Source organism: Ochotona princeps, chromosome 17 (assembly GCF_030435755.1).
Source record: "Ochotona princeps isolate mOchPri1 chromosome 17, mOchPri1.hap1, whole genome shotgun sequence".
Classification (NCBI taxonomy): domain Eukaryota; kingdom Metazoa; phylum Chordata; class Mammalia; order Lagomorpha; family Ochotonidae; genus Ochotona; species Ochotona princeps.
The window spans coordinates 18212351-18476111 of NC_080848.1; the positions used below are offsets into that span (position 1 = coordinate 18212351).

The 263761-nt window shown below is 46.7% G+C and overlaps 6 protein-coding genes and 1 pseudogene across 24 annotated transcripts; 5 read left to right on the forward strand and 2 right to left on the reverse strand.

The window, feature by feature from the left end:
• Positions 1–27631: 27631 nt before the first annotated feature.
• On the reverse strand, positions 27632–107910 carry CDK12 (cyclin dependent kinase 12). 12 transcript variants are annotated; one of them, XR_009247002.1, is made up of 18 exons: positions 106236–107910; positions 100074–100937; positions 89406–89582; positions 87517–87656; positions 84481–84651; positions 79570–79759; positions 76098–76154; positions 75332–75433; positions 69612–69689; positions 68523–68639; positions 67950–68081; positions 63324–63535; positions 61713–62165; positions 56748–57165; positions 45647–45753; positions 44429–44520; positions 40813–40916; positions 27632–27838 (listed from the first exon to the last, which is right to left on the reverse strand). XR_009247002.1 is itself a non-coding variant. In XM_058676688.1 (17 exons), the coding sequence occupies exons 1-17, from the start codon at positions 107306–107308 to the stop codon at positions 40872–40874; spliced, it is 4428 nt and encodes a 1475-aa protein (XP_058532671.1). In that variant the 5' UTR covers positions 107309–107910; the 3' UTR covers positions 40474–40871. The 12 variants fall into 12 exon arrangements, 7 of the variants coding, with proteins under 7 accessions (XP_058532671.1, XP_058532672.1, XP_058532669.1 ...); XR_009247001.1 differs by lacking the exon at positions 27632–27838 and adding an exon at positions 33287–34127; XR_009247003.1 differs by lacking the exon at positions 27632–27838 and adding an exon at positions 43717–43796 and having other exon boundaries at positions 40474–40916; positions 44382–44520; positions 106236–107909.
• A 6324-nt stretch (positions 107911–114234) lies between these two features.
• On the forward strand, positions 114235–148491 carry MED1 (mediator complex subunit 1). Of its 3 annotated transcripts, XM_058676684.1 has the most exons (18): positions 114235–114479; positions 119771–119877; positions 123408–123486; positions 126284–126338; positions 126439–126571; positions 127231–127259; positions 131359–131430; positions 132316–132390; positions 133857–133930; positions 134281–134370; positions 136120–136231; positions 136735–136859; positions 137415–137533; positions 138745–138946; positions 140808–140903; positions 140999–141104; positions 142192–142332; positions 142527–142791. In XM_058676684.1, the coding sequence occupies exons 1-18, from the start codon at positions 114455–114457 to the stop codon at positions 142639–142641; spliced, it is 1755 nt and encodes a 584-aa protein (XP_058532667.1). In that variant the 5' UTR covers positions 114235–114454; the 3' UTR covers positions 142642–142791. The 3 variants fall into 3 exon arrangements, with proteins under 3 accessions (XP_058532667.1, XP_058532664.1, XP_058532665.1); XM_058676681.1 differs by having other exon boundaries at positions 114236–114479; positions 142192–148491; XM_058676682.1 differs by lacking the exons at positions 114235–114479; positions 119771–119877; positions 126439–126571 and having other exon boundaries at positions 123433–123486; positions 142192–145506.
• On the forward strand, positions 127792–128521 carry LOC131482448 (dynein light chain Tctex-type protein 2B-like; annotated as a pseudogene).
• Positions 148492–149613: 1122 nt separating the features above from the next.
• FBXL20 (F-box and leucine rich repeat protein 20) lies at positions 149614–203416 on the forward strand. 5 transcript variants are annotated; one of them, XM_058676692.1, is made up of 15 exons: positions 149614–149742; positions 171841–171902; positions 176051–176105; positions 180270–180344; positions 182132–182226; positions 183782–183850; positions 187719–187814; positions 189209–189335; positions 192050–192124; positions 194443–194573; positions 196535–196595; positions 197459–197503; positions 199069–199125; positions 201482–201694; positions 202449–203416. In XM_058676692.1, the coding sequence occupies exons 1-15, from the start codon at positions 149695–149697 to the stop codon at positions 202554–202556; spliced, it is 1317 nt and encodes a 438-aa protein (XP_058532675.1). In that variant the 5' UTR covers positions 149614–149694; the 3' UTR covers positions 202557–203416. The 5 variants fall into 5 exon arrangements, with proteins under 5 accessions (XP_058532675.1, XP_058532679.1, XP_004591196.2 ...); XM_004591139.2 differs by lacking the exon at positions 149614–149742 and adding an exon at positions 150279–150617; XM_058676693.1 differs by lacking the exon at positions 149614–149742 and adding an exon at positions 150483–150610.
• Positions 203417–223991: 20575 nt separating this feature from the next.
• Positions 223992–234478, forward strand: STAC2 (SH3 and cysteine rich domain 2). The gene is made up of 11 exons (XM_058676023.1): positions 223992–224454; positions 230429–230735; positions 231045–231142; positions 231281–231371; positions 232037–232152; positions 232260–232332; positions 232433–232494; positions 232629–232726; positions 233008–233059; positions 233381–233518; positions 233898–234478. The coding sequence occupies exons 1-11, from the start codon at positions 224365–224367 to the stop codon at positions 234000–234002; spliced, it is 1230 nt and encodes a 409-aa protein (XP_058532006.1). The 5' UTR covers positions 223992–224364; the 3' UTR covers positions 234003–234478.
• Positions 234479–240669: 6191 nt separating this feature from the next.
• On the reverse strand, positions 240670–243599 carry RPL19 (ribosomal protein L19). The gene is made up of 5 exons (XM_004591137.3): positions 243533–243599; positions 242776–242882; positions 241643–241765; positions 241291–241411; positions 240670–240988 (listed from the first exon to the last, which is right to left on the reverse strand). Exons 1-5 carry the CDS (start codon positions 243535–243537, stop codon positions 240754–240756), a joined length of 591 nt encoding a protein of 196 aa, XP_004591194.1. The 5' UTR covers positions 243538–243599; the 3' UTR covers positions 240670–240753.
• Positions 243600–245649: 2050 nt separating this feature from the next.
• CACNB1 (calcium voltage-gated channel auxiliary subunit beta 1) lies at positions 245650–262111 on the forward strand. 2 transcript variants are annotated; one of them, XM_004591132.3, is made up of 14 exons: positions 245650–245937; positions 248196–248282; positions 251191–251310; positions 252546–252668; positions 253043–253179; positions 253394–253470; positions 253900–254054; positions 255062–255142; positions 255479–255537; positions 255648–255757; positions 255939–256090; positions 259569–259664; positions 260076–260261; positions 261626–262111. In XM_004591132.3, the coding sequence occupies exons 1-14, from the start codon at positions 245854–245856 to the stop codon at positions 262088–262090; spliced, it is 1932 nt and encodes a 643-aa protein (XP_004591189.2). In that variant the 5' UTR covers positions 245650–245853; the 3' UTR covers positions 262091–262111. The 2 variants fall into 2 exon arrangements, with proteins under 2 accessions (XP_004591189.2, XP_004591190.2); XM_004591133.3 differs by lacking the exon at positions 253900–254054 and adding an exon at positions 254793–254812.
• The last annotated feature ends 1650 nt before the right edge of the window (positions 262112–263761 follow it).

The window sequence follows — 263761 nt, forward strand, 5'->3', positions numbered from 1 at the left end:
TGAGGGCCAAGGCTGAGTCAGGGCAAAGCCAGGAGCCAGGAGCTTCATCCAGGTCTCCCATGTGGGTTCAGGGCCCAAGCACTTGGGGCCACTCCCCACTGCCTTCTGAGGTGCATTAGCAAGGAGATGGATTGGAAACAGAGCAGCCGGGATACGAACCAGCACTTCCATGTGGGATGCTAAGTTAATGGCTTCACTGCACCACAGGCTGGGGAGGACAAGCAGGGTCTGTAGCTTGAGCTGCAGCCTGCCGTGCTAGGGGTCCTTCCTGCTTACCTCTCTTCCCTTCTCTCTGGAGGCCTGTCTGCTGGCAGCCTCCTAATTATGCTTTACTTGACTATAAATCTTTCCGTTAAGTGTAATTGAATAATACACCTTTTGAATCATCACATTAACCTAGCATCCGCTCTGAGGTGGTAATTAAAGGCTTCTTAGACTCTCCCATTAGCTTGAGGAGAACTGGCTCTGAGAGCCTCCTCTGTCAAGCCCAAATGTGTGGCCAGCACCCCCTCTTCCCCAAAAGAAGGCCAAGGCAAAGCATCCAGGCTGCTCCTAGACCCCCATTCTCTCTCTACTGTAGGAATCTGGCAGTCAGGAGCAAAGCCCAGGCCACCAACCCAGCACTCCCTGTGCAGCCAAAGACCTAAGACCCCAAACCCCACTCTCCTGGGCTTAGAGCAGGCTCAACTAGAGGGTCACAGAGGAAGGGGACAGCGAAGAACAGATGCAACAGAAGCTGTATGAGGTGAGCTGGCCCCAAGAGTCTTTCAGGTGCCTTGAGACTACGCTTGCTCAAACACCTGCCAGGTGGGAGGGCTGTAACTCAGATGCAAAGGTTGGGGTCTCTGGAGCAGGTGCTGTGGAAGCTAGCACCCAGGGCACCCATGACCTTATGATGATAACTGAGATGAGTCCTCTGCTTCCAATCTAGCTTCCTGCTAATATGCCAGGAGGCAGCAGGGAATGACTTGGGGTACTGAGTCTGCCAGCCACATGGGAGACCTAAATAGAATTCCTGTTCTGACTTGGGCTGGCTGAGGAGTGAACCAGCAGATGGAAGTTCTCCCTCTGTTTCTGCTGTCTGTCTGTCCATTGAGTAAAAATGAAAATAAGCATTGAAAAAAACATAAAGGCCAAGGTGTTGGAATCTAAGATCACTCCCAGTGATGCCCTTGATGGCCTTGCCCTTGGGCAGCCCCGCCCCCTTTGTGAAACTCTCCCGCTTTCCTAACTTCTGAGTTTCCCAAGCCCCATACTGTGGAACCATCTCTCTCTCTCTCTCTCTCTCTTTTTTTCTTTTGAAGATTTACTTATGCATTTGAAAGGTAGAATTATACAGACAGAAGGAGAGACAGAGATAGTCCACAGACTGGTTCACTGCCCAGAATGGCCTCCATGATCAGGGTTGGACCAGGCTGAAGCCAAGGATTTGGAACTCCATCTGGGTCTCCCCTGTGGGTACAGGGGCCCAAGCACTTAGGCCATCTTCTGCTGTTTTCCCAGGAGTATTAGGAGGAAGCTAGAATGGAAGTAGAGCAGCTAAGATTCAAATGCGTGCCTAAATGAGATGCCAGCACCATAAGCAGCAGCTTAAGGCATTGTGCTACAGCACCAGCTCCAGGCTGTCACTTTTCGCTTCCATACCTAACTCACTTGCAAATCTGTCTGCCTTCGAAGTCAATCCAGTTTTGTACACCTCTGACTGTGCTACCTCTCCCACCCTGGTCTAAGTTGCTATTTGCTCTCCTGGATGGCCACAGTTCCTGTCCTTTCTGTTCCTGGTGATGTCCAGCCCACCGTCAGGGATTTTTCTTTAATAAATGTAGCGAGACATATGTTTGTTTATTTATTTATTTATTCATCTGAAACACAGAGTGACACACACAGAGAGAATCTTTTGTTTGCCTACCTACAACAGCCAGCTCTGGGTCAGGCTGGAGCGAGGAGCCAGGAGTCAGGAGCTTCGTCCAGGTCTTGCACATGGGAGCAGGTACTAAGCAATTGGACCATCTTCTGCTGCCTTCTCAGGCACCTCAGCACGGAGCTGGATGGGAAATGAGGCAAACAAATGAATCTTCAAAAAGAGAAATATGGGGCCCGGCGGCGTGGCCTAGCGGCTAAAGTCCTCGCCTTGAAAGCCCCGGGATCCCATATGGGCGCCGGTTCTAATCCCGGCAGCTCCACTTCCCATCCAGCTTCCTGCTTGTGGCCAGGGAAAGCAGTTGAGGATGGCCCAATGCATTGGGACCCTGCACCCGCGTGGGAGACCTGGAAGAAGTTCCTGGTTCCCGGCATCGGATCGGCGCAGCACCGGCCCGTTGCGGCTCACTTGGGGAGTGAATCATCGGATGGAAGATCTTCCTCTCTGTCTCTCCTCCTCTGTGTATATCTGGCTGTAATAAAATGAATAAATCTTTAAAAAAAAAAAAAGAGAAATATGAAGCACAATGAGATGTCTCCTCTGCTCAGAACTCACAGCCTTCCCATGGGGAAACCTTCCCTTTTCAGAGCAAATCCCGAAAGCCCTGGCAGATTTGATCCCAGGATTCTCCTCCACCCCTGTGGCTCACTCCCACCCCAAAGTCCAAGGAAGTGAATGCCCTAGGATCTTTACACAGGCCATTCTTGCTGCTGGGGAAGCTTCTCCCTAGTAATCTCCTGGCTCCGCTACCCAGAGGGGTATCTCCTTGCTCTTCCTCCTCCATGTGGCTTCTCCATGTAGCCCTCCTGCCTACGGGCACACTCTGAGGAGCTAAGATGCTCCTCATCTGTGTCTCCATCCCACATTCACGTGTAAGATCACCAAAGAAGAGGCTTTGTCTTCAGTTCCACTCCCAGCACCCAGGACAGGGCCAGGAACACATACTGAGTGAAGAAATGACTGAATGGGGGCTGGCGTGATAAAGTGCAAGCTAATCTTCTGGCCACATGGGCATCAGCTTGAATCCTGGCTGCTCCACTTCTAATCCAGCTTCCTGCTCATGTGCCTGGGAAATTAATAGAGGATGACCCAAGTGCTTGGACTTTTGTATCCACAATCAAAACCTGGAAGAAGCTCCTGACTCCTAGCTTTGGACCAGCCTAGCTCTGGCCATTGCAGCCATCTAGGGAGTGAACCAGCCAGACGGAAGATCCCTCTGTGTGTTTCCTTCTCTCTCTGGAAATCTGCCTTTTCAATAAAAATAGTAATTATTAAAAAGAAGAAGAAATAGTTGAGATATGGAAATCAAAGTTCTCAAAAGTAACTCCATGGGACCCAGCGCAGGTAGCTTAGCAGCTAAAGTCCTCGCCTTGCACACGCCAGGATCCCATATGCTCACCAGTTCTAGTCCCAGCTGCTCTACTACCCATCCAGCTCCCTGCTTATGGCCTGGGAAAGCAGTCGAGACTTGGGACCCTGTACGTGCGTGGGAGACCCAGAAGAGGCTCCGGGCTACTGGTTTCAGATTGGCACAGCTCCAGCCATTGTGGCCACTTGGGGAGTGAATCAATGGACAGAAGATTTTCCTCTTTGTCTCTCCTCTCTGTATATCTGACTTAAAAAAAAAAAAAAAAGTAGCTTCAGGAGCCAGTGTTGTAGCATAGTCACTGAATCCATGGCCTTTGCCATCACATATGGGTGCTGGTTTGAGTCCTGGTTGCTCTGCTTTTGATCCAGCTCTCTGCTAAGGCACCCTAAGAAGGCAACGGATGGCTCAAGTCCTTGATGGCTCCTGGCTTCAGCCTGGCCATTGTGGTCATTTGGGCAGTGAAGCTGCAGATAGATGATCAGCCTCTCTCTCTCTCTCTAACTCTCTCTTTAAATAAAGAAAATACAACTTAAACAAAACAAAAACCAACAGTGGCTCCACTCCAGGAGCCAGAGTGAAGATCCGCTTCACGTGGCCCTGGAGGGCACAGGGGGACAGCTGTCACGAGCCTGACTTGCTCTCTTCTCTCTTCATTTTCTTCTCAATGTCTCTCTCACCCGAGACACATGTCCCTCCCAACCGCAGGCCCTGGGCAGTCCTGACACCAACCCCTGACCTGCAGACTTTTCCTTCCTTATCCCTTGCCCATGATTTTCAGATTCACCTCTGGAGACACTGATGGCCCTGGGCAGTTGTTGGAGAAGTGACCAATTCCAGCTCTCCTACTTCCTCCTGCCCATGCTCACTGGGTCAGACCCTGTGCTGATTATTTGAGACCTGTAGGATCCAAAGAAACTTTCTGTGATGTTAGAAACGTTGGGGCTTCCCTTCTGTCCAACATGGTAGCCAATGTTGGGTTCTTAGGCATTCATGCTGTATCAGTACAATGGAGGAAATGAATTAATGAATTTAAGATTATATTTAATTTAGAGCCATTTAAATTTAAGTAGCCACTTGTGGCTAAATGGATTCCAGTTGGGTAATGTATCTTTGGTTATGTAGTTTTGTTTTGTCCCAATAATCACAGAGGGAATGGCATTGTTCTCACCATGTCGCAGATGGGCAAGCTGTTGAGACCTGCTGGAAACTATTTCCAGGTGTGGCACAGCTGAGGGGGCATTCAATAGGACTTCATGAAATTGCATCTGGTAAGGGCCAGGAACTTACTGCAGGTTTGTTTTTTTTAAGATTTATTTATTTTTATTGGAAAGTCATTTGACATCATCTACAGAGAAGAGAAACAGAGAGGAAGATCTTCCATCCAATGATTCACTCCCCAAGTAGCTACAATAGCTGGAGCTGAGCTGAGCTGATCCGAAGCCAGAAACCAGGAGCTTCTTCCAGGTCTCCCACGCGGGTGCAGGGTCCCAAGGCTTTGGGCCGTCCTCGACTGCTTTCCCAGGCCACAAGCAGGAAGCTGGATGGGAAGCAGGGCTGCTGGGATTAGAATCAGTGCTCTTATGGAATCCTGGCACATGCAAGGCAAGGACTTTAGCCACTAGGCTACCTTGCTGGGCTCCTACTGCAGATTTTTTATCAACCCCTTTGGTAAGCTCTTTGCAAAAGGCACTGCTCTGAATCCAATATGTTTTGTTGACATTTAAGCAATATTTATTTGACAAGGTATTGTGACATAGAGAGGGAGAGACACAGAGAGAGATATCTTACATCTGCTGGTTCACTTCCCCGAAGGCTGCAACAGCCAAAGCCAGGAGTTTTCAATTCTCCCATGCGGGTACAGGGGTCCAAGCACTTGGGCCATTTTCCACTGCTTTCTCAGGGTATGATCAGAGAGCTGGATCAAAAGTTGAGTAAGTGGGACTTGAGTATGTGAGATACTGGTGCAGTAGTAGGTGGCTCAATCCGTTGCACCACAGTGCTGGCCCCAATGAACAAAATCCTTTAAAGCATTAAAGAAAAAAAAAAAAAACTCTGAAAATTTGTTTTATTTTTCATTCACTTGAAAGGCGGAGGAGAGAGAGGAACAAGATACAGAGATCTCCCACTTGCTGGCTCACCTTCCAAATGTTTATAGCAGCCAGGGCTTGGCCAGGTTAAAACCAGGGGCCTAGAGCTGCATCCAAGTCTCTCCCATGGGGAGTGCAGGGGCCCAAGTACAACAGGTGCCTCTGCCCTTGTAGTCTTACCATTTTTTAGAAAAAGATTTATTCATTTTTATTGGAAAGGCAGACTTACAGAGAGAAGGAGTCACAGAGAGAAAGATTTTCCATTCACTGATTCACTCCCAAAAATGGCCACAGTGGCCAGAGCTGAGTTGAATCAAAGTCAGGAGCTTCTTCCAGGTCTCTAGGAGGATAGCTTTGGGCCATCTTTCACTACTTTCCCAGGCCTCAAGCAGGGAGCTGGATGGGAAGTAGAGCAGCTGGGACACGAACCAGTGCCCTTATGGGATCCTGGCACTTGCAAGGTAAGCATTTAGCCAGTGAGACATTGTCAGTGCCCTTTTATTCTTTTTTAAAAGGACTTTATTAGGGCCAGCGCTGTGGTATAGTGAGTTGAACTGTCACCTGTGGGGCCAGCATTCCATATGGATGTCAGCGTTGAGTCCTGGCTGCTCCACTTCCAATCCAACTCCCTGCTCATGGGCTGGGAAAGCAGTGACAGATGGCCCAAGTCTCTGTGACTCTGCCCCCCACGAAGGAGACCCGGAAGAAGCTCCTGGCTCCTGGTTTTGCTGGCAGCACCAGTCGTTGTGATCTTTTTTTTTTTTTTTTTTTTAAGATTTATTCATTTTATTACAGCCAGATATACAGAGAGGAGGAGAGACAGAGAGGAAGATCTTCCGTCCGATGATTCACTCCCCAAGTGAGCCGCAACGGGCCGATGCGCGCCGATCCGAAGCCGGGAACCCGGAACCTCCTCTGGGTCTCCCACGCGGGTACAGTGTCCCAATGCATTGGGCTGTCTTGCACTGCTTTCCCAGGCCACAAGCAGGGAGCTGGATGGGAAGTGGAGCTGCTGGGATTAGAACCGGCGCCCATATGGGATCCCGGGGCTTTCAAGGCGAGGACTTTAGCTGCTAGGCCACGCCGCCGGGCCCCGTTGTGATCTTTTGTGGAGTGAACCAGCGGATGGAAGATCTCTGTCTCTGTTTCTCAACAAAACGTCATTTCAAAAGATTTATTTATTTGAAAGGCAGAGTTACCAAGAAAGAGAGAGAGACAGACAGATATTTTCTACTGGCTATCTCACTCCCCAGCTGGCTGCAGCGGGGCGGCTACAGCCGGGAGCTTGAAACTCCATCCTGTGGGCGGATGGGCCCCAGCACTTGAACCAAGAACAACAGGGGAAAGCAGAGCGTTGGCACGGGGATTCGAATCAGCTTCACAGATGGTGGCATAGCCCACAGACCTACTGTGCTGGCTTCGGAGTTCTTTCTCCTAAGGCACGGGGCTCAGCTCTGTCCTGCAGGCTGGGGTCCTGGCAGACCTCATCCCACCCTTTCCCCTTTGCTGTTCTCCTCTGCAGAGGAGGTGGAGGAGGGGCCCAGGCGTTTCCTCCTTGCATGTGGGCCTCTCGGTCATGCCCATCCTCTGATGTAAGGCAAAAGTATCCCCGCCTCCCTTCCCCACCCCGCCAGGGCTGCTCCGGCCTCGCGGTGGGAGCATGCGCAGAAGCTCTTCCTTGGACCCGCTCCCCGGGGATGCTGGGGACCCTTTGCTAGGAGGGACAGGAAAGAGTTACCAAAAGTAAGGGACGAGGAGGCATCTCCTCTCAAGGGCCAAGAGCATCACAGGCGCTCATTTTCGCTGTTGTCTGCCTGCATGCTGTGCGACAAGAGAAGCTGCTCTTGCTTGCTCTTTGGGACTCAGCTTTCTCATCTGCTCAATGGGGGGTTCTAATCGCACCTGCCCCACAGCACAGGGCAGCGAATCTGTGGTGGCTTGGGAAGTTTCTGGCTCTAGGAAGCGCTCAGCATGAGTGTAATTATTATCACCCAAGCTCCCAAAAGTCCTCTCTCTCGTTGCTGTGGATGAGGGGAAGGTTTCCCTCTCCCTACCCCATACTGTACTTCTGGAACTTTTACCTGGACCAAAGCAACAGTTTCTTTACCGCTCCCCTGCCTCCAGCCCCACACTGCTCCTGTCCAGCCCCTATGCCCCGACAGAATTCTTTTCCCAAAACTCAATCCAAGGCTGAAAATTCTTGCTAGGCTCTTCTTAACCTACCAGGTCACAGCAAGCTCAGTGAAGAACAAACAGTTCAGGCTTGAGGCTGGCAGCTTGGCAGTGAGATAAGACACTGCCTGCAGTGCTGGCATCCCACATGGGGGTCCGTTCAAGTCCTGATTGCTCTACGTTCAACCCAGTTCCCTATTAATGGCCTGGGAAAGCAGTAGCAGATGACCTAAGTGCTTGGGTCCCATATGGGAGACTCAAATAAAGCTGATTTTAATCTGCCCCAATTTCAGCTACTGTGGCCCTTGGGTGGGTGAAGCAGCAGGTGGAAGACCTCCTCCTGGCTCTGCTCTCCCTCTGTCTGTGCCTCTGCCTTTCAGATATCTTCACAACAAAGGTCAGGCTGTCTCTGGGGGTAGGCTTGGGACGCTAAGGAATGAAGCTTGGTTCTGTCCTGTTCTGGTGGTACCTCTTGAGAACCAAGTTACTTAATATTGTTGAGTCTCAACTCACTCATCTGAAGAATGGGATCATAGAATCTGCTTCATGGGGTTGCTACAATAAAGAAGCAAGGCATTTCATGTAAGGCACCTGGCACTGGAAAGGGACTGTCCCAATGAAGTCACTGCTCCTAACTCCTGTGTGAGCCAGGCAAAGCCGCCTGCGGGGGTCAGGCCCTAGGAGGGACTTGCCAGCTTTCAGAACAGGACTATCACACCAAAGCCCCTGTCCTGCCATCTGCCACGGGCGCTGTCCCCCTCCGCTACCGGAGTTCTTTGGACCTTTGCATAAAGCTGTTTCTGTGGCCTAACATGCTCACATTCTCCCTGCCCACCTGGCAACCCCTCTCAGGCTGAGGCCTCATTCCAGCTGTGAGGTTCTGCCAAGGCTCTGGGAGCCCTGAGCAGGGTTGATGGTGTCCTCTGGCCCTGACATCTGCTGGACTAAGAGCCGGCTGCCTGAACCAGAATTCTAGCCCTCCACCTCCTGGCTGGCAGACCTAGGGAGCTGCTTTGCCTCTCTGGACCTCAGTTTTCTGATCTTGAGAATGGGGGTGAGGAGAATAGCACATGTCTGATGCAGCTGTCATGAGGAGTAAAGGAATGACTGCGTGTAAAGGATTTGCTCCACCATCTGGTACAGCATCAACACCTGGCAGGGGCAGGTCTTGGTCTGTGTGTCTGGGAGCAGTCTTGGGTGGCCAGGGCTGGGGACTGACTCAGCTCCAGATGTCAACGCCAGCACAAGGCTGGCCTGGAGAGGACACTCAGCACCTCCGCCTGGTTACACGGTCATGAGAGAGCGCCCCCTACTGAGAACTTCCGGATGCACCAGGCTCAGGCCTCGGCCTGGGGGCGGCGGGGTGGAGGGGTAGAGGGTGCAACCGTGTGCTTGGCTCCTTGGCTAATCCTAAAGGCTGAAATAGTGGCGGGGGTGTGAGGATGAGAGAGTAGGGAGGGTGGAGTGGGAGGTAGGGATGTGTGGACGGTGTTAAGTGCCTTTGGGCCCTACTAGGTAACCAATATCACCCAAGGATCACTCAGGCCCAGAAGACTCTGACTAACCCCTCTGGCCTCAGTCTTCCCACTGTGAAATGGGCGTACGACACAGGCTCACTGTGTGGTTTCTTGTACATGAACGTGAGCGACATCAAGAAGGAGGCTTGGTTCCCCTAGGTACTGGGTACTGCCTGGTATTGAAGGATAAAAGAGCAACTTTCCTGGGGATGAAACTGAGTGAAGGGCAAGTGGTCCCATGCTCCCTGTTCACCGGGGTCCCCAGGGTTTGTCTGGAGCCTGGGGCCAATTTAGCTGCCTCCCCCCCTTTTCCTGGGCCCCTTGCCAGCCCCTCCACCCTCCCCACCCCCTTCCATTGCCATTGGAAGACAATGGTGGGCAGGCCCGGTCTTTGTGAGAGGGGTCAGACCAGTTAATCTAGGGCTGGGCCGGGGAGGAGCTGGTGGGGGGAGCAGGAAAAGCTAGTGGGGTTTGGGGGGGTTGGGCTGCTGGGAGGGTGGAGGAGGGCGTTGGAGGCAGGGGGCCGGGAAGTAAAAGCGTGAAACCGGCTTTGGGGAGCATTTCCTCCGAATGTAGATTTGCACTCCTATTAAACTTGCCAAAAATTTGTGTTAGCTAATGGATTCTTAATTCTGTCTAAAATGAGAGAGGGAAAATTATGCCATTCATCTTGTATTGGTTTGAAATTACATCTGACACCTAATCGATCATACTGTGGAACATTAACTCTTTGGAAGAGACCCAACTTGCTCTCTCCCTTGCTTTCCAGGGCTCCCGAGCCACCCCCACCCCGGATTCCTTCCTTTGTATTTCATTAACTAAGCACAGCCGGGGCTGCCTCTGGAGCTGAGGGGGTGGGCGCTGGGGAAGGGCTTGTGGGGACCGAGGGAGAGCACCAGGCCCCTCCATGCGAGAGTCTCCACAGCCAACCTTGGAGCGACCTCCTCTCGTGGCCTGCTTCCCCCACCCCCGCGCGCGCGCGCGCGTGTGTGTGTGTGTGTGTGTGTGCGCGTGCGTTCAGAAAAGGTGAAGATGCAGGATGAAAAAGGCACTGGGGTGTGGGGTGACCTCAGAGCCACCTTGGGGGCACTGGGGAGAGGTGGGGCGCCAGGCCAAGCCAAGCCAGCACCTGGGGCTGGGGCAGGGGCCATGGCAGGGGTGGGGGTGGAGGGGCTCACCTGCGACGTGCCTGGCAGATGGGTGAGGAGGCGGAGGGCAGATTACAGTTGATTTGCCCCCAGGGGATCCTGACGAGCTGTGACTGAGAGCCCCAGCCCCAGCCCCAGCCCTGCCTTGACGGGAGGAGGACTCGTTGGCAGCCGGCAGGGCCCAGGGAGGCTGACAGTGCTGGGCTGGAGTCTGGCTTCATTCCTGACAGGCTGTGTGACCTTGGGCAGCTTATGTAACACCTCTGAGTCTCTGTTTCCCTCCTGGTCAGACAGGACGACAGAACGACACAGAGCTGGCTGCGGGGAGGACGGCAGGCGACAATCCGGGTAACGCTGTGGGCAGGGGCCACTGTTTGGCCCACTGCTGTTGCCCCACACAGGTGATGATGAGCTAGAGTCTAGGTCTCCAGGGCCAAGGGTTCCCCTCCCGGCTCCAGCTGCTTCCCCATTGCCTCTCACCTTCTGCTCTCCCCTATCCCCAACTCCCAGGCTCTTTCCCAAGGACAGCTCATGGGCCGAGAAGTTACAAGACCAAGGCCACAAGGGCCAGCCAGTGGCCCCTCTTCTGGCTTCTTTCTCCCTGGATCTCCCATCTTCTGCACAGTCCCTGGCAGGTGACACCTCTCACAGAAGGGAAACTCTAGAGGTGCAAATGGCAAGGACATGCTGCTCACAATTCACATGGTTTTTCAAAAAGATTTTGTTGTTGTTGTTGTTAAGTATTTATTAAGTTATTCAGAGAGATTGTCCATCTGCAGATTCACACCCAATATGGCTACAGCAACCAGGGATGGGCTAGGCTAAGGCCAGAAATGAGGAGCTTCCTCCAGGTCTCCCACATGGGTACAGGGTCCCAAGGACTTGGGTCACCCTTAACTGCTTTCCAAGGCACACAGTATTGGCACACAGCTCCATCAGAAATGGAGAAGCTGGAACATGAGCTAGCACCCATATGGGATTCTGGCATTGCTGGTGGCAATTTTACCTACTATGCCACAAAGTTGGCCCTAGGGTTTTTTGTTCTTTTGTTATTTGTTCTTATTTAATAAGCAGAGAGTGTTTATATGGGAGGAAGGGGTGAAGATGTTCACTCCCTAAATACCTGCAAATAGGAGAGCCTGGGCAAGCCCCAAGTCAGGAACCAGGAACTCTATCCTAGTCTGCTGTGTGGGTGGCAAGGGCCCAAGGACTTAGGCCATTATCCGCTGCCTCCCAGGGCAAGAAGCTGGTGGGATCTGAACCCAGGAATGCTGATACGGAGATGGGATATGGGCATCCCAGGGGGCACTTAACCCTAAGCACTATCCTGGACCACTTTGTTTTGCTTCAGCACTTCAAACCTCTGCTTGTGGGTTTCAGACCATCTGTGTGTCCAAGGTGGCACCCCATAGTTTGACCAGGGAGGACAGGTTGGCTGGGAGTCGAGGCCAGTTTTCTCAAGAGCAGGAGAGTACAAAGGGAAAGGGGGGTAAGAGGAGAGGGTGCAGGGCCATCATCCCCCCATTTCTCAGGAGGCACCCTGGCTTTTCCCATAGGTTTTCCTACAGCTCCTCCCCAAGGAGGAGTCATGAACTTGGCCCAGGATAACCCCCGGGGAAGACATCACTGAAAAAGTACCCACAATGTCTAAATGAGTGAAACCACAGGTGAAGGCAGCCAGGCCAGATCACACGGAGAGTCCTGCTCTAGGCAAGGCCCAGACTGCCCCAGTGTGTTCTGGGGCCTCATGGAGGAGCCCCAACACAGGGACGAAGGATAATGGGAAAATCTTCCTCAGGTACAGGGCTCAGAAGCTGGGTGTAACAGGGCCACAGAGTGTGTGGAAGGGAGGCTGAGAGCCTGACCTCTGGCTCTCCTTCCAGGCTGCCTGCTCCTCCCCTGCACCTCGACCTGAGGGGGGCATTTTCTTGCAAGGGGCTGAGGAGGTTTCAGGAGGTAATGAGGAAAGAGGCCTTCCCACAGCTAGGAAAAAGCAAAGGGGACTTGGATGGTTTAATTCTCTGTCTCATCCCAACACACACACAAACTCACACACATGCGCACAGTGGTAGTTCTGCTTCCAAATGTCCCCTCTCTGGGGAGCTCGTGGTTTCCCAGGAGACGCCTGGTGGAGCTGCCCCATTCCTGCCAGGATTCCTGGTGGCCACTGGGTGGCTGTGGCTTCCTCTCCTGCTTGGAGACACCACAGAGAGGGCTCCATGTGATCTGTATTCATAGGAAGTGAGGCTGAGGACTAGAGGCCCTGAGGATGGGGGGGGGGGGTGCTGGGGGGTGCTGGGAAGGCGCTGGGCCTGTGGGTAGACTGAGGCAGCCACAAAGATCAAGGATCCTGGGGCATCTTGGGAGGCCTAGATGCAGGTGCCGACCTAACTCAAGAAAACAACTCTCCTTGGCATCTTTTTTTTTTCTCCCAAAGTGGGAAATGGTTTTTTGGTTGTGTTTTTCCCTTGACTCTGCAAGAGATGCATGACTGTGGTAAAAATAGGTAATTCCAGCAAAGGCAATGAACAAAAAGTCCCAGAATCAAATTTAGGAATTTAGGAGCTTCCCCCCCCCCCTCCCTTAGAAATGTAATTAGCTTCTGGCTAAAGAGTTCAGGGCAAGAGTGCTGTATTCAGAAGGAATAGGGAAACATGCTGACCTCCTGGAATGTTCTAGAATCTGTCTAGAAGCCACCCCCATCCCTGGCAGCAAACATCCTGGTACTAGAGAGGCTGCTGTGTGCATCTGTCTGTTGCTCCTGGAAGAGCATTAGTTTCTGAGTGGATTCTCCCAGGTCTGTCTGTGTTCATTCCCACAGTCACCCGCTGGGTGCACCATGCTGCCCCAGTGTGGTCACCCAGGAGATTCGGGCTGGAAGAATAAATGAACCAACTAACGCAAGACGATTACAGACCTAAGATAAAGATGGGCGGACAGAGCCACCTAGCCCATGGTCACAAACCTCCACCTTGCTGAGGAAAACAACCTCCAGGGAGGAGTGCAGGCTGCATTCGCCCCAAAGGGCCAACAGAACCTGTGCCAAGATTTTCCCAGGTCTCACTCTGGACAGCACAGAACTGAGGCACTAGAGGGAGACACACTAGGCTTGGAGGTAGAAGGATGGTGCAGAATTCAAGTGTTACATCCACACACACAGGCCACTTCTGCTCCACCCAGAAAGTCCGCAGCTTTGGTTCAAGGTCACCTTCCAATTAGGGAAGGGCCTCAAGGACTGCACCCCACACAGGGGCAGTGGTGGAGGCCCACCTACACCTCCCTCCCTTTTTGCAGGGAACTTTCAGTAGGCTCCTGCCATCACCACACTACCCATCATCCCATTTGGCCATGCACACCCAGGAGGCTAGAACACCATTGTACAGGGGAATCTACCAAGGCTTGGAAAGGTCAATGACTTGTCCAGGTCACAAACCAAGGGGGCAGAGCCAGGAAGAAGCACCAACCCCGGGCCTGGCCCCTCGGAAGTCTCAGACTGGGCTTTGGAGGATCCCACCTGCTCTTCTGGCAACACGCCCTCTTCCTCCAAAATACAAACACTACCCCCACCCACTCCTGCCACCACCACCACTCCCTCTTCTCTAGGCTCAAGCACCCCAGATTCTCCTTGAGGACTGCTCTTGAAGGTGCATCCAGGGAATATAGCCTTGGTCACCTTTCCCGTTTTGCCAGAAGGTTGTCCAACATCCCACTGCTGGTCGACCTCCCCACCACCTTCTAGACAAGGAGTCATCCCTCTATAGGCACCGTGGGCAGCAGCACCGAGTTCAACATTATTCTGCTTTTCCTTAAGGTTCACCCTTGCCCACCCAGAGGACAGAGACAGGCACTCCTTCCTCCCGCCCGGCCCGGCCCGGTCGCAGCAGGGCACTGAAGGGTCTGCAGCCCGGAGGAGGAGGCCGAGGGCGAGGGCCTCGGAGCCGGCCCGCAGATGCCGCCTCGGCCCCCTTCCTTGGCCGGGGCCCCCACCGTGTCGGGAGCAGGAGGAATCAATCAGGATAATGAAGCCGCAGCCTGCCACGCACCGCGGGGGCACCGAGTTGCGGGGGCCGGTGCCAAGTCCGCCAGACGGTTCGGAGGAGCAGAGGCCGACGTGGCCCGGCGGCGGCGGCGGCGGCGGCGGCGGAAACCCGGAGCCGGCGTGCAGAAGCCGGACACAGCTCCAAAGCTCCAAAGCTCCAAAGCGCAGGCCCCTTGGCAACCGCGCCTGGCAACCCGGACGCTCGGGAGAAATCTTAAAGCTGCAGTGCCTCCCTTCCCCGGCCGCTTGGAGAGGGTGGTGATTAGAAAAAAGGCACAAGATCCTGCCAAGCGGAGTTCACAGTCTAGCGCGCAAGGCGGGACCGACTGGCTGAGGGGAGCAGACCCTGGCTCTCTGGCATGAAAGGGCTTGGACTGGAAGGCTGTTCTCAAGACTTCCAGCAGCTGCTGCCTCCGCTCCAGTCGAGGGGTCAGACACTTGCTCTTAGGTTGCTTTGGGGTTTCCCCAACAGCTCTGTGAGATGGGCATTACCGTGACCACTGTTATGAATCCCATTTTCAAGATGAAAAACTAGAGGCCCAGACAGGTGAAGGGACTTAGCCAAAAGAAAAAAAAAAAAAAAAAGGAAAAATCTGGTCTTCGTTTTTGGAGCGGCTAGGACTGGGTCCTAGGACTTCTGACTCTGGCTGGCTCCCTTCTGCGTGGCTGGAATCAGATCGACTGAGAGAGGCAGCTGAAGGCAAGCAAAGCTACCTCACCTTTCTGCTGCTTCCTCTACTACCCCGGTCCTCACAGGCAGGCCTGTAGTGGGGGCAGGGGCCCAGAGGAGGTGACCTCCAGACGTCCCTCCGGTTCTGGGATTTGGTAGCTCCTGCCTGCAGCCCAGGCACTGTGCCACCATTCTGGGCAGCAGTAGCTGGCAGGGGGTTCTGAGCTGGGGGAGATTCCAGGCTTCTGAAATCAGGGGTCAGGGTTGGAGGGGGAGGATTAGAGGGTGGTAAGCAGGCTTTGGCAAAAAGGAAGCTTGAGTCAATATCACTGCAAGACTGGGCCCGCCATCCCTTCCCTGGTTCACCAGGGGTTCTCCCTGTGCGTGGTCGTTGAGACATGCGTCTGTGCCAGCACTCAAGGAGAGGCTCAAAGGCTGCTGGTGAGGGGAGCAGCAGGCCTGGCCCTGGAGCTGGAGCCAGGCTCATCTGGTTTTATGTCGCAGCTCTGCCATTTACCAGCAATGTGATCTTGGATAGGAGACTCAGTCTTCCCACACCTCAATTCATTTGTAGAATGGAGATGTCACCACCTACTTCTCTGGGATTATTCAGAGGTGAGACAAATGCACACCCAGTGTCTGGCACGTGATAGACATGATAGATACTTAGATGGCCAACTTTCTTTTTTTTTTTTAAGATTTATTTATTTTTATTACAAAGTCAGATATGCAGAGAGGAGGATCGAGAGGAAGATCTTCTGTCCGATGATTCACTCCTCAAGTGAGTGCAACGGCTGGTGCTGTGCCGATCCGAAGCCAGGAGCCAGGAACCTCCTCAAGGTCTCTCACACAGGGTCCCAAGGTTTTGGTCCGTCCTCAACTGCTTTCCCAGGCCACAAGCAGGGAACTGGATGGGAAGTGGAGCTGCTGGGACCAGAACCAGTGCCGACATGGGATCCCAGCGCGTTCAAGGCGAGGACTTTAGCTGCTAGGCCATGCCGCCGGGCCCAGATGGCCAATTTTCAAATGTCTTTATTTTGGTAGTCTGATAATGAATGGTCCCCAAAGATAGGTCCACATCCAAACTCCCAGAACCTGGGGAAATTCTTATCTGGAGGCCAGCATGATGGCTCCACAAGCTAGGCCTCCTTTTACAAGTGCTAGCATCCCATATGGGTTCCAGCTCATGTCTCAACTACTCTGCTTCCCATCCAGCTCCGTGCTTGTGGCCTGGAAAAGCAGTCAAGGATGATTCAAAGTCTTGGGATCCTGCACCTGCATGGGAGACACAGAAGAAGCTCACAGCTCCTGTCTTTAGAATGGCTCAGCTCCAGCTGTTATGACCACTTGGGGAGTGAAACAACAGATGAAAGATCTTTCTTTGTCTCTTCTGTGTAGATTTGCCTTTCCAATAGAAATTTAAAAAAACAAAAAGAACTTATCTGAACCAGGGGTCTTTGCAAATGGAATAAGGAATCTTGAGATTTTTCTGGGTCCTTTGGGCAAGCTCTTATAAAAAGAGACAAAGGGGGCCTGGCACGGTAACCTAGTGGCTAGGGTTCTCACCTTGCATGCTCTGGGATCCCATATAGGCTCTGATTTGTGTCTCAGCGGTCCCATTTCCCATCCAGCTCCCTGCTTGTGACCTGGAAAAGCAGTCAAGGATGGCCCAAAACCTTGAGACCCTGCACCATGGGAGACCTGGAAGAAGCTCCTGGCTCTTGGCTTCAGATTGGCTCAGTTCCAGCCGTTGCAGCTAGTTGGGGAGTAAATCAGCAGACGGAAGATTTTCCTCTCTGTATATGTGCCATTCCAATAAAAATAAATAAATCTTAAAAAAGAGAGGGAGAGAAAGGGAGATTGTTCTTTATTTTATTTTATTTTTATTACAAAGTCAGATATACTGAGAGGAGGAGAGATAGAGAGGAAGTGGAGCTGCCGGGATTAGAACCAGCAGCCATATGGGATCAAGGCGAGGACCTTAGCCACTAGGCCACGCTGCTGAGCCCAAGGGAGATTGTTACACACAGAGAGAAGAGCAGGTAGGGATGTGATGGCAGAGGCAGAGACTGGAGTTCTGGACCATCAGACAAAGGGTGCTGGTTGCCCTCAGAAGCCAAGAGAAACAAGGCATAGATTCTCCTGCCCACACCCTGAGGCTGGTCCAGGGCAAGTGATGCTGAACCTCAGGCCTTCAGTGAACATGAGCGAACACATTTCCCTTGTTTTAAGTCACCTCTGTTGCACCTGGGAAAGGAAACAGATACACTGACATGGGAGATCCAGTCCTGAACCAAATCCAAGAGTTCATGATCCCGTGGGAAAACAGAGGTGTAAATAATACACTGAAGTATCCTGCAGTCAGGCACCTGGCCGAGTTGTGGAGAGGAGCAGGAAGGTGGATGAAGCTGTGGAAGAGTTAGCCAGAAGACTGGCTAAATCAGGAAAGTCTTCCGGATATGGCATGAATGAGGACACTGCCTGCAAGAAACTGCCCACATCTGGGATGGCAGGTGCAAGGGATCGTGGGGTGGGGGAGGGGCACGACAGAACTGCCACGGGCGGCGGGGCCAGGAAAGCCAAAGGCCTTGGCTTCCACCCTGTGTCAGCAACTGGGCACGAGATCTGAGGAGGAGAGCCTAAGGGTCATCTAGTCTTGCCATTTCACACATAAGGGAACTGAGGCCTCGAAAGTGAATCCATTCAAGGAATCAGCTAGAAGCTGACCGCTGCCCTCAGGTTGGTCTCTTGGACCTGGGTGTCACATGGCTGAGGTGTCAGGGATGCTGTCTGGGACGGGGGGGTCTCTCTACAACTCACTTCTGAAAAGCACTGGCCTTATGCTCTCTAAACAAAGAGGGCACTATTTGCATATTATTTGCATGGTGCTAATCAGATGAGAGAGGCAGATTCATTCAGTCCCTCCCTTTCATGTCCCCCAATCCCCTCACATCCAGTTGTTCTTCCTCATGTAGCTCTTGACCTCAACTTTCTTCCAAATTAAACACTAGACTTTATATCTCCTGTCCTTCATCTGGCCCCAATTCAAGCCCTATTAAATACACACATAGAATCCAGGTCTCTAGGAATCTCTTGAGGGAATCAGGTGTATCCAGAGAGAACTTCAGTGCCCAAGTGATTTTCAGGTACACACACACACACACACACACACACACACACACATGCTTGAAAGAGAGTCAGAGAGACAGACTTTCTATCCACTCACTACCCAAATGCCCACAATGGCCAGGACTGAGCCAGGCTCAAACCAGGAGCCAGAAACTTCACCTGGGTCTCTCAAGTTGGTGACTGGGACCCAGATACTCAGGGTAGAATCTACTGGCTCCCAAGGTGCCTCAGCAGGAAGTAGGATTGGCAGTAGAGGTGGTATGTGATCCCAGGAGTTCCAACATGAAACACTGGTTTCCCATGTAGCAGCTCAACTCCCTACTATACTCAAGTGTGTGAACCTGCCTGGTGGGTCTTTTGGTGTATCTAGTTTTGGGGGAGGACTTGGAGCAGGTTACAATACAAACAGAGGTGATCTGCTCCAAGCTCTGTGTGTTCTCTGTCTCCCTCTACCCACGAATCATCTGAATGGGAGTATGGGAGTGGGGGAGGAAGAGGTTCCTTGGGGAGCTGGTGGGCAGGTGCCAGCTGCATGCCCCAGGCCTGCCCCAAGCCTCTTGGCTGACAGCCACGCCAGCCCCTGGAGAAACCAGTTTCTTCTTTGCAGGAAAAGGAACTGTGGAGAAGGTCTGGGAGCATTCTTTGGCTTTGCAGCCTCACCCAGGTCAGGCTGAGGTTGCTTCCTGAGTTACTGTGGTCCTCCAATGGAGGCAGCACGTTCAGATTCTCAGCAATGCTGTTGGCAGCACTGTGCTGAAGATCAAATCAGTGCTTTCTGATAAGGGGGGGGACTTAGGGTGTCATGGCAGTAGCACAGCCCCTGCCTCTCTTAGCACCTAAGGACTTCTTCCCCTTCCCTGTGAAACCAGTCCGTCTCCTTAGTGAGATGTCTGACCAGTCAGCTCCTAGTCACCAGAGACGGAACCACATTATGGCCAAGCTAGGTGCCCCAGGATGTCCTCAAGTGCCCCCTGCCCCCATCCTGGCAGAGGAGCTGGAGGGCTCTGTCCCTGTGGCTGACTCAAGGCAGCTGCTCTGAGCTGGGGAGTTAGGCTCCAGAGAACGTGGGCCCAGTGCAAGCTAGCACCCTGCAGAAGCCAGTTTGTGGTCAGAACGGCAGCTTGGAGATGCATTAAGTCCTTCAGGTGTGTGAATAGCCCTCTCTGTGCACTTGTGTGCGCAAGTGCTTACAAGGGGCCTAGCCAGCAGCTTAGCCTGCATGCCCAGCTGTGTGCACACACCTCAGAGTATGCTTGTGTATCCATGGAGTCTACCTTCTTCTCTTATTCCCTGGTAATGGGAAGTGAGAGTCACCCCCATTTCACCACTCCTCACTCTGCTCCCTTGTGCAGGGAGATCCCTGGCTCAGATCCTTGTTGGTCCTGGGTCCTGAGCATCTCAGCTCCAAACAGGTCCGAAAGGCCCAATCTTCACCCCTTCCTCTGTCCACGTAGCACCTCTCCTCTAGCATGCCCCATCCCACTGTCTTATCCAAGGAACAAGTGGGAGGGGCTTGGGGGTGACGCGGTAGGTGTGGGAGGAGGAAGGGTAGATCAGATACTGTTCGATTTTGCCCGGGTCCCCTTGGAGCACTGCTGCTCATTTAAAATTCCGATTTAAAGCCGAGCAGCTCTTTAAATTTCCACATTAGCATGCCGCCCTGATGCCAGGCCAAGATGTTGGGATGGATTTGGCAGGAACGCCTCCAACAGCGGCAAGCAGCAGCATTTGCCAGCAATAAAACAACGCATGAATAAAAGAAGGCCGCTTGGCAGCAGCAGTAGCCCAGGTAGTTGGGTAAGCCCTGGAGGACCTCCCCTGGGTAGAGGGTTTGGAGGCTCAAAGGCCTGCACAGGACCATGTGTGAGGGTAGGCCTCTGTGGCTGTCTCAGCCATCACCTCCTCCCTGCCGACCAAATTCTGGGCCTGCGGTGGAATCTGGGGTAAGAACCCAGGCAAGAATGGAGTCTCTCTCCCTTGTGCCATTTCCTTCCTCCCCTCAGGGCGATCTTCTTGAAGGGGCCAGATGTTGCCTTTGATGAGGATGCAAGGGCCAGTTGTTCTGCCTTATTTGGGGCCCAGAGAACAGGCTGGGTCAGGCAGAATTAAGACTGCCCAGAATGACTTCCACATACTGGGATGCTGAGGGGGTGCTGCCAGGATGAGAGGCACCGAGGGGGGGCAAGTAGCCACCTTGAGGACTGGGCGTTGGTGTTGAGCTGGCTCACAGCTGTGCTCTGGGCTAGGGCTGCAGGGCCAGGGATTGGCAGCTGCGTGTGTGCTTGTAGAAGGTTAGCAATGGGGAGTGGCCAGGGAGAACAAGGGGCTGTCAGGCCCTCGCCTAGCTCCCCACAGACATGGGGAATACTGCTCGAGGTCAGATGGCGATGATAGTAAAGGAGTTCAGACATAGCCTGGACCCAACAGCTTAGGGTCATCTCAGGCCTCTCTTGTTTCCCAGGGTCTGAGAGCACAGCCCCCAGGGACTTGCTGTTCCACCTCCAGGGCTTGGCTCATCACCCAGCTCCCTCAACATTCTAAGGAGCAAGCAGCCTGTCCTGCTTCTGCTAACCCACCTATTTCTTCTATTTGGCGTAACCATCTCCTTCCCAGAAGCCCATGGGGGGAGGACAGAAGCAAGCAGGGGTGGCAGCAGATGGTCGCCACAATCTTGGTTATGGCAGAAAAAGCTTTGCCACAGAACATCCTTTTCTGATGAACTCCCTTCTTGCTGCTCATTAGGGATTTTTGCTCCTCTGAGTGGGTGTGTGTTGGCGGCAGGGAGGGGTGGGAGTGGTGTTGTGACTTTTGAATTCTCTCCACCCCTGGAGAAGCTGCAGAGCAGGAAGCTGAGTGAGGGCTGCAGATCCTGAAATGAGGGATTTTAGGAAGGAGAATGAGGTGGACCCCACATTGGGATATGTCAGCTGGAAAGGAAGTGAAGATGAAGTTTAGACCAAGGAGATGTCCACTTGCCATTTATTTATTCATTTTTAATTTATTTTTAAATTTTTATTGCAAAGTCAGATATGCAGAGAGAGGGAGAGACAGAGAAGAAGATCTTTCGTCCAATGATTCACTCCTCAAGTGACCGCAACGGCCAGTGCTGCGCCGATCTGAAGCCGGGAGCCAGGAACTTCCTCCAGGTCTCCCACGCAGGTAGAGGATCCCAAGGCTTTGGGCCGTCCTCGACTGCTTTCCAGGCCACAAGCAGGGAGCTGAATGGGAAGTGGGGCCGCCGGGACCAGAACCAGCGCCGATATGGGATCCAGGCACGCTCAAGGCGAGGAACCCAGCCACCAGACCACTGTGCTGGGCCCGCCATTTACTTTTAAAAAATATTTTAGGTGCTTGTTTATTTATTTACAAGAAAGCAAATATACAGAAAGACCCTTCCATCTCTTGGTTCGCCTCCCTAATGGCTACAACAGCTAGAACTGGGAAGGCTAAAGTCAGGAGTCAGGAGCTTCATCCAGGTTTCCCATATGGATGGCAGGGGCCAGACCATCTTCCACTGAAATCCCAGGTTCATTAGCAGGAAGCTTGATTGGAAGTGGAACAGTTGGGTCTTGAACCAGCACTGAGATATGGACTGTTGGTGTTGGAAGTGGTGGCTTAACACACTGTGCCACAATACAATTCATTCAACAATATTTACCAAACAGCTATTTATGACACACAGATTATGGTCACTACCCTTATAGAACTTTCTACTCAGTGAAACAAGGACAACCATTCAAATGACAAGAGTAGGTGGGAATAACTGCGCCAAGTGGCTTGAGTGTGTCACTGCAGGCAATGACTAAGCCCAAGGAGTTGAGGATGGGATTACAGAGGAGACTGAGAAAGAGCAGCCAGGACAGTGAAGTCACAGCATCAGAGGGGGCACTGTGCTGCACTAAGGGGACACCTTGCCAGGATTTACACTGGCTGTTAAGTACAACCCAGAGAGGCTGTGGCGAAGTGCCAGGCTCCCTCCCCTGCTTTACTCTTGAGACCCCAGGTGCCTCCTCTGTCAACTTTGTTCCCCAAATCCCATGTCGTCCCCACCCCATCTCCCCTGGCTCAGTGAAAGGTTTGGGGCTTCTCTCTGCTTCTCCATACTAGAGCTCCACCATCCCATGCCTGTCTCCTCCTTGGCAGGCACCTTCTGTAAAGCAGAGCTGGGGCCTGGCCTCACAAGAAGGTGCCATCCTGGTGGGTTCCTGAGCCAGGGCCTGAGCCCAGAGTGGCAGCTCCCTGTGCTGCCCGATGTGAATCCGAGAGTCTCCCATGGGGAGAGTACTGCCCACCCAAGGCGGCATAGAGCCCAGAGCCTTTTCCATCACAGACACCCCATCTGTCTCCCACAGAAGGCTCGGGTTGGAAGAGGTGTGGAGAAGCAGGGTGTGGGGGTGAGACTGTGAGGTCTATGAGCCAGCACAACGGTGCTGAAAGAGCTGACCAGCCTGGGGGACCGGGAGCTGCAGTTGCATCAGCCTGGCTGCCTGCCATCCTGGCCCCTAGGGCCCAGAGGCCAGAGGTCATGACTAGAGGGGAGAAGGGTGTGGAGCATGCTTTGTGTGGCTCCCCTAGACAGCATTGGGTTTGACTTCTAGCCTCACCAACCAGAGGGCAGAGGCGCACCCCTCCTCCCAGCAAGTTAGCTGGAGACTAGCAGTGGGGAGAGTGATGGAAGATATGTTCCAACACCCACGGCTGGGCTGGATTCATGATATGCCCCAATAATCAGATCTTTTTCAGACTTTACAGTTTTCATTCACATATTACTGTAACTGATCCCACTAAATACAACAAGATAAACATTATTTATTATACTTGGTCTACAGATGAGGCAACAAGGGGCTTACAAGAGTAAGTGGGTGGGCCTGGGGCAGTAGTAACCCAGTGGTTAAAGTCCCAATTTTGCATGAGCTAGGATCCCATATGGGCACCGCAGTATTCATGTCCTGGCTGCTTCACTTCCCATCCAGCTCCCTGCTTGTGGTCTGGGAAAGCAGTCGAGGACGGCCCAAAGCCTTGACACCCTGCACCTGCATGGGAGACTCAGAAGCTCCTGGCTTCTGATTGGCTCAGGTCTGGCTATTAGGGCCACTTGGGCAGTGAACCAGCGGATGGAAGATCTTTCTCTCTGCTTCTCCTCCTCTGTGTAAATCTGACTTCCTAAAAAAAAAAAAAAAAAAAAAGAATAAGTGTGTAATAATCTGGGTCACAGGAGGGCAACAAGAATAAAACTCAAAGCCAGGTCTCTGGTGCCGTGGTACAGTAGGCTAAGTCTCTGCCTGTAGTGTCAGTATTGCATGTGGGCTCTGGTTTGTGTCCCAACTGCTTCACTTCTAATTCAGCTCTTTGCTTATGGCCGTGGAAAGAACAGAGGATGACACAAAGCCTTTGGTCCCTGAACCCACATGGGAGACCTGGAAGAAGCTCCTGGCTCCTGGTTTTGGATCAGAGCAGCTCGGCTTCCTTGGCCATTTAGGGAGTGAACCAACAGAGGGAGAACTCTCAACTCTACTTTTCAAATAAAAATAAAAGGAACATAGTGCCACAAAAGCAGAGGCCCAGGTCTCTGTCTCTGCACTGAGGCACCAAGCTGCCTGGAACCATCTTGACCCCTGGATCAGGTGTGGGGTTCCTAAGGTAGAGCTCAGAAGAACCCCTTCCTAGGGGCTGAAAAACTGTGGGGTACCCAGGCAGCCTTGGGAGCCATATTTTAGCACACCTGGGATCCACCCCTCTCTTGGGCACCAACATTTAGACATGAGGAGACAGCGGATCCGATGGGCCTGTGGCACACACACAGCCATATGAGGGGGACCAAGACTTCCCTGTGCAGAAGGTCTTCCTGGGGTGTAACCTTTCCCGGGCTACTGCTTAATCCCTCCAGGAGCCTTCTACAGCAGGTGCCAAGGGAACCTAAGACAGGACTTGGGTTATTAAATATAAATAGACAGGGGAGGGGAACTGAATAGAGAGACAGATATTATATCTCTCAGTCCCTGCCAGTTATTAGGAACAAGGCACTAGTGGTTGCTAAGCAACAGGTCTCCACCAGGACAAGGCACCAGAGGAAAAAGCTTCCTTTGCCTGCATGACTGGTGTAACGGATGCGGAAGGTGGAAGGTCAGAGGACTCAGGCCCAGGGAATCCAGGCTGTGAGGAAGGCTGACCTGTCCTTCAGGACCCACCCTTTCCCCAAGCCTTGGCAAACTCTGCCTTGACAACCTTCAGGATTGGTGGAAGGAGGAAGGCTTCAGGCACTCCTCCTTTCCGTCCAGAAGGGAACCTGGTTTCCATGGTAACCCAGAAACAATCCTGGCCTTGTTTTGCTTGTGGCTTCACCTAAACCCCCTTTCTAAGCCTGTCCTATCATAGATCCATCCCTTGGCCACCCAAATTTCAAGTTGAGTGGGAGGACCAATAGAAAGGCGGGTGTCACAGAACTGGAATCCTTGACCTTAAAGCGACCTATTAAGATTTGTAAAGAAGGGGGTGACTTTTCCAGCGAGTGGTTCTCACTGGTCTTCCCCACCTGTGTGCCTCTGCCAAATGGTGGCATCTGATACAAACTGGACCCAGGCCTGCTTTCCACAAGGCACACAGCAACGGGGTGGTGGAGGTCAGCAAAGGCTGAGCGGCCAGGGCCTTTCGTAACCCCTTGGCCATTCAGGTGCCCATCCCCCTCAACCTCAAGTCCACCGTCGTAAGGCCCGGGAATGGAGATACAGAACATTAACGTATGTCAAATATAAGTGAGTGGCACCGAGGGGCATAATCTGTTTTTCTAATATGACCACAAGCAGAGTGTTAGAAGAATTAGGCCGACAGCTGCTGGTTTTTCCCCCTTTCTCCACTCCCCCGCCTCCTTGCTCGCTCGCTCCCTTCCTCCTCGGCGTCTGCACACACCAATGGCAGCCGAGCCCTGCTCGCGATTTCTCTTAATCTTCCTCCGCCATCCTGCGCTCTTTCCGCAGGCGGTGCTGCGAAGCCGGCAGAGCCCCGCGTCACACCTTACTGCTCTCTGAGATTGCTCCACAGAGAGCTCAAGGAGATGGCAATTCGGCGCTGACGCCGGCTGGCAGCAGTTGGAAGAGGGGAAGGAGAAGAGAGAGGGAGGAGGGGAGGGGGGAAAAAGTTGGCACAGATACCAAGTTTTTCCCTAGAGAGATGTGGGGGGGGCGGGGAGAGAGAGAAGAAAATGACACAGAGAAAAGGAAACCAGGAAAAAGGCAGAGTGAGGCAGAGAGAGAGAGTGAGAGAAAGTGAGAGAGAGAGACTATGAATTAAGTTCTCTCAGACATCCACACGTGGGCATCTCTATCCACCTGACTCATGACCCTCTAAAGATCACACCACCCAGTCAGGCTTCCTACCCACCAGCCCACCCCCTCCCACACACACATCACCAGTCAACCTGGAAGTCAAGAGCAGCGCAGGCATGTTGTGTGTATTCGTGTGTGTGTGTGTGTGTGTGTGTATACGCCTGTATGTTGTCTCTGTTTTGGATCGCAGTAGAATGCAGTATGTAAATGAGATGGTTATTACCGCAATGTTCATCAAGCTGAGCCGAGAAGACATTAATAGCCTGATGAATATGCATGTGAATTTGTTAATTAAGTTAATTATTCTGCTGAAAATGCATTCGTCTTCCAAGGACATTTTCCCAATGATTTTTACATGCTCTAGCCATTAGTCATGCTATATTTTATCAGGGAAATGAGTTTGCTTAAGTTGTAAAAAAAAAAAAAAGGAGAGCCAGAGAGACAGACAGACAGAAGTTGGGGGGCAGGGAAGGAGAGAAAATGTGTGGAGGGCGAGAGTGGGGAGGCATCTGAGGCTGGCCTCAAGTTTCAGGCCCAGCTGGGCTTTTGAAGCCTGCCCTCGATTTTTATGGCTACCTCACTCAACAATTTTTTGCCCTTTTTTGATGACAAACTTTTTTTTTCTAGTGCCAAATTTCCAACACATTAATTAATTGTTGTAGCCAATTAACTGTAGTTGTGCAAATGAGTTTAGCACTAATTACCATGCAGTGCCTGTAATCACATAAAAAACTTGCTGAGAGAGAGAGAGAGAGAAGAGAAAGAAACGGGAAGGGAGTGGTGGCAGGAGAGGACCTGGCAGACAGGAGTGGTCAAGGAAGGGACACACGTGAGCACAGGGATCCTGCAACTGCTCTGTGAGGAACAGCGCGGTTCCGGGGGAGGCAGCTGTGATCCCCGTCACCTTCAAAACCTGCGAGAGCCAAACTGTGCAGCAAGGAAGGCAAAGCCATTTCAAATGGTTCCCTTTTGTACCAAGAATTTTGACTCAAGACCTAGGCTCAGTTTTTGTATGGCTCAGTGAGACAGAGCAGCCCCTTTGCCTTTCCTGTAATGGCCACTCCAGGTTTCAGCCCCAGGGTGTATCTCCACCATGGCTGAAGTTACTGGACGGAGATATAGGGTGTCCTGGAAGGCAGGCTGTTTGCGATGGGCTGTAAGTAAATAGGAAGACTGTTGGGAGTACACAGCAACTGCAACAAGCCAAGGCAACAGTGGGAACAGGCAGGAGAGAGCCAAGCTCAGCAGGAGCTGGGAGGCTGCAGCCTTCGGCCAGATACAGTTCCCAGGAGAGGAGCCAACCAACTCAACAGCAGGCTGTCAGCTTTACCACATACCAGATGGAGGCCAACACCAAGTTTCCACCTGTACCCAGCGGGCGAGAGACACATCAAACAACTTTTCCAGAATTTTCCCTGAGTCAGCTGCCCTACAACTCCAGCGGGAGGGAAAGGACAGTGGTAATATCAGAATCAAGTGCTGGGGACCCCTGGCTTCCACTCCACTTGGCCACTCTAAGATCCCGCCCCAAGGGGTGTGGGCAGAGCTCCCCTGTTCACAAGAATTAAAACAGAAAAGTGTGAGAGAACTCACGTGTCATGGGCACAGTCTTTGTAGATCTTGAAGACATCGTGCATGTCACATTATCCAGGACTTTGTTCACTCATCCCCTGATGGGCCTCCAAAGGCTGGCTCCTCCCCACCTCACTCCAGGCCCCGGATTGTTGGAGAGGCTCCAAGGATCCATTCATTTTGGCTTTGTTCTTCTCTAACAACGGGAAACAGTTGCAAGGACACGTGCCATTTTGCTTCCTGTTGCATGACACTGCAGCTCCTCTCACCCAGGAGCCAGAGTTGACTGGGAGGACCTGAGGTTGACCCAGACTGCCCCAGGACTCTCCCAGCCTGCAGTGCTTCGCTGGTAGCACCTACACCCTCTTCCCCACAGGCTCAGTCAGCGCTGGAAACCCTGTCTAGCACCTTGAGTTCAAAGCTCTCCTTGGCCATTTCACATCCTGTGACCTTGGGAACATTACTCAATCTTCTGCCCAAAGGGTTAAGAAGTTTAACTACTGTGAATATAAAATATAACAAGTGAAAAGAATGATCTCATTCATTATTAGTGCTTACAAAGTCAGAGAACCTTGCTAATGGTCAGCTTGGTAACATGAACCAATGTTTATCTTTCATACCAAAATCTATACATGAATGTTCATAACAGCTTTATTTCTTTTTTTTAAAGATTTATTTATTTTTTTAATTGAAAAATCAGATATACAGAGAGGAGGAGAGACAGAGAGGAAGATCTTGCATCCAATGATTCACTCCTCAAGTGACTGCAATGGCCAGTGCTGTGCCAATCCAAAGCCAGGAACCTGGAACTTCAACCGGGTCTCCCATGCAGGTGCAGGGTCCCAAGGCTTTGGGCCTTGCTTGACTGCTTTCCCAGGCCACAAGCAGGGAGCTGGATGGGAAGTGGGACTGTCAGGATTAGAACTGGTGCCCACATGGGATCCCAGCATATACAAGGTGAGGACTTTAGCCACTAGGCCACCATGCCAGGTTCTGGAATCATGTTCTTCCACAGGTTCATGGTTAAATAATCAGTATCATGAATAAATATAAGCAATGAACTATTGATACTCAAAAAAGTTTGGATGGATCTCCAGGAAATCAATGATGTATATTTATTTATTTATCTTTTTATTTTTTATTTTATGACAGTTTAATAGGCATTGGGGTTCCCCACTTCCCCCCCATTGTTCTCTTCTCCAGTCTTTCACTAGGTGTCTTCTGAGTGCCCTCAGAAGTCCATCATATTGCTACTGGGGTGTTTCCCAACAATGTAGGGGCTTATCTGTTGTTTCACTGTGAGTCCATCCTTGTATTTCAAGTACAGGGATATATTTCTCTCTGTTTCTGCCTATGGACATATCTAGTCCTGCTGCGCTTCCATTATAACTTCCCTTAGGTACAGTCTCCCTTGGATTGGGAATTATTATTTTCTTTAAAGACTTATTGTTATTGGAAAGGCAAATTCACAGAAAGAAGGAGAGACAGAAAGATCTTCCACCTGTTGGTTCACTTCCCAAGTGGTCACAATGGCCAGAGAGAAGCTGAGCCGATCCAAAGCTGATCTGAAGCTGATCCAGAGTTTCCTCCAGGTCTCCCACGCAGGGGCAGAGCCCTAAGGCTTGGGGTGATCCTCAAATGCTTTCCCAGGCCATAAGCAGGGAACTGGAAGGGAAGTGGAGCAGCTGGAATATGAACTGGTGATGGGATCATGGTGGTTGCAAGGCAAGGATTTAAGTCACTAGGCAATCATGCCAGACCCAAAGAGATGTATTTTTTTTTATATATATTCATTTATTCATTAATTACATTGCATTACATGACACAATTTCATAGGTACTGGGATTCCCCCCCCTTCACCCCAAGCCCTTCCCCCATCATGAATTCCTTCACCTTGATGCATAACCACAGCTCAAGTTCCGTTGAGATTCCCTAATTAAAAGTTTACACCATACAGAGTCCAGCATCCCACTTGTCCAGTTCAAGTTCAACGGCCTCTTAGGGAGGCCCTCTCAGGTTTGTAGGCAGAGCCAGCAGAGCGTCACCTCAATCAGTTAGAAGCTCCAACATATCATCAGCAACAGTCCAGGTATGATGAGGCTGGTGCAGAGTCCACTGATTGACATAGTCCATCTTAGGGTTTCCCCTTGTCCAGTTTTCCGCTGGAAGCATAAAGTTGAGGTGGTTGATTCATCTGCTCCATTTTCCATCTTTTCTTGGTTAATGCTTTGATTCCTCCATTTTGTTCAGGGGAATCCCCCTAAAAAAAAACTTTGAGGCATTCCCAGTCCAGACTCCTACATGTACTACTAGTAAGCACAGTGCTCGCCACCTTCCATCACTCCGATCAGCTGATGGTTTTAACCCCTGGGTTGGCTCTCTTCTGAGCCCCGACCTCTATTGGAACCAATGAGTATCGCATCTCTCCCCGGCTCTGCCCATCACACTCTCGTCCCTCACCTAAACCAGTGGGAGGAGTGCTGGTCGGGTGTTGCATTCCCTACTAGCACAGGCCATTTCACCTTGGCATTTTGTGTTCTGTACTGGTTTTTTTTTTGTTTTTTTTTTTTAATCGCAACCAAACCCGGCCAGGCCCCCACACAGTTTCAGCACTTGGGCTTGCCAGTGGATGACGTGAACCGACTCAGCCTGGTCTGCCCCAACCCTAGCCAAGTGTATGCCAGTGGGTCACATTCCAAAGCCTCTTCTGGGTTATTTACCTCCATGCTTCTTGCGTTTATTTGTAGAGTCAGCTTCCTGTCAGAGGAACTGTTCAGGTTCCTCCCTCCGACTCCTTCCTGGTGTCGGGCTTCACGCATTCCAGCAGGTCCTTCGGCCAGCTCCGCTCTTCAACCCATTCTGGTTCCTGCTGTTGAGAGTTTCAGCCCAGCCACGGCTCGTCCATACCCACGTATATCTCATATATGGCTCAGATGGGGTTGAGGCCTAGCCGAGCCCGTCCAACATCTATCCTGGTCCTCCGGAGCACCAAACTGTGCTGTGGTCTAATCCGGCATGGTGCGTCAAAGCCGAATTAATATTTGTGCCAAGGGATTACAACTGTGACCCGACCAGAACTCAGCCTCCCTCTAGTTCCTGTGCCCCTTAGTGGTAGGCTCCACGCAGCCAAGGCCTCCCCGACGCTCTCCAACCAGGCCTGTTGCCAGCCAGTGTTAAGTATGTCAGAGGTTGCTCTGGTCAGCCCAGAGCGCCCTATAGACTGTCATGCCTCCTGCATAGACTCCACCGGCCCTTCTAAACCGTCCAATGGGGTCAGAGTTTCAGGGGATTGGTCCACGCATGCCTCACACATTCTAGCGCCGAGTATGGTTCTTGAATGCCAGTCAATGTCATAGTCCTGCCTTCTGTGACCCCTCTGCTGATCCCTCATCCTATCAGGTAATGGGGCATCCTGCTGGACAAGCCCGGAATTTTGCCTTTTAAGAGAGCTGATGTTGGCGATCGGCACTATAAAGTGACTACAGGTTCTTCAGAGGAAGATTAAATGCCTTTGAAAAGCTTAAGGACTAATACATATTCTCAGAGTACTGTGGGTTCAGCACGGAGCGTCACATGCAGCATATCAGAGAAACCAAATTCCAGAACTTCCTGGCCGGGCGGCCAGCAGGCGAAGCCTGGCGCCAAATGGCGCACTGGCCGCCCGAGAGCCTCGCACCCTATGTACGCACGTACGTGGTGGAAAGCTTGGCTGTGTTAGGCTGGAATCGTGGCAGGGACCCGAGCACCCGAGCACCCGAGCCGCATGGTGGCCCGGGGCCAAGCCGCTTGGGCCCCCGCCTGGATCCTGCTAGCTCCTCCCCAACTCCAGCCCATGGCATGGCGCGCTCAGAGGCATTCCCAATCCGCTTCTCAGGGTCCTAGGACAACCTTCCCGGAGATGTATTTTTTTTTTAGATTTATTTATTTTATTACAAAGTCAGATATACAGAGAGGAGGAGAGACAGAGGGGAAGATCTTCTGTCCGATGATTCACCCCCCCAAGTGAGCAGCAACGGCCGGTGCTATGCCGATCTGAAGCTGGGAACCCGGAACCTCCTCTGGGTCTCCCACGCGGCTGCAGGGTCCCAAAGCTTTGGGCCATCCTCAACTGCTTTCCCAGGCCACAAGCAGGGAGCTGGATGGGAAGTGGAGCTGCTGGGATTAGAACTGGCGCCCACATGGGATCCCGGGGCGTTCAAGGCAAGGACTTTAGCCATGCTAGGCCACGCTAGGCCACGCCGCCAGGCCCCAATGATGTATTTTTTAAAGGATTTATTTTTATTAAAAGGCAAACTTGCAGAGAGAAAAAAAGACAGAGATAAAGGTTCTTTCAATTGCTGGTTCACTCCTCAAATGGGTGCTGATCTGAAGCCAGGAGCTTCTTCCAGGTCTTCCTCATGGGTGCAGGATCCCAAGGTTTTTGGCCGTCCTCAGTTGCTTTCCCAGGCCACAAGCAGGGAGCTACACTGGAAGAGGAGCAGCCGGGACATGAACTGGCATCCTTACAGGGTGGTGGTGATTGCAGGCAGGCTGAGAATTAGTTAATTGAACCCTCTAATGATGCATTTTTATAAAAGCCAGCCATAAAAAGCTGCACACTGTGACTCCACATTTGAACTAATGACAGTTCTCTTTTTTTAAAAGATTTATTTTTTTCTATTGTAAAGTCAGATATATACAGAGAGGAGAAGAGACAGAGAGAAATATCTTCCATCTGATGATTCACTCCCCAAGTGACCGCAATGGCTGGTGCTGTGCTGATCCGAAGCCAGGAGCCAGGAACCTCCTCTAGGTCTCCCAAGCGGGTGCAGGGTCCCAAGGCTTTGGGCCAGATGACAGTTCTTAATATGAATATAGATTAAAGGTACCAAGGAATGAGGACAGGTAAGGCAGACAAGCAAGAGGTAGGTATGAGTATAAAAGGGCATTATGAGGAGTCCTTATGGTAATAAGATTATATAACATTTAATACATGGTATGCACACCACCCTCCCAGTCACAAGGAAACCAAAGAAATCTGCATAAGACTGGTGGGTGAGATCAATGACAGTTTTCTGGTTGTGACATTCCACTCTAGTGAAAAGTGTTACCATTCTGTGAAACTGACCACATGCACAGGGACAACTGCATGGGAACCTACCATCACCTTGATCAAAAGTCTATGAGTGATAATCAGAATCTCTGCTGAGGCCTGGAGAAAGAACGGACTACCCTTGTGTTTCCACTGTAAATCCCAAAGAAGAGTAATAAATAGTATCCTCAGCAAGGTACATCAATGAAATGATCATAACCATAGGAGAGAAGGTATTTGCCTTTTGACCTTATAAATTCCACTTCTTGGAATGTCCTATTAAAAAATACATGGTATTTCATATTCTGATATTCACTATGGTATTATTTATAGAGTAAAAATGTCTACCAGAGGGCCTGAAGTGTTAGCCTAGTGGCTAAAGTCTTTACCTTGCATGTGCTGAGATCCCAAACGGGTGCCGGTTTGTGTCCTAGCTGCTCCACTTCCTTTCCCTCCAGCTCCTTGCTTGTGGCCTGGGAAAGCAGTAGCAAATGGCCCAAGGCCTTGGGACCCTGTATCTGCATGGGAGGCCAGGAAGAAGTTCCTGGCTTCTGGCTTTGGAGCAGTTCAGCTCCAACTCTTGCAGTCCACTTGGAGAGTGGACCAGCGGATGGAAGAGCTTTCTCTCTGTCTCTCCTCCTCTCTATAAATCTGACCTCCTAACAAAAACAGATAAATCTTTAAAAAATGTCTACAACAGACTGATGGAATTGTAGCACCTTATGAAGAGTTGTGACATTATGGGAAAAATCAGTCGGGGGTAGAAAATGGGGCGAGGGGAGTCCCAGACCATGTAGAATTGTACGATAAATTTATTTTATTATTATTTTTTAATTTTTATTTTGAATTTTTGAATTATGTGATACAATTTCGTACAAACTGGGATTCCCCCCCCAAACTCCCACCCCGACAGATTTTCCCCATTTTATTACAACGGTACAGTCCTTCATAAGGAATCACACTTCCATCAGTCTCTTAAGTGTACCCTGACATTGCTGGTACAGACAATGTCAGACAGTCCAGCATCCCACTGTCTACACATTTCCAACAGTTTCTTGGGGATCCATTTTTTGTCTGGAAGCAGGAATGAATGTTGCATTATACCTCCACATCGGGACATGGTGGACTCCAGTACTCCATTACTATATACATTTCCATAAATGAGAAGCCATGAAACAAGGTCAACAACTAGTATGAGTTAGAACAACCACAACAAAAACAACAACAACGACGACGATGACAAAAACAAATTATAGCACCATGAAAAAATGTGCCACTGAGTAACCAACACACGGGTGACAAAAAGGAAACACAAAAGTCTCTTGGGAAAAATGATGCCACCGTGTAATCCATGAGCCAGCAATGAATTTGACAAGAGAAAAGAAAGTCTTTGGAATAAGTAAAACTGAGATAAAAAAATATCAAAACACATGGGCTAGAGCAAAAAAAAAAAAAAGTATGGATCGGATTATTGAAGTTACTCTTTCCATGCTTATTTTCTTATATTAGAGAGAACATAGGGTGTTTATTCTTTTGTGATTCACTCATTTCACTAAGCATAATGGTCTCTAGTTAGGACCACCTAGTTGTAAATAGTATAATTTCATTCTTTTTAATAGCTGAATAATATTCCATGAAATAGATGTACCAGTTCCTTTAACCACTGTTCTTTAGATGAACATCTGGATTGTCTCCATGTCTCTGCTATTGTAGATTGTGCTGCTGCAAATATAAGATTACAGATCCCCTTCTTATATGCAGATTTCATTTCAATTGGGTATATTCCTAGGAGTGGGATAGCTGGGTCATATGGCAGATTTATTTGCAATTCTCCAAGCACTCTCCATACTGATTTCCACAGTGGTTGTACTAGCCAGAATTGTACGATAAATTTTAAAAAATGTCTACAAAATTAAAATAGGAGCTAAGTCTTATAAATCATAGTGTGTCTGGTTGACAAAATATAGATTTTAACCATACATCAAAAGCTACAGGGTCTGGCACAATGGCTCAATTGGCTAAATTCTCACCTTGTAAGTGCTGGGATCCCATATGGGCACTGGTTCATGTCCTGGCTATTCCATTTCCCATTCAGCTTCCTGCTTGTGGCCTAGAAAAGAAGTAAAGGGTGATCCAGAGCCTCAGAACACTGCACCCATGTGGGAGACCCAGAGGAAGCTCCTGGCTTTGGATCAGCTTAGCTCCAGCCGTTGTGGCCACTTGGGAAGTGAATCAGTGGTTGGAAGATCGTTTTCTGACTCTCCTCGCTGTATGCCTGCCTTTCCAATAAAAATAAACAAATTTAAAAAACAGAACAAAACAAAGAAAACTACAGCCAGTACAACACCTGGCATCAGGATAGCACTGCAGCACAGTGAGTTAAGCAGCTGCCTGCAGTGCTAGTTAGTATTAGTGTGAGTGCCGGTTTGAGTCCTGGTCATTTCACTTTCAATCCAGTACCCTGGGAAAGCAGTAGAAAGATGCCCCAGTCCCTTGGACACCTGCCACCCATGTGGGAAAGCTGGTTGATATTCCAGACTTCTACCTTGGGTACAGCCCATCCCTGGCCATTGTGGGCAGTAAGACCTCTCTTTCTCTCTCTCTCTTTTTCTCCCCTTCTGTCTTTCTGTAATTCTGTCTTTCAAATAAACAAATCTTCTAAAAAAGCCTAGTACTTAGTAGACACTGAATAAATGGAATTGTCTCTTCTGAGCATCAAAAAGCACTAACAGAGTCAAATGTATGCGGTAAGTGGTAAAGTGCTGCTGTGAGCTGTCGCTCTTCCTTGAATGGCTCTCACCCAGCTCCAGCAGGGATATAACTGCTTCCAGAGAGAACAGTGGCTCAGATGCTGCTGGCTTGAGAACTGTGGGATGGGGAGAACTGATTTCCTGGGGAGTCTGAGCCAAGGCAGTGAACACTTCCTTTCCAGGGGACAACTGCTCCCATGTCATACCACAAGGAAAACTGTGGACTTCTTAATACAAGCATGCACACCCACATGCATTTGACCTACAAACTCAGGACAATCCTGAAGTCCCTGAAACAACGGCATGGATTCCTGACCTCATAAAAGTAACAAGGCTTTACTGCATCTACCACTGTGGACAGACACCTTCTGGCCCAGGGGGCTCTCCATACGTCACTTCCTGAAGTTCTCACACTTAAGAGTTAGGTGTTGGGGAGGGGTGGGGGGAATCCCAGTACCTATAAAACTGTGTCACATAATGCAATGTAATAAAAAAAAATTAAAATTAAAAAAAAAAAAAAGAGTTAGGTGTTTATCTGCATTTCACAGACAAAAAAATTAGGGCTCCAAGTGGTTACATAGACTACCTAGGTGATACAGCTGACAAGTAGCAGAACTGGCACCGGAACCCTAGGCTGTCTGCCTCTGAAACTACATTGAGAATGACTACTTGCACTACATTGAGAAGGACTGGGGAGGGGTGCACCACGTGCAGGAGGCTTGGGAAGTGACTCTGCTCTTCCAGATGCTTTTTGACAGGCACAAACTGAATTTCAGCCCATTGCAGGCAGAAGACCGATCTCTGAAAAAAGGTAGACCCATTTTGAAGTCTTTCATCTCATGAGTCAGTTTTTTGTTTGTTTATTTCTGTTGAAATCCAAAAATTTCCTTTCCTTTCTGTATTTCCAGCAAGGAGGGTGAATAGGAACACAGTACCCCTCTACAGGAGGTCCTGGGTCAGCAGGAGAGGCGTCTTCTGTCCCATAATTGAGACCATGACTAGATTTGCGCCACGTGCCAAATCAATAGACATGCATGAGAGAATGGATGTGGGAGGGCAGGTTGAAAGGTGTGGCTTATTTAGATGAGAAGTCAAGTCTGGAGAATGACTTGCAAATTTCTCAGAACCTTAGTGCTGGGCTCAGGCTCAGCAAACATGTCGTGTCTACCCAGCTGTGGTGGCTTGGCTGGCATTTCTCAAGCAAGAGCCTCTCTCTCTCTCTCTTTTTTCTTTTTTAAATTCATTTATTTCTATTGTAAAATTTACAGAGAGAAGGAGAGGCAGAGAGAAAGATCTTCCATCCATTGGTTCACTCTCTAAATGGCTGCAACAGCTAGAGCTGAGTCTATCCGAAGCCAGGAGCCAGCAGTTTCTTCTGGGTTCCTCACATGGGTGCAGGGTCCCAAAACTTTGGGCTGTTCTTTACTGCTTTCCTAGGTCACAGGCAGAGAGCCAGATGGGAAATGGAGCAGCCAGGACTCAAACTGGCACCCATATAGGATCCTGGCCATTGCAAGTTGAGGATTTAGCCATTGAACCATTACACCTGTCCCAGTAAGAGCCTCGTGCCTGTCTTGAGGTGTTACATCTGTGGTTGCCATTGTCTCAAACCTAAGGGAAGAAGGCCAAAGTTCTGCCACTGGGAAGTGACCCCTTCCATTTCAAGTGCTAACTCAGGTTCTGGCAGCCCAACTGGATGCTTAGAGATGTCCAGGAAAGAGAATGGTCTTGGGAGGAAGGTACCAGGACCTCAAGGCAAGGTCCAAAGATCTTTCCCTTTTCTTCTTACATTAACAATCAGGAGGACAAACAGGGGGCCTAATACCAGACACACAGAATGGAAGGACAGTGTCATGCAGCCCTCCCTCCTTCACACATTACTCTATACTGCTGGGGACCCAAGCATACCCATCACTCTTTTGCTTCCCCTGGGGCCATCTATCCTATGGACAGGAGAGGGTTAAAGGCAAAGTATGGGCAAGCTATAAATTTCCCATCAGTGTAGGGAGAGCAGGATTGTTGGCAAGGAGGGGGTTGGGCTGGGGGGGGAAGGGGAGCTGGGAAAAAGCCAGGAGGTTGTCTCTAGGTAACAATAAACACTGCAAGCAAGGAGCAGCTGTTACACTTACTCTCTCTGCATCACAATGCTGAAATAACACTAATAAACCAGTGTGCCCAATGCACAGGCATACACACATTTAAGGGCCAGGGCCCCACTGCCTCACCAGGGCTGCTCTCTGCTTCAGACCTGGGCCCCTGATGCCAATGGACATACCAGTATTGGCTTGAGTGTATCTGTGGGTCTTCCCCAACTATTGCCATTCACAGGGTGACGGGAAGTCAGGGGCTGGGGGTCCTGTTCAGATCTCATGGAGCTAGGAGGAGGGAAAATTGGGTATGAGAAAAGCTAGCAACCAGACTACTTCTCATGTCCTCACAGACTGCAGGGGATACGGTGGCCAGCAGTGTAGCTCGCTAACAAGAAGTGGAAAGAACAGGAGCAAAGAAAGAGGCTTGAGAAAGAGAAGGATCAGCGAACATGTGCTATTGAGGAAGGTTCTTCTATCGCCCCTGGGGACGAACTCCCCACATCTGCCTACACCCCACCTGGTGTACCCAAGCTTCCCCTCACAATGCCACCTTTATGCCCGGGGCCAGGTGAAGGGTTAATTCAGGACTAAACTTCATTATGGGTTTCTGGCAGGGCCATAGGCTTCTCATCTGCAGGCAGAGTTGGGGAAGTAGAGCTTAGAGCTGTTCCACCTCCTCGCATCAAGAGAGGCTGGTCTGTTTCCCCAGTCAAAGCCATCCTGGTATCACCTGAAGCAGCTCTGCTTACGGTTCTTTTCCCTGGCTGGAGAGCAAGGTCACCAGCAAGGAGGCACGTAAGAACTCAGGCTCTGTCCCGTGCCCCTCTTCTGAGCCATTATTCTCAGAGGTTCAAATGTGTGTGTTGTGTATTAATGCTGTGTTTGAACACATTAGCACCCAAGATTTTCAACAGTTCCCCTTTATCTATCCTAATCACAGGCCCCTGGGCCTGTGGTCTGAGTTACAACCACTTATGGCATCTTTCTGGCTGTGACCTCAAGCACAGAATCCTTTTATCCCCCAATTAAAACTGGATGGAGAAGATGTTCAATGCTCACATGGCCTGTGAGGGAGACAGGTGCAGCACTTCTGGAGATCTCAAACTCTGTCCCCACTTCCCAGCCTCTATCAACCCTGAGTAAGCCATCCCACATGCCCCTTACTCTGTTCTCTGGTCCCAGCAGTCTGTTTCCAGGGAGGACAGTACTGACACCAGGTGTAATCCTTTCAGGCTCTCATATGTCTTTTGAATTGTTTGTTTTAATTTCTAAAAATCTGGTGTCAGCTGGATACCCAGAAATCTGGGTGACAAGTGAGGGTAGGGAAGAGTAGTTGTGTCTGTTTGGAAAGCACTACTTCTGGAAGTGCCCAGAGCCACTGAGCTGCCCCAGCAGTACTCTCTCTGCAGCCGATGGACATAGTGGAGCAAAAAACAGTAACTCCAGCAGTGAGACCCCTGCAGCGCTCTGTGTGGGGCAGAGCAGGGACCTCCAACCAGGGAGAAAATGGGGGAAAAGTTGTTGTTTTAGAAGCAGCCATCTCCCTTCCTGTCTCCCCCTCAAATCAGGGTCACCTTCCTGGGTGCTTAAGGACACCAGGGCACTTGTCAGCCCAGGCCTTTCTCTGCCTTCCTTCTCGCTTATGGCTTTGGAAGCTACTGTCAAGATGTGTGGTTCAAAAGCCAACTCTCTCTCCAGACAGTGTGGAAAGAGTAGAGAGGGAAGGAAAAATGGGGTTCCACTAAACACTAAACCCTGATCCACCTCAGCTAGTCCCTCTCCTCCAGAATGCTTGCAATTCAGGGTATGTGACCTTTGCCTTCAAGTTAGCGTTTCTCTGGACCCCAGGGCTGACTCCAGGCTATAGATCTGGCACCCTTGGCTAAACCTTGGGAGGGTTAGGTGTAGCCAGGTGGAACTGAAGGTAAGAAGGTGCTGGTCCTTAAAGAAACACCTAGGCCTGTTAGCCCTTCCAATATGTCCCCAGTATCCTGGCACAGTTTTTTTCCCAATACTTTAGGCCAATAGGGAGAGATCCTAGATGGATTCCTTCTGGTCTGTCTTAGGGAACCTCAGCAGGTTCTTTTCATCCTGCCTGCAACAGAGAAGGTAGGATGATAGCAGGAGCAGAGGTGTTCAGCATGGTTAGTAAAGATGTTGCATGTGGCCCCAGCATTCTCATATGAGTCCTGGATGCTCCACTTCCACTCCAGCCCTATTAATGCACCTGAGAAAGCAGCACCAAACAATGGCCTATGTACTTGGACCCCTGCATTGATGTGGAAGGCCTGGAAGAAGCTCTTGGCTTCAGATTGGTCCAGCTCTGGCTACTGTAGCCATTTGGGTAGTGAACCAGTGGATGGAAAATCTGTCTCTCTTTTTTAACTCTGCCTTTGAAATAAGTAAGTATTATGATATTATGGTGTAGCAAATAGCGCTTCCACCTGCAATGCTGGCATTCCATATGGGTAGCACTTCATGTCCCTGATGTTCTAATTCTACTCCAGGTTCCTGTTAAAACCTGGGAAAAGCAGAGGAAGATAGCCCAACTGTTTGAACTGCTAGTTCCCATGCAGGAGACCGAGAAGAACTTCCTGGCTCTTGGTTTTAGCCTGGCCCAGTCCTGGCTATGCAGTCATCTTGGGGAGTGAACCAGCAGATGAAAAATCTCTCTATTTCTCCCTCTCTCTCTGGAACTCTGACTTTCAAATCAATCAATCAATCTTAGAGAAATGACCTTGAAGGTCTACCATGAGGACAGGATGAGGCTAGGGGTATGAGAAATGTCCTGGTAACCTGGAGAACATGGAAGCTTCTTCAGGCATTGCCTTCTACATTCGATCCTTGCCCCAACTCCAGTTTAGCCACATGAGGCATAGAAAAAAGAATGATGAATTGCTTGAGGGAGGAGGAAGACATTCAGAAATGCTGCTTTTGGCAACTTGATGGGAAGGGCCCCTTCCTCTCTATTCTTTCCCTCTTTAACCCTGGTGTATGAACAGCAAGGGAAGCAACAGGTGGATTGGGGCAGCTGGAAAGTTGCCCTTTTTTGCAGGGTATCCAGCATCTCCAAGCCAGAGTAGACCTGACTAGAAGTTGTAGGAACTCTAGGGTCATGGCACCATATGAATCCAGGGGCATTGCTAAGCCAGTCTTCAGGCCCTGTTCCAGGCTTCAAAATAAGACAAGAGGTACAAGACCAGTCCTCACTGCCTTTCTCCAGTGGCTTATATGGTGGCTGGGAAGATTTCTTTTTTTTTTTTTTTTAAGATTTATTCATTTTATTACAGCCAGATACACACAGAGGAGGAGAGACAGAGAGCAAGATCTTCCGTCCGATGATTCACTCCCCAAGTGAGCAGCAATGGGCCGATGCGCGCCGATCCGAAGCTGGGAACCTGGAACCTCTTCCAGGTCTCCCACGCGGCTGCAGTGTCCCAATGCATTGGGCCGTCCTCAACTGCTTTCCCAGGCCACAAGCAGGGAGCTGGATGGGAAGTGGAGCTGCCGGGATTAGAACCGGCGCCCATATGGGATCCCGGGGCTTTCAAGGTGAGGACTTTAGCCACGCTAGGCCACGCCGCCGGGCCCAGCGTGGAAAATTTCAAAGAAAGCTCAGTATTTAGTCTTGACTGGGAAAGTCATGTCTTGATTAAGAAGTTGGGGTAGCTGGTACATTTCATTCTCTGTAGACCTTAGAGAACATGGCAAAATTCCATGGGAGTGGGAGGCTGTCTGGAGACAAGAACATTGATGAGGCAAGAGCATGAATGAGGTGGCCTCTGGAACAGATTATTAGGAGGAAATGTGCCCCAGAAAGATCCAGCCCCAGAAAAGTCAGCACTTGCTGACTCCCTAAGTTGTTTCCAAGATTATGGGGACAGAGATGTGAGACAGTGGAGAGAAACATCTTGTCCACCGTCTTCCCTCAGTTCTCCCTCCCACACCTGCCTACCTTTCCTTTCCCTGTGTTGCTATGAGTTCTCCAAGTCAGGACTGTAAAGCAACTCCTGGTCAGGACTCCACTGACTCTCCCTTCTGGGGTCTTGGTTTCCAAATCTGCAAAATGAAGAGGTCAGGCAAGATGAGCTCCAACACCTTTCCTCGCAATGGTAAGATTCTATGCTTCATATCCCAAGAGATGCCAGGCCTCACTAGCAGTTTTTGTCTGTCATTTCCAGGGTGCTTCCTTTATGACAAAAGGAGCAGAGACATCTCCAAACCTTGCCCTTCTCCTTCTCAGCACAGTCTACGGCGCTCATCCTCTTCAGGGACCTCAGAGTTCTGCCTGCCTACAGGCCTTTCACAATTTCACAGTATTCCTAGGGACTGGCCCACCCCAAACCCAATAGTAAGCAAAGAGCCTCACCTATCATCCTGCCGCAATCTGGGGCTCCAGACCCGAGTCAACCAGCACCATTCCATCCCTTTTGAAGGTCTTTGCAGTTGGGGGGAAATCCTGGCACCTTTCCCCAGCGCCTCCCCTCCTCCTCCTCCACCTCGCTATTCTCCACGCCAGAACGCAAAGTGGCCAGTGATTGATGGGCCCGGGTTCCTGGTAACCGCACCCAGTGGCCCAATCCTCCTCCCTTACCCAATCCCTCCCCTGTCCCTATTCAGAGATCAGATTGTCTCATGTTGGTCCCTGAGGTCCCATTAATTAAAAATACATCCAATTAAATGGCAGGTGAAAACGTGCTATTGGAGCTCTCCACCCCCCTGCCCCAGCTTGGTCGCCCCACTCCCCCAGCCCCCCTTTTAAGGCTCAGCTGTGCTTTGAGCTGAGAGAGAGAGAGGAAGAAAGAGAGAGTAGAGGAAGACATAGGGTGGGAGTATGACGGGTGTGTGTGGGGGGCTACTTGAACCTCTGCCAGGGTAGCATGTGCCAGCCTGGGAGGGTGGCACCATGCCCTGGTGTCTAATTTCTGGAGGTGTGAGTAGGTTCAGTCAGCTGGTTACCTACCTCCATTTCCCTTAAAGGGGCAGAGAGCAGCTAAAGGGTGTGGCAAGTTGATCTGCCCTCTTTCTGAGCTTGGTGGGTGAAGGGCAGAAGTGAAAATGGACAGGGGCTTTAGGAAGAGGTGTGATGTTCAGGAGTTGAGGGAGTCTGAGGCCACCATTCTTGGCCTGTCCCTGTTCTTCCCCAAACTGGGAAGCAGATTAATGAGGGAGCCGGCTGGGACTCAGGTGGCAGAGCATGGCCATGCTCCCAAGCCTGGCTGTGCCTTCCCTTGCTCACAGCAAAGCTGAGCACAGGAGGGACGAAGGTGGTGGGGCAGGGGGACAAGGAGCAGATGGGTCAGATACTACAAAATATACAGAGACTGATATTCACGCAGGCGCCGTGTCCCTCGGACCTCAGAGGCAAGAGGGCCAGAGGGTCCCATCCTGTTTGCCCTTTCTTGAGGCAAAAGAATCAGCAGCTGCACGAAGTCACCATGGCCTGGCTGCCCGGAAGGCTATGCTAAGGGCAGCTCCTTGATGGCCACTGACTGCTCTCATTCTCCTCCTCACTGACATGGAGTTATCAGCATTTTGCCAGGTAAGGGATTTGACCCCTACCTTGCAAAGCTCTCTGGCCCCAAGGCATGCACAGCTAAAGGCTGAGAGCTGCTGGGAGAGCAGTTGGAAAAGAAGGGGTGACCAAGGGGGGCACTCAGAATCCAGGCAGGAATGGGGGGTTTGCCGACCCAGGGCCCCTGCCTGGCCTCCTTGGCAGCCTCAGCACCTCCTCACTTCACTTTAACGCTAATTGGAGATTTTAATCTGCGCTGCTGCTCTGCTCGGGGTGCTGGGGGGAGCGCCAGCTGTGCAGTAATTCTAGCAGCACCGACTGTTTAATCAAGCTGTCCTCCTGGGGAGGGGCCCTCAGGCATGGGGGTAGAAAGGAGGAGGAGAACCTCTGTCATCTCCCTCAGCCTGTTCAGCTGGAAGGGCTTCATGGAAACCAAGGGTCAACCACGGGGTCCTCATCCCCACCGGGGCCCTGTGGTCATTTGGCATCACATGGGATAGGGTGGATACGGGGCTCATGGGCCAAAGCAGCACCATGACATGGTTTGGGGCTCAAAACCTTGGGTTGTCCTGCTGTCACGCTAGCTGCAAACCTCCACGAGACTGTCCTGAGCTCTGTTGCTCTGTGTTGGGGGAAATGATGAGGCGACTCACTCTCCTCACATTCTGTCTGCTGAAATAATTCCTAACAAAGACACACTTCTTTGAAGAATAAAGAGACCTTCCCCCCTTGAAAACCAGATACTCATCCCAGCTGTTACTAGGCTGGACAGTGACTATTGAGGAGGACAGTGGATAGTGTGCAGGGAAACTGCAGCTGCTTCATGCTGAGGGAAAGAACTACCCTGCAAGGTGTTCTGTGCTTCCCAAGCTCAGCAGGGAGCACCCTGAAATGTCAGGGATACAACCTTAGGCTATCCTAAAGGAAAAATAAGTTGCATTGATTATTCTGGCTTCTTGGGCTCCAGTTCTAGGGCTCTCTGGGAGTGCTTCTGACCCCTGTGTGGGGGAAAGGGTGCCCCTCTCCCAGTTGGCTAAGAGTCATGAGTTTTAACCGGTCAGCAGCACCCTCGTGTGGCAGAAACCAAGACTGCAGTAAACCCAACTGGTGTAGGGGTGGGGCCAGGGGCGGGGTGAGCAGGATTGCTCCGCTCCAGCAGACATCCTGGTTGGCAGACAGTAGCAGAGTTATAAAGGTGGGTACCATTAATGTATCCCATGCATGTTTACTGCTTGATTACTTTTAGGGATGTTTCTTGCTTCCTAACACCTGTCCTATCCACCCGTCCCACCTGCTTCATCTCTAACTCGAGGCATATGCCTCCCACCCAAGGGAGCACCTTACCAGAGCTGGCACCCATTTGGATCTGCTGCTTGTGCTGCCTGGCTTGTAGTCATGGGAGAGGCATTGCTGACAGAGGAGGCCTAGGGTCAAGAGGATAAGCTGATGTCACTTCCTGTGCTCAGGAGGCAGGGAAATAATGTGTCTGCCACCCAGCCAAATCTTTGGAGACCCCAGAGGAGAGCTGATGCCTGTGCTCAAGATAGGGAATATCTAGTAACTGATTCTGCTATCAGCCATCTTCCACTCTGGGGAGTTCTGGGGTGAACAGGGACAGATCCCACAGCCAAAAATCTTCGTCCTAGGGAATGGGCACTAGATAAAATATCTTTCTCTTGAAGTCCAATACTTCCCCCAGAATGCTAGAAAGAATACTAGGTCAGAATGCATAGCTAGGGCTTTGGACTTTCAGCCTCCAGGAGAAGGGCTACCTAATTACATCTGTCCTCTCCAGTATCTAATACATTTACTCTCCTCTGAACTACCAAAAATAAAAAAAAAGGATATTCGTCGTCAGGAAGGGCTCTCTAAAGACTAATACCACAAGTGACCAAGACAGAGAACTGATTCATCAAGGTCTTTCTTTGTCAGAGATCTTTCACAATAGGAATACTTCCAGAGAGAAATAGGACCCAGTTGAGAATAGATGGGTAGGGGAAGCAGCACACCTAAGAGCAGGCAGTTAGGGTGGGAGCGAGCACTGGGCACTGCTGACCTGCCCACTCTGGGCAGTGGGCATGGAGGACGCAGGCTTGTAGGACTCTACTTCTTGCATCCCACAGAGACCAGCGCAATCTCCCAGGGAACCTGGAAAAAATGTGGAGAGGCAGATTAGAGGGAGGGAGCAGGGAAGCAATGACTTATCTCAATGAGAGAACAGTTCCTGGGTAACAAAGGCAGGGCTGTGATGTATGAACACAGTGGTAGGTGAGTGGGGCAGCCGTCCTACAGAACAGGGCTGCAGGTGACTGGGTACCAGTGTCATGGGTTAGAACTGTCCGGTAACACAACTGTCCAGTAACATGACTGGCCAAGATGAACAGAAGGGAAAAGGCTGCTGGTGCTACCAAAGAGGGCTACTTTGTTGTTGTTTTACAGATGTATTTATTTTTATTGGAAAGTCAGATAAACAGAGAGGAAGATCTTCTGTCTGCTGGTTCACTCCCTAAGTGGCCATAATGACCAGAGCTGTGCCAATCCAAAGCCAGGAGCCAGAAGTTTCTTCCAGGTCTCCCACATGGGTGCAGGGTACCAAGGTTCTGTGCCATCCTCTACTGCTTTCCCAAGCCACAATGCAGGAAGCTGGAGGGGAAGCGGGGCTACCGGGATTAGAACCAGCACCCACATGGGATCCTGGCAGATGCAAGGTGAGGCCTTTAGCCACTAGGCCACACCGCACTGTGCCTGAGGGCTACTTGTTAATGTGAGAGAGGGTAGGGCACCAGAACAAGTTCAAGTAAAAAGCTAAGGAAACTCTTCTGAGAATCTTTAGGAATGAAGCTTTCCTCTGGTCAGCGGCAAGGGCAGGACAGGGTTATACCATACAAAAGCAAACTGGTGGGCCCAGCGGCGTGGCCTAGCAGCTAAAGTCCTCGCCTTGAACGCACTGGGATCCCATATGGGCGCCGGATCTAATACCGGCAGCTCAACTTCCCATCCAGCTCCCTGCTTGTGGCCTGGGAAGGCAGTCGAGGACGGCCCAATGCTTTGGGACCCTGCAGCCGCATGGGATACCTGAAGGAGGTTCCCGGTTCCCAGCTTCAGATGGGCGCAGCACTGGCCGTTGCAGCTCACTTGGGGAGTGAATCATTGGACGGAAGATCTTCCTGTCTCTCCTCCTCTCTGTATATCTGACTTTGTAATAAAAATAAATAAATCCTTAAAGAAAAAAAAAAAGCAAACTGGTGATTTCTGATTGGCCTATGGTCCCTACCTGACTTCAGATTCAGTGCAAGAGTCTGAAGTGGCCAGGCACTGGATGTGAGGCGACTGGCGGACATCACTGACTTCTTCAAGGACCATCCCTGTTGGTACCACCACCTGTAAAGAAAACGACAGCTTGTATTAGACATGAGACAAAGGACTAGATGCCAAACACGGTCTTTACCCTCTCACCCAACGAACACAGCATTGGTAGGTAACCGTGATGGTTACCATTCCTCTGATTGCTTCAATTGCCTCGGGATTTAGATAACCCTTGAAGTATCTTAGCTGTTTTAAGATTCCTACCCCCAAGGAACTAGCTCCCAGATGAGTTCCTATAGGAGATACTTAGGATAAATTAGGAAATTAAACAGACATGGAAGCGAAGAAACCCAGAGCTGCAAAGGGCAGTGATGATCAATGGAAATTCAATGCATGAAGAGTAGCTTGGTCAACTACTTATGGATCGAATCACTAGATTTGGGGGCCTCTCACCCAAAACAGCTTTTCCAACAACAGCCAACAGCAGAGGAATTGCTGACTGTGAAATAGGAAAATGTACAAGACAGCAGGGTTGAAACAATTTGGGGTGGCAGGACTATTCTGTGCCCTAGGCAGGGACTAATTCGCTTGGGGACCAATCTGGCAACATCCTAGGCGATGGGTTAAGGTATCACTGACAAAATAGAAAGGTTCCACAATGATCTATTTGTCCTGAGCAATGATCTGTCCTTGGACCCTGAGTCCCAGTTCCATCTCTACACTGTCCAGGGAGGCCATTCCTCACCCCCCCCCCCAAGATTCTGTTGGAGTTGAGGGCTGTTTTCCCTTCTTATCTCAAATGTTCAGAGAGGGAAGTATGGGAAATATGGGAAGTGGCTGTCCTACGGCCTGGAGAGAGGCACAAAGAGGGGAAGGCAGCCTGGGTACCAGAGTGAGAGGATTTACACCACACACATCAGCCAACTGAGCACTCTGCTTGGGATTTAGGCCACTGTGGGGGCATCTGCTTTACCAAAGAACATTAAACGGCTTAAAACTTAAAAGTTAAATGGAGTCGAGGGGCTTCCCCAAACAGTGCAAGGATCTCGAAGAGAATCTCATAGTGCTCTGAGCCCTAGAATCCTCCTCCTCTCGCCTTAATTGGTGAGTAGGGGAGACTTTTTCTTCCCCATTTTCTTTTGAACATGTCTTTCAATAGAACCATATTATAATGAGAAAGAGCTGGGCTTGAGAAAGCTAGGGGTGGATGCTTCATTCACAATGCTTCTGAAGACCTTTGCCTGCTATCCAACTGCCCAGAGATGGTGGCACAATTCTCTTTGCACTTTGGGTTAAGTTTGCACTAGGATTTTTGGTCATGAGCATCACCTACTCCCTAATCAACCAGAGCTCTTGTACCTACATAAAAAACTTACATCTGTACAATTTGCATGCCATCAAAACATTGCTCTTTCAGGCATATATATATATAAACATTCATTTTTCTACTCACGACTTTTAAACACACCTCTCTACCCCATCTCTATTCCTTGCCCCTCAAAACCACACAGCCCTGCCTTGCTCTCCTGAACTAGCTCGGTATCTTAGAGCAGGTGGTTTTATCATTGGGTGTCTGCTTTCGGAGGTTTAAGATCCTGGTCTTCTTGGACTTAGTCTTAGCTGGCTGTAAGTGGGTGAGTCACTCCCCTTTCCTCAGTTTCGGCTTCCTGCTTTGTGAACTGCGAGGGTGCATTCCTGCGACTGCTCCAGCTCTGGAGAGACATGATTCTAACAGGACACTTTCCTGAGAGGGTGAGATATATCCACCCGGCACACCATCTCTCAGGAACACAGCAGATACAAATTCCCCTGAAGATGCCTGCCTTTCTCCCACAGAGGCCTTCTTTTAAGTGTCAATCCTCTTCCACTAAGAGGAAAACCCTGAATCTCGACACTTGCACACATAGAGCAGATAGGAGAGGGGCAGGAAGGAGCTGGATAAGCACACCCCCTCCTCCCTGAGACGCAGTCTACACTGGGCTTTGCCCTTGGGAGCCCCATGTAAGGGATGGTGGCTAATTTAACAAAACTTTTTGGTGGGGAAGAAGATAACAAGAACATGTGTAACTACATCCATAACAAGGACATAAGTGTCCAATCGATACCAGCATGCTTAACTCCTGCTCTCTCTTACTTGGGCTATTCAACACTTGCAAGAAGCCATGGTGGGAGGGGCCACAGCATCACACTACCTCCTGCCCCCCCAAAGTCAGAAATGAAGACAGTGAGACAGGAGCTACTTGGCTTCCTATAAATTGTTTTGTCCTTCCTCACAGCTGCAATCAGAAGCTAAGGGCTCCCGCAGGCCTTGTTCTGATCTGCTGCAGGCGATGGAGGGTTTTTGAAACGGAGAGGACTTGGCTGCGGCCCCATTTCAGCTGCCGTTGGGGCTGGCTAATGGGCTCATTCGGGAAGACCCCCGCCTGCCGCACTAAAGAGTCCCCCGCCGGTCCCCTCCTTAGTCCCAACCCAATTAATAAATGGGGGCTCCCACTTTATGGCTTTGGGAGCAGGAACCAGAGATACAAATGACCCCCAGGGAGGGACAGAAAAAGGCCTTCCAAGAATCAAGCCAGAGAATTGTGCATCCACAGGCACATGCTGCCACAGGCTAGTCATACCCCAATTTCAAAGCGTTAATGGAGAAAAAACTGGCAAAAACAAAAACAATTTCCTTCCCAGGTCCAGAGTGGGATAGCATGCTGGAAGTTTGTGGGCACAACCTAGCAACAGCCTCTGTCCTGCTTGGTTTTCCATCCTGAAAATTCAGGGTGCGGGCAACCATCTGGACACAGTGCATGTTCCACTACTGCCCAAGGGCGGGCTCCCTCTCAAGCTCTGATGTACTGAACACAGACATATCCCAGCAACTGGCTCATAACATAAACACTTCCCCTTGAAAACAAAGCAGCTACCTCGCACCCAGCTTTCACAACCACCAACAGCACAACTATGTCTTCTGTAGCCAATCTTTCATCCATCCCTCCACCCGGACATTCAAGTTAGAAACAAGCCTCTATTCTCTCTTATGGGTCCTCTTCCTTTCTTCTGGTTCCCCTTGTCCTACTCTAGTGCACGCCCCCACTGCCTCATGTCTGCACAAGAATGGTAATAAGCTAGCAAATTTCTGTTTCTGTGACCCATTTCAGCTGCAGAAAGTTCTCAACAGCATTTTCATCTCATCATGTTCTCTCTGTGGCTGCATTCCAATTCCTCGTGCAGTCCCACAGGACTGTTCCTCAAACTCCATTACCTCCTCTACCTTCCCCATATCTGTGGACAAAACAACACCTTCTTCCATGAGTCCCCTCCCTCTATTCCTCTTCCTCTTTTGTCCCACATCTTCTATCTTTACTTTCAAAGAATTGTTGCTGATCAACTCCATACTTTTGTCCTGATTATTCTTTTGCTTTGGCTTCCTCTTACTAGGATACTATTTGATTTTATAAGCTACATCAACATGTTGGTTTATAAATACTTCTTTCCCAATCCCTGCTGGGTATAATCTACCTCACTGTCTAGACTCAGAAGCTTCCTCACTCATGGTGGGCCCCTCCCTGAGCTCTCCCCAAAGACTGCCCTATGCTCTGCTAATGATATTACTACTCCCCAGTGAAGCAGCTCTCAAGGGATATTCTATTAAACAATCTTGAGGAACACAAGCTTACTCTCACCTGCCCTGACCTTGGCATCAAGTCTTTGCAAAGTTACAAGTTAAAAATTACAAGATGTCAAAACATTATAAAGCAAACAGAAAAACCAACCATAATTACCAAAGGGATTTGTTTGCCCTCTAGATACCATAGGATGAATAGCCTCATTTTGTTTCCTGTTTTTTAAGATTAAAAATATTCTATATTCTCAGGTCTTAACCTGTTTTGTAGAATGAAAATCAATCTCAGAGCCAACAATCATCTTGTTTTCTAACAGCAAGGCCTCAAATCACCATTTCAGGTTTTTAAGAACAGAGAAGTTATTCCTCTCTTTAAACTGGTGAGCACTGAAGATTTACCTCATTCTCAAACATCAAATCCTTGCTATCTCTAGATGAGCCTTGTGTGGTTGGAGAGGAAAAAGCAGCACACCACTCCCCCTTGCCCCTACATCTCGCTCAGAATAGCAAAAAGGATTGCCTTTTCTTCTGTCCATTCCTTGTATAAATGCGCATAATAAAAATAATTAAAAATGAAGTAGAGTGACCCATAGTAGGCACTTAAATCAGTTCCTTTCTTGTCTCTCTTCCTCCCCACACACCATAGATTTCTCAACCTTTCTGGGCTTATTTTTTCCATCATTGATATGGTACTGAACCACACATCAATGTTCCTTGCTCTAACATTCCATGACTCCAATTCCCGCATTGTGGATTGTTGGCTCTTCCACACATTGACCTCACTTCGAATTGGAGAGGTGATGGGGAATACTGGTTCCCAGGCTGACCTAAAATACATAAAACTACTTCCAGGAAAGCTTTAAGAGTTGTTAGCACATTGTATCCTTATCATTTACTTATTCTTTTATACTCTTGACCCGCAGAAGCTAGAAATCAGTGCTAAATAGATGCCCCCACATAAATTAATATTTTGCTTGTATTCTTCAGTTTCCTTGGAGAAAATGTGTTTGCAGCATCCCTTAGTCTGGGTTCTGGGCCCATCGTACAGTGACCAGGAGAAGGTTCTGAAATCCAGAGGACCCCTTAATTCCCAGTGGAGCCAGCTCCAACACAGTGAACCTTTAAACTGTCCCTGAACTTCACTAGCCCTATCATACATAGTGATCCCTCCCATTAATGACTGTCTTCTTCACAAGTGTTTATTCTAGGTCTCTCCCTGCAGCACAACTACCTGTTCTCCTTTCTTGCTCTTATTTCCATTTTTCTTATATTGCTTAATTTCATATGAGAACTCTGGTCTTCTAACAGAAATTCCAAATAATAACTAAGAGGCCAAACCCAAGTTAAGTTCTCAAACTTCCAGAATAGATCCAGCTCCTAAGTTTTGTCTTTGGATTCAGTCTCTTGTCTCCAGGGCTGAAAGCATTTCCAACTGCCTTAGCCTTGGTGAGAAGAGCAGCGTGTCCACAAGCCGATGCTCACCCAGTGTCCCTTGTAGCACTTCTGAGACACAGGAAGAATCCTTCCTAGAGAAGACAGCCTCCAAAATCCAGGTGTTGCTCTTTGTTTAGCTGTTTACATGATAACTTCTTAAAGAGGTTTCTTCACACTGCCTCTCTTAGAGGTGGCTCCTTTTGAAACTAGTAACACTATTTTAAGGTACAATCAGGCTACAGCAAGACACCCAAAAATCTGTCAACTTCCAGGTCTCACAGAATCTGTTTCTAAAAGGATTTTATGGCTGTATCTTCTTATTCCAGATAAGTATTTTATAGTTCAAGGTTTACTGAGAAAGCTTCTCTGAAAACAACCCATCTACAGGGTACTAATTTCACATCAGCTTTTCTCAGACTTGGATTAGTCATTTCTGACATAAGAGCTCTAATGAGAACAATCCAGCGGTCAAAACCTCATGGCCCCTCTGTGATGAACCACCGGAGCAGCAAAGCTGCTTTATCTGCTTCCTTTTGGACGTCAGAATCTTTTTTCAAGCTGTATATCCCACAGATTCTTTCTGTAACTAGCTAGCTTAGAAATGTATCACAGCCACAATCCCAGGCTATGGGAGAGGAGCTGAAGGTTGAAAGGGGAGGCAGGAAGATTGATACCTCTGATTCCCTCCCTGGTCAAAGAATCTTTTACCCCACTAGTAACTTCACTCAACAGCTCCTTTCACAGCTGTTGGCAATAAGGATAATTATTTTGCCTTCTCCTTCCCCTCCCACTCCAAAGTTGAAGATCTCAATGGGTATGTACCTTCTAAATTGCCTCAGATAGTCTTTCAAAATTGTGAAACAACATTTACTTTAAATGCCCAGCAGAGTTAGTTAAGCAATCGATAACCTTGGTAGGTCAAAATCACTCTAACTGGGTGGGAAAAGAAACGGGAAATGAAAAGAGGTAGGCGGGTAGTGATGCAGAGTTCACTACTTCTAGTTAAGAGGGTCCAGCATCACCAGTTAGTGACTCCTCCTTCAGGTGTTGTTCCCTTAAGCTTCCAACCTTGGCATCGTGTGATCTCTTACTATAAAGACAATAGAAAGATTGTATCTCCACAAATGAGGAATGCCACACCTGGTCAATAAAAATTAATCAATGCCCAGGAATGCTAACCTTGCCTCTCAGGATAAGCAGATAGATGACTTAGCTGAATGGGCTTTCCCATGGAATACTTCAGTACTTCCTCACTTGAGGAACTCCCTATTCTCATTCCATGAAGCCCTTCAGAATGACTAAGTTGTGCAAAGAGAAATCAGCAGTTCAATGAAATCAAACTATGGAGCTATCTTTAATAACAATTGAAATTCTGGTTTAATATCAAGAGCATTAGCTGTTAACTGTCCACTGTACAATTAAGGATTCCTATCTGGGAGCAGGTAGCACCTGATGTAGGTATTTGAACAGTATGGTTTTTAGTTAGAAATAATTTTGGGTGTGAAAGAGATAAAAACGTCAGGTTCCTAGATTCTCAGTCTTTCGGTTCAGAATTGAAAAGACAACCAGTGCCACTTAGGTAAAACAACATACTCTAGCAAGTTAAAATTCAAACTCCTAGGCATTCGTTTGCAATATATAAAGAACCTAAAACTCATCCTTTTCCCCTGGAAACTGAAGAACATGTAATTCTAGGAACTGGAACAATCTTGAGCTCTCCATTCTCCTGGGTAAAGATTGCAGAGCCAATGGGCAATGGAACACCATACAAATTTTGAGGATTCAAAAACAGGCTGACAACTATTTTCATTACCAGTTTTCGAATTTAGCTTTCTCCTAATTTCTCTTGTTCTGGTGTACTTCTTAATCTTGTATACTTAATCACCCCGTTTATAACTTCCTGATACCCTTATCTTCCCTCTTCCTTTCTCCTGATGGATCTTATTTGCTAAGCATTTTCAATGAGCAGCACTGCCACACACACTGCCTAGAAAAATTAATACTGTGTTCTAAGCTATGCAAGCGAAGAGAAAGTAATCTGTCCTCAGATGGAGCCAAGACAAATCTTGGAACTCACATTAAAAAAAAAAAAAAAAAGCCTGACTTATTTCCAGGGTTTGGCATTCTTCAGCAAATGTGACCTATGTACACTTATTTCCAGGCTGATTCTGTTCCACAACATGGGACCTGAGTGGGGAATCTGATTTAAGAGGCTTCGCTTTGGGTCTAAACAGCTTATTCACGACTTCCCCTGATGACAGTTGAGCTCAAACCCACTTACCTCTCCTGCCTGGAGGAGTCAGGGCACATGAAGCTCAACTCTTGGTGATCTGGGGCCATTATCTGTGTAATTGGTTTCTACCTTCCCCTTCCCCTCCCCACAAAAAAGTCATAATTCAGTTTCACTTTAAAAATCCTCTAGTTCCTAGTTTTTCCAAGTAATTCTTCAAACCCTGAAAACTTCTTTTGTAGTTTATGAGACTATAGCAGTTTTGAGAAGGAGAACTCCTAAGATTAGGGTGGAGGAAAAATGTCTTTTATACATGATCAGATATGCTTAGAGGGTACAGATTAAGAAGGAAATGCAATGGAGCAAAAGTGGTATAGTAGCAGGAAATATTTAATTTTCCAATCTCCACTTTCCATTTTTATAAACTGAAAGAAAAAAATTTAATATATTACAAAATATCTGTACATAGACAAAGTATACCCGATGGGGGCAAAAACAAGAGAGAGAAAGGAATACAGTGTCAGGAACCTAAGTCAGGGAAAATGAGGTGGCAACTGACACTTTTCTGATGCAGCATTCTCTCTCAAAACCTGCTGGTAACCATTGTAGCACTGTAACTATATAAGCATATTATATACATACACACATACAAAGTGGTTGGGTGATGTCTATGGCATAAGCTAACACAAGTCCTACTTACAAATCTGTGCTAACTGACCTGCTTTAAACATATCAATCCGATGTCATTTTCAAATCCTTATTGTTCCTATGGCCAGCGGAAGGAGAAAAAACTAAAAACTGGGTCAAACCTTTTTTCAAAACCACAAAAATTATCATGGTCAAACCAGTTTTGCTTCCCATTCATGAACAGAATTAGATTTCTCATCTGTTCAAAATAATGTACAATAAATAAAATAAAACCAAAACCACTTTTGAATGGAATTGGGTTTGTAATTTTTGAGCAGCCAAGCTGAAATTCTGCCAAACCTTCACTTCTATCACATCCATAAGTGAACAAATACCTTTTCTTCCTCCACATAGGTTCCAGGGTAGTAAATGAGTTTCTTTTTTCCTCTGCTTTTAGAAATAGTCAAATTACCAGTTTGTTCTTGTTCTTGTTTTTTTTTTTTTTTTCATTTTAAGAGTTAAGACTCCCCAAACTGGGGTGGGGTGAGATGGGATCATGTAGACACATACACACACTCACACATACATCCACCCCTTCCAGGGATGGGAGAATGGAGGCTTAAGGATTATTCAGAATGTTTGACATAATTAAAAATAAGGGTGGGAAAGGGAAAGGATAACATTATTGATGACTGCTGATAACCAAAATGCAATGAAAACATAAAAATTTTATTCATATTTGGTGGGAAATCAATTTTTTTTCCACTTAGCAGATACTTTTCCAAGTATCTAAGGCTCAGCTTTTTAATCAAAAACATGGGGGGGAGGAGGGACTGGGGCCCAAGCCAACTAACTGAAATTCTCTAAAATATGACGGTCCACGTCTGAAGACTGTTCAGAAGTCGACAGACAGAAGGTTCCAATGAATTTTCTTGCAATTAACCAATCGCAATATGCCTGGAAAATCTGAACATACTGGCATAAAAAATCATTAATGCCAAAACGGTTGAATGGTTCTCTTTCTAATCCATGTTTGGCCCCAAGGATAAGGGCAGACGAAAAACCGAAGAATGGTAAAGAAATACACACACCAATAACTACCTATTACAATTAACATGAAAAGTCTTCATCAAGTATCTTAAGTGGATTCTTTTTCATTTCTTTAAAGTTTTCTTTTGATAATTAATGCACTTTTTTCTTACAAGTAGATTTTATTTAATGTAAGAACTTGGCATTGAAGCATGAACTTTCACTTAGGTTTTGAAAACTATTCTCCAAGACACTGAAGTATGTTTTGTAAAACAGGGCTAACCTAAGCTTCACGAAATAAGTCTGTGCAAATTATATGACATGTAATTGCTTTTTTAAACACTCTGTATGCTGGTACTCACATAGAAATGGAAGACAGAATGAGAAGCCTCTCAAATTATTCAACACTGAGAGTCATTCTTGAATTTTCCATTTCCTGTTTATGATAATGCAAAATTCTTGCCAGGAAGTCATACTTTAAACCCCTGTACCAAAACCAAAACCAAATTCCTCTGGTGGAAAGTCTCTAAAAGAATTGGCAGGATATGCATGGCTGGGATGTGTATATGTCAATACTGTTCTTTCTCTCAATATGCAATTTTAAAACTCTCTTATAAAAGGTATCTTCAGAAAAATACCCACCCTAAACTAGGTTACATTTGCACATATTTTTGACAATATCACAATGCTTGGTTTGAAAGATTTTTTTTTGGACATAAAAATATTCATGTAAACAATATACTACCTGCTCTCATTACCCCTCTGGGAATGGAGGCATCATCTTTAACCACAGTTCAGCAGCAAAGTCCTAGGCTGTCGCATTTACAAATCAACTTCCCCATCAGAACATGGTTTTAAAAAAAAAATTCTAGAATTGAAGAGTTACAAAGAACAATGTAAGAGTTTGAATTTCCTTCCTTTTATTTAAAAAAAAAAAAGTAAATAATTATTTCAGGTTCTTTGGCATCTCAATGATTACTTTTTTCCAAAGAAATTACTCAAAACAGGAGGGAAGGGAAAGGTGGAGGCAGAAAGAGAACAAAGACTGAGAAGGAAATGGAGACAGCAAGGGGACAGAGGAAGATGGGAAGGAAGAGGAGAGAGAACATTAATATATACAGGTAAAAACAGAGACTGAGTATATTCCACCTATTCGTCCAAAAACGCCACCTTCCACAACCTGCTTTATGTGCAGCAAGGGGCATATTTGTTATCAAAGTTAAACCAACAGTAAGAATGAGTAATTTATTTGGAAAAAGCTATGTTCAAGATGCTCAATGAGGAAAAAAGTGTTCACTTTAAAAGAAAAAAAAATGTGAGATGGTGGAGAGGAAGAAAGCATTTATTTAAATCAGCCAGGCCACTCTGTTTCCCTTTTTACAAAAGCCTATCAGCAGCTCAAATTTTGTGAACACTATTATCTTCAAAAGAAAAACCCAAAACCCAATCTAAAATTTGAAACCATCAAAAAAGTCCCAAAACTTTAAAACCAAATGGAGCCTCTCCTGAGCCATCTCAAAACTGAAAATGTTCTCCTCTGCTCAAGAAGTGTAGTCAATAGGTAATAAAACATTTACTTTTTAATTTAATGACCCTTTTCATATTCTCTACTGTATCTACTAGGCACAGTTGAAGTTCTGGCTTTTACTCATCCAGAAGGAACTGTTGCCAACATCCTTAAGTCACTTGCTACTAACAAGTGAGCAAGAAATACAATGGACAGCTTTGCACTAGCCAAATGCAGATGATTACCTCAGTCTGGCAAACAATTTCATTTAAGGTTCTGAGGACTGGATGGAAGGATGGATAGGAAAGGAATATTTCAAGACACTGAAGTCTCTGGGCTAGTAAGGAACTCCTCTCCCTCTTCCCCCTCTTGGTGGGATTCTCGTAGGTCCCCGATAGAGTTTTCCATAAGCAGAAGACTGAGCTGGAGTGCCCCAGTGAAGGCTTGCTCCTGAGCTGCTGGCCCCAGCAGTTCCTGGCCCCAGCTCCCCGTAGTTTTGCAATTTGGTCTCTGTATGTATGACAGAGTTGCTGCTTCCCTCAGCCTTCAGGAATGGTTGCCCGACTACTGAGTGTAATAAGGGAACCCTGGCAAAACGGAGGTCCTGGTCACCTGGAAACTGCACTGACCCTGTGCCCTGGTAACTGCTGGACTCCCCAAGGTGGCTCACAGAGCCGGAGAAGGTCCTGTTCTTCACCAGGGCCTGGACCAAGGATTCTGTCAAGGCAGGACCAGAGTTGCGTTCATCAGTGTCAGTGGCACTGAACCCTGTTTCAGGCCCATCAGTGTTTCCGTAAGTTCTGTTTGGATGGGGCCGATTGGAGTACTCCACTGGTCTCAAGGCCTGGTGCTCATGTGGCAGGCGGCCAGGAGGCTCTGCTTCAGGTTGGGATAAAAGTTGCAGCAAGGCGGCTGTCACGGCTGGGTTCAACTCCTGCGGGGCGCTGGAAAGATCGCCTTCAACCAGAGGGGGTGGAGGTGGCGGCGGTGGAGGTCCGGGGGGCTCAGGGGGCCTCTTCTCTGGTGGAAGAATGTGAGGAGGACATGCTGTGGAAGGGTTACTTCTTTTAAACACCATCATAAAAATCATGTGATTATAAATACAGACACACAGACATACAGACACACACACACGTACTGCCCAACATAAACAAATATCAACACAAGTAACCAGATATATAAAGAATAAAATATTGGGATTAAGAAATCGCAATTCATAAATAAAACAAGTGTATTTTAGATCTAACAGTTGGTATAAAAAGATCATATGTTTCAAAGACTGTCCTGATTTTTGTTTGAGATCTCCATTTTCTTCCTTAAAGAACTAATACCCAGGCTGCTGGTAGCCGTCTGATCCCTTTTTGCTGTTAGATAAAATCATCAATGAAAATAGAGCAGAAAAAAAATGAGAGAGAACAATACACATCCTTTGGTCACATTTCTAGCACACAATCTTGGTGTATAATGGAGACCTTGACTTTGAATGGACTTGGCTAATACATTTTACAGACTACTTGATGATATAAGGTTAACCTAAAACAAATCTTAAAGATACATAGCAGAGAAGAAATAAAAGCTTTTCATTATCATATACAAGAACATACTTGTTGCTCCAAACTTTAGTCACCTCTTCCCATAATCATATTCTCAAGAAAGGAATATCAACCACAACACCGTCATTTAGCTTCCTGTGTAATTATAACTGAAGTCCTCTTCTAGCATAGTTTTTTTTTTTTTTTCCAATCTACTGGAGTTTTTTTTCCACGCTATGGAAAAAATACCATGATAGTGGGGTACCATGCAGAATGGTATGTTGATAAACAGCTGCTTATCTTGGAGACCATCGTTAGGAATGTACTGGACTAATACTGAACTCTATCTTCACAGAGACCTTGGTCTTTGTTGAGCCACTTCCCCATTTTCCTCCCACTGCTTAGTGTGTCTAAACACAGCAATCATTGTCTAATAATGACTCCTGTTAAGGCAGGAAAGGAAAGACAGAAGATGGCTGAGCTTGAGGACACACAAAACAAGCACATGGTCTGAACAGTGCTTTCAGAGATCTGGAAGTCACTCTGATGAAGGAAAGGTTTAATATTTTTGAATATTTTCCAAGTAGCCCATTTTCTTTTCCCCTCTGGAAGAATAAAATAGCCATACAGTCATTCTTCTATTACCTGGGTTAGCGATTTAGTCATTGATCAGATAAACCAAAGTCAGTTTTGAGTTATAATTAGGTATTTCTGCAGCATATTTACCTTAATTATATTTTACCATGAAAATGAATAAGTAGGTTTGCATTCCCTTAGCATGTGATGAAAGCACTCCAAAACTGTAAGGCTATGCAGAGGATAAGGTCAGGTGTTGCATGTAACATAAAAGTAGGGTGATGAATGGTTCCAGTTTGCCCTGAGGGAGGGTGACCAGGTTTCCTTTCTGACTTTTGGTTTTAAAACCAGGACAATCCGGGGCCCGGCAGCGTGGCCTAGTGGCTAAAGTCCTCGCCTTGAACGCCCTGGGATCCCATATGGGCGCTGGTTCTAATCCCAGCAGCTCCACTTCCCATCCGGCTCCTTGCTTGTGGCCTGGGAAAAGCAGTCGAAGACGGCCCAAAGCATTGGGACCCTGCGCCCGTGTGGGAGACCCGGAAGAGGTTCCGCGTTCCCGGCTTCGGATCAGCGCAGCACTGGCCGTTGTGGCTCACTTGGGGAGTGAATCATCGGACGGAAGATCTTGCTCTCTGTCTCTCCTCCTCTCTGTATATCTGACTTTGTAATAAAAATAAATCTTAAAAAAAAAAACAAAAAACAGGACAATCCAAGAATGAATGGGTCACCCTATATATATTACATACTACCAAAGCTACTTATTGACTGGCTGGCTGGTTGGCTGGGCAGCAAAGGAAAATGAACTTAGCCAGCGAAAAGTCACAACGTGTAAAGTAGACATGTGAGTAAGCTGGGCTAACTGGATTACACCATTCTATGGAATAAGCCTTCTGCTGTCAGCACTATACATCTTTTAAGTAAGCACATCAAGGTACCAGCAGCTTTTTTTTTTTAAGTATTTTTTAGATGATACAAAACGGAACAGCAGGTTTCTTAATACCAGGGGCAAACTATTAAAATGTATAATTGTGAAAATGGGCAAATCTAGAGGTACATTATTCCAGCTATTTCAATTTCGTATTTATGTAGCTCTTGTCTTTAATCTCAATAATTTAATGAAAACTAATTCCTGGGCTCAAATTCTTGCCCAAGTATAAAATTCCTAATCCATAATAGTAAAGCAGATAGATGTAAGGGTAATAAAACTTCTTAAAGGAATTAAAATAAAACATGAAATACAAAGTGTTAGGGAAAGTCCTGGCGCAGTGGCCTAGTGGCTAAAAGTTCTCAACTTATAGGGATCCTATATGGGCACTGGTTCTAATCCTGACAGCCCCGTTTCCCATCCAGCTCCCTGCTTGTGGCCTGGGAAAGCAGTCGAGGATGGCCCGAGGCCTTGGGATCCTGCGCCTGTGTGGGAGACCCAGAAGAAGCTCCTGGCTTCAGATCCGCTCAGCTCCAGTCACTGCAGCTGCTTGGGGAGTGAATAATCGGACAGAAGATCTTCCTTTCTGTCTATCCTCCTCTCTGATATATCTGCCTTTCCAATAAAAATAAATAAATCTTTAAAAAATAATAATAATAAATTAAAGTGTTAGGGAAGACAGACAATCTACTACAGTTAAGACATCGGTTAAGATGTCTGTGCCTCATGTCAGAGTACCTGGGTTCAATACTCAGCTCTGGCTTCTGATTGTAGACCCTGAGATGCATCAGTGATGGCTCCAAGTAATGGTCCCAAACTGAATTTCCAGTTCCTGGCTTCAGCCTGACACAGCGCCACCTACTGTGGTTATTTGGGGGGGAGTGAATTGGTGAGTGTGATGTCCTGTCTCTCATAAATAAATGAGAAAATAAAGTTGTAGTTACCAATCCCTAGTAGTCTAATGGAGGGTCTAATGAAATGTAAAAATAACTTCAAAACCTCATTGATTAGATTTCAACCAGCACCCATTCATATCAAGTACAGAATAGTTTAATACTAGCCAAACTGATAGGTTGTCACTTTTCTCTGGTTTATACACTCTGCCCTCTGGTGGAAGCATGAATGAACAGTGAAATGGCCAAGTAAAAGGCAGCAAGGGTCAAACAATAGGTGAGATACCAACTGGATAATCTAAGGGCGGCTGTAATAATTAGATGTGGATGTTTACACACTAATCTGAAAAGTAGATTCAACAACTTCTGCTTCAGTTTTACTCCATTTCATCATTTGGCTGATAGCTTGCTGACTTAAGTACTGGGTAGATTTTTTTCAATCACTGTGTTATTTTATTTAACTCAACTTCTTCCAGGTATTTTAATTAGAGGTGAATTTGAGGGAGGAGGGACAGAGGGATCAGAGTCTGAGAAACGAGACAAAGAGGCCTACTTTAATTCTGGTTAGCTTCTTCTGTTACTTCATGTTCTGTAGCAACTTAAATAACTGGAATCATCATGACAGTACCAAAGCAAATTAAGAAACATGCATCCTTGTTCTGGTCTCTGTCAACAACCAGCAGTGGCACCATAGGCAGACTTCTTATTCCCTGACTACATTTTTCTATGTAAAGGGTTAATTTTCTTTATGTTATTGTCCAGTTTTGAAAAGCTTTTTATAGTAAAAAATGGCTTACAAATTTGACCTTTTTCCAGTGAAAAGGAATATCCATTTGGCACCATCCCTTAAGAAATGTGAATGTAGGACCCTATGGTTGAAGGTTAGTATATCTCTTCAGCCCACCTGCTTCTTCTTTTTCCCCAATTCATGGGGTCTTCATAGACAGCAAAAATTTCTCAGGAGTTAAAAATGCATTTTAGATAAATACAAAGTTTACATGTTGTAAATCAAGACTGATTAGCAAATATAGCTTCTCTTTCCTCTAATAAATTGCATACTGTGATCATGTTAGGACAAGACACAACATTCTCCTTTGTCTTCTTTTCTCTTTATATAATGCTCACTTCCTCAATGGTCTCTCTTTCAGGAACATAAATCTAAAGAAATTGATTTCATATGCTATTATTTTTTTAAAAGAAATATTCCAAAATTAAAATGGTATTTTATTAGGGTTTTCTTGACGGTACCTTCCAGGTAAGACTCTGGTATTCAGCATCCACTCCACTACAGGTAAAGAAGCACAATGTGACAATGGTTTGTTTGGATGTCAGATTTTCAGGCTGTAGAACTAGATGGTCAACACACAAATGGTGGTTCAAAATGCAACACTAGCTGTGACTGTGGTTTCTTTGGTTAGAACACGGGGTTTTACTTACCTACCTCCTAATAAGTGGAAAAACAATTAGCATACATATTGAAAAGTGCTTTGTGACTTAAATAAAAGAAGCCAGGAAATATATTGCTTGGTACTGAATTCTCCTGTAGACTAGGCTATAGAAAAACTGTTATTGAGGCCATTGATGTGAAAAAGAAAATGTTAAAGAAAATTTTAAGAGGATCAACAGACAGCACCTGAGCTCAACAAGATTCATGACCGGTCTGTTTACCTGCTGCCTCCTCCTGGGGTATTGTGGGAGTTCTTCGGGGTCCCTGTGGCCCACTGTTCTTGTCACTGTTGTTTTCCTCCAGGTTGCCTGCTGGCTCCTGGGTTTTCATCAGCTGACTCAAGAGAACTGCCAACATATTCTGCATGTCAGCTGGTGTGCTCGAAGCTTCAAGGGTTGTCTGTTCTGCTGAAGGCAGGACCACCTGGGCTGGGGGTGCCTCCTTTAAAGATTCCTCTGGGGCTATGGGCTCTGAGTCCTGCTGCTGGGAATTGGCTTCCGTCAGGGCACTGATGGACTGGTTCAGGGCTTCCAGCTGCTGCTGTATCTCTGGGTTGGAGTGGATGTTAAGCAGCTGTGCCATCTGAGGGATGCTCAGGTCGGTTTGGCTCTGCAGCAGGTTCAATAACACTGCCAATTCACTTTGATTTAGCTGCTGTGTGATGTCACCAAGGCCTGTGGACAGACAGCGGAACCAACATAAGCAGATGGGGCAGGGCAAAGGCCCTTTGCCTTCTTCAACTGGTAAAAGCAACTTACAATATCCAAAGAATGATGGTTCATTTTGAATGTCTCATTTTTCATGCCTCAAAGTGTCTCAGCAAGGGAAGGCATTTGACTTAGCAGTTAAGACATTGATTGGGATGGCCACCTCCCATGCTGGAATGCCTGGGTGTGAGTCCCAGCTCCTTTCCCAGTTCCAACTTCCTGCTGGTACAAACACTGGGAGGCAGCAGGGTAGCTGGGTCGTCACCCAGGTAGGAAACTCGGACTGCGTTCCTGGCCCCCAACTCTGAACTGGCACATGTATGCATATGTCATGACACAGGTTGTTATTCTTTACACTTCTGCTTAAAAATACAGGGATTTAAAAAACACCTCTGCTCTGTGTATAAAAGTTGATTATCTGTAGTCTTCAAGCTCGTGATTCTTCAACCCTTATTGTACATAAACATTATCTGGAGAGGTTTTAAAATTCAAATATCTCAAGCCCCATCCCTACAGATGTGGCAACTGTTATAAAGTATTTACTTTTAAAGCTTCCTGGATGATCTTAATGTGTAGATAATGCAGAGAACCACTACTGCAGCAGAGCAGGGAAGGGAAAGTGAGCCAGAAGAGTATCTATAGTTCAGAAAAATCACTGTTTCCACAGGAGGATTATTGTGTTGTAACAGTTCATCCTAACACATGCCTTTAGATTTAGGAATTTTTATAACAAGTAACAGTCTACCGAACTAATACATTTAGCAAACATGATTTAACATGACTGGATGCAATGATCTTACACAATCTAACATAAACAAGACTCCAGAAGGGGAGGAGGGGAGCATGAGAACTAAATTTTGCTTATCTATTTCACTGATTTACGCCACACATTATACCTCCTTACTCAGAAAAGGGAAATGATTTAATATGACCGCCCTACTGGATAATATGAACCAAATCTAATTTATCTCCGTTTCCCCTTAATGAGAGTATCAACTTTTTTCCTATAGTGTACCGGACAAAAACTAAAAGACAGAAAGACACACACACATTCCTTGCACTTAACCTTCAACACCTGCCAAGATGTGCTTATTCACAGCACCAAGGCCCCATTGCAGCACTGACCTATTGCATCCCCAGCCCCAGGCTCCACCTTGCTGGGAGCAGGCTGAGGTGGTGCTGGGCTGCTGTTCTTCACAGGCTCAGCACTTGTCCCTGAGGTAGTTTCTTTACGAGCGGCTTTGGGTGGAGGAGGCTCTTCCACCAAAACACCACTTTGTCGTTGTCGTCGCCGTTTTTTACTCCACAATTCGTGGCAATCCTGCCAGTGGGGAAGACTGGAAAAGACAAAAAGAAAATGTGGCAGTAAGTAAATGCATGGACAAGATGTTAAAATGGGAAGGTAAAGATGTGGCGAATGAAAAGAATTAGCAAGACATAAAAATAACCAAGAAAGTTGGTAAGTAGATACTGGTAGTATAAAAAGACTTCATCAGGCAGATGGTAGCCTGAGAAAATCAAAGTCCAAATGATTTAAAGAGTGAGAAATGAAAATCCTGCTAATATTAGGGGCACATTTGCTACATACATAAACTCCTGCATTCTAAATACTATTCTTCTGGACGAAGATCTTGACTTAGGAAGAATCACAAAAGGTCCCAGAGAGGCCAGTATTGTGGTGTAGCACATTAAGCCTCTGTGTGATGCTGACGTCTAATTTGAGCTCTAAATTAAGTTCTTCCTGCTTCACCTCCGATCCAATTCCCTGCTAAAGCACCTGGAAAGCAGCAGAGGATGGCCCAAGCACTTGGGTCCCTCCACCTACCATGTGCAAGACTTCACGAAAGAACTCCTAGCTCTCGTCCTGGGGCCTGGGCCTTAGTCCTGGCTATTGCAGCCATTTGGGGAGTGAACCAGTAGATGAAAGATTCTGACCCTCCTTCTATCTACATAACTGTCTTTCAAATAAATAAAAAATATATTTTAAAATCTTAAAGAAAAAGTTTAGGAAAGGTGGTAATTTAAATCTTGGTAGCATATAAACACAAGGAAACTTCAAAAAGTTCATGAAAAAATGCAATTAAGAGAATGCAGTTTCCATGGAATAACATGATTAAGTTACAACAGCACAACAATTAGTTTTCGTGCTAATTGCTGTGTGAGACCAAAACTGGTTCTTTCCTCTTGCTGCTCCCTACAGTTCTCTGACAGGAATTCTCTCTTCCATCTGTAGAGCACTACATTTTATTTGGTATTATGTCTAGACATCCCATACTCAATAATGCAAATAATTAAAACAAAAATCTCTATAATAAAAGCCCAAATTTCAGTAGAAAAGCTATTATTTTAAGTCACAATCAGTGTATCAAAATTCTAGTGGGCTTGGCGCAGTGACCTAGTGGCTAAAAGTCCTCGCCTTGAACACGCCAGGATCCCATATGGGCGCCAGTTCTAATCCTGGTAGCCCCGCTTCCCATCCAGCTCCCTGCTTGTGGCCTGGGAAAGCAGTCAAAGACGCATCAAAACCTTGGGACCCTGCACCCGTGTAGGAGACCTGGAGGAAGTTCCTGGCTCCTGGCTTTGGACTGGGACAGCAATGCCCGCTACAGTCACCTGACGGAAGATCTTCCTCTCTGCCTCTCCTCCTCTTTGAATATATCTGACTTTCCAATAAAAATAAATCTTAAAAAAAAAAAAAAAAAAATAACAACAAACAAACTTTAGTGCAGTATGGGGCCAGCATGATAGCACAGCAGGGAAAGCTGACACCTATGACAATGGCATCCTACATGGCAAGGATTCATGTTCCTTGCTGCTCCACTTCCGGGGAGCCCATGCTAACAGCCTGAGAAAGCAGTAGAAGATACACCAAGTGTTTGGGTCCCTGCAATCCAAGCAAGAGAGTTAGATTAAGCTACTGGCTTCCGCCTGGCTAGGTGCTAACTGTTGTGGCTATCTACGAAATGATGTGGGGACGGAAGATCACTCTATGTCCCTCCCTCTCCCTCTAACTCTTTCAAAATTATATAACTATAAAATCATATATATAATTATGTTTTTATATAAAATTATGTTTAGATAACTATATATGTATATATTATAAAGTATAGATAACATACAAATGCTAATGCATTATTAAATCTTAAATTATTAAATCATATATAATTCCTATATTTATATATAATTTATATTTTTATATATAATTATATATATATATTAATAAAATAATCTGAGAAAGAGACAGACATATATGGGAGAGAGTCTTTATTTATTGGTTTACTCCCAAAATGGTTGCAACAGCCAGGGCTGGGCCAGTCCCAAGCCAGAGGCCAAAAGTTTCTTCTGGATCTCCCAAGTAGATACCGAAGCCCAAGCTGAGTTGTTCTCAGCTGCTTTCCCAGGCACATTAGCACGGAACTGGATAGGAAGTGGAGCAGCCAGAACTCCCACATGGGATGCTACTGCTGTTGGTGGCAGCTTTATCCACTATACAACAGTGTCAGCCCCCAAATCAATCTTTAAATGTCTGCAAATGCCAGGTCTGAGCCAGTCAGAAGTCACAAGTTGTGAACTCCATTCTGCTTCCCTACTTGGGTGACAGGGGCACACACCTGGGCTATCTTCTACTGCTTTCTTCAGTGCATTAGCAGAAATCTGGATTAGAAGTACAGTAGCTGGAATTCAACGTGGCACACCAATAATGAAGTGCTGGTGTTGCAAATGTTGGCATAACCTCCTGCAACAGTCTTTATTAAAGTAAAATTTCTCTAAACAAGGGCGGGGCCTCTCCCATCCTCCCCTTCAACCCTTTCCCATCTCATCTCATCCTAAGAACCTGCAAGGGTTTGCAATCCTATGTCCTCCAAAAATCCGACATGAAGGCAATAAATTGACACAAATAAAAGACCTTTTGAATGTCAGAATGTGGAATTTAGGAGTAGAACTTTTGCAGATCCTATTGAATACAAGAAGATGACATAACTGTGATAAAGGACCATAACTATGAAACCAGCATGGTAGCCTATTGGCTAAAGTCCTCACCTTGCATGCACCAGGATCCCATATGGGCACTGGTTCTAATCACGGCACCCCCACTTCCCATCCAGCTCCCTGCTTGTGGCTTGGGAAAGCATCTGAGGACAGCCCGAGGCCTTGGGACCCTGTACTGGTGTGGGAGTCCTGGAAGAGGTTCCTGGCTCGTGGCTTTGGATCAGCTCAGCTCCACTTGGGGAGTGAATTAACGGATGGAAGATCTTCCTCTCTGTATATCTGACTTCCCAATAAAAATAAAATAAATCTTTAAAAAAAAAAAAAAAAAAACACCCACACACAATTGTAGATCAATAACCTGAAGTGACCTTTTGGCGGAGTGGATAAGACACTGTCTCTCCTAAACCAGAGTGCCTTTTTTATGGCTGTTTAGCTCCCTTTCTAACCCAGTTTACTGTTACTGCATGTCTTGTGAAGTATCAGATAGTAGTTCAACTTCTGGGTCCTTGCTACACATATGAGAGCCGTGCATTTGAGGAGTGAACAAGTAAATGAAAGATTTTTCTATTTCTCTCTATGAAAATAAATAAATAAATATATATATATATATTTTTTAAAGATTTATTTTATTTTTATTACAAAGTCAGATATACTGAGAGGAGGAGAGACAGAGAGGAAGTGGAGCTGCCGGGATTAGAACCAGCGGCCATATGGGATCAAGGCGAGGACCTTGGCCACTAGGCCATGCTGCCGAGCCCATAAATATATATTTTTAACAAATTCAATGTTAGGGCCCAAATACTTGGGCCATCATCTGCTGCCTTTCCAAGCTCATAAGGCAGGAAGCGGCATGAGAAGCTGAATCAGTGAGTCCTCACAGGATAGGACAACTGTGCTCAAAGTGGTGCCTTAATGCACCCTTGAGGAATACTTGTCTTATTTCTTAAACGTAAATATTTACTTAACAGGCAGAGTGAACACAGAAATTAAGAGAGAGAGAGAGAAACATAGAAATAGATTTTTCACCTGTTGATTCATTCCCCAAATTGTAACAATAGCCAGCACCAAGCCAGGCTTAAGTCAGAAACTCACTCTGGGACTCCCATGTAGGTGGCAGGAGCCTAACCACTAAGGTCATCGTCTGCTGCCTTCTCAGGCGCAGTACAGGAAACATCTGGGACCCCAAGGAATAACTTTAAAGGGGTTATATGGAGCAATGTGTTCGTTTCCTTATTTAAAAAGTAAGCAAAAAACAATGAAATAAATCTCTTTACCAATCACTACTCCAAGGAAATCTCTCTATTTAGGACCTACTTGGCTATTAGCAGTTCTTTTTGAAAACCTATTCTTTCTTTTTTTTTAAAGATTTATTTATTTTATTACAAAGTCAGATATACGGAGAGGAGGAGAGACAGACAGGAAGATCTTCTGTCCGATGATTCATTCCCCAAGTGAGCCGAAATGGCCAGTGCTGTGCCGATCCGAAGCCGGGAACCTGGAACCTCTTACGGGTCTCCCATGTGGGTGCAGGGTCCCAATGCATTGGGCCATCCTCGACTGCTTTCCCAGGCCAGAAGCAGGGAGATGGATGGGAAGTGGAGCTGCTGGGATTAGAACCGGCGCCCTATGGGATCCCGGTGCGTTCAAGGCGAGGACTTTAGCTGCTAGGCCACGCTGCCGGGCCCCAAAAACCTATTCTTTCTTATCTTCCTGAGGCCCAGTGATACACTTATGGTACTAGATACAGCCACCAGCACTTACTCTGGAGGAGCCATTTTGCTGAGCTCAACATCTTTAAGGAAGTCACTCTGTAGGGTCTGTTCAGCTGTACATCGTTTGCTAGGATCCAGTGTCAGCATGTGGTCCAATAAATCAAGTGCTGCTGAAGGAATGCTATGTAAAGGAAAGAAACAAGTTCACAATGACTTCGGAACCCTGGGTCAAGAGCCCTCTGAATTCCTAGCTCTATGCAAAGCTAAGGAAAAGGAGTTCACAATTGGAAGTAATCTGATTTGCTCCCAGACAGAACTTAAGAAAATACTATAATACAGGCATTAATAATGAATAGTTCTACTCTCTTTTTCTGAAGATCAAAAGGACTATAACGAACACTTTCATAGTGTTTAAATCAAAATGGCTTTCTATAATCTAAAATCTTCAAGAAAGAAGATTTATGAATAGGCTATGACTAAAATTCATATACTATTACAGAACTAAATGCTATAGTGTACTGCCTTATAAACTGGGACAATACCAACTTCCCACGCCAGGAAAAACTCAAGTTTCTACATCAGTTGGACATAGAAACAAAATCCATATTTTTGCCAGACTCACAAAGAGAATTCTTCTCGTAAACGCCTTCTATACTGCTTCTTCGGTTTCATGGTGTTGAAGTAGGGCAACTTGATAACATCAGGCCACACAGCTGGACAAGGAGTCCCACAGAGTCGGCTGAAAACAAAGCAAAGAAAAAGAGCAAGTGAGGATATATGCATCACGGATTCTGAAGATTTCAGAAGCAGAAATTATTCTCCCCTGAGTTCTGAGAAATCTTTTGAAAGTTATAAGACAAGCAGAAAGGTAAAGCACAAGCTTATTGTTTTTAAGGACATAAACAATATGACAGACACGAACTGGTTACAAGGAAAAAATACTAGTACACTAATCCAAAACGGTTTGCGTTTGCATTTTGTAAATGTTTTCCATACATATTCCAAGTTTTCATTAATGATTTTGTTGTGGAGATTATTAATTTCTTTTTTTATTAGCAATTTCAAAGGCTTAAGCTGGTGCTGTGGTATCCTTAAGGGAAACAATGAGGCTAAAACTGGAAATTTCAGCAATTAACAAATAATGAGCTAAATACTACTCTTTTAAAATGTCTAAATTAGTCTACTGTGTTTCTTCCTATACTTTTATTGACAAAAAAAGTCAATCCAAATTCTATCCCAATATCTGCTCTTCTCCAAATCTTTTATTAGAGAGAGAGAAAAAAAAGATTCTATTTTATAAAGATCTATTTATGAGCTGTACACCTCACTGAACTGAGTTCTTTCAAGGCAGGGCCTATCACAATTATCTGTAAATCCTAATGTCTAACAGAAAAAAAGTATCTGTTACATAAAAGGCTCAATAAACATTGGTAGAATAAATTTAATTATCATGTAATTTAAAAATTAAAAAAAATTATCCTGTAAATGGCATGTTTTATGAAGAATTAATTAAAAATATGCCAGGTAAAGCCTAAGAAGTTAGTTAAATTTATATGCATACACAGCACACGACAACAGATGCTAAACCCGACTGAGTGAAAATTGCTTGTTTCTAAGAATCTTAAAGTCATTTCATGTGATGGTGAAGTGTTCAACATAGGAATGTAAGATTATCACATCTGGACACTTAAAACACATGAAGAACCTATACCTGATCAATTCTAGCTGAGCCAGTTCCAGATTAGCTTGAAAGATGGGTTTCTTTGTGAACAGTTCACCAAGGATGCATCTAGAAAGTAAATTGAGAGGTCACAAGAGCAATCTATTGCAATATGTCTCAAAAATATTTTATATCTTTTTAAAAAAGGTAGAATTATCAGTGGGGAGGCAGGGGAAAGCAGGGGAAGGGAGGGAGAAAGGAAGGGAGGGAGAGAGAGAGAGGGGGAGAGAGAGAGAAAGAGATAAGGAGAGCGAGCGAGCGAGCGAGCAAGAAACAGAAATCAATCCATCTATTTTCTATCTACTGGTTTCACTTCCCCAAAACTAAAAGGGCCTGGGTTAGGTCAGATTGCATGTAATTCTAGGGTCTTCCACATGGCTGGCAGCAGTCCAGGACCTTGGGCCACTTTCTAAGTAGCAAGGAGTTGCAACAGAAGCAGAACAGACAAACTGTGAGCTGGCAATCTGATTCAGTATGTAGTCACTACAGCAAAAGTTTAACATGCTGCAGCACAATGCTGGCCACATCAGAAAATTACAGGGAGCACACTGGGCTGCTTCCAATACAAAATGTTGTAAACTAGCCCAGAATTTTAGTGTCAAGAATTTTTTAAAACGAAATTTTCTCTACAGTGGAAAGAGACAGCTTAAGGATTTAGATTTATCAGCAATCAAACTTCAGCCACCTACAGGGGAGCCTACAAAAGCAGAAAAAGGGAGTCAAGTATCCTTTTCTGTTATACTACTGTAAATTAAGGAAATAACTAAGGATCTTCACAATTTCTGTAATCGGACATTAGTTTGTCATTAATTTTTCCTTCAGAACATGTAGCCTCCTAAACTATTCATACTGTATTTGCAAAGAAAACAAGTTACTGACATCTGCAAAATCAGTTTGAATAAGATATTCAAATAAATTATCCTAAACCATGTATGCCATTTTGTAAGGGCTATTAACACTATGAACATATTTGCACAAAGCACATCCTTAATTCTTAATTATAAAAGTCATGTACCCCAAGAAGAATATAACATTATTTACTGAGTGTTCCAGTCCAAAATGCAAAACCCGAGTGTGCACAGTAATGGGTCAATATTCTTCGAAACTGGCCTGAACAGCCCTGGCCATTGCGGCCATGTGTGGAGTGAACCAGCAGATGAAGATCAATCTTTCTCTGTCTTTGCTGCTCCTTTTTTCCAATGAACAAATATTGTTTTTAAAGTCCTCACAAAAAAAGGATACACTTTCAAATTTCAGGTATAATTTGTTGTACCAGTTTTTCTGGTTTCCGTACTGATTTACACACTCAACTACTCTACCAATCATACTATAAAAATAACCTCAGGAAAAAGTAAAAGATAACCTCTTACAAACTACAATGGGTCAACTACCATGGGTCAGTAATTTGATCCATGTTAAGTTCCTAAGTGTGGGCTGAGTGGCGTGGCCTAGCAGTTAAAGTCCTTGCCTTGAATGCATCGGGATCCCATATGGGTGCTGGTTCTAATCCCAGCAGCTCCACTTCCCATCCAGCTCCCTGCTTGTGGCCTGGGAAACCAGTCGAGGACGGCCCAAAGCCATGGTTTCACTTGGGGAATGAATCATCGGACGGAAGATCTTCCTCTCTGTCTCTCCTCCTCTCTGCATATCTGACTTTGTAATACAAATAAATAAATCTTAAAAAACAAAAAAGAAGTTCCTGAGTTCAAGATCCAGCTCTGGTTCTCGAGTCCAGCTTCCTGACACTGTAGCCCCTGGGAAGCAGCAGTGATGGCTTAAACAATTTGGTTTTCCTTAAGTAGACACAAACAGCATTCTAGCTGGAGCTTTAGCCCATCCCCCTCAACAGTAGATTCCTAAGGAGGGAAAACAGATGATGAGATGCAAGTGTTAATTCTGACACTCTTTGCTTTCTAAAGAAAAAAAATATATATACTTATTTTATTTGAAAGGCAGAGAGAAGAAAAGACAGAGAGGACTTTCATATATGCTGGTCCACTACGCAAACGGCCACAAGGTTGGGAAGGGGCCAGCCCAGAGCCAGGAGCAAGGAGCTTCTCCTGGGTCTCACATGTGGTTGTAGGGGTCTATGTACTTGAGACCATCCTCCCATGCTTTCCCTAGTGCATTAGCAAAGAGCTGTACTGGAACTGGAGCAGCCAGGACTGGAACAAACACCCAGATGAGATGTCACATTCAAAGATGGTGGTTTAACCCGCTATATCACAACAAGGCAATTAAAAAACAAACAAAAGAAAAAAACAATCATTGATTGCCAAAATACTAAGTACCCATCATGAAAATCAGGGGCAGACGTGAAGACACCAGAACTGCAATTAAGATGCCAGTCAGGACGCCTGTAAGTCTGCATCAGAGTACCTGCTTTCAATTCCAGCTTCCTTCTAATGCCTATCCTGGGAAGCACCAGGTGATGGTTCAAGTACTCTGCTCCCTGCTACTCATGGGGCACAACTGGCATCTAGTTACAGCCTTGCTCAGCCCTGATTGTTGTCAGCATCTGGAGAGTCAATCAGGTGTCAGATTACTCTCTCTACCTTACAAATTAAAAACAAAACAAACAAACAAAAAAACCCACCAGAAAAGTAGGGCAAAATCTCAAACATTCATTGGGCTTTAAATAAAGCTTCATTTTTCCATATCTCTAATTTCCAATTGTGTTTCTGTAACTTTCTAATTCTTTGGTGAGGAGGATATTTTCACTACGTAACCAACACTTTCTTAATGCACTGAGGTGGCAGGTTACATAGACTTCAAATAATAGAACCAACAGAGCCATGAACTTTCACAATGTATCTTAACGGAGTGTTAACTTTAGAGTGTAGTTGTAACAATTCAAATGTTAATACTATAAAAGTAAAGAGTCCAAAACATCAACACACTCAGCTTGAGTCAGTAAAATTTAATTAAAGCTTCATTTCATCTGAGTAGGCAAACACAAATATCCTGTTCTTTTCCCAACACCCTGTTGAATTCTGAAGTAAAACTACAGAGCTCTTCTTAAAATCTGATATTACTAGAGGAAGGGAAAGAATTGGAAAGGTGATACGCTCTACTGGGAAGTATACTCATATCCTAGAGTATGAGATCAAGGACAGTATGCATGGGCATAAATCATAAACTTAAGAAACATTTATCCAGGGTCCATTTGCAGTGCTTACACATAACATAAATTGTAGTCTCTACATGATTTTCCTCTAGAACAAAGACTAGGGAAATGGCTGATTACTACAGGCCTAGGTCAGGAAAGGCACAATAAGGCTAGAATTAGAATGTAAGGAAGGGACCCAGCGGCGTGGCCTAGCAGCTAAAGTCCTCGCCTTGAACGCACTGGGATCCCATATGGGCGCCGGTTCTAATCCCGGCAGCTCCACTTCCCATCCAACTCCCTGCTTGTGGTCTGGGAAAGCAGTTGAGGACAGCCCAATGCATTGGGACCCTGCACCCGCATGGGAGACCTGGAGGAGGTTCCAGGTTCCCGGCTTCGGATCGGCGCGCACCGGCCCGTTGCGGCTCACTTGGGGAGTGAATCATCGGACGGAAGATCTTCCTCTCTGTCTCTCCTTCTCTCTGTATATCTGACTTTGTAATAAACTGAATAAATCTTAAAAAAAAAAAAAAAAAAAAAAGAATGTAAGGAAGGCTATCACCACTAGGGTGCATTAAAAGTGCTCAAGAAATAATCTGACTAAAGATGGTACAGTTTCACAGAAGTAAGATAATAAGTACAATGGCTTTTCGTTGTTCATTTCTAGAAATACTAGAAAAACACTTAATTTTGAAAACTGGTAAATAGACTGAAGGAATTAATTTTTTTTTTAAAGATTTATTCATTTTATTACAAAGTCAGATATACGGAGAGGAGGAGAGACAGAGAGGAAGATCTTCCGTCTGATGATTCACTCCCCAAGTGAGCCGCAACGGGCTGGTGCGCGCCGATCCGAAGCCGGGAACCAGGAACCTCTTACGGGTCTCCCACGCGGGTGCAGGGTCCCAATGCATTGGGCCGTCCTCAACTGCTTTCCCAGGCCAGAAGCAGGGAGCTGGATGGGAAGTGGAGCTGCCGGGTTTAGAACCGGCACCCATATGGGATCCCGGTGCGTTCAAGGCGAGGACATTAGCTGCTAGGCCACGCCAGCGGGCCCAGAATTAATCTTTTTAAAGACATATTTATTTTCGTTTGAAAAGCAGATTTTTACAGAGAGGTCCTCCATCTGCTAGTTCACTCCCTCTAAATGGCCACAAGGGCCAGAACTGAACTGATCTCAAAGCTGGAAGCCAGAGCTTCTTCCCAGCACTTGAGTCATACTGTTTTGCTTTCCCAGGCCACAAGCAGCGAGCTGGATCAGAAATGGAGCACCCAGGACATGAACTGACACCCACATGGAATGCTGGTGCTTGCAGATGCAGGATTAGGCTAATACATGACCACGCTGGCCCCAGGAATTAATCTTCACCCTATCTTTTTGTTTTTATATGATTTGTTAGCTCAGATTAGCCAAATATGAAAATTATCTTTACATAAATATTGCAGTAATGGACAATATGACTAGAATACGAACATTTTAAAACAGCTTCAAATGAATTAACAAATATGTGCAAAAATATTCAATAACTGATAACATTTCATTAAAGTGATCTGTGTAAATCTGCCAGCTGGGATGAATATTTTATAAAACATCATTTGGAACTGCCCCAATAAGACTGTACTAAAATGCGAGCTAATTTGCACTGAATTCTTTCGTGGCTACATTCTCCACAGACACTGAACTCATTTATGGTCTGGACTCTGGGCAGCAGATACTCACTACTCCCTAGTCCCAACTGATAGGTGTCAATCATTATGTAACTTCTGTAAGAAGACCTCAAAACCACCTGTAGTTTCAAGGTTGGCTGGTAATTAACACTGAATCTGCATAGAATTTACAGGAAACAAGAGATAAAGAATCATGTCTAAAAACACACCATGCAAATGCAATCAGAAAAATACAAGCTCAGAAAGCCTGAGGATAAATAACCTAGTTTCTGTTAAAGAAACTGAGAAAAATAAAAAAGAAAAGATGTGAAAGGGAGATGTAAAATTAAATCTACCAATCTTATGTGAGTTTCTAATTTGATTTCCAATTCAAAGTTTAAAAATAACTGGGGAGGGCCCGGCTGCGTGGCCTAGCAGCTAAAGTCCTCGCCTTGAACGCACCGGGATCCCATATGGGCGCCGGTTCTAATCCCAGCAGCTCCACTTCCCATCCAGCTCCCTGCTTGCGGCTTGGGAAAGCAGGAGAGGACGGCCCAAAGCCTTGGGACCCTGCACCCGTGTGGGAGACCCGTAAGAGGTTCCTGGTTCCCGGCTTCGGATCGGCGCAGCACTGGCCGAGGCAGTCACTTGGGGAGTCAATCATTGGACGGAAGATCTTCCTGTCTGTCCTCCTCTCTGTATATCTGACTTTATAATAAAAATAAATAAATCTTAAAAAACAAAAACAAAACAAAACAAACAAAAAAAACCAGAAAAAACCTGGGGAAACATTTTTTGAACAAGCATATGTTAATTAGAGGTATTCAAGAAATTTCTCTGAGATTTGACCAAAAGTTGACTCTCCTATTTGGAACTTTAGAACCTCAGAAGGCCAATGTTGAAAAAGACACAAGTCCACAACACATGAGTTACAGACAAAAGAAATGGACAGCCTTACCCACAGCTCCAAACGTCTATGGCTGGTGTATAACGCTCCTCTCCGAGCAGCAGTTCTGGAGGTCTGTACCACAGAGTAATAACTTTGTTTGTATAAGGGCGACTGAAATGCAAAAAGCCATGACACAAATTTACTACAGCTTCTGATGAAAAACATTCACATATAATTAAGTGCAAACACAAGTACCTGTCAACTAAAGATGAGATTAAAATAGTTCCACAGCAACAAAATACACCAAAAGTAAACTACTACATATGTAGGAAAAAAAAAAAAAACTTTCATTTCAATTGACAGTAATTAATTTAGCCTAAGGCTGACTCAAGAATTGAGACAGAATTTAGGACACTAATTAATTCCAACTTAAGAATACTAGAGGACCCGAACGATGTAGCCTAGTGGCTAAAATCCTCGCCTTGCATATGCTGGGATCCCATATGGGCGCCAGTTCTAATCCTGGTAGCCCCGCTTCCCATCCCACTCCCTGCCTGTGGCTTGGGAAAGCAGTCAAGGATGGCCCAAAACCTTAGGACCCTGCATCCACAAGGGAAACCCGGAAGAACTTTCTGGCTTCAGATGGCCTCAGGTCCGGCCATTGTAGCCTACTTGAGGAGTAAATGAGCGGAAGGAAGATCTTCCTCTCTGTCTCTCCTGCTCTGCACATATTTGACTTTCCAATAAAGACAAATACTTAAAAACAATACTAGAACATGCAACACGAAAGGGACTCTTTTCCATTCCCCACATGTAATGCTGATGAATAGCTCACCTTTCTTCAGAGTTATAGAGCCGAGCAAGTCCAAAATCTGCAAGTTTTATTTGTCCACTGTAAAACAAAAACAATCATTTTTGTAAGTAACAGATGCAGCTTAAAATCTGTTCTTTGAATATTAATAAAAATTTTAAAAGAAAAAAGTAGCTGCAACCTCCCAAGGATAACTGAGAAGTCAAGCACCACTTCAGAAATTAGAAGGACCATTATTCTTTGCTCTATTTCTACTCTTCACGATATCTTAGTTATTCTTAGGCTTTTGTTGAACAGCTACCACATTTTGTTTTTAATCTCTATAATCAAACGTTTCTTTTTGTTTTTAAGTTTTCTTATTTTTACTGCAAAGGCCGAGTTACAGAGAGGAGAGACAGAACCACATTTCCATCTGTTGGTTCACTCCCCAAATGCCCACAATGGCTGGACTGAACCAATCCGAAGATAGGAGCCAGGAATTTCTTCTGGGTCTCCCACATAGATGCAGCCTCTACTATACCACAGTGCCAGCCCCTACTTTTTTTTTTTTTTAATACTGGGGGTGAGGGAACTGGCACCATAGCTCAATAGGCTAATCCTCCACCCTGCGGTTCTGGCATCCCATGTGGGTGCTGGTTTCTGTTCCAACTGCTCCACTTCTGATCCGCTGCTCTGCCTGTGACCTGGGAAAGTAGCAGAGGATCTCAAGTCCTTGGGAAATCCTTGGGATCCTGCATTCACATAGCAGAACGAAGCAGACACCTGATACCCGGCTTCAGATCAGCTCAGTTATGGCTAATGTGGCCAATGGGGGAATGAACCAGAGGATGGAAAACATTCTCTGTAAATCTTTCAAATTAAATAAATCCTTAAAAATTTCTTTTTATATATTGTGGCCAGTATAGTGGCTCAACAGGCTAATCGTGCTGGTTAGTGTCCAGGCTGGGAAAGCAGTGCAGGGTATCTCAGGTCAATGGGCCCCTGCAGCCACATGAAAGACCCAGAAGCTCCTGGCTTCTGATTGGTTCAGTCCATCTGGTGTAGCCATCTGAGTGAACCAGCAGACAAAAGAGCTTGTGCTTGTCACTCCTCTTTGCCTTTCAAATAAAAATCAATAACTAAATCTTTAAAAAATTTACTTACCTTGAAATTTATAACACAAAATGTTAGGAAATAAAGAAAATTTAGGAACAATTTTGATTAATTATTTACATAAATTTGGATAGCTTATTTAGTCATCTTTATAGCCTTGCTACCTCCTGGGAAAGGAAAAGTCAGCTCACTCTTTGAAAGGTATCTGATGGCTCACAACAGGAAGAGATGGTTAAGATTGCGGGGAGGATGTTTCTCAATGTATGAACATTGGGACGAAATAATAAAATAAGGTAATCACTGGCAACAAAACTGCAAATAACTTTTATAATTTCTGATAAAGATTATGCGTACACCTTATCTACTTTTCTGAACATAATTTTATTAAGGTTGATTTATAAGCAAATTATTATTAGAACAACAGAAAGAAACAAGGGCAATCCTTATTCCTGTCTGGGACACAAGGGCTTTATATCAAGGGGCTTAGAAGTAAATCTCCATTACTGTGTTTCTGATACAGCTTCCAGATGATGCATCCAGAATGTTGACAAAGGCTGGTTCAACAGTTTGGACACTGCCATCTATGTGGGACAAAGGATGGCATTCCTGGTTGCTGGTTTCTGCCTTGTCAAGTCCTGGGCATTGCAGGCATTTGGGAAGTAAACAAGTAGGCTGAAATAATTTCCTGTCTGTGTCGCTCTTTCAAGCTGATTAAAATTAATAAATATAACATTTTTGTTAAAAAACAAAACAAAACAAAACAATGGTGAACTTATATTAAGACAAAGTGTTTCTTAAATTTCTTGGCATCATTACTGAAAGCCTGAGGTGACTCAACACTCAAGGCACACAGAAGGATTAAAAGTAAAACGGGGGCCCGGCGGCGTGGCCTAGCAGCTAAAGTCCTCGCCTTGAACGCGCCGGGATCCCATATGGGCGCCGGTTCTAATCCCAGCAGCTCCGCTTCCCATCCAGCTTCCTGTTTGTGGCCTGGGAAAACAGTTCTGGACGGCCCAGAGCACTGGGACCCTGCACCCGTGTAGGAGACCCGGAAGAGGTCCCTGGTTCCTGGCTTCGGATCGGCACAGCACTGGCCATTGCAGTCACTTGGGGAGTAAATCATCGGACGAAAGATCTTCCTCTCTGTCTGTCCTCCTCTGTATATCTGACTTTGTAATAAAATAAATAAATCCTTTTAAAAAAAAATTTCTTATTCATTCCTCAGGCTGTGCCTTTCCAAGTGTTTCCAAAATCAAGGAAGAAAACCATTGAACACTACAGTAACCAAACATCCCACATGAGGTTTTTAGAGCTAAAACCATGAAAATCCTAGGGAGGGCCTGGCAGAGTGGCTCAACTGGCTAAATCACCCAATTCAAGCACCAGAATTAAAAATGGATGCAATTTCATATCCTGGGTGCTCTACTTCCCATCCAGCTCCTTGCTTGTGGCCTGGGAAAGCAGTAGACAATGACGCAGAGCCTCGCAAACCTGCACTCATGTGGGGGACCTGGAAGAAGCTCCTCGCTCCTGGTTTCAGATCAGTTCAGCTCCAGCCACTGTGGCCACTTGCGAAGTGAACCACCAGAGGGAAGACGGATCTCTCTCCTTCTCTCTGTAAATCTGCCTTTCTAATAAAAATATATCTTTAAAACAAAGAAATAAATAAAGTTCCAGGCAACACCACATTGACAGTTATTCTGCAGAAAGCAGAAAAACAGGAAATGTGTCATAATCATTTCCTTTTACCATCTAGTTCATGTCTGTTGGAGTACAACAGAAATGTTTAAAATAATGGGTGAACTACATACAAAACCAAACACTACCTTTACTTCAGTGGTGCCATATTATTTCTTCAACTCTCAATAGGCAGAAATACAACCAAACACTACTGCTTTTACCATGCCATGTGGGCAAATGGAAAGGAAGAAAGCAGATGACAAAATCTTCTGAAGAATTAACACCTATTCACTAACATATTACTGACTGTGCTATTAAAATTGGGGATATAAAGGCCAAGCCCCAACCATATATGTGTAAGGCAGTTAAAGAGGGCTCAAAGCAGCTACAGAAACAGGAACCAAGGGTATTTCCCACTAAACAAGAGGACAATCGGTAAGAACTCACTATGTGTCTAAATTTGCTTAGGGCCACATTATTGAATAACTATAACAACCGGCTCTTGTTGATAGGGGATCTGAGTGATTCCCTATCTGTGTTAATTCTTTACCAACACTTGAGTCTGCAGGCTCTGCTGATTAGAATACCCCCATCACAAGATGTGCCCAAGATACAAATGTAAGATCTACACAAATGCTAAAATTACACTAGTGGGTCCACCTATAATCAAAACCAGCACAACTCAAAAGAGAAACTGGTTAACCTTATTTGGTAACTATATTACCTGTTGTTCAGCAAAATGTTAGAACATTTAATATCTCGATGCAGGAAATTCTTTTTGTGACAGTAATCCAATCCTTCCATTAGCTGTTTCATGAACGACTTGATATGGTCTTCAGAAAAGTGCACCAAACCAGATTCCAGCAGTCCCATTAAGTCATGGTCCATGTACTCAAATACAAGGTAAAAGGCACCTATATAACATGAAAATTAAAAAATTAAAAAAAAAAAAAAATTAAAAAGCAGGGGAAAAAAGGATGATGAGATCACATTGCCTCATATTTAAATGTAAATTTAGAACTGACCCCAAAGCTGTCTTCATATAATAGATCAAGAAACTAGGGGCTGGAACAGTGGTCCAACAGGCTAATCCTTCATCTTCAAGCACTGGTATCCCATGTGGCCACTGGTTCCAGTCCTGGTTGTTTCACTTCCAACCCTGCTTATAAGACTGGAAAAGCAGAGGAGGATGGCTCATGTACTCGGGCCCCTACAGCAACATGCGAGACCTGGAAGAAGCTCCTGGCTTCTGGCTTTGGATCAGCTCAGCTATTTGGGGTGTGAATTCATAAGATGGAAGATCTCGGGATCTCCCTTTCTCTGCAAATCTCCCTCTTAAATAAAAAATAACTCTATAAAGAGAGAGAGAGACAGAGAGGGAAACAAACTAAGATTCGGTGAAAAACTAACCTTCTTGAAGAATAAAACCAAAATACCGTTTGTTATTCTTTTTTTTTTTTCCATAAAGCAAGATTTATTTAATAGAGTGACAGGTCTTCTGCCATAGCAACAGGAAGGGTTTCCAAGAGAAGAACGACCCAATTTGAATTACTTATTTGAATTACTTATCTCAATGCAGTGCTCTTTGGGCTACTTTCCTATTGGGTAAAGAACTGTCACAACTGTGATATATTCTAGCTTTCCTTGAGTTAAGTCAATTAGTAAAGTATAGACCTTGGAATAAATCTAGCATGTTGTCTAGTGTAAAGAAGGTACTATTTGTAAAACAACCATTCTGATGTTACTTATTCTCTATAGTTCCATTAAGTTCTTTATTTTAGTTAATAGGACTCACATAATATGCTAAGGTTCACACAGTTTATTTGGTAAAAACTATTAAAATTCATAGTATTCAAAAACTAAGGCACTAGCATTGTGGCACAGAATGTTAAACCTGTGCCTGTGAAGTCATGGGATGATGGTTCATGTCCAGCTCCATGCCAATGGCCTGGAAAAGGAAACAAAGACAGCCCAAGTGCTTGAGATCCTGCAGCTGTGTGGGAGATCTGCAGGAAGCTTCTGGCTCCTAGCTTTGGCCTGCTTTAGCCTGGCCATTGTGGCCATCTGAGGAGAGAACCAGCAGTAGAGCCTGGGCCAGGCTTCAAGCCAAGAATTTAACTTGGGACTCCCCATGGTGGCAACTACTTCAGTTATAACTTTCTGCTTATCTGATGACCATTAGCAGAAAGATGCAATCAAAGAGAGCTGGGACTCAAACATAGGCACTTCAATATGGAATACATATATTTTAAATGACTTTTTTTTTAAAAAGATTTATTTTTTATTGAAAAGTCAGACGTACAGAGAGGAGGAAAGACAGAATAGATCTTCTGTCCAATGATTCATCCCCAGTTGGCTTAGCTGCTGGAGCTACCTAGGGAGTGAATCACTGGACATAAGATTTTCTCTCTGTCCCTCCTTCCTTCTGTATATCCGCCTTTTCATTAAAAACAAATTTTTAAAAACAAAAAGTTTATTTTTTATTTGAAAGGCAAAGTCACAGAGGCCGCAGACAGAAATATCTTCCATCCACCAGCTCACTCCACTAATTGCTACAATACCTAGAGCTAGACAAGTCAGAAGCCAGGAACTCTATCCAGGTTTCCAATGCTTGTTTAAGGGTCCAAAGACTTGGGCCATTTAGTGCTTTCCCAGACCATAAGGAGGGAGCCGGATAGGAAGTGGAACAGCCAGGACACAAATGAGGACCCATAAGGGATCCCAAAGCTTACAAGCAGGGATTTAGCCACTGAGCATATATTTCGGGCCCGAAGAACTTCTTCAAACAAGATGAATTAATATTTTCGTCGGTGTCTTAACAGAAACTAGCCACATTTACATATCTAGTATGCTTTAAACAAAAATACCTATTTATCTGAATAGCAGAGTGACAGACATACAGAGTTAAAGAGATTTCCCATATGCTGATTGACTTTCGAAATGAATCTAGCCACCAGAGTCAGAACAAGCTAAAAAGGGGAGCCAGGAACTCCAGCCAGATTTCCCACACGGCAAGGAAGCTGGATCAGAACAAAAGCAGTGGGCTCGGCACAATAGTGTAGTGGTTAAGGTCCTCGCCTTGCAGGCCCGGGATCCCATACAGGCGCTGGTTCTAATCCCGGCAGCCACGTTTCACATCCAGTTCCCTGCCTGTGGCCTCGGAAAGCAGCTGAGGACAGCCCAAGGCTTTGGGACCCTGCACCCGTGTGGCAGACCCAGAGGAAGCTCCTGGCTCCTGGCTCCAGATTGGCTCAGGTCCGGCCGTTGCGGCCGCTTGGAGAGTGAATCATCAGACAGCAGATCTTCCTTTTTCTCTCCTCCTCTCTGTATACTCTGTATATCTGACTTTGTAATAAAAATAAATAAATCTTAAAAAAAAAAAAAAAGAACAAGAATAGCCAGGACTCAAACTGCCATTCTTGCCATGGGATGTGGTACCCTAAATGGTAACTTAACACCCATGCCAAATCAACTATTCCTAATTCTATTAACATTTAAATACTAACTTGCCTCAATATTGCTGTATAATCAAAACTTCCTTTTATTTGCTTTAAAGTAATTTCTATTAAGCTCAACACAAGCTGTTCCCTGGGTGTATTATTTTTAAGGTTCTGTAAAAACACCCAGCTTTATTTTATTCAATAACTTTCTTTTACTATACCAGATTATATACTCATAGATGCCACCTCATCACTTGAACTTTGAAAGTTCTACTGTCCAGGACTCATCTGAAAAGCACCAGTACGTCATCCCAGTACTTCCCATCCAGCGGCCTCCTTATGCCCCGTGCAAGTAGCAGAGGACGACTCAAGCCCTTGGTACCCTGCACCCACATGGGAGAACCAGAAGAAATTCCTGGCTTTGGATCAGCACTGTACTGGCCAGTGTGGGCATTTGGGGAGTGAACCAGCAGATGGAAGAAAATAGAAGATTTTTCTGTCAATCTGCCAGGTCAAGGGGCGGCAGGTGTTGTGGTACAGCCAATTAAGCTCCCATCTGTGCTGTCAGCATCCAAAATGGGGCAGAGGTTCAAGTCCCAGCTGTCATACTTCTTAAAAAAAAAAAAAAAAAGATTTTTTAATTTTATTGGAAAGTCATATATACAGAGAGGAGAGATCTTCACCACTGACTCAACCCCCCAAGTGGCTGCAACAGCCAGACCTGAGCTGATCCGAAGTCAGGAGCCAGGAGCTTCTTCCAGGTCTCCCACATGGGTGCAGGGTCCCATTGCTTTGGGCCATCCTGGACTGCTTTCCGAGGTCACAAGCAGGGAGCTGAATGGGAAGCAGGGCCACCAAGATAAGAACCAGCGCCCATACAGGATACAAGCGTGTACAAGGCAAAGACTTTAACCACTAGCTTATCGCACCGAGCCCAGCTGTTCCGCTTCTGAGTAAGCTCACTGCTAATGTGCCTGGGAAAGCTAAGTGGAGCTGCCGGGATTAGAACTGGCGCCCATATGGGATCCTGGTGTGTTCAAGGCGAGACTTTAGCTGCTAGGCCATGCCGCCGGGCCCAAAATAAATAAATCTTAAAAAAAAAAAAAAAGAAGAACCTCCTGGCTCCTGATTTCAGCTTAGCCCAGCTCCAGCAATTGCAGCCATTTGGGGAGTGAACCACAGTTGAAGAACTCTATCTCTTCCTCCCTTTCTTTGTAACTCTACCTTTCAGACAAATAAATCTTCAAAAACAAAAGCAGTACAGGGTACAAATGCTTGACACAGCAGCTTAAGTCACTATATATGCCCATATTCCTTAATAGAGCATCTCGTTCAAGAGCTAGGCACAGGCATCTGTGGAGTGAACCAGTGGATATGTTTCTTTCACTCTAACTCTTTCAATAAATCCTTAGCCAAAAAAAAAACGAAACGAGAGGAGCCAGGTCATGGTGAGACAAGGAGGTAAGATACAGACTTCAAAACTATGGGAAAAGTTAGTTGGGAGATCATCTTCCAAAATATACCTGCTGGCTTTATTAGATGTTAACAGCTGATTCTATCCTACTAATGATATTTTACAAATTAACAATTTTTTTTTCTTTTTAATAGCTCCCTAATGAAGAATGGACGTTTTACAAAATAAGCACCATTCAGCATTAAAGAATATTGTCATTATCTTACTTATGCTATGGGAATATGCCAATAGATAATGATAGATACAAACAGAAATGTAGTTTGTAGTCCAATCTACCTAACAATTCATATAGGCAGAGCAGGCACCATAACGCAGTAGCTAGGCCTCCATCTGCAGCCCCAGAATTCTGTATGGATGCCAGTTCCAGTCCTGTCTGCTCTGCTTCCAATCCAGTTCCCTGCTTATGGCCTGGGGAAACAGTGGAGGATGGTTCAAATCCTTGGGTCTCTGCACTAATGTTGGAGACCCAGAAGAAGTTCCTTGTTTCTGGCTTCAGATTAGGTCAACTCCACAAACTGTGGGCATCTGGGGAGTGAATCAGCACACAGACCCCCCCTCTCTGTGTCTTTCCTTCCTCTGTAATTTAATGTAATTTAACAAACATTAAACTTTTTAAAAAATATTAAGTAAACTAAGAAGATTTCATACAAACAAGCAAAAGAAAGGAAAAATAAAATTATGCTAATCTGTGTCCCGTAGAAATGGGATTCTTTGCTTGTACCTTTGTCCTTCTTAAAATCCAAAGCATCTTGTTTGTCTGTGACAATTTCCTTCATGTTAACAACACTTCGATGGATTAACTGACGAAGGATTTTGATCTCACGGATAGCTGTGATTGGGAAGCCTTCTTTCTCATTGTCTAGTCTCACCTTCTTCAGAGCTACCAGTTCGCCTGCCAAAAAAAAGCCAAAGTGTTATCCTTATCAATTTGCATTTTTTGGTCATCACTATCAACCAACAATACATTTCTTGCATTGAAAGAGCTTTAATGCATGCTTTTACAACTTTCAAAAAAACTGCTATATTCTCTTCTTTAATTTCTTTTGAAGATCTAGCTTCTCTCTTCTTTTTTTTTTGTCTTTTTTTTTTTTTAAAGATTTTATTATTATTGGAAAGCCGGATATACAGAGAGGAGGAGAGACAGAGAGGAAGATCCTCCATCCGATGCTTCACTCCCCAAGTGAGCCACAACGGGCCGGTACGCGCCAATCCAATGCCGGGACCAGGAACCTCTTCCAGGTCTCCCACGCGGGTACAGGGTCCCAAAGCTTTGGGCCGTCCTCTCCTGCACTGCTTTCCCAGGCCACAAGCAGGGAGCTGGATGGGAAGTGGAGCTGCCGGGATTAGAACCGGCGCCCATATGGGATCCCGGGGCTTTCAAGGCAAGGACTAGCCGCTAGGCCACGCAGCCGGGCCCTTTTTTATATGACACCATTCCATAGACTCTAGGATTTCTTTCCTCCCGCCTCTTGTTTTTAAAAAATTGTTGTATTTGAAAGACATAACATGAGAAAGTAAAGAAGAGAGAAAACACATCTATGTGCTGGTTACCCCAATGCTGTACCAGCCAGGACTGGGCCAGGGCTGAAACCACGAGCACTGAACTCTGCAGGCTGTCTCTGGCGAGTGTCAGCCAACTTCTGCTGTTGTCTAAGGTGCATTAACAGGAAAATGCATAAAAAGTAGAGCATCCAGGACTCAGTAATGGATGTCAGTATCATAAGCATCAGCGTTAAATCCACTGTACCACAACACCGGCTCCACTGGAGTTCATTTTTAATTCAGTATAGCCATTTCTAAAAGTTTTGCATTATTTGGGCCAGGGCCATGGTATATAAGCTAAGCCTGTGTCTATGGTGCTGGAATCCCATGTGGGCACTAGATCTAGACCTGACTGCTCCATTCTTCATTCAGCTCCCTGGATGCCTGGCTCCTAGATTCAAAACAGCTCAGTTCTAGCTACTATGGCCATTTAGGGAGTGAATGAACCAGCGGATGGAAGATCTCTCTCTCTGTCTCCTTCTTTCCATAAATCTGCCTTTCCCATAAAAATAAGTAAATCTTTTTCTCTAAAAAAAAAAAAAAAAAAAAAATACACCACTTTGCCTATCCACATCCCATACTGGAACACATGTGGTTGAGTCAGTTTCACTGCCAATTCTAGCTTCTTCCTAACGCATACCCCAGAAGGAGATGACTGACATCCATGTGGGAGAACTCAGTTAAGTTCATGACTCTTGGCATTGGCCTATCCAAGTCTGAGTTATTGTATTTGGGGAATGAACGGGTGCAAATGAGATCACTTTCTGCCTGTCTTTAAAAACAGATTAGATAACAAAGAAAAAATTTTGAGCTCGGGCATGATGGCTCAATTGGGAAAAACTCCTCTTTCAAGCACGGGTATCCTAAATGGGCACTGGCTCATGTCCTAGCTACACCAGTGCCCATTCAGCTCCCTGCTTGTGGCCTGAAAAAAGCAGGATGACCTAAAGCCTTAGGACTCTGTACCCATGTGCCAGACTGGAAAGATCTCATTTCAAACTTCAAATCATCTCAGTTCTGGCCTTTATGGCCATTTGGGGAAGAAACCAGCAGATGAAAGATTCTCTCTCTGCTTCTCTGTAAATATGCCTTTCCAATAAATATAAACAAATCATTATTTTAAAAAGTACAAATTTTAAAACTGCATAAGAAATTTGAGTATTTCATTGTATCTTTAAGTATGCCACTTTAACTGAATTTTAAAAATCAATAAACTATACAATGTTTTGAAAAGCTTGTTACTTTTTATTGTTTAATGAATTATTTAGTTCTTTTCTTAAACAGCAGAACAATGCTGGTACACTAATCCTATAGCTACCACAGTTGGGTTGAGTCAAGACAAACCGGGGAGCTTTGAATTCTATCTGGGTCTCCGATGTGAGTGGCAGGAGGCCAAGTTTTTAGGCTACTATTCAATGCTCTCCAGACATATCAGCAGGAAGCTGAACTAGAAGTGGAATGGTCAGAACTAAAACTGACATTCTGGTTTGGGATACCAGTGGTTCAAGCAGATTAACCCACTGTGGCATGACGCCTATCACAAAAGGAGCGTTTCAAAAGAACAATGACATGGTGGGTACTACGACACAAATGTTAGGATGCTCCTTGCAATAAGCACCAGTTCAAGTTCTGGCCACTCCACTTCTGATGCAACTGCCTACTGATGCACCACGGAAGCAAAGCAGCAGAGGGCTTGAGTGCTCAAGTTCCTGCCTTCTATGTGAAAGATGTGCATGGAGTCCTCAAAATTAACAAGTTCCACATTCATGGATTATTTAGTTAACTATGGTTGCAAAAATATTTGGAAGAATGTCTATACTTAAAATGCAGATTTCCTCTTATCATTATCCCCAAAAAGAAGTGGTGTAACAGGCATTAACACAGCATTTAATTTTAGTAGGTATTAAAACACTAATTATAGATATAAGGATATTATAAGTTATATATAAATACTATGTCATTTAACCTAAGAAACTTAAAATATTTGTACATTCTGTCATGGAAGAAGGGTGTCCTGGAACCAATAACCTGGAGATAATGAGGAGTCCTATAACTAATTCTCTGTAGAGTACACTGTTCCTCATGTACACCTTAGCCAAGTAATCTTGGAAGACTACTTCAGAAACCAAAATTTACTTGTTCCTATTAGCATAAAAAAATTAGCATTGCTAAATTGTCAACCTTCTAATAGCTAAAGTTTTGTGTCATTATTTACCTGTATCTTTATCCTTGGCTTTATACACTTGGCCATAGGTTCCCTCTCCAATAATTCCAATGATATCAAACTTGTCCACACAGCGCTTCCCCCAGTCGCTTTCTGTTTGCCTTCTCTCTCCATATCGAGGACAACAAATTCTAAAATAAAAACAGCAAAAATGTTATCCTTATGATTTCAATATCTCCCATATTTTCTGTGAAATTTTTTTTACTAGAAACAATAAAATTAATGAAATAGTTTCAAGTCTCATAGTGGCTACAAATTCAAGATAAAGAAAAACATATCAGCAAATGATCTGTTACTTATTTTCTGACCTCTCCTGACTATTGCCTTAAAGTATGAAATGGAAAAGAAAATCCATACAATAGGGCAATTATGAAAATAATCATAAGCATTGGTAATTATGCATACATTTTCATATTTTTTTCAAAAAGAATTACATTCATTATCAAGAGAGAAGCATCAACAATCAGAACATTAGCTCAAGTTCATAAAATTATGCAACAATGTATATGCTTAAAAAAAAAAATTCAGGCTTGTGCGGTGGCCTAGTGAGTTAAGCCCTCGTCTTACATGCACCAGGGTTCCATACTGGTGCCAGTTTGAATTCTGGCTGCTCCACTTCCCTTTAAGCTCCCTGCCTTTGGCCTGGGAAAGCAGTTGAGGACAGCCCAAAGCCTTGGAACCCTGCATCTGCATGGGAGACCCTGAAGAAGCTCCTGGCTTCTGGCTTCAAACTGGCTTACCTCAGGCCATTGTGGATACTTGCGAAGTGAATCAGCAGATTGAAGATTTTTTAAGGATTGTTTATTTTTATTGGAAAGACAGATATACAGAGAAGAGGAGAGACAAAGGAAGATCCTCCATCCGATGATTCACTCCCCAAGCAGCTGCAACAGCCGGACCTGAGCCAATCCCAAGCCAGGAACCAGGAGCCTCTTCCAGGTCTCCCACACAAGTACAGGGTCTCAAAGCTTTGGGCCGGCCTTGACTGCTTTCCCAGGCCACAAGCAGGAAGCTGGACGGGAAGCATGGTTGCCAGGATTAGAACTGGCGCCCATACGTGATCACGGCATGTTCACTGAGAGGACTTTAACTGATCTCATGCCGGGCCCGGAAGATCTTTCTCTATGTGTCTGCTTCTCTCTGTAAATCTTACTTTCCAATAAAAATCAATATATATTAAAAAAAAAAAAGTTTGGAAACTTTCCACATTTGGGGCTGGCACTGTGGCACAGCAAGTGAAGCCATTTTGGTACCAGCATTCATAGGGGCTGAGATTCAAGTTCTGTTTGCTCCATTTCCAATCTGGCTCCCTCCTAACATAAGTAGGAAACAGCAGAATGTACCCGAAGTTGGGATCCATTGAACCCATATTGGAAATCCGGATGAAGCTTCTGCCTTCAGCCTGGATCAGCCCAGGCTACTGCAGTCATATGGAAAGCAAACTAGTGGATGAAAGATCCCTGCCTCTCTCTCTTGCTCTGTAACTGTTTTTTCTAATAATGAATACATAAATCTTCCTTAAATGTTATCACATCATTTTTCATTAATACACACACACATACGCACGGTTGACACAATATGGAAAAATAAAGCTTTTCCTTCTTTGCTATTCTAAGTAGTAGAAATACAAAAGACATGCAGAAGAAAGTCTCCACCATACATGAGGATATGACCACCTACTGCTTTTCTAAAAGCATACCTTGGAGTCTGCAAGTCAGATGAACAGGCCTCGTAGAGAGGCTTTTATTCATGAAAATAAAAAATACACTTTAGGCCAAACTTTTATGATCTTACTCGTGTGGATTGTGTAAAATACATGTGAGAATTAACCTCAAAAGCAAGCAAATGGTAATTAAGCATAGATCCAAGCAAACACTCACTTTGGTCTCTTTTTATATGGTTGCTGAGGTGGTGTGATAGCCTTTGGTTCTGGAGAGTCGGGGGGAGATGGATCCCCCCCAGGGAGTTCAGGAGGGAGGGGTAGGTCTGTGAGTAAGTGTCGGGGTCTCTGTTCCTTCTCTCTCTTGACAGGTTTTGAAGGGAGAGTTTCTTTTGGACTAAACAACAGAGAGGAAGAGAAAAACAAAGATAATAATTATTTAAAGGACATGGAGATAAAACAGTACAAACATTTTTCAGGGAAAAAAACAAACCTGTAATCTGGTATAAGAAAATGGAGTTTATCACAGCTCAAGACACGGAAATTGGCAAGAAAAAATCCAGAGCATAATAAAGGAACAATAAAAATTAAGATATTTTAGATTCTTTTTTTTAATCAAACTCTGGCCTTCGCAGGACTCTACTATGATTTTTAACATGAAGTAACGTGCAGGAAATAAGCTATTTATTTCAGAAACTAACATTCCAATTCATGTAGTTCACCAATTCTGCACATTTTTTTCGTTCTACTGTACTTTTTTTAAAAAAGTTTATTTTATTGGAACATCAGATTTATAGAGAGGAGACACAAAGATGCTCCATCCGCGGATTCATGCCCTAAATGTCTGCAATGGCTGAAGCTGAGCCCATCTGAAGCCAGGAGCCTAGAACCTCCTCCAAGTCTCCCATGTGGTTGCAGGGTCCCAAGGCTTTGAGCCATTCTCAACTGCTTTCCCAGGCCACAATTAGGGAGCTGGATGGCAAGCTGAAAATCCAGGATATGAACTGCTGCTCAACATGGGAAAGGTGAGGATTTAACCCACTAGGAGACTGTCAGGCCCTCTACTGTACATTTTTTATTTTTAAAGGTTTATTTATTATTATTGTATTAATTTGAAAGTCAGATATACAGAGAGGAGAAAAAGACAGAGAGGAAGCTCTTCATCCACTGATTCAATCCCCAAGTGGCTACAACAGCCGGACCTGAGCCATCTGAAGCCAAGCCAATAGCCAGGAGCTTCTTCCAGGTCTGCCACACAGGTGCAGGATGCCAAGGCTTTGGGCTGTCCTCAACTGCTTTCCCAGGCCACAAGCAGAGAGCTGGATGGGAAGCGGGGCCACCAAGATAAGAACCAGTGCCCATTTGGGAACCCAGCGTGTGCAAGGTGAGGAGGACTTAAGGCACTAGGCTATAGTGCCGGGTCCTTAACTGTACACTGTAATGAACAAAGAGTGCAGTAATGAGAGAATCAGTAATGCTAACTGAGCAATTTAACACATTACTAAATATGTGAAAAAAAATAAATTAGAGAGGGTATTGCTAAAAATACATATAAGCAGAAAAACAAAATTAATGAGAAATGTACTGAATTGTATTTGTTCATCTTTCAAATGAAAATAAATCCTTAAAATTGCTTCATTGAAAAACAAAAACCATGGAGGTGGAAGGGGAATCCCTATACCTACAAAACTGTATCATGACAAATTTTAAAAATAAAGAAAATTTATCATTTTCATAAAAAAAAAAAAAAAAAAACGGATAATGCAATGTAATTAATAATAATACTAAAAAAAAAAAAAAAAACGGGCCTACTATGGAGGAAATTTACAGAGGAGATAAAAAGAACTCTACCTCTTCTACAAATTGGAAAAGCTAATTTATAGATTCAACTTTCTTAATCATCTCTATTTATGTTAAAGAGTGAATTTTGTGCCATGAACATTCACAGAATAGACACTTGCAGTGCAGCACACTAATTCACAACTATAAACAAAACCAGATGGTCTTTTAAACTTTATTTATTTTCATTTTATTGGAAAAATTAAAAAAGAAAGAGAGAGAGACACAGAGATTGATCTCCAAATCAATGGCTTACTTCTCAAAAGTCCAAAATAGCTTAGGCAGGGACAAGCCAAAGCCAGTGTGAAGAATTTTATATAATTTTTTCTTTTTTAAATTTAAATGTGTATGTGAGTATTTTTGTTGGTGGTGGTGGTAGTGTTGCTTTGTTTTGGGTGGCTGGGACCCAAGTCCTCAAGCTGCTTCCCAGGATATGTATTAGCAGCAAGCTTTGGAGGGAGTTGGTAAAGATGAACACGCAATATAATCTACACTCTGATTTTTCTACTCTCAGAATAAAACTTATCACTTACTTTGTTAAGAATTAAAACAGGGTGTAATACAGACTGCAAGTTCCTCCAATTCTTACGATATTCTGAGGCCAGCATGGTGGTGCAATGTCTTTTTTAAAGATTTCTTTACTTGAAACACGGAATTAAAGAGAGAGCGAGAAACACAGAGACTTTCTACTTGCTAGCTCACTCTAAATGGCACCAATGCCCAGGAGCCTCATTCAGGGCTTCCATGACCCAAGGATTTGGGCAACCATCTGTTTTTTCTCAGGCACATTAGTAGGGTGCTGGATTGGAAGTGGAGCAGCCAGGATTCAAACCAGTGTCCATATGGTACTGCAGGTCGCAGCTTCGCCCATTATACTACACACCAGCCCCAAGGTGTAGCTAATAATCCCCTCCTTGCAACACAGCTTATAATGACTGGATGCCAGTTTCTGTCCAGCTGCTCAGACTTTGACCTAACTTTCTGCTAATGTGTCTGGGAAAGCAGCAGATACGAGGTGAAGAAGTTAGGTCACTGCCACCCATGTGAGAGGCCCAGATGCATTTCCCAGCTCCTGTTTTGCTCTAGCAGTGCATGTATTTGGAGAGTGAACCAGCAGATGAAAGCTGTCACTTTGCCTTTTGAATAAATTAACAACTAAATTTTTAAAAGGATATTCAAGGAAGGAAAACTCCTAAAAACACAACTCAGATTATTTTTAGTTCTGTCTCACTTAGAGAAAACTGGAAATACCTGAATTATTTCACTACTGTTTTGATTTTTGTTTTCTCCAGGCTTTATTTTAAAAGTTCACAGTTTGTTATGAAAAATGTGCATTCCGTTTGAAAAACTGCATTTTTATCTTGTTTATCTCAGAAAGAATGAACAGTAAGACAGGTGTCACAAGTGCAGAGCACGCAATCTAAACAGGGGCTAAACACTGTTTCAACAGATTCCAATATACTGAAAACCTTAAAATAGTCACAATGGCCTTTGTGCTTTAGTGGAAAGCACTGACTTCACATGATGGACACAGAGTGTCTAATCTAGGGAAGCAGACACTGGACACCAACACCATTAAGATTCCACATCAGGGCCTGCTGATGGGCCTGCTCAGTGTCAGAAGTTTCCGGTTCCCCATTTACACCTGTACACAGTTAACCTGTGGAGATCAGTTTGCAAAACGTTTCTATCCAAACCAACAAACTAAAGTGGCCAGGCTCCAACACTATTTGCATTTTAGAATCTGGGTAACATCTTGGAATTTACAATTATAGGTTTTAATCTACAGGTATGACACAAATGCTTCACTGAGAATACTTCAATGTAAGTAAGAATATCAACTTTAAATTAGCTATGAATATTTTTAAGTTTTAAAGATCATCAACTAATTTAATTACAATAATGTATTCCTTGAGGCATATTCCTTCACTGGAGACTGGTATTTTGGCACAGAAGGTTGATCACAACACCAGCAAGTTTGGGTCTCTCTCTGTCTGCTGTCACTCCAGCTCCATGCTAATGCAACTGGGAAGACAAAGATGGCCTGTCATCAGGATGGAGATCATCCCGTCAAAATGCAGTTGTTAGCTTCCGGTTTCCTCCTGGCTCAGACCTGGCTGCTGTGGCTATATGGGAGTCAGCCACTGACCAGATTTCTATCTCTCCGCTATAAATTTGCCTTTCAAACAAATGAACTAGAAAATAAGTTATTTAAAAGAGTAGTGGTATAGTGGGCTAAATTGAAGCCCACAAAGACAACATCTCATATGGAGGCAAACTGGAACTCTGCCTGCTAAAGCAGAAGATGATGGCCCAACTACTCGGGCCCCTCTGACACCCACATGGGAGAACTAAGACTGAATACTAGGCTTCTGAATTCTAGGCCTGCGGCCATTTGTAGAGCAATAGTGGATGTCTCTTCCCCTATAACTATGACTTTCAAAGTAATAAATACTTATTTTTTTAAAGATTTACTTATTTTTATTGGAAAGTCAGATATACAGAGAGGAGGAGAGACAGAGAGGAAGATCTTCCCTCCAATGATTCACTCCCCAAGTGGCCGCAACGGCTGGAGCTGAATCAATCTGAAGCCAGGAGCCAGGAACTTTCTCTGGGTCTCCCACGCAGGTGCAGGGTCCCAAAGCTTTGGGCCATCCTTGACTGCTTCCCCAAGTTACAAGCAGGGTGCTGGATGGGAAGCGGGGCTGCCCGGATTAGAACTGGCGCCCAAATGGGATCCTGGCGCGTTCAAGACGAGGACTATAATCATTACACTACTCCACCAGGCCCACAATAAATGTATATTTAAAGTGATTTCACTGACATTTATAAACCTAAAAGTTCTCCTTCAGCACATAAAAAATTAGGACCAATGGGACCAGCGGCGTGGCCTAGCGGCTAAAAGTCCTTGCCTTGAACGCCCTGGGATCCTGGGGCTGGTTCTAATCCCGACAGCTCCACTTCCCATCCAGCTCCCTGCTTGTGGCCTGGGAAAGCAGTCCAGGATGACCCAAAGCTTTGGGACCCTGCACCCATGTGGGAGACCTGGAAGAGGTTCCTGGTTCCTGGCTTCGGATCGGCGCAGCACCGGCCTGTTGCGGCTCACTTGGGGAGTGAATCATGGGACGGAAGATCTTCCTCTCTGTCTCTCCTCCTCTCTGTATATCCGGCTTTCCAATAATAATAAAATCTTAAAAAAAAAAAAAAAAAAAAAATTAGGACCAAGCACTGTAGTTGAGAAATTCTAAAGCATGTTTAAATATTCACACAGATCTTTTCTATACAGAGCTCATTGTTTTTATAGATAAAGCCTTGGGGCCTGTGCTGCGGCAGAGTGGGTAAAGTCACCACCAGTGGGGTCAACATTCCATATGCACACAGGTTCAAGTCACAGCTGCTGTAGTTCCAATACAACTTACTTTCAATGTGCCTACAAAAGCAACTGAGAATGGTTGAAATCCTTCAGCTCCTGTAACCATGTGGGAGACACAGAAGCTCAGGATTCCCAGCTTTGGCCTGCCCCAGCCTACTCCCTGTTTGGGGAGTGAGCCAGCTAATAAATATGTCTTTTCTTTTTGTTCTCCTCTCTCTGTAACTCTGCCTTTCAATCAAATAAGTAAATATTTAAATATATATGTGTGTGTATATACGAGTTTAGGGTTGGAGGTTTTGTGGCACAGCATGTTAAGTAACCACTTGAATTGGAAAACACAGAATTGGGTCCTGCCTCTGCTTTCCACCCAATTTTCTGTTAATTTGCCTGGGAAATAGCACATAATGTCTCAAATCCTTGAGTTCCTGCCATCCATGTGGGAGCCTCACATGGAATTCCTGGCCCTGGGCAATGGCTTGGCTCAACCATGGCTGTTGCAGGTATTTGAGGGAATGAACAAACATGAGAGAGATATTTCTTGTATCCTCTGTCATTCTGTTTTTCAACTACATTATAAGGAAAATTATACATATATATAAAGTTGATGTCAATTTCTCAAGCAGTGGCTTAACCTACTACGCCACAGCTTTCCGCTGTGGCCCGGATCCAGTCCTGACTGTTGTGGATGTTTTTAAGGACTTGTTTATTTTAAAAACATTTATTTTTATTTCAAAGTCAGGTATATAGAGAGGAGGAGAGACAGATATATCTTCCATCCAATAGTTCACTCCCCAAGTGACCACAATGGCTGTTGCTGCTCCAATCCGCAGCCAGGAGCTAAGAGCTCTCTTGGGTCTCCCACATGGGTGCAGAGTCCCAAGGCTTTGGGCTGCTCTGTTATGCATTCCAACGATAAAAGTTGGTACATTATATAGTAAAAACAACATTTAAAATTTAAATCTTAGATTTTGAAACAAATTTTTTTACCTTTAATAATTTTCTTATATGTGGAAACAATCAATAACAAATAATTATTCATTTATGATGATGTTGGATGGATGCTAAGAGGCAGCTACTTAAGTGGCTGTTGGAGGGCCTGGCACGGTGGCCTAGCGGCTAAAAGTCCTCGCCTTCAACGTGCCGGGATCCCATATGGGCACTGGATCTAATCCCGGCAGCCCCTCTTCCCATCCAGCTCCCTGCTTGTGGCCTAGGAAAGCAGTTGAGGACCGCCCAAAGCTTTGGGATCCTGCACATGCGTGGGAACCTGGAGGAAGTTCCTGGCTCCTGGCTTCGGACTGATTCAGCTCCAGCCGTTGCGGCCACTTGGGGAGTGAATCATTGGAGGGAAGATCTTCCTCTCTGTCTCTCCTCCTCTCTGTATATCTGACTTCATAATTAAAAAAAAAAAAAGTGGCTGTTGGAGATGCCTACATACCATATAGGAACGCCTGGGATCAAGTCCCACCTGGTTTCACATCCAGGTTCTTATACAGCTGAAAGCAGAAAGCGGCCCAGTTACTTGGGTTCCCATCACCCTCAATGAGACCTGGATGGAATCGTAGGCTTCTTTTTTCTGGCCCAGCCCTGATTATTGCGGCCATTTCACTAATGAACCCGTGGTGAATTAGCTGTTACCTCTATCCCTGTCACTCTTTCAAATTAATTAATCAAAATAAAAGTGGCTGGCATGGACTAATCCTCTGTCTGATCCCTTCAGCATCCCATACGGGTGATGGTTCACATCCTGGCTGCTTCATTTCCCATCTAGTTCCCCTCTTACAGCTTGGGAAAGCAGCAGAGAATGTCCCAAAGCCATGGAATCCTTCACCCACGTGGGAAACATAGAAGAAGCTCCTGCCTTTTGACTGGCTCAGCTCCAGCCACTGAGGCCATTGGTGAAGTAACAAATGGATTGATCCTTTCCTTTCTGTAAATCTGCCTTTCAAATAAAAATAAGCAAATCTTAAATAAATAAATAAACAAATTACACTGAAATAAGAAACCAAAACTGATAAAACAGTTTTGCTGGTCTAATTCTGTCTTTATCAGACAGCCATAAAGCAAGTAAACATTAAATGGCTTTACTTCCTCTCTAGTTGGAAGGGTAGAAATCCCTTACTGCCTTACAACAAAATCATCTGACCTCTGCAAATTCACACTCACTCTGGACACATACAAGTTCAGTAGAGACAGGTAAACTAGGTCAGCCAAGAACACAGGATTCTCCCTTCTATGCTGATTTATTTACCAAATTGCTGCAAATTAGGCCAGGTCAAAGCCAGGAGTTGGGAACTCTTATCAGAAATCCCATGGGAATTACAGGCGCCCAAGTACATGGGTCATCTTCTATTGGTTTCTCAGGCACATCAGCAGGGAATTGGATTGAAAGTAAAACAGTGGGGACACAAACTAACATTCAAATAAGATGCCAGCGCAACAGGTTGTAACCTTACCAGCCTAGCCACAACATTAGCATTCCTCCCCAAAAAAGTCAAGATTCTTACAGCCATACGGATATTCTAGGTATTATATGAACTAATATATTTTTTAAAGATCTTATTTATTAGAAAGTCAGATATACAGAGAGGAGCAGAGACAGAGAGGAAGATCTTCCCTCCAATGATTCACTCCCCAAGCAGCCTCAATGGCTGGAGCTGAGTCAGTCTGAAGCCAGGAGCCCAGAACCTCCTCAGGGTCTCCCATGAGGGTACAGGGTCCCAAGATTTTGGGTCATCCTCAACTGCTTTCCTAGGCCACAACCAGGGAGCTGGATGGGAAGCTGGGCTGCTGGGATTAAAACCAGCACCCATATGGGATCCTGGGGTATTCAAGGTGAGGACTTTAGTCGCTAGGCTACAGCACCGAGCCCTATAAATGAAACTGAAAAGTCTCTTTGGGTTAGGATCCTTTTGGAAAAAACTTAACTAATGCCTTTTTAAACGAAATCTATGACTTTCCCATAGGACTACAGCAAATTTTTCTAATAAAATGTTCTAATCTTCTGATTGGGATTTCTTATGATTTGGAACTATTTTTGAAGAGTCTTCTTTTTTCGGGGCTGAGCACAATAGTGTAGTGGTTAAAGTCATTGCCTTGCCTGCGCCAGGATCCCACATGGACACCGGTTCTAATCCCAGCAGCCCCGCTTCCCATCCAGGTCCTTATATGTGACTTGGGAAAGCAGTCCAGGATGGCCGAAAGCCTTGGGACCCTTTACTTGCGTGGGAGACCTGGAAGAGCTCCTGGCTCCTGGCTTCAGATTGGCTCAGCGCCAGCCATTGCGGTCACTTGGGGAGTGTACCATCAGACAGAGGATCTTCCTCTCTGTCTATCCTGTCTGTATATCCGCCTTTACAATAAAAATAAATCTTAATTAAAAAAAAAGTCTTCCTTTCTCATTCCATTTAGTGCATTTACCTGCTTCTCAAAAGGTAGTGAAAGGTCTGACAAAAATGTAGGCCTCAAGGGATGAAATAAATCATTCTAATCATTAATAACATTAAGAAAATAACACAGGTCTGGAAATTAGTCTCAGATGCAAGATCAGTGACACACAATTTACAATTCAATTTGTTATAATAAATGCAGATTATTTACTAAATAAGCAGAATCTTGGGGGGAAAAAAGTAATAGGGACTGCCATGGTCCATGTAATTGCTAAAGTAGGTTCAATTGGTAGTACTTGCCTAACGAATCCTTTGACTACATGTATTTTTCCAAATGTTTTTCACGATGTCAGATTCGTGTTTCATACTCATTTCAGTTCTCACTAGTTAAAAGACTTCCTTGAACTAAATCATGTGGCATAGTACATAAAGCCTCTGCCAGCAACACCATAAACGTGCTGGTTTGTGCCCTGGCTGCTCTAATTCAGGACCAGCTCACTGCTGATAGCTTGGGAAAAACAGAGGGATATGGAACAAATGCCTGGGCCCCTGTTACCCAATTGAAAACCTGGAAGAAGCTCCTGGATCCCGGCTTCAGCATGGCCTGGTCCTGGGTCACCTGGGGAATGAAACTGTATCTCCCTCCCTCTCTGTAACTCTGAGAATCAAATAAATAAAGATATCTTTAAAAATAAATTAATTCAGGCCTCACACAGCAGCCTAGTTAGTGACTTAAATCCTCCTTGCTTTGCACACCTGCCAGGATCCCACATGGGCACCAGTCTGTGTACCTATGGCCCCACTTCCCATCCAGCTCCCTGCTTGTGGCATGGGAAAGCAGTTCAGGACAGTCCAAAGCCTTGGGACCCTGCACCCGCGTGCGAGAGCCAAAGGAAGCTTCTGGCACCTGGCTTCGGATTGATGTAACCCTGGCCATTGCAGCTGCTTGGGGAGTGAACCAACGGACAGATCTTCCTTTGTCTCTCCTCCTCTCTTTTCCAATAAAAATAAAATAATTTTTTAAATGAATTAATTTAAGCCCTTTCCATCACTCCATTGGGAATTATACTGGAAGTAGTAAACATTCTATACACTTTTTACTTCATGTAGCATAAATAAATTTTTAAAAACAGCATCCCTGCTCAAAACAACCTTGCTTAGACACTAAAGAAGCAAAAAATAAATTTAAAAAAACAAACAAACAAAAAACAGGTGTAAAAGGTATTTTGGAGGCCCAGCACAGGTCTTCAATGCCTCGACTAGCTAACCCTTCGCCTCACAAGCACTGGCAGCCAATGTGGGCACCAGTACATATCCCAACTGCTCCACTTCCCATCCAGCTCGCTGCTTGTATCCTGGGAGAGCAGCTGAGGATGGCCCAAAGCCTTGGGACCCTGCACCCACATGGGAGACCCAGAAGACGTCCCTGGCTCCTGGCTTTAGATCAGCTGAGCTCCAGTCGTTTGTGGCCACTTGGAGAGCGAACCAGAGGATGGAAGCTCTTTCCATGTCTCCTTCTCTCTGTAAATCTGATTTTCCAATAAAAATAAATAAATCTCAGGCCCAGCGTGATTGCCTAGCAGCTAAACTCCTCGCCTTGAATGCCCCAGGATCCCATATGGGCACCAGTTCTAGTCTCGACGGCCCTGCTTCCCATCCAGCTCCCTGCTTGTGGCCTGGGAAAGCAGTCGAGGATGGCCCGGGGCCTTGGGACACTATCCCTCTTCCCCGCATGGGAGACCCTGAGGAGGCTCCTGGTTTCTGGCTTTGGACTGGCTCAGCTCTGGCCCTTGTGGCCCCTTGGGGAATGAATCATCGGACAACAGATCTTCCTATCCGTCTCTCTTCCTCTCTATATATTTGCCTTTACAATAAAAATACATGAATTTTTAAAATGAATAAATAAATCTCAAAATATATAAAGAAGGAACAACTGATAGTTCAAGTCCTTGGGTCCCTGCCAGCCACACAGAAGACACAGGCGGAGTCCCGAGAACCTGCCTGTGGCTGATACAGCCCTGGCTGTAATGGGCATCTGTGGAGTGAGCTAGAAGAAGGGGAAAACTCTGTTGCCCTGTCTTCAAAATAAACTGTGAGAAAATAGGTTCACTACTTCATAATCTGTAATTCTCTTCTCCTCTACAGAGACTTTCCCAGTGAAAAGCAGACATCAAAGGCACTTCCTAACTATGACAACATTCTGAATAGCCAAGTATTACAGTAATGCTAAGAGAGTACAAAAACAGAAAACGCACTGTACTTAGAGTAAGGTTACTATGGTACTTACCTATCCATGTCATCCTCTCCAGGTAGTAAGGGTGGGAGAGGCAGAGGAGGCAATGTTGAAGTTTTCAGGTGTGGGATAGCAGCTGTTACAGATACTTGTGTCTTCACAGAAACCTGTACAGGGGGCTGAGAATTTGCCTGAGAGGACAGGGCAGATGTCCTTGGGTGAGAAGTACTGGAAGCCGGAGCCTGACTGACTGCTGGCTGGGGAGGTGGCAGAGGTGGTTGCTGTGGAATAGCTGGTAGTGGAGGCAAAGGTGGCAAAGGGGGTGTCCTAGGTGGAGGGGTAGTAGTTGGCAAGGGGGGTGGAGAGGTAATTGTGGGAAGAGGTGGAGGGGTCTCCTTTTCTGATGTCTCTGTCTCCTTCGGAGTAACAATCTCTTCTTTTGGAGCTATGGGTTTCGAGTCTCTTGTTCCCTGTGCTTTCAAATCTTTAACAACAGGATGCTTCTCAGAGTTTTCATCCACCTTTACCATCCCTGTATCTAACGAATTCTTGACCTCTGTGTTTAGCTGTGTTACATTCACCAGTTCTGTATCTGCAGATTTTTCCAATTTTATACCCTTGGATAACTTCTTAGATTCCAAGTTTGAATCCTTAGCCTCTACTGAACTGCTGTTCTCTTTCTTCGGCAAAAATAGAGGCGAACCTTTGGATTCCTTCCCATCCAGTTTGGCTGCTGCTGCAGCAGCTGCACGTTCCTTCTTCTTCCTACTAAGTTCAGCTCCGAGACTGGAATTCAACGGAAGCCTGACAGGCGAGATACTGGAATGACGACTGCGGGACCCCGATCTCTTCTTTTTACTGTGAGAAGATGAGTGTCTTGAATATGCAGGACTTCTGCTTCTGGACTTCATGGATTTCCTAGGGGAATGGGAAAAATACATTTCTCTAAATGGATAAACAGGTTTATACAAGAAAATAGACCAAACTGTAGAGGAGCACAAGTTTAAAACCTATTCTGAAATTTAAAAATGAGAAAAAAAGAAAGAATAGTTTATCAGTCTTAAAATAGGTACAATGAAAAACAAGGGAAATAGTAAACAGCCAAAATAAAGGAACTCCATGATGATGAAGTTGGCATCATAGACAGAATTTTGGAATAAAGAATTCCCCTAAAGTAAAGACTATGAATTCTGACTAAAGCATGCACTCCCAATCAGGAACTGTAACAAACGCAACACATTGCTGTGAGATGCTAACAAGCAAAGTGGGAAGGGGAAATACCAGGGATTCAGGAGAATTCTTCGCACTACTTTCACAATTTCTTTGTACGTCTAGAAATTTTTTTGTGTACCTTAAAAAAAAAACTCATTTCAAAAATAGGTAAGAAACCAAGTCCTGCATGAAAATAGTTTGAATCACGATATTAAAACATCCATTCCTTACTCTGCAGATCAATGTTTTTTTCCCAACGCTAGAGGAAAGACTACTTCCAGAACTTTGGTTTTTAGCTTTGATAAAGTAAAGATATTTCAAAGAAATCATACTCTACAGTACAGGTAGCATTCTGGGAGGAGAGACACCATGAGTGGGTTAAAGAGCTGCCTAAGACCCCAAACCCCGCATCTAATTCTGTCTTTGCCTTCTGATCCAGCTTTCTGTCAATGTAGCTGCAAAGCAGTAGAGAATAGATTGCCATTGCTGCCACCTATGGGAGACACCCAGAGTTCTTGGTTATGGCTTCAGCCTGGCCCCAGCCCTGCTTCTGCAAACATCTGGGAAGTGAACCAGCACACAGAAGCTCTCTTTGTCATCTTGCCTATCAAATTAATAAAAATGAATATTTTTTTAAAATACTACTCTTCACCAAAACCTAAATTTTTAACTAGGGATCTATTTAATTGGCAGATCCCTTGTATCCTCTACAATAAAGTTATGGTTATCATAAACAAACTCCCAATATACAGCAGTTAAGATTTATAAAACTAGAAAAAATATTAGAAGCGTTCAAGGATATAATGGTCCTGCTTGTTTTAAAATAAAATCATTTCCAGTAAGGTTTTTCAAAACTCATAAAGTAAGGCATTACCTATGGCATCTTAAATTTTCTTCTGGAACTCATTTATTTATGTAACTACTTGAAAGGCACAATAATAGGGAAAGATGGCAACAGAGATACATACGCACATCTCTTTTACCTACTGGTTTCCTTCCCTGCTGGCCACAACAACCAGACCTGGGCCAGGGTGAAACCAGGAGTCAGAACTCACTCTCTCCAGTCCTCCCCCATGGGGAGAAACGGCAGGCCGTCACCTGCTGCCCCCTGAAGCGCATCACCAGGAAGCTGCTTCCAGAGTGGGCTATCCAGGCCTTGAACTGACACTGAGGATGCCAGCATCACAAGTGCCACCTGACCCTGCTGTGCATCACCAGGCCCTCAATGACTGGAAAATCTGTGATCTGGATCCACAGGAAAGATACTAAAGAACCAACTGTCCTACTGCAAACTCTTTAATTTCTGAACACAAGCCTACTGTTAAAAGGAAATGTGATTGCTACGTACTTGTATTTTGAGGATACAAATGCAGTATCTGACTTTCAGGTCAACTCTTCAAGAAAAAAGTGGAAGAGGGGAAACAAATTGGTAAATACAGGGAGCAGTAAGAAGCACTGTTCACAAAACAAAGGTATTAGGGCCGGTACAGTAGCATAGTGGCTATTTCCTCACCTTAAAAGTGCCTGGCTCCTACATTAATCCTGGCGGCCCCACTTCCCATCCAGCTCCCTGCTTGTGGCGTGGGATAAGAGTCAAGAATGGCCCAAAGCCTTGGGACCATGCACCCCTGTTGAAGACCCAGAAGAGGCTCCTGGCTCCTGATTGGCACAGCTCCGGCCGTTGCAGCCATCTGGGGAGTGAAACAGCAGACCAAGAACTTCCTGTCTCTCCTCCTCTTTATATATCTGACTTCCCAATAAAAAAATTTTTTACTCTCCCCATCTCCACAATGAATTAAGGTTCCATTCATTTGCAATGAAATTGCTATTATGAAATGCTAATTTGATAGATCTAAAGACACTGTAATTCTTTGCAAGCATTTCAGCCTTTTAAAAATTACGGACCATATTTAGGGCCCAGTGCATTGCTTAGTGGCTGAAGTCCTTACCTTGCACACAGCCGGATCCCTTGTGAGTGCCCTAGCTTCCCCACTTCCCTTCCAGCTCCCAGCCTTTGGCCTGGGAAAGCAGTGGAGGATGGCGCAAAGCCTCGCAACCCTGCACCTGTATTAGCAGACTCCCTCTTGCTGTCTACATATAAATGCCTCAAACTCTCCTCCCTTGTGCCTAGGTGACCCTCAGTCCTTAAAAGTCTGATGCTGGGGGCCCCTCTGCAGTAGTCTAGTGACTAAAGCCCTCACCTTGCACGTGCCAGGATCCCATATGGGCGCCGGTTCTAATCCCAGCCGTATGGGCAACCCAGAAGAAGCTCCTGTCTCCTGGCTTCAGATTGGTGCAGCTCTGGCCAGAAGATCTTCCTCTCTGTCTCTCCTCCTCTCTGTATATCTGACTTTCCAAAAGAAAAAAAAAAAGTCTGATGTTGTTAACAAACCTTAGCTACTGACCATCAGTTGGGCTGGTAGTCCACACATGTTATTACAAGCTCTGTGTGCACCAAGTCCATGTCTGCTGGACAGCAAACAATATTTACATCAAAGCTATCATATTATGTCTCCAACTCTCTATATGTATGAACAGAACTTCAAAAAGTTCACAGAACTGGATTATTTGAGTGCAAAAAGCTTTTGAAATCCATTTAGTTATTTCACAATATGCATCTTCCATGAGCTTTTTGAAGATTACTCACAATTTTGTGCTGCAATATTGGGGAACATTAAGTGAACCTGAGATATGCTCTTTTTTCTAAGAAGCATATTGCCAAACCCCACAACTGCAAAAATTCTTAAAACAGCCTCAACAGAAACACTCTCTCAAAATGACAAATATTCTACAATACTTCTCAGGTTTCCTTAAAAACTAAGAAACTTCACAAATGCTACATGTGAGATTTATGCACCTGAATGAAAAAATTTGAACTCTAGAAATTGGTCTATGTGCCAATGCTGCGGGGTCCAAGCGAGATCACACCAGACTCCTCCTAAGGGTCAGTGTGAATCCTGCGAGCCAGAAAGCCAGGATCGGTGCTGCAGCCATGTTAACAATCACAGTGGCCTCCCCAGCTTACCGAGCCAGGTTCCAAAGCACAGGATGCCCACTGCCCTCTGACCAGGGATCTCTATCTCGCTGGGGCCTCCAAAATGTTGCAGTGTGCAAGCGAGATCACACCAAATGTGTCTAAGGCATATTAAGGAGTCTGTATTAACCAAGCTTTGTGATAACAGGGCCCACTAGAAATAACAAATCACAAGTCCTTCTAGCAACCCAGTCAACCGAAACCCCAAGAGGAACAAATGGTCCTTATCCTTAAGTCCATCCATTAAACTGAAGACCTATGTTCCAGCTTCCCCAGTTTTTCTAAGTTATCCTAAGACACATTCAGCAAACAACCTGGGCACACTTACAAAGCTGCAAACATTCACCTTTCCCTCGCTTCTCTGACCACATCCCATTACTGCTAGGCCTCACCTCTGATGGAACTCTTGATAGTACACAAATCAGATATACAAAGCATCTTAGTATTGCTATCTTTACTGTCCCACCCAAGCAATGAACAGAGGGTGAGGAATACAGACATACAGGGGCTATCTGTCCTGGGAGTCTGTCTGCGGGAAGCCGGAGAGCAAGCAGGTACTGGGGAGGCCATGAGTCGGAATGGTACAGCTATGGAAGCACAAGACCAAAAAAGCAAGCCTCTCTCTATCATGGGCCTTTTATAGGTGCTTGTGAGGGGAATGTCAATACTGCCCCCTCTCAGGTTCCAGGTGATGACAGGTGAGAATCACAGGTGGGGTGGAGGGAACACCTAGGTGTGTGTGTGGGAAAGGGACTGGCTTCCAAGCTGGTGACCCTGAACTAGCTGTCTACCACACTGAAAGGGTTCAGACAGAAAAGTTCTGATGCATTTAACTTACTTTGAGACAAAATGAGATTAACTAATGGAGAACAAATAATATGTGAAAATTACTCAATCCAGGTGATAGATGTACGGATTTCACTGTAATTTTCTCAACTTTTCTGTTAAAGTTTCTGAAGTTAAAATTGAGGGAAAGAACTTTAGTCTTTGAAGCTAAACAAATTCACACTAGTATTTTTTTTATTTAAGTTTAAGTCAGCAAAAACTACAATAACGTAGAAGATGTGCAGATTTTTTTTAAATCACAATTTCTATTCTAGAGTTTAATAAAAGTATCCTCATTAGAGACAATTAACTTAGTAGCATCATGTATAAGGCAGAGTACAAGGCCCTTAATTTAATTCTCACTAGGAAAAGGTAAATTATTACTCCCATTTTATACATAAATAAAATAAAATCAGGCATGGAGCAGTTAAATAATTTAGCAAAGGTCACAAAACACCATTAATACTCTATTCAGGCCTAAGCAAAGCCCACATTCTGCTTTTGTGGACGGGGTGAGTCCACACAGACAGATTTCATTACTCGGGAGCAGGAACAGATCAGGGATTCCTAAGATGAAATTTCAAGTCAATGTGTCTTTTCTTTTTTAATGTCACAGTAAAGGCATCACAATCCCACTTTTTAGAGATTCTGAAAATTGCCAAGTAGTAAGCACATAGGCCTATGGTGATGTAAAGGGAACCAAACTGTCTTTGGCACCAACTTCTGCTAGGCTACACACTGTCAACAAGAACATGGGCTAACTAGTGAATTCTCACGAAGCCATCAGTTCAAGATAGGACTGTTCCAAGTTACTATAACAGTGTCAATCAGGCAAATAATGAGCGTCCAGGTATGGACTCTCTCAGGAGAGGTACCTGATGAGAACACAACCAAGAATGTATCATTTCCTCGTGTCTCCAGGTAGACTCAATTCTGAAGTACTGACACCAAGGTGATTTGCAACAAAAACAGAGCGGCTCTGGGTGATACCCACGCACCGGCTTGCCCCTGGCAGTACCTACCTTTGGCAGTCTGTGGCCTGTGCAGGCCTCCCTGGGCCCGGAGGGTTCAGCGGAGCTCAGCTACAGCCCCGCCAACCACTAGCCCACCCGTCCGGTTCCCAGAGGCGCGGAGAGGGGGCTCACCTGGGCAGGGGGCTGCGGCTGAGCGAGCGCTTGCTCAGGAAGGGGCTGCTGGAGCGCCGCCGGCTGTAGGGGCTGGGCGAGCGACCGCTGTACGAGCCGCTCCTCTCGTAGCTGGACGAGCGTCTGCGGCTGTAGGGGCTCACGGAGCGTTGGCGCCGGCTGTAGGGGCTGGGCGAGCGGGTGCTGGACTGGTAGGCCGAGGGCTCCTTGTAGGGCGGGCTCAGCGACGGCCTGCGGGACGTGCTGCCGGGGCTGCGCTTGTACGAGTCGTAGTTGCTGGACGCGTGCGATCGCGGGGGGCTCAGGTCGTAGTCCTGGCCGTAGGACGCTCCGGAGGGGCTGTCGTCGGGTTTGGAGCTGTCGGACCACTTCCGGTGGGGACTCCAGGATCGCCGCTTGGGGCTGTCGGGCGTTTTGTAACTTTTGGGGGTCTCCCTTTTGCGATGACTCTTGCTCCGGTCTTTGTGGCCGGATTTGAGCTCCCCGCGCTCCTTGCGGCTCTTCTCCTTGTGCAGTTTGGACGAGCGGGACTCCTTGCCGCCGCTGCTCTTGGACCCCTGCGCCTTGCCGTGGTCGTCGCTGTCCTCGTGGGCCCGCTTCGAACTGCCCGCCGTGCCCTCCTTGCTGGCCCCCGACTTGCTGGCCGCCTCCTGGCTCCTGGCTCTGTCGCTCGGCTTGCTGCGGATCGACTCCCGGGAGCGCCGGTGCTGGTGGTGGCGATGCTTGTGCAGCCGCTCGCTGCGCTCCGTCCCGCGCCGCTCCTCGTTCTCCCGCCGCACCAGCTTGAAGGCCGTGTCATCCGAGAAGGTGTCCGAATCAGAGCTGATGTCATCGTACTCCACCAGAGGTTTGATGGCCGTCCCCAAGGCCGCCGCCTCGAGGGCCACCACCCCCGTGTCTTTGGAGGAGTGCTTGGACTTGTGCCGCTTGTGCTTCGACACCAAGCGGTGACGCTCTCGGCTGTTGGAGCCGCCGCCGCCGCCGCCTCCTCCTCCTCCCGAGGACGGCTGTAAAGTTCCAGAAGCTCCTCCACTGCCGTCCTTCTTGCCCCCGTGTCTCTCGGAATTGGGCATTCCCTTTCCCGGCGCCTGAGGAAGGGGAAAAAGTTCCCCAGCACTCCAAAAAGTAATCCCCACCCTTCCCCCCCCCCCAGCCCCAACTCCACGCCCACCAAAGCGCCCCGGGAAGGGGGTGGGGAGGGCAGGGACGCTCGAGCCCGGGCTCCTCCTCCCTCCCGACTCCACGGCACCCTCCTACATGAGGTGGGGGTGGGCGCAGGAGCCGAGGAAGAAAGAATTCCTCAGCAGCGGGGTGGAGAGGGCACGGAGAGCGGCTCAGGTCGCCTTGGCCCCCTCTCCCCACGCCGAGCCGGTCCTCAGGCCCGGGCGCCCAGGAGGTCGAGGAAGCAGGAAGCTCCCGGGGCTGTGGGGCCGACTCCGGCTCTGGAGCCCCGGAGGACAGCGCGGGCCCTTCCCCTACCCGGCAGCCTAAGTGCCTCGCGACCCCTTTGTCCTCGTCCTGAGGGAGCCCCTTGGCGAGCGTCGGCCTCACCTCAGGACCGCTCACACACCCCACACACTCCTCTCTCGCCCTCTCGCTCGCTCGCTTCCCTCCCAGACTCAGTCACACACTAGATTAAACCGAAACGGCCCAGCGAGGAGGGGGAGGGGCAGGGCCGCGAAGCCTCGCGAGACTGGCCACTTCCCGTTCCGTTCGCTCTCTGCGGTTGGCTGGCGATCGCGCGAGAACAAAGCGCAGGCAAGAAACGCATCCTGCCAGATTCTCGCGAGAAGCTTCCCGTTTTTCTCCGTTCGAACAAAGCTTTATTGAAACTCAACTACCACAACATTTTTTTTTTTACCAAAACTTTATTGATAACTTCTGGAACGCGTACTAACAGGTTTGCACGCAAACTGATTTTAGGATGCTTTCTAACAAGAACTCTTTCAGCTATCAAGTTAGGATTTTTTTTAACCGTAGAAAAGGACCAATGTGGAAATTTTGAACACGAGTTTTGGGGTGTTTTAAAGAAAAATCATCCCTTTTTTTTTTTACCCCGACATGAATACATGCCAGACATTTTACATTTCGTTATCTCCAGTGCCCACAGCCACCTGCCCAGAAACGATATCCTTATCCTTGTTGTACAGAGAAAGAAACCCAGACTCAGGGAAGTGAAACAATTTCGGGTAAGAAAGCTAATCTGGGGCCCAGTGCGGTAGCATAGTGGCAAAATCTTCGCCTTGCAAGCGCTAGGATCCCATGTGGGCGCCAGTTCTAATCCCAGCTGCTCCACTTCCCATCCAGCTCCCTGGTTGTATTCTGGGACAGCAGTTGAGGACAGCCAAAAGCCTTGGGACCCTGCACCCACGTGGGAGACCTGGAAGAACTCCTGGCTCCTGGCTTCAGATAGGCTCACTCTGGCCATTGTGACCGCTTGGGGAGAGACTCAACAGACAAAAGATCTTCTTCTCTGCTTCTCCTCCTCTCTGTATACAAAAGATCTTCCTCTCTGCTTCTCCTCCTCTCTGTATACCTAATATTACAATAAAAATAAACAAATCTTTTTTTAAATATTTTTTAAAATCTTAAAAAAAAATCTTACATTGCTATTGCACGTTTCACTTTTTGAAAGAACTTTTATCTTTTTTTCCCCCCTAAAGAACTTTTAAAAGCCTGTCAATAAATAATTGAACGAATAAACTGGCGAAGTGACAAGATAAGCACTTCATTAAACAAGGGTGTAACTCAGGCTTGAAAGTGCGGCATTTGATCCTCTCAACATTACGTACAGGAAGGACATTCTCTTCTTTTTTTTAAGATTTATTTTATTTTTATTGGAAAGTCAGATATACAGAGAAAAGGAGAGACAGAGAGGAAGATCTTCCCTCCAATGATTCACTCCCCAAAAGTGACCGCTACAGCTGGTGCTGCGCCAATTCAAAGCCAGGAGCCAGGAGCTTCCTCTGGGTCTCCCACACAAATGCAGGGTCCCTGGGCCTGGCAGCGAGGCCTAGTGGCTAAAGTCCTTGCCTTGAACGCACCAGGATCCCATATGGGCACCGGTTCTAGTCCCAGCAGCTCCACTTCCCATCCAGTTCCCTGCTTGTGGCCTGGGAAAGCAGTTGAGGATGGCCCAGGGCTGTGGGACCCTGCATTTTTTTTTTAAAGATTTATTCAGTTTATTACAAAGTCAGATATACAGAGAGGAGAGGAGAGACAGAGAGGAAGATCTTCTGTCTGATGATTCACTCCCCAAGTGACTGCAACGGCTGGTGCTGTGCTGATCCGAACCCGGGAACTAGGAACCTCTTCCAGGTCTCCCACGTGGGTGCAGGGTCCCAATGCATTGGGCCGTCCTCGACTGCTTTCCCAGGCCACAAGCAGGGAGTTGGATGGGAAGTGGAGCTGCCAGGAATAGAACTGGCGCCCATATGGGATCCCGGGCGTTCAAGGTGAGGAATTTAGCTGCCCGACAGTTCTCAATTCAATATATTTTCGTTTCATTTTGGTTGGGTAAATTCTTTTTTTTAAAAGACTTATGTTTAGGGCTCAGCACAGTAGCCTAGTGGCTAAAGTCCTCACTTTGCACGCACCAGGATCCCATTTGGGCACTGGGTCATGTCCTGGCTGCTCCACTCCCCATCCAGCTCACTGCTGCTTGTGGCCTGGGAAAGCAGTAGAGGACAGCCCAAAGCCTTCCATGTGGGATAGCCTGAGGAAGCTCCTGGGTTCGGATTGGCTCAGCTCCAGCCACGTGGGAAGTAAACCAGCAATTGAAGATCTTTCTCTCTGTCCTTCTCTCTGTAAATCTGACTTTCCAATTAAAAAAAAAATCATACAAAAAATTTATTTTTAGCAGAAATGCAGGTTCACTCCTTAAATGGGTGTAACAGCTAGAGCTCAGCCTTTCATCTGATCAGCCAGCAGATGGCAATTCTTTCTCTCTAAATCCTCCAAAATGTATTACAAAGTTTCTGTTTAGCTTGTATAGAGAGGAAATATTTGAGCTTGGCTTGTGGCACCGCTGGCTAAGATACCACCTGAAATACTGACATCCCCTGTGGGCACCAGTTAGAGCTCCAGCTACTCCACTTCCACACTTGATCTTAGGCAAAAGACTGAGAAACGTTTGTTCCACTTCCAATCGAACTCCCTGCTACTGTTCCTGGAAACATAGATGAGGATGGCATGAATCCTTGGGCCTCTGCTCTACATAGGAAAGCAGGCTGAAATACTAGGCTCCTGGCTTCAGTCATGCATTGAACAAATCATCATACAGCTGCATTTAGTAGTCATGTAAAAAAAGGTGTGAATGTTTGGCGAAACTGGTTAAGCCTCTGTCTCTGACAGTACATCCTATAACAGAATGGCAGCTGCAAGTCCCAGCCACTCTGGACTTCCAATCCAGTTTCCTGATAATAAACTGGGAGGCTGTGGAGTGCCTGAGTTCCTGCTACCCATATTGGAGACAAGAATGGAGTTTATGGTTCCTGGCTCTGGCCTGGCCCAGGCCAGTAATATGGACATCTAGGGAGTGAGCCAGCAGACAGAAGCTCATTCTCTCTGTCATTTTGGTTTTCAAATAAATAGTCAAAACTTTTTAAAAGCCATTGTTGTGGTCCTGCATGGTAGCATTGCAAGCCAATGCTCTGCTTGCAGTGTTGGCATTCCATAGGGGGCACTGGCTCAAATCTCAGCTGTTCCATGTCCCATCCAGCTCCCTGCTATTGCAACAAGGAAAGCAGTAGAGGATGGCCCAAGCCCTGGGGAACCTGCACCGGCATGGCAGACCCAGAAGAACTCCTGGTTCCTGGCTACAGATCGGCTCAGTTCTGACCATTCCGGCCACTTGGGAGAATGAAACAACAGATAGAAGATCTTTCTTTCTGTCTCTCCTTTTTTTTTTTTTAATTTTTAAAATTTGTTTTATTTATTTTTATTTTTGACAATCTTTACATGGTTAATTAAGGCACAAAAAAAAAAATTCAAGGGCTACAGGAAAGTGGGTAAGACTATTATTTCCACATTCTCTTTTTTTTCTGTATCTGGAGTAAATAGGTAGATAAAGGAAAAGTCCCACCCAGTCTCCCACCATCCCAGGTAACCTATGTGGGGCATGCTCAGAGGGTTTTGCTCAAGTGATTTTGATAATTCAGCAGTTATGAATTGCTGCCAATCTCGCCATTCCAAGCACGATGAAGTTGCTGCAGAATCCACTGATTGACATAGTCCACCTTAGAATCTCCGTTTGCCCAGTTTTTCATCTATCTATGTAAATCTGACTTTCCAATAAAAACAACTTTTTTTGTTGTTTTTAAAGATTTAGTTATTTTTATTAGAAAGATAAAACAGAGAGGAGGAAATATAGAGAGGAATACCTTTTGTTCGATGTCTAATGATTCACTCCCCAAGGAGCCACAACAGGTGGAGCTGAGCCAATCCGAAACCTGGACTATGGAGCCTCTTCTGGGCCTCCTACATGAGCACAGGGTCCTAAGGCCTTGGGCCGCCCTAACTGCCTTACCAGGCCACAAGCAGTGAGCTGGATGGGAAGTTGAGCTGCCGGTAGTAGAACCGGCACCCATATGGGATCTTGGCGCATGGGAGCCAAGGACTTACTCGCTAAGCTACCTTGTGGATACTGGTGTTTTCATTTTTTTTTTTTTTTAAGATTAATTTTATTTTTTTTATTGGAAAGTCAGAAATACAGAGAGGAGGAAAGACAGAGAGAAAATCTTCTGTCAGATGATTCACTCCCCAAGTGACTGCAACGGCCGGTGCTGGATCCGAAGCCATGAGCCAGGAACCACAAGCAGGAAGCTGTTTGGGAAGTGGAGCTGCCAGGATTAGAACTTGCACGCACATGGGATCCCGGCGCGTTCAAGGAGAGGACTTTAACAGCTAGGCTACGGCACCGGACACTGGTGTTTTCATTTTTAAACAAGATAAATAAATCTTAAAAAAAATTAAATTTGGAAATAATACCACCCAGGATCTCAAGTCCAAAGTCAGAAAAGCCTTGCTTCCCTTGCCTACTGTAAAAAAATGTTCATTTTGTTATGTTGGACGCAGCCAGTCAGAGCAAGCTGCCATCTCCTGGTTCACTCCCCAGTTGCCCCCAGTGCCATGAGCTGAACCAGGAGCCAGGAATTCCACAGGGTGGTGGTGGTAGGGACCGAGGGCTGGGAAGCCCTGATCATCCTATGCTGAGGTGTAGCTGGCTGAGGGAAGGCTTGTGTCCTGCAGTGTATGTTAACCACTGCACAGAACATCTGCTCAAAGAACAGGTGTCTCAGAGCCCCTTCTTAGTCTCTACATTCAAGAATCCCAGGGGCTCTGACTTAGATGCAAATGCCCCTGTTGGAAGAAACATTTAACTTTTTTTTTTTTTTTTTTTTAAGATTTTATTGTTATTGGAAAGCCGGATACACAGGGAGGAGGAGAGACAGAGAGGAGAAACATTTAACTTAATATTTGAATAACAGAGGTGAAGGGGTTGGGAAAAGAAAAGGATTGGCAGTAGTTAAAGGACTGCAGAAGGAGCTTTCCTGGGCCAAGCTGTTGAGTCCAGAGGGGCTCACTAACCTGCAAGGTTGGCTCCCAGGCCCAGGTACAATGCTGGATGGAGATGAAAGGCGTGACAATTTCTGTTCTGCGAAACTCATAGAGTAGCAATTCCAAGGAATGAAGCGTATGAGATAAAACACACAATTTAAATTGCATTTTCAAGGATGAATCTTTGTGGTAGTAGGTAAACATGTTGGCGGATTTTTTTTCCAGGATGTGTTTTATTTAGACTGCCTACTCCTCCAAGTTGCAGTTATCAGATGAGATGACTTTGGACACCTTTGAAATCGGGGTGGGGGGGAACGTCAGACTGGTGATTTTGTAAAAATTCCCTGCTTCGAGCCCAGCGCCCTGGCCTAGCAGCTGAAGTCTTCGCCCTGAATGTGCCTGGATTCCATATGGGCACCAGTTCTAATCCCAGCAGCCCCGCTTCCCATCTAGCTCCCTGCTTGTGGCCTGGGAGAGAAATGGAGGTTGGCCCAAAGCCTTGGGACCCTGCATCTGCATGGAACATCTGGAAAAAAAACTCTTGGCTTTGGATTAGTGCAGCACCGGCTGTTGCAGCCGCTAGGGGAGTGAATCATTGGGCGGAACATCTTCCTCTCTGTCTCTACTCCTCTGTGCATATCTGACTTTCTGATAAAGATAAAATCTGATTAAAAAAAAAAAAGCCTAGGAGTTAGCATTGTGCTGTGTACAAAGCTGGCATCCCATAGGAACACCAGTTAGTGTCCTGGCGGCTCCATCTCTGATCCAACTCCCTGCTTAAGGCCTGGGAAAAGTAGCTGAAGATGGCTCAAGGGTTTGGCAGATCTGGATGAAGCAGCTGGCTTCTACACTCCCACAGCCTGGGGCCTTTGTAAACCTTTGGGGAGTGAATCATTGGACTGAAGATCTTTGTTTCTGTCTCTCCTGCTCTCTACATATCTGCCTTTCCAATAAAAATGAATAAATCTTAAAAAAAAAAAAAAAGAACAAGAGAAACCAAATCTATGTCTCACCAATACTACAAACTCAGGACAAAATAACTGCTGCAAAGTTTACCTTTATCCAAAATCTTCCAGATGTTCAAAAGACTACAACTCCTCAAGAAATATTTGTGAAATTAACAGAGATTAAGTGCGCTAGGTGGCTTTCGAATGCCGTCTTTCATTATTGTTGCATCTGGTTTAATAAGTAAAAAAACCACAATTTTTGTTAAAATAGATGATACCAATATTATAAAACCTAGCCGTTCAGTCAAGGGATCTGTGGATTTAGTTTTTAAACTGTTTAACTGCCAAAAGGAAAAGGCAGGTTTCTGAACAACATGCAAACTCCACCTGTGCAAACCAGAGCACCCAAGAGCAAGGTTGCAAGAAAAGCACATCGCTCACTTCTCGCGAGACTTTCGTCTCCCGGCCTTTCCTTCTCGAGCAGGATCCCGTTCTATCTCGCGAACCTTGGGAAGTTCCGTTGGGGAAGATGGCGGCGGCCGCAGGCACCCTTCTCTTCTTGCCACCGGGGACTAAAGACTGAGACTCCCCGGGAGGAGCAGGGACTGCTGGTGCCTGCGTCCCCGGGAGCCCGCCCGTTCCCTCGGCTTCCCTGTCCGTGCCGGGGAGCGGCTGACCCTCTCGTGGCGGACCCAGGCCCTGCCCGTCGTCAGGATGAAGGCACAGGGGGAGACCGAGGGTGAGTGACAGAGGGGGGCGGAGGGGCGGGACTCGGTCGGGGCAGCCAATCTGTGCGAGGAGGTGCGGGATCGGGGCTCGTGCTGCGGGGCGTGCGTGACCGAGCCGTGCTCGGCGGTGCCAGAGCTCCGGTTTGGGGGTGAGGGTTGGTGGTGGCGGGGCGGACTGCCACCTTGGGCAGGTTTCCTTTTTCATCCAGGGACGGTCCCTGGGGTCTCTGGGCACGCTGAGCCTAAAAATGGTGAGAGATGGGCGAGTGATGCCTGTTCCCTGCTGGCACCTCGTTCCGGAAGAAACGGCTGAATAATGACAGGAAGGCTTTCCTGTGGAAAACTGTGTCAGAGTGCTGCCAGGTTGTCTGCCTCCGAATGACAGGATCTCGACCTAGGATGCCAGATGCCGCCTACAATGGCACAAGGCTCCATCCCGTGCCCGGCCAGACTTCGGTGTGCAACTTTGGACTCTGAAGTCCCGTATTCCTGCTTCAGTGGGAGGATAGCTTTTGGGACACAGCTGTATGAATACAGCTTACTTTGTTATCATTATTTGTTGATCTTCTACAGTTTATTCAGAGCTTTGTGGATCTGGGGCCCTGCCTTTATGTTTGTTTCATCTCTCCACATAGTAGTTGTCCCTGCAAGAACTACAGGCTGAGGCTGTTTAATAGAAGGCTGGTCAAGAAAAATAAAGGGTTTGATTTGATGGGGAGAAAGAGGAAAGGAGTATCTCTGGAGTGTGAGGGAACAACGATTATAAAGTGGGAACTCGTGGAAGTCAGGATTGTTTGTGTGGTTTGCTCACTGCTGTGTCTGCCGCATTTAGGATTGTTGTACTTGACCGAATGACTTTCAAGTGGGAAGTGGCAAGAATGTGTCAGAGCAATTAGTTAACTGAAACAGCCTAAAAACCAATTTTTCAGAAACCACTGTATCCTGAGGGCATGAAAGAAGCTTGAATTTTTTTTTTACGATTTATTTATTGTTATCGAAACGCTGACTTACAGAGATGAAGAGATACAGAGAGAAAGATCTTGCGTCTGCTGGTTCATTCCCCAGGTGGCCTCAATGACTGGAGCTGAGCCTATTTATTTATTTATTGAGATTCATTTTATTTTTGGGCCCGGCGCATTAGCGTAGTGGTTAAAGTCCTTGCCTTGCCCGTGCTGGAATCCATATGGGCGCTGGTTCTAATTCCCGCAGCACCGCTTCCCATCCAGCTCCCTGCTTGTAGCCTGGGAAAGCAGTTGAGGACGGCCTAAAGCCTTGGGACCCTGTACTCACGTGGGAGACCCGCAGGAGCTCCTGGCTCCTGGGTTCGGATTGGCTCAGCTCCAGCTGTTTAAAAAAAAAAAAGATTTATTTTCATTGGAAAGTCAGATATACAGAGAAGAGAGACAGAGGAAGATCTTTTGTCTGATGGTTCACTCCCCAAGTGACTGCAAGGGCCGGTGCTGTGCTGATCTGAGGGCAAGAGCCCTCCGGGTCTCCCACATGGGTGCAGGGTTCCAAGGCCCTGGACCATCCTTGACTGCTCTCCCAGGCCACAAGCAGGGAGCTGGATGGGAAGTGGAGCTGCCGGAATTAGAACCGGTACCTGTATGTGATCCCCGTGTGTTCAAGGTGAGGCTTTAGTTGTTAGGCCACAGCGCTGGGACCTGGAGCTGAGCCAATTTAAAGGCTGCAGCCAAGAACTTCTTCCGGGCCTCCCACCCAAGTGTAAGGTCCCTAGGCTTTAGGCTGTCTCCAACTGCTTTCCAAGGGCACACTCAGGAAGCTGGATAGGAAGTGGAGCAGCCGGGACACGGGTGACCACATGGGATTCCCTCACGTTCAGGTTGAGGGTTCAGTCACTACGGTACCATTGCAGGCCCTGAAATTTTTGTTTTGAAGATTTATTTTTTGTTTATTTGAAAGGCAGAGTTACAGAGAAGACATAGGATCTTCCATCTGCTAGTTCACTCCCCAGATGGCCCTAACAGTAAAGGCTGGGCCAGACCAAAACCCGGGGCCTGGAGCTTTTTCTGATTTTTTTCTGTGGGTGCAGGAGCCCAAGTACCTGGTCCTGCTGCTGCTTGCTAAGGCACATTAGCAGGGAGCTGGATCCAAAGTGGAGCAGCCAGGACTTGAATTAGTACCCCTATGAGATTCCTGAATTGTAGGTGAACATTTGCCTTGCTATGTCATAGCTGGCTTAACTTGCTAAACCAGCTGAAGAAGTTTTACTGTTGATTTAGATCTCTTCACTGCCCTAACTCTGATTAAATTTATTTTTCAGGGCCAGTGTTAAACTTTTTGTAATCTCCCTATGCTGATAATGTCCTTTCTTTGCTGTTCAGTAATAATGTATCTGTTTTGTTTTATTTGATTCCTTTTTTAAAATATTTATTTTTATTGTAAAGGCAGATATACAGAGAGGAGGCGAGACAGAATGATCTTCCATCTGTTGATTCACTCCTGAGATGGCCATAACGGCCATCACTATGCAGATCTGAAGCCTCGAGCCAGGAGCTGCATCTGGTCTCCCATGCATTCCAGTTCAGGGTCCCCAAAACATGAGCCATCTGCTTTTGCTTTCCCAGGCCATAAGCAGAGAGCTCGATGCAGAACAGAGCAGCTGGATACAAAGCAATGTCCTGTTGACCCATGGGGTTGGCCCTCATAATGTCTGTTTTTAAGAGCATTTCTCATTTTTCATTATGATGGTAATTTCCATATTAATTTACAGTGCCTCATACATGTCTTCTCAGACATGTGTTCATTCATCTCCAGTGGTTTGTATCATGGATATTTGCTTACAAAAGACTGTTGCAGAACTAGGGGAGATTTGAAGGGTTTAAGATTCATTCACGGGTCCTGGTGTGATAGCATAGTGGCTAAAGTCCTCGCCTTGCACACACCGGGATCCCATATGGGCGCTGGTTGTAATCCATGCAGCCCTGCTTCCCATCCAGCTCCCTGCTTGTGGCCTGGGAAAGCAGTCGAGGATGACCCAAAGCCTTGGGACCCTGCACCCATGTGGGAGACCCAGAAGAGCTCCTGGCTTCAGAATGGCTCAGTTCCAGCCGTTGCGGCTGCTTGAGGAGTGAATCATCGGATGGAAGATCTTCCTCTCTGTCTCTCCTTCTCTCTTTATATCCGCCTTTCCAATAAAAACAAATAAATCTTTAAAAAAATTCATTCACATACTTTTCCAGGAACCAATCTCTTCTGCCTTTCTCTTACCTTGATTGGAAACTGATCTTTGGTGATTGATCTCTTTTCTGTACATATATCAGTTATTTAAAAAGATAAGAAACATCAAGTAGGCAATTAGGCCCTGTTTTTCTTATTAATTTTTTAAAATATTTGTTCATTTTTTTAACTTTTCCCTTTTTTCAATTTGAAACAACTTCTTTTTTTTTTTGAAAATTTATTTATTTTTATTGCAAAGTCAGATATATATAGAGAGAAGGAGAGACAGAGAGGAAGATCTACCAACCGATGATTCACTCCCCAAATGACCACAACGGCTGGAGCTGAGCCAATACGAAGCCAGGAACCTGGAGCTTCTTCTGGATGTCCCATGAGGGCGCAGGGTCCCAAGGCTTTGGGCCGTCCTTGGCTGCTCTCCCAGGCCACAAGCGGGGAGCTGGATGGGAAGTGGAGCTGCCAGGATCAGAAGTGGAGCCCATGTGGGATCCTTGAGCACCCAAGGCGAGGACTTCAGCTGCTACTAGGCCACTGTGCCAGCCCCTTTTTTTCAAAAAATTTTTATTTTTTGGGCCCGGCGGTGTGGCCTAGCGGCTAAAGTCCTCGCCTTGAACGCCCCGGGGTCCCATGTGGGCGCCGGTTCTAGTCCCGGGTGGGCGCACTTCAGCCCGTTGCGGCTCACTTGGGGAGTGGATCATCCGACGGAAGATCTTCCTCTCTGTCTCTCCTCCTCTCTCTGTATATCTGACTTTGTAATAAAAATAAATCTTAAAAAAAATTTTATTTTTTAATAATGATTACATGGTGGATCAGAGTGGGAATGATCGAGGTTTAGGGAAAATTGGGAGAACTCATTGTTTCCAAATTTACTATTTCTTTTAGTTGTTTCTGGGGGAGGGGAGAAACAAAGGGGGTCAACATGTCCCAGAGGGCCTGTTTTCTTAATCACCCTTAACCAGTCTCTTAAAATCATGGCCAAAAATGAAGAATTTCAAAATTTTTACATTGAGGAACCTGTAATCATAGTAGGACTGTTCACACTTTTGGTCTACATACATTATACAAGGGATTGCAGGCATGTCAGAAAATAACTTTCTCCTTAAATTGCAATGAAATGTTCCTTTATGGGTTCCCCTGAAAAGCTTGAATAGAATGACCTACTCTATTATGTTGCTTAAATAAGACCCATATCTTCTTTATAAGATTTGAAGTAAATTATTATTAAAATTTTTTTTATCATTTTAAAATAAGAATTATATGGTTGATCAGGTTGGGAAGGATCAAGGCTTAGGGAAAATTGGGTGAATTTGTTGCTTCCAGATTTGCTATTTCTTATTATTATTCCTCGGGGAAGGGGAGAGACAAATGAGGAAGCGGCTCATGACTTTCCATATATCCCAGTATCCAGGGATGAGGAACCATCACCTCATATCAACCCAGAGTCTCAAAGTGCACATATTCCAAGGGTTCTGTCCAAGCAGTTTGGATAGTTCTGAAATGCTGCCATTTTCACCGATCCAAGGATGCTGTCACCTTTTCAATGTCCATTGGCTCCATTCACTGACATTTTTTGCTGTCATCGTTTGCTTCAGGTTGTTTCCAGTTATTTCTGTTATTTCTGCTATAGCACCAAATGTGCTGCCTTATTCTCCTTTTATAACATGGCCTTTGTCTACTGATCCACCTTTTTCATTAAGTAAGGCATGTTCTTGCAGGTGAGACCAAGTACCTGGGCCAGGTGTCCCAAGCATCACTGAATCCCCCACCCTTGGGGCTCACGAACCCAGCATCCAACTAGTATGTGGGCCCTAGTATTTTGGGTCAGGAAACTCAACCCCACCAGATTCCCCACCCCAGAGTTTACGAAACCAATACCCACCTATCAGGTGGGCCCCAGGATCTGGTCCAGGTGACCAATACCCCATCAATTCCCCTGTCCCTGGGGCTCAGGAACCCATCCCCCACCTCACTTTGAAGTAAATTATAATGGGAAGTATTTTAGCTGAATTTCTAGTGCAATTAAATGTGGGGGATTCCTTTTCCAAGAAAAATGAGAAGGTCTTTGTAGAAAATTTCTAATGATGTTTTCTGATTTATATCGTAGAGTCGGAAAAGCTGAGTAAAATGAGTTCTCTGTTGGAACGGCTTCATGCAAAATTTAACCAAAATAGACCTTGGAGTGAAACCATTAAGCTTGTGCGTCAAGTCATGGTGAGGATTGTGGCAATGTGGGTAAAGTGTTGTACTTGGATGATTTGATAAGCTAAGCTTCTAGTGTCCATATCAGTTACAATAGTGTCTTCAGGCGTGTGCCTCATATAGCATGGGCTACACTGCAGTTCTTCAGGGGCCTGCCTGGGAAAGAACTGTGCTTTCACCCCTGAGGATTTTAGAGGGATTGTTTCAGTACCCTCAAGAATACCTTATGTAGAACGGCAGGATATTTGAATATAGCATGCTCACATCCTCCTGTATGCTAGAAATCATCTTTAGATTACTTAAAATACCTGGTAAATTGGAATGCTGTGTAAATAGTTGTTATACTGTATTATTTAGGAAATAATGACAGGAAAAAAAATCTGTGTTTAGTATAGAAGCAGTTCTTATTTCTTGAATCTTTTTAGACTTCATTTGGTTGAATCTGCACATGTGGGACCAGGTATCAAGGTCTGTTTGTCATGATTTTTATTACCCAAGAAGACATTCTTCATTCGCTGTCAAGCTCCTTGATTGTAATGTGATATTATGTTCATTGTATCTGCAGAGTAAATACTGCTAGTAGACTTTTCAATCCATTTTAAAAAATAATTTTACTTGAAAAGCAGAATTACAGAGATGGGAGACGAGACAGATAAGTATTTATTCCCCAAGTGGCTACAATGGCTGGAACTAGTTGAGGACGAAGCCAGGAGCCCAGAACTCCATCCAGGTCCCTCACAAGGGTGCCAGGGGAACAGGTGCTTGCATAAAACATACTGTGCTGCCTTGCCAGTACCATTAGCAGGTAGCTGGGCTGGAGTAGCTGGGTCTTAAACCAGCACTTGGAAATGGGATGCTGGCATTGCAAGTGGTAGTTAGCCCAGTGTGCTATAACATGGACCACGTGTAATTTATTCTTAATCCAAGTGAATTCTGGGGTTTTATCTGTTTACTGTTAACTTTTTTCTCTGTAGTATTATTTGTCTTTGCTGAGTGATTCACCAGTACTAGAATTGCATAGCATGAAGTACAAGACAAGGGAAGTGTATTATGACATGTTACAGAACTAAAACTAAAAGTTCATCCAAATGATTCTGGTGGTAGTAGAATGGTGCAAGAAAAGTTTACTTCTGTTTTTTGACCTAGGCCGTGGTAGGTGTGCTCACTTTGTGATTTCTTAAGATTCATTTCTTTTCTGTGTAAATGAAAGCACTACTATTTTATCAAATTTTCACTTTGGGCTCAGAGTAAGTTCAGCTTAGACTTATATTTAAGTTTGTGTGTTTCAACATTTTATAAATTTTTCATTGAAAGGAAGTTAAAAAGGGAGACAGAAATTTTTCTTCCACTGGTTCACCTCCAAAATGGCTAAAATGGCTGGAGGTGGGAGTGTCTTTCTGATCTTCCTTATGAGTGGCACGGACTCAGGGAGCTGGGTCATCTTCTGCTGCTTCCCCAAGCACCTTAGCAGGGCGTTGGATCAGAAGTGGAACATTTAGAACTTGAAGTACTGTGGATATGGGATATCGGCAATGCAGGTAGCAGTCTTATTGACTATGTCACATTGCTGGCCCTAAATTTAAACCTTTCTGAGTCTGTTTCCTCATCTTGATTGTGGAGGCATATTACACCAGTTTGCTTTTCTAAACAATTTTGATGTAAGGAAGAAGTGAGATAGTAGATGTTATATTGTTGAAAGAATTCTGTAACTAAATTCTACAAATACATGTGCATCTTTCTGGTTCAGGTTTTTATACAAAGAAGCTTTCTTTTTTTTTTTTTTTTTAAAGATTTATTTATTTGAAAGGCAATGTTACAAAGAGAAGAGGAGAGACAGAGAAAGAGAGAGATCTCCCATCCTTATTTCACTCCGAATAACTACAACAACTGGAACTGGGCCAGACCAAAGCCAGGAGTCAAGTTTTTCCTCTGGGTCCCCCACATGGGTGCAGGAACTGAAGCACCTGTACCATCTTCCATGCTTTCTAAGGTGTATTAGGGAGCTGGATTGTAAGTGGATCAGCTGGGTCTTGAACTGGTGCCCACATGGATGCCAGTGTCATCGGCAGGAGCTTTATTAACTACACCACAGTGCTGGCCCCAAAGAAGTTGTGTTTTTTTGTTTGTTTTGTTTTTGTTTTTTAAATATATTGATTAAAAATGTCTGTTTTCCCAGTTTAAGAATTCAGAAGTTGTCATTTTATTTATTATTAAAGGTTTTATTATATTTGTAACAGAAAGGCAGTTTTACTGAGAGATGGAGAGACGGAGACAGATCTTCCATCCACTGGTTCACTCCCCAAATGGTGGTAATGGCCAGAGCTGACCCAATCTGAAGCCAGCAGCCTCTGATGGGTCTCTTGTACAGGTGCGGGCCCCAAGGACTTGAGCCATCCTCCACTGCCTTTCTGAGGCCATAAGCAGGTAGCTGGATGAGAAGTGAAGTAGCTGGGACAGAAAGTGGTTTTCATATGAGATGTTGGTGCTTGCAGGCATAGGATTACCCAGTTGAACCATCGCACTGTCCCCAAAAGTTGTCATTTGAATACTCTAAAGCAGCCATATGCTAGTTTGAAGCTTTTTCTAAAAGTTATAAATACTCATATTTTGATGCAACTACGCCGGACATATGTTAATATTCAAGTGACCCCTTGCTGAAAAAACTTTTCTCACCCAGGATTTAGAAAATAGAAAATTATACTTTGTAGATTTATTTTATTTATTTATTTTTTATTTGAAAGGCAGAGTTACACAGAAAGATGAGGGAGAGACTAAGATCTTCCATTCACTGGTTCACTCCCCAGATGGCTAGAGTGGCCAGGGCTGGGCATGCTAGAGAAACCAGAAGCTTCCTCCTGGTCTCCCACATGGGTACAGGGGCTCAGATACTTGCACCATTTTCCACTACTTTTCCAGGTGCTTTACCTGGGAGCTGGATTGGAAGTGGAGGAGCTGGAACTCAAATCAGCACCCATAAGAGATACTGGCGCTATAGTCAGCTTAACTGTGCCACAGCACCAGCCCCTGAAAAACTGTTCTTGTACTGTAAAATTATTACTGTTTCCAGGGACTAGAATGTGAGAAACTATTTCTCTAGGAAAAAAATATTCTAAATATTTTGATATTTGGATCTGTTTCTTAGAGTCAGTCTAGTTTGACCAAGATTTTATTTTATTTCTTACATTACATGTAGATTTCCTTGTTACATTTGGGAATTCTCAGTCTCTTAAGTCACTTTATTTAACTGTAAATCTAAAGAAGTAATTGCTTCTTTAGGAGGTAGATCTTTTATATCTATTTTGATTTTCCATGATATTTTCTTACCTTATTTTAAATCTGGGATTTCATTTTTCTGTCTTTGTGCATGTAGATAAGGATCATCCATGGGTGTGTCTGTTTCTTCCTTTGATTGTGTGCACAGATGACCAGTGTGTAAACCAGATAGAGTGTATATGTAAGAGGCCAAGATAATGTGTATGCTTACTTGAGACATCGTTTTCTTGGTTAATGTTCACCTTCACTGTTTTCCCTACTCAATACAGGAGAAAAGGGTTGTGATGAGTTCTGGAGGGCATCAACATTTGGTCAGCTGTTTGGAGACATTGCAGAAGGCTCTCAAAGGTTTGTAAACACGAGGAATCTGCTGATTTCTTAAAACCCCAGTTTAAGTGTGATTTTTTTTATGCTTATGTTGAAAGTATGAATTGAAGCAGGTCAACTTAGTCTGTAAAATATTGCTCCTGTTTGATTTATGGAGTTGAAATAGGCTCTTAAACTCTGGAATCATTTGGTTTTTTAGAAATACCTATTGATTTATTTGAAAGAGAGAGAATAAGATAGAAACTCCCATCTCCTGGCTCACTCCCAAAAATACATGCAGTGACTGCTTGTTGAAACTGTGACCCAGAAACCCGGCCCAGGGTTAGCACAGGGTAGCTTAGCACAGGGTGCCTGCTGTTGGAGCCATTGCTGCCGCCCAGGCTCTGCATTAGCAGGAAGCTGGAGTCCCAAGCCAGAGTCAGAAATTGAACCTAGGTACTCTGATGTGGAACAGAAACTTCTTAACTGCTAGATTGTTTCTGCTCCCCAAAGCATTTCTTTGAAAAGTAATAGAGACTTGAAGAAAGTTGCTGTTTCTGGAGAGAGTTCCCTGGAAAACAAACATTTAAATTCTGAACTTAATTACTCATGGTATTTGTAATTGATTAATTCTGCTTGTTTGGGTGGGACAAATGAATGCAGAAACAAATTTTACATTGTACCAACAAAGTTGATCCTGATTAAGCTGAGCATTGTTTTGTTTTCATGTTGAAATTGTGGTAAAATACAAAGTTACTACTTAAATATTTTTTTTTTTAAGATTTATTTATTTTATTACAAAGTCAGATATACAGAGAGGAGAGACAGAGAGGAAGATCCTCCATCCGATGCTTCACTCCCCAAGTGAGCCGCAACGGCCGGTGCGCGCCGATCCGAAGCCGGGAACCAGGAACCTCCTCCAGGTCTCCCATGCGGGCGCAGGGTCCCAATGCATTGGGCCGTCCTCAACTGCTTTCCCAGGCCACAAGCAGGGAGCTGGATGGGAAGTGGAGCTGCTGGAATTAGAACCGGTGCCCATATGGGATCCCGGGGCGTTCAAGGCGAGGACTTTAGCCGCTAGGCCACGCCGCCAGGCCCTACTACTTAAATATTTTTAAAAAACAATTGTTTATTTGAAAATGAGAGTTAAAGAAGGAAAAGGAGAGAGGGAGAAAGATCTTCCATTTGCTAGGTCATTCCCCAGGTACATGCCCGAGCCAGGTGCTTCTTGTAGGTCTCCCAGTGTGGGTGACAAGAGCAGAAGCATTTGACCCTCCCCCACTGCTTTTTCTAGGCCATTAGTGGGGAGCTGAATTGGAAGTGGAGCAGCTGGAACACAGTGCAGGCAGTGGATTTACTGACTGCACCACAGGGCCAGTCCCAGCCAATTTTAAGGGTACAACTAGCAGCAATTATGTTTATCATTTTTTTTTTTTTTTTTAGTGACTCTGACGAAAGCTGTATTGACTGGGGGCCATAATGGAAGTAGATAGTAGCAGGAAGGTCAGGCTTCCATAATGGCAGTACTTTTACATATTTTTGTATAATCACCAGTATACAGTCCAAGACCATTTCTCTTCTTCCCAAGTGGGAGCTGTGCAGTGTACCTAGTCTTTTTTTTTTTAAGATTTATTTAGTTTTATTGGAAAGTCAGATATACAGAGAGGAGGCCAGGCAGAGAGGAGTATCTTCTATCTGCTGGTTTACTCCCCAAGTGGCAGCAATGACTGGAGCAGAACCAATCTGAAGCCGGGAGCTAGGGGCTTCTTCTGGCTTTCCCACACAGTTGCAGGGTCCCAAGGCTTTGGGCCGTCCTCTACTGCTTTCCCAGGCCACAAGGGAGGGAGCTGGATGGAAAGTGGAAAAGCCGGGACATGAACTGGTGCCCATATGAGATCCTGGCAGGCGTGCAAGGCTCAGACTGTAGCTACTAGCCTACTGCTCTGTGCCCAGCATTCCCATTTTTGACAACCACTTGTCTACTTTTCTGCTTTTATATAGTTATGTACGTGACATTGTATTTATCCTTAACTGGTTTTTGTGTCTTCAAGATTCATCCATTTTGAAGCATGTATCAGAATTTCTTTTTAAGGTCCAGTAATATTCCATTATGTATATGTGCCACATTTTGTTTATCATCTGATAATGGGTATTTGGGTCATTTTTTTTCTTTTTTTTTAAAAGGCAGAGAGACATTTCTCCCATCTGCTGGTTAACCTCTGAAACACCTGCAACAGTTGGGATGGGCCAGATTGAAGACAGCAATTAAATCTGGGTCACCCATGTGGGTGGCAGGGACTCAACAATGTAAACCATCACCTGCTGCTTCCCAGAATATTCATCAGGAGGAACCTGACATTGGGTGCAAAGTTGGGTTCAAAATCATTATTGCCAGTATGGAATGTAGGCATATCAGGAGCCACCTAAGTTAACAGGCTAAATGCTCAGGGGCAGGGATTTCCAACTATTGACTGTTTCGAATAATTCTGCTGTGAATATTGACCATTTATATTTGTTGGTTTAGATGTTAATCTTCTTTATTCTAGAATTACCAGAGAAATGTGTTAAAGAGCTTGTTACAAGTAATGAGTAGTGAAAAAAAGAAATAAGCTACAATAATTGTTTTGTTTTTTCTTCTTTTTTTTTCTAAATATCTTTTTAATTCATTGGCTAGAGCTAAGCCTTACCACTAAACATTGTCAGATGACAAGCATTTGAATCACTGAATGTGTTTATGGTTTTGGAAGGATGAATATACTCCAGAGGGTGTTTCTGTCTTTGAAGAATACTGTCTAAGTTTTGGATCATTCTTTATGATTTCCGTTTTCACCTTTCATAGTAACATCTTTACCAGCAATGACTGATCGTTTGGAGTCTATAGCAAGACAGAATGGGTAAGTAGTCTCTGTGGGCAGAAATGATTAGCTTAGTGTTAACTTTGGGTGGCCTTATTTATGTCTTCTATTAATTTTTGTTTTGATTTGTTCCTGCTAGACTGGGCTCTCATCTCAGTGCCAGTGGCACTGAATGTTACATCACGTCAGATATGTTCTATGTGGAAGTGCAGTTAGATCCTGCAGGACAGCTTTGTGATGTAAAAGTGGCTCACCATGGGGAGAATCCTGTGGTATGTGTTGATATTTCACTGAAATCTGTGGGGTTTAATAGGAACATTTATTGAAAAATGAATTGTTGGGGCTTAAATAACTTTGGGTTTAGTTTTTCCTGAGCCACTGTAAAGATGATGTGATGGGCTACAGCATCAACAGCTACAGAACGCGGGCCCATCTAACATCATCAAGGGCTTTCATAAGTGAAAACACCAGAGGAACCCTTATCATTTCACATCAACAAGCATGAGCCGCAGTTGAATAATAGGTGCTCGGAGTACGGAAATAAATTTCAGGGTTCCCATTCTTAAACGATTATAATCAAGAAGGATCTGAAAGTTCGTATCATGGAGATGAATTTAAAATGTGTGTAACCAGATAGTTTGATATGGGTTTCAGTGATATCACTAAAAAGAGTTCTTAATGTTTTGAGCAAGCTATAGAGATTTGATTCTTTATAAGCTTATACATATTTTAATTTTAAATTTCTCACTTCAACCCCATGGTTCATCAGTTAGGAAGAAGGTGCTTTTTGGTATCTTCATTGAAGGACCTTCTATAGTTTTAATGTTTGTATTATAAAGCATGTGTTGTTAATTAAAAAAAAAAAAGCTTTTGATGTCTTCAGAGATGTTAAAGCAGTTTTCTGTTTTAACATAATGTTCTTTGATTTCAGAGCTGCCCCGAGCTTGTACAGCATTTAAGGTAAGCAAATGACATTGATATTCCTTGATGTTGACAGCACTGTTTGTTAAAGTGTTTTGAGATTGTTTAAAAATTATTTTTCTCACCAAAAATTTTATTCTCTTGGGCCAAGACTTCTCAGACTTTACATGTGCACTTTCAGAATTGACTTAGCATGTTTTTTTTTTTTTAACCCTACCCAGTCTATCCTAGGGTTTCTCATCTTGTTGCTATTGGCAGTTTAGATTGGAAAATTGTTGGCTTTAGTGTAGTAGCTTTTGCATTCCAGGAAATATAACAACATCTGATCTCTCCCCACTGGTTAATAGTAATATCCTTCCAGTTATTATAATCAAAAAATATCTCCAGACATTGTCAAATGTCTGCCAATGGAGGAAATCATTCCTGTTTCAGAACTATTGATCTGGTGGTCTTAGGAGTTCTATATGTAATAAAATAAGTAGAACCTAATAATTGAACAAAAAAGGTATGAGAAAATTGAATCTGTATCACAAAAATAATTTTAGTTTAGAGTATGAGAAAAATTGGTTTATGTTTAAGGAGTATATATATAATAAATCCTGTTACAGTAATAGTTAGACTTGAAGAGATTCCCTTTTGGCAGTTGGTGGATATTTTTCCACTGACTTGTATTTTGCCTTTGACTTGGTTAAGGATTTCTGTTTAAACCTGGAATTAAGACTGGGGATGGCCAAGTTGAGAGGCACGCCCATCTCTAAGGGCATGTCTTTCTTTTTGGGTGACGGGTTACTTGAGGCAGAGAAGAGCATGAGTTAGCCTAAGAACACCTATAATCTGAGGCCCGTTTTTGAGCAAAGATTCAGAAACTCTGGTTACAGAATACTGTTTTCAAGGAGGAGCTGGTCTACTCAGAATATTCTCCAGAAGAAATGCCTCAGCTCATGAAACATTGGTTAGAGACCATTAAGGATCAATTAAAAGAAAGGGGATTTGACTGATATAAAATGGTGGTGCGAGTAGTGATTGGAGAACAAAGAGAAGGAATATTCATGGCTGTCCAATGTTTCTGATGTTTTCATGAATGACAGTTTATTCTGCATTGTAGCAGCATTTGGCTATTTCTACTATTGACTCTGAGAAGCAGATAAGTATATTACCATGAAGATATTTGAAGTTTTCTTTATATCACTAAATACTTGGACAAAATAAAGATGAGTTAGCAGTTTGGGGAAAAAAATAAATTTACTAGGAATGTAAGAAAGCCTCCAAGTCAGTTCTTTTTGAAAGATTTATTTTATTTTTACTGGAAAGTCAGATATATAGAGAGGAGTAGAGACAGAGAGATCTTCCATCCGCTGATTCACTCCTCCTCCCAACAAGTGACTGCAAGGGCCGGAACTGAGCTGATCTGAAGCCAGAAGCCAGGATCCTTCTTCGGGTCTTCTACATGGGTTCAGGATCCCAAGGCTTTGGGCCGTGCTCGACAGCTTTCCCAGGCCAAAAACAGAGAGTTGGATGGGAAGCAGAGCAACTGGGACTAGAAATGATACCCATATGGGATTCTGGCATGTGCAAGGTGAGGACTTTACTGCTAGGCTACTGCGCTGGGCCTGTCAGTTTTGTTTTAAACATGGTGACATTCTCATACACTGTAATGGCTGGGAGGAAGCGGTGTGTGTGTGTGTCTCAGGATAGTAATACTGAAGAAACATCTCATAGTTATCCTTCTCTTTTTTCTTTTTTTTAAAGATTTTATTATTATTGGAAAGCCAGATATACAGAGAGGAGGAGAGATAGTTATCCTTCTCAAGCATTGTCGCTGTCCCGCAGCGATGGACTTGGTGCACGGAGCCAATAATAACGCACGTGGACCCTGACTGATGGTCAAAAGCCGTAGTTTATTAGTGGCATCAAACTTTATACACTGAGGGCCATATAGGATAAGGGAGGAAGTATTGAGCTCATCAACAAAACCATCAATGCTTTTGTTTGGAACCCTTTTGTCTTGTATATTCCACCAGGTGTTCTCATATACATACTCTCCACTCAATTGTTCTTATGCAAATGATATCCAATAACGTACACAAAAGGTAGCCATTTGGTTATTCTCCTCCAAATATTATCCAACCAACTGTAATCCTGTGCTCACTGACCTTCTATGGTCACAATGTCCTCCTACAAAGCATCAGTGCAGTGTGCTCATGGCAAAATACTCCCAGGTTTGATTTAGCTCTAAAAAATTAATGTAACTTAAAATTTCATTTTTTTTATTTTTATGGAAGCAATAAGTTTATCAAAATTCTTTTTTTCCAGAATAATCCAAAAACTACTAGTATTTCTGGTTCACACCAGGAATAGGAGACTTTACTAACTGATGAACTCATGGTGTTCTCAAGTTCATTTGGAAGTGTGTTTGGAAATGGCAGCCTCAGGAAAAATGTTAACCTCTATCTGACACCTTTCAAATCCTTAGTGCAGATGGTAATATAGAGGTAGTGTATATGCAAGGGTACTTCAGAAAGTGGAATTAAATTTTTTAAAAAGAAGGTTCATTTTGGTGCATAAAGATGAAAGCTTACAGGCCCAGTACAATAAACTAGTGGTTAAATCCTTGCCTTGCGTGTGCCAGGATCCCATATGGGCACCAGTTTGTATCCTGGCTGCTCTACTTCCCATCCAGCTCCCTGTTTGTGGCCTGGGAAAGCAGTTGAGGATGGCCCAAAGCATTGGGACCTTGCACCGACTTGGGAGACCCGGAAGAAGCTCCTGGCTGTTGGCTTTGGATTGGCTCAGCTGCAGCTGTAATGGCCACTTGGGGAGTGAACCAGTGGATGGATCTTTCTATACTTATCTCCATCTCTCTGTATATTTGCCTTTTCAATTAAAGAAAAAAGTAAGCTTACTAATTTGATGGTTAGAATAGAGTATGGTACCTTGAGAATAACTGAAAGCCTGTTGCCTATTGCTGAGGTCATGTGGGCAGAGATCCCATGTGTTTTATGCATATCAAAACATACATTTTCCACAAGCTTTTTTCAATATTTATTTTTATTAGAAAGGCAGATTTACAGAGAGAGAAGGAAAGACAGAAAACTCTTCTGTCTGCTGGTTCACTCATAAATGGCTGCAGCAGCCAGAGACGAGCCATTCCAAGCCAGGAACCAGGAGCCCCATCCATGTCTCCCACATGGGTGAAGGACCCCAGGACCTTGTGCCATCCTTTACTACTTTCCCAGGCCACAAACAGGGATGTAATGGGAAATGGAGCAGCTGGGACACAAACTAACTGCCATTTGGGATGCTGGTATTACATGGTAGAGGATTAGCAGTTGAGGTACTGTGCTGGCTCCAAATCTTGTGACATATCCAAGTATTTTCCTGTTATTTACTTACTTATTTGTTGCTGTTTTCATAGTAATATGGGCTCTAAGTGTCAATTAATGTTCATGAATGTCTGGTAAATCGCCTGATATTTTCATAGTTTTGTTTTTCCAACTTAATTTTTAAGTTTGAGAAAAAATGAAGGGCTTGAGCATTGTTTAGAATCTAAAGTAAACCTTAAGAGATCATTGGGTCAAGAATACAAACCTAAATGTTGGGCCATGGGAGGCCAGAAGTCATGTCCTGCTGTTTCATTCCTTGGGGCCAATGTGGGATTAGGAAGATTTTGGACCATTTTTTTGGCCTCCTGTCCACACCTCTCCTCTCCCCCTCTCACATTTGCTTTTTACCTCTGTTCTTTCTAATTATTTACTTCTTATTCCCTTAATAATTCAAAGTTTAATTTCATAATAAAATCTAATCTCAGCTATATATTAAGTGGGGTTAATAAGTGGTTTACCTATATCATGTTTCATTATTTAGGAGCGAATTATTTGAATTTTCAGATCTTTTAACTGTCCCTTCCATTGAATTTTATGCTATTTGTTAGCCTCTTCTTAAGAAAAAAGAGGCAAAGAGAAAATATTCCCACCACTGCCACTGGTTTTGATTGACTCTAGAAAACTTCAGGAGGAAAAACATTGTAGCAGGTTATTAAACTGGCTTCAATATAGCAATGATTTTTTGGGCACTTTGTTGTAAGATTGACTAGTAATTGTATATTCTTCTTTTCTTCCTCTTTCCTGAATTCCTGTAGGGAAAAAAATTTTGATGAGTTTTCTAAACACCTTAAGGGCCTTGTTAATCTGTATAACCTTCCAGGAGACAAGTGAGTATTTTTAATTATTTATTTTTTGTATTTTGGAAAGTTAGGATTCATTCGTGAATCATTTTGTGGTTATAAATTTACCAAGTCTTGTAGCATATGAAGGCACTCAGGTATTTTTTTTTTTGTAGATTTTTATTGTGTTTATTTAAAAGGAAAAGTTAAAAATTGAGAGGGGGATATAGAAAGAGAGCTCTTCTGTCTACTTGATCACTCCTCAAATGGCTCAAACAGCTTACTCCTCAAAGAACAAGGGCTAGGCCAGATCAAAGTCAAGAGCCTATAGGTATCTCACATGTGTGGCAGGGGTCCAAGCACTCTGGCCACATTCTGCCACTTTCCCAGGTTCATTAGTGGGGAGCTGGATGGAAGTGGACTAGCCAGGACTTGAACTGTTGTTTATGTGGAATGCTGGCAGTGCAAGTGGTAGTTTAACGCACTGTACTGGCTGCTAAAGGTGATTTTTTTTTTTTTTTGCATTTATTTATTTATTTGAAATAATTATATATAAAGAGATCTTCTATCTGCTGATTCATTCTCCAAATGGTCACAATAGACAGAGCAGGGCTTTGAGGAGAGTCTGTCATGAGGTGCAAGGGCCAGTGGTCTTGAGCCATCTCTTACTGCTTTTCAGTCCATAATCAGGGAGCTGGATTGAAAGTGGAGCAGCTGGTATACAAACTGGCACCTATATGGGAAACCAGTGCACATATGGCATGCCATTGTTGCAGGTAGAGGATTAGTGTGCTAATCTACTGTGCCAACCCCAAGCTGATTTTGTAAAAAATACTTTTGTTGCTTCTTACATAGATTTTGTTGTGTATATCAATTTTATTTGTGTATGTAGGTATATTTTTCAAATAACTTTTATTCTTATTTACTCTCCAGCAAACTGAAGACTAAAATGTACTTGGCTCTCCAGTCTTTGGAACAAGATCTATCTAAAATGGCAATTCTGTACTGGTAAGAGAGGCTTAAGGGTCAATTCTGTATGACTTCTCATTTTTTATACAGGAATTTTTAGGATGCTAAGTAATACCTATTTTAAAGATGTGTATTATGTTATAAACACACACATACACATATGTTATACATGGTTGTATATAATTTGCATATCTGTATTATACCGAAATTATACTTCATTTTTTATCCTTTTAAGATTAATTTAGTTATTTATTTGAAAGGCAGGGTGACAGAGGGAGGGAAATCTTCCATATCTTCTGGTTCATTCCCAAATGCCTGCAATAGCTGGGGCTGGGCCAGATTAAAGGCAAGAGCCATGAACTCCATCCAGGTCTCTACTCCAGAGTATATCAGAGTTTCAACTATTTGAGCCATTGCTTGCTGCCTCTTTGGATATGCATTAGCAATTAAGGCTAATGCAGTGGCTCAACCTGGCTCATTCTACACCTCCAAACACCGGGAGCCAATATGGGTGCTGGTTTTGTGCACTGGTTGCTCCATTTTTTTTTTTTTTTTAAAGATTTATTTATTTTCATTACAAAGTCAGATATACAGAGAGGAAGATCTTCTGTCCTAAGTGAGCGCAATGGCCAGTGCTGTGCCATTCTGTAGTCAGGAGCCAGGAACCTCTTCCAGGTCTCCCACACAGGTGCAGGGTCCCTAGGCCCTGGGCCGTCCTCAACTGCCTTCCCAGGCCACAGGCAGGGAGCTGGTTGGGAAGTAGAGCTGCCGGGATTAGAATTGGCATCCATATGGGATCCCAGCATGTTTAAGGCGAGGACTTTAGCCGCTAGGCCACCACGCCAGGCCTGGTTGCTCTATTTTTCATCTAGTTCTCTGCTTATTGCCTGGGAGAATAGAGGAGGATGGTCCAAAGCCCTGGGGTCGCGCCCCCACGTGGGAGACCCAGAAGCTCCTGACACCTGGGTTCGAATAGGCTCAGCTCTGACTGTTGAAGCCATTTGGCGAGGAACCAGTGGATGGCAGATCTTTGTCTTTGTTTCTCCTTAACTCTGTAAATCTCTTTTCCAATGAAAATAAATATCTTTTTTAAAAAAGAAGTTACAATCAGTCACAGAGCATCCAGGACTGAAAGTGACACTCTGATATGCCCTCGGTGCAACAACTCGCACCCATGTATTTTACATCTTAATCATCTCCTTTCCCTTCTCAGATGATGCTTGCATTCAATATGTTGGTTACTGTTTCATGAGTTTTATTGGAAAATGTTTTAATGTTTCAACTTCATCTGATACAAAATAGTTGTAATTTTTGAATATTACATGCTGCTGTGTGATTGGATATAATATCTTTGAAGGTGAAATGGTTTTGCCCTATGCTTTACTACAGAGCAAAGCCTTTGTGATAGTATTAATGACTTTTAAGCACTAACCTCAAGATCACATCTTACACTGAGAAATTCAGGGCTTACATATGCAAACAAACATACATCATTTATCTTATAGGAAAGCCACCAATGCCAGTCCCTTGGATAAGATTCTTCATGGAAGTGTTGGCTATCTTACTCCAAGGAGTGGGGGTATGTGATGCTATTTTGGTTACTTAGAAAAATGTCTAATTTTATTGTAGGGTCATTACTTTTCAGTTGCCTTGGGTTTATAAAGATAGAAACAGGATGAAAACTGTTAGGTGTTTGTGTATTTTGTGATGATTTCTGGGTGTGAACATCTGGGGTTGTTCAAACTATTTCAGTTGTTGGAGGTACACAGATGCTCCCAGAATCAATACTTATAGTATTTTAAAGTTCCTTTAGAGCATTACTTATTTGTGTAACTGCTTTCTGGTTTATAGGTCTATAGAAATGTGCATGTTTTCCTTTATTTAAAACTAACTTGATAAAGCTGCAATGATGAGTTTCATTTTACATAGGCCATTTAATGAACATAAAGTACTATGCTTCTCCCTCTGATCTGCTGGATGATAAGACTGCATCTCCCATCATTTTGCATGAGAATAATGGTAAGACTTTAAAGTAATTGAAGCTGTTTTCCGTTAAAGACTTTTTTTTTTTTAAAACCTTTTTCTTTCTTTTTTTTTTTAATGCAGCACAGAGACAGGTGTATATCTGCTAGTTCACCACTCAAATGCCTGCAGAGGCTGTTAGCTGGAGCTGGGAGCTGGGGACTCGATCAAAGTCTGCACTGAGGGAGCAGGGACCCACCTTCTCGAGTCATTACTGTGCCTCCCAGAGTCTGTATTTGCAGGAAGCTAGAATCAGGAGCAGCAAGTGGTTTTGAACCTGGCTACTTCAGTATGCATGTGGGTGGGCTGTAGGGGTCTTGACATCTAAGCCAAGCGCCAGCTACTTAGTGAATTTTTTTTAAGATTGATTAATTTGAAATATTTTTTTAAAGATTTATTTATTTTCATTACAAAGTCAGATATACAGAGAGGAGGAGAGACAGAGAGGAAGATCTTCCATCCAATGATTCACTCCCCAAGTGAGCACAACGGCCGGTGCTGCGCTGATCCGAAGCCGGGAACCAGGAACCTCTTCCGAGTCTCCCACATGGGTGCAGGGTCCCAAAGCTTTGGACCGTTCTGGACTGCTTTCCCAGGCCACAAGCAGGGAGCTGGCTGGAAAGTGGACCTGCCGGGATTAGAACCAGCGCCGATATGGGATCCCGGGTTTTCAAGGCGAGGACTTTAGCCACTAGGCCACGCCGCCGGGCCCTTAATTTTTTTTTAAGATTGATTAATTAAAAAAAAAACAAAAAAGATTGATTTATTCATTTGAAAGAGAGAGAAAGAGATTAAGATCAATTTTCCATCCTGGTCTCCTACTTGGGTAACAGGGGCTCAAGTACTTGTCCTGCTGCCTTCCCAGTACATTAGCAGGAAGTCGAGTTAGAAATAATATAGTCGGGCCCAGCATAAATATTTTTTAAAATACAGTCAACACAGCAGCTTAATTACTTTTTAATATGTGAAAGGATAGAAAACTTCTGGCTGGAAATGATCACCCTGATTATTTAGTGCTTTAAAGGTAAAGTTAGACAACTTAGTAAAGAACTACAGTAATGTATGTTCTTCTCTGTTTGAACCTAATACGCTGAAACATAATGAGAAATGGCTTTCATACCTCATTTGAACCCTTAATTTTACTCAGTAAGTGTTCCACATCATTATGATCTTACTTAAAAATGCAGTTTAAAGTTTTACAAAATAAATAAGTACTTGTAATGAGCTTTCTTTCCTTGGGCTGTATTGTTTCTTGTGTGTCATTTTATGTACTACAAAAGAAATACTGGTGGTCTAAAAGGTATATTGTAATATTCTAAATTAGGAAGGAGTTACAGTATCAGATATGTAATACAGAAGTCTTTTGTTTGTCTGTTTTAGATTTATTTCATTTATTTGAAAGTGAGAATTAGAAGGGGAAAAACAGATCTTCCATCCACTAGTTTCAAATGAATGCAGTGGTCAAGGCTGTCCAAGACTGAAACCAGGAGCTATGGATTTGATCCAGGTCTCCACATGGATGCAGAGGCCCAAACACTTGGGCCATCTTTCTCTGCTTTCTTGAGTGCATTAATAGGGAGCTAAATTGAAAGTTGAACCTGTGCTTGCATCACTGGCAGTAACATATCCTCAAAGTATAATTCATAATTCAGGTGCCTTTTCTCTCTCTCTCTCTCTCTCTTAAATATGCTGTGATTCCCATAATTTGTGGTAAAGAATATGCTTTTCTGTTTTTCCTATTCCCAGTTCCTCGATCTTTGGGCATGAATGTATCAGTGACAATTGAAGGGACGTCTGCTATGTACAAACTTCCAATTGCACCATTAATTATGGGTTCACATCCAGTTGATAATAAATGGTAAGTTAAACATAATTTTAGGGTATGTGAAGTCCATTTTTCTACCCTAAGTCCAGAATGAAACAAATACATTTTAAAAAATGATTAATTCATTCCTCTTGAAAAGAGTTATGGGGAGTGTGGCACAGAGAGATCTTCCATCCACTGGTTCATTTCCCACATGGCCACAGTGACTAGAGCTGGGCCAGTCTGAAGCTGGGAACCAGGTAGCTTCCTCCAGATTTCCCACATTGATAACAAGGGTCCAACACCTGGGGCCATCGTCGGCTGCCTCCTCAGGGATTCAGCAGAGAGGTGGACTGCAAGTGGAGCAGTTGACACTCGAATTAGTGCTCATATGGGATGCAGATGCCACAGGCAGAGGGAAGAAAGTTCAAAGAATGGTAGATTTTCGACAGACTTTATATGTATGTGTGATACATACATGTCTAAGAATAGGTATTTGCATTTTCCTTTTTCGTATTCAGTCAAAATCCAACCATTGTTCTATGTTTGTTTTGAAGGACTCCCTCCTTCTCCTCAATCACCAGTGCCAACAGTGTTGATCTTCCCGCTTGTTTCTTCCTGAAATTTCCCCAGCCAATCCCAGTATCGAGGGCATTTGTTCAAAAACTACAGAACTGCACAGGTGAGTTTTAGAATTAGGAGCTAATGCTGTTTATATTTTAAGTTTTATTTACTTGAGAAACAGATAAAGAGGTACAGAGAGAATTCCCACCTTCTGGTTGGCTCCCAAAATACCAGCATTAGCCTGTGGCTAGGTTGGTTGGAGTTGGGGCTGAAATGTATACTCCGTTCAGACCTCCTACGCAGGGATGACAGAAACTAAGTCACTTCAGCCAGCAGCACTGCCTGCTAGGGTCTGCATTGGTGGGAAACTGGAGGTAGGAGGGAGAGCACAGGTGTTCTACTCTAGGACTAAGCATCTTAGCCTCTATGCTAAATGTCTGTCTACTCAGTTGTTGCCTGTATGAAAAGGAAACTTTCAACGTCGATTATTGTAGACTCCTTTTAAGTTTTGTAGGTGTCAAAAAACTACTCGTAGGTATAGATGTTATGGTACTTCTTACCAATAAATACAGTGAGTATTTTTTTAATAAATGGTCCAAAGAATTTAGAAATCATGAAGGAAAACTGATCATTTGTGTATTAATGAGGTCACTATTGGTTCTTGCTTTCCCAGGAATTCCATTGTTTGAATCTCAGCCAACCTATGTACCCCTGTATGAACTGATCACTCAGTTTGAACTATCAAAGGACCCTGACCCAATACCTTTGAATCACAACATGCGATTTTATGCTGTAAGTAAGACTCCAAAAAGCTATAATGTAATATGTTGTATTTAGACCCAAGATGAGAAGCCCTTGATAGTTAAACGATTTCCTTTTAAACTCTGCATCATATCTCGTTTTCTCATTTAGGCAAGAAATTACAGAAATTAAAATAAAAAAGAAGTTAAAATTGCTAAAACTTATTGGAAGATAAAGGGCATGAGTTTCCAAGTCAGGAAACAATATTCAATTATTTGTTCAAATTTTGTATCAAGTTTGTAAAATTTAGCAGGTTTATAAATGTGTTGAGAATTCATAATGCTGAATTTTTTTTTTTTTAAGATTTATTTTATTTTTAATTACAAAGTCAGATATACTGAGAGGAGGAGAGATAGAGAGGAAGTGGAGCTGCCGGGATTAGAACCAGCAGCCGTATGGGATCAAGGCGAGGACCTTAGCCACTAGGCCAAGCTGCAGAGCCCAATTCTGAATTCTTTAATTGCCTTGAATTTATTCTGTGAAAAGCCCCAACAGTACCTAAAGAGAAGAAAATGTATAAATTATGAGTTTTAAAAGTCATGCTTCGGCTTAAAAATTGAGTTTTTCATGATAGTCTCAGATGAAAATGATAGTTTCCAACTTCTGTGTTATATAGGGTGTTTTACTTAGAAAAATGCAGGTTTTGTACTAACAGTTTAGAACCCTTTTTAATATAGATTTCTGATGTAATTTTTTCTTTTATTTATATAATAGGCCGAATGGCAGACAGACACATACATCGCATGTGCTACTTCATTTCCCTACTACCCATAGTGGCCTGGAAGCCAGGAATACTGAATTCAGCTGAGTCTCCTGCATGGGTGGCAAGAATACAACTACTTGACCCATGACTGCTGCCTCCCAGGGTGCCCATTAGCAGGCTAGAATCTACAGTGGAACTGGGACTTAAACCCCACCGCTTTGATATGGGAGACTGGCACCACTCTACAGCATCTTAACCACCATTCCAAATGCCCATTCCTGTATTAACTACTAACCCAGAAGCATAGAGCTTTCACTAATTAGGGGTCTGTTCAGCCAAATGAGTAATTGATTAGCATTTATAATATCAGCTGCTCGAAGCATTCACTGTAGAGTTTTATTGTTGAATTTTTTTGAATAGCAGGTTTTTTCCAGGACAGCTTGTGGTGGGAGCACAAAGGATGAGTTAATAAGTACTCTGTGTTGTTCTTTTCACCCAGGCTCTTCCAGGTCAGCAGCACTGCTATTTTCTCAACAAGGATGCTCCTCTTCCAGATGGTCGAAGTCTGCAGGGAACCCTTGTTAGCAAAATCACCTTTCAGCATCCTGGTCGAATTCCTCTTATCCTAAATATAATCAGACACCAAGTTGCCTACAATACCCTAATTGGAAGCTGTGTCAAAAGAACTATTCTGAAAGAAGGTACCGCTTTTCATTTCGATACAGTTAATGAAAGACGGAAACAGACTGCAGTGGAGCTTTTGTTGTTTTTGAGTTAATTTAAATTTATTTTTTTTAAAAAAAAGATTTACTTTTATTGGAAAGGCAGAGTTACACATACAGAGATAGAGAGAGAGATATCTGTACACTGGTTCACTCCCCAAATGGCCTGACCTGAACTGGTACAAGAAGCCAGGAGTTTCTTACGGTCTCCCACATAGGTACAATAACTTAGTCCACCCTGTGCCGATTTCCCACGCCATTAGCAAGGAGCTAGGTTGGAAGTAGAACAGCTAGGACTATAACTGGTGCCCATATGGGATGTCTGCTGCAACTGGAGGCTTGCTATACCACAACATCAGGCACTTAATTGATTATTATTATTTTTTTAAGGTATTATTTTTGGGCCCAGTGCACTAGCCTCGTGGCTGAAGTCCTCACTTTGCATGCACTGGGGTCCCATATGGGCACTGATTCTAATGCTGGCAGCACAGCTTCCCATCCAGCTGCCTGCTTGTGGCCTGGGCAAGCAGTTGAGAATGGCCCAATGCCTGGCTTCGGTTAAGCACAGCTCCAACCATTGCAGCCGCTTGGGGAGTGAATCAATGGATGGAAGATCTTCCTCTCTGTCTCTCCTCCTCTCTGTATATCTGACTTTGCAGTAAAAATAAATCTTAAAATTAAAAAAAAAATCTTAAAAATAAATGAGGCAGTAATACCAGAGAGTAGCATCATTCCGGAAAGATAAATTAGGATAGGTCTTTCATGGAAAAATAGAAATTTTTTATAAATGAAATCTTTGAGTTGGATTATTGACATATAGCATACATAAACAATGAATCTTTGCCTGTTTTAACCCTGGAATTGACCCACGTGGCTTCACTGCATCTAAAAAAATGAATTTACATAGGGTAAAGAGCTAATCCTATAGAAATGTATGCTGTTCCCCTAAGAAACTGTGATCCTGTGTCTTGGCTGCCGGAATCTTCAGTCCAGCAGCCTATGATGATGGTTAGGTACATAGGTGTATTTGACTTGAATATACTTCATCATTTTAGAGGGTCGCGTCTGCTTAGTTACGGTCTGTGTAGCTAAAAGCTTGGGACAGTGATAGAGAGCAGGGCTGAGGACAGGGGTTGTTCAGGTTTGCTTATGAAACATTTCTGCCATTTTTGTTTTCAGGATTCACTTTCTCTTTTTTTTTTTTTTTCAAAGATTTATTCATTTTATTACAGCCAGATATACACAGAGGAGGAGAGACAGAGAGAAAGAGCTTCCATCTGATGATTCACTCCCCAAGTGAGCCGCATGCGCGCCGATCCGAAGCTGGGAACCTGGAACCTCTTCCGGGTCTCCCACGCGGGTGCAGGGTCCCAAGGCATTGGGCCATCCTCGACTGCTTTCCCAGGCCACAAGCAGGGAGCTGGATGGGAAGTGGACTGTCGGGATTAGAACCGGCAGCCCATATGGGATCCCGGGGCTTTCAAGGCGAGGACTTTAGCTGCTAGGCCACGCTGCCGGGCCCCAGGATTCACTTTCAAAGCAGTGTATTAATAGCTAGCAAAACCTCCAGTCTTAGAGATTATACCTCTTCATGTAGAAAATGGAAAGTTTTGTGTGTGTGTGTTTTTTTTTTTTTTTAATTCTTGTTCTGGAGAAATTTGTAATACATTGGCAATTCCTTGTATTCCTTCTGTCTGTGGATAATGAAGTCAGGTTTTCCTGTGTGAAAGCTTAGAATTTTTGAGGGATAGAATTTCCCATTATATACATAAGGATAATTATTTATTTCAATCTTCCATTTGATCGACTGTTTTGTTATCTTTTTTTTATTGCCTTTTAGATTCTCCCGGGCTCCTCCAGTTTGAAGTGTGTCCTCTCTCAGAGTCACGTTTTAGCGTATCTTTCCAGCACCCTGTGAATGACTCCTTGGTGTGTGGTGAGTTAAGTGGGTGGCTGACACTCCGTATATCTTTTTTGGAAAGTCATAAACTGTATCTATCCTAGATATTCCCTATGTATTTTGTCTTTCAGTTGTGATGGATGTGCAGGACTCAACCCATGTGAGCTGTAAACTTTACAAGGGGCTGTCAGATGCACTTATCTGCACAGATGACTTCATTGCCAAAGTTGTTCAAAGGTAGCTCTGGCCCTTCATCCAAATCCCAGTAAGAGATGTGTGAAGAATGTATTAGAGTGGTTAAAAAGCATTTAGTCATTGCTTTGAATTCATGTGTCATATTCTCAGATTCAAAAGTGACATGAGTTTTGGTATTTTTTAAATCAGTGTGAGAGTAACAGGAGTTAAGGTAGGTAACTTCAATCTTGGTGTTAGGGTTCTTTAAAGTAGCAAAGTCTAGGCTGCAATGTTTCAAAAAGGTTACCCTTTTTTTGTGATTTTCTTAACAGATGTAGCATATTAGATGGCAGTATGCCAGATGATGTTTAAGCTGCTCAACTGCCCCGATATTGCTATGTAATGTTGAGATTTTTTTGTAAATGGGTTTTGTTGGAATACTAGTGTTTTCATATGTGTGTGTGTGTTTGTGTATGTGTCAGAGTACAAGCTAAGTTGGCAGAGTAGATGGATAGAACATACAATCTTATAAACTTTAAAATAATACTTTCTGGATCTATAAGATGGTTTCCTGACCTTTTTTGGGGAAATATTTTTGCCTATATGTTTATAAATACATATTTAAGAAAATTGCTTTGCTTTAAATAAACAAGCTTTTACAATAACAGTGGTAGTGCTTTTCATAACATTGTGACTTTTTGTTGATCTAAACCATTAAATTTTAGAGCTTGTTGAGTAAAGAAATTTATCTAGTGGCTCCTTAGTTAAAATAAATCATTTATTCCTTCAATTACTATGTATCCCACAAAGAAAACTTTTTAACTGAGTTTCATGATTACTAATTTTCTTTTACTTCAAAATGAAGTATAAGTATTTGGATTCTTATTTATCGTTTGCTTTTAGTGTTTCTTTTATAAGATTAATGATCACCTACTCAGTCTAATTCTTTTGGGATGTATTTACTTAAACTTCTGCTATTAGAGTCATCTTTGCCTTTCAGATTTCTTGCTTTAATTGAAAACTGCAGCAAGCCTCCGGTGGCTTATCTAAGTCTTGGGCAAAATTATAACCTCTGTTCCAAAATCAAAAACTGGTTTCCTTCAGTAAGTGGTGATATTGAAAGCTTTGTTGTTTGCATTTTATCTTTTAGGTGTATGTCCATCCCAGTGACGATGAGAGCTATTCGGAGGAAAGCTGAAACCATTCAGGCCGACACCCCAGCACTGTCCCTCATTGCAGAGACAGTTGAAGACATGGTGAAAAAGAACCTGCCCCCGGCTAGCAGCCCAGGGTATGGCATGACCACAGGCAACAACCCAATGAGTGGTACCACTACACCAACCAACACCTTTCCGGGGGGTCCCATTACCACCTTGTTTAATATGAGCATGAGCATCAAAGATCGGCATGAGTCGGTGGGCCATGGGGAGGACTTCAGCAAGGTATCTCAGAACCCAATTCTTACCAGTTTGTTGCAAATCACAGGGAACGGGGGGTCTACCATTGGCTCGAGTCCGACCCCTCCTCATCACACGCCGCCACCTGTCTCTTCGATGGCCGGCAACACCAAGAACCACCCGATGCTCATGAACCTTCTTAAAGATAATCCTGCCCAGGATTTCTCAACCCTTTATGGAAGCAGCCCTTTAGAAAGGCAGAACTCCTCTTCCGGCTCACCCCGGATGGAAATGTGTTCAGGGAGTAACAAGACCAAGAAGAAGAAGTCATCAAGATTACCACCTGATAAACCTAAGCACCAGACTGAAGATGACTTTCAGAGGGAACTATTTTCAATGGATGTTGACTCACAGAATCCTATCTTTGATGTCAATATGACAGCCGACACACTGGACACACCGCACATCACTCCAGCCCCAAGCCAGTGTAGTACTCCCCCAACAACTTATCCTCAACCAGTACCTCACCCCCAACCCAGTATTCAAAGGATGGTCCGCCTGTCCAGTTCAGACAGCATTGGCCCAGATGTTACTGATATCCTTTCAGACATTGCAGAAGAAGCCTCTAAGCTTCCCAGCACTAGTGATGATTGCCCACCCATTGGCACCCCTGTTCGTGATTCTTCAAGCTCTGCGCATTCTCAGAATGCCCTCTTTGATTCTGATGTCTTTCAAACTAATAATAATGAAAATCCGTATACTGATCCGGCTGATCTTATTGCAGATGCTGCTGGTAGCCCCAGTAGCGATTCACCTACCAATCATTTTTTTCCTGATGGAGTAGATTTCAATCCTGATTTATTGAACAGTCAGAGCCAAAGTGGTTTTGGAGAAGAATATTTCGATGAAAGCAGCCAAAGTGGGGACAATGATGATTTCAAAGGATTTGCATCTCAGGCCCTGAATACTCTGGGGGTGCCAATGCTTGGAGGTGATAATGGGGAAACAAAGTTTAAAGGCAACAGCCAAGCTGACACAGTTGATTTCAGTATTATATCAGTAGCTGGTAAGGCACTGGGTCCTGCAGATCTTATGGAGCATCACAGTGGTAGTCAGAGTCCTTTATTAGCCACTGGGGACTTAGGGAAAGACAAGACTCAAAAGAGAATAAAAGAAGGCAATGGCACCAGTAATAGCAGTCTCCCAGGCCCGGGATTAGACAGTAAACCTGGGAAACGCAGTCGGACTCCTTCTAATGACGGGAAGAGCAAAGATAAACCACCAAAGCGGAAGAAGGCAGACACAGAAGGAAAGTCCCCATCTCACAGTTCTTCTAATCGACCTTTTACCCCACCTACCAGTACAGGTGGATCCAAATCTCCTGGCAGTTCAGGAAGATCTCAGACTCCCCCAGGTGTTGCCACACCACCCATTCCCAAAATCACTATTCAGATTCCTAAGGGAACGGTGATGGTGGGAAAGCCTTCCTCTCACAGTCAGTATACCAGCAGCGGGTCTGTGTCTTCCTCAGGCAGCAAGAGCCACCATAGCCATTCTTCCTCCTCCTCTTCCTTGTCTTCTGCTTCCACCTCAGGCAAGATGAAAAGCAGTAAATCAGAAGGTGCATCAAGTTCCAAGTTAAGTGGCAGTATGTACTCTACCCAAGGGTCTTCTGGATCTGGTCAGTCCAAAAACTCATCCCAGTCTGGGGGGAAGCCAGGATCCTCTCCCATTACAAAGCATGGGCTAAGTAGCAGCTCCAGCAGCACCAAGATGAAACCTCAAGGGAAGCCATCATCACTTATGAATCCCTCTTTAAGCAAACCAAACATATCCCCTTCCCACTCAAGGCCACCTGGGAGCTCTGATAAGCTCTCTTCTCCAATGAAGCCTGTTCCTGGAACTCCCCCATCTAAAGCCAAGTCCCCTATCAGTTCAGGTTCTGGTGGTTCTCATATTTCTGGAAGTAGTTCAAGCTCTGGCATGAAGTCATCTTCAGGGTTAGGATCCTCAGGCTCATTATCCCAAAAAACTCCCCCCTCATCTAATTCTTGTACAGCATCTTCAGCCTCCTTTTCCTCAAGTGGATCTTCCATGTCATCTTCTCAGAACCAACATGGGAGTTCTAAAGGGAAGTCTCCCAGCAGAAATAAGAAGCCGTCTTTGACAGCTGTCATAGATAAACTGAAGCATGGAGTTGTCACCAGTGGCCCTGGGAGTGAAGATCCAATGGATGGCCAGATGGCAGTAAGCACCAATTCTTCCAGCCATCCCATGTCCTCCAAACATAACATGTCAGGAGGAGAGTTCCAGGGCAAGCGTGAAAAAAGTGATAAAGACAAATCAAAGGCTTCCACATCAGGGGGCTCAGTGGATTCTTCTAAGAAGACTTCAGAGTCAAAAAATGTGGGGAGCACGGGGGTAGCAAAAATCATCATTAGCAAGCACGACGGAGGCTCCCCCAGCATTAAAGCCAAAGTGACACTGCAGAAACCTGGGGAGAGCAGTGGAGAAGGGCTCAGGCCTCAGATGGCCTCTTCCAAAAACTATGGCTCTCCACTCATCAGTGGTTCCACTCCAAAGCATGAGCGTGGCTCTCCCAGCCATAGTAAGTCACCAGCATATACTCCCCAGAATCTGGACAGTGAAAGTGAGTCTGGCTCCTCTATAGCAGAGAAGTCGTATCAGAACAGTCCCAGCTCAGATGACGGCATCCGACCACTCCCAGAATACAGCACAGAGAAGCACAAGAAGCACAAAAAAGACAAGAAGAAAGTCAAAGACAAAGACAGGGACCGGGACAAAGACCGAGACAAGAAGAAATCTCATAGCATCAAGCCAGAGAGTTGGTCTAAATCACCAATTTCTTCAGACCAGTCCTTGTCTATGACAAGTAACACAATCTTATCTGCAGACAGGCCCTCAAGGCTCAGCCCTGACTTTATGATTGGAGAGGAAGATGACGATCTCATGGATGTAGCCCTGATTGGCAATTAGGAACCTTGTTTTCCAAAACAAACATAGCCAGAGAAAAATAACAGGTTTATAGAAAACCACCACCAGGAATGAGACAGACAGTTCTGATATTTAAGAATCCAACGTGACATGGCTTTAACACTAAGCTGGGTGAATTTATACAGGCATATTCAGACCCTACTAAAGAGACCACACCACAGGGTTTGAGTCTGGTTTTCAAGAATATCTCATTCCTTTTCCAGAAAGAAAAAACTTAAAATATTTGCTTAAGGAAGGGGGGAGGGTGGGAAGGGGATGGGAAGGATTCAAGGAGAGGGAAGGGTATGAAAACAGTTTCGTGGGAAATATTCATATATATTTTTCTCCCTTTTTCCATTTTTAGGCCACGTTTTAAACTCATTTTAGTGCATGTATTTGAAGGGCTGGGCAGAAAATGAAAAAGCAATACATTCCTTGATGCATTTGCATAAAGGTGTTTCATCTTTATTTTGGTAGTTGTCCATTTGAGGCATGGGCAAATGAAGGACTTGGGACATTTTGGACACTTCAGTAATGTTCAGTGTCTGTCTTAGGAGTGACTGGGGGAGGGAAGAAGATTTTAGCTATTTATTTGTAATATTTTGACCCTTAATCTGTTTGGTTTTTATACAGTGTTTCTTTCTAAATCTATGAAGTTTAGGGTTCAAAATCATGGGAGGCAGAAGAGCAAGGCATATTTGATAGTAGGGAGCTTGCAGCTTGTGCTGACAGGGTCACATCAAGCCCAGGCAGATTAGTCAGGACCTGCCTTTGGAGTTACATAGAGAAACCAAAATGGTATTTTTATTTTAGTACTTTTGCTAGGCTTCAGACATCACAGGAATATTATGAGGTACCTTCCTGTGGAGGTATTGCTTTATAATTTTTTCACTAAAAAAAAAAGCTGGGGTGGCTTTTAGGGATATAAACATGTTTTCAGGTGAGTAAGGTTAGTGAGTAAGCCTTCCTGACTCAGTGACATTACAGAGTTAATAGTTCTCCGAGTTCCACAATGTGCCAAAAGTGTGCATCCCAGCATTTTGTTTGCAGGAGAACTGTTGCCATTCCTATGAGCTGGGCTTCTTGTCTCTCTTCATCACAAGGAAGGAGTCCAGATTTTATGTACCCTGAGATTAAAACAGTGAAAATTTTGCAGCCATAGTTCACTTAAACCAATTTCAAGCTCACTTGAATTAATGGGGCCTGGAATACTAGGTGAGCATGAAGATAAACCCTTGCTACTATGTAGCAACACAGTGGGACCTTTTTGGATAACTAGGTCTGAGTCTGGATTCTGGGGGACATCAATAAGAAGCCCTTCTCCTTAAATATTGAAATCCAGGAGACCGTTTTAAGTGCAACACAACTTCTCAGTATTTGGAGGGTCCTCTCAAAATTCTGCGGCCTTACTTTGATTTTGACACCTGCACTGTGCCATTCCTGATGATTCCATTCAGGATCTGTATCAGTGGGATGGGGCCTAGTACCCAGCACACTCTTCTGGATTAAAAAAAAAAAAGCCAGGTGATTCCTACGTGTTTGTGTGTGTCATAAAATGGAGTGACTTCATCAGATATGGAAGATTTTTATATTGAGGTCTTTCTGCAGGTTGGATTAGCATAGAGTTGGAAAATCAGCTTTGGCTCTCTTTCCTGACTCTCGTTTCCTCTGGTGTTCTCCCCTTTCTGGCCATCAGCTCTCAACAACTCTGCCACTTTTGTGTCCCAAGGTAATAAAACAAGTAGGAAACAAAACATTTCAAAGTGGAGCAAGAAAAGTTATCAGTTACCATATCAGAGTCAAATATCTTTGGGGGACACTAAGGTGATACCAGAGTGCTTTATCTTGTGATGCTGATCCAGTAGCAACCTCTGACATGCAACCAGGTTGGATATCTCACAAGTCTGTCACCCAGTTTTGAATCCTGTCCCATTGGTTTTTGCAGGGGAAAAAAAAGTTACATGGTTTTTTAAGTTTGTTCTGGGTGGGGAATGTACTGTATAATATCAGGGGCTCAGCTCCCCTAAGCTGAGCCAGCAAATACCAAAATGAGTAAACTGGGAAGCTTTTTTCTCTCTTTCTGTCTTCATCCCAGATCAAAGAATCCCGAGGTAGGATCTGGATGAAGGATAAGCCCCTGAATTGTCGATGGGCACACCCCACACACTGACCAAGCATCTGAACTTGCTTAACAGGGAGCCGGGGCTAAACTGCTTCACCCTGCCTGAGAACCAGGGAGCACTGCATTTCTCCACAGGGTGGAGGAGAAGAGGCAGAATAAAGCAAGCCTGGGACACCTCCCTCCTGTCTAGGTGTACTCATTCTCCTGTGTCAAAAGACGGCAAGGACTCATGTCAACTCGTAGTCAACTGCTACCTATCTTCTGCTGCTGTGTCTTATGTTGTTAGTTTGACCTGATTTGTGTTTTGGCTTTATATTAGGGGTTCTTGGTCAAAACCTGCTCTGATGTACATGAAGATTTCAGATTCAAATTCAGTGTGTCTTAAAACAAGTATTAGAGGTGGGGGTGGGGAGAAGCTGGATAATTGCCAAAACCAGGGTGATGACTTTTCGATTTTCCTCCTTCAGGCCTAACTCTGAAAATCTAGTGCAGCAATATCATGAAATCTCAGAAGCCCTTTCAGAGAACCAGTGAATCATACAGCATCCACTTAAAGCAGATGTCAGTATAGGAAACAACCACTGGGAAATCACACTGTATTTTTTTTTTTCCATTTCTGTTCCTACCTCCCATTGCTACTATTTTTTTTTTTTTTTTGAGGGGCAGGATATTTGTAACATCTCGGAAGTTAGATTGGGAACCATACTCTGCTATTAAGAGCTGAGTGTTGAATTTAGAGGAAGAATGTACATTAGCAGCTGGCGAGGGGCTTTTTAAAAAGCATCTTTTGTTTTCTGTGTGTATGGACGTTCTGTAAATATCTGGGGTTTTTCATTTTTTTTTCAAAGTAGACAAAATCTGTTTGTGGGATCCCCCCCTGAAACATTACAAAACTGTTTATTTACATGCAAATAAATTTCTTTGAGATAAAAAGTAATATGACCACGTGTAATGAAATTTTAACCTTCAGATAGTTTTTTTTGTGTTCAACTTTTAAAAAAAAATTAAGCACAAAAGGAAAAGTAAATGTCTCTCCTGAGTACTTGAAATGGGTACAGTGGAATGGAAAACTGATAGACCTGTGCAAGAGTTTTCTTATTTTGGTGTGGCAGTTACTGCCAAAGTTGGCAGTTCCTTGGGAAGGAGACTGAAGTAAAGCAAAATAGTGAAAACATGTGGGACAGAAGAATAACACCTAGGCCCAGTTTTGTGGGCCTGAGTGAGTTTTCGGGAGCCAGGTTCTTTACTTAGGGAGTACATTCTAGGATTTAAAAAGAAAAAAAAGTTTTTTAAGGGTTGAGTATTAAGATTTCCAGTCAAAGCAATGCTTTTCTTAAAATATCTGCAGCACACTCTTACATACAGTTGATTTCTCAGATTCGCAACAAGCCATTCACTGAAACTATTAAAGTGGGTGTGAAGACATACAGTTAGAAGCAGTCCTGGTACCATGACAGCTGGAATTTATGATGCAGTTTTCCTGCCTGGAACATGATCATGCACTCTTTCTGCTCTTTGTAGGGACAACTCTGGATTATTCCTTAACTCCTTGAGCTCTAAGCTCTGAGGCCTTGAAGGCCAGGAGTTGTCAAACTATTAAAGTACGATGACACAGAGGCCAAAGCAGAAGAACGTCACGGTTTCCACTGGGCTGACTCCCCCGCCTACTCACACATGCTCGTTTCTCCCGCCAAAGTGGCGTCAGGGTTAGGTTCTCACCATCCGACGCCCTGATTGGAGGCCCTGCGAGCATTTCAGCCCATTGGGCGCCCGCGGCGGCAGAGGGGCGGGGGAAACCACAGGCCCTTCTGCCGCGCCCGCCCCCAACCCACGCCACGCACCCCTCCCCGAGCCAAAGGAACGGGTGCCCGGCTCGAGCACCGCACCCCCTGACCCCAGGGTGCGGCGTCGCCGTCATTCCCGGAGCGGAGCGCTCGGCCTTCCCCTTCCGCGCAATTAGCCCCTGCCCTCCCGAGCCATGCACGAGACACACGTCCCGCAGCGGCCCCCCAGGCCCGCCTGCGGCACCCCGTAATGCAATCCACCGGGGCGGGGGAGGCGACGGCGACGGCTACAGCGGCGGCGGCGTTGGCAACAACAGCACTGCCCTAATCTAGAGTCATCCCGAAAGAGGAGGAAAATGGCTCCGAGCAGGGACCGCCTGCTGCACTTTGGGTTTAAGGCGACAGTGAGTGCTAGGGGAAGGGAGCTGGGTGGCCAGAAAGGATGTATATGCCGGCAAAGCTCCTGGGGAAGAGTAGTGACAAGACTTGGGTTTGGGGCGTGTGTGTGGAGGTGGGAGGGCGGAGGGGACTAGGCAGGGAGCTTAGATTCTGTGGGTTGGTGCGTGCCTGTTTGCTCGCGGAAGGGAGACCAGAAGACACAAGAGGGGCTCCCGCGCACTGTGCTGTCCTGCTCGGCTCGTCCGTCAGCGGTCCGCGAGCACGCGCGCACTCGCACCCGCCTCACAGCCCGCACTCCCCCCCACCCCGACCCGCCAACTCCACCTCCCCACCCTGCACAAACACACACAGAGCCACTTCCCTGCCTCTCCGTCTCCCGGTGGGTTCGCCTGCCTTGGGGGCTGGAGGGGCGCCCGTGCCGCCGCTCTCCGGCTGCTCCCGGGCGCTCCGTCAGGGGCTGCGCCGGGCATGGGGGAGGGGTGGTCCCGCGCCGCCGCCGCCGCCGCGCGCTCCTCCTCCTCCCCCCGGCGTTCCGAGGCCAGGGCGGCGGTGCCCAATGAGGAGCGGCGTTGCTGGCAGGTGGGGAGTGTTTTTGTTTTGGGTTGAAGTTGAGGTTGAGGAGAGGCGAGCTAGCGACGAGCCAGTCGTCGCGGCCGCGGGTGCCGCGGGACTCGGTGGAGGCCCAGCTGGAGCCGAGAGGTGTCTCTTCCTCGACCGACGGCCCGGGCCCGGCCCCTCGCTGGCCTCCTCCTCCTCGACCCGGAACTCCCGGGCCTGCCCTAGGCCCCCTGTCTTTTGCACGCCGCAGCGCCCAGCCCGGGCCGCACCCGCCGGCCTCATGAGGAGGGACGTGAACGGAGTGACCAAGAGCAGGTTTGAGGTGTGAGCTCGGGGGGTGTGGGAGGGGATAGGGTGTGGGGCTCCGGCGGCGTGAGAGGAAGGCCAGCCCCGCTGTTACCCCGTAACACGGGCTCCGCACGGAGCCTCCTCCCTGGCTGGGCGCCGCCACCCATCCGCCGGTGGGGCTGCGGGGACCCCTGTCTCCCTGTCCCCTTTCTGCGACCTGCGAGCCCAGGGCCGGCTCGGGCCTCTGCCCACCGAGGGAGGATTAGCTCTGGCGCCCTAATTCCAGCCCCCCTCCCCCCGAATCGCTCTGCTTTTCCACGCTTTACACAAACCCTTGGCTTGCTTGCTTTCACCCGGCGGCAGCCACAGTAGGGCTCCGACCCGGCAGAGCTTACTGCCTTTTTTTTTTTTTTCTGCCACGATCTTCGCGAGGCGTTTGTTTTCGCTGGAGGGACGAGATGGGGTTTAGGGTTGGGACATTTCTCCGAGTTGAAGTGCGCGGCGACTCCGAGTTTTCGGATCTGCTCGGTTTGGGTATTGTTCTGGGAACTTCCTCTTCTTTCCCGTTTGGTCTGCGCTCTTGTAGCTCATTTTTTTTTTTTTTTTCTGGGGGGGTGGCAACCCATAGATGGGGACCGAGAGGTCTGTGAGAGGTTGGAAAATCCGCTCTGGGCTGTTTATCTCTCACTTTGTCCCTTCTAACGGGACACGTTCATAGTCGTGGACCTGAGGAAGGGGGACCGTGTGGCACCGTGTGGGAGCTGCAACAGAGTAATTCTTGGGAAGCCAAGTGTTGTTAACCGTTAGTGAGTTACAGTCGGACACGTCTATCCCGGAAGATTCATGAAGAGATAAGGAAGAAACTGACACAGTGGGAGTCAGTGTTACCTAGCCTTGTCTGGCGCACGGTCAGGCTGACCTGGAATCACTCACAGCCCAGAGACACTTCAATGGTCTTCATCCTCCATTGGAAAGTCTAAATTGAAAGAAAGTTGCAGGAAACTCCCTTCTGCCTTCAGGAGTTTAAAAAGTTGGCCTCAGGGTCTTCAGTTTAATCTCTTCTTGATTTTGTTTTTATGCCTGGGGGGATAATACTCCCCCAGAGGTCAAAAAGTGTGTGGGGGGAGGGCAGTTTAAAATCAGAGCTGCAGTATCAAGTTGCAGATAAGAGAGTAGAGAAAATCAATAGGAAGAAAGTAGATATTTGGTGTTTATTTAGTAAGACATTGTGTTCTGTAGACTGTCCCAGTTAGGTTAATGTACTGTAGAAGACCAGCATGTTGAAAATATTACTGAATGGAAGGTTCAGCTGTTAATAGGACTACTGACCCGGTGGGCAGGGTGGTCTTTTCCTGCTCGGGTTAGCTCTGTATCATTTTGCTATTCACTCTGGGTTGCATCATTGCTGCAAAAAATTCTCTTGTAGTATGTGCTTTAAAATTATTGCCTATTTTTCTCATTGTGTTACATTTTAATCCAGTCTGTAGAGGTGAAGTAACAGGAGTTTTATTGCTTCATTAACTGTATCCATTTACTTTGATTATTAGGTGATTAGCAACTAACGCTTGCTAAATATGATTTGAAAAGGTAGAAAAAGAGTAAGAGAGAACAGATATAAAGCTGTGATTACAGTGTGTGTAAGCTAGGAGCTGTTTTTTCTGTGATTTTTTTTTTTAATGCCAAGTGAAAATGGTTAGAAGTGGTAGGTTAATGAGTATCTGAGTATTTCTTAGAACCATTTACCTCTTTATTGACCTAATTTACAAGTAGTGTAACAATTAATAACATGGTCTTTTATGAAACAATAAACTTACTGTTTGTTGAAAAATCATTTGAAATATTTACGTTCTATAAACAGGTAAATAAAGCCAGTTTTTCCCATAAAACATGTTAAATGATGTATTTATTCTCAAAATTACAGAATATGTTTTAGTGCTCGTTTCGGCAGCACATATACTAAAATTGGAAGGATACAGAATATGTTTTAAAAACCTGTTAATTTTACTGTTGTAACCACGTGGTTGATCCCTAGATGAGTGCAAGAAGTCTTTGTGGAAGATAATAGCTAATCTCAAACTGTGGTTATGGCTAATAGAGAAAGTACCAGACTTCCTTTTCTTGGGGATAACTGAAGCTCCTGGACCATTCATGATTGGTTCATTAAAGCCTTACAAGAATGTTTTGTTTAATAAGCTATTGGGTGTTCTGACTGGAAGCCACATACTTTAAAGCTCATTCCCAGGGGTTGAGCATTAAGGAAAGAGAAGAAAAACAAAAAACTGGAGTACCTGTTAAATTTGTTTAACAGTCATAGTGGATGACTGGTGGGTGAAGTTAGAGGTCTGGGGTTGTAAACATTCTCGTTTCTTGCTCTGTTAGCTCCATTACATCTATATAATAGTGAGCCTTTACATTAGCATGTGTATGTTGAATTGTGTTAATCACTTCATTGAAAGTCATACTACTAATAGTAAATGTTGCTTTGTGGCAAGTTTTGATAACCTTCTTTCAAATTTAATGATGGTCCTTGAGTGATCCTTACAGTCCAGGCACCAGGCTAGGTGTTTAACATTGGTTACTAAGTCTCATTCTGTTTTACAATTGAGGAATGTGAGGGCCTGAGAGGTTAATTAAACAGGTGTTCAGTTTACACAGCTACCAAGTGAATGAACCATGATTCCTAGCTGCATTTTTTTTTTTTTACTCTACTCTGTTTTTAGCATAACTTTGCCAGAATCCCCTAAATCTGTGATTTAAGTTTTGTTTTTAATTAAAAGCTGAGGGCTATATTTCTCCTCTGGCTTTTTTAATTTTTTTCTGAAAAAGTGATTCCAATATTTTGTTTCATCATATTGCTGAGGATGCACTCTTATCCTCTAATTGAAGAACATTGTGCGTAAGAAATAGCCATATTTTCCAAATTGATGCATGTGAAAATTGCTATGTATTTTTCCAATGTATAGTAGTCATTTGTTTCACTTTTTGAAAAGTCTTGATAGAGTTGACGGCACTTAATTGTCTAATATACTTAATATATCTAACATCCTATGTTCAAAAGGTACAGAGATCCGTGATGACATAATCACAGTTGGTGCTGTATCACAGAGGAGTAATCCAGTATCTGTAGTGCTGGCACCCCATATGGGTGCTGCATGAAGTCCCATCTTCTCCACTTACTATCTGGCTCCCTGTTGATGTGTCTGTGAAAACAGTGCAAGATGGCCAACTCACCTGTGTTGTCCTACCCTTGTGGGAGACCCTGAGTAAGCTCATGGCTGCTGACTTGGAATCAGCTTGGCTCTGGCCATTTGAAGAATGAACCAGCAGATGCAAGATATTTCTCTATCCTTCTTGCTCTAACTCTGTTTTTCAAATTAAAAAAAAAATCTTTAAAATTATGGAATCAGTACTAATATATAAAGTAAATTCAATTAGAATATCCATTACTTAAAAATCAACATGTGCATGAAAAACAGATAAATCATTAGGTAATGAAAATTACTGTGTTTTCTTTACATTGAGTTATTAAAATTATGGGCTCACTTTTTATAAAATTTTTTTGGGTATTTAAGTTCTATAATTCTTAGGGTTTAATCAATTTTTATATTAAAGATTTTGCATTCATTGAATAGATTTATTGTTTCAAACATTCATGTTTTTAAGGTGTTGTTTCATGTTTTTAGGTCATTTGGTGGAGTTGGTGGTGCTTTTAACTTAAAAAAAATGTTTATATTTTAGTTGCCAAAGTTGTGTATTTTCACATCTTGGGATCATTTTTCTTGCAAATCAATAGGTATTTTTGTGATAGAGCAAAGATTCCATTCCTATCCTGTAGATTGTTTCCTGCCTGGTTCCAGATTGGAAACTGAATTAGAAGTTTCAGTAGTTTAACTAGTATACTTCTGTGGTTTGGAAGGGTATTTTTAGATGTTCAAAATAAAATATTCCATGACACTAGGAAAATCCAAGGGAGGGAGAGAGGAGAAAGAATGCCCTTAAACTGACCAACTGGAGCTGCTTGTGCATAGTTGTCTTACACTGTTTCTCTGTTTGATTTTCCAGATTTATTGAATTCTTGGATTAGATCCCGATGCAGAAATTAACTCAGAAAAACCAGGGCATCCAACTGTATTTTTATAGTGTTGGTTAAAGCATATGGCTCCATTTGATAAAAATATTTTAACAGAATATTGACTGATAACTGGTGATGGTACTGAACCACTCAGTAGGATTTGTACTTCATTTGTATTGCTTAGTTATATAAAAAACATATATTTAAGTGTGATGAATCCAAATCAAATTTATATTAGCTTTTGAAGACTTCATGTTAAAACAAATAGCTGTTGAGGTAGTTATCAGATGCAGCTGTTTGGTAGAGGTGTGAATTATAGCTCTAGGTAAGCCACCTTTCTATTTGATAATCATGTTTCTTCAAACTTGATTTTAGAATTTTTTTTTACAGATTTGCTTTGTTTTGCCTGTATAATTGTGTCATAAAATGAAATAATTTATTTTAAAAGATTCATTTTATTTTTACTTGAGAGACAGAGCTACAAGGAGTTGGAAAGACAGAGAGGGCATTCAGTTCCCAAGTGGCTGAAATGTTTTTTAGCTGAGCTGATATTAAAGTCACTGTTGGATCATGACAGTCAAAAAAAGTTGGTCAAATATGAAACAAGTATTGTCAATTCCTTCTGTTATTTTAATTCTGTTATTTTAATCTCAGGAATTTCTAGGCAAAACTAAAAAGCAAGTAGACCACCATGAAAGTGAGTAGTAAAGCCATCTTTGGCTTTACTTTGCTACTAAGGTAGAAATTATCTTTGTAACAACATGGTTTTGAGACTTAGGAATATATCAAATACTGGTCTAAAGCTAATACTATGAAATTTACCAACCTCAATAATGAGGTGTTTTGTTGGTATGACTTTTTAAAAATAAATATTACTTTGGAGAGATCCATTTGTTTATTTAAAAGGCTGAGTTGCATGAGTGATTGGGGGGGAGATAATGATCTCTTTTCTCATGACTCCCCTGGCAGGATCCAGTGTTGGGAGTTGACCAAATCTATTCCAAAAAATGAGTTGGAGGCAGGCTCTTAGAAGCTCAGGAGTCTTTATTCACCCACTTGGTGCCGACCACTGGACTGTGATATTCCACCACACGTGGAAGAGGGGAGCAGCCTCCACCAGCCATGAATCGAGTCAACTAAGAGAACATTGGTATATGGTAGGAATTATTCAGTCAACTACAGTGGTGCAAAACATGGGTACCCTATCAATTTAAACATTGTGCACCATAAACTATCCAATCAGTAAGAGCTTGTTCCACCTAGGAGGCAAACGGGTAAGCACACAGGTCCTTCCCACTCTGTTTACAGAAAACAGTTTGGTTCAATCAGTATACTGCCTGAGCTGTAAGAGAAAAACAAGATCTCATCTGGAATGAGATAAGCACTCACGTTCCCAAAACTCAAAATAATGGCAAAAGTCAGGTTTTGGACATGTCCCAAGACCTAGCTTCATTGTCACCATTTTATGTTGTATGGGTTGTCACACCATAAGTCTAGAACTTGATCCAGGCCTGCTTTGAGAGTTTCAAGGGCCGAAGAACATGGACCATCTTCTGCTTTCGCAGGCTCCTTAGCAGGGAACTGGATGGGAAATGGAGCAGCCTGGACAATCTAGCAGGGGGTTGTTTAACCCATTGCACTGCCTTACTGCGAATGGAAGTAAACTTGCTAATCAACTGGACAAGTCAGGAAGGTATGATTTCATAATCATTTCTTAGTGAAAACTGGAAAAGTGTTCTCAGTTTTCCAAGCATTCAGCATACTAATAAAGTTTGCACTGATCAAATGCCATACCCATAGCTATTTCAGATACTTTTGTGTTTACATCCCTATATTCAGGGTGAGGAATTTTATGCAGCAGGAGGGGCAGGCAAAAGGAAACAGTCAAGTTTCTAGGTTAGGGCAGGCTCTTAAATATAAAGTACTTATTCTTATGCATATGTCACCTATTTGTTGATAGTTCCAGGAAGTCCAACCACCACTCCCTGTGTGCTGAATTGCAATTACCAAGAATAGCCAGCTTTATTTTGTTTTCTTTTTCACCTTTTTCGAAATGGGTGTGGAAAAGAAAAGGAGCTGGAGAAGGGATTTGCAGTTCCTAACAATTGAACAATTTAAGTGTTGGCTACAAGATTTTCTGGAGTTAATTTTCTTTTTTAAAGATTTTATTTTTATTGGGAAGGCAGATTTACAGAGAGGGGGGAGAGAACAGGCTTGCATCCACTGGTTCATTCCTCAGGTGGCTGCAATGACTGGAGCTGAGCTGATCTGAAACCAGGAGCCAGGAGCTTAGCCTGGGTCTCCCATGCAGATTCAGGGTCTCAAGGCTTTGGGGAATCCTTTGCAGTTTTCCCAGTCCGCACTTTTATGGAATTCTGGCACATGCAAGATGAGGATTTAGCTGCTGGGTCCATCTGGCACATTTTTTTAAAAAGATTTATTTATTTTTATTGTAATGGCAGATTTACAGAAAGGAAGAGAGAAAAATCTTGTGTCTGCTGATTCACTCCCTAAGTGGCTGCAACGGCTGGAGCTGAGCTGATCCCAAGCCAGGAGTCAGGAGCTTCTTTCAGGTCTCCCACCATGCAGGTGTAAGGTTCCAAGGCTTTGGGCTGTCCTCAGTGGCTTTCCCAGGCCACAATAAGGAAGCTGTATGGAAAGTGGAGCAGCCAGGACATGAACCAGTGTCCATATGGGATGCCAGCAGATGCAAAGCAAGGATTTAGCCACTAGGCTCGTGCCAGGCCCCCATCTGTTACCTTCAATGTTCTAATCTGAAATTGATTTCAATAATGAATGAAAGTCTTAAGGTACTATAATCAGGAATTTTGAACCATGAAATACAAATTATGTGCGACACCTTTGTGTGTTCTGTGTGTATAATGTACTAATTCTGATGAAGTTCTAGTGTATAGCCTTGATTGTGTTACTTCTCTCTACCTCTATTTTTTTTTTTTTAAGATTTATTTTATTTTTATTACAAAGTCAGATATACTGAGAGGAGGAGAGATAGAGAGGAAGTGGAGCTGCCGGGATTAGAACCAGCGGCCACATGGGATCAAGGCAAGGACCTTAGCCACTAGGCCACACTGCCGAGCCCTCTACCTCTATTTTCTGAAATCTAATCTTCCTTTTTTTTTTTAAGGTTTATTTTTTATTGGAAAGTCCGATGTTTCACTCCTCAAGTGGCCACAATGGCTGGAGCTGAACCGACCCGAAGCCACGAACCAGGAGCTTCTTTAGGCTCTCCCACCATGCAGATGTAGGGTCCCAAGGCTTTGGGCTGTCCTCTGCTGCTTTCCCAGGCCACAAGCAGGGAGCCAGATGGGAAGTGGGGCTGCCGGGATTAGAATTAGCACCTATTTGGGATCCAGGTGCCTGCAAGGTGAGGACTTTAGCTGCTAGGATACTGCGCTGGGCCCTCTAAACTTCCTTGTCATGTGAATATTCTGTGGTTCTCTGTAAAGAAATTAGATAGTTTACTGCTGATATGCTTTAATTTCTTTGTTTAGAACTGCTAGTAAAGAAACTCCAGTTGGGCCTAGTGATTAAGATGCTGATTAGGACACTTGGGTTTCAAGTTGGAGTGCCTGGGGTTGACTATCTGGCCCTGGCACTTGAACTCCAGTTTCTTACTGATGTGGGCTCTAGGAAGTAGCAGTAATGCATGGCTCATTATTTGGGGTCCTACTATTTGTGTGGAAGAACTGGATTGAGTTTCTGTGTCTGCACCTTGTTCCTGGCCATTGCAGGCATTTGAACAATGAATAACAGCAAATGGGAGTGGTTTCCTCTCTGTCTCACAAAATAAAAGAAAATCCAGTTAGGCTTTGCAATTTTTAATTTTTAGGATTTAATTTACTTGAAAGAATTAAAAGGACCAGTGCGGTGGTTTAATTGATTAATTCTCTTCTTACAAGTGCTGGCATCCAATATGGGCACCGGTTCATGTCTAGCTGCTGCACTTTCTGTCCAGCTGCCTGCTTACGGTCTGGGAATGCAGTAAAGAGTGACCCAAAGCCTTGGGGCCCTGCACCCACGTGGGGGAACCTAAAGATGCTCCTGGCTCTTGGCTTCAGATTAGCTTAGTTCCAGCCATTGTGGAAATTTGTGAAGTATAAATCAATTAATGGGGGCCCGGCGGCGTGGCCTAGCGGCTAAAGTCCTCGCCTTGAAAGCCCTGGGATCCCATATGGGCGCCAGTTCTAATCCCAGCAGCTCCACTTCCCAACCAGCTCCCTGCTTGTGGCCTGGGAAAGCAGTCGAGGACGGCCCAATGCATTGGGACCCTGCGCCCGCATGGGAGACCTGGAAGAGGTTCCTGGCTCCTGGCATCGGATCGGCGCGTACCGGCCTGTTGCGGCTCACTTGAGGAGTGAAACATCGGATGGAGGATCTTCCTCTCTGTCTCTTTATTGGGAAGGCAGATTTGCAGAGAAGGAGACAGGAGGAAAGATTATCCATCTGGAGGTTCACTCCCAAAGTAACAGACTGGCACTATTTAAGAGCATTAGCTTTGAAGCCCAATGTTGAACCCTAGGTTTGCTACGAGTCATGTATGTGATTTTGGATATGGCTTTTAATTTCTTTGTGTCTAAAATTTTCAGTCTCTAAAATACATATGGTATCGCATTTCATTTTGAGTTTTAAGTTTTATAATGTTTGTACAGTATCCAAGAAACTCTCTGATGTAACAAGGTTGGAATAGATGATTCCTACTATTGTGTTACTTTATGGAGAAGTGATTGTCAATAGACTTTTGTAAAGCACTACTTTGAATTTTCTAAAACAAGTTTGTATAAATGAAATACTCTTTTATAAAGGGAATAATGTAACTAATCATCCCTTTATCCATCTGACTCACTTATGAGTTTTAATCAGTCTGACCAATAGTAATTTAGCAGTGTCTCAGTCTGGAGTTCAGACTGCAGCCGTCACTGTACTCATTGTTAAGCAAATGTGGATAAATGTCTCCTAAGATGAGAATCTGGCACCAAATTGTAAGTTGACATTTGAAAACATTGGATCAGTCAGCTTTTACCCACTAGAAACTGATCTTTCTTTCTTTGATTTTTGGAAAAGAAAGCTATGATACAATCAAACACAACAAGGAGAGATGCACTTAGGTTTTACACAGAACCCCCGCATTGTGGGTGCCCTTCATCAATACTCATCCTCATCAGTTTTTGAAAATTGTTTGCATGTAAAGTGTACGTTGGAAAAAATCATGTTGCAGCTTAATTCTATAATCTACTTGGTATAAAAGAAATCTACATATTTTGGGATTCTCTGCATAAAATTAAACATGTATTTAGTGCTTTAATTTTTCCCGGGAATAATAAGTGCTAGAAGAGTCTTCATTAATACTTAGTATTCCTTTTTTTTTTCTTTTTTGGTTTCTTGGTTGTTGTTTTTATTATGTTATTTTTTTTAAACCTTGCAGGCTGTTTTTTTTTATAAAGATTTATTTATTTATCATTTTTATTGAAGAGGTAGATATACAGAGAAGGGGAGAGACAGAAAAGATCTTCCATCTGTTGATTCACTCCCCAAGTGACCACAAAGGCCAGAGCTGAGCTGATCCGAAGCCAGGAGCCAGGAACTTCTTCCAGGTCTCCCATGCCGGTGCAGGGTCCCGAACTTTGGGCCGTCCACAATTCTCAAGGGTTTGGGCTTCCTCAACTGCTATCCCAGGCCACAAGCAGGGAACTGGATGGGAAGTGGAGCTGCCAGGATTAGAACTGGCGCCCATATGGGATCCCAGCGCGTTCAGGGGAGGACTTTAGGCACTAGGCCATGCCGCCGGGCCCCCTATTGTTTTTAATACTTTGTATTCTTACAGCTTATTGATGCTATACAAAAGAACATTCCTTTCCAAATCTAGATATGATTTTCTTAAGTAGAACAACAAAAATATATGACTTAACTGAAATCTGTCATTCCTTCAGAAGGAGTCATTGCATTCATACTGTGAGTCTCAGAAGGTGGAGTGTTGGCTCCTACTGAAAGGAATTTTGTCTGAGCTCATTATTCTCCAGCCCAGACAGAAGCATGTGGCCTAAATATAGGAATCAAGAGCTCAAGAGACCTAATCTTGGCACACTAAACGCACATGGAGCCCTTGGGACAAGCACTTAACTTTCTGTGTCTTTGCAGCGTTAAAATTTTCAATCTCTATCATAATTCAAGTTGGGTTCATGGTAGTTAAAAATCAGATCCAGGGCCCAGTGCGATGCTATAGTGGTTAAATTTCTCGCCTTGCAAGTGCCAGGATCCAATGTGGGTGCTGGTTCCCGGCAGCGCTGCTTCCCATCCAGCTCCTTGCTTGTGGCCTGGGAAAGCAGTTGAGGACAGCCCAACGCCTTGAGAGGCGTTGTGTGGGAGAGGCACCATGTGGGAGACCTGGAAGGGGCTCCTGGCTTCAGATTGTCTCAGCTCCAGACATTGCGATCACTTGGGGAGTGAACCATTGGACGAGAAGATCTTCCTCTCTGTCTCTCCTTCTCTCTGTATATCCATTTTTCAATAAAAATAGATAAATATTTTTAACAAACATTTTCCAAATTGGATCATGTAGATTTACAAACTCAAGTGGCTAATAGAATAATAAAAAGAGACCCACAAGAGGCTTGTGAAAGTCCATTAAACTGGGAGTAGAATATGTTTAGGAAAGTGTAACTAAAAGTTGTGTTCAAAAGGCCTCAAATTTGGTGAATTTTTGTAGGCGGTAAGATGCTACTCGGCACACTTACAGCCTGAGTCAGTCCCTGGTTGAGTTCAGACTTTACTCCTATTTTCAGGTTCTTGCTAATATGCACCCTGGGAAGGAGCATATAATGGCTCAAAAACTTGGGTCCCTGACACCCGTGTGGGAGACCTGTAATGAGTTCTTGGTTCCTGTCGCTGTCCTGCAGCGATGGACTTGGTGCACGGAGCTGATAATAACATGCTTGGACTACTGACTGATGATCAATAGCCAAAATTTATTAGGGGCAACAGACTTTATATGCTGAGGGTCATACAGGATTAGGGTAGAGATACTTAGTTCATCAACAGAACCATCAACTGTTTCTATGCCTTAGTTTGGAAGTCCTTTTGCCTTGTATATTACTTCCCACTCAACTGTTCTTATACAAATGATATCTCATCAGGTATACAAAAGGTAGCCATACAGTTGTTCTCATGCAAAGGATATCCAATCAGTCACACACGAGACATCCATTCAGTTGTTTATCATACAAATATTGTCCCATCAACTGTAATCCTGTGCTCGCTGACTATGTCACCATGTCCTCCTACAATTCCTGTGCCTAACCCTAGCTGTTGTGGGCGTTTGGGAAGTGTACTGGCATCTGAAAGATTTCTGTTACTTATGTGCCTCTTTCCCCTCCCCCACCGCCCTCTCCAATATAATTCTGCCTTTGAAATAAAGTTTTTTTTTTTAATAAATAATGGCTCAATTATCTTCTTCCTGTCCCGCAATGCCTTATTAAAATAATAATAATAATAGGGCCTGGTGCCATGGCCTAGCGGCTGAAGTCCTTGCCTTGAACGCGTCGGGATGCCATAGGGGCGCCAGATCTAATCCTAGCAGCCCCACTTCCCAAACAGCTCCCTGCTTGTGGCCTGGGAAAGCAGTCGAGAATGGCCCAAAAGTCTTGGGACCCTGCACCTGCGTGGTTCCTTGCATTCGCTTAGGGAGTGAATCAGCGGATGGAAGGTCATCTTTTCTGTCTTTCCTCCTCTCTGTGTATTTGGCTTCTCAATAAAAGCAAATAAATTTAGAGAGTGAACTAGCAGATGGAAGACCCCTTCCTGTATATAAAATCTGCCTTTCAAATAAAAATAAGTAAATCTTTAATAAAAATTTAAAAATACAATTTATGGCATGCAGCTAAGAAATCTGAGAATGTGTATTGTCTAAAGCATGATTTTTAAAATAAGTAAGAGCTTTAATATGTAAAGTAGTACATTGAAACTATCTCCATAGCAATAAGATGATAGAGAATGAATGAAATGTAAAATTACTAACCTGACACATTGTCCCGATATTCTGTGAGTTTTCAATTTCTGCAGCATGGACTAGCATTAGTTCTTGAGGGAACTGAACTACTTTCACTTGGTGTATCAATCCCTGTGGCATTTTGGAATCTGGGATTGTGTTAAATGCTTGGTAATCCTGAGTTATATCCCATTGTTGTTTGATAGTATCCACTTCATAAGTGTTTTTTTTTTTAATGCTTCTATAGATGAGTGGGAGTGAAACTGGTAGAAAAGTGGATGTGAAATCACCACTCTGAATTTTCCATTTGTTTATTATAGCCTCAAAAGAAGTTTCCAATATGGTGCTGAAGATTTCCAGGATTGAGTAACACCAATTCAACACAAGATCCCAATCAATCCCATGAGTTCTTTGAAGTTCATGGAGTCGTCCTGGCCCTAGAATGTTGCTGAAGCCAGTGATAGGCAATAAGCAGAAGGCATGTTAAACAGAAACCAGAGTAAAAGAATGTAGCTCTTTTGTTTTGGAAGGAGCAGTAGAAATCAGTAATGAACATAGGTTTTGGCTTAAGTTAGTTAAAACAGAAGCATAGAAGAGGGCTTGAAATATGGAGCCAGATACTAGAAGGTGTCCAAAGAAGAAAGTTTGACCTATTAAGTAATGTATTTGTTTTCTAAACACCATTCATTAGTGATTTTTATCTAGAGATTTCTTTCCTTGGAGATTTTTAGTCATGAGATGGTAATGTACTGGCAGTAGTTTGCTTCTAGATGGCAATTATACCTCTATTAGGGACAAGATGTTGGGTGGAGGAATTACAAATTTATTTTGTTCAAGGTTTATGTAGCCATACAAAAATGTTTTTCCTTTTAGAATCTGGCAAGAAAACCAGCCAATTGGAAAAACATCTGGTATTGGTTGAGCGAGGGAATGGCAGAATCAGTAAAAATTATTTATATGAAAATATCTTTAAAAATCTTCAGCTTCAACTCTGGGTTTATGAAAATTGATTCTTCATCTTGCCTTAAATATTCCTGCCACCAGAATATTTCACCTATGTTGAACTACCTTTGTATGTCACAAATTTTGCTCAAGTCTATGAAATTGAGTTCTTGAACCTGTTGTTGTAGCATTTGCTGTCTTAGCAACCACCCTATAAAGCAGTGGCTTATACCAGTTTTCAACTTGAAAATCAGTGTTATTTCGACTACATCTGTTTGCATGGATCGTGCCACCATTGTCAATTTAGATTCAAAGGGTGAAGAAATAGACCCTTTTTTTTTTTTTTTCAGGCGAAGCATAGCGGAATCAAACTGCAAATGGGCATTGTCCCAAGGCATTATGATTTGTTTGGGAGGCATTATATACATTTATTACAGAGAGTGTTAGTCAAGTTTCTGTCAGTACAATGAAGTACTGTGGACTTGTGGTGTAAGATCAAGCAGCCATGGCAGCGGGTGGCACTTGCAGAGCACACACAGAGCATGGGACACAGCAGGCCAGGAGGTTTAGGGAGTGAGTGACCCAACCCTGTCTCCAGAATTAACTTCTGATGGCTCATTCCTACTCGCTTGAGGACTTCCCACAGAATCTGCTCCCTGAACCATCTAGTTGCTAATGGTATTATTTCATTCTTTTTAATGGCTGAATAATATTCCATGGAATAGGTGTACCACAGTTTCTTTAATCACTCCTCTTTGGGTGGGCATCTGGATTGTTTCCATGTCCTTGCTATTGTAGATCGTGCTGCTGCAAATATAGGATTATAGTGCCCAGCGCAATAGTGTAGCGGTTAAAGTCTTCGCCTTGCACGTGCCGGGATCCCATATGGGCATTGGTTCTAATCCCAGCGGCCCTGCTTCCCATCCAGCTCCCTGCCTGTGGTCCAGGAATGCAGTCGAGGACAGCCCAAAGCTTTGGGACTCTGCACGCGTGGGAGACCTGGAAGGGTCTCCTGGCTTTGGATTGGCTCAGCTCTGATTGTTGCAGTCACTTGGGGAGTGAACCATCGGACGAGAAGCTCTTATCTGTCTCTCCTCCTCTCTGTATATCCACCTTTCCAATAAAAATAAATAAATCTTTAAAAATATATATATATAGGATTACAGATCCCCTTCTCATGGCATTGTGGCATAGCGGGCAAAACTGAATCCTGTAATGCCAACATAACATGAGTACCAGTTGAAGTTGTGGCTGCTCCACTTCCGATTGGACTTCTTCCTAATGCACCTGGGAAAGCAGGAGAGGATAGCCTAAATATATGGTTCCTGTACCATGTGAGAAACCCTGACGAAGTTCCTGGCTTCAGCCTGCCCCAGCCGTTAGCCATTATGGTCATTTGGGGAGTGAACCAGTGGATGAAGGCCTCTTTCTCTCCTTTTCTAACTATGTGTTTCAAATGAATAAAATTGAATCTTATTATTATTATTTATTTTTTAACTGTAAAGGCAGGTTTAAAGAAAGAAGGAGAGAGAAAAAAGATCTTCCATCGCTGGTTCACTCCCTAAATGACCACAACCGCTGGAGCTGAGCATATCCGAAGCCAGGATCAAGGAGCAAGGATCCAGGGTCTGCCATGTGGGTATAGGGTCTCAAAGCTTTGGGCCATCTGCTGCTGCTTTCCCAGGCCATATACAAGGAGCTGGTACGTGAACCGGCACCCATATGGGATCCTGATGCTTGCAAACAGGAAGATAAACCAGTTGAAGTATCGTGCTGGGTGTGTGAATCTTGCAGCCATTTCTTTCTTGTAGCCTTCTTTCTCTCTTTCTGTATAATTCTTTCAAATAAAATACATCTTAAGAAAAAAAAAGAAAGGAAAGGCATTATGGCCAAAGCTTGCACTTAGTAACGAATTGCTTTATGTCAATAAATAAAACCAAAAGAAGATTTGAGGAATAAACTTTATGAAATATCAAAAAAAGTTTAATCAAATTTTAAAGTAGTACTGGTTATTTTTGTTTTTGTTTATTAATGATTTGACTTTGCTAAAGCAAAATTTTCAAGTTGTATTTTGGTAAGTGGGATGTTTTGGTTCAGAGTAGACAGAAAGCACAGCACAGTTCTGATCATTGTCTCTCCTCATCTCCAGGTTCCTGCTACAAGGACAGTTGAAATCACTCCCAAAAAAACTTGCAAACTACAGAAGTACAATTGTAAGATTCCTTTAGGGACAAAATTATTATTTTAAAAAATAATTTTTTATCTTTATTGGATTTTAATTTACAAGTAGGGGCCATTCTGCCATGGTTAGACCTGCAGTTGTTCACATTTCTCCCGCATGTGAAACAGCCCTTCCCAAGACCTCCAGAGTCTTAGCCTAAAACAAATTAGTTTGAATACTTTCATTTACATCAATTTCAGTGATGTGTAAGGTTCCTCTGGTGCAGTTCCTCTTGATCCAAAGGCCAGTAAATTAAAAAGGAAGGATCTGCTCTGTATGTACTGCTAGCAGGGGTATCACAGGAATGGAGTAATGGAGCACTTGTCAGTCCTTAACTTTCTGCAGTCCAGCAGGACAGATATTGTTTGGGTCACTGACTAACTCTAGGACCCAAGGGGCAGAGGTAGTCCTGGATTGGCTCCCCGACATGGGAGCCAATAATCCACAAGTCTCTGGGGTTTTGGGCCCCGGTATTTGACTGGTAATTCTGTTTTTTGAGATGTCTTTTTCACATAAGAAATGTCTTGTGATTCCTAGTAGCTCTTTCAGTGTACTTTTCTCCAGTAGAATTTTGGAAGCTTTTTTTCTGATTTATTATTGTTATTAATTAATTTTTAAGAATTTATTTTTTTTATTTGAAAGACAGATGCACCGAGAGAAAAATCTTCTGCCTGCTGGTGTACTCCCTAAAGCGGCCACAAAGGCTAGAGCTGAGCCAAACATAAGCCAAGAGCGTGGAGCTTCTTCCAGGCCTCCTGTGCAGGTGCAGGATCCCAAGGCTTTGGGCCATTGTTGATTGTTTTCCTAGGCAGCAAGCAGGGAGCTGGAAGGGAAGAGGAGCTGCTGGGATATGAACAGGTAGCCATATGGGATCTCGATGCGTTTAAGACGAGGAATTCAGCCACTAGGCTGCGGCGATGTCCCCACTTCTTTTCAGTTTTAATTTATTTTTTAATATAGTTGGTACATCTTGCTGTAAAATGTTTTGGATGCTCTAAGACTCTGACTCGATTCATTCCATGTACGGAAAGCTGTCTGGTGTTACTAGCTCTTCCAGGTCTCCCGCAAGGCTTTTGGCTGTCCTATACTACTTTCTCAGGCCACATGCAGGGATTTGGATGGGAAGTGAAGCAGCCAGAAAACGAATTGGCCCCCATATAGGATGCCCTGAACTCATTTGGGAGACCTGGAAGAAGCTCCTGGTCCCTGGCTTCAGCCTGGCTCAGCCCTGGCTCTTGTATCCACTTGAGAAGTAAACCAGCAGGTGGTAGATTGTTCTCTAATTTTAACTTTCAAAAAAAACTTGTCCCAGTAATTCTCTTCCTAGATCTTATCTATACCAAATGAATTGAAAACAGGTATTCATGAAAATAGTTGTACAAATACACAAATTTGGGCTCGGCGGCATGGCCTGGTGGCTAAGGTCCTAATCCCGGCAGCTCCACTTCCTCTCTGGCTCTTCTCCTCTCAGTATATCTTGACTTTGTAATAAAAATAAAATAAATCTTTAAAAAAACAAACAAATATACAAATTTGTTTTGAGATGAAGATACTCTATATACAAATATATATAGTGGAGTATTACACAGCAATAAAAATAAATGAAGTGCCAAGACACAGTGTAAAGTATGTAACCATCAAAAACATTACAGAAGAGGGCCTGGCGTGATGGCGTAGTGGTTAAGGTCCTCACCTTGCACGCCAGGATCCCATATGGACGCTAGTTCTAATCCCGGCGGTCTCACTTTCCATTCAGCTCCCTGCCTGTGGCCTGGGAAAACATTTGAGGACGACCCAAAGCTTTGGGACCCTTCACCCGCGTTGGAGATCCGGAAGAGGCTCCTGGCTTCGGATTGGCTCAGCTCCAGCCGTTGCAGTGACTTGAGGAGTGAATCATTGGACAGAAGATCTTCCTCTCTGTTTCTCCTCTCTGTATATCTGCCTTTCCAATAAAAATAAAATAAATCTTTACCAAAAAAAAAACCCACTAAATGTTTGGAAAAAAACAAATGGAATGAGATGTCCAGCTAAATCAGTAATTAAATGATAATGGGCTAAATATTTAAATGATCAGTTTTATATGTTAAAATTATAATGTTAATTAAATACTACATAAAAATGAAAGTGTACAGTGAAGGCTTAGGATTATAATGTTAAATAAATACTACATAAAAATGAAAGTGTACAGTGAAGGCTTAGGATTTATTGGTTTTAAAAAGAAACAAGAATAACAGTGTGGTATTATCCCTTGTATTTCTTCAAATGTGTCAGTTTTGTTATTTGTTGTGATGATACTTATTCTGTTTGTTGCAGTGCTGATTGCATGTTATTTGCTAAATGAGTGACATTTATTAAATGTTTTTGTTTTTGTTTTTGTTTTGCAAGTCACTGTACTGTAGAGGTATAAAGTGAAAAAGTGAGAGAAGCCTCCTGGGAGTTTACCGTCAAAAAGAGGGATTAAAGTACTTCCAGATCCCTAAAGGATAAATAACATTCATTGATTCAGCAGTTTCCGGACACTGTGTCAATTGCTGACTGTATTATAGTGAATGGAACCGACAAGCTTTCTTTCCTGCTAGAGTTAATAATCTGAGAATAGATGCCACACCTGCGCAGAACTGGTTTGCTGAGTTTTGGGGCATCCTAATAGAAGAAACAGTCAAGTTGAGTGAAGGAAGTTAGGACTGACTACATGTGATCAGTAACATGTTCAGTGGATATTTGTCTGTTTCTTTTGAAAATAAATTTCAGCATAGCTGTGTATCAGAGGAAAATATAACATGCACAAAAGCAACCATCTATAAAGGAGCAAATGGTCCTTCAGTTTTTTTTTTCATTTCAGTTTTCCTCTAGTTATTTATACTATACATCATTAAGTATACCAGGAGTTATACTTTGCACCGTTTTGTATTCCACAAAAATGCTTAAAAGGAGGGAGGGGCAGGCTGAAGTTTTGGAATAGGGGGAAAGTCACTACATGTTTAACAGCATACAAGTGCCAGTTCATGTGCTGGCTGTTCAACTTCATGTGTAGCTCCATGTGAAAAGCGGAAGAAGGTGGCCCACATATTTGGGACCCTGCTGCACATGTGGGAGGCTCAGGAAGTTCCCGGCTATTGACTTCCTCCTGGCTCAGTCCTGGCTGTTTCAGCTATCTAGGGAATAAACCAGCAGATGAAAAATCATTTTCTCTCTCTTTCTGTAATTCTTGACTTTCAGATAAATGACTCTTTTTTTAATTATTATTACAAAGTCAGATACAGAGAGGAGGAGAGACAGAAAGGAAGATCCTCCGTCCGATGATTCACTCCCCAAGTGAGCTGCAACGGCCAGTGCACACTGATCCGATGCCGGTAACCAGGAACCTCCTCCAGGTCTCCCACGCAGGTGCAGGGTCCCAATGCATTGGGCCGTCCTCAACTGCTTTCCCAGGCCACAAGCGGGGAGCTGGATGGGAAGTGGAGCTGCCGGGATTAGAACTGGCGCCCATATGGGATGCCGGGGCGTTCAAGGCGAGGACTTTAGCCGCTAGGCCATGCCGCAGGGCCCACAAATGACTCTTTTACTGAAAATGCTAACAAGATATATTAGGTTTTTCAAAATTTTTATTTTTATATTATTTACATAGTTGAGAGGAATGCTTGCCCATGTGGGCCTCCAGTTAGGGTGGGGAGACTGTGTGGAGAAAGGTTAGTGGGACAAATGTATTGGTTCTTTTTTCCTCTTCTTTGTCCACAAGGGAGGAAGACGAGGGACCACTACTTGCTGTCAAGCTACATCTGCACCTTGGGATGGGGACAGCCATCGGATGACATTTTAGAGACCCCGATGTATTCCGAGGGTGTTCCTTGAGTAATTTTGTTAGTTCTAAGATGTTGATTTTGTTGCATAGAGTTGAGAAATTGTATCCAAAGTCTCTTGGCTGACCAAGCCTGCCTTGGTACATCCACAGACCCAGTCACAGCTGCTTGGCCAGGAATGTTGTCCAACCTGTTCTGCTTCCCATCCTCTGGTAAGGGACATGATGACATCTGCTGGCCTAGATGAGCTGGTTGTCATATCCTCCAGAGCATCTAGGTGTACTGTCCACTGTGTGAGCACCAGCAGCTGAAGAAGCATAGTCCTGATACACACACCCCAAGGTTGGACTGTGTGTTTGTGGTTTTCCTTTGGCTAGGGTTAGCGTCCAACAGTAGGTGGAGTCCGGTGTAAACAGTTTTAAACTGGTGTGGTTTTTCTTCAGTCATCTGCAGATAGCTTTAACTTTTCTGATGATCTTTTATTGATACAGATTTATTTATTTATTTATTTATTTATTTATTTATTTATTTATTTATTTATTTTAGTTAGAGTTATAGAGAGAGAGATCTTCCTACCGCTGGCTTACTCCCCAGGTGTTTATAATGGCCAAAGCTGAGTCAGAGCAAAGCTGTGAGCCAAGCAATTCTTCCAGCTGTCCCATGCGGCTGGATGGGCCCATGGTCTTTGGTTATCCTCCACTGTTTTCTCAAACCATAGCAGGAAGTTGGATTGGGAAGTTGAGCAGCCAGGCATTAACCTATGCCCATAGGGATTCCTGTGCTGGCAATTGGAGGATTAGTCTATTATGCCAAAGTGCTGGCCCCAGAGTCAGTTATTTGGAAGGGAGAGTTACAGAGAAAATGTGTGATATTCATTCTGCAAGTCCACCCCCTCCCACCTCCCCGCCCCCCTCCCCTGCCGCCTGTAGGCTGCATCAGCTGGGGCTGGACAAGAACTTGGAATTCCATTCAAATCATCTCCCATTAGGGTTCAGGGGCTCAAACACTTGAACTATACTCTACTGGTTTCCAAGTGGAAGCTTAACTCACTATATCAAGATTCCATTTTCGGGCCCAGCGGCGTGGCCTAGCGGCTAAAGTCCTCGCCTTGAAAGCCCCGGGATCCCATATGGACGCCGGTTCTAATCCCGGCAGCTCCACTTCCCATCCAGCTCCCTGCTTGTGGCCTGGGAAAGCAGTCGAGGATGGCCCAATGCATTGGGACGCTGCACCCGTGTGGGAGACCCAGAGGAGTTTCCGGGTTCCCGGCCTCGGATCGGCGCGCACTGGCCCGTTGCGGCTCAGTTGGGGAGTGAATCATCAGACGGAAGCTCTTCCTCTGTGTATATCTGGCTGTAATAAAATGAATAAATCTTTAAAAAAAAAAAAAAGATTCCATTTTCTCTGTTTTAAAACTATGACCATCAGGTCCGGTGTGATGGCTCAATTGGGTGAATTCTACTAGAGAAGATACAAAAGCTACTGTAGGGCCAACATTGTGGCTCAGTGGTTAAATCCTCGCCTTGCAAGTGTTGGGATCCATTATGGGCACTAGTTTATGTCTCAGCTGCTCTACTTCCCATCCTGCCTCCTGCTTATGGCCTGGCAAAGCAGTTAAGAATGGCCTTGGTTCTCCATGTGCACCATGGTCTGCCATCCAACACTCCATCCCCTACACTGAGGAGGACCAGTTCTCCTAGGTGGGCTCATTGACTCATAAGCCTCAGGGGTCCGGAATCCAGTTTTGCCCTGGGTCTCCTGGCCCATGTCCTTGGGTCCACCTGTGTGGTGGGTGCTGAACCCATTAGCCGCAGGGGTTAGGGGATCCAGTTTGGCTCTGGGTCATAGTGGGTGTCTAGTCTGTGAGCCCCAGACAAAGTCATGTGACCTTGAACAGTACCACATTTCCTTATCCTGTAAAATGAAGAAAGTAGGGATGGTGTGAAGTTTAAAAACATTAATTCAAGTACATAAAACAGTATCTGCCTCATCCCTATCCTTCTGACTGCCCTTAGTTATTTTTCTCTAAATAAAAGGAATGTTCAGTGACTTAGACATTATTTTCCAGTCCAAGAGTCTCCAAAATCACAACTTTGAAGGCCCAACACAGTAGAACTTTGATTTATAATACAATTTTTTTAGCTCTCACTTTAGAAAGTTATGTTTAAACTATAATAAAATATTAAGTAACACTGATGCATGATTTTTTTTTTTTTGCAGATGTTCTCAAATAGTGATGAGGCTGTAATCAATAAAAAACTTCCCAAAGAACTACTATTACGGTAAGTCTGAACATTGAATTTATGTTAGTTTTTGTACATGTGCATCATATTTGTTCACTTGAAAATTTTTAGAATTGTCATTAATTTTCGTAAATGTATATAGTCTTTTTTTAATTCTGAATTACATGGTACAATTTTATATAGGCTGGCATTCCCCCCCACCCATTGTATATAGTCTTTTATCTGAATTCTTAACCTTTATGTCTGTTTTTTATGCCTTCAGTTCATGTATTTATTGCTGGGATTTCATGGGGAGAAGCCTGTGGGATAATGTCATATTTCTTCCTTTACAGTACTCTGTAATGTATAAAATATCAACTACAGTGTATTGATCTATAACAGCCATACTCAATTAGACAACAGTGTCAGTTGATTCCGTTGAAATATGTATGTAAAGATAATTAAAGTGGAAAAATTTATGTTCTACATATATATTTATTTAAGGATTTATTTATTTTTGTTGGAAAAGCAAATATACAGAGAAAACGAGAGACAGAGGAAAGATTGTATGGGTAGATTACAGCCCTTTATTTGAAAATTATTATTATTATTATTATTATTAAGATTTATTTATTTTTATTACAAAGTCAGATATACAGAGAGGAGGAGAGACAGAGATGAAGATCTTCCGTCCGATGGTTCAGTCTCCAAGTGAGCGCAACGGTCGGTGCTGTGCCAATCCCAAGCCAGGAGCCAGGAACTTCTTTCTGGGTCTCCCATGTGGGTGCAGGGTCCCAAAGCATTAAGCCGTCCTTGACTGCTTTCCCAGGCCACAAGAAGGGAGCTGGATGGGAAGTGGAACAGCCGGGACACGGAGCCCATATGGAATGCAGGTGCGTGCAAGGCGAGGATTTGGCCATTGAGCAGGCCTCAGTAAGATTATTTTTCTTGTCTTGGGCCCAGCGGCATGGCCTAGCGGCTAAAGTCCTCGCCTTGAAAGCCCCGGGATCCCATATGGACGCCGGTTCTAATCCCGGCAGCTCCACTTCCCATCCAGCTCCCTGCTTGTGGCCTGGGAAAGCAGCCGAGGACGACCCAAAGCCTTGGGACCCTGCATGGAAGACCTGAAAGAAGCTCCTGGCTCCTGGCTTCGGATCAGCTCTGTTCCAGCCATTGCGGCCACTTGGGAAGTGAACCAATACACAGAAGATCTTTCTCTGTTTTTCCTTCTCTCTGAATCTGCCTTTCCAATAAAAATAATCTTAAACAAGAAGAAAATATTACTTTTATTTTTTGCATTTTCCTTTTAGATGTTCCTTTTACATTCACTTGGAAACTGTTATACTTAAACAAAAAGTTACCTCACGTGTTGGCATCTTAACCAACAACACTACAGTTACCAGGATGAGGAGATTTTTGCTGTCATAACGCCTATCAATAAATCTGCAAACCTCAGTCAGATTCCTTAACTGTCTCACTAGTAAACTTTGTTCTGACTCAGGATCCTAACCTGGGCTAGTCCCTTAGTCTTTCCTTTGTCTTTCATAATCTTAATACTTTTAAACAACATGGCTATTTATTTCATAGAATCTTGTTCAATTTAGTTTTGTCTTTTGTCTCATACATTCTCATAATTAAAATCAGCTTATACATTTTGGCAAGTGAACTGTATAAATAGTCTTGTATCCTTTTCCATGTACTGTAACAGAACATACATAGTAATATTAATTTTAATGAGTTAGTGTATCTTTCATGTAAACAATGTAAAGTTATTTTTGTTTGTAATTAGTGTATTTGTAGTTATGTAGATGTTCTTTTACGCATTTTTGTCTCTTAATTTTAGCATCAGTTTTCACTGTAATTTACTAGAGTTTCTATTTGAATTTTTTTCCACTTTGAGTAAATAAAGGGGCTTTTATTTCTTTTTGTAGTATGAACTGGTAAACACTTCATTCTTGATTTGTGTTGTTACTGTCAATATTTTTTGCTCTGTTTTTCTGTGTCTTAGCTTGTATATATATCTGCTGTATCTATGTTAGCTCTACAGTTTAGTGATTACATAGTATTAAGTTTGGACAGATTTTTAAGTTGCATATTGCAGCATTCGATCTAGTATGTGTAGTGTACAGTAAAAGAGCTTTGTTAGAACCATCCTGTTGCCTTGCATCGCAGCCCGATTACCAGTGAATTAAGCAAGTGTTCTTGTTTCCTTTTAAGTTTAACTTTCTTACTAATTGGCCTTTTTTCCTTTTCAAACGGATATTATAATTAATGATTTAGCAGGCTGGAATGCACTGTTTGCATAATGTAAAATTGAGAATATGTCTTTTCAGAGCAGGATCATGTGCCCCTGTCTGGGGATAATTCTTATAAAATAAATGTCAGTGTTTATTAGAGAGTGTTGCTATTTTTGTTCCAAGAGTCAGTGTGAAGTGACTTCTTTACCAAAGATTTCTGTTTAGGTGATACTGGTAAGTATAAAAGTGAAAGAAAGAAAGAAAGTGAAATGAACTAATTAGACTGCATGAGCCTACACATGCCTTTTTAGTTAAAAGACAGAATACAGTTTCAGAAAGAAGATTAATACTTAGATTGTGATTTTTTTCATTGTTTTTCCAATTCTTGGGGGAGTTCAGTTATAATTTTTATGTAATAAATAATATGTGTATGTATAAGTAGATAGGAGAAGAACCTTCTGAACTTTAAGGTGGAAGCAGTGATTGATTATCTGGGCTTTTCTGTTCTTTGTTTTCCTTTATCTAAAATAAATACTGGATGGGCATTTGCACAGCTGGTAAGACACAGCCTGGGGTACCAATATTCCATATGGAGTGTCTGGAAACAACTCCCAGGCTGAGCTATTACCTTTGCCTCTCATAGTGCACGTTAGCAGCAAGGTGGATGGCAAAGGAGGCGGACTCCATTCCAGGCACTGTAATATATGGGATGCAGGTCTCCCAAGTGGCAACTTAACCCTCTGCATCCTAATGTCTGCCGCTCAACTAAATTTTAAGAAGGGTCATACTGATCCAGGGATACAGAGATTTGGATTCTGGTGGTGGTGGTAGCAAATGTGGCCAAGTGGGGGACTCGGGCCAGACGGCATGGCCTAGCAGCTTACGTCCTCTCCTTGAAAGCCCGACAACTGGGCTTTGTACCCTGGTACTCTGATGTAGGATACAGAAATCCAGCTCCCTGCTTGTGGCCTGGGAAAGCAGTTGAGGACGGCCCAATGAATTGGGACCCTGACACCTGCGTGGGAGACCTGGAGGAGGTTCCTGGCTCCTGGCTTCGGATTGGCATAGCACCGGCCGTTGCGGTCACTTGGAGAGTGAATCATTGGACGGAAGATCTTCCTCTCTGTCTCTCCTCCTCTCTGTATATCTGACTTTGCGATAAAAATAAGTCTTTAAAAAAAAAAAGAACTTTACCTTTTCAAAGAAATTAAATCTCTCCATTGTTAAGTACATCAAATAAGTAACAGGTGTTGTTAAATAGTGTTAAACATTTAGCAGGAAAGGCATGGAGTAATAGAAAGTATGTGTGCCCTGCAAAGGCAGATTTACACATAGAAGGAGATGTAGAGAATGATCTTATGTCCGTTGGTTCACTCAGGTACTTCCTTGCATCCCTGTCACCCACACGGGAAGTGTAGCCTAGTCCCAGCTGTTATTTGGGGGAATAAATCAATTAACAGATGATCTGTGTCTGTCTCTTGACTTCTCAATGAATTTTTTTAAAATGAAGAGTTAACATTTTATAACTTTTTTATTATATTAGCTTATTTTTACCCATTTTACTTGATAAAATTATTTAGAAGGAATCTCTTCCCCGGGCCTATTTCTTTGTTAGGACTTTAGGAAAAATTTTAGGAAAAACTTAGGACTAGGACTTCAGGAAATACTTTAGGAAAAAAAAAACTTTAGGGAAAAAATTTCCCTTCCAAAAAAAGATGGTATCAGCAATCATTTTCTTTTGGTGTAATTTATCCAAGCTTAGGTGCAGCATTTCTATGTATGTTATCAATTACAAAATTACTTTATTTCACTGTTCTATGCAGGCAATAGTATCCTTGTAAACTGTTCAAGGTTATGGGTATATGTGTATGTGTGTGTATAACATCAATTATTTTTTAACATCAGTTATTTATAGGTTGAAATAAAAGACTATCATACAAAAAAAAGTTTGTTTTTCTTTCTTCTTTATAGGATATTTTCTTTCCTGGATGTTGTTACCTTGTGTCGCTGTGCTCAAGTCTCCAGGGTAAGCATAATTGACATGTCTTAGAGGACCCTTTCCTAATGATGATAACACATGCGGTGGACTAACCATTTACTTTATGTTTTATTTATTTTTATTTTCCAAAGCATGAATATTCCAGCCATAGAATTCTCAAACACATCTAACTTGGTGATGAGATTGTACCATATTTACATATATACATGCTATCTATAACTCTTAACTCATTTTCATAATATTAACAAAGGTTAAGGTTTTCCATGAAAAATCATGAACATTCATTAAAAGTTGGGCTTTGCTCCAAATTGTGGTAAAATTCTGTTTTAATTTGTTTTATACAGACACATAACTTTTTTTTTTTTTTTTTTGAAATTGATGTATTTTTAACATAAATTTTCAGATTTCAAGAGAGGAGAGACAGAGAAAGATTTTCCATGTACGGGTTCATTTCCCAAATGGCTGCCAATCCTAAGGCAGGAGCCAGGAGCCTCTTTCAGGTGTTTTACTTAGGTCCAGGGTCCCAAGGCTTTGGGCTGTCCTCCTTTTTTCTCAGGCCAGAAATAGAGAGCTGAATGGGAAGTGAAACAGCTAGGTCACAGCTGGTTCCCATATAGGATACTGACACTTTGAAGTCGAAGATTAGCCCATCAAACCATGGCATTGACCCAAAACTTACCCCCCCTTTTTTTTTAATTGGAAAGTTTTTTTTATTGGAAAGTCAGACATACAGAGAGGAGAGACAGAAGGATCTTCCATCTGATGATTCACTCCCCAAGTGGCTGCAGTGACTGGAGTTGAGCCGATGATGAGCCGGGAGCTGCTTCTGGGTCTCCCACACAGGTGCAGGGTCCCAAGGCTTTGGGCCATCTTTGACTGCTTTCCCAAACCACATGCATGGAATTGGATTGTAAGTGGGGCCGCCAGGGCACAAACCGGTACTGACATGGGATCCCGGTGCATGCAAGGCAAGGAATCCAGCCACTAGGATCCAACATTTCGCTTTCATATGTCTAATTTTTTCCCCATATCCTTAACTCAACATGACAGCTAGATTTATAACCTCCTCAAAAAAAGTAAAAAAGTGAAAATAATTGTAGAGCAAACCAGATTTCCTTCCTTAAATCTTTTCATTGTGCTTTACCTATATTTTATCAGTTAATATTGCTATGCCAAAACAGTGAACCATCATAATTTTATAGGCTGCTGCTAATATAGTAGATGTGGGAAAATTGCCTTATGAGTCATTTCTAATCTCTTGTAATGCAGATATGTAGTAATTAACAAAATGAGGGTGTTGAGCCTGGTGCACTGGTGTAGCAGCTAATACCCCACCTATAATATGGGCATCCCATATAGGCACTTGTTCAAGGACCAGCTGTTCCACTTCCTATCTAACTCCCTGCTTATAGCCTAGGAAGGCAGTGGAGGATGACTTGGGCATCTGTACCCACATGGGAGGACAGAGGAAGTTCCAGGCTCCCAGCTTTGGACCAGCTTCACTCTGCCCGTTACAGCCATTTGGAGGGTGAGCCAACAGATGGATTTTAATGATTTTTTTTTTTAAGATTTATTTGTTTTTATTTGAAAGGCAAAGTTGCATAGGTGCAGGGTCCCAGGGTCCCCATATGAGATCCGGCACTTGCAGGGCGAGAATTTGACCACTGAACCAAGGCACCAGGCTTGTCCCTATTTCTTTTAAATGCAGAGTTACAGAGAGCAGGATAGTCAGAGAGAGGTCTTCCCTCTTTGGTTTGTTCCCCAAATGCCCACACCAGGCTGGACCCCTGACATACCAAAGGAAGACCCTGGGAACTTTTTATGGTTCTCCCAAGTGGATGCAGGGGCCCAAGCACTTTATCTATATTCTAATTCTTTCCCAGGCATGTTAGCAAGGAGTTGGATGAGAAATGGAGCAGCCAGGTCTCAAGCCAGCATCCATATCGGATGTTGGCAGTGTAGGCCATGGGTTAACTTGTTACATCACAATGTTGGCCCCAGTGATTTATTGCGTGATATTTCTTCAGTATTCTTTGTGGTCCAGACATGGTCATCATTAACCTTCAAATGAATGTGTTTTCCTTTCTGTCTTCTCTTAAGGTTGAGGCATCATCCCAAAACAAAATACTTATTTCAGTGTCCAATCCTGTGTAGTTTTTAGCGTTTTACCCCAGAAAGGCTGATTTGAATGACATTGAATTGTGTTCATTTGCAAGGATCATCTTCCTTAAAGTGTATTAATTTTGAGGAAAGACACAATACAAATTTTCTGTTAAGTATGGATTTTTTTGTTTAAATATGGATTGTTTTCTTTTTACTTGTTTTTTTTAATGTAGATTCCAAAGAGAAACCTGTTGTCCCTAATTTTATTCTGAGTCTCTGTGTTTCTTGTTGTAAACTACTGTAATGAAATGAGAAATGTCATACCAATTCAGAAATGCACTGTAGTCCAAGAAGCTCCTCAATGTGTTGTTTTTATTTTTATTTATTTTTTTTATTATTTTTATTACAAAGTCAGATATACAGAGAGGAGGAGAGACAGAGAGGAAGATCTTCCGTCTGATGATTCACTCCCCAAGTGAGCCGCAATGGGCCGGTGAGCGCCGATCCGATGCCGGGAACCAGGAACCTCCTCCAGGTCTCCCACATGGGTGCAGTGTCCCAATTCATTGGGCCGTCCTCAACTGCTTTCCCAGGCCACAAGCAGGGAGCTGGATGGGAAGTGGAGCTGCTGGGATTAGAACCGGCGCCCATATGGGATGCCGGGGCGTTCAAGGCGAGGACTTTAGCTGCTAGGCCACGCCGCCAGGCCCAGTGTGTTGTTTTTAAAGGTTTTATTTTTTGCCTGCCATGGTGAGGTATATAAGAAATGGAGTATTGAGCCTAGTGTGGTAGCCTAGTGGCTGAAGTCCTCAGCTTGCATATGCCGGGATTCCATAAGGGTGCTGGTTTGTATCCCACCTGCTTTACTTCCATTCCAGCTCCCTGCTTATGGCCTGGGAAAGCAGTAGAGGATGACCCAAGTGCTTGGGATCCTGCACCTGCGTGGGAAACCCGGAAGAAGCTCTGGCCTCCTGGCTTCGGATTGGCTCAGCTCCAGCCGTTGTGGCTACTTGGGGAGCAAACTAGCAGATTCTCCCTATCTCTTCTCTCTCCAAAATCTGACTTTCCAATAAAAAATAAATCTAAAAAAAAAATCTTTGCAGTATGCTGTGAGCATAACCAATGTTGACTCCTTTTTAAATATGAGGTCAATAAACTACCTGGCATTGGAGTCATTCTCACCTTTAGCATAGAAAAGCTCATTTTTATTGTGAAGTGTGATATACAGAGAGGAAGATCTTCCATCCAATGATTCACTCCCCAAGTGACCGCAACGGCCGGTGCTCTGCCAATCCCAAGCCAGGAGCCAGGAATTCTTTCGGGTCTCCCGTACGGGTGCAGGGTCCCAAAGCTTTGGGCCGTCCTTGACTGCCTTCAAGCAGGGAGCTGGATGGGAAGTGGAGCTGCTGGGATTAGAACCGGTGCCCATATGGGATCCTGCCATGTTCAAGGAAAGGACTTTAGCTGCTAGGCCACCTTGCTGGGCCCAGACTATAGTTAACTTGTTGAACAGATGTGTGACAAGTCTTAAACTGTCAGTTGTAACAAGTTGAAGGGAAAGATGATTCAGTGACAGACATACCTGCGCAAGCAAACTACTGACAAGAAAAGTGTTAAGTACAGAGAAATATCACAGCTTGAAGTCCAGCCAAGTGATCCTGTGCGTCCCAGATGTATGTGAACAAGCTGTATTTAGCATGCCATACCCCTTGTTCTGGTTTCGCTCTTAGCTTATTCCCAGTGCAGGAGTGGAGCTTAGCCCGGGGGAATGGAGATTAGAAATTGAACTTTCTAGTTTGAAAACACTTTCTGGCTACGATATTCATCGTAACCCCTAATTTCCCTGGCTTCCGTAATTGTAAATTTTTGCAGCTGCCAGTTTCTGTGCCCTCTCATGTAATGAAATTATCTGATTGGAAAAAAAATAATAAATCTGGATTCAAATGAATGCTGACAATTTAGGAGTTAGTGGTTGGCTTGAGATAATTTGTAGTCTATTTCAGTCATTAATTCTGTTGAACTGTGGACTTGGTATTGCTGGCTTTTCCTCTTCATTCAGCTTTTGCTCATTTCTTTTCTTCAACACAGGCCTGGAATGTTCTGGCGCTGGATGGAAGCAACTGGCAACGCATTGACCTGTTTGATTTCCAGAGGGATATTGAGGTATAATTATGTGGTGTGTGGCCTCATTTCTCTTACCGGTAATTACAGATGAAAGAGATCAGCCCCAACCATGTAAATCTAATTTTCCCTAAAGAGGGAAACTATGATTTTCAGTCCATCTGAACTCCATAAGAATCTCCAAAGTTCCAACTGTTCCTTCAGCTTTTGAGAATGAGCTGACTTATTTCACTGAAGCAATAATAAAATATTTAGAATTAGTTGGTCCTGAGATAGGACCAGATATTGTTTGATTTTGTAGTGGAATGTAAAATGCTCATTTTAAGAAAATTATTTTATATATGTTTACTGGGAAACACGTGGAATTACAGCTTGGTGGGTGTTGATATTTGCATGTATTCTTGAAATGAGATTCTTTTCTCTTAAGATTTACTTCTTTGAAAAACAGAGGTACAGGGGCTGACACCATGGGTTAGTAGGTTATGCCCATCCCTGCAGTGCCAGCATCCTACATGGATGCTGGTTCAAGTCGTGCCTGCTCCATTTCTGATCCAACTCCCTGCTGATGTACCTGTGAAAGCAGTAGAGAGTGGCCCAAATACTTGGGCCCACTGTATGCATGTAGGCATTCTCATCTGCTTTTCCAGGTACATTAGCAGGGAGCTGGATCAGAAGTGGAGCAGCTGAGACTCCAACCATTGTTCATGGGATGCTGCTGGCACATCAGGCAGTGGCTTTATCCGTTGTTCCACAATGCCACACCAAGATGAAATTATTAAGGTTGCAAAAACTTTGTAACCTACTTTTGTCATATTAAAAAGATAGGTAAGACTAAAATTTCATAATTAAGACTTCATTTAATGTCCTTGGGACACTACAGATAATTTTTGTGGGGAATGAAAAAAAGAAGTCCTTTATTAAATTGTGTTTGTTAGTCTTTTTTCACTCTCTACTCCTGTGCCCTACCAAGTGCCGTATTTTATCCCATAATACAGTTAATCTCTAAAATGGAAACGCATGATGTCTTAAGCGCAAATTACCTTAACCTCAGCTTGAACTCTCTGGTCCTTAACTTTATTATAAGGAGATAATATAAGTTCCAACTTGATTGTCCACGTAATATGATGTTAAAAAGAATCTTACAAGAACCTTCAGTTGTCTTACTTAAAGATTTATTTTGTTTTATTTTAAAGGCAGAGAAAAATATAAAAATTTCTTGAGTCTACTGACTTATTCTGCAAGTGACTGCAGGTTGGGCTGCCATAAAGCTAGCAGTCCAAAACTTAATCTGGACCTCTGCTATGGGTATCAGAGAGCCAAGTACTTGAGCCCTCACCACTGCCTCCCAGGATATGTGTTAGGAAACATGAATCAAAAGAAATGCCGCAACTTGAGCCCTACTCCAGTGTGGGATGTGGGCATTCTAGTTAGTGTCCTTGCCACTACACCAGATGCCAAAAAGTGCTGTCCAAACAGTGTCCACAGGCTTTGTCCTAGATTTTGTTTTCACAATTCTGTAATCTTTGTGGATCTAAGTGCTTATACTAACATGACCTACAAAAATCGCTCAGCAAGCTTTTAAATTCATTGAGTCTAGAGTGTATGTAAAGTCAGTTTAGTTGTCCTGTAGCTGTGGTTTATCCGGGGAGGACATGCATGTAGATTTAGTGCCATTGAGTCTAAGCCCAAGTAGATAAAATTAATTTTCTTATTAAACAAATTAGGTCTTTTTAAAAGTTAGGAGCCTTTTCTCTGTGTTTAAAAATTATTAAGAGTAAGTATATATCCACTTCGAAAGCAGTAAGGTTATCTTTTTAACTTTTTTGCAGGGCCGTGTAGTGGAGAATATTTCAAAACGATGTGGGGGCTTTTTAAGAAAGTTAAGTCTTCGTGGGTGTCTTGGAGTAGGAGACAATGCATTAAGGTAAAAGCAACTGTTAACTAGTCTTGGATAAAGATCAGTTCCATCTCACTCAGAAAAGGTTCTGACAGTTTTTATAATCCTGTACTGTTAACGGCACAAATGAGGAAGTCAGGAAGCGTTAATTTCAGGAATATACAAGAATTCCTTCTCCAAAAAGAGCCAAAATCTCCAACATAAATATTTTTGTGGAGGCTGGAGCAAAATTTTTTGCTTTGTTTTATAAACTTCCTTTAACAGAGACAAGGTAATTTTTGTTTTTGTTTGTTTTGAGAGGCAGCATTGCATTCTCTTATTCACTTCCACTATGTACACACCAGCCGAGAGTGAACCAGGCTAAAAACAGAAACCGAAAACTCAACCCAAGTCTTCCATGTAGGTGACAGGAACCCCATAACTTGAGAGAATGACTGCTGCCTCCTGGGATCCATATTGCCAGGAAGCTGGAGGTAGGAGCCAGAGACAGAAAATGAGCTCTAGGCCCCGAAACAGGGTAATGCTAACTTGGGTTGACACAGAGATTGTTGCCTACTAGCTTATGGGTTTTTTTTTTTTTTTAAATACTACAGATAAAATGCTATTTTACGATCGTTTTCTACCATCCTCAGCTACTCTTATTCTTAACACTTATTCATACAACAAATGTATATGATTTTCTGCTGCCCAACAAGCAATTCTTTGATTTTCTGGACATCAAAGAGACACCCTGCAGTCCAGTTTCTGACACAGCAAAGTTAGCCACCTTCTAAGGACTTGGTTCTGCCAAACTGCCGCTACTTTGGATGCCAATTGGAAATCCTAAGTTGCCATATAATTTTGATCATTGGGTTTTACTTCAGGGGTTCCCATGAATGTCCACCCCAAGTTAGTTTACTGGAGTGATTGACAGAACTCGGGAAACTGTTTTAATTCATAATACCAATCAAATAATACAAACGAATAGTCAGGTCTGGAGGTAATCAGGGCAAGATCTGAAAGGCTTTCACCCAGGAGCACAGGCCTCATGGATTGAGGCAGGCCGCCGTCCTGTCAAGTGGTTACAAAAAACCAGAATCTCAGAGAGATCTTCCATTTGTTGGTTCACTGCCTAAATTATGGCAAGAGCTGGGGCTGGACCAGCCTGAATCAGGAGCAGGAGCTTCTAGAGCTGCCAAGAGGGCACAAGGGCCCAAGGACTTGGGCCAAGGCATGTTGCCAGAGAGCCAGAATGAGAAGCACAGAAGCCAGGTCTCAGCACGTTAGCCACATGGGATACCAGTGCTACAGGTGGCAGCCTAGCCCTTTTCACCACAACACTGACCCTAGAAGAGTGTTTCATGGAAGTTTTATTACACAGGCATAGTTGAAGATACACCTATCACTCAGGAATTTTCAGGGACTTTAGGAACCCTGGGCTGAGAACCAGGGCTGAGGACCAAATGTGTACTTTTCCTACCAAATCACAATATCAAAGGTACCAGCAGCCAGTGTTACACAGTAATAGCTTTTCCAGGGGAGGGGCCTGGAATATTTCTTGTTTCATTTGAAATGTTTTACTTTTCTTTCTTTTTCTGTAAAGGACCTTTGCACAAAACTGTAGAAACATTGAAGTACTAAATCTAAATGGATGTACAAAGACCACAGATGCGTAAGTACTGTGAGATCTGGAAGGGTAAGTCCCAGACCCTGTGTCTGGAATGCTGTGTACTGCCTTTACATACAGTTTCCTTAGTGAAAGCCTGACTGACAGTTCAGGTCCTGGCTGCTCCATTTCCAGTCAAGCTCCCTGCTTCTGGCCTGGGAAAACAGTGGAAGGCCTTAGGCCCTGTAGCCAGGTGGGAAAACCTAAAGAAGCTCCTGGCTCCAGGGATCAGCTCAGCTGTGGCTGTCTTGGCTGTTTGGGGAGTGAACCAACTGATGGAAGACCGTTCTTTTCCATCTCTCCTTCTGTCTCTCTGTAACTCTTTCAAGTAAAAATAAATCTTTTTAAAAAATTTTTTCAATAAACTAAATTTATCAACATTCAAAAACAGGAGTTGGAATTGTGGTGTTTCAGGTAAAGTCACTACCTGTGAAGCCAGTATCCCAAATGGGTAACCAGTTCATGCCTCAGGTGCACCACTTCCAATCCAGCTCCCTGCTGATGGCCTGGGTAAAGCAACAGAAGTTGGGCAAATGCTTGGGGTTCCTGCCATTCATGTGGGAGACCTGGATGATACTCCTAGCTCCTGGCTTTGATTCTGTCCTTTGGAGCCATCTGGGAAATGAACCAGCAGATAGAAGATTCCTCTTTTCCTCTATGACTCTTCAAAAAAAATCTTTAAAAATACATTTTTTAAACGATGCCCATCTGGGTTTGTCCCAGAAGTACAAATTGGGTTTAACATCTGTAAGTCAGTTAACATAAAATACCAGACTAGAATACTTGGTAGAATAAAGCAGGGCTCAGTGAGGTTTTACTACATGGGGCTGGATTAGCTCATTGAAGCTTTCTGACCCATGCAGTCTATTGAAAATACTCGATCCTCCAGGGTCCGGTACAGCCACAAGAGTACCACAGTCAGCAGGTAATACAAGCATGGCTGTATTCCAGTAGATGCTGAGACTTGAATTCCATTTCATGCTAACAAATCATAGTGTTGCAACCTGTGAGTTTATTTTAGCCATTTGGAAATGTGAAAGTCATTCATGATGTGTTGACTATGGAAAAATAAGCAGCAGGCTTGATTTGGCCCCCAGGCCATAGTTTACTGACCTGGAATAAAGGACAAAAACCACATGATCATCTCTGTGATTTGCAGATGCCAAAAATGGATTCCCAATAATCCCCGCCTCCTGGTGTTCACACCTTTGTGTGATTCTTTCCCTCTTCAGAGTTCACCCAGACTAGTGATTGGTTTCTAACAATACACTGTTAACGAAAGAGGTTGTATGTCACTTAGAGGTTAGGTTACAGAAAGATTCTGATCTGCTCAGCTTTCTCAGGGCCTGGCTGTCAAAGAAGCAAGCTGTTCCAATAACTGCCTGTAGATATACCCACATGGCTAAAAACTGATGTCTGGAGCCAATAGCCAGCAAGGAACTAAAACCTATCAAAAGCTGCTGGTCAGCTTGTAATAGGATCTTGTGAAGTCCACCAACAATCATCCCAGTAAGTTTGGAAAAGGGTGTGAACCTGATTAAGCTTTGCAATGGTTGCAGGACTCTGACCGACCATGCCTGGGTACTGTCTGTGTTACTGATGCACAGAAATGAGGTGATAAATATTTGCTCTAAGCTGATTACTGTGGATAATTTGTTATGCAACAGTAAGTAACACAAACGAATGTTTAAAGAACATTCCTGGAAAAAAATTAAAAAATAAGCATAGGGACAGGGTGTTTTTGTTTGTTTGTTTGTTTAGGTTTTGTTTTCTTTTTATTGGAAAGTCAGCTATACAGAGAAGAGAGACAGAGGAAGATCTTCCGTCCAATGAGTCATTCCCCAAGTGGCTGAAACAGCCAAATCTGTGCCAATCCAAAGCCAGGAACCCAGAGCCTCTTCCAGGTCTCCCAAGTGGGTGCAGGGTCTCAAGGCTTTGGGCCATCTTCAACTACCTTCCCAACCCACAGGCAGAAGGCTGGTTGTGAAACAGGGCTACTGAGATCAGAACCGGTGCCCAATGGGATACCTGGCATGTTCAAGCTGAGGACTCTTGCCACCAGGCCATCGCGCCTGACCCAGATACATGGATTTTAACTTAGCATTTAAGATATTATGTCTCGGGCCCGTTAATTAGCTCAGTAACTAAATCGTTGCTTGTTACCCAACTGAAGACCTGGAACAAACTCCTGGATCCCGGCTTCAGCATGGCCCAGCCCTGGGTCACCTGGGGAATGAAAGTGTGAACTCCCTTTCTGTATCTCCCTCCCTCTTTATAAATCTAACAATCAAATAAATAATCTTTAAAAATGAATTAATTCAGGCCTGGCGCAGTAGCCTAATTAGCGACTTAAGTTGTCACCTTGCACGCTCGCCGGGATCCCATATAAGCACCAGTTTGTGTCCCAGCAGCCCTGCTTCCCATCCAGCTCCCTGCTTGTGGCCTGGGAAAGCAGTTGAGGAAAACTCAAAGCCTTGGGTTCCTGCACCCACGTGGGAGAGCTGGAAGAATCTCTCGGCTCCTAGCTGCAGATCAGCTCAGCTCCAGCCGTTGCGGCCGCTTGGGAAGTAAACCAGTACACAGAAGATCTTTCTCTCCTTCTTTCAGTATATCTGACTTCCCAATAAAAATAAATAATTCTTAAAAAAAAAAAAATACTCTTGGTGCCAGTGTGTGGAGTAGTTAGGTAAAGCTACGACCTGCAACACTGGCATCCCGCATGGATACCAAATTCATGTTCCATTTACTCCACTTTTAATCCAGCTCCTTGCTAATGTTCTGGAAAAGTAACAGATGAACGCCCAAATGTTTGGGCCTCTGCCACATATTGGGAAACTTGGAGAAGCTCCTGGCTCCTGGCTTTTGCCTGGCCTGCTTCTTTCCATGTTGGCCATCTTGGGAGTGAACCAGGAGATGGAACATCTGTATCTTTTTGTCTGCTTTTTTGTCTGTAGCTCTTCCTAATAAATAAAGGAGTCTTTCTTTTAAAATTACTCATTTGTACCTTAATTAGAACAAATCAACTTGAGAGAGATAATTTGCATTTATAAAACAGTTGGAGAAAATTTAACATGGAGTAGGTATATGAGTGATATTAAGGAGTTAAAGTATTTGTTAAAATATGTATTGAAGTACTTTCTGGTATGTTAATGTGCCTGGGATTTCCGTTGAAATAATGGAACAAAAGAGAGAAGGTAAAATAACAGAATATTTATAGATGTTGAAGTTGGGACATGTGGCTTCTCTGTTATTCTCTGTTGTATGTATTCGGAATTTTCTGTGATGAGTTAAAAGAAGTAGACTGAGTAGTATCCTGATGTTAACTATTATTATTTTTTTTGTTATTATTATTGTTATTGGAAAGCCGGATATACAGAGAGGAGGAGAGACAGACAGGAAGATCTTCCATCCGATGTTTCACTCCCCAAGTGAGCCGCAACGGGCCGGTACGCGCCGATCCAAAGCCGGGAACCAGGAACCTCTTCCGGGTCTCCCACGCGGGTGCAGTATCCCAAAGCATTGGGCCGTCCTCGACTGCTTTCCCAGGCCACAAGCAGGGAGCTGGATGGGAAGTGGAGCTGCCGGGATTAGAACCGGCGCCCATATGGGATCCCGGGGCTTTCAAGGCGAGGACTTTAGCTGCTAGGCCACGCCGCTGGGCCCGTTAACTATTATTATTCACAGATGTAATCAGGCACCATCTTCTTTCCCTCCGTGCACTAAGTCCCAGGATTTGTAACTGCTCTGGGTAGGGGGCAGGGAGATAAGAGTATGGGAATTCGTATATATGTGCACATTCTTAATACAAATGCTGTGTGATATATAAAGTGTTATGCTGTTATCTTTTTTATTATTTTCTCTTTCTGTTTTCCAGGACATGTACTAGCCTTAGCAAGTTCTGTTCAAAACTCAGGCACCTAGACTTGGCTTCCTGTACATCCATCACAAACATGTCTCTGAAAGCACTAAGGTAAATGTCTTACCATTAACATTATACTGTTAATCATAACAAATGCATTCCTTAAAAAAGGTAGAAAGTTTCACTTGAAATCATTTAATTGTTATGAATATATTCTTTAGTTCAGAATAGATTTTACCATTTTTTGAAGAAAAAAAAAAGAACAAAAGCAACAGGCTTGGGTCAGGTGTTGTGCAGGTCAGGCTGCCTGCTGGGATGCCCACAGGGTGAAGAGTCACCTCCACTTCAGTCCAGCCTGCTGCTAATGCACATCGTGGGAGGTGGCAGGTTATGTCAAAGAGGTGAAGATAGATCAGTAATTTTTTTTTTCATTTTTTTTATTGTATTTTTGACAATCTTTACATAGTTAATTAGGGTAAAAAGGTTCAAGGGCTACAGGAAAGTGGGTAAGACTATTATTTCCACATTGTTTCCTTCATGTATCTGAGTTAAAGGGGGATATTAAGGGAGAAGCAGATCAGTAAATGTTAAAATAAAGTAACAGTTCCATGTGGTTTAACCTCCTGTGTGTGTGTATGTACCAGGAAGCCTCTATGACCATGGTAAGCGTCATCCCAGCATTGAGTTCTCTGTAGAAAGGATTGTAGCAAGAGAACTTCCCTGGTGTCAGACTGTGAAGAATGAGAAAGGTTGAGATTCATCCTTGGTCCCATCTGATAAGATCTGAGGGGATCACGGATGAAGCTAACTTTTTTTTTAATTCGTTTACTTTTATTGATTCATTTTGTTAAAATTCATTTACTTTTATTGCAAAATCAGATATACAGAGAGGAGGAAAAACGGAGAGGAAGATCTTCCGTCCAATGAATCACTCCCCAAGTAACTGCAAAAGCAGGAGCCAGGAACTGCTTCCAGGTCTCCCACACGGGTGCAGGGTCCCAAGGCTTTGGGCTGCTCAGGCCTGATGGTCATATCCTGGCAGCTCCACTTCCCATCCAACTCCCTGCTTGTGTCCAGGGAAAGCAATTGAGGATGGCTCAAAATCTTGGGACCCTGCACCCACATGAGAGACCTGGAAGTAGCACCTGGCTCCTGGCTTCAGATCGGCTCAGCTCTGATTTATGTGGCCACTTGGGGAGTGAATCAGTATATGAAAATCTTCCTGTCTCTGCTCCTCTCTGTATATCTGCCTTTCCAATAAAAATAAATCTTTAAAAAAATGTAGATTGAAGATTTGAGAGGACTTTGTCCGTGAGATAGTCCCATGTGTGCATCACAGCATTTAGGAGCCAAACCCTTCCACCCTTTTTGTTTGGTAGGTGGGTACCTATTTTCCAAAAGCTACATTAAGTAAAAGCATACATTATTCCATTAGACAGTGGGAGCTTATTCATTCTTTAACTAAGTAACCAAAAATATTTTGTCTGATTTTATTTTATTGTAAGCGAGGGGTGTCCGCTGTTGGAGCAGTTGAACATTTCCTGGTGTGACCAAGTAACCAAGGATGGCATTCAAGCACTAGTGAGAGGCTGCGGGGGTCTCAAGGCCTTGTTCCTGAAAGGCTGCACACAGGTAATGCTCCAGGGTGCCTGGGGAAGTCAGGAACACCAGGTGTTTCCCTGACCAGAGATGCATGCCTACCAAAACTTGAGGTGTTTTCCTTAGAAGAAAAGAGCCTCTGAGAAGAATTAACCTCTGACCAAAGGTCACCTTGTTCTAACAGGGGCAGCAAAATAGAAGGGTAAGATTACACTGAAAGTACACTTGTGTGAGAAGGATTTTGTAGAGTTTATGATGAAAATAAAACTTGCCAAGGCCCAGCACAATGACTCACTGGCTAAAACCGCACCTTGTATGTGCCAGGATCCCATATGGGCACCGATTGGTATCCCAGATGCTCCGCTTCCCATCCAGCTCCATGCCTGTAGCCTGGGAAAGCAGTTAAGGATGACCCAAAGCCTTAGGACCCTGCAGCCACGTGGGAGACCCAGAGAAGTGCTCAGGCTTCAGATCAGCTCACCCTCAGCCATTACATCCATTTGGGAGTGAACCAGCAGATGAACAGTCTCTGTCTCTCCTTTCCCTTGTAATTTTGCCTTTCACATAAAAATTTTAAAAATCTGAGAAAAAGAGAATAAATTTAAGGGTTGAGCATTTGGCATTGTTGTTAAGCCACTCCTGGGAGGACCCACATTCCCATATTGGGGTTGCTGGGCAAGTGAAGCAGTACATGGGAGCTCTGTTTGTATCTGTTTCAGATTCTAAAAATGTAACTGGCTAAATGAGATCAGCCTCTTCCTTATTTTTAAGATAATATGTTTTAATTCCAAATTTTTCTCTTTTTTTTAAAGATTTATTTATTTTTATTACAAAGTCAGATATACAGAGAGGAGAGACAGAGAGGATCTTCCGTCCGGTGATTCACTCCCCAAGTGAGCACAACAATCGGTGCTGTGCCGATCAGAAGCCAGGAGCCAGGAACTTCTTGCTGGGTCTCCCTTGCAGGTGCAGGGTCTCAAGGCTCCTCGATTGCTTTCCCAAGCCACAAGCAGGGAGCTGGATGGGAAGTGGGAGCTGCCGGGATTAGAACCAGCGCCCATATGGGGTCTCGGTGCATTCAAGGCGAGGATTTTAGCCGGTAGGCCACGGCGCTGGGCCCTCTTTTTTTTTTTTTTTTTTTAACTAAAAAGGAGAGATTGTCTACCCACTGGTTCACACCCCTAATGCATGCAATGGCAAGTTGGAGCCCCAGAGTTCAGGGTGAGTCTCCCATGTGTATGTCAGGAACCTAAGCTCTTGAACTGTCGTTTGTCTTCCTTGCTGCAGTTGGAAGTGAAGCTTGGACCCAGACCCAGTTGCTCCTGTTACAGGAAGCTGGCATCTCAAATGGCGTGCTCATTGCTGCGTCCAACACCTGCCTCTTAATTACTGATACCTTAGATTCCATTTAAGGTGTCCGCATTCTTGTACCTTCATGGGAGAAGTTCTCTTATTTGAAACAGCTTCGAATATAGGGCTGCCTTAAAATAACAGCTTGAGTTTTCTGGTTATTTTTGGAATCCTGAAAGATACCAATGTGACTGTTATCATTATAATCAGTGACTTCCAGCTGTTCTCGGAACAGATGTAAGCATGGCACTGAACTTCCAGCAGCAGATAAATACTGAAGGTTCTTTTTTAACTCTTTCTCTCAAATACTTCTTTATAAAAAGCTTTGGAAGGGTAGGGTCGTGGCATTACAAGTTAAGCTGCCACCTGCAGTGCCGCCATCCCATATGGTCTTTGGTTCCTATCCCAGCTGTTTCACCTGTGTTCCAATACCTGCTCATGTACCTGGGAAAAGACTAGAAGCTGGTCCAAGCACTCAGACCCCTTACACTCAAATAGGAGACCCTGATTGAATTCCTGGTGCCTAGCTTCAGCCAAGGCCAGCTCTGACTATTACAACCATGTGGGCAATGAATCAATGCATAGTAGATAGCTCTGTCTCTCCATCTCTGTAACTCAGACTTTCAAATAAATACTTCTTTAAAAAAGGCTTTATGGGGCATGGCACGGTGGCCTAGTGGCTAAAGTCCTCACTTTCAACGTGCCGGGATCCCGTATGTGTGCCGGTTTGCATCCTAGTTGTTCCACTTCCCGTTCTGCTCCCTGTCTGTGGCCTCGGAAAGCAGTTGAGGATGGCCCAATGCTTTGGGACCCTGTGTGGTAGACCCGGAAGAAGCTCCTGGCTCCTCGCTCCGGATTGGCTCAGCTCCAGCCATTGCAGCCACTTGGGGAGTGAATTATCAGATTGAAGATCTTCCTCTCTGTCTCTCCTCCTCTCTGTATATCTGACTTTCCAATAAAAAATAAATCTTTAAAAAAAAAGGTTTTATGAAGGTACTGAAGCATAAAAATTGTTTCATCATCCCACAGCAAAGTACTGTGAGGTGAATTAAATTTGTTAAATATAAAAATCATAAATACTAGGCAATGTTTCTTTTCAGCAATTTGAACTTGAAATGAACTTAATATTGCTGAAACTATTAATTTAAAAAATTACCAGTAACCCAACATCAGGCTATTGCTAGTTTGAACTGGATTTGTTCAGAACTGCTGAAGACAAAAAGATAGCACCTACCCCACTAATGCTAGGAACCATTCTCTTATTGTGGACATAGTTCGTTATTCCTTTAAAACTTTGTTAACTGTGTTTATAATGTGTTGGTGGATGTGAATGTTCTTAAATCTTTCTCCTTTGAAACAAAATTAATAATCATTTTTTCTCTTTAAAATTATTCTAGCTAGAAGATGAAGCGTTGAAGTACATAGGTGCACACTGTCCTGAGTTGGTGACTTTGAACTTACAGACTTGCCTGGTGAGCACCTCTTCCCACAGTTTCTGTAATGTTGTCATTAACAGCTCATTCACTGAGGCCAGTGATCTTTCCACTACAACCCAAGGGACACAGCGGGCACACATTGACTTGCTGCATACTTGAGAGGACAGCCTTTGCAGAATTTAAGATCTGCAAACAGAAACTCTACACCCTTTCTGGCTACCTAAGAAAACTGATTTTTTAAAAATACATTATTCACAAAGATTATCATTTAAAACTGCACTTACACTTTATAACACATTGAGCTATGCCTATGGGTCACGTCTGTGGGAAATCACCAGGCTACAAGGTGTCAGGGCATGTGTGCTCTTGAAGTAACTTTCCATGGTGTTTCTATTTAACATTTCAGCTGGTTCAGGCCTTCAGCTTTCTTGTGTCTGCCCAAAGGCGGAATTTTACTCAATTTTCTGAAATTATACAGAGGCTTACATCATTGAAACACCTTTAGCTTTCGTTTTATTTATTTTTTGTTTGTTTTCTTGAAAATGTGTTGCGTTGGAGTGAAATCCACTGCTAGCTAAGAAACAGTTGGTGAGGGTTTCCCTTGCTCCTGTGGGTGATAAGCTTCCTGCTGCTTACACTCTCCCCTGCATGATGGGTTACTTGGAACTTGACAACCAAAAGGGATTTATAAAATGCCACATTTTGTGCATTTTCAGCAGCATGTGCTCTCAGCCCTTGAGGGGAAGCATGGAAGGCTGAGTTGCAAGTGTGCACGTCCTTCCTCCTTTTCTCTCGTGACCATCTCTGCCTGATAATACTCCTTGCCACGGTTGCTGGCTGGAATTTCCACAACTGTATGCATGAGATGGAAATGTTTACCTTGAGAAAGCAAACATAACTTGTGAAAATGAAGTCATCATTTTAGAGTGACGAAAGAAAAAAAACAACTCCTGGACAGCTTCCAATGAGATGTATATGTTTGTGTGCACTGTCGTGTGTGCACAATACATCCACACCGTTTCTAGATTTACTTTGGTTTCATCTTTGTTTTGTGTTGTTTTTACTCATTTGAAAACAAAAATTGAGTGAATTTTAGTATTTTAAAGATGTATTAACAGTATGATTTTCCTCATCGGCATTCTCAGTACTGCCTCATGGGATTGAAAACAGAAGAGGGAAAAGGAGTTGTGCAGTGGCGGGCCCACAGGCTAGCTACATCTGCCCATTTGTAGATCCCCGTGGCTCCCCTTCCCTTGTCAGTACAATGGCTTGTTTTCAGGTATTGGCCCTGAGCATATAACTCATGTTGTCCTTGTGAAAAATTATCTGTCTTCCTTAGTATTTCATTTTTTATGGGTTTGTTGTGGTTGCGTGATCCTGGAAACATGCTGAACCAAGTAATGGTATTGAACTTACTTTTTTTGGTTTTCGTTTTAAGTTGTCTTTGAAACTTAAGGATACTGCTGGATTAAACAAATTTCAAGAGAGCTTTTATTTTAAGCTTGCACAAAGTTAGTGATGGATCTGGCAAATTGGAAGTGCTGATGTTATCCACCTTCATGATGTTTATGCATAACATCTTTTGTCTAATGCAACATCTAAAAGTGTGTGTCCTTTGCCTTAAAAAAAATCAAATGATTGAGCCTGGCGCAGTAGCCTAACAGCTAAAGTTCTTGCCTTGAACGTGCCAGGATCCCATATGGATGCCATTTCTGGTTCCGAAAGCCCCGCTTCCCATCCAGCTCCCTGCTTGTAACCTGGGAAAGCTGTCGAGGACAGCCCAAAGCCTTGGGACCCTGCACCCACGTGGGAGACCTGGAAGAGGTTCCAGACTCCTAGTTTTTGGTCGGTGCAGCTCCAGCCGTTGTGACCACCTGGGGAGTGAATCAATGGATGGAGGATAATAAATAAATAAATCAGGCCCGGCAGTGTGGCCTAGTGGCTAAAGTCCTCGCCTTGAATGCCCCGGGATCCCATATGGGCGCCGGTTCTAATCCCGGCAGCTCCACTTCCCATCCAGCTCCCTGCTTGTGGCTTGGGAAAGCAGTTGAGGACGGTCCAAAGATTTGGGACCCTGCACCCATGTGGGAGACCCGGGGGAGGTTCCGGGTTCCCGGCTTCGGATCAGCGCAGCACCGGCCGTTGCGGCTCACTTGGGGAGTGAATCATCGACGGAAGATCCTCTCTGTCTCTCCTCTCTGTATATCTGACTTTGTAATAAAAATAAATAAATCTTTAAAAAAAATAAATGAATCTTAAAAATATATATCAAATAATTGAAACCGTTTTATGCTCCAGCAATGCTGTTCCCTGTCTCACTCAGCTAATATATTCATTTTGCTTTTGATTTTTAGCAAATCACAGATGAAGGTCTCATCACAATATGCAGAGGGTGCCACAAGCTGCAGTCCCTCTGTGCCTCAGGCTGCTCCAACATCACGGATGCCATCCTGAATGCTCTAGGTCAGAACTGCCCGCGGCTTAGGTAAACGTTTCTTGTTGAGCTGAAAAACCCAGGGATATGGAACAGAAGCTTATTTCACTTTGATCTGTTTTTTTGGAACTTTGAGATTTTGAGGTAGACACACCTCTTTTAGGTGCCCACTGTCTTGCCTCATACCTCCCTAGATTGCATGTAATTGACCACAGGAAACCAAGGAGTAACGGTCCCCAATATTCTGCTTGCTGTCCATCTCAGAAGAAATAAATCAACACTTTATTTCATTAGTTGAGGAGGAGCTGAAAACATTTTTTTTTTCTTAATGAGTTTGATATAATTCCTTTTTTAAAGTTGTTTTTAAAGGCCCATGCTGAGGTCATTCATATCATGGAAATGATGCCAGGTTCATAGCAGGGAATTAAAAAGAAAGAGCCATGCTCTGGAGGACCTGCCTGGTGCTGGTGCTGCAGGCAGCCTGTGGTTTCTTCCTGCCTGGATAAAGGGTCGCCCAACTGGATGTTATGTTAGAAAGTATGTGGTACCATACATATGCGAGCACGTACCAGGCTATTTCATAATAATAATAAGTAGAGATGATTCCCATATGTGTTTTTTCTTTTAAAATAAAGTTTGTGTAATACTTATTATGAAATGGACATTGTTTTGACAATATTTCTGAAACAGTCAAAATTAGTAATGTTAGAGGCCTAGAATAGACTACTTTTCAGGAGTTAGAGAGGTGACCAAACCTCTGTTTTAAAGAAACAAAGTTGTCTTCCACTCTCCCTCCTGTAGGGTTCAGTGTGTATTAGAATGGAAAGACGCTAAGATGTAATGCTCAAACAGACCACATTTTCCTTTTACCTATGACATTGATTTCTTTTTTTTAAAAGATTTATTTATTTTTTATTGGAAAGGCAGATATAGAGAGAGGAGGAGAGACAGAGAGGAAGATCTTCCCTCCGATGGTTCATTCCCCAAGTGGCTGCAACGGCCGGTACTGCGCCAATCCAAAGCTGGGAGCCAGGAGCCAGGAGCTGAAACAGCCCACGCCGGTGCAGGGTCCCAAAGCTTTGGGCCTGGGCCATCCTCGACTGCTTTCCCAGGCCACAGGCAGGGAGCTGGATGGGAAGCAGGGCCACCGGGATTAGAACTGGCGCCCATATGGGATCCCGGGCATTCAAGGCAAGGACTTAAACCACTACACTATCGCGCCGAGCCCGACATTGATTTCTAACTGGTATTCTGTTAATGGTGATTTCTTAGACATTAGTGCTGATTTTTTTTTCAACTTTAATAGTAAGTAATTCATAACAACACATGTAAGTGTTCTTTAATACTATTATATGAAGGTCATCAGGCTTTTCAAAGAAAGAAAATAACTTTTGATTCCTCAGTCCTAGGATCTGTTTACATTGCTATGTTGCAGTTGCCCAATAGGAGAGAGAGTGCCCATTCAGCCCCTCTCCTCCGCCTCCCTGGAAAGAGTTCCATAGTCGGGACACGCCTGTAATTTAGCAGTCCCTTTATCAGGTTTTAAAAACTTATCTAAATCTGAGCAAACTTACTTATAACAGAAAGAAAGAAAATAATTTACTTTAGCAACAGGTTAACTGGAACAGAGCATTTATCTCCATTTCCTTTGTTTTCTAGGAGCAGGCTGCCCTCTGGGGATAAGCAGTATGCCATCAAGAGGCTTTTAATGCAATTCATGCATTTTGGCATTAATTACAGCCTTCAGTTTTATTCTTCTGTGTTCTTTGATTGCAACACCCTGAATTGTGGTATTGGCAGGATGATTTTATGATAACTCCATGAAAATGAGTGACGATATCTGTATGCAGAGTTACTTGAAGTTGTTGACATCACTCTGCATTACAGAGTTCTTATAGAATAGGAGATTATTGTCTTAAATTCTTGCTGTTTTATTAAATGCATTTTTCAAGATCCATGAGCTTGACTTTCACTTTGTTTTTTGCTGGTCTTTTTTTTTTTTTTTTTAACAGAATATTAGAAGTGGCAAGATGTTCTCAATTAACAGATGTGGGATTTACCACTCTGGCCAGGGTGAGTATTTTCTTCAGGTGTCGTAGAATAAGCCACAGGAAGCATGTAGAATGAAGGTAGAATTGGAGATGTGAGTCAGGCAGTGCTCTGCAGCTGGTGTTCCTGGACATCCTGGTGCTACAGCCAAAGAAGGCCGGTGCCCAGAGGAGCTCGGGCTGCTCTGGGAAAGCAAACACACGCTGCAGAACATGGCCATCACTGAGGAAACTGTGGCTGAAGACTCAGTCAGCCTCTGCAAAGTAGGGGTAGTGATGGAGAGGGAAGCCCAGTAGAGACTTCCTTGTGCTGTGGTTGTGGGGTATGTGGTTGGTGGAAGCGGACACTACTGAGGGGAAACTGTGAGCCAGCCTTTAAATGGAGACATTTGAGAGATTTTCTGAATTTTCCTGACACTTGGAATGGTTTCTAAATCACAGTGTAACGGTACCATGTAAAATTACTCTGACCTTAACTGTTACAGAACAGAGGGAATGGCATTTGCTTTCAGCTATGTGTTATTCACTGGGTGAAAACCAATCAGGAGATAACTCTTACTTGCCTCCCTTCCAAAAAGCAATTTTCATTAATTGTCTATGGTTGATAAGACCTCTGCTAGCCCAGTATTACTATTTAGCGAATTTAGTCCCTTCTTCTTTGATACTTGAATACTTTAATGTGGAATAACTAAGAAATTTCACTATAATTAAATCCTTCTGATATAGTATCAGTGGCACAAGACAGAAGGTGAAACAAGAGTGACTCCAGCTCTGAAACACTAAGATTGCCTCTGTTATCTTTAATACTACCTCTTACTACCTTTTAGTTTTCTGACTCTGAAGTTTCCCCATGTTTTAAATGTTGCAATGTTTGGAATGTCTTTGTAGAATTGTCATGAGCTTGAAAAGATGGACTTGGAAGAATGTGTTCAGGTAAGGTTGTATTTTTTTTTAATTCACAAATACGGTATAATGGGAAGCTATGTTATATGCACACATCAGAATGTTCACCTCCCTACCCTAGAATAGGATGCTGTTGCCTGGCAGCACTGCTGAGTCTCCAGCCTTACCAGGTCCAGGTGCACGTGGTGAAGCACTGAGAAAATACACACCATTCGAGAGAGGATGCCCAAGTGTTCAGACCATGAGTCTGACTTCAGAGAGATCCTAAAAGAGCCCGACCTGAGCCTTCTCCTTTTGCAGCTTCACAGGAGTCTGGGTCCTTCAGATCAGCAGCCCTGGAAATCTGATTGGGTCGTACTCTTAGCCCATTGACCTCCTCAGGAACAATTTCTTACCAGCATAAGAGCTTTGGGATTATTAATGGACTGAGGAGAAACTTTGAAAGAGACATTCCAAAAACAATAGAGAACAATCAATTTTTTTAATGGTAAAAGACAGTTACTAGTATAAAAGGATCAGTTTTAAAAATCATTTACTGTCCAGACATAATTTGGCAGCTACTAATTCTTGCTAAACTGAAACTTGTTCGTGTCAGTGTATCTTTTGGGCGTCCCTGACCTCCACCTCCTTTCTCTACCATTTCTTAGCCCCTGTGATGCTGTAGGTAGTAAAAAACAATCATCGCTCAGAGTAGGAAAGGAATGTGAAAACAAGCACTGATTTGCTTTCATCGGATTACTAGACTGTCCTTCCTGGCTACACGATCATGATTAAACCAAATTCCAGCATCCTATCTAGTTGAGTAACCAGGACCCAGGTTATCAGTCCTAAGTTGTGGCAAGCCTTATGAAAAAATAGGCCAAATGTTTAAAATTCAAAGATGATTTTCCCTTAGTTCCCCCCACCCCAGTGGAGCAGCATGTTCTCATGCTTTTCTGTAATGATTCTTTTTTTTTGTAAAGATTTATTTATTTTTATTACAAAGTCAGATATACAGAGAGGAAGAGAGAGAGAGAGAGAAAGATCTTCCGTCCGATGATTCACTCCCCATGTGACCACAACGGCCGGTGCTGTGCCGATCCGGAGCCAGGAGCCAGGAACTTCCTCCAGGTCTCCCACATGGGTGCAGGGTCCCAAGGCTTTGGGCCGTCCTCGACTGCTTCCCCAGGCCACAAGCAGGGAGCTGGATGGGAAGTGGAGCTGCCAGGATTAGAACCGGCACCCATATGGGATCCCAATGCATGCAAGGAAAGGACTTTAGCTGTTAGGCCACCGCACCAGGCCCTCTGTGATGATTCTAAGAAGGTAAAACTAAGTCCATTCCAGTGGATGGAACTTCAAAAGCAAAAGTTTTGGGGGTGGGGGGCGGGAAGCAGAATTGTCGACAAAGCTTTCTGAAGATTAGAGGCAATTATTTGTGTTCAAACCCAGTCTGGTGGGTTTGATAGCACAAGTTCAGATAGTACATGATATTTAAACTTAAAGATTGGTAATGGATGAACTAAATTCTGGACTGAAAGTGTTGTCAACAATGAGGCACAGCCCATGGTTTTATTTCGAATTATACCTAAAGTACACTTACATGTTTCTTTCAGATAACAGATAGCACATTAATTCAACTTTCCATACACTGTCCTCGACTTCAAGTATTGGTGAGTTTGACTTTCAGAGTTTGGTCTTTGTAGGATTCAATCAAAATCCAATTCTGTAGTTCCAGTTGAGTTGTAAGAATCCAGCTCTTCCTTTCCTTCTTCTCTGATTGCCCCATTGGGAAAAGAATGCTTCTCCAGATTTTCAGGCCATAGAGTGTAAAGTTGGGCCTGAGTGAAGGGGGAAACTGGAAGAAACTAGAAAAGCTGGATGTTTCCAATATGCCTGCTTGGAGGCTGTAAACTGAGCTGGAGAATGCGAGTTCTCTTTCCGAAGTGGCTAGTCTGAAGGATGGTGAGATTTCCACAGATCCAGGGTGATGAAATGGCCCAAAATATGATGTGCTGCAAATTGGAACTCAGTGTTCTCTTTTTTTTTTTTCCAGGTTATTTATTTATTTATTTGAAAGGCATAGAAAAAGATTTTTCCTCTTTTGATTTCTTTTCAGATGCCTGTGATAGTCAGATTGTGCCAGACTTAAAGCCAGGAGATGGGAACTATTTCCAGATGTCCCATGTGGTTGTAGGCACTCAAGGATTTGAGCCTCCTCCACTGCTTTCCCAGACACATGAGCAGGGAACTGGATGGGAAGTGGAGCAGCTGGAACTCAGCTGGCACTCTGATCAGGGATGCTGGCATCCATGCAGCAACTTCAACCTGCTGTGCCTGTCATACCTGCCCCCAGATATGCTTATGAAACAGAACTGGACAAGGCCTTCCCAAGGGACTTCTTACTGCTACCCTCACTGATGCTACCGAAAGACATTCTGTATCCAGGCTGATTGTCAGTATGTTTGCTTAGCATGGTACTGTCAAAATTTGCCTCAAGGATTCTGAGTTTTCCAGAACCAGGGGTTTAAGGAAAATTGCTGAAGGGATCATGTGGAGGGAATAATCACACATAATATCTGCAAAGATCATCTTCAGTTGATTGCTAGAGCCTGTCCCTGCACCATATAACCAACCTTTAGTACAAATTCTGAAACATCTCTTTTTTTAATCATAATAAATTTATTTTTGATGATGTTTGCATAGTTCAGGATGCATGCCCATGTGGGCCACTGATAAGGATGGGGAGGGTAAAGAAATGGAGGAAAGTGGGTGAGACAATGGTTTCCAATCTCCTTTTCTACATATATCTGGGGGGAAATTGGGGACAGCCATGCGATATCATCCCCAGTGTTAAGCATATTCTAAAGGCACTACTAAGTGGTTTTCATAGTTCTGAGATGCTGTTGATTTTGTTGCTCCAAGAAAGAGGAAATCCTTCTAAGGTCTGTTGGCTGACATAGTCAGCCTTAGAGGCTCAGTTTACTTGCTGTCAAAGCTTGGCCAGGGGAGCTGTCCAATTTATTCTGCCCTCCATGATACTAGATGTCCTCTGCAGACCTCAGTGACCTGGTTGTCATGTCCCCCATTTTCATCTGGGCATGCTGTCCACTGAATAGGCTTCAACAACCAAGGAGACCCAATTCTGACATAGACACTCCACATCAGACCAGATTCTGTAATTTCCCTTGTAGATGGAATTTTGAGTCCAGTAGTCCACACCCTGTGTGACAGCATGCCATGTCTGCCCTCCTGCTTATCTTTTTTTAAAAGGCAACTCTGTTGGCGCACTGGTATAGTTAACACAAATTTGACATTAACCAGACCCAGAATGCCTGCTGGCTATTAGCTACTTTTCTTCCAGCAGTGTAACACTTGCCTAGATACACTCAACCTAAGGCAGTTGGCTGTAGCTGGGGTCTGGAACACCTTTTTGCATTAAATATTTGAGAGACAGAAATAGGCCAAGAGAGTGAGCTCCCATCTGCGATTTCACTCCTCAAATGCCCTCAGTCTGCGGGGCCTGAGTTAGTACAGCCTGGAGCCACTAAACAGAAACACAATCCACGTGGATGGCAGCAGCTCTTACTGAGCCTCCCAGGGTCTGTATCAGTGCAAAGCTGGAGTGAGGAACCCAAGCCAGGAATCAAGCCCAGGCACTCTGTTGTGAAACAGCATGTGTAGACCTCTTAACTGCTAGGCTTAGCACTTCCCAAAATGCCAGGATCTTTTATGTGAAAAGCTTTATCCCATCTTGTGGAGAGCAGAATTATTTATTTGGGAAAACATAGACATCATGGCTGTCTTACATGTCTGTGGACTTAGTCATTACGTGAATTCACAAAATGTAATCGTGCACAGAGGTATGCCCGTTGATTACCAAAAGCAGAATGCCAACAATTCTGATTTACTTATGCTTCCCCATGTGAATCTAGTACTGACTCCATATTCATTAACACCATACCAGAGACCCTAGCTGGAGAAATGCCAAAAGATAATTCAATATCTTCTCTTGTTCTGTTTGGCTAGAGTCTGTCTCACTGTGAGCTGATCACAGATGACGGGATCCGTCACCTGGGGAACGGAGCCTGCGCCCATGACCAGCTGGAGGTAATCGAGCTGGACAACTGCCCCCTGATTACAGACGCGTCCCTGGAGCACTTGAAGAGCTGTCACAGCCTCGAGCGGATAGAACTCTATGACTGCCAGCAGATTACCCGAGCTGGGATCAAGAGACTGAGGGTAAAGATGGCCACGCCACTCCCCAGCCCTCTCCCGTGTTCTCAGCACCCATTCTTCTCTCCCTTTCTTTCTTTCTTTTTTTTTTTTTTTCCAGATTTAGATTCCTGTGATTTTGATGTTTTTCTGTATACTTGGACACTTATCAAGGAGGAGAAAAGGGAGAGCCTTCCTCAGGGTAGATAATCTGTCAGTCCAGATGGAAATGTAGTCAGAAAGTACCAACTGAGGGGGAGAAAAGCAGGTCTCCCCCCACAGAGCTTCCTAATCGTATCCAGGGTTAATGCAGCCCCAGTCAGCAACAACAAACACACATTCAGAGTTTGGGTCCAAAAGAAAGAAATAACAAAATATTTGGCAAAATGGTATTGAAGAGTTTATTTATTTATTTTTTTTCTTTTCACATAAAACCCTCTGACTAGGCTTCTTATTTTTTCTGAGTGGTTTTTCTTTTTTAAAAGATTTATTTTTATTGGAAAGGCAGATTTACAAAGAGAAAGAGATACAGAAAAAATTTTTATCCAGTGGTTCACTCCCCAAATGGCCTCAACGGCCGGAGCTGAGCTGATCTAAACCAGAGAATCAGAAGCCAAGAGCTTCTTCCAGTTCTCCCACATGGGTACGGGGTCCTAAGGATTGGAGCCAGCCTCTGCCCTGCCCTCATGTCCATTGGCCACTTGACACGTGTTCTGAGAAGCAGCATTGTTCTGTTTCTGTTTAAGTCCACTCTCTTAGTAATGTTTCTGTCTTGTTTCAGACCCATTTACCCAATATCAAAGTCCACGCCTACTTCGCACCAGTCACCCCACCCCCATCAGTAGGGGGCAGCAGACAGCGCTTCTGCAGATGCTGCATCATCCTATGACGATGGAGGTGTTCAACCTTGCTGAACTGAGTATTTAATGACACTTCCAGAGTACCGTGAAGTCTCTCCAGTGGAAGCAGCCCCGTGTGGGGGCAAGGATTTCACAATGAGGGAGGGCAATGTCCAGATCCCCAGAGCCACACAGACATATGCCTACAAACCCTCATCCATCCACTCAAGCTCTGTAACAGTGGGACTGCTGTTCTTGTTGGCTTTATCAAGTGGCTTGGTAAACCTGAACCATTCCGGTTGGACGTGCCCAGAAGAAAACCACAGTCCAAGGTAGATGGAGGGAGCATTCCAGCAAACCCAGTGTTCCTGCTACTGGGGTTTCTTTTTTTGCTAAGGGATCTCTTTGGGGATTTTTGGAATGGCTGTCCTCCAGGGTCAAAAAAGCATGGAAAACAGTATATGATGTATGCAGGGACCAGCAAGAAAATTTCTTTGCATCTTAGAAATGGTGGCCATCCGTTGTGAGATGACCACAGGGCTTCTGTGCTTCCTTGTTTCCATGCCAACATGCTGAGCATGCTCACAGAGAAGGCTTGTCCATTCCTCCTGTGTTGTAGTATTTGGCCCTGAGGTTTCCTGATAGTTTCATTGGAATCATTGTGGTTTAACAGTGATTCCTTATTCATTCAGCTGTCACTATCTGTAGCACACTTGAGCATCTGTCTTCCATCCTCTGTTGCTCCCTCCCACACTCTGGCTTAGTCTTGTCACCTGTTCATAGTCTCCTAACTCACACTCAGTTGTTACTCTTTTGCTGTTGTGTTTACAGTTTGCATTTTGGATGATTAGTTGGGGTTACCAAACATTTTTAAAAACACATTATCAATAAATATTTTTTTAATTCTAAATTTTACCATTAGGGGACCCTGCCTGAATCTTTGCCAGTCTGAAAGAAAACTATTAAAAAAAGAAAAAGTTATGAAAGGAAATTGAGCAAACTATTTTGATAAAAAAAAAAGAACCTTTACCTATTGATTTCTCTATCTTACGTCAAATGGAAATTTGCATGATATACCCAGTACCCCTGCACTTTTTTCCTCTGTCAAGTCTGTTGACTTACTTAGAAAAGGGAGAGATGCATTATTAATGGAGAGTGAAATGACAGACTCTCTAACACCGAGCCTGAAAGTCCTTACCAGCTGAGGTGAGACGCTAATGGTTCACTAGAGCTTGGTGTGCTCAGTGTCTTGTGTGACTTTGACATAGCAGGAATGCTGTAGGAGGGGCTGTGCTACCTAGGCACTTAGTTTTCCTTTTTAATTCCCCGTTTCAGCCTATCAGGGAACCAAGAATGGCCCAAAAACAGCTGGTCGCTGTATGTCAGTATTAACCTTACCTAATGGTCAACCATGTCACTCTTCTGAATGGGACAGGAGAGCAGCCAGGCGAAGGCAACAGGGCAGCCCAAAAAGAACCTCAGCAGGAAGTAGGAGATCCAGTGTGCAGCACAGCCTGAGCACCTGGAACCAGAGCTGAAGGAAGAGGGCCAGCACTCTCAACTCCAAGCCCCAGTCGATCCCCTTTGCTTAAGTAAATCAGTAAATCCTAGAAGATAAGGGAAACTTGTTTCTAAAGCACAAATTCCTGCACCCCGTGTTTGAAAACCCTGTGTGGTTTTTCATAATACGATGGAGGAGGGGAGAGTCTGCTCTTAACTTTGTGCAGTCCACCAAGTAATCTTACAGCATCTTGTGCTGCTTTGTAAGCCAGACTGTTAAAGGACATGTCTCAGTGCTGCAGGTGCCAATTCTACCAGCTCTTGGAAAAGTCAAATCTGATTGACTTCTCCTTTGATTCAGAAAGCCATCAATTGAAAGGGTTCTAGAAGTTTGTACTGATCATCATTAACATATGAAACCATCCTTTATTTTTACCCCTTTAAGGTCACATTTTACCTTTTAAAAGGGATGCGCTTCTATCAATTAAGACTCACGCTCTTGGCTACACCCACACATACAAATAGCATACACAATTCCAGATGTGGTTTGATAATATTAAGATCCCCATTCATTTGTTAAAGCAAAACTAAAAAATATTTAGAGTCCATCTGTTCTGTTTTTAATTTTTTAGTACCTGAACAAACTGACCATAAAACATTACTGAGTATAGTTTTGATTCGTTACTGAGTATAGATTTGAATCGCCCAGGTTGAGACTATTAAGATAGTTTAATTAAAAGATAAATTTAGGGGCCCCATTTGCCGATCCTTGAAAAGTATTAAATGTTTCCCTATTTGAAGGGCATCCCCACATACAGGTCCATGTGCATTTGCTCTGGTGATCTCTGCTGTTAAATAAGTCCCCACCTGTCTGGATGAAGAACAGAATCAAGCGAGGAAGCACAAAGTTCCAGGGCTGTGTAGCATTGGCTAGTCTGTGATCTTGTTCCTTCTGAAAAACAAACAAACAAACAGCTCCAGGCCCCATTACGCTTGGAAGAAACTTTTGAACCTACACCATAGTGTGGTGAATATGCTAGAACTTTTGAGAGCACAGAATATGGTAAGTTCTGGGCAGAGTCCTAACATCTGAACATAGGATGCCTTCTGTCTCAACAGTTGGTATGCTTTTGAAAATTCAGTAAGGCTTAGTGTAGGAAAAATCCTTAGGCAAAGCCTATTGGTCCATTTGTCTGACATCATAGCCACTCCATAATGTGGGGGAGTGAAAGAGGAGAGACATGGAGTAAGGAAGAAGGGACCCTGAGAGCTACTTGCACAAACTCACAGATTGTCAGGAGGAGTTGTTAGAGCATCTGGGGAAAGTTCTTGGACGTCCATATCATCTCTTGCCTAAGCAACATTTCCCTTCCTCTTATTCATTAGATTCTGAAGGATTGTTTGCTTCATTGACATCTTCTGCATCCTTGCCATCGGATCCGTTTAGGAGATTTCACCTTTTTCCCCACTGCAGTGATTGCCACCATTTTCTCCACACACCCATCCTTGACCTCTATTTAAAGCTCTCCACCTCACTCCAAATAATGCTGCTGATTTTGTTTTTTTGTTTTTTTTGTTTTTTTTTGGTTTTTGGTTTTTTTTCTAAAATTTCTTTAGGCCTTTGTCATCAAAGCAAGTTGTTGTGGGCAGCCTTGAACTTAGTTTCACTTTCAGGTAACTTGAGTCATTTTTCACCTGATGCTTGCCTGCTGAATCTGAGTATAAAATCCAACAGTTGGGGAAGAGGAAAGAGGACCCAGCTTCAGCCTTTTCCCCCAGCGTTGGGTGTGTGAAAGCATGTAATACCTCATGTAAGAAATGTTTCCCTGCCCTGCTCCCACCTTGACTGGATATAAAACTCATCCTTAAGTGGATTTTGTACCTTTCCTGTCCGATTTCCATATCCATCAAGTTTGCATAGTGAACGTGTAAGAAATTTCACACATCCTGAGAAAACCTGGAAAATAATTTCATAATCCATTATTTGGGGCTTTTCAGATTATTTGAATAGTTCAGTGTTACCAGAATACTACCATGATTGAGCACTTGTCCCAGTCAGCTTGTAAAATATGGGGTAACTGTTTTCAGTGGTTCACTAATGCCATGGAAGACCACACAAGGCAGGTGGTTGGACCTCCCCTGGGTGAGGCTGTTGGGAAGCGAGAGAGTGTCCCCAGGAAGAAAAGGGTAGCTGCCTGCCTGCCCTTCTGGGCAGCGTATCTTCAGAGAGAAGAGCTGACCCTGGGCCACTTCATGTTTATTATACCAGAAGTCAGCCTCTCTGCCAGTTGCCACCAGTGAGAAGAAGATCTCAAAAGTAGACACTTTATTTTGCCTTTCCTCTCCTGTGTGCACGATTCAAGGGCAGGTTCTAAAAGATTTCCTCTTCTTTCTACCCACCAGTTCTAAAATCTCTAACCACCTCAAATCCAGGCCAAGTCTGGTTTACAAAAAGGTATTGGAGATCTTGAGGCAAAAACTTATACCTGCCCCCTACTGACACTCCGCTACAATGATCTTGAACCAAAGAACTCAATAGAAGGATCGTTGGAAATCTAGAGTCCCGGCAGTATCTCAGCTTTATTTCTGTCAAATTTCAGTTGTCAGATTAGAAGTACAGGAAGCTGTATGAGGCATATCAGTGTTGTGTCCTTCCCTGAAGCCTTTGTCACATCAACAGAGTTGGTATGTAACCTCTCTCAGCTGAGTCTGAGTGCATCTTAGGTGCATTTTAAGAGGAAGGAACTAATTGTGTTGTGTGCATACGCACCTGCCATGTCCCCTCCTTGTGTGAATTTTTGGAGCCGAGAGTCCACTTAGCCAGTGTTGGAATTGCCCTTCTAGGAAGGATTGAGCCAGTGGAACCAAATCATAGCCTTTTAAAATTTCGCATGTTTTCTAGTGTCTTGTGTTGAAGACATGAGAATAATGAGAGATGAGGTTCAAAGTAGAGAATTGGTTCTAAAACAGGGGACTTTGCTTCAGGAACAGCACCTGTCCTTAAGAGATGGCAACTGCTCTTTCACACACAGGCACAGTGACTTCTGATGAACTCCTTGGCTTTTTGGAAGAGTTCTTTCACACATGTACAATAGCCAGCCAGGTGGGGGCTGGCACTACTGACCACACCACCATTGCTGGGGGTATAGTAAGAGCAGGTGGACTGTGAGAATGCACACGCTAGGAAAGATGGGAGACACCCAGATACACACATGTTCTGTTCTGCCCTGACTCCAAGAACCCAGGGTTATCTCTGCAGTGATGTTTCTTTTGCTAAAATGGAAGGGGGAAAAAAAGCTGTCCTGCCAAGCTTCTCTTGTTGTCTTCTGCTGTTTATTAATTCAAAGCTGCACCACCCTGGCGTCCACACACGTGTTCCTGATCCTAGCCTGACGCATCTCAGCTCCTGAAACCGTTATTCTACTTTCTCTTTTCTTCTACAGCACTAGAAAATGAGAACCTAAAGTCTCAGAAAATCATAGCTTTGTGAAAGATCGAATCTCGAACTGGCATGATTTGATGACCCCTTTGCCTTGCTCCCCATAAAGCAAAGTGATTTTCTTTCCTAGTGCTGTACAATAGATCTGTAATGAGTGAGACCATTGCTGCTACTGTCCTGGGTTTACATCTGTCTTCTCTTTCCCTTGAAGAGTACCTTCTTTACTTCTTTGATGACTGTTAATTCTATTAAAGGCAGGAAGGGTTGAGCCTGTGATGTCTTCCCTTACTGCTCTCCTCTCCTTACCCCCAAATTACACAGCTCTAACTCCTGGAGCCTGCTGTGGGTGCCTTTGCAGGATCCACAGTCCAGGCTGCCCAGCAGCTCCTGGTTCCTGGCTCCCCCACCGCAGCCCTCAGAGCCGGCGCCTGAGGACCATGACTGCCCACTCCTGGGGTGTCTTGTAAGGGAGAGAGGCCTCCCCGGTTTGGCCTTTATAACTTGGCCTTCAGATGCTTCCTGCTCCAGCTGCCTTCCTTTTCCTTCCAGGCAGTTTGCCGTGGGCATTCCCCAGCTGCTCTGCTCACCTCTGCCCCCCTCACCCCTTCCAGTGACCCTGAGAGCACAGCCCTGAGTCCCAAGGCCTGTGCAGAGCTCAGAGAACTGTGAGGACTGGCCCTGCCGGTTGGCCTCTGCTCAGGGATGGAGATGGACAGGGACACGGTGCTGTTGGTGAAGAAGTCCCATCTTCACCCCAAGCTCGAGGTTTCATCCTGCGCCCAGCCCTGAGTGCGGCTCACCATGTGGCGTGCTACGGTGTGTAGGAGCTGCTCCTGGCCCCGGGAGTGGTGGGACAGACCCCTCGCCAGCCCCTGCGGCTACACAACTGCCTGGGTGGCGACCTCACACCAGATTCCATTAGCTGTCTAAGTGACTGGGTCCCACCCAGTCCGTTAGCATCTGAGGATGGATGGGAGCAGGTGATTTCAAATGAATACAATCCAGAGTGGCAGTAGAGGATTCCTTTTGCTTTAAAATCTTTGAACTAAAATGGGGAAAAAATGTTTTTTTATATATATATATATAAATCTATAAATTGTTATGTAACTATTATTGTTTCCTGTATGTTCTAATTTTGTTTTATGATGTAATTAAAGGAGATGAGCTGTGATGACTTTGCTTTTTCCTGGGGGAAAAGCCAGATTTAGAGCCGTGGCTCTCCGTTTCCTTGAGCCCTTGAACTCCACAGGCTCCCAGGCAGACCAGGGGAACTTTTTTCTCTTTGGCATCTTTATTGCTTCTGCGCCACCGCCCCCCCCCGCCTTTTTTTTTTTTTTTTTTTTAAGATTGCTTTATTTTTATTGGAAAGGCAAATCTACAGACCTTTTCCTTGTGCTGGTTCCCTTCCCAAATGGCCTCAATGGCTGGAGTGAACCAGTCCGGATCCAGGAGCCTCCGCCGGGTCTCCCAGTGGGGTGTAAGAGTTCAAGACTCTGGCTCATGCTCTGCTGCTTTTCTCAGCCAATAAAGCAGGGAGCTGGATGGGAAGTGATGCAGCTGGGACTACAACTGGCACCCATATGGGATGCCAGTGCTGCAGACAGAGGATGAGCTTGTTAAGCCACTGTGCCTACCCCACCTTTCTCATCTTTATTCACCGCTCATTTATTTAGTCATTTGATATGCTCTATTTAATCCTTTCTAATAGCCGTTATTTAATATCCGGGGCTTCACCTATCATCAAGAAACACAGGAAAACATAATATCAATCAGAATCACCTGAATTAATTGGAGGGTTACAATTCAGCTTGAGCCCCTGTGTGTTTGCAGGGCATCCATTACCCTTGCCTGGAGGTAGAGCAGTGTGGGTGAAGGTGCCCAGGCATCAGCTTGTCTGAGCTCACCTGAGTGTCACGACCCCCTACCCGCTCCGGCACCCACATATCACCTGTCTCCATTGTGCATGTGACAGTGGAGCAGCAGGAGCTGCCCTCTGCGATTGTGAGGATTAAATAGGGGAACGATACCGGGAAAGCACTCAGGCGCCAAGTGTCTTTATGCCCTTCACTTAACAAGCACTTGAACATCTGATGTGTGCAAGAGGCCTCCAGGGCTCACGAGCAAAGGTAAACACCCAGGTCCCTGTCCTTGGAAAAGGATGAGCCAAGAGCCCCATCAGCAACCTCAGCCTCAAACCTGGGGAGATTGAGGCGTCACAATGCTCCCGGACTGTGGAGGCTTCAGCTGACCTGGATTACTCATGGCAGCAGCACAGTTCCCTCCAGGGCTGCCAGGCAGGTGTCTGCTGCTGGAGACGCTTGCTGGGTTTTTGAAGTGAAGGAGCACACTTCCTTTCCCACATCCTTTGTTAACCAATTCAGCCAGTGTTTAGAATCTTTCCACTTGGCTACCTTCCCTAGCCAAAGGCCCGTGCTGTGTTCCAGGGAGTTAAACCTCTGCCTTCAGCACCAGCATTCCAGACGGATACAGTCCTGGCTGCTGCACACAGGATCCATGTCCCTGCCTCAGGCAGAGGGCTATGCCATTTTGCCTGTTAACTAGACAACAGACAATAAGCGAGCCACACAGCCACAAGAGAGGTCTTTATTTCAGTGGGTGAGGTAACCCTGGGGCAGGGAGAAAGCAGAAGCAGAGACAGCTTGAGAAGAGAGAGACCAGAACAAAGGGAAGAGGCCTTTATAGCCTCAAGGTGGGTTGGGGAGTGGGGAGGTGGAGATCCGGGATTGGCAGCTGCAGCTGCAGGGGATCAGGGATAAATGCCTGCGGTGGGGTGGGGTGGGGTCGGTGGAAGACACTATTTGAACCTGGAGGTCACTAAGCTTACATAGGCAAGTAGGCCTTAAAGGGTCTAAGAGCTAGGGGATTTACGGTACTGTGGTAAGCAGGGAGTCCAGGAAGGCAGGATCAGGGGTCAGTTTTTGAGCTTCTGTTCCAGTCACTCCTTACAGTGCCTCCCCCAGGAGCCAGTAATTCAATCTAAGTCTCCCACGTGGATGCGCAAGCAGTCGCTGGAGCCATGAGCTGCATCACCGAACCTTAGGTGCTTCCCCACAAGGCCAACCTCACGGCCCCCACTGCCTTTTGCAAATTAAAGGATAGTTGCTAGGGGATAAATAATTCCGGTGCTTCCTTAAATTGCTGAAAGTCGGGTTTTTACTGGGCATGGTGATTTGAATGTTGGATAGTCATTTGAGGCCTTAGTAATTAGTGGTTTTTTTGCCCCAACTAATTGAAAAATAAATCCAGCCAGATTTATTTATTCCCTTGTCCCAGACCCCCATCCCTTGCCCTAGTTTATAGTTGAAGTCGAGAATATTTCCCCTTGGGGCTATAAAACCAAGGAAGTTGAGCAAACATTGAACAATACATGGAGTATCTGTACCTTTCAAAAAAATTAACTTTTCATTTAAAACTCCTCAAGAAGAAGGTATGGGGATTAAGCATGGCTTAGCACACATGTGGTATTCCACAACCAGCACTGCCCCTGGCAAGAGCAACTTGCCCAGACTGCCAAGGTTTTGGGCCTAAGCTTGGCCAGCTCAGAAGATTGGGCAGAGGGGGCGGTGGCCAGGGTTTCAACAGCCATGGCTGACTGGAAAGCAACGTGAGGCTCTGCTGCTTCCTCCCTTCCACCAGGGGATGAGATACAAAACAGCTTGGCTGTCTACCTGCAACTGGGGCATCAGCTGAGGATTTATTTTTAAGATCTCTTTTACTTGAAAAGTCAGATTTGTAAAGAGGAAGACAGAACCTCCATCTGCTTTTTGACTCCCCAGATGACAGCAAAGACCAGAGCTGGGCCAGTCCAAAGCTGAGAGCTTTTGGGTCTCCCTTGTGGATGCCAGGGTCCAAGAACTCGGGCCACTCTCTGCTGCTTTCCCAGGTAATAAACAGTGAGCTGGACTAGAAGTGGAGCATCTGGGACACAGACCAGCACCATAGGCAGAGGTTTTGTCGATAGGCCACCACGCTGGTTCCATCAGCTGAAGGTTGTAACACGGCTTGTCAGCACACAATCTGGCAACGTCTCAAGTGCCTGGGGCAGAAGCAGGTGTTAGCCTTCTGGGTTCCATACTGAAAACCATGACAAGGGCATCATTGGGATGTGGCAGGTCCCTGACGTCTAAGCCCCTGAAGTGTGTCCATCGCACCCAGGGGCTGTGCCCACCCCACATCAGATCCCCCTCTGGTCAGTCTCCCAATATGTTGCCTGCCAGGCCAGCCAGCTGTGGCAGAGCAGGAGGGGTAGAGGCAAACCTTTGGCGATCCAGCCTGCTGGCGGACTGGTCAGCACTGCTCTGCCGGGTCACCTTGCCTCTATAGCTGTTAGGAAGCTGTGGAGAAGGGTGGGAGACTGGGTCTGCCCCTCTCCTAAGCCCCATGACAACAAAAGCAAACCTATTATCCCTGGGAACCATGCGTGTAGTCAGTTGCATTTAGCTTGGTGGTAACTTGTCTTCAGCTGTAAGGACACAAGCTGGCATTGAGCACACGTTGACTGGTTGACTGGAATGTACCCCCAGCACATCCCCATCCAGCTCAGGAGCTTCCAGTCTCACATAGGAGACCAGACCAAACAGCCTCCAAAAACAGGGTTTCTTTTTCTTTTTGTAAGATGTATTTATTTTTATGAAAAGGCAGATATACAGAGGGGAGAAACAAAGATATCTCTGCTGGCTCACTCCCCAGATGGCCACAATAGCTAGAGCTGAGTAGATCAAAGCCAGGAGTCAGGAGCTTCTTCCAGGTCTGTTGTGGCAGGGTACCAAAGCTTTGGGCCATCCTTTACTGTTTTCCCAGGCCATAAGCAGAGAGCTGGATGGGCTATGGAGAAGCCAGGACACAAACCAGCATTCATATGGGAACCCAGTGCTTATAAGGTTAGGATTTAGCCACTGCACCATCACACTGGGCCTGAAGCACAGGGTTTCAGTACAGCTGGACACCCCTCTCCAAAGCTTCTGCCTTTCTTTGCTACGACCACAAAGTGTAATTTGTCCTGGAGATTCCGGACTGCCTGTTGTGAAGAGATGGGTCCTCAAGACAGTGGTGGTCTTAGAGCCCAACGATAGGGCCAGGCAAGGCAGAGAAAGCTGGCCCAGGGACATGGACAGTGGGCAAGGGTGGGTGAGGGAGAGCACTTTGACCTGACTGCTGAGCAGGACAAGGATGTCCTGGGTTCCAGGTGGAAATGGCCTGCAGTGGAGGGCCGGGCGCTCTTTCGGGCCAGTGCCACTGAGTCTGTCCGGAGCATGGGCAGGTGTGGGCCACCACAGGGTCGCAGCCAGCAGCGGGAGGGACAGGCCTCAGCCTAGAAGGAAATGGATGTTCCTGGAGGAGGAAATAAAGTTTATATGATGCTAACACACTCTTAATTCCTTACCTTGGAAGAGACCTTGCACACCCACACAGGAGTGTCTGAAACCCAGAAGCAATGACAAGGTGATAATGTTTTCATCACACCTGCCAAAGAGAGGGAACTGGGAGTTAGAGGTGGTGCGCTAAGTCCAGAGAGACACCCAGGAGGGAGAGGACTGACCCTGTTGTAGCAGGCCAGGGATAGCCAAGAACAGTGTCCTAGCTCCCAGGAGAGACCCCAGCCACCCCCCTGTCAGCAGGGAAGGCCACGGAGCATCCCTAGGCTCTTACTGAATGCTGGAGAAAACGAAAAAAAAAAAAAGTTTTGTCCAGGATACTAAGCACTGAACCCAGATACTGATGACAGAGGGGGTCACATGAGGAAGGAGCTCATGGATGCCTGACATCCCAGTCCTCTCCTGGGCCAGCTGCGCCCCATGACCCTAGCCTACTCCCTGCGTTGGCATGGGCTGCTTCCTCCATAAAGAGGTGGGAGGGTTAGACATTCCATAAGCCACCTGCTGACTAGGGGGTACCCAGCACCTGGTTCAGGTCAGTGTGGAAAAGGTGGATACCCTCGGCTGCTCAGCAGATCTGAATGAGGTCCTGGCCAGAGCGAGAAGCCCAGGGTCAAGGGGAGAAGGCAAGGGACACAGGTCGTTAGTCACAGACAAACCTCATGTGTCCACAGCCTGGAGTCCCCAGGAGCAGGCTGTCAAACCTCAGACCCAGTCCTCCAAGGGTGGTGTGCAAATCAGACCAGCACCAAGAAGGAAGCCAAGTGTGGTGCCAGGGAACTCAGAGTGCTCAGCAGACATCAAGGGCATGGTGCATGCCACACAGGCAGCCCCCTGAGCAGTACGCTCTGGCAGGGCCAGTGACGCTGGCAAGTGTCCCGCAAAAGCTGCAGAATGGGCACCGATGTGATCATTGCTACGTTTTTTAGGCGGAGACCCAGGGGTTCAAGTCCTGAGGCATGAAGTGGATGGTCCAGACAACACACTCAATGGTCCCAGCACAACTGTGGCCATACACCATGTGGCCACCAGGGGGCAGGGTCACCTTGTTCTGGAGAGAGAAAGGTTAAGACAAGAGAAGACTCCCTTGAGCAGGAGCCGCAGCCCAAGGTGTCCAAGGAGGTAAGGGGGAGAGGGTCACTGGAGCCACTCCTCCTACGTGCTTCCTGGGGCTGCCGCATAGGGCTGCAGCTTGCCTGTCCTCCCATACATGCTCTGCCCTTCCCCACAACTGGTTGAGCTAAGGGGCTGTTTCTCTCACCCCAACCTCATCCCACCTCTTCTTGGGGATCGGGAGCTTACTTGTCTGAGTGAGAGGATTGAGAAGCGAAGGGGCCCCTGCAGTGGGCTCTAGCCACAGGGACCCATGAGGATCAACAGCACAGTCGGCCTGGGTATCTCAAGCAGTAGCTGGCTTAGCTCACTCAGTCTGCCTGGGAGGAGCTGAGCAGGGGCGTGCCTGGGGCCAGGCTTGTGCATGGAGCTTGAGGTAAAGAAGCAGGTCAGCAGGCAGGTGGGAGGGTAAACCAAAGAGCAGCAGGAACAGGTGCCCTGTCCCCCACTACCCCTGCTCCTGCATCCCAACATTGGCATCTCCAAGAAGACGGTGCTGTTGCAGGCCAAGAGCCATCGACTGCTTGAATACTTCCAGGAGGCAGGGAGTTGAATGCAGGCGCTCCCTGTCCCCAGCCTTGAAGATGTGGGTCTGCAGGTATAAAGGGACCTTTTTTCCCCTTTCCCTCTGTTGTGGTCTAGGTTTTCTTAGGTTCCTGTTTTTGAGTTTAAAAAAAAAAGCAACAATGTAATCAATGAATAAATTTAATTAAAAAAAAAAGCAGTTTAAGTACTGGCATCAACATGACATCAACAAAAAAGAAAAGAAGAAAAAATGGACATCAACAAGTGGCAGTTTATGCTAAATACTAAAAATAGGCATGAGACAGCTGAATAGCAATCTAAGCCATTTTAAGGCGTATAGAACACGGTTGAATATAAACCAAAATTGAAATGTCTATGAAGAAATCACAGGTTGTGGTTGAGAACCTGCATTTTCCTATTAACATATTGGTTAATCAATACCATGTCAATTAATGCCACAATGTTGTAAATGGTTGGAAATATTATGTTGGGGCTTTTAATTGATTGGGATGATACTCTGCCAGCTCTACCTTCAGACCAGAGATGGTCTCACCAAGAAACCATTGAACTTACCAGGACAATAAGATGCTGGACTTTATGCTTGGTAACTACCTCCAATGAAAGAATGTCAACTGAATTTGAACTATGGAAATGCAACAAGGTGGAGCAATCCGCCGTGGGGGGAAGGTGTGGGGAGGGGCGGGGGGAATCCCAGTGCATAAAAAATGTATCACATAATGCAATGTAATTAATTTTAAAAAAATGAAATGCAATAAAAAAAAAAAAACAGAAAAAAAACCAAGTGGCAGTTTATTCAGAAGGTGAGAAACAGAAACCAAAGGTGGAGAAACACAAAGAAAGGAGGATAAGGGAGAGAGAGGTGGGTACTTTGTGTCCTGAGGGAAAGACATCACTCTCTTTTTCTGAGTCTGGAGGTAAGAAACAAGACAGAGCAGGATGGAGAAAAACGGAACCGAGGAAGCTACTTAAGCTGACGCCAAAAAGACCCAAAGCGTCAAAACTCAGGCTTTATAGATAGGGTTTGAGAGGGCAGTGGCCGATCACAGTGCAAGCCTGCCCCCGCCCTGCCCCACTTGCCCAAGTCTCAGGTGATGATGGGTATGCACTAGCAAACATGGGTGGGGGAAATGTGGCTTCAAGGCTTGTGACCCTAACCTAACTGCCTGCCTAGCCCCTCTCACCTCCAGCTCACAGAAGCAAAGGAGCACGTGGCTCGGCTCTCCGCTGTCCTCAGGGGACTGCACCCCAGTGGTGCTAGATGCTTGCCTGTCGCCTGCCAGCCACGCACCATGGCCATTTTCCATCCCCAGCCCAGGTCTGTCCTTACAGGTATGGTGGTTGTGGACCGGGAAGCAGATCTCCTGGAGCCAGCATGCCTCAGTGTGGCCGCCAATGCAGACCCATTGGCCTACCTCATCAGCCCACCATGACTGCCAGCACCCCTGCCCAGGTGCACCTTAGGGCCATGGACCAGGCAGCTCTCACTTAGAGCCAAAGCACCCCTGGTCTGGGTACAACACAGCATGCTCATTGCCCTCGAATTTCAGATACACAATAAATGATTTTTAGAGCTAGTATGCCCCAACGTCTACACAGAATAAGCTTATACTGAAAAGTTACTCAGAATAAGTCCAACTGGAGCTGGGTGTCCTTGGGCAGTCTATCTTGGAGACTTCCTGACTAGTTCCTGCACTACTTGTAACCTCTGCTGTGGCCCCAGCCACAGCACGCTGAGAGCAAACCCGGGACAGGGAAGGGAGGAGACAGGTCCCAGATCTGACTTCTCGGCCAGGCACAAACGCTGGTGGAGACGTCAGGCCTGGGCAAGGTCTGTACCAGGAGGAGGCCAACAGTCTCTTGTCTGTCTGACTTCTGGACCAAGGGCGCACAGGCAGCCTGTCAAGGCTGTTCCATTACTGAAGGGTGCAGTTTCAAGGCCAAGTGCTTGCAGAACGCAGAGAAATCAGCCAGCGTGCCCCACCCAGAGACCCCTGCCACCTGAGATCAGCTCCCACTCCTTCCTGTCCACTCTCTGCAAGGGAAACGTGCATACATTTGTATCCACTCACACACACCATGCTTAGACAGACATAAGCACACATATACATGCAACATACACATTCATATACACAGCAAACACACATACCATGCTTGCACATAGATACACACAACAGATACATGTAAACATATATACCATACATATATGCCACAAACATAACACAAATATTTTTCATAATCTTTGTATTTATTTTTATTGGGAAATTGGATATACAGAGAGGAGGAGAGACAGAGAGGAAGATCTTTCACCCAATGATTCACTGCCCAAGTGACCACAATAGTTGGAGCTGAACCAATCTGAAGCCAGGAGCCAGGAGCCAGGAGCTTCTTTCAGGTCTCCCATGTGGGTGCAGGGTCCCAAGGCTTTGGGCTGTCTTTGACTGCTTTCCCAGGCCACAAGCAGGGAGCTAGATGGGAAACAGGGCCGCCGAGACACAAATCAGTACCCATAAAGGACCCTGGTACATGCAAGGCAAGGACTTCAACCTCTAGGCTACTGTACCAGATCCAATCTTTTTATTTTTTAAAAGATCTACTTTTATTGGAAAGTCAGATTCACAGACAAAAGGAAAGACAGAAAGATCTTCCATCTGCTGGTTCACTCCCCAAATGGCTGCAATGGCTGGAGCTGAGCTGATCCAAAGCCAGGAGCCAGGAGCTTCTTCCCGGTCTCCCATGTTGGTACAGGAGCCCAAGGACCCAGGTCATTCTCCACTGCTTTCCTAGGCTATAAGCAGGGAGCTGGATCGGAGGTGGAGCAGCTGGAACACAAACCAGTGCCTATATGAATCCTGGTGCTTGTAGGTTAAAGACAGCCTGTTGAGCCATCATGCTGGCTCCCAAAACAATAGTTAAACATGGACCAGCATTGTGGCACAGCAAGTTAAGCCACTGCCTGAGATGCCAGCAGCCCATATGACCACAGATTGGAGTCCCTGGCACTCCACCGCCAATCTCTTGGCTAAGGCTCCTGGCTTAGGAGCCCCAGGTGCTTGGCTATTTCCTGAGCACCCAGGAATGTGGGCTCACTCCTCTGGGTGGACCCCTCTGTGACCTCCCAGCACCCTTCTCCAGCTGGGCTGTGGAAGCTGCCGCCCATCCTGTGGGTCACCAGTGGCACACAGCAGTGAATTCCTCAAGTAGCCATTAGTGAGAAAGCCAATACAGGAGGGGGTGGGGAGTGGGCAGGCACAGCAGGACCAACAGCCTCCTGGGATGCCCATGACATATTACGCAGGATGCCAGGGATGGAGTCCCACTTTGTGTCCCAAGCACCGGGGCCCCTGCCTCCCACATGGGACACCTGAATGGCGCTCCTGGTTCCTGGCTTCCTCTTGGCCAAGCCCTGGCTGTTGGGGCCACTGGAGAGTACACAGCAGATGGAAGATCAGTCTCGCTTTCTCTGTTTACCAAAACACTGATGACAGAGCTCACATTCTGAGTAGGCTGCCTTGCACCCTCCCACTACTCACCAGAGCCTGGGACTTGCTCCAGTGGGCTCCGGGAGTCCCTCTGAGAAAGCCCAGCCTCCTAACCACCCCCCGCCCAGCTTATTAGCAGCTTCTAGAATATTCTGGGTTCCTCTGCCTTCCTGTGCCCTGGTGTGACAACTTAGCTTCGAGTGCTTCCCAGGTAAGCTCAGAGACGCCTCTGGTGAGGATGTGCCACTGCTGGCCTAGGCTCTCAAAGGCCATGTCCAGTGCTGCAGCCTGCAAGAGGGCACTGTGGCCCTGGCTGTTCCCCCAGCTGCTGCTGGGACACTCCCAACCCAAGTCCAGCTCTCAGCTGAGGCAGCCTCCATCCTCCACCTGGACATCTGCTCAGCATCACCACAGGGACCCCCTCTTCTCGAGGCAAACCAGGGATATCCTCCTCACCTGCGCCAGTGCTCCAGCCCCAGACACAAGCATGTGTGCCTGGAAGCAATGCGGGTCCCCTGGTACCTTTCTCCCACAGTTCATATCCTGAGGGCTCCCTCTCCCATAATCCTCCCCAAAGCGATGATATCTCCATTATTGTAATAACAAGTGCTTAGGAAGATCTGAGGGTACAAGCAGTGACATGGGGTACCAAACCACACAGGCCCTGGGTCTAGGGACCAAGGGCTCTGCCCACTAACCATCATGTTAACAGAGCATGTGAGGGGGGTATTCCCCCCTCTAGCCCACTGAACCCTCACAGGTCTCCCTGAGAGCCCACCCTGTGCTGGGGCTGTGGGCAGGGAAGCATGCCAGGGACCGCACTGTCCCCTCCAGAAAGCCCAGAGCACATACAGGAAACAGCAAACCCTGGGCGTGCGAGGGACAGTGCCATTGGCAGTAAGAGGGTGGCTCTCTGCCAATGTCATGAGTGCCAGGGGCTGGTGGCAGCAGGGGCTTGGGGGGTAGCCTTCTCCAGCCCCTGGGGACCTGGCTGTCCCAGATGCCCCAGCCAGGAAGTGTGTCAGGCACTTGCGTAAGAGCCTTCTCCATTTCCATAAAATCTTGCTTACTGCTGCCTGCCAAGGAGAATGGTGTCTGTCCCTGGAGCCCTTGGTGAGGGTGAAGGAGGTTAGGGACATGGGGGCAAAGCCAGGCCTCTTTCTCATTGTACTCCCTGTGTTGTCCAAGAATCAAACTCTATGCCCAACCCTGACACACACATCCCACAGGGACCCGCAATCGTAAAGCCAGAGGGAAAAAACTGCGTTTGGGGACCTGCGTGACAGCACAGAGGGTCTTGAAGTGGGACATTTATGGGAGAAGCCATCAGTCCTTGTAGGAGATTCAGATCTTCCCAAGTAAGACTGCCACCTGCTGAATGCAGGGAGTGCTGGGAATTCCTGGGGCCCTGAGGATCAGATAAAGGCTCCACAAGGTGATTCCAAGGGATGCATGAACCACCACTTCACCTGTAAGTCCAAAGCTAGGAATCTCCAAGAACGAACTCCCCGCTAGCATCTGCTCATCGTTTCTCAATCAGCCAAGCTCTTCCTGTGTGCCTGCTCACTGAGTCCTCAAAGGCATCTGCTGGCCACCACGAGTACACCTGCCAGCCCCACTCCTCAGCCTCATCTCACTGGGGCCTGCCTCTCTTCAAAGAAGGAGACACCCTGGCCCAGGTCATTGGGCCCACATGCATGGTAGGTACTAGGACCATGGGCCCAGGGGTGGGGAATCTGGCAAGTTCTGAGTCGCATAGACCTTTGGGCCTGCCTGTGCAGTGGGTATAGCATCCTTGAGACGCAGGGGTGGAGGGTACAGAGGGGATTGGGTCTCCTGGCCCAGGTCCTAGGGCCCACCTGCATGGTGGGTGTCGGGTTCATGAGCCCCAGGAGTGGGCAGTCTGGAGGGTCCCAAGCATGGTCCAGGGCCATGGGCCCACCTGTGAGGTGGTTGCTGGGGACTGTGAGCCCTATGGGTGGGGGTTCTCTGGGGCCTGAGTCGCCTGGGCCAGGTCCACGAACCCACCTAAGAGAACTGGTCCTCCTCAGTTTAGAGGATGGAGTGTTTAATGGCAGACCATGGTGCATATGGAGGACATGGTAGCTCACAGCGGCCTGCAGAGGACATCTGGTACCATAGTAGAGAATGGAGAATAGAATATATGGACAACTACCCCCAGCAAAATGATGACAGCAAATATCTGGGTGATTGGAAACTATCAGGCCAATGGTGTCAGCCAATGAACACTGGAAGGGATTCCTCATCCATAGATTGGCAAGATTAGCATTTCAAAACTATTGCATTCACTTGGGCAGAACCTTCAGAACAAGCGCCATTGTGACCCTGGGTTGATATTGGGTGACCCGTCCCCATCCTTGGTTACCGGGATGGTTTCGGGGGCTGGGTATGGCCTATTCCCTTATTTCCCCCTAGAAATGGGAAGAAGAAATAGAAAGTTTGAAAACAATGATCACACCCACTTCTCCCTAACCCTAGATCTTCCCACCCTCATCAACTATGTAAACATCAACTAAAATAATGATTTTTTTTTTAAAAAATGGAGACCCAAGGTCCTCCAGAGACCACTCTCAGCCCAAGGTCACAGCAGAGAGAAGGGCAGATGGGGCTGTCTCCCGGGGCCTTACACTAATTCACAGTCCTCCACTGCACCCCACACACCTGTGCCCACTTCCGGCAGCAGCTCAGCAACCATATCCGAAGGATGCCTTCTTGGTGTGTTACTGCTGTTTACCCACCTGCAAGTACCAGCCTTGTCCCCTCTGCCTCCCCCCAACCTCTCCCTCCGTGCTATCCTATTCTGCACTCTGCAATGGGACAAGGATCCTGCCTCCACATGAGACGCTGGCCAGGCCGCTGCAGTGGGAGCTGTCAGCCCTGACAGCTGTGACTCAGACCTAGGTCAGCAAAGAGTGCCCAGAGACATGAGGACTGCAGGCCAGCAGAGAGGACAGCCAGCGGTCACAGCAGGCATCCCCCAGCCCCCTCCATGTCTGTCCTACCTCAGCCATCTGCTGCCTGGACTGGGTGGACTGCAGGGCCCACCGCCTTCCCTGCTCTGCCTTGGCCAATCACACCCCTGACTCCCCTGGGATTTCTTCCCAGAGGCGAATCAGAACCTTGGTGTTTGCGCATGGCTGTTTCTTTGCAGTTAACTCCATGATGAGATACTTGGTTCATTTTATTTTTATTGGAAAAGTAGAGAGAGAGAGAGAGAGAGAGAGAGAGAGAGAGAGACAGAAAGAGAGAGAGAGAATCTTCCATCTGCTGGTTTACTTCCCAAACGGGTGCAATGGCTGGAGCTGAGCTGATTCAAACCTAGAAGCCTCTGAGTCCCCCATGCACATTCAGGGTTCCAAGGTTCTAGATCCAAGGTTCTAGATCACCCTCTGCTGCTTTCCCAGACTGTAAGTAGGGAACTAGAATGGAAGTGGAGAGGCTGAGACATAAACTGGCACCCATATGGGATCCTGGTGTCTGCAATCAAAGGAATAGTCAATTAGCCATTGTATCCAGCCCCAGGATACCTGATTCTAAACAGCCAAGAGGCATGAGGCAGGAAAATCTGTTTTATTTTCTCTGGCCCAAGGAAAGCTCTGGGGCAGCACAGAGCTGCCATAAGAAAAAAGGAGGAAAAAATACTTTCTAGTTTTTAAAAAATGATTCATTAATTTTGATTTTAGAGACAGATTTGAAGAGAGAGAAAGAGAGACAGAAAGAGAGGTCTTTCATCCACTGGTTCACTTTCCAGATGGTTGCTAACCCAGTCTGAAGCCAGGAGCCAGCAGCTTTATTTGGGTCTCCCAAGAAGGTGCAGGATCCCAAAACATTAGGTCATCCTCGACTGCTTTCCCAGGCCAGAAGCAGGGAGCTGGATGGGAAATGGAGCAGCCAGGATTTGAATCAGAGTCCATATGAGATGCTGGCACTGTAAGTGGAGGCTTAACCTACTATCTTAAGTTTTGGTGCTGGCCCCCAAAATTGAGCTTGGTCTGCTGGTCTTGCTTGGGCTGAGTGCGTTACTTGCTGTCTCATCCACCCTCCACTAGGCAGGCATGATCACTATTTTGCTGGTTGAGACATCAAGGCCCTGAAAGATCTAATTCCCCCTGGGGTAGACACAGCTTGGGGTGCCCATGGCTTGGGGTGTCCACATCCCAGATTAGAGTTTCTGAGGTCAAGTGTCCACTCAGCTTCCAATCCCAGCTCCCTGCTTCTCTGCACCCTGGGAAGCAGCAGCTGACAGTGGCTCAGGTACTTGGGTGCCTGCCTCCCAGCTGGGTTGGAGACTGGGTTCTTACCTTGACCTGGCCTGGCCCCAGCTTCACAGGCACTTAGAGAGCGAGCAATGGCAAGATGATCTTTGTCCATCTCTGCCTCTCAGTCTTTCAAATAAAACGAACATAAAAAATAAGATTTCTAAAATATGAAGGTCACAGGTCATGTTTGTATTTATACAAAAGGTTTGATTACCTACCTGCCTAAGGTCATAGATAATTAAGGACCAGGTGGTTAGCAAATCCTAAGGAGCCCAAAATTCCTGCACTTTTGGGAGAAGGTAGGGTGGCCCCTCTAGCACACCCCCCAAGAATGGCCACTCCCAAACACAGAAGCAGCCTTTGTCTGCTGCAGCCTGGCACACGTGGAGGACCTGATGTGATGAACCCATCTCAGGCTACTCCAGCACCTTGAGGCTGACTTGTCCAGACAGGGCAAGTTCGATGGCGAGACCTGTCCTCAGAGAGTGGGAAGAGGAGGTCCCTGGGGAATCAGGAAGGAGTGCTGAGCTGGGAAGGAGTGAGTGAGAGCCTGCAGGTGCCGCAGCCTGGAGCGGGGAGGGGACCAGGCCCTCACAACCACAAACCTTACTGGCTGTCCTTGTCCTATTTCTGCCCCAGGCAAACATCTCTATGCATGGATACCTGGATGGGCTCAGGCCAGGCTGGAGAGGCAGGAGGCATCCAGCATCCAGCCCCTGCCCTCCAGGGCTAAGGTAAAGCCAGACCCCGTCATCACTCCTCCACTGCCTCCACACATCCCCACTACATCTTCCCACCCCCAAGGGAGCCAGAGGGGGTTTTAAGCCCAGAAACCTCTCTCCACCTACCCCAGAAACCTAGCCCCTCCCCACAGACTGGCCCAGACCAGGAGCAGGGTTTCTATAAGAGGGCAGAGCCCTGTAGGGCAGGACTGGAGTGAGGGGGATGTGGAGGAAGGGATACCCCCACACCAGGTGGGGAGTGAATGAGCACTCCACTCTCCTGCCCCAGTGTCTGAAGGAGGTTTGGTCCCTCGGGGCGTGCACAGCCATGCCTCTGGTGTGCCGAAGCTCTGGCAAGGACACTGTGGGAAGAGGCACCCCCATCCTGCTTCCTTGCCTGGCCTGGCCCCCACACCTGAAGTCATCTTCATCCTGCTTCTGGCAACCCAGGTGCCCCTGACGTTTGGAAGAAAACCTCCATCACTGCGGAAAGGAATCTAATCAATGTTTCCTTCATCAACACCACCACCACCCCACCCCACCCCCGCCCATCTTCCAACCTTCCCTCCCGGGAAGTCCTAACTTAGAGCTCACGCTCTGGCTTTGCTGCTGCAGCTTCAGCCACAGACCATCTGTATTCCTTACAAACCTCATCCAGGCTTAAATGTGATCTTTAGAGCCCTGTTGCCTCGGTCTCGTTACGCCCCCGCCCTCCACCCCTCCCACCTCCCCCCTAAGCCGGGGTGTTCGCAGTGAAACCAGCCCCTCCGCTTTGTCCGGCTCCAAGCCCCGCACCATCTTGGCGAGCCCCCCGAAACTCCGCCCCGCTCGCCCTCCCGGCCCCCGCAGCAGCCAATAGCCACGGGCCTCCGGTAACCGAGAGGCGCGGGGGAGCGGCGGAGGCCGGGGGGGAGGGACCAGTCGACCTCCTAAATCAAAGTTAGGAGGCGAGGACTGGGCGGAGGGGCCGCCGGGTGCGGGGCTGGGGCCGGCGCGGGGCGGGGGAGGGCATGGGGGGCGGGCGCAGAGGACCGCGGAGGCGGCCGGCCACGGGCAGCTCCGGGGCTCCCTCCCTCGGCTCATCCCCGCGTCCCCACGTCCCTCCTCCCCGCGCGGCCAGCTGCATCCTCTGCAGACCCTCGGAACCCACGCCCGGGCTCGTCCGGCTCCCGTGGCTCAGTGCCAACCCCGCAACTTTCTCTTCCTCTGCCCGGCTGCGGGGGGCTGCTTGGCCCCGGAGGGTTTCTCCCGGGACTCCTTGGGGGCAGTGTCTGGAGAAAGGCTCCCCAGCCCAGGGGGGACGCCCGTCGCCCGCTGGCCGGCCCGGGCCCTGGCGGGTCTGCCGTCGGGCGTCGGCGCCCTCCCTCGGCCTCGCCCCCCACCATGACCGAAATGAGCGAGAAGGAGAACGAGCCGGATGACGCGGCCACCAACACCCCCCCAGGGACAGTCCCTGCCCTCCAAGAAACCAAGGTAAGTCAGGGGTCTGAAGCCTGGCTCTGGGCGCTTGGAGGGGGGGGTCTCCGGCCCGAGCGCCTGTCCTGCTCTTGGGGCCACAGCGGCCTCGAGCGTCTGGGGTCGCGGGAGCGGGTCCCTTGAGACCCCCACGGCCCGGCGCTGCACGCCTTGCGGTAGCAAAGGGTATGCACCACTGAGCCCCTAGGGCAGATGCTCCTGCCAGCGCGCGGGGCGGACGCGCGGCTACCACCCGTGGAGAGGGTTGTAAGTCGGCTTTGTTAGAGGGAAGCAGCGCAGCGCGGGTGATACGGGCCAGTGTCCACCCCTGTGTGCGTGCGGATGCGCCCCGCTCCCCGCAGGCGTCTCCACCGTGCGTCTGTCTGGGTCTGGGCATCACTGTGCGCTCTCGCTTCGCCTCTCGCTCAGTGTCTGCGTGTCCCTCTCGGACCCGCCGCAATTCTGCATTCCCTACACGCCTCCCAATGCGGTCGGGCCCGGGGACGTGCGGCGGCGGCCGGGGGGTGCACAGCTTGCGAGTTGGCGCTGGGGGCTGCGGCAGCACCGGCCTCCGGGCGCGGGTGGGGACCCGGGTGCCGCTGCAGGTTGGACAGGCGACAGGCAACCCCACCCCCAACCCGGAGCGGGACGAGATGGGGGAGAGATGGGGAGAAAACTGGGGTGGGCTGGGGGAGAGCCAAGGAAGAAGTCGTCGTAATTAATGAATGTCATAATTAACCCTAATTATGTATGATTGTTACTCCAGCGTCACAGGGAATAAATTACTCCCTGATGAAAGCAGGCGGAGCCCATCTCCAGCCTCCACCGCTGCTCACGTTCAACCACGGCCCAATCTGTCTGTTCCCTGCCCAAGTTCTAGGTACTGGAGCCTGACCCGCAAGAAGTTGTGCCTGGAACGAGCTGAGCGGGTCTGCGGGTGGGGAAAAGGAGCGCTCCGTGTCCCCTCCCCTGTCTTCAGGCCGAAGGCCGCTCCCTGCTCCCCTGCACCAGGGCGTGTTGTTGGGGTCCTGACGCTGCTACACGGGTCTGGGGTGGAGGTGTTAGGACCGGGTAATGGGGCCTTGAGATTTCCAGGAACCCCTGGCTCTTGTGTGGCACTTCCCTCTGGCCTTCTCCTCCTTATTCCCCCATCTTGACCACCCCTCAGGCTATGAGATTCATTCAAGGTCAAGGTCATTAAGAGGGTAGCTGGGTAAGGCATGAGTGGAGTCTGGCTGAGGCATGCCTGGAAGCCCCGTGGGTCTCCAGATACACCCTTGACCTTCTCCTGCCCCCTCCTGTAAATGAGATTCTGGCGGCTCAGACTAGAGTTAGCTGTCTCCAGGCTTTTGTGGGATGGGAAGGAGAGGAAAAGGTTGCTCGGAGCATGTGACAGCTGAAGCAGAGGGTCCCACCCTGACCCAGTGCCCAACCTCCTGCGCCCCCTCCCTTGCTTCCTCCCTAGGAGCCCGGGGCCTCCCCCTGTGAGGCACATGGGCACCAGGTCCCTGGTCAGCAGCGCTGGGCAGACAAACTGGAGCTGGCTCAGCAGTGAAGCATGCTGCAAGCTGAGCTGGTGGGCTGGGGAGGCCACCGCCTGGCCAGCCAGCTCCTCCTTCCTCCTCCCTCCTCCCAGACCAAGGACCTGCCAATGTCACTGAGGGAACCATGGCTAGACGAGGAGCTGTGGAGGAGACAGCCTACACACCTGGCCCGGCCCCTGTGCCCTGCCTGGGTGAAGGGCTCAGGGTAGAGTGGCAGGAGAGAGAACCCAGGGCTCAGGGACAGCCTCCTCCGCCCCCCACCTCAGCCTGGCCAGCCCAGGGAGCTGGGGGCGCTGCAGAAGAGAGAGAGACCTGACATGCCTGTGGGCAGCGAGGCTGACAATCCAGGGCTCCTCAGCAGTGCTTGGTGTCTCCAGGACAACTCACTAACTTCCTCTGAAGCCAGGAGTTTCTTCAGGTCTCCCACACAGGTCCAGGGGCCCAAACACTTGAACCATCCTCCTCTGCTTTCCCAGAGATATTAGCAGGAAGCTAAATCAGAAGTGGAGCTGCCAAGACTTAAACCCGCTCCTACATAGAATGCTGGTGTCACAGCGACTTTACTTGCTACACCACAGCACAGGCCTGAACCCCCTGGGCATTTCTTGGAAGCCCCGCTTTCTCCAAGGCTGGGCTTAGCTTGTACCCACACTTCTCCTTGACCCTCCATCCCTGGATCCCCACTCCATTCTACCAGTGGTACCTGCCCATCACCCACTTTGGTGCTACCCCAGGAGAACCCAACCACACCAGCTATGCCATCTGAATCAGCTGGTGCCACCACCGACTACCAACTGCCCTAGTAGCTTTTTATCCTAAGAGGCAACAGGGCTACAGGCTAGCTTGCCAAGGTTCATGGCCTCTTCCGGCCCTGTTCAGGACTGGACCTGTGGGGAGGGGGGCAGGGCAGTGACAAAGATGACTGGTAGGGAAGGAAGAAAGAGTCCTTGCAGGAACCAGGAGCCCTTGAGTGGGCATGACAGGACTGGCCAAGCCAACAATGGGGTTTGGTAGTCAGACCAGAGATAGGCCATAGGGCACAGTGCCCCAGTCCTGCCTCGACGTTTGTCAGCTCCAAGGTATGGTGTATCATTTCTTCTACCTTTTCTGTCCTCCTGGAACAAGGAGCCAGGGCATTGTGGTGGCACAGTCAGGACCAGAGCTGGGGAACGTTCCATTCCTGAAGTCTTTGGCACCCTGCGCAGGCGGCTTTGGCTCTGAACCTAGGGCAGACCCAGGAACCCAAAGGCTGATGAGTTCAGAGCTGGACCATCTCGTCCTCCTGGGATTACCAGGGAAATGGGAGCCTGGCACGTGACTGAGGCCTTGGGATGTAGAAAAAGCTTGAGGCAGAGGCAACGGGTGGGAGCAGGTTTCAGTCCTGTGTGGAGAAACACCTGCCATCTGCCATGATGGCTCGGATGGAATGGGAGGGTTGCTTCCCCTGGTGAGAGGGGCTGCTCAGAAGGCATGTGACCAGGGCAAGAGAGCATCCCAAGTGGGCGCTGGTTCACATCCTGGTTGCTCCACTTCCCATCCAGCTCCCTGCTGATGTCTTGGAAGGGTAGCAGGAGGTGGCTCCAGTGCTTGGGTCCCTGCCCAGACTCCTGGCTTTGACCTGGCTCAGCCCTGGTCATTTTGGCCATTCGGGGAAGTGAACCAGAGAATAGAAGAGCTCTCCCTCTCCTCTCTTTATAACTCAGACTTTCAAATAAACAAATAATTTTTTTCTAGAAAGACAGGTGGCTTGCCATAGAAAATTAAGCCTCTGCCTGTGGCACCAGCATCCCATAGGGCACCAGTTCAAGTCCTGGCTGTTCTATATTAGAATTGTTCCTCTCCCTCTGTGGCAATGACCAGCCGTGGGGCTTGCTTCTCACAGACACACAAACTCACAGTGCTATCCAGGAAGCTGGCATGGAAGGGAGCTGAGCAGTTCAGCAGTGCCAGACCCCCAGGCTGTGGCTCCCAGCTGGCATGGCAGGGCCTGCCGTGTTCCCAAACAGCTCCCTGACTGCTTACTCCCCTGCCCTGCTGCCTGCTGGCTTCCCTAAGGTTAGAGGGGCTGCTGCATCCACCCTTTTGGCATGGCTGCCAGGCAGGCAGCCATGGCACACAGAGTGCCCAGGATGCCAGCTGCGAGCCCTGGCCAAGCCTCCCTCTCTGCCCAGAGCCAGGTCTCTGCTCTCTCTTTCTATTGCTGCTGGAAGGAGTAAGCAGGCATAAATTGCTCCCACTGGAGGAGAAAGGGACCAGGATGTGGGTAGAAAGGTGCCCAGAGCTCCCGTGGGGCATCCTGAATCAGGGTGCTTGTGTGGGCAACCTCAGTGAGGGGGCCCCTGTACTCCAGCACGTGAGCTTCTGCTCATCATTAATTCAATGAAATTATGTTAGCTGAGCACCTGCTATGTAATGGGACCCTATGTGGATGTTTGAAGAGACTGTGCCTGCCCCTACCAGATACCTACAGTCTCCTGGGCGAGCTGAATGGATCTGAAATGGCATGGAAGGGAAGCAGAGCCTGGGAGTCCTGGGCACCAGGAGAGAAAGTGTGTCCTGAGGGCAAAACAGGTATTGAGGACTGCACATCCTAAGCTCCAAAGCATAAAAGTACCAAGAAGTTCAGGAACATAGAATCTGAGCTGCATGCAGGTGGAAGGCCAGAGCTGGAGGGATGCTCTGCCAGGGTGGGCAAAGAGTCTGTCAGCTGGGGTGAGGGCCTTTGACCATGTCCTCAGGAACCATGGGACGCATTACCAGGTCAGTGATCACCTCCTGGGCAGCTGTGTGGACGGAGACTGGAGAGGCAAAATGAGGCAGGGGCCTGAGCAGAAGACTGGGGTCAGCAGAGCTAGAACTGAGTCTGGGCTGTGGAGTGGATGTGATTGTAAAAACTGGACTAGGAGGCATTTTATTTCAAAGATTTGTTTGAAAGACAGAGTGCCAGAGATGAAAAGACAGAGGAGAGAGAGATCTTGCATTCACTCCCCCAACATGGCCAAGCTGTCCGGAATTCCAACCAGGTCTCCCGCCTGGGCGCAGGGGCCCAAACACTCAGGGAATATTTCTGCTTCTTTTTCCAGATACATTAGCAAGGAGCTGGATGTGAAGTGGAGCTCCCAGTGGCAAACTGAAAGGCTAGTGTGTCTTGCCTGGCTCCCAAAAGGTTTTGTTTCTTAAGACTTGGCTATTTGGGGGCTAATCCTACAAGTGCCAGCATCCCATATGGGAGCTGGTTCATGTCTCAGCTGCTTCATTTCCCACCCAGCTCCCTGTTTCTGGCCTGGGAAAGCAGTAGAGAATGACTCAAATACTTGGGACCCTGCATTTACGTGGGAGACCCAGAAAAATCTCCTTGGCTCTTTGGCTTTGGATCAGCTCAGCTCTGGTCATTGTGGCATTTGGGGAGTGAACCAGTGGATGGAAGAATGTTCTCTTTGCTTTTCCTTCGCTCTGTGAAATCTGCCAGGCAGCAGGAGCCCCAACACTTGAAATCATCTTCTGCTGTTTTTCTCAGTCCGTTAGCAGAAGGCTGGATCAGAAGTAGAGCAGCAAGGACATGAGCTAGTGCCCGTATGGGATGCCAGTATTAAAGGCCACCACTTTACCCACTGTGCCACAACATCAGCCTCCCCAGGGAGTTTTAAATATATATTTCTATTACTGAGTAAACAGTACACCCATCAATGAAACACCATGTAGCCATAAAAAAGAATAATGAAACGCTTTATGTGCTGTTGCCGAGTGATTTCCAAGATTTACTGTTAAGTGCAAAAAGCAAGGTGCAGGAAAACTAGCGTGCTACTATTATAGGGGGAAAATGGAAAAAAAAAAAAAACCTCTTATGGCACAGAAGGTTAAGCTGCCACCTGCAATGCTGGCACTCTGTATGGGTACCGGTTCCAGTCCTGGCTGCTCCATTTCCCATCCAGTTCCTGCTAATGCACCTGGGACAGCAGCAGCAGCAAATGGCCCAAGTGCTTTGACCTCTGTGGCCGGCACAGCACACCTGGATCAAGCTCCTGACTTCAGTCTGTTCTACCCTGACAATTGCAGCCACTTGGGGAATGAACCAGAGGATGGGAAATCTCTCTCTGCCCTTCAAATAAATAAATCAGTTTAACAAACTTTGTTTCTTTCCAACTTCACATAAAAGTCCAGATTTCTTCTGGAAAGTTGGGCATCTTGGCCATATTGGATGGACTTGTGGACTGGCCTCCGAGACTTGCGTTGCTGTCCAAATCAGCCGCAATCCTCTGAACTACCTGCCTCTGGAGGCAGAATGCCTTTCTATTTCTGGCTCCTGTAGGCATCTGCTCTGGGGAACCCAGCTATTAGCATTTCCTCTGACTCCCTCAACCCAGCCATGGCTGTCAGGGAGACAGCCTGAGGGGAAGCCCGCCTTGGACCAGCCCACCGCAGCCCCCTTGCTCCTCCTCTTCTCACAGCTCCAGCGATTCAAGCGCTCGCTCTCTCTCAAGACCATCCTCCGGAGCAAGAGTGTGGAGAACTTCTTCCTCCGCTCAGGCTCGGAGCTCAAGTGTCCGACCGAGGTGCTGCTGACGCCCCCGACCCCTTTGCCCCCTCCGTCCCCACCCTCCACATCCACAGACCTGGGCCTGTCTAGGCCGGCCCCCTCCCCGTGCCCGGGGCTGCGGCCTCTGGCATCTCTCAAGGCAGTGAGGCTGCACAGCTTCCAGGAACACAGCTTTAAAAGAGCCAGCCCGTGCGAACTATGTCGTCAGCTCATCGTGGGTAGGTGCCCGTGGTGGTGGGGTCAATGCCACCCGGGAGGGGATTCAGGACTTCCTGTTCCTCTCCCTCTCCTGGGGCTGGGTGTGTGCGCCCCCTTGTGGCCCCGTGCCTTTTCATCCTCTTCCCCTACCCCCCACCACCTTCCCCCCATACACAGAACATCGGTTGCAGGAGGTATAGGTTCTGGACCCCAAATGCTAGCAGGAGAAGGCCCAGCCCTGCCCTTGCCCTTGCCATGCCATACCTGCCTGTGGGCAGATGCAGATATCCGCTCTTGCCAACCCTTCGCTGAACTCCGATTCTCGCCAGGAAACTCCAAGCAGGGTTTGCGATGCAAAACTTGCAAAGTCAGTGTGCACCTGTGGTGCTCTGAGGAGATCTCCCGCCAGCCATGCCCAGGCAAGACGGTGAGAAGGGGAGTGGGCGGCACCCACTGGCTTTGGGTGTAGGGCGCCCCTGCTTCCTCCCATGGGCTGCTCCCGTAGGTTTGGGAATGTCCAAGTTCTGGATGAGCCGTGACCTTCCGGTGCCCCTTCTTGCCACAGTCTACTTCCTTCCGCCGCAACTTCAGCTCCCCCCTCCTGGTGCACCAGCCGCTTCCAGTCTGTGCCACAAGCAGAGAGTCCCCACCCACTGGTGAGCACCCCCACCCCAATTGACCCTGCTGCCACTGTGCATGATGGGAAACCCACACAGTCCCCAGATGGGCACCTGCGTCACCCAGTCCTCGTAACCCCTTTCTGTCCTTGGATGCTCCTACAATTCATTTGTTCATTCACTTGTTTCTACACTCTCCTGTCCTCCAGCCAGCACAGTACTGAGTAGCCACTCTGCCAGGCACTGTGCTGGCCATGGAGACACAGCTGAATTTCACAGCCACGTAAGATGTGAAATGAGGATCATGTGGATCGTCCACCAGTTGTCACTGGGATGAGAGCCTTAGAGGACAAAGACAGGGAACAGAGTCCTAAATACAGGCTGTCCTCAGCCCGGGTCCAGGAGTTAGCCGTGGAGGAGCTGGAGGGGGAGTCGTGTGGGCAGAGGGAAGCCTGAGGCAGGAAATGGTAGGAGTTGAAGGAAGGATGAGGTGGCTGGTGCTTAGAGGGCAGGAGGGAGTCATAAGGCCTTGGTGTCCACTTTAGGATTGGCCTCTGAACTTCAGCCTAAGGGAGATGGCGTTCCAGAGCTCCCTGCTGGCTGGGGGCAGGCAGGGCTGCCACAGTCCCTGGGGGCTCCAAGTGCGCACTCAGGGCCTGGGAGCTCCAGGGCCTAAGCGGGACTTGAGAGTACACACTTGGCAGGGGCCAGCGGGAAGGTGGTGGACCCCATCTATGAGACTCTGCGCTACGGCACCTCCCTGGCCCTGATGAATCGCTCCAGTTTCAGCAGCACCTCTGAGTCCCCCACAAGGAGTCTGGTATGGGGGACAGGGTTGGGGTGGGGGCTGTGCCCCAAAGAGGAGCCTTGCTGGACAGGAATGGCCAGCCTGAGGGCAGGATCTAGCCATCCCACTTCTGTTCCTAGAGTGAGCGGGATGAGCTGGCTGAGGACGGAGAAGGCAGCATCCGCAGCTCAGAGGAGGGACCTGGCGACAGCAGTGAGCAGTGTGGGGGAGCTGGGGGGGTGGGAAAGGAGGAGGGGATGTGGAGGACGTTGCCTCCTGATGCTTCACCCCTGCCCCGCCTTGGCCTCTACAGTCTTCACAGCCCCAGCCGAGAGCGAAGGATCAGGAGTGGAGGAGAGGAGTCCCGGACAGCAGGTGAGGAAGCAGGGATCAGCGCTGTTCACATGGACTGGAACAGAGCGGGCTTCCCTTGCCAGGGTGGGCATTGACATGCTCAGGGCAGGTGAAGGTGTGGTTCACATGTCACTGACCCGGAGCTCGTCCACCAGGCCCCTAGACCCTCCATGCGGAAGGATGTGGGGCCCATGTACTCCTACGTCGCACTCTACAAGTTTCTGCCCCAGGAAAGCAACGACCTGGCCCTGCAGTGAGTCCTCTGCACCCCTGACGGGGGGCCTGTATGCTCGGCGGGGGGCTCTTGAGGTGCAGAGCCCAGGCAGGGGCTGCCAAGGGTGGGTGGAGGTTCCATGCTAATGCCTAATCTCCTTCCAACCCACATTGTGGCTCTCCTGGGGAGCACCGCCTCTCACAGTGTCTTTAAGACTTGGGGGAGGGCACATACAGGGTGTCCAGGTGACACGGGCTTGTAGGGCCCCCTGAGGACACAGGTTCCTCTATCCCATGTGCCAGTCCAGCTTTCCTCCCCAGGCCCGGAGACCGGATCATGCTGGTGGATGACTCCAATGAGGACTGGTGGAAGGTGAGTTGGGGTTGGGGTGGGGAATGGAGGGACCCTGGCAGATACGATAGCTGCCCCCACCCTGCCAGACTGCAAAGACCTCCCAACCCCCACAGCGGGCCCTGGCAGAGCCCAGGACTCATCCTTGGTCCTAGCTCTGGGCTCCGTCCCTCTTTGTCTCCATTTCACCCCTCTACCCACTTCATGCCCCATCCTGGTCCCAAAGCCACTGATCCAGAGGGGCTGGAGACGGGTGGTCTTGACTCTGAGTGGGAACTGGGTCTGGAGAGAGAGGGTCTGGGAAGCAGCCAGTAGCACTCAGGGCCAAGATGTCACCCTTAGGGCAAGGTCGGCGACCGGGTTGGCTTCTTCCCAGCCAATTTTGTGCAGCGGGTGCGGCCGGGTGAGAACGTTTGGCGCTGCTGCCAGCCCTTCTCAGGGAGCAAGGAGCAGGGTTACATGAGCCTCAAGGAGAACCAGGTGAGCGCCTGGGCTCTGGAGGTGGGCAGAGGCGGGGGCTGAGGCTGGCAGCCTGGCAGCAGGGTAGAGTGACGGGAAGGCTGGGCAGGCAGAGCCCGGGGCCAGCCAGCTGGTTGCGATTGGAGTGCTTCTCTGCCTAGAGAGCTCAGGCGTGAAATGGGGAAGGGGGTGGGGGAGGTATGGGAGCAAGGTCAGGCCTGAGTGCTGCCTGCTGGCCACTGTTGCTGTCCCCCATCCTTGCGAGATCTGCACCTGTTCCACCAGCTAGAGGCTCTGGCTACATCTGACCCTGTCGCCCCTTCCCCTCCCATCATCTGGGGCCAGTCTCCTGGGGGCTGCAAGCTGGGTCAATCTTGAGCTCTGTGTCCCTTCCCCTTAGATCTGTGTGGGTGTGGGCAGGAGCAAGGATGCTGACGGCTTCATCCGCGTCAGCAGTGGCAAGAAGCGGGGCCTGGTGCCAGCCGACGCCTTGACCGAGATCTGAGATGAACTGAGAGAACCTGTGCTCGTCCCCCCTCCCATCTAGACCTGGCCCTGGCTGGGTAGGGGGGAGGCCTCCTCCCCTGCACTCACCCTCCTCTGTCCCCTCGCAGGTGCCACACACCATGGCTTAGGGGCTGTCCGCATTTGAGGAAGGGGTTGTCTCAGGTGGGGTGTCTACCCTAAGAGGGATTTGAGGTGGGAGAGAAAGTGGGGAAGAATGAGACAGCTGCAGGAAGGAGGGGCCCTGGTACTCACGTGGCCCAATCCTGTGTCACATTGGACTCCAGCCCTGGAGAGGGTTTCTGGAAGACTTCCTATTGCCCTTTCCAGAAAGCCCCCACACTGCCCACACCACCTCTGCATGCCCAACACCTCCCCTCTGACCACAGAGCCTCTGCATACACTTCTGCCCCTTTGCCAGTGCGGGCCTGGGAGGAGGGGCTGCCTGTGTCCCTCTGCTCTCCTCTCCCCTAATGTTTGGGGATAGGATCCAGGGCCAGGGGAATGTCCTGAGTCCACATCATGCCCCACCCTGCCTGTACCCCACCTCCCGTCCACCTCCCGTGGCTCCATCAATTCTCAGGAAAGTTCTGCAGGAATCTCTCCCATTTCTTGAACCTTGGGCTGATCGAGGAGAGGGCTGAGGACTGGGGAGGGGTGTGGCAAATCTGAGACTGCCCTCTCAAGTCACTTTCCCTGTGCGCTGGCAAAAGACACCCACGAGCAGTCCAAACACAGAAGCCCACCTGAGAAGGAGGCAGTGCCAGCCCTCTGGCCCCTGGCACTCCCAGAGCCTCCTGCAGTCAGGATTGGCAGGCTCAGGGTCCCCTGTCTCACCCCCTCCGGACTCTGCACGGGCAGGGCTGCTGTTCCCGGAATCCTTGTTCTGGTTGTATCACCTGCCCCAGCACCGCCCTGGCGGGGACACAGAGCCCTCAGGGAAGAGAGGGCGGGAGACAGACAAGCAAGGTGGGATGCTCTGATTGGTCACCAAGAAAGTGGGGCCCCTCTGGGGTAGGGTGCTCACCCAGAGTGAGGACCCTACCCTCACAGGCTGCTCTTTTCTGGTGCCAAAGCCCCTCACCCCAAGCTCAGAGCCTCTTCCTGTGCCCTTGGTCGTGCCAGCCAATGCCACCCCCATCCTGGGCACAATCACATGCTCCCATGTGGTGGGAGAGGGGCGAGGGGATTGGGGCACAGATCTTCCTTCCCAACAGCCCCTCCCCCACTGCTCCCCTGCAGAGGGGACTCAAGCCACACTGCCCTGTTTGCTGCCATAGGCCCTCCCCAGCACTATCCCAGGGGCGGGCCCGATGCCCACTGTACATGACGCTGCATGACGGGTCTCCTGGGGCATTGCCTGGCTCCCAGACCCCTAATGAAACGTTTCTTGTCCCAGCCTGTCTGCTCTGTGTGTTTGATTGGGGTGGACAAGGCAGGGACTGCAGGGGAATGGGGTTGGGGGGGTGGGCACGGTGCGTGACATTGAGCTGGGGGGGAGGAGAATGCTGGTCTCCGACTGGGGAGGGCTGGCGCAGGTGCTCACGTGACAGGGCATGGGCGGACCGCGACTTCCCCCACCCAGGCCACCTGAGACCGCCGCGCATTCGCGGACAACCGAGATGGGAACACCTGCTGCAGGGGAGTGAGGAGGGGAGAAGCGCGGCCGCAGTCAGGACAGCAGTGCACCTGTGTCCACCAGAGGGTGGACACCCTGTCCCGTGTTTCGGCATCATCAGGCCAGGTCTGAGGTGCCCTCTGTGACCCGCTGTGCCTGAGATCCCAGAGGGCTCAGTACCCAGCCAGGGTCAACGTAGCTCGGGTCGCTGAGACGGACACGTTGGCAGCGGGGACAGTAGCGGACGGTGGAGCCCTCCTGTGATGACTCAGCGTCATCCGTCGCCAGGAGCTGGGCACGAGAGGCCGCCCACCCTCTCCAGCAGAGCTGCTGCCTTCCCAGCCACCCAGCCGCGTCATCGTCAACGAACACGTCCCTGGCTATTTATAGGCTGCGGGGAGCGGGCGGAGCCCTGAGCGCAGGCTGCGGGGGTGCCAGGGCGATGCGGGGAAGCAGGTGTCCACTAGCCCCACTCCTCCTGACATGGACCCTCGCCCCCACCGCTAAGCAAGGGCGGCCAGATAGGGCCAGATCTTGGGGTTGGGTCACCAAGGAGAACCGTGGGAGGAGCAGATGGAGGAAGGGAGTCCTCCCTCTTGGGGTACTCAGTAGTTGAAGAAGGGGTCACCCCTGAAGCACAAGTTTATAAGGAAAGACCAGGTATGCCTGCTGCACCCTGCCCAGCCATCCGGCCAAGCCTTGATTAATCCTCAGTGGGTGGGGGGAATCTCTGTTACAGACACTGAGACAGTGTTAGGAGGCTTTTCCAAAGTCATCCCGATTATCCTGCCGCCTCCATTTTTAAATTATCATTTTATTTTTAAAATTTTTATTTATCTATTTATTTATTTAGAAAGTCAGAATTAAAGATCTTCCAACCACTGGTTCACCCCCCAGGTGGCTGCCACAGCCAGGGCTGGACCAGGCTGAAGCCAGGAGCCAGGAGCTTCACCTGGATCTCCTGCATGGGTAGCAGTGACTCAAGCACTTGGGCCATCCTCCATAAGCATGAAGCTGGATCAGAAGTTGAACATGTGGGACTCGAACCAGTGCCCATATGGAATGCTGACAATGCAGGTGGTGACTGCCACAGTGTCAGCCCCTTAGGTATCTTTTGCAATTCCACTTTTCCATGAACTTTTTTTTAGAAGTGTCCCCACAAGTACCTTACAAAGTTTAATTGTATTTATTTGAAAGGCAAAAAGGTTCATTTCCCAAATGCTAGCAACAGCTGGGGCTGAGGCAAGCTAAAGTCAGGAACCTGGGAGCCCAGGTAGGTCTCCCACGTGGGTGGCAGAGCCCTCTGCTGCCTCCAAGGATGCACATGAACACAAGGTGAGGATGAGGTAGAACTTGAGCCCAGGCACTCAGATAGGAGACAAACTGCTGATGTCCCAAGCACAGTTTCGCCCACTGTGCCATCCTGCCCCATAACCTTGCTCTTTTTCATATGGGGAAGCTGAGACCACACCAGTTTCATCTCCTTTCAGCTCTTCCCCTCCCTTGCCCTGGATCCCACCATGCCTTAGCCAACACCTAGAGACTGAGATGAGGCAGCAGGGATGCAGGCATCCTGTCTCCACCTTATTAGACACTGAGCCTTGCAGCCAAGCCTCCTGCACACCCACTTGCGTCTGCCACCAGCCGGCAGCTGGCCTGGACCTCCTCCCCCGGCCCCTTTGCCGCACTGTTGCACACACAGCTTTTTTTTTTTTTCCCTTTGGTGGCTCAGCTGCTAACAGCACGCTCGCAGCCTAGAGGCTGGCAGCAGCTGGCATTTCTACTTTGGCCTCTGCCCTCTTGGATGCCCACTCTAGGTCTGTTCCAGCGACACCACCAGCTAGGGCAGAGGCTGTGCTGGAAGCTGCCACTGGCCGTGCGCCCCACCATTTGGCTCTGTCGTCTCTGCCCTACATTTGCCCTTTCTCCTTCCCCCACCTTGGCCTGAGCTCTACTGGTCGGTGCCTTGTGGGACAGAGTTTAGTTGCCTGGGGTCCTGGAAGAAGAGGGGAGGGCCTAGGAGAAGCAAGGCCAAAGGGTCACAGGCAGTGAGTGCCCTCTGTTCAACCCCACTCCCTGGCTAGTGCCACCCCCAAGGCCCCTTCCTCCTCATCCCTGACTACCCAGGACAGGCTAGCAAGACCTGCTGTGGAGCACATGGTGGGCACTTGTGCTCCCAGCCCCAGCCCTCACTCACCGTGCTGTCCAGGAGCCCAAGACAACACCTGCTGGAAACTGGCCACTCTACTGGCTGCTGGACACAGAGTGGCCCCTCGGAACCATCTCCCCATCCCCTGAGACCACAGTTAGAGTGTGGGGATGGGGAGTGTTCAGACGAGGATGACACTGAGAAATCACTGGCCCCTGGGGACCTCAGGTTCCCCACTCTCAAACACCCGAGCAGGGCTTGCTCAGGGAGCTCCTGACAGAGGGTGGAGAACTGCATGCTGGGGCACAGTGTAGGCTCTTGGGAGACAGGATGCCATCTTTCAGTGTTGCACAAGGCTCCAGGACCTGGGGGAAATCCAGGGGCTACCTGGGAAGGGTGGAAGGCCCAAAATGGAGAGGTAGCCTCTAGGTCTGTGGTGAGGTTCAGGAAAGAACCACTCACAGCTTCCCCAGAGGTAGCTCTCACCCTATAATCCATCCCTTCCCTTACATACTCCCCCAAATAAAAACTAACCAACAACCAGCCAACCAAGCCACGACTGTGTTCCCTAAGACTGCCTGGCAACAAAGGTTCAGGGAAGCCTGTCTCCATCTGCAGCCACTTGTGAGAAAAGCGCCACCTCCTGGTCCAGGGTGGGAACCAGCTCCATTGTGCTGTGGCCTGGCAGCATTTCCTTCCATCCCTGTTCCTCTGCTTCACCAGAATTGAAGTAGGGTGGTCTCCAGGACACTGCCTCCCTTGCCCAGGCTAGGCAAGGACTCCTCCCATGCACAAAGCGGCCAGCCTGGTAGTCCTTTTCTTTTCCGGCCTCAGTTCCCTAAGGTGAAAGCTCACCGAGGCCGCTCACTCCAGGAGCCCCACTCACCCAGACTCTGGTGTGCATGGGTATGGGGTCTGAGTGTGGGCTTCCCTGTCTTCTGCCACCTACCTCCCACCCTGTCCAGAACTGGATGAGGACTGGTTTACCTACTGCCACTAGGTCACCGTGCTGGGCCCTCTCAATCACTTTCAAAAAAAAAAAAAACCCACAAAACAGGGCCCGGCGTGATGGCAGTGGTTAAGGTCCTCGCCTTGCACGCACCGGAATCCTATATGGGCACGGGTTCTAATCCCAGCAGCCCCACTTCCCATCCATCCAGCTCCTTGCTTGTGGCCTGGGAAAACAGTCTAGGACGAACCAAAGCCTTGGGACCCTGCACCCATGTGGGAGACCCGGAAGAGGCTCCTGGCTTCGGATTGGCTCAGCTCCAGCCGTTGCGGCCGCTTGGGGAATGAACCAGTGGACGGAAGATCTTCCTCTGTCTCTCCTGTTTGTATATCCGCCTTTCCAATAAAAATAAATAAATCTTTAAGAAAAAAAAAAAAAAAACCTTTTTAAAAGAGTTGTATTTGAAATGGCGATTTAGGAGACAAACCTAGGAGCAGTAGCCTAGTGGCCAAGGTCCTTGCTTTGTCCTGACCATATGCATATAGGTGCTGGTTTGTGTCCCTGGTTCCCATCCAGCTCCCTGCTTGTGACCTGGGGAAGCAGTCAAGGATGGTCCAAAGCCTTGGGACCCTGCACCTACATGAGATCCAGAAGAGGTTCTGGGTTCCTGGGTTTGGATTGGCACAGTTTCAGTCATTGTGGCCACTAAAGTGAATCATTGAACAGATCTTCCTCTCTTTCCTCCTGTCTGTATATCTGACTTTCCAATAAAAGTAAATTCTAAAAAAAAAAAAAGTGATCCTGGCGTGGTTCTATAGCAGCTGAAGTCCCTGCCTTGAAAAAACCAGGATCCCATTTGGGCACCAATTCTAATCCCAGCAGCCCACTTCCTGGTTCCCATCCAGCTCCCTGTTTGTGGCCTGGGAAAGCAGTGGAGTATAGCCCAAAGCCTTGGGACCCTGCACCTGTGTGGGAGACCTGGAAGTTCCTGGCTCCTTGGCAGTTCTGGCTGTTGCAGTCACTTGGGGAGTGAATATTGAAGATCTTTCTCTTGTCTCTCCTACTCTTTGTAACTTTCTAATCCCTTAAAAATCTCCATGCTTTTCCTGCTACCTGGCTGAACACTACTGTCCCATCTGGCAGAGGTAGCTGGGTCTGAGCCTAAGTAGGATGTGCCCTCTGCTGGTAACAGCCGGCTGAGCTGGAAATGGGTATAAGGAAGTCTCGATGATGCCCAGCTGCCTGGGACATGGTATCAGACTGGAGAGACACTTTACCCAGAGGTCTTATTCCTAAGATGGCAGGGAGGCTGAAGCTGATAGAAAAAAGTGGAGCAGCCAGGACAGATACTGGGGCCCACAGGGCACTTGCAGGTGAAGGCTTGTTGAGCACTACTGAGCTACTGCATGGCCCCCAAAATAAATCTTAAAATTGGGGAAAGCTGTGTTGTGGTATGCTGCTGCCTGTGGACCACTTGAGAGTAGGTTCAGTCCTTGCTGTTCAGGCTCACAGCTAACATGCCTGGGCAAGCCCTGTACCCTTATGGGAGAGCTGGTGAAGTTCCCATCGCCACTTGTGGAAATCCACCACTCCACATGGGAAATCTCTGCTTTCCAATCAATATGTTCTAAGTGTACATCACTACTCAACACACAAACCAATGGCTGGGACCACCTGCTGGACGCCACTAAAGGACTGCTGTGCAGCTCAGCAGTGAGGGGCCCTGGGCCCTGGGCAGGAGCAGACTCTGCAGCCCCCTTTGCCAAGCTGGAAGGATGGCTCTCTGACACAGCACCAACATGTCCCTGATCTCCAACTTGAAGAAATGGCTAGTGGAAAGGCAGAATGACCCCACCCCCATGGGCCCAGAACCTCAGCGTGTGCCCAGCCATGGACCTCTGAGCACCCACCCCCCCAGCAGCCGGAAAGGTTCCTGAAGCAGAGGCAAAGCAGACAGGGACATGCTTTATTTTGATGGCTGACCCACAGCCCTCACCGAGGCCACTATGTACACACACACACACACACGGGGTGCTTTACTTCTTGGTCTCCTCCTCCTTGGACAGGGTCTTGATGATCTCCTCCTTCTTGGCCTGCAGGCGCTCTTCCCGGCGCTTGCGGGCTTCCTTGGTCTTGGACCTGCGGGCCTCGGCCTGGTCAGCCAGGAGCTTCTTGCGGGCCTTGTCGGCCTTCAGCTTGTGGATGTGCTCCATGAGGATCCGCTTATTTTTGAACACGTTTCCCTTCACCTTCAGGTACAGGCTGTGGTACCTGCGGGGGCGAGGAGTCCTGGTGAGTGATGGGCAGGCCCTACAGGCTGCTCCCAACCATGGTGGCTGAGCTGCAGCATCGCCTCCTATTCCCCCATGCTGCTGGGACCGTGTTCCCTAAGACTGCCTGGCAACCAAGTTCAGCTCTTAAGCTGGTCTGAATGATCATGGAGAAAAAGGACTAGAACAGGAAAGCTTTCTTAGAATGGCGCTGTATGTGAGGCCAGGGCGCTGGCTCTGGAGGACAAGCTCCCCATCCCAAGCATGCCCTGGATTTCAGCCCAAAGTCAAGAGTGCACGTACATGTGGCGGTCAATCTTCTTGGACTCCCGGTATCTCCTGAGCAGGCGGCGCAGGATCCGCATCCTTCTCATCCAAGTCACCTTCTCCGGCATGCGAGCGTTGGCTGTACCCTTACGCTTCCCTGCAGCAGAGCCAGCCATGAGCCCCCACCCAGGCCCACTCCAAACTCCACACCAGTTACTGGTGCCACTCCATTCAGCTCTTGGTTCCCCCAAATAAGTATACAGATTCCTTGGCACATTGTATGGACTCAGGTAATTCCAAGCCCAACATCACTGCCAAACTCCCGATTTGCATCCAAGGACAAAGCACAAGTATCGGGCCTTGGAGAAAACAGGAAGATCCCACTCACCTATGCCCATGTGCCTGCCTTTCCTGCGTGCCAGGGTGTTCTTCCGGCACCGAGCCCGGGAGTGGACGGTCACTGGTTTGCGGATAATCAGCCCATCCTTAATCAGCTTCCGGATCTGCTGGCCTGCAAGACACGATGTACCTGGTCAGCTGGCTGCAGGCCAGCCACACCTGCTGCCCAATCGATTGACTAAGTAAAGATGGTGGTAGGGAAGCAGGCACTTGGGACAGCCATGTGGGATACCCACATTCCACAGCAGAGTGCCCGGTCCAGGTCTCAAGCCACATTTCCAATCTACCCTCCAGCTAATGGGTACAAGTTGTGGGTCCCTGGCCTTGGCGTGATCCAGCCCTAGGTGCTGTGGGTATTTGGGAAAAGAACCAGCAGATCAATTTCTTTTCTTATTTACTTTTACTGGAAAGGCAGATACACAGAGGAGACAGATCTTCTATCTGCTGGTTCACTCAAGTGGCTATAAAGGCCGGAGCCAAGCCAATCCAAAGCCAGAGGTCAAGAGCTTCCTTTAGGTCTCCCATGCAGTTGCAGGGTCTCAAGACTTTAGATCATCCTCTACTGCTTTCTCAGGTCACAAGCAGTGAGCTGGATGGGAATTGGAGCACCTGAGACAAACCAGCACTCACGGGATCCCAGCAGTTGTAAGGTAAGGATTTAGCCACTGGGCTAACTGCACTGGGCCAAACTTGCTCTCCTTTACAAATAAACCTAAATCAAAAATCTAAAAAGAGAACTACTGGTTATCTCATGCCTTTAAAAATGTTTTTCTGAGGTCCAGCACATAAAAAGTGGCACCTTTACCCGCTGTACCACAATGCCAGTTGCTTGCATTAAAACAAGATGCCAGGGGTCACCGCAATTCCCCACCCCTCATGGCCAGGTTTACTTTGAAATCCCAGTTGTTGGACTACCATTTCTTTAGCGCACGCACACACAAAAAACCCCATTCGAGATATACTAATTAATACTGTGTGCCTCTAACTTCTGTGCTGTGCTGCGGATGACCAGAAGGAAAAGCTCTCCCCTCCCCCATGGCCTGCCTTCTGCGACTCCCAGATTCCCGAGCATTCAGTACAGAGTAATCCCCCATCTGACACGAGGGGAGAGGAAGGACTCACGGGAGTTGGCATTAGCGATCTCGTTGGTTTCATTGGGGTCCAACCAGACCTTCTTCTTGCCGCAGCGGAGCACGCTGGAGGCGAGCCTCTTCTGAAGCCTGAGCATACTGGGGGGGCACACGGCAGACGACATCAGCCCGGAGGACTGCTGCTTGCCACCCCTGCCCTCTGAAATCTTCCAGTGCGAGAACTAAAACCGCGCGGGACGCAGCACCTGTCCCCTCACCCCGCGATCCCCTCACTTCTCTAAGCCTCAAGTTACTTTGAAAAGCAAAAATGCTTTTTTTCCCCTTCACTTTCTCGTCTTAGCTCATTAGCAAACTACAGCCAGCCAGCTTTATCGATTTCGGAAACCAGCGACCAATTACGGAGAAGCCACGGGTCGCCTCGGCACGCCCTGCCGTCGTAGGCCCCAAGAAGGCCATGCCCGGTCCCCGGGCCGCTCCCGAGGCCCCAAGGAGGCCATGCCCGGTTCCCGGGCCGCTCCCGGGCCCCACTGAAGCCATGCCCGGTCCCCCGGCCGCCCGCGGCCCACACGTCGCTGCGCCGGCCCTTCCGGGTCCCGAGCGCCCGCGACGCCACCGGCCTACCCCGCGCCACGTTCCCGCGGCCAGGGCCTCGTTCCACCCCGTGCTCCGGGGCCGGCCGCATCGCGGGCGGCTCTCCGCCATCTCCTCCCCCGGCGGCCGCGGCACCGAGCCCGCCGTCCGCCTCCCAAGCCCGGCTCGGCCCACACCGGAGCCGCGCGAGCCCTCACCTCATGGCTGCGGCCGAGGAGGCGAAAGGAAAGAACGCAGCCAGCCCGGGCTCCTCCCATTATCTGGGAAGGGGAGAGCCCAACACTTGCTTCGCTTTCATCTGTATTCCCTTCCGTTACTTTCATACGATGTCACCCCCAAATTCCTTGCATCTTCCACAAAGACCTTTGGTATTAGAAACCTAATGTCGGATATCGGTTTTAAATGAAAAAACTTAGAAATATACCCCTCCTGTCGAGCCAGGTGGTATAGTCCAACTTCCAGGAGACATGCGCAGTAAGGCAAACCCGGTCAGGTGGGGTTGGGTGGCCGGAAGTGGTGTTGGGTCGCGCAGGCGGAGGAAGGAAGGTCTTCTCGGGGCGGCCTCCTCGCGCGCTGGCCGCATCCGTGATTAGCGGGGTCTAAATTAGTGAAGGGAACGCTGAAGAATAACGACGGCAGGCGTCGAAGACAACCTCGTATTCACTCTTGAGATAGACTGGGAATCTGAGGCACGAAATAGGTCACCCAAGACTTGAGGTTTTGGTCCACTGCAGGCCCCTTAGCGTCCTCCTGTGTGGGGTGGACCTGGTCCTCGTTGTGAGAGTCCAATGCATTGTCCTGAGCAGAGGGCGGGAAGCTGTCGTGTTTAGCTGGCGCTGTACTGCAGTGGACACGCAGCCTGGCTAGTACAACACGCAGAGTTCTGCATTGGCCGAGTGAGAGAACGATTGAGAAAAGTTAAAAAAAAAAAAAAAAGATTTCGGATGGTGGCACCAACCGTAATCCTTTCTTCTTTCCGTGGACTACCCCTCGTAAGCGTTCTGGGATTCAGGAAACTCAAATCCGAGTGCTGGCTACACTTCTTGGCTCAGTTTGAGCAAATCACCCGGGCTTCTTTCCCCTGAGCTACCCTCGCTGCTAAACAGAAGGTCAAGAAAGAGAGTATACGTGTGCGCCACTCTCATTTTGCAGTCAAGGTCACATTGCTGGGGCAGGTTGTGAAGCAAGGGCTGTTCCTGTCCTGCCAGGCCCGCTTGTCCCCAGGACTGGTGAGATCCTTGCCCAGGGTTGGAAACTGTTTATGGAACGGGATGATGGGGCTGCAGCCTGTGCCCAGTCCCAAGGTGATGTGCTCAGACATGACTGGCTGTGCACCTGTCAAACTTAGGTGGAGGGGGGATCTCCAGTGCATTCAGCCAAACCTGGCCAGCTGGTCTTAATTGTGGAGTTCCTAAACCTGGGTAAATATTCTCCAACCTGTGTCTCATTTTTGTGGGCCAGGGGAAGGAGTGGCACACAAAGGGATGGGCACCCTGCACCGTGCCTTACATTGTTTCTGCATAGTCCAGCCATCTGTCCTTGAATTCTCCGTCTTCCTGCCCCAGGTGACAAAGATGGTAGTGCCAGGAGTCCCATTTCACGTGAAAGGAACCCCACCCCCAGAGGGGTATCCTGCTCTGTCCAGGGCCTCAGGCAGGTTGGCATCAAGATCTACCCAGGTTGATTCTGCTCTACACCCATCCCGCGGTGTCAGGCAGGCCTGCCATCTGATGTTGGTCAGTGGGTCTTGTCTTGCAGGATTGGGGACCTGCTCTTGCCCTGTGCTGGGCCTTCTGGAGGAGCCTGGGGGATCCTGGCAACTAATTTGAGCAAAAAGACTAGAGTTCCTTGGGACTGCCTATTGCTGTGTGTTGGGATCCCACCCCCACTCATGATGCCCACCCTATCCCACTCCAGAGCTCTGTTGGAGAGGGTCTTTCCGGTTCAGCATGGCCTAGGCCCCACACTGGCGAGAAAGGAGTTAAAGCTGGGTCCCAGAATCACTGGGCTGGCAGCCCAGGCAAGAGTAGGTTGGTGAGACCCGCAGGAGGAGCAGTTTGCACCCCGGGAGGGGGGACGGCACCAGCCTAGGCGCTGGGAATCCGATGGTGCACTGCCCCCCAACGCCGAACCCCAGAGTGTCCCTCTTCCTCACTCCTCCCACCCCCACCCCGTCCCAGCACTCAGCCGGCCGCCCTCACCTCAGGCCTCCGGGGAGCTACCATTGTCTGAGCGCGGCTGCCGCGAAGGGGCTGCGAGGGGCGGAGCCGGGGCGGGCGGAGGGAGGAGGGAGCCCGGGAGGGGGCGGGGGAGATGCTGAGCCTTCAGGGGAGGAGGCGGCGGCAGTGGAGACAGCGCGAGCAGTGGGGCCAGGCAGGAAGGGGGCAGCCGGAGGCCGGACTGGGTGACTCGCCGCTGCTGGCTGCGCTGTGCTGCTGTCGCCTCCGACGGCCTCTCTCCCATGCGCTGAGGGTGCCCGGCTGTGCCGGGCCGGCGGCCGGAGGGGAGGCTCCTCTCCATGGTCCAGAAGACCAGCATGTCCCGGGGCTCTTACCCACCCTCTCAAGAGATCCCCATGGAGGTCTTCGACCCCAGCCCGCAGGTGAGGCGTGGCGGCCGGGGCCGAGGGAAGGGGGTCGCCCGCGTAGACCTCGCTTGGGCTTACTCGAGGAGCACTGGCGAAGAATTGATTCTAGGTGCCGGGCACAGAGGGCAACGGGGGATCTTGCACGCCCCTCGTCCTCCGGGTTCAGTGATTGATGGGCATTTGGCCCGGAGTTGGGCTGCGGTGCTGCGGCGCGGCGCGGGGAGGGGGCGGGTGGGCCGCTTGTCATCGTCACCTTCTCCTCCCGCCTCGCCACTGATTCGGTAGCGGCTCTGGTGGGCTGAGAGCCTAGGATGCTGGTGGGGAGACCTGAGCCTTGAAGGGGAGAATGAGGGGAGCTATGGAGTCAGATAGGCAAGGGGGCAACGAGTAGCACGTTTCAGGGCGCCAGGAGGGAGTGGGTGGGGTGGGGGTGGCACAGGGAAATGGCCAAGGCTCTGGTCAGAGGGCGGTGCCGCCAGGCCTTCACAGACACTGTCCCTCGAGGTAGCGAAGGAGCCAGTCCCTCTCCAGGTCCCCCTGGCAACCTCCTCATCTCCATCCTCGTCTTGAGCTAGCTCCCCTCCCCCCACACCCACGTTGACTTGCCTCTCCACCCCCCCACTTCCCTCCAGCAAGCCGCCTCCAAAGTTTGGAAAGTTGGGTGGGTGCCAATTGGCAGTCCTGGAGGGAAAGAGCTATTTCACCTGGGAGAGAGGTCTGCTGTTCTACCCTCCCCCCCACATACTTTCTCTGTGCCCCCCGGGCTACCTCCAGAAAGGCACAACCCTTCCTGGGCAAGGTGGTGGGTTGCCACAGGGCGACCGACAGTGATCATGGCAGGGCATTTCTTGGATATGTCCTTTTCCAAGGATAGCATTAACTCTTGTGGTGCTGGGACCAGCAGGGAACAACTGCAAGCACCGTGATATGTGGTGAATGGGTATGTAGGGAGATCAGATCAGACCTAAAAATATCTCCTTCATCTACCCCAGGCCCATCAGAGCCCATGAGGCAGCTGCCTAGGGCCTTCCTCCCAGCTGTCCCCTGTCCCTCTGAGCGCCACTCCCTTTGGACCGGGTCTGGGCTGCTGTTGGCAGCTAGGGCTTACTGGGGGCTCCTCTGAGGTTTGTTGGGAAGCTCAGAGCTAAACTGGTTATCAGCCTACTTTGAGAGAAGAGCCAGAGAGGAGATGTCTGCAAGGGTCCTGTGTGCCCTTCTTACTCATGCCCCATTCTTGTTCTACCCAGGAGCAAGGACCCCCAGGCTGGCCCAGCTCATGAGGCTCCTTGGTTGCAGTTGGGGCTCGGATGTCTGAACCCTCAGACATCTTCATCCTCCCTAGGGCCAGCTGTGGAGATGTGAAATGGGCAGGGCAAGGAAGCAGCTCCTTTCACGGGAAGCCCTGAATCCCAGTGTTTAGCTGTGGGAGTGGGCAGGTAGTATCCACTCCTCTCAGGCTGGGCTACTACAGGGACCTGTGGCCTGTGTGCTAGGCCTGGCTTGGGGTGGGGCCAAGTTTAGATTGACACGGCCTGGTGGGTACCATGGGAATGGGGCGTGGGCAGTGGCAGCTGTAAGGAGATGGGGTGGAAGCTTGATCCTGGTTGCCCCCTTGTGGAGGGGTGTGGTCACTGTGACTGTGAGGAACAGGATGGGAGTTGGGGTGGGGAGCAAAATCTACCCCCAGGGATGCCAGGCCAGTTTCTAGGGTTGGATGTTTACTTTCCACACCCATTTCCCCCACTCCCAGTTCCCAGAAATCTAGCCTTGGGGTTCCAAAAGCTCAGAGCTGCCATCCTCCTCCTTGCCAATGCGGGAAAGCCAAGCCAAGCTGGACTGGTGAGGTCTCTTCCCTCTGGGGGACCCTCCCTCCAGCTGCGGGGAGACTGAGAGGAGGGGGACTTCCGCCATTTCTCTAGGCAAAGGGGTGCTGCAGGAAGCCTCTCCTTCTCCCAGAGGCCTCTGGAGCCTACCCAGCATCTTAATTAGCTTCACTGCCTAATGAGGCCTCCGCCTCCCAGCCAGTCGTGGCGTGAGTGTGTGTGTGTGTGTGTATACGCATGCCTGCTGGGGCTCCCCGGCCTGCCTGTGGTCTGGGAAGCTGGGGACGCTCCTTCACCTCAGGCTATACCACCTCAGGCCAGGGACACAGCGGATGCTCCACTGTGGGAGTGAGATGTGACCCAGGCTTGGCTGAGGCTCTGGGTTCTGCAAGGTGAGGGTTGGGAGAGTTCCTTCCTGATCCCACGCATCTTTCTCTCCACCTTCCACAGGGCAAATACAGCAAGAGAAAAGGGCGCTTCAAACGGTCCGATGGGAGCACATCTTCTGACACGACATCCAATAGCTTTGTCCGCCAGGTACCCCCCTCCCTGGGAGGCTGGGGGAACACAGGGAGGTGGCTACTGGTGGAGGGTGGCTCCGGGGAGCTGCCTTTACTGCTTCCTATAGGCACCCTTCCGCCTGTCATTTGTCACCTGCTTGGAACCACCCCATCATCCTGGCATCCCATGACCTACCTGCTCATGGGTGTACTATTAGCTGCACCCACTGCCTCAGCCTCCGCCCCCGCCAGCCCCTCCCCCGGCACCAGGCACCAGCCTCTGCTGCCTGCCTGCCTGCGTCATCTCATTCAGGGACAGCCTGGCCTGCCTCCTCCAAGCTTGCCTCGGGCTGTCACCCACTCCCCCTGCCGGCTGTCTGCTTCCATGTCCTCCCCCGGGATCTGTGACTGGGTAGGGTGGAGGCAGATCCTAGGAAGTGAGGAGTGGAGACATTTGGGTCCCTGGGACCCTGCTGCCATAGGGCTGACTCTCGTTTCCTGTACCCCGATGTGACTGTTGAATGTGTAGAGGGAAGGCATGTTGGCAGGGACAGGAAGGGTTTGACCTAGGTCTGTATCCCTGACCAGGCAAGGGAGAGCTGAAGCTGGCATTCTGGAGTCCTGTGTGTGGTGTCAGTGAGGTGCTGCCTTCTCGGTTCTGATTGCCAGCCCCAGGCTTTCTGCAGCTCAGGGAGAGACAAGGAGGCAGGCCTGTGGTTGCTATGGCTACGGAGCAGCTCTGTAAAGCCTGGGACCTGGAAAAGGAAAGAGAGGCTTGGACTCAGACAAGGGCAAGGAGCATGCTGAGGAGGAACTGGTCAGGGTGCACAGGTGAGGGTAGAGCGGGGAGGTGAGGAAGAGGCGGATACAGGCAGATCTAGTGCAGATTGGAGCTAGGTTCTTCTGTTTCCACACCACGTGGCACTCTGAGATTCGGGAAGGGAAGCCCTACACGCCGGGGTCTCCCTGGTCTACAAGTAGACAGGAAGTCCTTTCTTCCATCGCTGCCTCATCCTTTCAGTTGTAGGACTGGGCCCAGGCCAGGGAGACTGCTGCTCTGTTTTATTGTCCCTCTTGGCAGAAAATGGTCTTGAGTCCTTCAGTATTTGCTAATCCAGGGGAGCAGACCCCCCATCTCAGATTCTCCTCTCGGCTCTGGATTCTGACCTCCCCAGGAGGTGGTGGGGAGTTGGGGGGGTAGTCCTTGCCACATCTCTGAGCTAAATATACCCCAGCAGTTTGCACATGTAGCAACTCTGCTTGTAACCTGAGCCCCTGGGGGGGACGGGCAGTGTGGGCTACCCCCAGGCCAGCAGGGCCAGGCACTGAGGGTGCCGGAATGGAGGTGCCCAGCCGGACTCTGGTGGTGGTGAGCTGGGGATGGGTGAGGGTGGTAGGTGGGCGTAGCAGCCCCTCAGGAAAGCCGGTGGCAGGGCCTCCCCTATAGGTTGTCTTTGCTGTTCCTTGTGTTTTGCTGTCTCCCACCGTTTCTGGTGTATGTGAGTGTGTGTGTTTATGTGTGTACAGGTGTGCATGTGTGTGCAGGTGCACCTGCTCCGTGTTGGGGTCAATGAGTGCCTCTCTGCCTCTGTCGTGTTTCTCTGGCTCTGTGGTGTCTGTCCGCTTGGAGGGCTGTGTCTGAAAGGTTAGAGAAAGATCCGGGAGCTGACTGTCCTCCCTCCAGTGCGTCCCGTTTCCCAACTTCTCATAGCAACCCTCACCTCTACCCCACTCCTTCCCTTGCAAGTCTTCCACCTACACCGTTTGACAGGGAGAAGGATGGGTGAAGATACCAACTAAAATGGCCAGGTGACCCTCAGGAAAGAACCCCCATGCCCCCGCAGTCCTGTTCTTTCCTCATATTTCCTCCCACTTTCACCCAGCACCACCCCTGTACAGCTACCCACAAGTCCACACCTCCTGCCCTTGGCGTGTCTCCCACCCTCAGGGATGCAGCACCCTGTTGTGCCCCATGGGATGCACTCACGCAGAACTGCACCCACTTAGTCATGTACAGCCAGCACCCACCACACAGCACGCCCTCAGACACTTGCCGTCACACACTGAGGGTACGCGTGAATCAGTATCTCCATGCCCTGTTGCAAGAGGTCTGCACAGGCTGTATATGTGTCTCACACGTGCATGTGTGTTCCTGTAGGAGTTCCTTGCACTCCAGGCAGGCCAGTGCTACTGAGGCCAACTTCCTGGCACAGTTGGCTCCTGACCTGCCTTAACCCTGATACCTGGTAGCTTGTAGATCTGGGGAAAGGGCTGCCTTGAAGTTTGCTCTTAACTTGCTTCCTGTGCCTGCACCAGTCTGAGAATCTTGGGTTCTATTTAGTATTTTCCAAAACCTGAGGCCTGGGGCTCTGAGTAGGGTGGCCTGCTTCCGGTGGTACCAGCTAAACGTGCAGGGGACATAGGGGTGGAACTCCTGCCCATCAGAAGATGGCAACATCTCTGATGGTCCGTCTGACCCAGTGGGCTGCTCAGGGCTGGTAGTGCAAAGGACTCAGGACTCAGCTAGTGGCTGCAACCCAGGGCAGTGACCCTATGGGACTTCCACTGAGAAGATTTCAGCCTGGGGAGGGAAGGAGGAGCAGGGAGTGGAGACGAGTCCCCTGGCATTCCTCCCTTGTGCGGTGCCCCTATCAGGTTCCCACCCCTCCCTGGGCCCCAAGCAGCTGTCCTTGGACCTGCCTTAACCCTCTGCTTGCTGTTGTCACCCTTTCTAGAGCCATTCTGCTCCTGGGGGCCTGTCCATCTTAGCACCTTCCTGCATCACCCCACCCCTTCCACCTAACACCACTTTCTCCCAGTCTTGCAGTATCACATTAGGCCAGCATGGGCTTCAGTCATCAGCAATTGGGAACACCTCCATGTCCTTCCAGGCCCAGGCCTGGGGGAGGTAATGCTGGCCCTGAGCTGGCTGTTTCTGCTTCCAGGGCTCTGCTGAGTCCTATACCAGCCGTCCATCGGACTCTGACGTGTCCCTGGAGGAGGATCGGGAAGCCTTAAGGAAGGAGGCAGAGCGCCAGGCGTTAGCCCAGCTGGAGAAGGCCAAGGTGAGAAGCATGGGGAGGGACTATGCTGGCATTGATTCTCCTGCTCCCAGGCCCGAGCGGGAGCCTGCACAGACCAGGGCCAAGGCTGAGCCCAGCCGCTTCTTAGTGGTGTGTCCCTGCAGTTGTCTGTTGGGCATGGGCTTTAATCCCTCACTCTTTTCCCGGCATCCAATGTGCCTGATACAGATCTGACATGCTATAGGAGCTCTTCCTGGCATCAAGCATCTTGGGCTAGAGTCCCAGCCCTGACTTCTTTCTAAAATTTATGAATTTTAGGGATGGCGCTGTGGCATAGTAGGTTAAACTTCTACCCACAGCACTGGCATCCAATATGAGCTGCTGCTCTTCTCATCCAACTCCCTGCTTATGCCCTGGGGAAGCAGTGGAGGATGGCTCAAGTTCTTTGGACCCTGCACCCATGTGGGAGACCTGGAAGAAACTCCAGGATCCTGGCTTTGCATCAGCTCAGCTTTGGCCATTGAAGCCATTTGGGGAGTAAACCAGCAGATGGAAGATTCTCTCTTTCTCTCTCCCCCCTTCTCTCTATAGTTCTGCCTTTCAAATCAAAATAAAATAAACCTTTAAAAACTTTATTTCAAAGGCAGAATGAGAGAGATCTCTCTTCAGCTGATTCATCCCCTAAATACCAGTTATAGCTTGGCCTGCGTCAGCCCAAAACCAGGAGCCTAGAATTCAATCTTGGTCTCCCACATGGATGGCAAGGACCCAGCCGCCTGAGTTGTCAATGCTGCCTCCAAGGGTGCGCAGCAGTGGGCAGAGGAAGTGGACAGTGGAGCAGAGGCTTGGACCCTGGCCCTGTGTGATGGGACGCGGCCCGCCCGAGCTGTGGCTTTGTCACACCTGGTTCTCAGGAGCTCTGTGGTTTTCTTTCTGGATCCTCGGCAGTATTCACTAGAATGAAGAAAGTGATTATCCTTTACTTCACTGATTCTTTGTTAGGAGGAATGCATAATGCAATACCTGTCGCACTGACCAGGGGCCATGATCTGATTAGCAGCAGCATCCTCATTCCTCTGCTGGCCAGCTCTCAGCGCTCCTAGGCCACCGGAGTTACCATCTCTGGGCCTTCCCAGAGAGGGAGCCATTCCATTCTCTGCCTGCCTTTGTACTGTGAAAGTTCACCTACTTGGGGACAACCTCTGTGTGATCACCGCCCCAGAATCTCATGCAGTTTAACCCTCTGCTTCCTGCTCTCCCCCTCATGTCTCCTCTAGACCAAGCCTGTGGCATTCGCTGTGCGGACAAATGTCGGATACAACCCATCTCCAGGGGATGAGGTGCCTGTGCAGGGGGTAGCCATCACCTTTGAGCCCAAGGACTTCCTGCACATCAAGGAGGTGGGGAGAACACTTGGGGAGGGTGGAGGCAGCGCTAGGGGGTGGGTGGGGAGGGCTGAGTCCTGCACTTCAGGGTTGACTCTTCTCTGTGACCTCTGACACACCTCGCCCTCTTTGACCCTCGGGAGTTCTTGCTAAATGAGCTGGTGTTGCCTAGGGGCTGTCTTGAGAGAGAGGCCATCCGAGGCCAGAGAAGGTGCTGGTCATGAAATGATCCTGGAATGGCTGGGTGGGGAGAGGACACATCAAAAGCTGGAGTTGGCAGTATGCACTATTGAGTTGGGGCATGCTAGTCTGGGGTGGCATCCTGGGGAGGTGGTTGCTGTCTGTGCCTTCAATGTCCCATTTGCTGTCTCCCTGCTGCCCACCTGCAGAAGTACAACAATGACTGGTGGATAGGTCGGCTGGTGAAAGAGGGCTGTGAGGTTGGCTTCATCCCCAGCCCCGTCAAACTGGACAGCCTGCGCCTGCTGCAGGAACAGAAGCTGCGCCAGAACCGCCTCAGCTCTAGGTGCCTGGCTGGGGTGGGGTGCTCCAAACCTCAGCAGGGGGCCCTTTAGACCTGAGGTCACAGAACTGCTGGCAGCATTATTTGCTGGGTTGGGGAAGGGCCCTGGGGAGAAGGGTGACAGCCCAGGAGGTGTGGGTGGAGGGAGGTGTCAAAAGTCCCCACCCCCAAAGCCACCCCCTTCGCTCACAGGCTCCATTTGCCTCTGCCCACACAGCAAATCAGGCGACAACTCCAGCTCCAGTCTGGGTGACGTGGTGACTGGCACACGCCGCCCCACACCCCCTGCCAGTGGTAAGAGCTTCCGAGACCCCAGGGTGAGAGGGGGAAGCTCCTAGATGGGTTGGTCTTCCCTCCCACCTCCTTACCTGTTCCCCGCCCCACCCCAGCCTGATCCCTCCTCCCCTGAAGTAGGAGCCACCCTAACCCTTAATTTCCCAACCACATGTAGTGGCATCCCGTCCGTGAGGATGAGGAATGGGCCTCCCCACATGCTAGGCCTGTGTGTCTCCCCACCCCCCCCCCCCCCCCGCCACCTTCGCCTTTCTGGTAGCTTCATCTCTCTGCCTGCGCCCCACCCCCCATCCATTTCTCCCAGCCCCGTTCCATTCACCTCTTCTTCTTTCTTCTCCCCATCCCACCCCTGCGTTCTGTGTCTCCACGTCCACCTCACTCCTCCCCACTTCGCCTCCCTCCCCCCTCTCTCCTGACTCGCCGGTCCAGGTAACGAAATGACTAACTTAGCCTTTGAACTAGACCCCTTAGACTTAGAGGAGGAGGAGACAGAACTTGGGGAGCAGAGCGGCTCTGCCAAAACTAGCGTCAGCAGTGTTACCACCCCGCCACCTCATGGCAAACGCATCCCCTTCTTTAAGAAGGTATTTCTCACCGAGTTCTTGCAAGATGGGAGGGGGTCCAGTGCTGGTGGGGAGGGCAGTGGAAGGGATGTTGAGGGAGTACAGGTGAAGCCATGGGAATTGGGGGCTTCCTGCTAAGGAGGCAGAGGGTGGGGTAGAGGCTTAGAAGGGCACATCCACGTGCACACGCTGCCCTCCCCACCCCACCCCTCTGCAAATTACCACACTCTGAAAGGCAAGGTCTGGTGGTAAAGGCCCCCCTCTCTCCCAGTGGAGTCTCCTGTGTGTGCCCCACCCTGGCTTGTGGGTGGGAATGGCATTCCTTCTTTGTCCTGTTCTGACCCTGAGTGGGCACATGGTGTATGTTGGGGTGACTGTTGGCTGCACAGTGAAATAGCTAAGGGATCCCTGAAACCAAGCACATTGGCATGCCTTAGGGGCAGGAACTGGACACCAGTTTTGGGGTAGCTACCCTCCCTGGGTCTTTTCTAAGACCCAGAAGGGGTTAGGGTACATCTGACTGTCCCCAAAGCCACTGGACTGGCAGTCCTGCTCCCAGCCCTTGCTCCAGGGCCATCTCTGGTTCCCATGTGGCATGGGGTTCCATCCCCTCTCTCTGGCTCTGTCTGTCACTAACACGCATGCCCTGTTATCTCTCCTCGTTTGCCCACTCTCCCTCCCTTGTCCCGGCTCCCTCTTGCCCTCCACCCCTGCCTGGGTCCCCCCTCCTTCCCCTCTTTTGGCAATCTCTGGATCCAGCCAAACAGAAGCAGAAGTCGGTGAGTATCACAGCTTTCTGTGTCCCCTCCCTGCACCTTGGGATGAGCTGGAGGGACCTTCTAACACCTCTACTCCAATTTCCCTACCTTTTCTGGTTTTCCCTGACCATTCCTCCCTGTCCCCTGCCTCACTCCCACGTCTGGTCTTTGGGGCCAGGGGGTGGAAAGGATGCATGGGGAGCCTATACTGGGGAGAAAGGGGCTAATGCCATCTCCACTCTGGGGTCTCCCCACCCTGCTTTCCCCCAGACAGAGCACGTGCCCCCCTATGACGTGGTGCCTTCCATGAGGCCCATCATCCTGGTGGGACCGTCACTCAAGGGCTATGAGGTAGGAGCCCCTGGAAGGGGAGGTGTACCCAGAGGGGTTCAACTTCCAGAGAGATCCCCTACCCCAAGAGCTGCCAAATCCCTCAGGGATTCCATCCCTCCCTGACGTGCTACCTTGTGCGGCCTCAGGAACCAGAGTGTGCCTTGGCTCAGACCCAGAAGGGAGCCCGCCCCCGGAGAGGTCCCTTCATCTTAGAAGTTGCAGAAGGGGATGGAATGTGGGGTGCAGACATCCACCACAGCAGCAGCTCCTGAGTGGCTTTAAGTGCCTGGCTTCTCCCTGATCCCTCTTCTATTCCTTCCCGACTCCTCCTTCCCTCCCACCTTCCTGACTCAGGTGACAGACATGATGCAGAAGGCTTTGTTTGACTTCCTAAAGCATCGGTTTGATGGCAGGTAAGACCCTGAGGCCATGGGCTAACAGTTCTAGAGGGAGTCTGGTGGACACGCACAAGGTGTTCTAGCCACCCTGAGCCCTGACTCCCCCTCATGTCGCTGCCACCCAGGATCTCCATTACGCGGGTGACAGCCGACATCTCTCTGGCGAAGCGCTCTGTCCTCAACAACCCCAGCAAGCACATCATCATTGAGCGCTCCAACACCCGTTCCAGCCTGGGTGAGCCCTTCACCACCTGCTTGCCTGCCAGCCTGCCACGGCCCTTCCTTCTCTTCTGGGCAGGCTATGGGAGGAGTGGGAGGGGGCAGAGGGCAGGTGGCACGGGTTCCAGAAGCACCCTCTCCCTACAATTCACTGTGTCCTGTGGGACTCTTTTACATTCTGCCTTCTCCATGACCAGCTGAAGTGCAGAGTGAGATCGAACGCATCTTTGAGCTGGCACGGACCCTCCAGCTGGTGGCTCTGGATGCAGACACCATCAACCACCCGGCCCAGCTCTCCAAGACCTCACTGGCGCCCATCATTGTTTACATCAAGATCACCTCTCCCAAGGTGGGTGCGGGAGCTGGGCCCTGGGGAGGGGGCAGCATGGTTTAGAAGGAGTATCCTAGAGTCCTGCCACTTGGGTATAAATTTCTACTGCTTGTTAATTTCACCTCATTCTCTTCTCTGTCACACGCCCCTGTGGCCCTTAACAAATGCCTGCTTCAGCTTTGCTAATGTGGTTAGATCTACGCAGGCCACTAGCCTGTCTCCACTCTGGTGGACTCCTCATCCTGGAACCAAAAACCATAGAAAATTCACTTCTTTTTATCACCCAACCACTTGGCTCTTGGGAAACCTCCCCTGGCTTCCCTTGCCTGTCCCTCTCAATGCAAGGGGAAAAATCCTCACATGGACTTGGCAGGAGAGGAGGCTGCTGTGCTGAGTGCTCATGGTGCAGCTCTGCTGTCCTTCTGAGTCTTTGTGGGGACTCAGGACACTCGGGGGAGGAGTTTGGGTGAGGTTTTTCAATCAGAAGACAGAATGGGGTTTGAAACATGTTCAGATTGATTTATGCTGTTTATTGTTGGGTTTCTTGTTTTTATTGAGCTTGTGGTTTGGGGGAATTACTGGGCTTCTGAGACTCAACTTCTATATCTATAAAATGGGATTATTATCTCTCTTGAGTTATGGTTAAGAAGACTGGAGATAGCTGCTATGAACATCCAGTATAGTGTCTGATGAATGCTAGCTACCGGCAATGGCATATTAACATCTGTGAGTTGGACACCCGGGGCCAGTTACTTAACTGTTTTCTGAGGTCTAACTCCCTCACTCCCTCACTTCCTTCCTTCCTTAAAGATGTTTTTATTTGATAAACATAGTGACAGAGAGGGAGAGACACACACACACAGAGAAGTCTTCTATTCACTGATTCATTCCCCAAATGCCTACAACAACCAGGACTGGGCCAGTAGTCAGAGATGCCACCCAGGTCTCCCACATTTCTGGCGGGGACCCCAGAACCTGACCCATCAGCTACTGCCTTCCCAGGAGCATTAGCGGGAAGCTGGAGCTACAACAGAGAGAAGCCAGGACTGTGAGCAGCATTGTGACTTGGGGTGCAGGTGTCCCATGCAGCCCACGCAGCATGGAACCTGCTGTTGCACAGCACCTGTCCCTGAGTCCTCAGTTTTTCCTGAGATACAAGGGAGGAGGAGGACAAAGCGCTGCTGGGGCAGGGCAGGATCAGAGGAGCTAATGGCTGCAGAAGCACTGTGGACTGCAAAGTGGGAGATGATTCCATTTCTTCATTCGGTCGGGGTGGGGGGGTGCACTCTGGAGTCAGGCTGCCTGGCGTGGCCTCCCAGGGCTGGCATTTACCAGCACCATGCTCTCTAACGAGCCACCTAACACCTCTGTGCCTTGGTTTCCTTGTTTGCCACAGAGGCAAGCTCTGATGATTGTTGTGAAGATTATATAGTAAATGAATGAAGTGTGCAAAATGCCTGGTAACTTAGCATTAGATCTGATTTAAAAAAAAAAACAAAAACAGCTCTTAATTTCAAATAAATCTACAAAAGCATTGGAAAAATACTCCAAAGAACTTCTGTTCTTTGAATACCAGTTGTTCAGCTTCACTAATTTTTAAAGATCTATTTATTTATTTATTTACGATATATTTATTTATCTTTTTTAATTTAAAGATTTATTCTATTTTTATTGGGAAGTCAGACAAACAGAGAGGAGGAGAGACAGAGAGGAAGATCTTCCATCCATTGACTTATTCCCCAAGAGGCCTCAACGGCCGAAGTTGAGCCAATCTGAATGAAGCCAAAGCCCAGAGCCTCTTCTGGGTCTCCCACGTGGGTGCAGGGTCCCAAGACACTGTGCCATCCTCAACTGCTTCCCAGGCCACAAGCAGGGAGCTGGATGGGAAGCGGGGTTGCCGGTATTAGAACCAGCACCCATATGGCATCCCAGCACATGCAAGGTGAGGACTTCAGCTGCTAGGCTACCATGCTGGGCCCAATTTAGCAAAATTTTTTAAACTTATTTTATTTTTTGAAAGTCAGAGAGAGAGCAAGTCAGATACAGAGATGGAGACAGTTCCTACCTCTTGGTATATTGTCCAAATGCCCACAGTAAGCTAGAGTGGGTTTGGCTGAAGTCAGGAAGCAGAAACTGAATCCAGGTCTCCCATGTGGGTGGCAGAAACCCAAATACTGGAGCCATCCTAGCTGCCTCCCAGAATGTGCATTGGTAGCAGGTTGGGAACAGGAACCAGAGCCAACTATTGAACCCAAGCCTATGATGTGGAACATGGTATCCTCACCCCTAGACTAAACAGCGACCTCAGACCCACTAATATTTAAAAAATATGTCTATTGAGCCATGAAAAACAGACTGCGGTGGGTGTTTGGCATAGCACTTAAGATCCTGCTTGGGATTGGGACGCCCACATCTTTCCACATATGCTTGGATTAAAGGCCTGGCTCCACTTCTCATTCCAGCTTCCTGCTAATGTGCAGTTCATGAGGCAGTAGGTGATAGCTCAAGTATACCTGGGTCCCTGCCACCCATGTGCGTAACCTAGACTGAATTCCTGGGTCCAGGCTGCCCCTGACCAGGTACTGCAGGCATTTAGGGAGCGGCCCAGTGAATGGATTATCTTTGTCTCTTTCAGATAAAAAATGAAAATTGATTCCTAAAAAATATACAATCTAATTTTTTTTTCAGATTTTCAGAGTTTGCTTATTTATTAGAAAGGCAGATTTACAGAGAGAGGGTAAGACACATACTTACACACACATAAAGAGAGAGATGAGCAAGATCAACCATCCTTGGTTCACTGTCCAAATGGCTGCAACAGGTACAGCTGGGCCAGGCTGAAGCCAGAAGCCAAGTGTTTCATTCAAATCTCCTGTGTGAGCGGAGGGGTTCAAATACTTGGAGCCATCTTCTGCTGATTTCCCAGTAGGTCTGTATTGGAAGTGGAGCAGCCGGGACTCAAACTAGAGCTCATGGGGGATGCTGGTATTTCAGGCAGCAGCTTAGCTTGCTTTACCACAACACCAACCCTAGCACATACAGTCTTTAGTATTATTTATTTGAGAGGCAGAGCTGTCCCATTTTCTGGTTCCTCCCCAAATGCCCACAGTGCTCAGGGCAGGATCAGGCTGAAGCCAGGAGCCCAGGACTGAGTCCAGCTCTCCCACATGGATGGCAGATGGCAGGGAGCCAACTGCTGGAGCCATCATTTGGTGCCTCCCAAGGTGTGCTTTAGCAGGCAGCTGGCCTTAGGAACAGAGCTGGAACTCAAACCTCGGCACACCAGTTTTGGATGCATGTGTCTGAACTAGACTCTCACCAGCTGGACCAAATGCCCACTGTTGGTGGATCATTGCTTCAGAAGTGGCTGAACGGAGAGCCATCAGACCTCCCTGGGCCCTGATCCTCTCTGGCTTCTTATGCTGACTTTGGCCACAACCTGCCCTTCTGACCTGGTGCATTGCCTGTATCCATCCTCCTCTTCTCTCCAAACCAGGTCCTTCAGAGGCTCATCAAGTCCCGAGGGAAGTCTCAGTCCAAACACCTCAATGTCCAAATAGCAGCCTCGGAGAAGCTGGCCCAGTGTCCACCCGTGAGTGCTGGGCCTGGGGGTGGACAGGGAGCACACTGAGGTTCTCTTGGTTTCTTGTGGCCTGTACCGTGCCAGGGGCAGAGCCAGCAGGAACTTCCAAGGCCAGGTGCTGCAGAGTGGTCTTCAGGGAAGAGTGTTGGCCACACAGTCTTGGGAGGTTCAAGCCCCAGCTGGACTCCTTGGTGGGGAGTCCAGCTCCCAGCCCATCTATGTTTGCCTTGAAGGGGGAGTTGGACCCCATACCAAGACCTCCAAGGGCTGTGACTCCTTCCCTTTCTGGGCTTCCAGAGGCCTCTTTTTAACCTTGTCCTTCAACCCCTTGACTCCGCCCACTGCACCTAGGCCATACCCTCAATTTCTTGGTTACGCCCCCTGCTCATCCCAGCCCTGCCCCCTACCCCACCTTCACAGGAAATGTTTGACATCATCCTGGATGAGAACCAATTGGAGGATGCCTGCGAGCACTTGGCAGAGTATTTGGAAGCCTATTGGAAAGCCACACACCCGCCCAGCAGCACGCCACCCAATCCGCTGCTGAACCGCACCATGGCCACTGCAGCCCTGGCTGCCAGCCCTGCCCCTGTCTCCAACCTCCAGGTACAGGTGCTCACCTCGCTCAGGAGGAACCTCAGCTTCTGGGGCGGGCTGGAGACCTCCCAGCAGGGCGACGACACGGTGTCCCCGCAGCAGGAGCACGCCATGTAGTGGGTGCCCGCCCTGCCTTCCCTCCGCCCAGGCTTGGAACTGGAGTGCAGGGAACTTGGGGAAGGAAGAGAAGAGCTTTATTTTGTAAAAAACGTGGTGAGCGGTAGCTTCTGGTGTCTGTGGTCTTTGATGGAACTGGGGCCGGCTTTCTGGGCCGGCTACTTTAGGATTATATCTGCTGCCAGCTGCATGTGTGTGTGGGGGGGTGTTGCAGAGAAAACCCTTGTATTCCTTGGCTGGACTCCACAACCTCATAGAGAGGGAGAGACTAACCTTCCTTCTTCCCTAACCTCTGTGGCCCCTGGGGAGGGACCCTAAGTTCAGGCTGTATGCCCCTCTCCACCCATGGGGCCTCCTCCCGTGGCAGCTGCAGCTGGTTCCTTAGGTTTCAGTTATAAAGAAGTCCACCAAGTTGCCCCACACTGTGGCATTTCACATGGGCCCAGTTGCTCCCTGGGTCTTAGGTGTCTGCTCAGGGGGAGCTGGGAGGTGTGGCTTCCCTTTGCCTCCACAGGGGTCCTACAGCTCCTCCAGACCAACCCCCTCCACCCTAGGTCTTCACAGCTAATCCCAGTCATACTGAAACTGGGCCACAGACATGGGGGTCACTCCCTCAGGGCCACACAGTTGCAAGTGGCAAGGGTCCTAGAACCTGGGCCTTTCCCTGTTCCCTACCTGGTGGCCTCTGGGTGGTATCAATCCTTTCATGTGCCTTTGGTGATGAGGGTATGAGCCAACTTGCCAGCTCCAATGGGGTGGGGGTACCCAGGACCTTGTCTGATGCTTTGAGCCCTTGGGGTGGGGGGTAGAAGAGGAATGGGGCATCAGAGGGGGCGGAGAAACAAGCGTAGGTTCTAGAAGCTCATGGCTGAGGTGTGGTGTGGTCAGGGAAGACCAGGGTCAGTGAGTGTGAGTGAAAAGCCCTAGATGGCTCACCCAGTTGGCCACTAACAGACCAATGAGCTCTTAACCATGATGAACCCATGATGGCATTCCTGCCTTGTAATAGGCTTTCTCCCATAGCTGTGGTCAGAGGTGATGCAGCCTAGGGTGGATGAGGTCGGGCACCCTGTGTCCCTATTAGGGAGCTAGTAAGCCAGGGTCGGTCCTCTGGCTGCTGTCTGCCCGGGTGCCCCTGCCCCAGAGCCAATGCCTGCCTGCGGGTCTCAATGCCCTCACTAACTTTCCTTGCTTTTGTTGTGTTTTTCTCGCCTCCGCCTGACCCGCATGGTGTGTGCCGTCTGTCTGCTAACCAGGGACCCTACCTTGCTTCCGGGGACCAGCCTCTGGAACGCGCCGCCGGGGAGCACGCCAGTGTGCACGAGTACCCGGGGGAGCTGGGCCAACCCCCAGGCCTTTACCCCAGCAGCCACCCGCCAGGCCGGGCAGGCACCCTGCGGGCACTGTCCCGCCAAGACACGTTCGATGCCGACACTCCTGGCAGCCGAAATTCCGCCTACACGGAGCCGGGAGACTCGTGTGTGGACATGGAAACGGACCCCTCGGAGGGCCCAGGGCCTGGAGACCCCGCGGGGGGCTGCACCCCACCAGCGCGGCAGGGCTCCTGGGAGGAGGAGGAGGAAGACTATGAGGAGGAGCTGACCGACAACCGGAACCGGGGCCGGAATAAGGCCCGCTACTGCGCAGAGGGTGGGGGGCCAGTTCTGGGGCGCAACAAGAACGAGCTGGAGGGCTGGGGGCGAGGTGTCTACATCCGCTGAGAACTGGGAGCGAAGACTCGCACCGGGCTTTGTTCTGCCTGCGGGTGCCACCGTGTCCCCCTCCTGGCCGATGCCTTCGCTCAATGTTGAGGGTTTCTTGGGGGAGGGGGGATGAAGTCATTTCGGCAGACCCGTAAGCCCCTCTCCCCCCTCTGCTGTCGATGTTTTCCTGTCGGCTCTGCACGCCGGGGGGGGGGGGTGCTCTCCTTTCTGAAGTGTCCTCTCCCTTCTTGGGGACGCTCCCCTCCCATGCCCAGAGAAAAGGTGCATTAACCCACTTTATCCGCGGGGCTCAGAACGAAGGGCTGTGGTGGTAGTGGAGAAGGGGTGGTCCGCTTCCTGGAGAGCTTTTCTCTCTCATGGGGCCTCCCCCATCCTCACCCCAAGCCCTACATCCTGTTCCTTCATCATGCTCAGCACATACCCCTACTCCAGCTTGCTGGCAGTGGTGCCTGGTGCGTGAGAGCCCTGTAGGAGCTTGTCTGGTGGGTGGGTGGAAGGGAAGGCGGGGCCCAGCACCTGAGCGCAGCCACAGCCACAGCCCCTACCCCATACTCCCACGCCTCAGCCTTTGCCCACCCCAGGAATGAGCTTTGGCTTCACCATCCCCTGCCTGCTCCCCACAGAAGAGGGGACCCCTCCACATCTGAGACCTCCCACCCCAGCCCTGTGTCACCTGGGGTGAAGCCCATGGAACATTCTGGTTCCCCTCATTTTAAACCAAAAAAACCAAAACCCGCTCTGTCACCCTCATCCTGAGGTTCTGGGGCCGGTGCCCAGGAGGTGATCGCCACCTCAGGGTTGCCTGGGCACCCTGGGCTTCCTAAGGGGCCTTGGCTGCTGCTGCTGCTTCCTTTCCCCATGTCCCTCTGGGGTAGCTCTCTGCCGCCCACAGCTGCCCTGCAGCCCAGCAGCCCAGCCGGAGAGAGCTGAATGTGCCAACGAGGACTGGGTCCTGCCCAGCGGCTGCCCACCTCAGGGATGGGCACTCATGCCTGTCTCGCCACCTCCTGTGCCAATGGCGCTCCACTCCCCACCTGGGGTGGGGTGCAGCTTTCATTTATTGGTTAGAAGACAAGACACCACTGCCCGACCTGTCCCCACTTTGAAGTCTGGTGTCCTGTGCCCCCCCCCCATGTTTGTCTGTCTGTACTCTAGGAGTATTTTGCCACATATAAAATTGCCGTTCTGTCCTTTGCGGTCGCCTCTCCAAGCCTACTTCTTTATTCCACCCCCACCCTACCCCCATTGTCAATCTAGACACGTGGAAGCTGCACGAGGGTGGGGCGAGGCAGGCTGCGCTGTGTTCCGAGTTGCTGACTCAAAGGAGAGACACTCCTTGGTTTTTGTGGCTATTCTTTGCCTGCGTGATGCTGTGTGGCAAGCACCAACTTCCGGTGCAGCCCCGGGCCCCGCCCCTCATTTGTCTCCCACAGGCAGGGCCGTGAGACAGAGTAACCAACTATGAAGGATCCAGATCCATGGGGACACCATTTTAAAAGCACATGCTTGTTTTTCTGCTCCCATGGTTTCTCTGTGCACCAACACTCCGAGAAGAGGCACTGAGCTTCTAACTCCACAGATGCCTCCAAGTTTCTGCTAACCAGCTTGGAAGGGGGTGCAGGTTACTGTATGGAAGGGTGAGAATCCAGGAAGGTTGTCGGCAGGTGG

Excerpts from the sequence above, each read along its gene's own strand:
- CDK12 (XM_058676686.1), bottom strand. The coding sequence starts at position 107,308 with ATGCCCAATTCCGAGAGACACGGGGGCAAGAAGGACGGCAGTGGAGGA. Across the intron at positions 69,690-75,331 it reads ATAGACGTTTGGAGCTGTGG|ATGCATCCTTGGTGAACTGT; the intron begins GTAAGGCTGTCC and ends TTTACTTTCTAG. Across the intron at positions 63,536-67,949 it reads AGCAAAATGGCTCCTCCAGA|TCTTCCCCACTGGCAGGATT; the intron begins GTAAGTGCTGGT and ends TGTCTTTTCCAG.
- MED1 (XM_058676681.1), top strand. The coding sequence starts at position 114,455 with ATGAAGGCACAGGGGGAGACCGAGG. Across the intron at positions 123,487-126,283 it reads ATTGCAGAAGGCTCTCAAAG|TAACATCTTTACCAGCAATG; the intron begins GTTTGTAAACAC and ends CACCTTTCATAG. Across the intron at positions 133,931-134,280 it reads TCTTACTCCAAGGAGTGGGG|GCCATTTAATGAACATAAAG; the intron begins GTATGTGATGCT and ends CATTTTACATAG.
- FBXL20 (XM_004591139.2), top strand. The coding sequence starts at position 150,294 with ATGAGGAGCGGCGTTGCTGGCAGGTGGGGAGTGTTTTTGTTTTGGGTT. Across the intron at positions 182,227-183,781 it reads GTAGGAGACAATGCATTAAG|GACCTTTGCACAAAACTGTA; the intron begins GTAAAAGCAACT and ends TTTTCTGTAAAG. Across the intron at positions 194,574-196,534 it reads CAGAACTGCCCGCGGCTTAG|AATATTAGAAGTGGCAAGAT; the intron begins GTAAACGTTTCT and ends TTTTTTTAACAG.
- STAC2 (XM_058676023.1), top strand. The coding sequence starts at position 224,365 with ATGACCGAAATGAGCGAGAAGGAGAACGAGCCGGATGACGCGGCCACC. Across the intron at positions 224,455-230,428 it reads CTGCCCTCCAAGAAACCAAG|CTCCAGCGATTCAAGCGCTC; the intron begins GTAAGTCAGGGG and ends CTCTTCTCACAG. Across the intron at positions 232,495-232,628 it reads AGAGGAGTCCCGGACAGCAG|GCCCCTAGACCCTCCATGCG; the intron begins GTGAGGAAGCAG and ends CTCGTCCACCAG.
- RPL19 (XM_004591137.3), bottom strand. Across the intron at positions 241,412-241,642 it reads AGGCAGGCACATGGGCATAG|GGAAGCGTAAGGGTACAGCC; the intron begins GTGAGTGGGATC and ends GCTCTGCTGCAG. Across the intron at positions 240,989-241,290 it reads AAGAAGATTGACCGCCACAT|GTACCACAGCCTGTACCTGA; the intron begins GTACGTGCACTC and ends TCGCCCCCGCAG.
- CACNB1 (XM_004591132.3), top strand. The coding sequence starts at position 245,854 with ATGGTCCAGAAGACCAGCATGTCCCGGGGCTCTTACCCACCCTCTCAA. Across the intron at positions 253,180-253,393 it reads CAGAACCGCCTCAGCTCTAG|CAAATCAGGCGACAACTCCA; the intron begins GTGCCTGGCTGG and ends CTGCCCACACAG. Across the intron at positions 254,055-255,061 it reads GCATCCCCTTCTTTAAGAAG|ACAGAGCACGTGCCCCCCTA; the intron begins GTATTTCTCACC and ends GCTTTCCCCCAG.